The sequence below is a fragment of the Aricia agestis genome, chromosome 17, assembly GCF_905147365.1.
Source record: "Aricia agestis chromosome 17, ilAriAges1.1, whole genome shotgun sequence".
In the NCBI taxonomy this organism is placed as follows: Eukaryota; Metazoa; Arthropoda; class Insecta; order Lepidoptera; family Lycaenidae; genus Aricia; species Aricia agestis.
Window position 1 is genome coordinate 3,516,518 of NC_056422.1, and position 228,161 is coordinate 3,744,678.

Sequence of the window (228,161 nt, forward strand, 5' to 3'; positions counted from 1 at the left end):
ATTTGTCTGTGAAATGTCTTATTGACGCGGGCGAAGTCGCGCGGAACGCTAGTCTTAAAAATTTTTTTTAGAATTCAATTTAAAAAATATCGGTCTTAATAGAACATAATATTATTATTCCAGTGTGTCTGACTGTGACTAAAGCACTATAGGCGAGAATCTAAATTGTAGAAACAATATATTTACGTAAGTAATTATAATATAAGTACTTAATAAAAAATAAGGTAATTAACAAATAAAATACTGTATAGATCGTTAAAAATGTAGAGTTCGCTAGTTTGTTGCTGCGGTTTTCAGTCAAAACACTACAACCATAATATTATACCTAGTTATGTTCATAACTTTTAGCTGCTAATATAATATTATGTAAATGTTTATAATATAACTGTATTCATAGGCCAATAATAATAATAATCTATGTTTAGACACCTCAAGTTCATTGCAAATATACAGTCATAATATTTCATAGTCGTCAACAGGAAAAACGTTATTTCTCTAATTTTCTGAATAAAACAAAAGATACTAACCGATATCAGCGACACAGGCACCGACAACGAACAACAAAGCACTTATTCTTAAAATTGACGCCATTTTTTATTATTTTTAATTTTCAGATGAAATAACGTGTTGAAACTACGCGCACCAGCTTTATACTGGCACCAGTTTGGCCTTAGATCCTCTTATATGGTAGGTGAATCATTTATTCAGTGGAAACATTAAATTCTGCTTATTTTTACCGATAACCGTTCTTATGATCACGGCCATGTTAAAAACAACATCGCGACAACGGTTTTTAGAGATTTTGAAAATGGAATAATAATTATTTTTATACTCGGGTACTAGTCGACGCCCGCAACTCCGTTACGCCAAAACTCGTTTATTGCACGGGTACCATACAATTTTCCAGGGTAAAAAATATCCTATGTCCTTTATCAGGACTCAAAGTACCTCCATAACAAATTTCAGCAAAATCAATTCAGCGGTTTGAACGCGAAGAGGTAACGGACAGACAGACAGACATACAGACATTAGCATTTATAATATTAGTATAGATTTATTCACAAATAACGGTTAGAGTGTTATTTATTAGTCTAATTAAATCCTTTTAAATATTCTAAATATTAGAACACGTAAAAACAACTGTATTGCCCCGAGCATCATAGAACCTAATTATAGTGAGTTATATTATATACTTACTTATTTTGAGTACCGGGAAACAACATAGGATACTTTTTGTCCCGGAAAAATTTAAGGTCATCTATGATGGTGTTATAATTAAGAAGATACACCAGGGGCTTGAGAAATGAAAAAAAGTACGTGTAATATCTATAGCTCTCCCTTACCTCAAGCCTATACCGCAGAACGGGATAGAGACAACTGTAGAAAATCAACGATTCGTTGTCCCCTGATTCCTTCTCCAAAACTTAACCGATTTAAGTACTTTTTTCATTAAAGATTAAAGAAAGGCTTCAGCTGTCTGTGTTTTGTTTTTTTTTGTATAATCTAGCCAAATCTGTTTTATGGGTGTTTGAACACAGCGGAAAATCTGGCCTTTTTTTTTTGGGTTTTTAAACGTTCATATCTTATTAAATAATTAAATTATGAAAAAAAAGAAAACATAGGGACATTGTATTAGTGGCCGTAGATATTTAGGAAAAAAATTATAACTCTACTAGTATTATCCAGGGAGGAAACGTTTGTATGGAAAAAAGGGCGGTGTGGACTCTTCTTCACTTAAGACATGACTTAAGACACGTAGCATATTATCATCATAATAATATCAAGTAGTCTGAAAACAATACAGCAATAACAATATTACCTATCAATAATTTTAAACTATTGCCCGACTATAAGCTCATTATTCACGAAGTCAGTAAAAGCCGCTTAGTTGGAACCATAAAGGTAATATACCTAGCGGAATAGAGCAACAATCTCGATCTGTCAAACGTAACCAAAATTGGTTTCATCTGTGTGTAAAAATATGTGTACGTATACACTTACACAAGCATGATCTAACATGATTTCTATGAAATTAAATTGTCAACGTGCGGCACGTGCCGACTGGACGTCAAAAAAGAGTGCTGCTGTCCTGCATCACACGTCTCTTTTTACCACGCAGTGTTACTGATAGTGACATCTCTCTTGCTCAGGCCTTTGTTTCTCTATTCCGCTAGGTTAATTTACCTATATTAACCTATATTAACTTTATGGTTGGAACTTCGTAGAGTTCGTACAGTCCTATATCACAATAGACATAACTACATATAATATAACTCGCAGAAATTACTTGGCACAGGCTGCTTTCATAGAATTTCCTAAGAACGAGGCATCTCGTTAACTTCTGCGTGTATCTAACAAGCATATATACTGGCAAAACTTTGCCGGGTACAAACAGGCAAATAACCTTAGGTTAGCCCCGGTTTGTCTTACATGATTCACTTGTTTCGAAATTCAAAATGGTCCCGTGAAATTGACCTCAGAAGTCCGACGTTGTCGCTTGACCTTTGTGGTCCATTTTTGGATGACACCCAGCAAGGTAAGGATGCACTTGACAATAATGATTGATAGCTTTTGCAGCGGGTATAGGTACTTATTATAAGGTACCTACTCGTCCTCTTATTTGGGCAACGATGGATTGCGAATCTGTCAGCATGTATACTTAATTATTATTGTTATCAATTATAGGAAAACATGGAATAGTAACTAGATGACGAAAATTATTTTATCTTGCGGGAACCGTACATTTTTCCGAGATAAAAAGTATCCTATGTTCTTTCCTGGGACTCAAAGTGTCTCCATACCAAACAGCAAAATCGGTCCAGCGTTTTGGGCGAGAAGTCCGTCTGTCCATCTGTCTGTCTGTCTGTCTCCAGGCTGTAACTCAAGAACGGTAATAGCTAGAGAGTTGACATTTTTACAGATTGTGTATATTTATTATGTTGCCGCTATAACAACAAATACTAAAAAAAAATAAAACTAATATTTAAGGGGGGGGGGGGGCTCCCATACAACAAACGTGATTTTTTTTACCTTTTTTGCTCGTAATTAATAATGGCAACAGGTGGTGAAATTTTCACAAAGCCCGTAGTTATATTATGTGTACTTTAATAACTAATAATAATATTAAAATAAAATGAAGATTTAAGGGGGACTTCCATACAAAAACACAATTTTTGGCCTATTTTTGCTCTATAACGGAATCCTTCGTGCGCGAGTACGACTCGCACTTGGCCGATTTTTTATATTCAACGATTACTCCGCCGCGCCGTTTGTATACCGATTTTCAAATTTTTTCTTTTGGTGTACAGGTTATCATCTCAATTTCGTACGATATTCACAAAAGTGGTGACCTGATGAAGGGATCCATAAGTAATCGAGGGAACTCCTCAAAATTGTTATGGAAACATGTGGTGACTTCGGTTTGGTGAGCACTATTCTAGGCATATGCTAACTATAGATAGGACTCGGGCAACGGCTTGGGGAACCCGTTACCTATTGCACGAGTCCTTCCGGACGTAGAGCGCCCGGTGCCTTGGGCAGCTCTCCCGGAGTAGGCGACAGCAGACTGCCTGGAGTATCTGCGCTGAAAGCAGACGCTACTAACTGGGCCGCTGCAGTTTTCGCCTCAGGCGGGTCCAGCGGCTCAGCGCCAAGCGGAGGAGGCACGGACGGGTTTTAGTGGGTAGCGCTGCGGTCAATTTACCACCTTACCGACCGCAGTAAGCCCCACATATCCGCGGCTGGAATCCCTTGTCCAATGCGGAATGCGTAGGAGCATCTCCCGTCCCAAAAGAAGGCAGAATATGGCGGACTTAAGACGTAGGTTACAATATCAGTTTTTCATCAATCTGATCCAACAATCTGGTAAAGATTGACGAGAACTGATCGTCTACGTCTGAACGGATTGAACATGACGAACAAAATATTTCCTCGATGGTACTTAGTTAAAAACCTCGGTGCACTTGCTCTTGTAAAACCGATACTTAAGATATCTGATATAATACTATATGTGTATTCATACTTATTACCTACCTACTTACTTATTTGTTATTTGATTTTTTATTATTTTTTTATGAAATAAGGGGGCAAACGAGCAAACGGGTCACCTGATGGAAAGTAACTTCCATCGCCCATGGACACTCGCAGCATCAGAAGAGCTGCAAGTGCGTTGCCGACCTTTTAAGAGGGAATAGGGTAATAGGGGAGGGTAGGGAAGGGAAGGAAAGGGAATAGTTGAGGGTAGGGAAGAGAATAGGGTAGGGGTTAGGGGATTGGGCCTCCGGTAAAGTCACTCACTCGGCGAAACACAGCGCAAGCGCTGTTTCACGCTGATTTTCTGTGAGAACGTGGTATTTATCCGGTCGTACGTATAAAACACGAATTTGAAACTAAATATTTTTGGCAGTCGACAGTATAAGTAATTAATTTATTTTAAGTAAGTAATAATATTATATCCAGCCTGCCTAGCATACGCCAACGAGATATCTCACTTTACATGTTTTCTCGATGTTTGATGGTTTGTCTCTTCATCTCTATTGACCGTAGCATGACAAACATTTTTTCTCGCGTAGATCTATCATCGAAATAACACATTTTTATAGAGTTTTGTCGAGATAATGTCGAGATTTTGACATAATGTGACGAGTAGTTTTTAATTATCTCGAGAGTGAGATATCTCGTTGGCGTATGCTAGGTAGGCAGGGCCTGGGGCTTTCCCAGCTTAATTGGTCAGGTAATAAATAACATATTTTTAATTAATTAATCTTATTAATAAGTGAAATAACACGGATACAATACAGCCAGGATAATATTATTCCTTACAATAATTCTAGATCGTTTTGGAAATGTCACCTGCATAGTGCATGTTTATAAAATATTGAGATTATAATCGATCGAATTTGATAATAATATATATTTTTATATTGTTTTGGTTTATCTACAAAACATCAAGTAAGTAACAACCTGATGCCAACCAAAATACCAACTACCTGCACTGGTTCTTGGCCTGAATAAAACATGGTACAAACAAACAAAGGTATTTTATCAGATTTATATAGATACTTACTAATAAATTTATGTAAGTACTTAAAACATAATATCTAAGCTTATTTTGTTTTTGTTATGTAAGTGAATACTGAATATCACGGCTAGTGTTATGCATGCAACAAAAGGTTATCGCTATCATATTCGATCATGCAAGTGGGCAACAGGGAAGGGTTTTTAAGTAACAAATGAAGTACTAATAATATTATTATGGGCACTAGCCACTGGGATCACTAGTCCGGACTGCTGACCGGACTTGTTGGGTTTTATTTGTGTGTGTTTGGCCCTTGAATCCTGATTTCAGATTTCTCTAAACTACACACACCTGCAGGCCTAGCATGGTCATGCATGAGTCATGACCATGCTAGGCCTGCAGGTGTGTGCTGCTGTGTGATCATATGGTCAGTGGTCACCATAGAAGCAGTTTCTTTCTACGGAAGAATAGACAAAGGAAATTCGTCACTTTATCACTAGAATCTGTCAGTATGTCGATTTTTTTCATAAAGTTAATATACCTAGCAGAATAGAGAAACGTAGACCTGCCGAACAAGCGAGATGTCACTATCAGTAACACTGCGTGGTAAAAAGAGACGTGTGATAGGTACATGATAGCAGCACCCTTTTTTGACGTCCAGTCGGCACTTATCAGCACGTTGAAAATTTAATCTCATAGAATTCATGTTCAATCATGCTTGTGTATACGTAATACGTATGTCATATTTTTAACCCCCGACAAAAAAGAGGGGTGTTAGTGGTGTTATAAGTTTGACGTGTGTGTTTGTCTGTCTGTGTGTGTATCTGTCCGTTGCATCGTAGCATCCAAACGGATGGACCGATTTTGATCTACTTTTTTTTTTGTTTGAAAGCTGACATGATCGAGAGTGTTCTTAGCTATAATTCATCATCATCAGCCTGCTCAGTACTGGACAATCAGGGTTTATCTCGTTCATGAAAGGCCGTTAGCAACTTGTAGTCGTTTGATGGGTTTTATATTTCATTCTAGTTCGTGACATATTTTGTGAATCTACAATATACATATACACATATTAATGGTAAGTTGACCTTGTGCTGCAGCATCACCTGGTAATCAATAGGATATCCAGCTCCTCGCCAACATAGAGCAGAGGTTTCGTGTTTGGGCTCATTTTAATTGCGATAACCAGTGAGAAGTAGATAGACAGTAAATATTTACATGCTGCTGCTACAGCATCACCTGGATTCTATAGGAACCGACCTTCGTATGAACCCAAAGTGGAGGTTTCATGTTTGGTCTCATTTTAACGGCCTCATCGTAAAGGACATTGATAGATGGATGGATTGAGATGGTAATCATTAGAATATGATTATGTTGATAGGAATTATTTTGCACTATAACCAACACAAGTTTAAAAAGTATGAAATAAAATTAAATTAAGAAATTTAAAAAAACCCCGCCAAACAACTTTAAAAAGTAATGAAATAATATTTACTGCCTATAAGTTCAAATAATTCCTAACTTGTGTAAAGTAATAGGCTACTTGACCTATATTCAATTTCATTGAACAAATGCATATTTCTAGTAGAACTTGGCCTAGGGAACCGTATTTCACCCTTATCATCAAATAAAAGCTTATGATTGATAAATAAAGTCGATTTGAAAATATGATTTTATGAAAATAGGATTTGTACTGACGAAAACGCTTTTGCGGTACTTCCGATTTGGATGTGACGTCATCAGACTCGTAATTTAATATATTTTATTCATCGTGCTCGTTATAAGTATGTAAGTTTAAAATTAATAAATAATAAGAATAAGCCTAGCCTAGCCTAGCGACTTGGTGGTTGTAGGTTGTAGTTTACTTGGCGGTCCCCCGACAAACCGTGACAACAATTATGGAATAAATATTACTTTACACAAGTTAGGAATTATTTGAACTTAAAGGCAGTAAATATTATTTCATTACTTTTTAAAGTTGTTTGGCGGGGTTTTTTTTAACTTTATGATTTTTTCCTGTTTTTAATGTTGTTAAGTACTTGAACTATGCAATGGCCGACAAAATTGAAAATTGCAAAAAAACAAGCATGGTTGTACGGTGTTATATGGTGTTAAAATAAAAATTTCATAGTATTATGTCCTACGGCATTTTGCTGTGGGACAATGCTGCAGATATAAATACAATTTTTGTGCTGCAGAAGCGAGCTGTGCGGGCATCTACAAGTTGGCCCGTAATACTTCACTTAGAGAAAAATTTAAGGAAACTGGAATCTTAACTGTCTTAGCTTCTCAATTATATGTCCTATCAATTTTTTTTTTTTATGAAATAAGGGGGCAAAGGAGCAAACGGGTCACCTGATGGAAAGCAACTTCCGTCGCCCATGGACACTCGCAGCATCAGAAGAGCTGCAAGTGCGTTGCCGGCCTTTTAAGAGGGAATAGGTTAATATAGTAAGGAAGGGAAGGGAATAGGGGAGGGAAGAGAGGGGAATAGGGTAGGGGATTGGGCCTCCGGTAAACTCACTCACTCGACGAAACACAGCGCAAGTGCTGTTTCACGCCGGTTTTCTGTGAGAACGTTGTATTTCTCCGGTCGAGCCGGCCCATTCGTGCCGAAGCATGGCTCTCCCACGTATATAAAATGTATTATATGTATTATATGTTAAAAAGAATATATATCAATTCACGAAAAAATGTGATACCCATGGGAGAAATACTCGTAATAAACATAAGCTTCAAATTCCGGTGACTAGACTTACTAAAGTCAAAAATTCTTTTAAAGGTCAATGTATACGCCTTTATAATAAGATCCCAGAAATCGTTCAAAATCTCTCAATTAATAGATTTAAAAAAGTTGTTAAAGAACGTTTGTGTACCAAAGCGTACTATAAAGTTAAATAATTATACACTTTCCTTGCACTTATTCCACTTTATTTTAATATATTTATTACAAAATTGTTAAATACACGACCGGTTTCGAAAAAATCATCATCAGGTTAATTTTAAATTTTTAAAAAATTTGTAAACAAAAAATGGGTTGTCAGCATCACAAATTTTTTCTACCATTCAGTAAAATTTTTATACCATAAACAATATTTTCTACCAAAAATCACAAATTAAATTTTAAATGTATACCTATAACATTGATAAACTAAAAACAATAATGACATTAAAAATATCAGCAAATCAATTAAAGGTCATATAACCATAATTAATAATACAATAATAATAACAATTCAAAAAATACGTCAATCTTTAAATAAGTCAATAATGTCACAAAATAATAAATTGATAAAAAAACATGTCAAAGTAATGCCAATGTCAGTTTATAAAATCTCTAATAACTAAATTAAATGTAAAATAATGTCCTAAAATAAATTTTAAATGTCCTGTAATAGTACCGAATTTGAGAGGCATGTCTGATCATTTAAAAGGTTCCCATATTTCTTGTGTTTGTTTATTTGCATATTGATCAGACATGCCTCTTGGCTACGGAACCCTAAAAAGGGATGACACTACGATGTTGCCACTCTTGAATTTCTTCATTTTTTGACAGACTTTTATATTTCAATCATTGACTTTTTCCTTACCTATTCATTGATTCTGTGGGATATGCGTGGAGGCCAAAGGAAGATCTTCCGACCGAGCGAGGTGGTATGCTCGGTCAGGCTGAAGCCCACGTGATACATCTCAGCTGTCATATATAACCTGACGCGCTCAGAAAACTTCGATAGCGCGATGCAGGAATGTTAGGCGAATTGTGGGTACCGCCACATCACTCCCCCCCGAAGACCGGAGGTCGAATCTTGAAGTCTTGTCGCTTGAGTCGCCAGTGCCAGTGAGTTCCAGTGAGTCGGAACTGTTGCAGTGAGTCCCAGTGAGTCGCAACTGTAAGCTGCTGCGCGGGATCCAGTGAGTCGGATAAGCTGCTGCACGGGATCCAGTGAGTCGGATAGCTGCCGTGCGGGGCCGATGCTACGTGCTGATCAGGAGAGATGTGCTCTGCTTGCTGACCGGTCGGTGTAGTGAGAAAGCCCGATGATGCCGATGCGGAGTCGCCCAGGCCGCGGTACATTGCGGCTAGTGGACGAGGTACCCGATGAGGCGATGCTGGCTGGCGCGGTGCGGAGGGGCGGGGAGTGATAATGATGAAGGAGGCGTGTTCTGTCGAGGGTCACCAATGTGGGAATGCATGGTGGTCACAAAGGAAGATCTTCCGACCGAGCGAGGTGTTGTGCTCGGTCAGGCCGAAGCCCGGGTGATACATCTCAGCTGTCATATATAACCTGACGCGCTCAGAAAACTTCGATAGCGCGATGCAGGAATGTTAGGCGAATTGTGGGTACCGCCACAATTCCAATAAAAAAAAAAGAGATGTCATTTAATTGTCATGTGACGATGAAGGTTAACGTCAACGTCACTTTTGATAACGAAATTTAGGCTATCTTGAGATTTTAGAATTTGGCATGAATTTGGCTTCTATTTGCTTGTTAAAATTACAAGCAATTGTGATTGGTTCATTCGGTATGAGTATTTGGAACATTATCTAATTTGACCAATCACGGTACGAGGTTATAAGTGCCATTTTCTCAAAGCTCACAAAAAAGATAAAAGATTCTAATGAGTTTTTATGTGTAATTTATCACTCGAATATTTTCGGTGATATTGTAAAAATATTTTAGACAAATTAATTAAGTATTAGAGTGCATGGAAATTTACAGGTGGGTAATATTTCAGCATTTTGTTATTTTACAATTTTATCCTTGATAGGTCTACGCACTGCGTCAAACTATATTTATTTCGTGAAATTATCCTCAATTTTGAGACGAACATACATTTCCTACATCATATTACTGATTTAAAGCCATTACTGCGCTAAAATCATGTATCTTTTAGGAAAAACTTTGATAGATATTTTTGCTGTGTAACGATTTTACATTTGGGTCATTTTGTTAGGTTAAAAACGAGCTTAGAAACCTTACAACTGTGATTAATTCAAGGCGGTAAACAATTTTACATGGGCAAACCTTGTTTTGCTTCATTCTGTAAAATCTAGTGCTAATAGTGGGTATGATAACATTGTTTTAACTCTTATCAAGGTTAACATGTAATTTGAATTATATAAAAAAATATCTAAATAGACAATAGTCTTTACTACCATACCTATTTATTTACGTCTTACACTACATACAGTTGTAATGATGCTAAAACTGCAGAAATATTAGAAAAACAAACAAAATGTGATAGTTACAAGCTTACTCCAATGGGTTCCATATCCATTTTCCTCTTTCATAGATTAAATTAGGAACTTTAAATACTTTACATGAACCATGTTTTAAACTACTGTATTATTTTCTGTTCCAGAAAAAATGAGGGTACTATTCTTCTCACTGGCGCTGCTGCTGTGCAGTGCCTACGTGTGTAGAGCGTATGAAGATGGGAATCTAGAGGATGATGATTTTGCCGAGTTTGAACAGTTTGAAGCTGACGATAATGATAATGCAGGTAATTTTTTTTGTGATCTTTATTAAAGTATATACTATTATAAGTATTGAATCTTTTTAGAAAAATTTTGATATAATCTTTGAGGACTCTTTAAGTTTTATAATTTTTTATTTAAAATTTACATTTATCCCTCGATCGTGGATTCATGGAAACCTATTGTTATTGTGGTCGAATGTGAGTTGTAAGTGATGTATCATATAACACCTCCATCATGGGTATCACTGACACAATAGATCTTCATTTGTTATGCAGCAGCTGGCTGCCGCTTGAGAATTGATGGGTTAAGGGTGTTCGCTGCGTTGAGCGTGTGCCCGTCGCGCCGTGCGCTCGCCATAGTAATTGTGCTACGGCTGACTATATGAGCAACACAGTGCTGCTCTATGGGATGACATGAAACAAGGCGATTACGTTACGGTTCCGCTTAGTGGGCGTTGCAGTAGGGAGTTTCATACAAACAATATTGAACGGCTCGAGGCGATACAATGCCAATCTCTTTACGAGTTGATAAATGATATGTGTGAGTGTGTGTTGAGTTGACTACTACAAAGCAATAATATCTTCATTTTAATTTTGTTACTTAAAATAAATGTATAAATAGTAATTATACGTATTTAAAAAATAATTATTCAGAATATTATGTATTTGAGTACAAGTAAACAATTTTTATTTTTATTTTATTTTTATTTTATTTTATTCAGAAAACTTACAGCTTTTCAAAAATTTCACTATGAGTACAATTATTATAGAAACATAAAGCCATTTATAAAGTTTTCACATATAAGTAACAAAAAAAAAGAAAAAATAAGCATTAATATTATGTAACATGCAACAGTTGTAACTCGAAAATGAGAATAAGCAAAATAAGCAACAACACTCAATAGTCATTAACAACAAATAACATAGCTAAATTTACATACAAAGATCACTCACAAAACGCACTAATTACTCATTGTAAGATCACTCACTAAACGCACTAATTACTCATTGACAATGAAATATTAATTTTCAGATTTCTCAGAAGAAAGAGAAATACCTAAGAAAGTGGAACCGAAGAAGGAGCAGCCAGAGGCCAATGTTGAAATTGAAGATGAAATATTGATTGAGGTATTTTTCGTTACTATGAAAAATAATGGTAATGAAAATCTTTATAATTTGATTGAGCTTTTACAGGTCACTGTTATGTATAATGTATTTGCATACAACTTGCTTAACAAACTTAAGTTTCATACAAGATCTAGTCCAGCCTTTCCCAAAGTGGGCAATAACGCTGGGTGGGCGCTGAAGGTCTGAAGGGGGGTGGTGTGGGATCCAGAAAAAAAGGGGGCTTGGGGAGTGATTTATTTCATCTGGATGCATTTTAAATTGAAACCATGGGGGGCACTAAAACATAATTTGTTCTCAAAGTAGGCGGTAGACAAAATAAGTTTGGGAACCCCTGTTCTAGTCTAAAATAATCATTACATAATCTGTTTCAGGATGAGGACAGTGAGTTTGAACACTTCCAAGATCCGGAAGAGTTTGAGGGATTTCAAGACAATGTGCCTCGCAACACTGAACAACCAAAAATTACAATTTCTAAAGTAAGTTATTTATTATGTAAAAGGCTGGCACCTGCACCTCTTCTAATGAGTGTCCATGCTTTTCATCAGGTGACCCGGGTGCTCGTTTGTCTCTTTATTTTGTAAAAAGAAGAAGGTATTCTTAGAAATCCTAAAGTTTATTTCTAATCTTTGTAACATTGAGTTCAATGTTTGGTTAGGACAATGCGGGCTGATCACCTGATTCTCTGACAAGTAAGATGATCCATGTGTTGGATGGGCATGTAAAAAGTCGGTCCTGCGCTTGATCTCTCGCCAATTGTGTCGTTCTTCCGTCACACTGGGTTATGGGAGTAAAGCAATAGAGAGTGCTCTTGTGTACTGCGCACACACTTGGGCACTATAAAATAACTTCTGCGTACCTAGCCAGGAGCCGTACCACGAAACTGTTTTGAAACTCAAACAATCGTACGAGAATGCCGCGTTCTGCTCTAACGAACGAGAAATTACGTTGTTAGAGCAGGACGCGACATTCTCAGCCAATTGTTTGAGTCTCAAAACGGTTTCGTAGTAGGCCTACTGGTTTCAACGAAACCGGCCACCGTCACCGAAACTGGTGTGGGCAGTGGGGGGTATTATTGTTATTATGTAAATTGTAATGTAATCTGGTTTCTTTAAAAGCTCTATAGTATGTTATATTTCTGACTTCAATACAAAATCATATATATTATTATTAGTGACAGTTTATGTCTATTATGAAAGTTTATTTATTCGAGTTTGTTTTTAACAATTTCAGGTTCCTATTAACATAAATCGGAGATGGGAGGCGTACTGGTTAGAAGCTATACTGTGCTGCTTGCTCATGTCTTACGCTATTGCTTTTGCACTGGGCCGGGCGAAGAACACCTCGATAGCTACTAACTTCTTGAAGCTCCATAAACCACTGTTGGATGAGAATTTCACTCTAGTCGGTAAGTTTAATTAGAAAATTATAATTTGATCTTTATAAAAAGATAATAGAGATGTAGCCGAAAAATATTACTTTGTTTTTGTTTCGCACGTACCACATACCTACAGTACATTTTTCCTGGTAATAATTAATTAAATTTTTTGTTATTTTCCGAGATTTAAGCGTGAAGAGGTAATATACAGACAAACTTACAATATTTCTTTTATTAGGGAAGAATCAAGAATGTGCATGTGTAGTTATTATTCAAATAAATATGTTTAGTGTTTTGATGATGAATATTATGTTGATAAGATGTTGTAATATTGAGACATAAATACACTTTATTGTTAATGACCTCTGTTAAAATTTTTTATAATCTGTAACAGCATATAATTAATTTGACACTGGCTGGATATTAAAAAAAATATTTTTTTTTTATTTCAGGCGAGACGGGCACTGACATAGTAGGCGAGGAGCGCGGGTGGCGGCGCGAGGCGGAGCACTGCTTCACCATGTGGTGCAGCGGACGGACATGCTGCGAGGGCATGCTACTCACACTCAAGCTGATTAAAGTAAGTGTTTAACTAATAATATAAATTATTTTTGTATAATAATTGTAATTTATTGTGTAATGGGTTATGACTTATGGGGCCTCTGCCCTGTTTAGCTTCGTTACGAAATTTCTTGATTCAGTATATTAATAATAATAGCTTCGCGCCTTCGTGGTTCAATGGTTAAGAGCTTGGCTCTTGACTCGGAGGTTGTAGGTTCGATTCCCGCGTTAAGACATGTTATTTTCAAGTTTGATTAGGACAATGCAGGCTTATCACCTTATGATTGTCTGACAAGTAAGATGATTCATGTGTCGGATGGGCATGTAAAAAGTCGGTCCTGCGCCTGATCTCATGCCAGTCGTGTCGGTCTTCCGTCCCACTGGGTTATGAGAGTGAAGGAATAGAGAGTGCTCTTGTGTACTGCTCACACACTTGGACACTATACAATTACTCCTGCGTAGCTGGCCTGGTTTCAATGAAACCGGCCACCGTCACCGAAACCAGTGTGGGGGGTATTATTATAATAATAGCTTAAAAATAAAGAACTATCTGTTTTCAGCGCCAAGATCTAGTCCACGTGCTGTTAGGTACGGTGCGACCTAGTCCAGACACGTTGCTAATACGCGTGGAACTCGGCAAAGACGACTGCGACCCCTTCGTGTTTTGTGTGGCCCAGAAGAAGATCGCCACGCGCCTGTCCAAGGAGATGCAGGATTTGGTGAGTTGGGGAATATATTTTGAGCACTCGAAAGAATTCGAGTCCCGCCGACGGAATTTTGAAGGTTAATTTTGACCAAATAATCCTTGCTTGGTGTTTGGATGAAACAGTCGTAAAAGTCGCATCGCCGATGGACATTCTCAACGTCAGAAGAATTGCTGTGTGTTGCCTTTAAGAGCTAATACGTTCCGTATTAGATAAATGAGGTGTTGCTCGAGGCATCTTAATTGTTTGCTGGTTATTTGTAAACTATGATTTTACTTAAAAATGGACGCCCTCTAGGGGCCATAGAGTAGAAGTAAAACGAATCTTGACGGTGTCGTGGCTTGGACCATTTTCAATATATAAATCATGTTCTGTGTCTTTTAGAGCATCTTCTGCGGCGAGAAGCGCGGCGGCGAGAAGCACGGGCTGCCGGCGTCTCTAGCGGTGCTGTCGGAGTGCGCGGAGGCGGCGGGCGGCGTGCTGGACGCGCGCGCCACCGCCGCGCTCGCCCGCTACCACGCCCACATCCAGTACATACACATCTCCGACCGCTACTGCGGCCCCCGCCAGCCCGAGTGAGTACACGACATACTGCCGTCTCGCTCGGCGTGCTGTCGGAGTGCGCGGAGGCGGCGGGCGGTGTGCTGGACGCGCGCTAAGGGCGAAGTGACACAACCCTCAGTCAATCACTTATCTTATATCTATAACTATAACCTAACCTAATTCATCCAGGGAGGTGAACGTCAACCCAGCCATATCTATAACCTAACCTAATTCATCCAGGGAGGTGAACGTCACGAAGCCCCCGGAGACGGAGCGGCTGATGCTGGTGAGCCTCGCGCTCGGCCCCGACGGCGGCGGCGACGAGGTCCGCCCGCTGCTGCAGCTCGTCTTCTACCTGCTCGACAGGATAAAGAGGTTCCGGTTGAGCAAGGAGGTGAGGGTTCATATGTGATTTTATTTTTTATTTTATTTTATTTTTAAAGGAAAACTTACAGCTAGTACAAAGGTAGAATTCAAATGTAACAATACAAATGCCAATTAAAAGTTTTCGCGACTAGGTATTTCTGATCTGTTATAATATCGTTGAATAGTATCAGAGATGTTGATTCATAAGCGAATTGTAGTTCCGCGTTATTTGTTACATCAAGCCAATAATAGTCGTGAGCAATACAAAGTGATATACAAGGGACATACACACCCTAAACTCTTAAGTATTATCACTTTTCAATGCTACATCCTGTGATGGCGTACATATAATGTTGTTATTTAAATTACGCCAAGGTTAGACTAACCTTGACGTAGTTCAAATAACAACTGTGCTCGTTACCTAACTTGACCCTTGTGAGGTCCGCTTTCTGGTTTTGAATCAATTTCTCTAGTCCAACTTCGCTGACGTCACAGACGAAATTGGCTAGGACACTATTTCCTTGCTAATTATGTCCTCTTCAAGATATATCGTGGATAATAATTATATTTTTGTTCAGGCGCTGGCCAAGTGCGAGAAGCGTCGTCAGAAGGCGGCGGAGGCGTGGCTGCGGGGCGCGCACGCCGCGCGGCAGGAGCAGGCCGCGCAGCGCCGCGAGGAGCGCCGCAAGGCCGAGAAGGAGCGCATCCTGGCCGTAAGTACACCTAACTAAGTGTGTGTGTGTGTAATCCGAGTGAAAAAATCCATCTAGCATTAATCATCATGGATGCTGGAATATAAACTATAGCAAAACGTCAAATGCCTTATGCCCAATTTAACATTAACGATAACCGACCAAAACTGAGCGGTTATGGTTTTCGTTAAATATGGCGTCATTTTAACCGTTGTAAAAATTTGATTTGATATTTTGTTATAGTTAAAGTAAGTTGGTGCAACCCACTCTTAGTGACTTAAGGCGAGACCGTACTAAACGACACTACGCGGCATCGGAGCAAAGCCTCACTATCCACTGACGATTATATAAAGGCGAAACGAGAGCGTAGCGATGCGACACGTCACGGCCAAATATTTATTGTATGAAATCATGTGAAGGCCGCACTTAATGCGGTCTCATCTGAAACGTAAAGGCTTAAAGCTTTTATATCAAAGCTGGAAAAAAAAACATTTTATTTGCAAAATATTTAAGGCCATTCCTTTTTTGCCCCTGGGCACTACACTACAAAACAAGTTAAGATGTGTACAATCCGATGCTTTCTATAAAATAAAATAAAAAACATTTTTCCATATGAAATACCCAATTTCCATTTTTGTTCACAGGAGGATGATCCGGAGAAGCAACGTCGCTGGGAGCTAAAGGAGCAGAAGCGTCAACAGAAGCGCAAGGCTCCCAAGATGAAACAGCTCAAAGTGAAGGCGCTGTAAACCAAGCAATAATTTATTATTTACACACTTTTTTGTTGGTATATATAAGTGTTACAGTATTGAACCTGTCATAAATAAATGATTTTGATATATGAAAAATGCTCTTCTTTTATTTGAAATGTAAATGTTGTAAAGAAATGTTTTCTTTCTCTGGAATGGCACTGGAAACTTAAGTTTTTCAAGTCAAACAGCTAGTTTGGATTAAGTATCAAAAATTAGCATGTATATTTGCAAAGAATTCTTAAATAGAAGTCTTTGGTACATTGTAACTGTTAATCTTATATTGATGATCACGCATGACTTATTTTCCTTGGAAGGCAATGAAGCATACAATGCCATTCCAATAGACCTTGTATTGTTATTTGTTGGCAGAATGTTGGATTTTGTAGTTTTATGAGTGTAGGCCACTTTATTTCCGTTGCCCCATGTACGAAACCTGCGGCTCCCCTAGGCCGCGGCCTATACGGCCTATTTATAAACCCAGGGTTGAGGCAGAACCAAATTATTATTTCCAAATTGATAAGAATCTAAAACTTTCGAAATTGTCCTTCATTGTCATTTGTCACATCCAGTTTGGGCTTCAGGAAATATTATATTGAAAAGGTTACAATATTTTCTTTCTCATCAATTTATAGTCTCATAAACTGTTCAAAATTATACGAACATGAGTTTGTGGATAAATTTATTTTTAAAATTTGTTCCTTAAAATAATAAAATTAACAAGATGCTAACAAACAATGAATAGATAAAAAGCATGTGATGTTTTGATCATATTCAATACCTAATGGTGAGATCTTCAAACATTTACAGATAATCAAGTTTTTCCATGGTATGTTAAATAATATGTATTATATTATATTCAAAATATGTAAATAGTTTTCAAGAACCAAAGAATTATTGGCTGGCTAAAATATAATTTTTTATCTGTAGATCTATTCACTGTAACCTTCATTGTAAAGCCACCTGTACACAATAATTTGATAGCGACATACTCTACATGTTGGACCAATGTCTGACTCATTGTCTTGGTCCAATGTGTACAGCAAGCTCACAAAATACTGCATGTGAAATTATACATGGAAAAACTACAACTACCTACCCACATTTTTAATCTTACAATAACATACAAATTCATGCTTAAAGTGATTACAATTGTACATTTTTATGCTTTTTTTTTTATAAAGATTAACTTATAATACTGTTAAATTACTTCCTATTTGTTTTTGAAATCTTATTTTTTATGTGTATTTTAATTATTATACTAGCTAAAAGCCGAGCTTTGTGAGGGCTCGCATCATCACACCTTGACTGACTTATGATGACACATCTACATAAAAAAAAGTAAAAACCTCAACTGACTGATGATAACACATCTATCTACATATAAATAAAAATTACTATGTTAAAGCACAAATCAATAGGTGTGATAGTTTTTCAATAAAATGTACCACAAAATGCACAGGTTGTGGGATATAATACTAGGGCTCGCTTTGCTTGCCCTGATTATACTGTTTATGACATTATTTTTGTCACATTGAGTTATTTTAGATAACATACCCAAATTCATGTTTAGGTGTAAAATTTATCAATCATAACATTATAATCAATTCATTGACTTGCTTAAACCTCAAGACATTTTTAATATTGTTTTAAATACATTTATTGTTAAGCTTAAAATGTTTGTTCCATCCTATGCTATAAAAATATACAATTGCTAGTGTAATATATTATAAAAAAAAACAATAAAATATTATGCTTTTGCAACACAAAACAACCCTTCCTAATAATTATTAATAAATAATTTAATAGGTAACTGTTAATCATTGATCGCAATTCGATCACTAACAATAATACATCTAGGTATTCATGTAATTGACAATTACACAAACTAAATTAAAGAATTTGAGCAATAAATAATTTACATTCACATGGGACCCGAAGCATGCAAAACGAAGTGACCTAGGAACATCAATGGATTCTCTAGTCCCCTAACACATACAAATACACTGAAAAACAATATGGTCCGTTAATTATCTAGTTTTCACTCTAATCAGTCACAAATATCTATACACTGATGTATTTCGGTTTTGTTGTCATTCCTGGACCTGCAGCTTTTGGATCCTGGTGGACATGCACTCCATGTCGGGCGAGAACTCCGGCCCCCGCTGCGGCTCGGCCGATAAGTTCAGGTTTTCCAACGACTGACATCGCTTCGCGGTGCTCTTAGTTTCGACGTTTTCCCGAGTACTGCTGCTCGTAGTCGGCTCCATTAGGTTGTATTTCAGTTCGCATCCGCTATCGTTCAAATCGCAGCTGATGGCCTCGGAGTTTTCACTTTTAGTTCTGTGTCGCACCGGCAAAACATACGGGCACAATCTGTTTTTTGCGGTACTCCTTTTCATACAATAGCCGACCGTGACGTTGGAAACGTACCGTGTATTTAGTCTCATAACGTTAATATTGCTCTTCGACTCCCTTAAATAGTCCCTGCGCGCCTCCGTTATTGCACTCAACATGCCTAAATCGTGCAAGGCTATATCCAAATTATCCAGATTCATGTGTCGCGACTCGCTATGGCTTTTTGAATAATTTATCCCTAAAGTTATAAATGCGACTGTGCTTATAGCGATATGAAAAGTTTAATTCTTGAATTTTTCAATCCACATAAATTGAATGCGATGGCCTATTTCAATTGATATTTTTGAGAAATATGGAAAACAGATCAAAAATAAACATTACAAAAAGTCATAATAATAGATGACGTTTGTAATAAAGGATGCGTTCCTAAATTAAATAATATAACTCGTCAGTGCAATTTGACGAGATTCGATTGGCTACCGAGACGTCAAATCTTACAGCTGAGTATACTGAGATTAGTAGGGGAAACACCCCAAAATATTCACTTCACAGAATACTAAGACTCTATATTGTCAGATTAATAAATCATATTTTAATTTTTACCTCATAATATAATAAAATTTTTCGTTGTAAAGTCTGTGAATAGATAAACTTGTATTAAAAACCTTAAGCCGGCGCCAGAAATGGGCTTCAAAGTTTGAGCAAACTTTGTACAAATAGGAAAATTCCAGCAATAACTTTGCACAAATAGGCAAATGTCAGTGCCACACTTGGCGAATTTGCGTATTTGATCACATGTCCGGTGCCCGCATAAGTACGGGCTATACCTAATACCATCCTAATACCATCAATACAAAAAATATAATTTTATATTTTTTATATTAATCGCCGCGGCGGCGGCGAAAGACGCTGCCTAAGTGCTAAGTGCCTAAGTAAACAGCCTAAAGAGCCCCCGCACACTGCAAACTTCCTAATCAGCTGATAATTTGATTTGGCTCTTGATCTGTATGAAGCTGTATGGAAGTATACGCATATTACAATGATACCGAGTCGGCCGATAATTAAGTTTGATGGGCTATACGATTGCCTTCAAACTTAACCATCGGCAAACTGTCGGCCGATGCTTAGTGCCCCCGCAGACTGCAGACTTTCTATAGGTCGATAATTTGGTCGGGTTGGGATGTTGTGTTAGGATGTTAATGCGATCAAACGCGCATTACTATATAATACTACGCCATCTAAACAGTTGGGTTGGCACGCACGCCCACCCGACCGCCTGCTGCTCCCCCGTGACACCATCCCCACGGAGGAGGGAGAACTGCGCCGCCCACCGCAGCGCCCCCGAAGAGGAGGAGCCGTGCGGACGAGCGCCACAGCACCCCGCACCACTCCGGCAGCCGCACCTATGGATGCAGCCCCCCAACCAGCCCCCCCCGCGCTAGGCACTTAAACCCCAGCGCGGCCCCCTCTCTCTATTTCTGAGTGACACCAGGGGCCTGGTGAGTGGCAGCCCTATTGCCATTACCGCCGACCCCTCGGTGTCCTTTCCCCCCGGCACTTAAAGCCTGGGCTCTGGGAAGTTTATCTCCCCCTTCTATTTTCCCAACTCGGTCTGGCCCACAGTGTAGTGGAAAGACGGTGCGCGGGGGAGTGGTCCCATTCACGCTATCTCCGTCCCCAGGCGGGGACCCTCGTGCGCCGCCGGGACCCTACCTGTCCCGGCCGAGTTCGGCCCTTAGCCGTACTACCTGGTTTTTCTAGGCCCCTGGGTTTGCCCTGCAATACCGCGGGGCTTTATCCCCAAAAATAGACTTTTTCACGCACCAGGGTGTAACCTGGTGCGTCCCTAATCATGGAACTCCACATGTAGAGGGGCTTAGCCCCTGGGCATGTTCCCCCACCCAGGCCCACCACCTAGGGCCAGGTGTGAGAAGACATAGTGACCAGTTGGGTTGGTGGTGAGTGCGCAGACAAGACAACAGCGCCACATTGTTCTCGCACGATTCCATACAGTGATAGATTTTTTTAAGCGCACTAGCGGCCAGGTCGCGGCGGCCATCGAAAGTATGGTGTGGCCGCTTACCGCGTTGCGGCCAGGTGCGCGTAGTCTATGGCGGTTTCATACTAAGGTACCCATCTACCTCGATGGCCGCCGCGGCTTAGCCGCTGCAGCCTAGCCACTAGTGCGCGCCCGGGCTTAATCAGTACGACGCGACGTTGCGCCGACTCTTGTCTAGTCTGCGCACTCACCACCAACCCAACTGCTTAGTTGGCGTAGTGTGCGCGCTAACAGCCCAACCCGATCAAACTATCGGCCGATAGATAGTCTCTACGGGGTCTCTTAGTTATTCACGATGTTACGAATTTTATCCCCCAGTGAGTCTTGAACTTGACATCAGCACTAGCGTCCCGACTCCCGAGTGGTGACTGGTGTGATCACTGATCAGTGATGGGTGTGTTACATTATAAATATTTATAAATTATTGACACAATCTGTACTCTGCCGGACGCATCTGTTGAAATATTATTATAAGTTTGGATAATATATTATGCGGTATGGTATGGGCCAAGCCAAGCCACAACACTGCGTTGCTGTAGGCCTACTACGAAACCGTTTTAAGACTCAAACAATTGAACGAGAATGCCGCGTCCGCCTCTAACAACGTCATTTCACGTTTGTTAGGGTAGAATGCGGCATTTTCGTTCGATTGTTTGAGTCTCAAAACAGTTTCGTGGTACGGCCCCTGGCTCCAGCGTCACATTTTAAAAATCTACATCAGGATTGTTTTTTAGATACGGCGTCGCAAATCAGTGTTGTGTCCGTCGCCAGTCTTTACTTATATGTAGAAGTAGCACATGAGTTTCATGAGACATCTTTATAACTTTTTCCCTAATAATCGTGAACGGCTGTCCAAAGTCCAAACACTGGATAGATATTGATCACAGCGTATCTCAATTTCTAACCGGTCATGGAAATTTTAAAGCCAAACTTTACGGATTTAAATTGGTTGCATCACCTATGTGCGAGTGCTCGACCGAGGGCAGTATATTTGAGCAAAACGCCCATCATGTTCTTTGGGAGTGTAGTATTTGGCAAGAGGAGCAAACTACAATACTGAACAACCTATTTTATCAATCTGAAGTCGCATACTGATCTCGTGGACAGCGCTAGAATCTTCCGTGCCTTCAAGCGTTTTTGTCACAATTATTATTGGTGATAGTCAAACACAATAAACTCCAATATGAACTTAGCTTCAGCTTAGGACTCACAACTACTAGCCTTATTTCCCTGGTCCTCCCCCTTAAGTTCTTTGACTTTCGGTCATTGCAACTTTGTGCTGTCTCCCGCTTTGTATGGGGAGGGAAATTGGAATTCTTCCTACTCCTCCTATATTCTTCTGATTAATTTCGTTGCGGGTCCCAAAACAGTTTTAGCATGTCCCTCGGGCTCCCTGAGATCATATCAAAGGGTTTTCGTGGTTGGATACCGCTGTCGATCCTGGCGACATAGTGGTGGGAATGTGTGGTGGGCCAAAGTCCTATAAAAAAAAGAGTTGCATCCTATACACTGACCTCTATAATACACTGGACAGGCGATCGCTATCAATAAAATATTCCTATTTGAAAGTCGCCATATCGGCGCTGATTGCTATGTGAAAGCAGTATAGAGTGTACTTGGAACTACTATTTTGCAAATGGCGGTTGTCATTTTCTATATAAATTAGTTCACAGTACGCTCACCGCGGCGCTTCAAATCGGCATAAGAAATAGCTGTCATTTTGTACGGCATAGCATAGCCTGTCCAGTGTATTATAGAGGTCAGTGATCCTATAACATCATTGGTTGCATCTATGACCTAACTTGATGCCTACAATGAATACCATATTGACAGATTGATGTCATAAAAAATACATGAAATTGGTTTGATATATATTAAGTCTATGGTTTGATTAATGGCGTTTTTGCTGTGTATATTTATATATTTTTTTTTGATATAACATCGCTAATAATGGAAACAATGTTGAAAGAATGGTTAAGACGTCTAAATATTGAAACTCAGTGGGATACAGATGTGGAAAGTAAAATCAAAAATGGCTCTATCATTGCAAGTATTTTGCTCACCTACAATTTAATTAATGACGAAAAAAACAGACTGATTTCAAATAGCAGTGAAAAAAAATATATAAAAAGTAATTGGAGTTTACTTAGAGAGTGGTTACAAGATATTGAAATCACTATTTCTGATGAAGAATTAGAAAGTATTAAAAGCGGTTCAAAATCTGTAATACTTCGACTGTTTTATCAGTTATTCCTCTTTCTAGACAAAAAAGATCGGTCTGAGTTTATAAAACAAGAGAAAAAGATGGTTTCTACCTTAGTTGAAAAACCTGCGAACCGTTTTAAAGTTGCAGCAGCAAATATAAAAGAAAATATTATAGAAGAGGATCTGGCCAAGCCTATATTGGACGAAAAATTATTCATAGATTGGCAACGAAAGAAAGCAGAAGAAGTAAAAGAAATGTACGAACAGGCCAGACAAAAGTATTTGAAAATTATAGAAAAGTCCTTTGAACCAATGGTAGAGCACATTCATAAGGCCTCTGACCCCAACAAAAGAGAAATGGAAAATTTCAATTTAAAATACCCCACTGTCTTCCGTAATTACACATACGAGGAGTTGATGGCTTTAGAAAATAAAACAAAAGAGAATCCAAATATCGTTGATACAGAATGGACAAGGGAATACATGAATAATTTATTTAGTAGAATCAATAAAAAATCCGATTCAGAAGAATTCCAAAAACAAATGATTCAGTCAATAACTACTCTTTCATGGAACAATATAATAGAAGAAAGTGAAACGAATCATGATGCAGAACTAGCTAATGAAGTAATGAAATTATCCCAGTTTGAAAAACAAATATGTACACAAATAATGGAAACCAAACAACAAGTGTGCAATTTAGTGAAAAATAGAATTCTAGCTGAAAAAGAATTTGCAAATGAAAGAGAACACCAATTTAATATATTTATTAATTCAGTAAAAGAAGATATAAATTCTGGCATACTAGAACTAGATTTTGAAAATCGGCGAAACCAAACTTTGCATAAGAGATTATATGCTGAAAAAATGAAAAGAAAGAGAAAACTTTATTATGAAATGTGTTATGATACTGCACTATCACTCGTTGATTACGCTGCAAAGTATGGATATTACAAACGATTGATGGGAGACATACCAGATAAATTTATTCACGAATGGAAACTTTTGTTTTTCAAAAAACAACCTATTTTTGACGTATTAACGCCAATTGATAGTTTAGAGGACCGGTTAGTCTCTCTAAGAGTTCACTAGAGGTCGGAGGAGTAAAGAGTAAAACTCGATTTACTGTGGTGAACTGAAGTGATTTATTTACAAAAATGCGCTGCTTATATACAAAAAAATGAGTTAATTATTATTATTACAAAATGTACAAAGGTTAAAAGATTGATTGTGATTGGCTATTACAATTAGAAAGAGATGTACAGAAAGGGATAACAACATTTACAAAAATTAGAAAGGGAAAAAAATTGAATAAGAAATATTTACAAGGTAATTATGATTGCCGCGCGAGAAACTGGCCGCGCCGCGGCGCGCGGCGCTGGCATCGCCCGAGTATAAATATGGGCTCTCGCGGGCCGCGAATTCAGTTCGCCCGCGCGCGCCATTCCGATATCGTCTCGCTGCTGCTCGTCATTGCTACATTGCTCGTTGACTCGCCGAAGTAATCTTCACTCAGTATGTAGGCGGGCTTCAAACGATCGATGGATACTGTTGCTGTGCGATCGGGTAGTTGTATTACGTAGTATTTGTCTTCTCGTCGGAGAACTCTGTACGGCCCGTCGTACGGTGTTTGAAGTGGTTTTCTCACGGCGTCGTTACGTAAAAATACGTATTCGCACGTAAGTAGATCACGATGTATGAAGATGTTGCGTTGGTTACCGTGGCGCTGTACATTGTTTTTCGGCTTGAGAGAGTTGATGTTTTTTCGTAGTTGCTCAATGTAGGTATGATCTAAGCTCGATGATGATGTTGTTTCGAAGAAGTCGGCCGGTAAACGTAGGTTACGGCCGTAGGTTAATTCGGCGGCGCTGACTCCGGTGTCCTCTCGTATGGCGGCGCGTAGTCCGAGTAAAACTGTAGGTAGCTCGTCGATCCACGATGTATTACTGTTGATGAGTCTTGTTTTCAGTGAATTCTTGAGACTTCGATGCCAGCGTTCGATCATTCCGTTAGATTGCGGGTGGTACGGTGTTGTACGGGTTTTTTCTATTCCCATACATCGAGTTAAGTTGACGAACAGCTGACTCTCGAACTGGCGTCCTTGATCGGTTGTTATTGTAGTCGGACACCCGAATCTCGCTATCCATTGCTCGTAGAATACTCTTGCGACGGTTTCGGCGGTGATGTCGGTGAGTGGTACAGCTTCAGGCCATTTTGTCGAGCGATCGATCATAGTAAGTAGGTATCTATGACCAGTAGCTGTTGTAGTTAGCGGTCCGATTATGTCGATATGGGTATGTTGAAAGCGGTCGACTTCTGGGAATGTCGACACGGCGCTCGATGTATGTCGTTGTATTTTGCTTCGCTGACATTGTATGCAGGTTTTTGTCCACTCGCTAATGTCGGAGTTCATTGACGGCCAGAAGAATTTTTGCGCGATGAGTTTTCTTGTTGCTTTTGTTCCAGGATGACTTATGTTATGAATGGAGTCGAACACGGCGCGTCGAAAGTCTTGCGGAATGTACGGCCGAACGTATTTTGTTGAAGTTTCGCATACAATCTTGATATCGGAGTTAGGTAGCGTAGTTGTTTTGAAACTTAAGTTTTCTTGGCTGTAGAGTGTAGGTAGCGTGCTATCTCGCTCTTGCGCGCGAGATAACTCTTCATAATTTACAGCTGACGGCGTGTTGATTGTTTCGATACGGCTGAATGTATCGGCGACTATGTTGTCTTTTCCGCTGATATGACGAATGTCGTGCGTGAACTCGGAGATGAAAAGTAGTTGTCGAGTTCTTCTCGGAGTTTCCGATGTCGATGTTTTCTTCTGTAGGGCGAATGTCAATGGCTTGTGGTCGGTGAATATAATGAGTTCTCGGCCTTCGAATATTTTTCTGAAGTATTTTACTGACATGTAGATAGCTTGAAGTTCGCGATCGTAGGTGCTGTACTTCGTTTGCGCTGTTGTAAATTTCTTCGAGAAGTAGCCGAGTGGTTGCCATTTGTTATTGTTGAATTGTTGTATTACAGCTCCCGCTGCGGTGTCCGAGGCGTCGGAGAAAATAGCGATCGGTGCTTTATGATTCGGGTGGGCGAGCAAAACAGCGTTTTTGATGCTATTTTTGCATGCCGTGAATGCTTCTTTTGATGTCTCGTTCCACTCGATCGGTGTCTTGTCTCGCTTTTTCGCATTATGTAGGTATGCGTGTAGCGGGGCTTGAATAGTGGCGGCGTTCGGTATGCTGTCTCGGTAGAAATTTAGCATACCGAGGAAACGTCGCAATTCTTCTATGTTTTTTGGTAATGGGAATTCTTCTATTGCTTGTAGTTTGTCTTGTGGCGGCTTGATTCCGTCGCTATTTACGGTGAAGCCGAGGAATTTTACTTCGTTATTTCCGAGTACACATTTGGCTGGGTTGATCGTGATTCCGTTTTCTTCTAGACGTTGAAGAACACACCGCAGGTGTTGGCGATGTTCTTCTTCGCTGCTGGATGCGATCAACAAGTCGTCGATGAACGAGAAGACGAAGTCGTAGCCTTGCAGTATTTCGTGTATAAAACGTTGAAATGTCTGGCCTGCGTTCCTAAGGCCGGGACACATTCTCGGGAATTCGAATAAACCGAATGGTGTGATGATTGCTGTCTTCTCTATATCCTCTTCATGGACTGGTAATTGCTGGTAGGCTCGGTTTAAGTCGATCGTTGAGAAAATAGTTTTTCCGGCGAGTTGAAAGGTGAAGTCTCGTAGCCGGGGAATAGGGTAGCGGTCGGGCTTCGTTACTGCGTTTAGTCGTCGGTAGTCGCCGCACACCCTTATGTCGCCGTTCTTCTTTGGTACGACGTGAAGCGGAGAAGACCAGGCGCTCTTGCTGGGACGACAGAGACCTTGTTGCATCATATTTTCGAATTCTTTTTTCACTTGATTGTAGCGATGTGGCTGTAGCGGTCGGGCGCGACAATGTAGCGGTGGCCCAGACGTTTCGATGAAGTGTTCGACACTGTGTTTCGGCGTAATATTCATCGCTGTCAATCTCGTGATGCCGGGGAAGTCTTCTAGTATGTCGTGGTACGCCTGCGTGCTGTCGACACTACGGACAGTAGGTACGTCCGTGTAGCGTACGGGAGCGTTAATATGTAGACTGGTTCTCCCGTCGATGAGTCTTCTATTTTTCAAGTCGACTATGAGTTCGTGGTGTTGCAGGAAGTCGGCACCGAGGATTGGCTTCGAGACTGCTGCGACAATAAACTTCCATTTGTACGGTCGGCGAAGTCCGATGTTGAGTTCAAGTGTCTTCTCGCCGTATGTCGGTATGACGGTGTTGTTGGCGGCGTACAGTTGAAAAGGTAGCGGCTGGAGATGGAGGCCTTTCTTTTTCGGTATGACGGATATGTTTGCACCCGTGTCTACCAAAAAAGTGAGATTCGTAGTCTTGTCCGTGACGAATAGGCGGTATTGTTTGTTGTGAACGCCGGATTCCGCCGCTGCCAACGTTCTGTCTAGTTTTCCGTCGTGTTGAATGTACACGGTTGTGTACATTTTCTTGCTTCCTTGCCGAATCTGTTGTGGTAGTAACAGAAAGGTGATGGTGATGGAGATCGTGGATGCGAAAATGACCGCTGACGGAATCGGGATGTCGATCTGTATCTTGAGCGTTGATAGTGTCCTCTTCTATAATTATTGCTATCGAACTGTCGTTTTTTTAGTTCGGCGACCTCTAGGGAGAGTTTTCTTATTTCTTCTATGAGAAGGCACTCGATGTTCGGTGATGTTGATGCGGGGCTATTTACACGATGAGTTGATGAGATGCTATTTACAGTATTTACATGTGACTGCTCCATTATTTTGTCGGCCAGCGCAGCTTGCTCGTCGAGTGTGGTCTTCGCCTTGAATGTTTCGCTGACGGCCAGGACGGAGCGAATATTTGTCGGGAGGAGATTGGCCCACATCAGCTGTAGGGTGGAATCGGGGACCTTGTTGCGAGCCAGGTTTCGCATACGTCTGAGTAATTGTGATGGTTTCTGGTCTCCCAATTCCATGTCTGACAGCAGTGTTTGGAATTGCCGACTGTCGGATTCTTCGTATGCGGAGATGAGCCGGTCTTTGAGGGCTTGGTATTCGTTTGTCTCTGGCGGGTTGTACAGTAGGTCGGCGATTTGTTCGATGTCTTCTTTTTCCAGACGAGCGATGACCATCTGGGAGAGCTGGCTTTGGTTTTTCTGCAGGCTGCTGGTGGCTGCTTCGAAGGTGACGAACCAGAGCCTGGGTTTGTCCCTCCAGAATGGCGGGATTCGCATTGACAGGGCAATGCCGGCGATTTCCTGTGATGACGGTGACGTCGCCGTGTAGCTGGTGAGTGCCGAGGTTTCGGGCAGGGATTCGCCTCTGTTTTCCATTGTGATGCAGGGTGCAGGTGCAGCGATTCGAGGTGCAGTGTCGTCGTGCAGAGTTTTCCCGAGCAGAGTTTCCTCTTGAAGGTACTTGCTGCTCTTCGGGCAGAGTTTCTTCTTGCAGAGGTTGCTTGTTGTCCTTCGGGGTCACCAGTTTAGAGGACCGGTTAGTCTCTCTAAGAGTTCACTAGAGGTCGGAGGAGTAAAGAGTAAAACTCGATTTACTGTGGTGAACTGAAGTGATTTATTTACAAAAATGCGCTGCTTATATACAAAAAAATGAGTTAATTATTATTATTACAAAATGTACAAAGGTTAAAAGATTGATTGTGATTGGCTATTACAATTAGAAAGAGATGTACAGAAAGGGATAACAACATTTACAAAAATTAGAAAGGGAAAAAAATTGAATAAGAAATATTTACAAGGTAATTATGATTGCCGCGCGAGAAACTGGCCGCGCCGCGGCGCGCGGCGCTGGCATCGCCCGAGTATAAATATGGGCTCTCGCGGGCCGCGAATTCAGTTCGCCCGCGCGCGCCATTCCGATATCGTCTCGCTGCTGCTCGTCGCTACGCCGGTAATAACAGTAGTGCCGCCATTTTGTGAAGATGTTATGAAGAATTCTTATTAGAAAAACGCCCTTTTCAGGGCCGGTTCATGTCCGGTATTATTACACGGACAGCTGTTTCTCTTGTCATTGCGAACGTACGTTCTTTGCAGAGCGATTTTCTTCTGTGTTTCAACTTCTATAACGAACGTATACAAAGACGGCGTGCGTTCTTTTCAGAGCGCGTTGTTTTCTTTGTTTCATCGGCGAACGAACGTAGGTACTGCTACAATAGTATCGTTATAGAGAGTGCTGAAAATGGAATAGAAGAAATAAGGGATTTATCACTAGAAAACAAAAGACAGGAGTGTCTTAATGAATCAGAGTTTATAGAATACATTGATTATTTGGATCCTTGGACATTAGATGTTTTGCTTGCCAACTATAATCCTGAATCTGAAGATAAAAAATACGAACATATGGGAAACAACATATTGGCTCACGTAGTATACACTCTACTAGAACTGAAATATCCACTGCCCGCCAAAAAAGTGGCAGCTAATCTTCCAGATTATAGTGCTAAATCTCTAGTGATAGATATCCCTAACGCATCTATAGATTCAGCTATGCAAAAATTGCTTAACAAGAAAAACATTTTTGTTTTGCGAGTCGAATCTTGTGTTGACTTTTGCCTCAGGCAGTACAAAACAGAAATGATAGGAAGTATCGATATATCTTTGGCATTTGAAAAACTTGCAGAAAGTGCTAAAGAAGAAAATACGAAAGAATTTCATAAAAATTTGTTAAGCCAGAGAAAGTTAAGTAGCAACAAAAGTGAGGTATTGCTTATAACTCATGATCATAATTCTAAACAAACCCAGACTCCTAAAGCCATACCAGAAGAGGATATCGTTTTAAGTAAAGCGGCATATCTCGGTAAACAAGCTTTTGAAATTTTATCATCTGGAGATTCCTTGCCGAATGATTTAATAGCGTCTATGCTTGCTGAATATATAAAAGACCAGAAAGATATTAGAGGTTTTGTTATTTTGAATTATCCTAATACTTATAGTGAAGCGCAAATATTAGAAGAAATATTTTCTGGCAAAAAGCCACCTGATGATTTTGAATATGTATACAATGATGAATCAATTCTTGAAGAAAGTATAGAATGTCAAATCGATAATATAGAAGATCCATTAAAAGAATATAGGAAATCCAAAATTTTAAAGTTAGACAAAATTGGTTCTGAAAACACATTAACCAGTTACTTTAATTCCTACATAAAATTAAAAAAAAGTGAAAAAATTGATAAAGAAATTTTTATTTGGGATTTGGAAAAAGAAAACTCTGAATCCGTTGATAGATTTTATTCAGAGGTTGGTGTGAATTATAGCATGTACTATGAAGATATAGATAAAACGCAGTTAGCTTTAATATGCAGATATGTTATTGGAGATTACGAGTTCCCGATAAAATCTGACGATGAATTGTTTGGAACAAATGTTTTGGATGAATTAGAATTTCCAGCTGAAAACAAAAAGCCGAAATCAAAAGTTATTAAACCTGAAAGCTCGAACAATAAAAACGGTAAGCAGAATAAGGATGTAAATACAAAGAGCAATTTAATAACAAATAGTGATGCGATGCAGATGGATACCGAACACGTTTCTAAAGTTAATTTAATGGAAAATGTTGTCGGACGAAAATCTTCTCGTAAGTCTTCTACATCTATTGGTCATAACATAACTTGGAAAGATGCAAAAGAAACTTTAGCTGGTGACGAAAACTGGGAATACAGTAAAATAAAAATTGCAGAAAAACTGGGTCTCGAACTGGCCAGTTGTTGGGAAGAAATAGAAAAATGTTACGTTAATAATATACAACAATTACTTCTCAGTAAACGCCTACAAATGCATTGTTTAGTACCTTACACAACTTTTGTTTGCGATAAAATGAAACATCTAGTTATGCATCCATCTCCTAAGCAAGATTTAGTATGTAAATTTCTGCAAGAATATAATAATATAGAAGACGATTGGCGTGAAAATAATATTACCAGAAATGAGTGGCACTGTAGAGTCAAAGAACTTAAAAATAGGCTATATGATATCTGTGATGAAAGGAAACAATATTCAGAAGAAGAAAAACATTCCATTATTAGTGAAAATTGGATTTGCGATGAATTAATCGTTTTAGCGAACACATATGTTTCGTTAATGCAAACAGAATTAAATAGGTAATTTTTTTTTAATGAAATAAGGGGGCAAACGAGCAAACGGGTCACCTGATGGAAAGCAACTTCCGTCACCCATAGACACTCGCAGCTTTTAAGAGGGAATAGGGTAATAGGAGAGGGTAGGGGAGGGAAGGGAAGGGAATAGGGGAGGGTAGGGAAGGGAATAGGGTAGGGGATTGGGCCTCCGATAAACTCACTCACTCGGTGAAACACAGCGCAAGCGCTGTTTCACGCCGATTTTCTGTGAGAACGTGGTATTTCTCCGGTCGAGCCGGCCCATTCGTGCCGAAGCATGGCTCTCCCACGTATATATGTGTTATTGCTTAGTATTATTGACGTCTTCTTAACACTTTAAGGCTGTCCTCACACAGCCGGAATGTCTCTCTGAATTCATAATCTGAATTCATATTATTAATTCAGAAAGACCGGAATACCATACAATATCAGTACACTCCACACACATTCAGATTTTTTCAGAGTATGAATTTCATAGATCGATCTGTAAGAATATGAATTTCCGATTATGAAATTCCGGCTGTGTGAGGCCAGCCTTAGGGCGTTTGTGCACTACACGGAATTTTACCGTCCGGCGTTCATAGCTTTCACGTTTGCCATATAAATAAGGTAGGAAATCGAGATGCCGCGCCGCGCCGCTCCGGATGGTAAAATTCCGTGTAGTGCACAAACGCCCTTACAGTCGTACTCAGAGACATTTAATTATGATTAACCTTCATTTTAATGAAAAGTTTGACAGATTGTTTGGGGCTTATGTCAACATTTTGAATTAAGTAATTAATGTTCCATTCTGAGTGCGCCAATTACTTGTGAGTTATGAGTTATGACTTTATGAGTTATGTTAAAAGTAAAAAACAAAATACATCGTATTAAGAATAATATTATTGTATTTTTTATTACAGATTCATATTAACATATCAAATTTTGCATGACTATTACATCTCCATGGTTAGTAAACCTCTATCACAACGACTACCTCTTAAAGAGTTAAACAAACATGAAAGAAATTTTGCCGAAACCGCCAGTACTACAAAGACAAGGGCAAGTGAGGAAAAATATCGACTTCTAAAAGAAGCGTTCTTAGATCTGCAATTAAGAAATATTAATATCGATAATCATAATAATCCGCTGAATGTATTTATTGATGATAATGTGAAATTGGCTCATAAAATCATCCAAGAGATTAGTGAATCTTATAAAACTCTAATAGGGCATGAAACTAATGACTTGGTATCGAAATTTCAAAACGCTTCTTCCTCAAGTTTAAAAAAAAGAGTCGAGAAAGATTTCAAAATTCTTGGTGATTCTGTAGAGGTACAAAAGTTCGAATACCTTAAATGTATGCAAGAATGGAAAATGGGTTGTATGGGTGAAACATGTCGCGCAAATTTACGCATAACTATCCTACAGAAAAAATGCTACGAAGATATGCAGATATTTTGCGACCAAATTTTTAATGCCTTTAAAAATATTCAGGACTACATTGATGATATCTACTTAAATGAAATTAAATCAGTTGACAGCTTGTCGAAATATCTACAAATGGCAATAGAAACGAATAGAAAAATTCCTGAAAACCTACTCTTAACGGGAGACACATTAGTTATAGATTTTAACGTTCTTCAGATGCAATCTGTAATAAATAGTGAATCAGATATACCAGAAGAAGTCACAGGAGAAATGGAGTTTAAATTATGTCAGTTAGCATTGTTACAGGACTCATTTAAAATCGTAGCTCCGACTGGTATCACAATACAACAAGCGTTTATTTATGTACTACAAGATTTTGTTGTTTTCGGGAAAGAATCGTGCAAAGGTCCGACATTTCCCCTAACGTGGAGACGAATTGACCCGGAGAGAATTCCTGAATTTGTCTTTTCAATTTTTGGAGAAAATTTGTACGTTGATTGGAGAGATTTTCTGATTTATTGTCTCAATATACCGTTCCCTACAACTGACGAACTCCTAGATATACGAAAGAAGCTTCGCTGTCAAGAATCAGAATCTAAAGAACTTATAGATAGAGAGATATTTTTAAGTACTCCACTGTGGTTTGAAAATAGCTTGGATGACATCGACAAAACGTCTAAACTAAGAAATACTTTGCTAAAACACTTTTTGTTCGAATTATTTGAAGTTTCGAAAGATGTGATGAATTATACAGCTTTATTGCTTGCATTTTGTAAAGCAAAGAATCCAAAAGAAGGGTTTTCCAAAGCACTAGCTCTAGCTTTAGGGAAAAAAGTATGCTATTCGACGGAGGAATGCGAAGAAGCTGTAAATAACTTGATAAAAGCGAAAAAATCAAAAGATCAAGCTTACGAAGATACAAATAATCTTTTAGATTTAATCATACATAATGTATTAGACATCTGTACGGGTACAATTCTATTAGAGTTAAACGATAATGAGACAAAACCTGTAAGAAAAGGTAAAGGTAAAATGTCACGCCGATCAAAAACAAGTGCCAGGCTAAGTCATGCAGAAATTAATAAACCAGTCTTCAGCCAGTCTTCCCCAGAAAAGTCTGAAATAAAAATGATTTTTATGAATCCAGTAAAAGGCAAGTCTGTCACCGGATACAACAAAGAAAAAGAACAGAAAGAAGGAAAACCAGATGATTATTCTGATATCATTTATAGTGTTTCGAGAACCATTATCTGGAAGGTGCTTGAAATATGCGTTCCCTGGCATTTAAAACTATTCAACCAGGATAAGTGCACTTACAAAGTTGTTATTAATGATGTTATTGATCAGATGGAAAAGTATAATGAAGACAAAAGCATTTATGTTTGCAAATTTTTAGCAGAACCTAAAATATGTAAATTCCTTCACAAGATAAAAAAGTTTTCGAAACCTGATATAAATGAAGAGATTCTGAAGATATTGGAGGAGTAGATAATAATAAATTCATAAATTTAATACTTAATTATATTATTATTAAAAGATACTATTGCATAAAAATTAAAAACACAATATTATCATTTTATTAGTTACAAAGTTTCGGTTAAGATAGCCGTGTGGCTTAACAAAACCAAGTAATAATACTTTAGGGTATGTATATTGTGTCTTTTCACTCCCTTGTTTAAAGTTCACAGTGAAAGTAGCAGCGCTAAAAGAGTATTTATTTAAACCTAGTATCTTATTTTAAACCTAATTTTATGGTCAAATTCATGCATTGCGGCATTTCTCATAAAAGGCAGAAAGCATTTTCTTGCGCTGCTACTTTTACAGTGAACTCTATACAAGGGACACTTAGACACTAGACACCCTAGGCCTTAAGTACACAAGTCTACAAGTGCTATAACACATGTTATAGCACTTGTAGACAACAACCAATCAGATAAGAAAGATAATCACAGGTTTCAATAGACAAATGATAGCAATACATCTTATCAATACAAGTTATCGATAAATGTTTAAATTCCTATTGGCTTGTATGCAGTAGTATATTTTTATGCCGTCGCGTCCTCCTTTTTCACCTTATTGCTTTAACGAACACAACAACAGCTAAAGCTATTTCAGCAGGTGGCGTAGTTAAGTAACACGAAGTCAATGAGTGTTTGCTATACCGAGCAAAGCTCGGTCATCCAGGTACTTAATCTACACTAATATTATAAAGAGGAAAACTTTGTTTGTATAATTGTAATGAATAGGCTCAAAAACTATTGGACCGATTTTTTAAATTATTTATAGTCAGTCGCGTCGAGTAAAAAGTTAAGGTTCGCGCACACTTTGTCGGCGCGTGCCGGGGCGTGTCGGGGCGTGTCGGGGCGTGCCGGGGCGGGTCGGGGCGCAGCGCAGCTCAAAATGCGGTATAGCACACTGTTGCCGGGGCGCAGCGGGTCTTGTCGGGCCGTGTCGCATTGACGGAAATCCGCCTAGCAAAAATCCGCGCCGATGCACCCCGGCACAGAGTGCGATACGCGCATCCGCTTCCATACAAATTGTATGGAGGCGGATTTTTGCGATGTGCCCCGGCACGCTGAGCCCCGGCACGGCCCGTCCTTTAGCGAGCACAGTAACGCAGTTTGTGCTATTTTCATACATAATATAATATATACTTTTTGGTTAGCTTAGCCAACCATAATAATATTAAGAACTTGCTTACTACATTCGGCAACTGACAATACGTTCAGTGTAAACGCAGCCTCATGACTCATGACTCATGAGTCATGAGTCTCATATCACGTAACACAACACAATATTTAATATTTTTTACAGCCGCAGAATCTGGCAACACACACTAGCTGTCAAATTTGAGCTGTCAGCCTGTCAAAACTCAAAAATGACAAAACAAAAGTCAGTTGAACGTCGTGGTTTGTTGAAGAAGGTGACTTCTTGCGGGTTTTGCTTAAATATTTCACTATAATTTCGCACTTTCACTATTAAACTGTGGATACTGTAATATAAACACTAGTACGGCTTATGTGTAATCATTCAATAGATATTATTTCAGTACGTGTAAATCTAACTTAGGAACATAAGTTGTGATTTTTACTTGTAGACTGGTTTTTGTGTGCAAATTAGTGTTTCTACTTAAATCACGCTTCCTGAGAATAAACATCGAGTTGCTTCGAGGCTCAAAGGTTAGTAATATCGATAATATTATGTATTTCAGCGGCTTGTGACTGGTAAACATTACCTACCCTTGGTCCAGTATACACAGTTCTATATTTAGATCTGTCGATGATCATGTGTTTGTTTTTATTATATTAACATCGCTTTCTATCTTTTCATCATACAAAATCAGAAGGACTGAGAACTTAGAAGATTACCTATAGTAGTAAATTTCCCATGTAGTGTAGAAAATACTAATATTCAAGTGGGTATTTATTAGAAAGCTGTTCTTCATCCCCAATACTAGTAAACGGTACATAAGTAATAGTTTTTTCGTTTTACAGGATCCATTACATAATAGAAGTTGAATAGGTCTATTGAAGACTGAAAGGCCATAAGATTGTAGAAAAGAGAATCTAAGAAACAATGATAAAAAAATCACATAATAAATAATTTGTTTTAAAAGTAAACATTTCTTTAAATAACATGCAAAGTTTGAGAAATGAAAGGAATCAAGTCTAAATCTTTACATTGTAGACTCACCAATAAGTACAAGTAGGTTAGGTAGGTACAATTTTTACCATGTCTGCTTCAGTATATTTTTTTAACCGACTTCCAAAAACGAGGAGGTTATACGTTTGGCTGTGGTTTTTTTTTTATTACTTTTATAATTCCTTTACTCCAATATACTAAAAAAGTAGATTGAATGTATGAACCACCCAGATTCTGGACCACTCTTGTTTTTACACCACAAAACTATAATTAAAGATGTGAAGAACCAGATAACTAACATTTTTATAACATAAGGACAATTACTAATTTTTTCCCTTAAAATTTTAACAAACCTTGTAACTTACCTACTTCATCATCTCGCTAATATAAATAATATAATATATTTACATAAAATCCACATTTTTTTATTTCAAAACATTTTCCCGGCCCTGAAACCTCCATTTAAGCATAAAACAGAATTTTTTAAACTGTAACTTACCTGCTTCTTCCACTCATGTCTTCAATTATGTTCGCAATATTTTAACAAGGAAGTAGTAGTCTTAAAATTTTGAGATAAATATATCACCTAAAACAAATCTTTGTTATCTACTGGTAAATATAATAAACAGTTAACAATCTTTTTTTTTCTACAATTACAAGGTTGTCCTTAACTTCTTATATTAATACAGCCTTTGAACAATAAAATTTATGCACAAGATTTCCATTGTCTATAGAAGGAAAATACCAAAGAATATTAATAACACATTCAGAAATTGTTACATATCAGGCATTTATTAATTTAATTAGCTAATCACTGGCGTATATTATATAGCGTTGACATGAAAACAATAAGTTTATTCACAGGAAAATGCTGGGAGAAACCCACTGCGTTTACACTTAGAATAGTAGTACGGGAGTCGGGAGCCCTAGACCAATTTTTTTTTATTACTAGCTAATTTTTTGTGAGTAGCTTCATTTTGATAAGACGAACAACATTTTTATTTGCGAAAAATCTCGAAAGTGGTAGCAAACAGATATAGAAAGGATTTCATACTTTGAATTGATGGTCCTAAAATATGGACTGTTTTATTTGTAGGACAATGTTACTCTTAAATTATATGACTTTTAATCTATCAATATGCAAAAAATCAGCTCGTTAGGGTTCTGTTCAACAATCCATCCAAAGTATATAAACATTTCTATCTTTGTTAGCTACCACTTTCGAAAATTTTCGCAAATAAAAATGTTGTTCGTCGTATCAAAATGAAGGCTACTCACAAAAAATTAGCTTGATAGTAATAAAAAAAACCGGCCAAGTGCGAGATAGACTCGCCCATGAAGGGTTCCGCAGCAGCAATAAGGTTTATTTCTATGAAATTAAAAGGTTTTTGATTTATTTTTATATTTCAGTTGATTTAATGAAAGTTAAATTAAGGTTTACCATTAGTGACGTATAAAAAAACTACTTGCTAGATCTCGTTCAAACCAATTTTCGTTGGTAGTTTTTATAGTAAAGTACATCATATATTTTTTTTAGAATTATCATGCATTTTACCACTTTGGAAGAGTCTCTCTCGCAAACTATTCAGGTTAGAAAAAAATTATATTAGAAACCTCAATATGATTTTTGAAGACCTATCCATATATACCCCACACGCATAGGTTAGATGAAAAAAATTTTTTTTTGTTTCAGTTGTACCTATGGGGACCCCTAAATTTTTTAATATTTTTTCCATTTTTGTATCAAAATCTTAATGCGGTTCACAGATTACATCTACTCACCAAGTTTCAATAGTATAGCTCTTATAGTTTCGGAGAAAAGTAGCTGTGACATACGGACGGACAGACAGACAGACAGACAGACATGACGAATCTATAAGGGTTCCGTTTTTGCCATATTTTGGCTACAGAACCCTAAAAAATGTTCTAGGGCTCCCGTACTACTATTCAAAGTGTAAATGCAGTGGGTTTCGCCCAGCATTTTCCTGTGAATAAACTTAGCACTTGCATATTGCAAAAGTAATTTACTATGTATGGGTAATTGCTACTAAGTGGAAAAATATATGTTAACATTGTTTATTTAACATTTTACGTTTGCTGTAAAGGGTTTTCTTTATCGGAGTATGGAAAAAGAACACAATTGGCTTTTGATTTTGGCTGTCTATGCATCCATGTTTTTTCTGATAAAGTATTTATTAAATGTAGCAAATAATTTTCATAGCCTGGTGAATTTTGATTTTCATAACTAATTATTTGAAAGTTTAAGTTTTATGAATGTAATAAAGTATGTACCTACATAATATTAATTATAGCTAAGTATCATTTTTTATTGCAGTTGTGTCTATCATGTGAAATTAATGTATTTTCAATGTTTTTGCAATAAAACAATATATTATATCTGTATTCATCAAAATTGATCTAATAATTAATGCAAAAAACAAGTTATTATCTGTTATTTTTAAGACAATTTTTGCAACTTTTAGAACCACTGTCCTACGTAAATGTACATATTTAATATACTATAAGAAGCTGCCCACATAATTTTTGATAAGTGTAAAATCCTTATTAGTTGTCACTATTGGTCATTGCTATCTTATCACAGGTACTGACGGTCGTGGTAGGTAAATATTGATCGACCAACTGACTATATACAAATATGTAAAGTCTATTTACAAAGTAAAAACGTTTTCTACCCGCATCTATTTCTTTATTGGTTATATTTTGTCATCTTTTAGTAAGCAATAAAAAATAAAATATTGTAAATTGCATAATTTTTTCCTGCTTTATTCGCCTGTTACATTGGCAAACTCCTTTAAATAGGGGCATAAAATTTCTAAAACATCTTTACTTCCATCCATACTTACTTACCTACTAATATTATAAATGATGAGAAAGTGAGCCAGTCTGTCTGTTACTTCTTCACGACCAAACAGCTGAATCGATTTTGCTGGGCACAGAGATAATTTTAGTGCCGGGAATGCACTTTATTTATCTTTTATCTTTTTTTGATTTTGGCGCAACGGAGTTGCGGGCGTCATCTAGTACTCAATATTATACATATTCGAAAGTGTGTCTGTCTGCCTGTTGCCACTTTACGCTAAACCCACTGAACCGATTCTAATGAAATTTGGTATATGCATACCAAGTTTGGAGTCCCAGGAAAAGACAGGAAAAATGTACGCTTCCCGCGCGACAAACCAATTACTGCGCATCTGAGTTGCAGAATAGTTAAGTTGACGCCGCGTTACAGTAAAAAACCGTGTTGGGTACGTTTTAGATTGCTTGTTTTCTATGAGAGACCGGCCCGGCCTCATAGAAAACAAGAAATGGAAAGGACGTAAGCGACAATTGACAAAATGGTTTTTGTCGCGTAATTTAAAAACCATAAATAAAATATTTCATTAAAAGCTATGGGCAAACAGTGTATACTTGAACCATTCTCATCTGTTGGCAAAATTAGAATCCTTTTTTTTATGCAATGATGAAAAACTTGTTACTACCGCGCGCGTTGTGAAGATTCAAATACGACCCAATTGGGCCGTCTGTTGTTTAGTCTGCATCGAGCGCAGTCACGAACGTGCTGTGTCTTGTCTTACCTAAATAAATTGAAAATGACGGCGTGCGCGTATCGAAAATGCACCAATTATGACTCGAAAGTAAACAAAACACATGGAATCTCTTACCATATGTCTAAATTGCAATAAATACCTCGATTATTTATTTTCAATTATTTTTCGAACAATCTGGGAAAGATCGAATTTTCGTCATAGCTCAGGCGAAGAAAGAGACAGCGATACGATTCGACGTTTAAAAATAGAAACTGCTTCTTTTATGTAAATGGTTTTTCATATCTTTTGTTTCACTTATCTGTCAAATTTGTCAATGTTTGCAATTTTGAATTTGAAAATTGTTCGGAAGAGATTTAAGCCGGAAAATAGTATGGACGTAACATATCTGTATATGTAGAATATCATTGGTGTTATGTATAAAAGTTGACCAATCGTGTTAATTGTTATGCTATGGGTAATTCAAAGACAAAGACAGCATGAATACTGACAATGAACTTTAATTTCTTAGCTTTAGGGGGGTATTACATTATCATTTATATATGATCATTTCTATGATCATATATAGGATCCAAGATATATGATCATTTGATAATATCTGCATATTACATTGACATAATATTTCATTGATCCTATTTTACGTCATATGTGGTTTCAATAGCCAATGGAGAGCGCTAACGCTGACAGGCATTGACGTCAGGGTTACTAGATCTCAGACAATTTGATTTGTCAAAAGACATCGTCATTTTTAATATGGCTTGTTTTTTGTTATTTCAGCAAGATTATCCAAGTATATAATTAGAAAAATAATTACATTACATTATTTGAAACATATTAACGAACAAGAAATTAAAAACTCTTTTTTATATTAAATAACTGGCAACACCTATTTCTATGACCGTATTGGATCCAATCTCTCAGCAAATGTCAAAAATCTATGATCAAGGAAGAAATTAATCATATGTCTATATTACATTATCCAATATCATTGACTCAATGATCTCGGATCCAATATATATGATAATCTAATATCCCCCTTAGTCATTGCTGAGAAAAATCGATATCGCTACAACCATTATCAAGGCGTCATCTTAAAAATAAAAGTATCAAGTTTGAAATGCTTCTCATGGATCTTTTGAGAATATTGCAGACATTTACCTCGATAGTGGAAAAACCAGACACAATAGCTTTAAACCTATTGTTATTGCGGTCGCCGGTGACCGCTTGGAATGGGGCTTGAGGCAGAGCGAATTCCCCTCTAGTTCTGGCGAGCGATGTTAAACTTGTGCGTGGCCTAATATCATTTTTTTACGTAGGTCAGTTATCTACGTGACAACTGTGTCACTTATCTACGTGACAATAGTCTGTTCACCTACATCGAAATGAATATGAAACTGTGTTGAATAAGTCAATACTATTTAGTATTTACTATTTAGTATTCATATGATAGTGCTGCAGAGGTCGAGAGAGTTCGTTTTGTTTACTGCACTTAATGCATTATAAAAATTTATAGTTGTTAGGGCCAATGATCCCTTTGATTGGGTCAAAAAATTGGTTTTTGACCAATATGCCCGTCGTGATAAGAAAGACGAAAAGAAAAAAGGTCGTTAAACATTTTACATATACGTCGCAGTCGTGGCTAGAAATTGAACCTTTCAGACTTGAAGGCAGACTGTCCTGACTCCTGACTTCCTGAGTCCTCTGTCCTGGCACACCGACCAACAGAATGACAAGCTTCTTGTGTATTGGTTCTTTTTTTATGATAAGGTCTACTAGCATGGAATGCTACTGCTGACCTTCGTCGTTACTCGTTACTGCCGCAGAAGTATTCCGGGGAATGTTTCCGGCGGCGGCAGGAGCAGCGGCTGTGGTTGAATCAAAACTTCCCATAGAACGTAAGCTTAAGTACTAAGTATATATATTATATAATATATTCAATACTTTAATATTATAAAGCAGAAGAGTTTGTTTGTTTGTTTGAACGCGCTAATCTCAGGAAGTACTGGTCCGATTTGAAAAATTATTTCAGTGTTTGATGGCCCCTTTACGGAGGAAGGCTATAGGCTATATATTATCACCCTAAGACTAATAGGAGCGAAGGTAAAGAGGAAAACGTGAAAAAAGCGGGGAAAAATATTTGAAACTGCTTATTTCATGGAGCTATTTTTATGTTATTTGGTACAGATATAGAATAGACCACGTGAGACATAGGCTATTTATTTGCGGGAAATGTACGGTTTCCGTGAAATTCCTCATTTACGCGGGCTTCGCCGCACGGAACGTCTAGTATATTAGATATTTCGCAAAATTATTCGCAATACATTGTGTATATTGCTAATCATCACATTAATAAGTAACCTTCAGAGTTCAGGTATATTAACGTCGATCGATTTTCACCTTTGATTTGCTTAAAAAGCAATCAATTAAGTGCAGTTTGAATTCTTTGCCAATAAATTCATCAATAAAAAACAAACATTCGAAAAAACAATGGCTTGTTCTATTTTCGAATGTTTTTTTGTTATTCGAAAGGGGACAGTCGTTTAAATCACTCGAGGCGGGTGCTCAATGAAAAATCTCTTGAGATAGTTCCCAATGTTTGCGCATTGCGCTAATTCTGAACACTAAAAGTTATTGATTTTATAGAATACTAAAATATTTTAGTGTAGTCTGGCTATTTGACAATGTAGTACGCTGTATACCTACTAAGTATCCAATCTTATCTTATATCTTTAAACGAGCAATTCTTGTATTGTATATATATTTATAATTGGAATCTCGGAATCGGCTCCAACGATTTTCATGAAATTTAGTATATAGGGGGTTTCGGGGACCATAAATCGATCTAGCTAGGAATCGTTTTTAGAAAATGTCATTTAATTCGTGTTTTATCGAATACCGAGCAAAGCTCGGTCAAATAGCTAGTATCCATAATATTAGAAAAGCGAAAGTGTGACAGAGTGTCTATCCGTTAGGCTGGCTTCACATAGTCGCGCGGCTGCAGCGCTGCTGCCGCACTGCTTGCGACGTAATGTTAGAGTTACCATCACCTTTATTGCCGTCGCCGGTTTAGCATGACAAAAATCCCGGACATTTGGCCGAAATATGGCTATTTCCCCGGACACCCATTAAAAACTACTATTACTACCCAATTTTTTCAACAAAAATTTGTAAAAATTTGATTAACTTAAATCCTTGAAATCGTACTTGGTTTTGATCAAAGATGGAAGAAAGTGTGTATGCTTAGCGAGTTTTTATCTTTCGTTTATTGCTGCCTGGCCAAAAAGTTGGATTTCTCTCAACAAAAGTCTCCATCCGGATTTCACTCGGACACTTTTCAAAAACCCGGCCGGACGGTCCCCGGACGCCCTTCAAACTAGGACAAATCCGGGGAAATCCGAACGGATGGCAATCCTACGTAATGTGAAGGCGCTCTTACCTCTTCACGGCCTGCATGCCGCTGAAACGATTCTGCTGTTTGGTATGGGACACTTTGAGTCCCGGGAAAGGTAATAGGATACTTGTTATCCCGGAAAATTTTGGCGCAACGGAGTATCCTAATTCCTAGGGAGTATTTTAGGCAGAATGATGCGAAGCAGAATATTAAATTGAAATACCTACTACTTTGAAGACGTATGTGTAGCATTTCATAACAACTAATAACCGTGTATTAATCGATATTAATCAGGAAACAATAAAATAGAAAACAAAGAACGACCTCATTTAACTATACCAACAATGCTATAATAGTCTGTGATCTTATAGGTCTATAACTATAATAAAATCCATACTTTACTAATTCTATAAATGTGAAAGTGTGTCTGTCTGTCTGTTACCTCTTCACGTCCAAAAAGCTGAATTGAAATTGCTGATATGGAGATACTTTGAGTCCCAGGAAGGGACAAATGATACTTTTTATCCCGGAAAAATGTACGGTACGGAAAAATAAACGAGTTTTGGCGCAACGGAGTTGCGGCGTCATCTAGTAATCAACTTGCACAATCATATTATCTTTTTCCTGTAAATACTAATGCTATGACTAAACTGAAGCCACCGCATGTAAGCCTATCTAATCCAACAGATTATAATGCTATCTTCAAAAATGACGTACCCCACTGTTTACTTTCTCTACCATTTTAACTCACTTCATCGAGGCAAAGACGACTCTGTAGGCCTATTACGAAACCGTTTTGAGACTCAAACAATCGGACGAGAATGCCGCGTCCTGCTCTAACAACGTCATTTCACGTTTGTTAGAGTGGGACACAACATTCTCGTGCGATTGTTTGAGTCTCAATTTGAGACTGAAACAAAACAAAAACGCGTGGCCGAAAATCATTTCTAATATTATAAATGCGAAAGTATATCTGTCTATCTGTCAGTTACCTCTTCACGCCCGGCTGCATCGATTTTGCTGAAATTTGGTATGGAGATACTTTGAGTCCCGGATAATGTACAGCTAACGCGCGATGAACGAATTTAGGCGCAGCGGAGTTGTGGGTGTTAGTATCAGAAGATGGCACCACGTACGCACCGTGTATATTTGGCAGAAAAATTCTATTTGGCATAGAGCCTATTTACACCATTTCTCAAAAAGCAGAAAAAGTCAGGTGTTTTGAAATATTTTCGTGTTAACTACCGATACAATGTCACCCATACTAAAGTCTTTGTTGCAAACAAATTAGATTCGGTATAGTAATGATGTTAATAGTGGTACCGTGAACAGTGTGGAAAATGTACATTTAAAATACATGTCTTTGTTTATGTAACGTGAAGGACTCATGTTAGAACAGTTAACGCTGACGGTAAAAAAGGTTTGCGTCTGTTTTTTTTGAGTATAGAAACCCTAAGATTGTATTTATTACCCTGCGTCCGCACAAATGAGCGGTTTGGCCGCTACAGCGCGGCGCAAGATCACAATCAATTTGTATGTAATGATTTATTTAAATACGACGCGGTCGCGCCGCGGTGAACCTATAGCCTGTCATAATCATTTACACGTGGGAGAGCCATGCTTCCGCACGAATGGGCCGGCTCGACCGGAGAAATATCACAGGCTCACAGAAAACCGGCGTGAAGCAGCGCTTGCGCTGTATTTCGTCGAGTGAGTGAGTTTACCGGAGGCCCAATACCCTACCCTATTCCCTTCCCTACCCTCCCCTATTCCCTTCCCATCCCTATCCTCCCCTATTAAGTACCCTATTCCCTCTTAAAAGGCCGGCAACGCACCTGCAGCTCTTCTGATGCTGCGAGTGTCCATGGGCGACGGAAGTTGTTTTCCATCAGGTGACCCGTTTGCTCGTTTGCGCCCTTATTTCATTAAAAAAAACTGGCATTTCATTTGAAATTTAGTCGGTCGTGGTCGCTGGCGGCAAAGATCGAAACCATTCGAAACGTTACCTTAAGTCTGCAGGAAGATTCGGGCTTGAATGATCAAAACCTCTCCTTAATAACTTGTTACTTGATGTAGGTTCAGCGAACACGCAACAACGAACAAAATTATAGGTACTTGGTCTAGATCAGTGGTTCCCAATTAGTTTTTGCTGCGTACCACTTCAAAAAAGACCTCAAACCTGCGTACCCCTTATTGTAGCAATCACACTAATAATATTATAAATGCGAAAGTTTGTGAGTGTGTGTATGTTCGTTACTTTTTCATTCTCAAACGCCTGGACCAATTTTGATGAAATTACCAATACAGGTAGTAAGTTGACACCCTGGATTAACATCCGGAAATTATTCTTGTTTTTACTGATAGCCGCACGTACCCCTTGATGCAATTTCACGTACCCCTGGGGGTACGCGTACCACTAATTGGGAAACACTGGTCTAGATAATGCCCGCAAATCGGTTTCGCCAAAGTTCGTTTATCGCGCGGGACTGGAGCCGTACAATTTACCGGGATAGTACCTTCCTTCCGGGATAGTCCGTTGTCCTTTCCCGGGACTCTCAACCATAACCAGCAGAAATCGGTTCAGCGGTTTGGGCGTGAAGAGGTAACAGACAGACAGACAGGTATACTTACGCATTTATACTCGTAATTCGTAATATTAGTATGGATATCATTGATGGAAGGTAATGTGGAACAGCTGAATCCCAAGTCACATTTTACAACATGGTGATGGTTTTTATACAATGATCGTAATGATCTAGACTATCTTTTAAATTTATCAGTTATACTTTTTTTTATGAAATAAGGGGGCAAACGAGCAAACGGGTCAACTGATGGAAAGCAACTTCCGTCGCCCATGGACACTCGCAGCATCAGAAGAGCTGCAGGTGCGTTGCCGGTCTTTTAAGAGGGAACAGGGTAATAGGGGAGGGTAGGGATGGGAAGGGAAGGGAAGGGAATAGGGGAGGGTAGGGAAGGGAATAGGGTAGGGGATTGGGCCTCCGGTAAACTCACTCACTCGGCGAAACACAGCGTAAGCGCTGTTTCACGCCGGTTTTCTGTGAGAACGTGGTATTTCGCCGGTCGAGCCGGCCCATTCGTGCCGAAGCATGGCTCTCCCACGTATAGGTACTAGTTTTGTATGAAAAATGTAAGCTGTTAAGAGTTTGAGTTTTGAATTTAAATAGAACGAAACTATAGTGCGATAAAGATCTTTAATTAACACTTGTGATCTACACTGCCATGTCGTAGTTGCCTTGTGTTAATATGTTTATATTATGTTGTAATATTAACTGTAACTTCCTCCTGGCAAGGTCAGACAAGGATGTCGTGACGATATATTTTAAGATCGTCTGGTGACAGTTTTAATAAGATTTTTAAGGCCGGCAACGCACATGAAGCTATTCTGATGTTGCGAGCGTACGTAGGCGATGGTAGTTGCTTTCCACCAGGTGACCCGTTTGCTCGTTTGCCCCCTTATTTTATAAATAATAGTTAGAGTTAGCATGCTGTTAAGCTATTTAGTAAGGATGATTAAAGTTGCTACATGTTGCTTTAACACGAAAAAGTATAATGAAAATTGCATAGTTTAATATTAATGCAGGATATTTATTAAGTTTAGTAGCACATATAAAGAGAAAGCCTTGGAAAAAACAAAGGCTTCTTTTTATCGCAGAAAAAAATTACGGTTCCCATGGGATACTCCTATGGACTATGTAGCGAAGTGATGTCATTAAATAATTAAACATACACAGTTTTACATGCCATGATGTATATGTATGGTTCGTATGTATGATATAATAACATCAATTGTCAATACTTTAATAGGGAAACGTTTAATAGCTTCAAGGCTGCCGCTTTTAACTAATTGTAGAGATAACATTTTTTTTTGTGTCGCCTACAGCGGCAGTTCTAGTCTGGACTCTGGAGCCTTGACCCTTGGCCCTAAATTACCTCGTTAACTGGAGAAAGCTGTAGAATTTTAGGGTTTTATATAATACGACACACAAAATTTTGATAAATCGATCATCGCGCGCGAATCGTACATTTTTCCAGGATATAAACTCCTCTTTTCCCGGGACTTAAAGTATCTCCATAAAAAAAATATATTTTTTTCGTAATAAAAGCTTAAATTATCCTTTTCCAATTATTCCCTACAATATATTATCCTAATTGGTTCAGCGGTTTGAGCGTGAAGAGGTAACAGACGGACACACTTTCGCTTTTACAATAGTAGTATGGATGTTATCGTTAACAGGTAAATAGATCGAGAGACGCGAGGTTCATAACAACTTGGAAAAACCCATGTTTATCACAAATATCTTTACACTTATGTAGACCTAACTACAGGTACTTTTTTTCTGTAAAATCCTATTGAAATACTATACAGAATTATACTAGATGACCGGGTGAACTTCGTATCTTAATATAAACCTTCTCTCATCTCTGGACATTCACGAACATTTCAAGACTAAGATTAGCCAAATCGGTTCAGCCATACTCGAGTTTTAGCGAGACCAACAAAATTCAAAATATACGAGACAAGCAAATGTATATTATCATGACTAGCTGTCCCGGCAAACGTTGTTTTGCCGTATAAAGTTATTATTTTATTGAAGTGAGTAAATAAGTGCGGCACCGTGGCAACGTCCATCGCTATCCCGTCGCACAAACAATGGTCGCCGCCAGCCTCGAGTTGTAATAATTTACTATTATTTATTCAATTAATGCACATATCAATATAAAAATTAGCCAATAGCCGATTCACATACCTACTGAATATGCATATAAAATTTGGTAACAATCCAGTAAAGCTGTTTCGGAGGAGTGCAGCGAGGCGCACTGTCATTTACATACATTTGCTTGTAATCTCGTGTTGTAGCCGCCAAACCGCGCGTTTGGGCGGGCGCATAATATAAGTCCAGCTGCATCAAACTAGGAAATTAGCACAGTTCTAAAACTGTATTGTGGTTGCACTGTACATTTGTCTATTTCGGCTCGTGTTGGGTCTCTATTAGTGAAATTGGTATTGTAGGCCGCCGCCCAGACGCTAGGCCAGACCGGCCTCCGCGCGGATATCACACTACTGCACATATTGTTAGTGTATGTCTTACTTTAATAGGGTTGTCAAACAGAATGGTGATTAATAATAATACTTTAGACCCTATACAAGGAACATATTTTAAAGCAGCGGTTCCCAAACATTTTTGGTGGCGGAACCCTTTTAAGAAGTGTTTGACGTACCCCCAAAAAGGATGTTTTTTCTTTGAATATAATGTTTCTATGCTGGTGTCTGATGATATTTCTAGAAACCATATATATAGCGCTCGTGGAGCAATCTGCTTACTTAATAATCTAAATTTTGTAAATATTAAAGCAAATAAAATATATATAGAACAGTAATTAATGGTATTTGGGTTATATTTAGTTAAAAACTACTTGTGGAAAATGAATATAATCATAAAAACTGGTTATGAGAGTGTAAAACGCTCAATAAGTTTCAAGGCCCAATCTATGCTAAAAGGAAATAAATCGGTGTTAGCAGGACATGTAAGGGATGTAGAAAAGCTAAGAACTAATGGCTATGTTATTTAATACGAGCCAATATAATTCGCCGAACATCGGTGACTTTAGCACCCTATAAAACAAGTTCAAACGTATTGTACTCAACCAACCAAAAAACGTAACTAAACATTTGGATAAAGCAAGTCTAAACATTTTTATTCATTCTTACAGATAGATAATAATGATCGGGTCGTTGCTGGAGTAAAATGCAGCTGCGTTTATAACCAGAGCGGCAAGTGCAAACATATTGCTGCTTTAATCAGTAACAAAAATACGAGCAATTCTTTATACTTGAAAAAAATAAATGTAATGTTTTTAAAAATCTTGTTTTTCTTTTTTTATTACAACATTAAAGTCGGAGTCTATTAATTTACTAAAACACTGCAAACATTCTTCATGTTTCTGAGTTACACTTTCAATCAATGAGTTTATAAAATAGTAACATAGAATATCATTGCTTTCAATATGGATTCTTACTCGAGCAATATCATTTAAAGTCCTTTCGGTTTCTTCTTGAGAGTACTCGTTTTATTTTGCTCAAAATGGGGGCATAATAATTTTAACTTTTTTACCCTTTCATCTAAAACTTGCTTACTTGAAAAACCTTTTTCATTCAAAACTCTATCTCCAGCTTCTAAAAGATCAGTTTAAACCAGATGTAGTATCTGGTTTATCGTCATTTGTGAGTCACTGTTTCTTCCACCTGATAGGTACTTTGGATTTAAATGAAATATTCTATGAAACTATCACTGCAAGTTTTGTCCAGAGAGAGAGAGAGAGACCATGGTGATCCATCATTCATCAACACTAAAATAATAGTTATGTACTCAATTAATATCTTTATAAAATGCAACTCAAATAAAATTGACTTGACTGATATTGCAATTTTAGGTTATATCGAATACTTTTTCATTTTTACAGCAGCTATCCATTTATATCTGATCTAATTTCCTAGTGGATTTAGGAAAAACATTAAATTAGTATACTGACTACCTATATCTGCTGTTATTTTTGCAGTCTACGATACAAAAATAATTAACCCAATTTCTAAAAGTTTCAAAACAAGATTGACAAGTTTCATTAACTATTAGCTGAGCCTCTTTGGTTGCATATTTTTGCCGCGGCAAGCGTGGCAATCGCTTTCTTTACCCCCTCCACCCACTTCACGCACGCTCCGAATAGCTTATAAGTGTTGTCAAATTAAAAATGGATTGTTGTTTTTTTATGAAATCTGAAATAGTCAATCCCTTAAACGGGGAGTCAAAGAAGAAAAATTAAATTTAAGGTCGACCATTGGGCGATCTCTAGTTTAAATGACTGCGCGGCCGCACCGCTTTTTACTTGCAATTATTGCTTGTGATCTCGCGGCGTAGCGGCCAAACCCACAGACATAGATCAAGATAGATTCCGCATGTCGCTCCATTTGTATGAAAAGAAGCGTGCCACTTTTTGACTACCTACCTACTGTGATGTACCGATGATAAGAAACGTGTCCATTATCTAGGCCAACGTTTCTATTTGAATTTATACAGCTCAATATACCACTTTCAGGCATTTATAGACATTTTTAAAATTCCGATTGACGTCCGATTCCGATAGCAGTCTGCTTACAGACTAAAGAAAATACTTTCGAAAGACGAGCATTGCTCGTCGTTTGGGAACGCAATATGGCACGCGAAGTACATATACATGCGGTATCCATCTTGATCTATGTCTGTGGCCAAACCGCTTTATCGCGCGGACGCATATAAATCGAGCCTAATCAAATCAGCTTACACTCACACCGGAACCAAGATTTTCATAAGTGGCAGCCCTAGACAAGAAGTGGCGAGACCGGCTGTCTGTCTGCGCATCCGTCGATGAGGTCACGTGTCGGGACTCTGGACGAATATGTTTCCGATTGGTGTATGAATCATTATTATTACGTTGTCCTTCCTCCTTAGAGCGGAGGCTCTCTGCTGATCGAATTCGTTTTAGGGCCCTAGCAACGCGCGTTTGTATCGATACAACCGCCAGAGTAGACAGAACTAGAGTTCCTCGACTTTAAAGTTGGGCGCGACTGTCACTTTCAAATAGCCTATGTCAACAAGCCTATTTCCCGGGCGGGACTCAAATTAACCCATCAACCCCCAAGCGGCACCCGGCTGCCGCATAACAATTGAAAATCTGTGTCTGCGATTCCCACGATCGGGGTATGTATTACTAGGTTAAATAGCTACCTACATGATAGTTAGGTTGGATTTTACTTTGGACAACGAAGTTAAAAAACAAAAGTTATGTATGAAATTTGACTCACAAGTCACATAGCAAGCCCCAATTCACTTACTTCTGTCAGAACTCCAAAGATATGGATTATATCCAAGAACACCAGAATAAAAGAAATTGCTAAATATATAATTAAAAAGAAAACGAAATTGCGCCTTTTTTAAATGAAATAAGGGGGCAAACGAGCAAACGGGTCACCTGATGGAAAGTAACTACCGCCGCCCATGGACACCCGCAACATCAGAAGAGCTGCAGATGCGTTGCCGGCCTTTTAAGAGGAATAGGGTAATAGGACTAATAGGGGAGGGTAGGGATGGGAAGGGAAGGGAATAGGGGAGGGTAGGGAAGGGAATAGGGTAGGGGATTGGGCCTCCGGTAAACTGACTCACTCGGCGAAACACAGCGCAAGCGCTGTTTTACGCCGGTTTTCTGTGAGAACGTGGTATTTCTCCGGTCGAGCCGGCCCATTCGTGCCGAAGCATGGCTCTCCCACGTCTCCCACGCCTTTGATTGGCTGTCGTCAAAACATTAACCAATTAACGACGCTGATGAATACATAACGTTCAGTCAGAAAACCTTAGAAATCGAGAAATAAACTAGCATTTCAATATATCGAAAAAGGGGTGAAGTATCTCTAACGCAGGTCTTAGAGTGAATTAAATGAGAATTAAAATAGTGCAAAGTGACAGCCACTTGGATGATGATGAAGTTTGGCGTATATCTAAGCTTATATTAAATCTGCCTGTGCCTTTGTGCTCCGTAAGCCGTTCGACACAAACGTTCGCTCAGCTCAAATCACATTAGACGATGCAGCCAGCGGATTTGGACAGATTTTGTCTCTGTGGATGCGAATTTTGGACGAATTATCCTGAATTATAAACCGTTTTACATGTGGGTGTGATCAATTTATAAACCTCATTTCAATGAAACCGGCCACCGTCACCAAAACCAATCGAAGTTATATTATTACTAGCTGTCCCGGCAAATGTTTCTTTGCCATATAAAGTATTTCGCCCGTATTATTTTATTGAAGTGACTAAATAGTATGTCACCATGGCAACGTCCATCGCTATCCCGTCGCACAAACAATGGTCGCCGTCAGTTTCGAGTTGTAATAATTTACTATTATTAATTCAACAAATGCACTTATATAATAAGTACCCAGTAGCCGATTCTCAGACCCACTAAATATGCATTTAAAATTTGGTTATAATCAGTAAATCCGTTTCGGAGGAGTACGTGGCTAACATTGTGACACAAGAATTTTATATATTATGTAAGATAATAAAAAATTGTTATAAAATAAATTTGTATGATTTCCGATAAGATGTTTTTCCGCAGTAAAATCTAGCTTATGTGCTAACCCAGGATGTCAGCAGCTGATCCTGGAATAAGCACATAGGCTGGATTGATTTTGATGAACTACAGTTAGCAGTTTAAGTTTCATCAAATTCACTCCAGCCGTGAAGAAGTAATAAACATACACACTCACAAACTTTCACATTTATAATATTAGCATGAAAAAGCTTTTACGGCTATCTGAAAATACAAGCATTTTGTGGAACAAATCGTTCAACACTCGTTATTTATCCGACACGTTCGATTAACGCGCACGCGTTTGGGCTGCCAGTGCGAGCGCTATGACCATCATTTTCCTTTTTGCCTTTATGTAATTATACCCCTGTAAAACCGCCATACTGGTACAAATGACCAAGAATGTTGTGTCAGTATCTCCAGGCCCATTTGTTGAATACCAGCCAGTAATAAACTATCCTTTTTTCCCATTTTGTATGAAAGTTTAAAAAAATATTACTCATATGTAGTCTTTTACGTGGGAGAGCCATGCTTCGGCACGAATGGGCCGGCTCGACCGGAGAAATACCAGGTTCTCACAGAAAACCGGCGTGAAACAGCGCTTGCGCTGTGTTTCGCCGAGTGAGTGAGTTTACCGGAGGCCCAACTCCCTACCCTATTCCCTTCCCTACCCTCCCCTATTCCCATTCCCCTTCCCTATTACCCTATTTCCTCTTAAAAGGCCGGCAACGCACCTGCAGCTCTGCTGCGAGTGTCCATGGGCGACGGAAGTTGCTTTCCATCAGGTGACCCGTTTGCTCGTTTGCCCCCTTATTTCATTTAAAAAAAGTCTTTTCGTTCGTGGCGGCCGATCGATTGTATGGATTATAACAGGTCTATAGAGGAACATGACCTATATAAAACTGCAGTTAAGTTGTTAGTTTGATAAGCTATTGCATAGCTTTTATCGCGGGCCTTGGCGACCGAAAAAAACCTAACACTGCGACTCGACCGGTACAGCGGTGCGGCGTTGAAGTCGTCTAACGCCGTTTCAGTTTGGCAGACTTCGGCACGGTGTGTGTGCGTGCCGCTAGATGCTATGGACAGCTTTACCGCGGCAGTCGCCAAGTGCCACACGTATTTTTTGTTACTATTGTTGTCGATTACTTGCGAGCTAAGTACAAATCGCACAAGAACTGGAATTTTGCTACAAAAACTATCATTGCCCGGTACACTGTGTCTTCGCTTTAATCGAATCATCAAAGTTCGGCGTTTTAACGTAAAGAGGAACATATAGCCAGATATAGTTTTTTACAGATATTTACATTATTTTATAATACTAGTATGGATTAAACTGGGCTTCATAAGACGTGCTTTGGAGGAAAATGCACTGATTTAGTTTTACCGCTTACCTACTAAGGAAAAGACTGTGTATATAATATAGAAGATAAACTAAGGAAAGTGGTTTGAAAGACAAAGACAAACCATTGTATATAATAATAAATTTCGTGTACAACGAAGTTGCGGGCAATTAATCTGTGTCGTTAACAATAATAATAATAATTAGTAAGTAATATCATCAACAACAATCAGGGTTTTGATGTACATACTTGTTAAAGAAAATAAGTACCACATCGTTTAAGTAAATGAAAGAGCTGTACAAATAATGTAAATAATGTATAGTAATAAGAAACAGGCAAAGAAATCGTCCACATAACAAGAAAATAGCGTCATTAGCAACACGAGCTGAGAGTTAGGTTCAATAGTAATTGCCTAGGTTCAGACTATTAGGGCTGGCACAAGAAAATATTAATAAATAAAAAATTCCTACGACTACGTCCGTAAGAAATATAATTTGAGACGTGGGAGAGCCATGCTTCGGCACGAATGGGCCGGCTCGACCGGAGAAATACCACATCTTCACAGAAAACCGGCGTGAAACAGCGCTTGCGCTGTGTTTCGCCGAGTGAGTGAGTTTACCGGAGGCCCAATCCCCTACCCTATTCCCTTCCCTACCCTCCCTTATTCCGTTCCCTTTCTATCCCTACCTTCCCCTATTACCCTATTCCCTCTTAAAAGGCCGGCAACGCACCTGCAGCTCTTCTGCTGCTGCGAGTGTCCATGGGCGACGGAAGTTGCTTTCCATCAGGTGACCCGTTTGCTCGTTTGCCCCCCTTATTTCATTTAAAAAAAAAAAAAAAACCTTTGAGACAATAATTAACTTAGGGGTGGAATTTTCAAAAATTCTTATTTGAATTTTCTTAGTTAAGTATAATTTTTGCACACGTATCATATACGCATAAGTTTGTACCACAAGGGGTTAATTCCTCGTACGATATCCTATAAGATAGGTTTTTTAAAATCCAACACTAAAGGGGTGAAAGTGAAAAATAAAATACCTATTTTACATAAAGTTTTTGAAGTTTTATCGAGCAATAAATAAGTTTATGGTGTTATTTGACCTGTGGTTAAATGGACGTTCAGTGCATATCCTTATATCAATTCAAGCGTGTTAAAAATCCAAGCAAAGTTTTATAGATAAAGTATTATAGATAATAGGGGTTATTTTTCGTTCAGCAGATTCAGGGCTGACGGATTGCTGGCCTACTTTATTCGCTAATAACAAATAATTAACGCTAATGAAATACTGTGACGAATGCCTGCATGCAGTTAAAATTATTTAGATACGGTGATTGCCTGCCTTTGTCCGTTTTCTAGAAGTTTTCATGTTGCAAATGTAAAATGTACACTTCTATAACATTGAAAATGTAATCTTCGATGTTATGCAAGGAAAACATGTCAAGGTGTAAATGGAATATTCTGACCGAAAGGTTACGATTGCACTCTTGACTTGTTTAATGAAGACTTCAAATTTGTAAAGACTTTTTGTTAATAGACTGATGCCCGGTTTCTGATGTTAAAAACAACCTCCAAGAACGTTGTTTTTAACATCAGAAACCGGGCATCAGTCTATAGCTTTGTTTACACGGTGTCTTTTTTTGTTCATCAAGGGCATGCGTTGTAACTTATAGCGCAATCAACATCGCACGTGAGGCATGCCCGCGACGCTATGACACTTTTCTTTCCAAGGCGGGTGGATTTTGACGCATTCAATTATTGAATATGCCAAACGAAAGTTGAATAAAAAGATGATGACGAAAATTGAAGATGAAATTGCATAATGTGGACATAGATAATAAGCGTCAGGACTGAGAGTGTAAAATATTGAACTGAAGTCTCTAGATTCTAGAAGCGCAGCGAGCGAGCTCATGATTATGAACTGTAACTAAGAAAACTCTTGATCATATCAGTTTTCAAAGCCAAAAAACAGAAAACCGACACGTTAAACTTATAACACCCCTCGTTTTTCGGCGCGAGGTAAAAATTTCGACGTCGCATCGCCTAGTCACGTTGCAATATTAACCGACCCTAACACGTAGCTACGAGTACGAATCAGATTTAGCCGAAACTTTTTCGTTTTCGCTTCGTTATAGAATCGCCGATCAAAATGTATGGTATTGACATAAGACGAGTCGAACGTCAACGTCATATTAACGAACGCTTATGTCAATTCCATACACTTTCATCGGCGATTTCATAACGAAGCGATAACGAAAAGATTTTGGCTCACTCCCCAAGTTGTGGTATGGGTGTCACACGTAGCCAGCCCAACTATATTATCGTCCCGCTGCGGAATCACATTGTTCCAACCCTATGTGCTGCCTGATGCCTCAATGCGTTGGCCAAAGTGTACAGCGGGCTTTACACTTAGCTATTTAATCAGTTGTTGTGGTATGGGTGTCACACCCAGCCCAACTATGTTATCGTCCCGCGGGGAATCCCCGGCATGCAGCGGTGATTGGGGCGGTACTGTGTTTTGTTGGTGCATTCTACGCTCCAGAACACAGGGACCATAGAACGGAATGGAATTTGGATAGTCTTTTGCTTACTTTATCAAATATCCATAGTAATGTATGTGTAATCCATAGTAATGTCCACAAAAAAATGTATTCGCGCGATGGCAAAAGCGGAATACCTGGCTCCCTGTAGGCCGCTTTTTAAGGAATATAAGATACTGCCACTAGCTTGTCAATACATACTTGATACATGCATATTCGTTAAAAAACACAGCCATCTATTTGAGACAAACAAAAATCTAAAAGTAAATAAGTATGTAAGTAGGGATTGCAATAAATTCTATATACCTCGACACAAAAAACATTTGTATAATGAGAATAGTCACTGTATGTCAATAAAAATTTTTAACCGGTTGCCTAAAGACATAAAAAATATCTCCGTAACAAATAAATTCAAAAAAATATTATTTGATTGGTTGCTGGACAAATGCTTCTATATAGCAATAAGGAATATTTTGAACATTTTAATAATGTAAGAAAATTTGACTTAAAATAATTAGATAAATCTATTAGATAATTTAATATGTAATAATTTTGTAATAGCTAATAAATAGTCAATAATTATACCTGAATTATATTGAATCAAACTTACTGACATGAACTGACATTTGTGTATTAATTATTGTAAAATTGTAATTGTTATTTCAAATGTAATTGACTAATAATTGACAGAATTTATCTGTAGTAAGCCGAGTGATAATTTTATTAATCATAATAATGGAATGAATAATTAAGTGACATATATACAGGGTGTAACAAAAATAAGTGATAATACTTTAGGGTGGGTACGTGTTCCTTGTAGAGAGTTCATTGTGAAAGTAGCAGCGCTGAAAGACGAAAAATATTTTTCACTTTTGTATGGGCAAGGGCCCGAGCGTCACGAGTTTCCCCATACAAAAGTGAAAAAAAATTTTGGTCTTTCAGCGCTGCTACTTTCACAGTGAGCTCTCTACAAGGAACACGTACCTACCCTAAAGTATTATCACTTATTTTTGTTACACCCTGTATATTGTATTAAAATTGGACATTAGTAATTGATATTTAATTACGTAAATTGACTAAATGACTATAATAATTTTAAGGATGTTAAGTGTTTATTTTAAGTAATTGTATTATTGATTGGTTAAAATGATTAAATTTAAACTTTAAATTTTAGTAGTAAGTCCTAAATATGTAGTAAATAATTATTTTATTTTCTTAAGTTTATGTTACCAGCAGGGACATAAATCTAACATTTCCACACCTCATTGAGGTAGAAATTGTAAACGCGTTATAGACCTAAGAACATCATTGTAAATGACAATTTCTTGGAAATAAAGGATATGATTTTTTTTAAATGGAATAAGGGGGCAAACGAGCAAACGGGTCACCTGATGGAAAGCAACTTCCGTCGCCCATGGACACTCGCAGCATCAGAAGAGCTGCAGGTGCGTTGCCGGCCTTTTAAGAGGGAATAGGGTAGGGGATTGGGCCTCTGGTAAACTCACTCACTCGGCGAAACACAGCGTAAGCGCTGTTTCACGCCGGTTTTCCGTGAGAACGTGGTATTTCTCCGGTCGAGCCGGCCCATTCGTGCCGAAGCATGGCTCTCCCACGTATAATATGAATATAATATCGTAAATTATGCACAACCGCTGAACCAATTTTGCTGAGTATGTAGGTTGTTACTTTGAGTCCCAGGAAAGGACATAGGATACTCTTTACACCTGAAAAATATACGGTTCCCCCGCGATAATTTTTTGCGCAACGCAAAGCGAGTCTAGCTATCTAGTTTACAATATAATATTATGTAGGGTATATGTTGTCTTCTTTGCAATCGTTAAATATGAAATGTTATGCCATTTTTGTAATGAGTTATTTAGTTTTATGTTTCAAACCGTCATACCTAGTCTATGTAAGTTACTGCTAGTAAATAAATATGTTATTCGGTTTGTGGTGTTTTTAACGTAATAATATTATATATAGTGTTTCAAATAATAAGTAAAATTTGTGTTTCAAATAAATAATAATAACAAGGTCACTATAAAATATAAACACTATAATATGTGTTTCAAAGAGCTTGGACCCCTTGGAATTACGCCGAGATGTAGCTTCACTCTGCATCCTCTATCGGTTGTATCACGGGGAGTGCTCTGAGGAATTGTTCGGAATCATACCACCTGCAACTTTTCGCTATCGTCCCACGCGAAAAACATACCATCCTCATCACCTTGATGAGTGGCAGTCTTCCACAGTGCGTTTTTCGAGTAACTTTCTGCCGCGCACTCTAAAACTCTGGAACGAACATCGCCAGCAGTATTTCCGGACCTATACGACCTGCAAACCTTCAAGAAGACAGCGTTTTCCCTCTTAAAATGCCGGCAACGCACCTGCAGCTCTTTTGATGTTGCGGAAGTCCATGGGCGGCGGTATTTGCTTTCCATCAGGTGACCCGTTTGCTCGTTTGCCCCCTTATTTAGTAGTCCAGTACTCAGTAGATAGTGGCCCCGTGGTAAGTGCCTGATGGACTTATGTTACGGGTACCAGACAACGGAAATATATTTATTGTACGCGGGAGAGCCATGCTTCGACACGAATGGGCCGGCTCGACCGGAGAAATACCACGTCCTCACAGAAAACCGGCGTGAAACAGCGCTTGCGCTGTGTTTCGCCGAGTGAGTGAGTTTACCGGAGGCCCAATCCCCTACCCTATTCCCTTCCATACCCTCCCCTATTCCCTTTCCTACCCTCTCATATTTCCCTATTCCCTATTAAAAGGCCGGCAACGCACCTGCAGCTCTTCTGATGCTGCGAGTGTCTATGGGCGACGGAAGTTGCTTTCCATCAGGTGACCCGTTTGCTCGTTTGCCCCCTTATATCATAAAAAAAAAAATATATTTTCATGTATGAGATTTTATACTTACAATACACATCCCTGGGGCCATTGAAAAACTTTTTGTTCTGTCGGCGAAAATGTATGCCTGCTTCTATCTTTTTCACTTCTGCCGGCACTCCCAGAGTGTAATCCACTGTGGTTTTTTTTTCGCATGAAGAGACTACAGACCAAAAGTTTTACTTCCATATTCATAATAAAAAAGGAAAACTAAACTTCAGCTTTTATTTATAAAAAAGGGTAAATATTTCCACACTGCTTCGGACTTTATTTGACTGTTAACTAAAATGGCTGTCTGATAAAGTGGTTTTACGTTTGTTTGCCTTAAAATGTGGTGCGGCCTAGTTTTTGAATTTCGAACACCGCATTTTCCATATCAAGAAAAAGGTCAGTCACATCGAGACGTGATGTTAAGCTGCAGTGGTTTTTGGAGGCAGCAATTTAAAATATATTTTATATAAAAAAAACATGAAGAAACAATGAATATTGTATATTATTTCATTGCGAGAGGTCAAATTAGACTTGCATCGTGCTACGTAGTGTATTCGCGTAGCTCAGTCTTTCCCAAAGTGGGCTATAACGCCCCCTTGTGGGCGCTGGCGGTCTTAAGGTGTGGGACCCAAAAGAAAAATGGGGGCGTTGTATAGGCTTGGGGGTGATTTATTTCATTTGGATGCATTTTAAATTGAAACAATGGAGGCGCTAAAACAATATTTTATATGTAATCTAGTCGCCAGTAGTGCGACAGCCGCGCGACTTCTATACTAAAGATACTCTCTTTAGTATAAAAGTCGCGTATGTACCATAAAGTTAATATACCTAGCGGAATAGAGCAACAATCTCGAGCTGTCAAACGTAACCGAAATTGGTTTTCATCTGTGTGTAAAAATATGTGTACGTATACACTTACACAGGCATGATTGAACATGAATTCTATGAGATTAAATTGTCAACGTGCGGCACGTGCCGACTGGACGTCAAAAAAAGAGTGCTGCTGTCATGTATCACACGACTCTTTTTACCACGCAGCGTTACTGATAGTGACATCTCTCTTGCATAGGCCTTTGTTTCTCTATTCCGCTAGGTATATTAACTTTATGGTACCTACTTACCTTAAAGCGCTTACAATCTTTTCGCAAAAAATATGACGTAATTCAAAGCCAATCGCACTGCCCGAAGGCTATTGGCTCGCTCGGACAAAAAATGGCGACGAAGGACCAACGACGAAGCGATAATGCCGGTCACTGGCCTAAATACTTGCGTTCTTCTGCAATGTTCGATATTCAAATATTTCTTTTTTCAAATTTTTGTTTTCGGAATTTCTTATGTAATTGTAAAGAGACCCATTCACTGCAGGACTGCCGTGCAGTCCTGCAGTGAATGGGCCTCACTGATTGGTTCACACTCGGTGTTGCCGAAACATCGAGTGTGAACCAATCAGTGAGTCCCATTCACTGCAGGACTGCCGTGTAGTCCTGCCGTGAATGGGCCTTTTAAGGCCAACGACAAATTGTACGTGTGTAGTAATATCGCAAACGATTTTACGTTCAAAAGATCGATTGGACGATTTTCTTGACGATTGATCGAAACGACAAATTGTCCCGTGTATGGGCACTTTTAGGGATGTTTTCCCGATGTCCTACCTCCGGTTCTATAAAATCATAACCTTACCACTTGCAATCAGGTTTCAGTGATAAAATCATCTCTTGATTTTGTACATGCCACAATCCTGCACCTGCACGTTCTGGATTAAAAAGTACGCTCTAATCCAGGGTTTCCCGAACTTTGTTCCGTTGTAGTAAAATGGTTTTCGTGGCGCAATCCTATGAGTTTCGCTGACATACACGTATAAGGTAATTTATTTTGTTAGTCCGTCTGTCTGTCTGTCTGTTACCTCTTCACGCCCAAACCGCTGAAACGATTTTGCTGAAATTTGATAAAGAGATACTTTGAGCCTCGGGAAAGGATATGTATGATACTTTTTATGCCCGAAAAATGTAAGGTTGCCGCGCGATAAACGAATTTTGGCGCAACGGAGTCGCGGGCGTCGACTAACTTATAATTTAAACTAAAATAGTAATTTTGGGAAAGTTCTCCACCTTCTGACAAACGCAATTTATTCAAACATTCCCCATTGAGTAACATTTGTCCCAGTTAACGTTATTTGAATGGAGGCTGCATTTTTAATACAACCGCATCGCGACGTTGTAACAAAGGTGATTTCGTATTACTGCATATTTCCCACCAATTCCTCTGGTGTTCATTTACTGCATCTGCAGTTGCTCCGTCCCTCTCACTCCTTAGCGAAACGAGTGGGATGGGTGTAGATCGGAATGCTCTGTCTCTTTCACGCCTCGTACGGCAGACTGAGATGGATTTTTCGTTAATTTTCAGCGGTAAAGTTGGAGCGATTTCGCCTAAATTGACGGAAGTAAAGTTTTCACATTCGTGGGACGTTTTATACTCGAACTTTGTAAATGTTACCAATTAACAGTAACGTAATAGAGTTCCTTATCTTTTAAATGTTGAGATAAAAGATGGTGAAGTGTAATAAAAGTTATGAAAATGCCGTGAACATAATATGAAATAATATGTGTTAAATTCCTTAACTCTTTCAGCGCTGCTATTTTCACAGTGTATTCTATAATGTTAGGGATATGTACACATTACACAACCTAAAACACTATCACTTCGTTATGTTACACCCTCTGTACCTTCGTACCCCATCTTGGCGCACCATCATATTAACGACCTCTGGGACTCAGTGGTGAGCGCGTTGGCAGCAGGGGGGGTCGCGGGTTCGAATCCCGCCGACGGAACAAGAAGTTCTAAAAGTTCCTACGTCATGGATGTGTATTAAATATGTAGGTATAGTATAAAAGTATTAAATATATTTCCGTAGTCTGGTACCTGTGACACAAGTCCTTCAGGTACTTAGCACGGGGCCAGACTGACGTGGTGTGAGGCGTCCATAGATATTATTATTGTTATAATTGAGCCAATAGCAGACAGTTGGATGACTATAGAGTTTGTTCGCTAACAAACATAAATAATGCCCGTATTGTTTTGTACGTGTTGGTGTGTTAACTGTTAACTGACTTCAAATAAAAAGGTTGTGTTTGACAATAAGGTTTAAGTTTTTTTTTGTCGTTGAGGCTGAAATCCATTCATATTTAACAATGCGAAAGTTTGTCTGTCTGTTACCAGTTTAGGTGACGCCTTGATAATTTGGCTGTAGCCATATCGATTTTTCTCAGCAATGACTAAAGCTAAGAAATTAAGTTCATTGTCAGTATTCATCATGTCTTTATCTTTGAATTACCCATAGAATAACACGATTGGTCAACTTTTATAACACATCATAATTATTAAAAAAGACCTCTATAAAAACAGGGATTCTAATTTTGCCAACAGAAGAGAGTGATTTAAGCTTCCAAAATTTGTACATAGAATCGTTCAAGCATACACTATAATTTGCGAAACAAGCGATCTAAAACATATCCAAAAAGATTTTTTACTTTAATGCGGCGTCTCTTTAAATTGCTGAACCGATTTTGATGAAATGATATGCGGATACTTTTAGTCCAGGGAAAAAACATGGGAGTTTTTATTCCCTCGCATAAACTAATTTTGGCGAAACGGAGTTGAAGGCGTCATCTAGTTCTTGATAATTTTTATCAGAGTTATAGCCTGTTTCACCACTTACTCATAAGTGCTGGATAGGCTATTCACCACTTAACTTGACAGAGTATGGAGAATATGCCAAAAAAGTTGTGAATAGCCTATCCGGCACTTCATCAGGATGTGGTGAAAGCCCTTAAAATGTTTAATTAATCAGAAGGTATTTTTCAATAATTATTATGATTTACTTAGTTTAATGTCAATAAAAAAAGTCTCCAAATTCTTGTGATTAAGTTTTTACTTCGTATTTCTTTAGCTAGTTATTTATGCGGGATAAATATTTAAATATTCTTTATGTATATTGGTTCCACATGCGTTCGACACATTTCTATCCGAGTCACGTAAAATATTCGTATGTAAGCTCAGCCGCGGCAGAAGCTTGCGTGGAACAAATTTCGTAGCACCTGCTACGAATTGAGCTTACGTAGCGGATCTACGAAAGCATCGTAGTATGGCTACGAAAACGCCGTAGTATGGCTACGAAAGCTTCTGTTTGGCTACAAAAGCGCTGTAGTATGGCTACGAAAACGCCGTAGTATGGCTACGAAAGCTTCTGTATGGCTACGAAAGCGCTGTAGTATGGCTACGAAAGCGTCGTAGTGTGGCTACGAAAGCTTCTGTATGGCTACGAAAGCGCTGTAGTATGGCTACGAAAGCGCTGTGGTATGGCTACGAAAGCGTCGTAGTGTGGCTACGAAAGCTTCTGTATGGCTACGAAAGCGCTGTAGTATGGCTACGAAAGCGCTGTAGTATGGCTACGAAAGCGTCGTAGTGTGGCTACGAAAGCTTCTGTATGTATACGAAAGCGTAGCAAGAAAGCTGTGGTACGTTTAGCTACTTATAATATAAATATAATTATATCGTCAACAATTTTTAGATGTCACGGAAACCGTACACTTTATTCTCTTTATTAAAATGAGTGCCCTAAATCAATTTTTGAAATTAGAATATCTTTTAATCTGTTCAACTTTTGTTTCTGAAACGGGATACAAAGAAGACCGCATGCCAAGTTTTCAGTCCCTAGAGAAATAGCGACGTCTTAAGAGTTTGTCATGTCTGTGTATATGTCTGTAGCTTCATAGCTACCAAACCGATAACCGATTTTGTCATCTAGTTTGTATTTGTTATTGATCAGACGTTAATATGTTCCGGAGCTAATAATGACAGTAATTCATATGCGCCCGCATGATCTCGCGTTGTAAATTGTAGCGGCCAAAACGCGCATTCGCGCGTACGCGCTCATCAATCCAGGTTCCAGCCTTATTAATAATTAAGTCTTAAGCTGTCTACACACCATAGCCGCCGGACCCGGTGGCACAACCCGCCGGGTAATGCCGGCGGCCTCATTTTGAAACAAGCTTGCCGGTGGCTTGCGCTCATTCAGTTGCCCGCTGCCCGAAGTCGCCGGGCTTGTGCCGCCGGGCCGGCGTCCAAATTGCAACATTCAGAAGCCGCCGGGTTTGCCTGCCGGCATTTACGCTCCGGGTTCGTGCCGGCGGGCCGGCGGCTTCGGTGTGTAGACATCCTAAAGTAATAGATGAGTTTGTTCACTCCTTGACAATTTGGCTTCCTAAAACCTTGAATGTTTTCATTTTAGGCAAAAAATATACTAGAAATTTAGTTAAAAGTTTTAACAGTCCGACAGAGTCAAGGTTCGATAGTGGAGTGGTAAGTCAACACTAAACGCGGCTACTGGCGATACTCCAGTGGTAAAACGTCTCTGTTGAGGATGATGAGTGGACCCCAGCGAGGTTCAGAAGAGGTTCTCTGTTGGAAATTACTTTGTTTTCCAAATTCAAATTTTTGTTTTTTATTTAGGGATAGTTTGCGACATGCCTAGGCGAAATTTTGCAATTTTAAGCCCGGCCACACATTGTCCGAATTCTGATCAGAAACAGTTGAATTTCGCTGGACCGCCACCCCGCACACTATCCGAAATATCCTTCCGGCGAGTTCGGGCTCACTCGGCTCAGTACAAAATGTAAGAGACAGCGCGGACGTTCAACTGTTTCGTATCAGAAATTTCGGACAATGTGCGGCCGGGCTTAATGAGTTTTTTGAACGAGGCTGCCATATACCGCGGCCAGCAAATCTGTCAATTCAATGTACTTTGTGTAGTACTAAAAAGTTCAGTTGCTCATTTAAAAATGCTTCGTATCGTACGATGTGTCACGTAACACGTTGCAAAGTGACCCTTGAATTTTGATGGTACGAGTAGTGGTAGCAATTCTTTCGCAAAATCTGAATGTAAGACCACGCATAAAACTGCTTATCAATTAACACAATGTGTTGTCATATAGGTAGGTACTATTATTTCTCCTTATCTTATTCACAGTCATAAAGTCTTCTTACATACGTCCCTGCCTGCCTAGCATACGCCAACGACTTACTCTACACCGGTGGTAGGCCCCAGTAGCATTAACGTTCGGAAAGTGTTTGAAAAAAACTTATTATGAATAAAAAAAATTGACTTTGACATGTTTTCTCGATGTTTGATGGTTTGTCTCTTCATATCTATTGATCCTAGCATGACAATAATTTTTTCTCCCGTAGATCTATCATCGAAATAACACATTTTTATAGAGTTTTGTCGAGATAATTTCGAGATTTTGACATTATGAGACGAGTAGTTTTTAATTATGTCGAGAGTGAGATATCTCGTTGGCGTATTCTAGGTAGGCAGATCGCATGTTAAAAGCCTTAAAAGGTAGACTCTAGGCTTCGTATTCGAAGGCTTTCACGCGGTAATTAGCCTGAACGTTTACATTCAGCTCAAGTTGAAAACGTTTGCGTTTGGGTGCTCTTTGTGAACTGTTTTGCGGTTGGTAACGCTACTGACTGTTGATGTTACAATTTGGTTGATTAATAAAAGTAATGTAATTGTATAAAAACGGTCAAAAGAAATCCTTACTAATATTATAAATACAAAAGTGTCTGTCTGTTACCTCTTCAGTTCTTTGAGTCCCGGAATGTACATAGCATACTTTTTTAGGGTTCCGTACCCAAAGGGTAAAAACGGGACCCTATTACTAAGACTTCGATGTCTGTCTGTCCGTCTGTCTGTCTCCAGGCCGTATCTCAAGAACCGCTATAGCTAGACTTCTGAAAATTCACAGATTGTGTATATCTGTTGCCGCTATAACAACAAATACTAAAAACAAAATGAAATAAATAATTAAGTGGGGCTCCCATACAACAAACGTGATTTTTTTGGCCTTTTTTGCTCGTAATTAATAATGGTAGCAAGTAGGCACTTGAAATACGCACAATATTCTTAATTATATTAATTTGTACTTAAATAATAAATAATAAAATTTTAATAAAATAAATAATTAAGGGGGCTCCCACACACATTTTTTACCTGTATTGCTCTATAATGGTACGGAACCCTTCGTGCGCGAGTCCAACTCGCACTTGACCGATTATAATATTTCGGAATTTACGGTGCCCGCACGCGATAATCGAATTTCTACGCAACGGAGGCATCAACTATTCCAAAATATGTCAGAAAGCTACATTTTGGTTTTACAAATGCTAACTACAAATATTATTTACCTTAACACCCCAAAATATACCAATTAAACTTACTTCGGCTTAATTCGAACTCTGTTTAACCGGCAAATATTAATCCGGGCTTAACAATTCTCGGTTTAATGTAGCAACGAATTGGCTGGAACAAAACCATTATTTCAAAATGATAAAAATTTAATTTAGATTATTTTTTTTTATTTTGCTCATATTATAATATAATAGTTGAAGAATAATTATGAAAATTACAACATAAATTTATAGTAACTTTCTATGGACTGTTCTATATTATGCTTACATCTTTAAACTACGCAAAGGATTTTGATGCGGTTTTTTAGAAATCTGTCTTTATGTCGGTTACCTCATCAAGCCAACACCGCTGAACCGATTTTGCTTAAATTTGGTATGGAAATACTTTGAGTTCCGGGAAAGGACAAAAGATACTTTTTATCCTGGCAAAATGTACAGTTCCTGCGATAAACGAATTTTGGCGCAACGAAGTTGCGGGCGACAATGAACATGTTTTCACCCCGAGGGTTTTCCCCGAGTTAACTTAAGAGGGCGACTAACCCAAAAAATCAAACATCGTCCTTCTCTCTTCACACTCACGCCCGTCTTTCATATGCCAGGTGAAAAAGAACGACGCGGATTCATCACCAAATTAGTCTTTTCTCAATAACTCGATAAATATACCACAATTTAAAAATCCACTAGGTCGGTTTCTGAATGATAGAATTTTATACAATGTGTTAAAATATTAACTTAGTTCAATGCACGGTTATGGCAATATATGAAAAATTCGTGAAAATTTGATGTATCTTTGTGATTTTTTTCTATTGAGAAAATTTTAAGATATCGTGTTTTTGCTCAGATCGAATTCTCGGAAATATAATGTAGGTAGTATCTTATTTTAGAAAATGAAACAATTCGGGGCTTGTTTTCAAGCATAAAAATGAATAAACATAAAAATGCTCTCACATAATATCTAATAACAAATTACAATGTGATTTTGGTGTTTCACTTATTATAACGTGTTAAATTATATAATAACTATATAAGTAAAGTAAAAATTCATTTATCTCTTCGGAACCGTACGTTTTTCCGGGATAAAAAGTATCCTATGTCCTTTACTACTCAAAGTTCTACATACCAAAAAACAAGATTGGTTCTGTGGTTTGGGCTTGTAGAGGTATACAATAGTAATACAAACATCTACCTACATAAAAAGTGAATAAACATTTCGTCTCGCTAAAAATAGCGCGTATTTTCTAGAATTTATATGCTAATAAAAGCGAAAAACTTTGGATCCCTTTTGACGAAAAATATGGAAACGTAGGTGAATTAAATTTTGCACAGTTAAAGTTTATATGGTGAAAAAGTGCATCGAGCTAATATTATTTTGAAATAATGTTTTTATCATATATTTTTTTAACTAATAAAACATTATACACACTACAATATGCACACTACGATCTTTTGAATGACAAACCTATACATACGAATTGTATTATTTTATTTATGGTTGAAGTCAGTTCTCAAATAAAATATAGATTTTAGTTATATTGAATCTTAAATACTGCAGTTAGATAATTATTATGTACACGGCCAGTCTGTCATCATTTGACTTAATTAATCTGAGCCTGTCGCAGGAATTATGTCTAATGCTATGTACTCACATACGGTTTTGCTCGATAGTTTTACTCCAAATCGAGCAATAACCACCGTGTGGACCGCACAACTGACAGTTCGAAGGTTCGCTTCGAGCCCGCTCGATGGAATCAAATATGTCAAAATATATGTCATTTCCTTCGATTCGGACTTCGGAGTAAAACTATCGCGCAAAACCGTATGTACTTAGCTTAAAAATAATAAAGTCAATATTTTGACAATAGAATATCAATAAAAATTTGAAACAATCGAATTTCGACCATTGGACGATCTCTAGTAGACGTAAAACTATATTCTTATTGAATAACTAGTGAGTAGTGACAGAGCGAGATTGTATCAGCTGCGATTCGCAAACTTGAGCTGACTGTGGATTACGACAGCTGTCTGCTGAGATAAGATGACTTATGTAGCTTGTATATAGCTTGGTGTAGACTGTAGTGTGAATAGCTCTCAAAATATTATTTAACTTAAAATAGTTTGGCATGGTAGAGAGAAAATGTGATTAAATATTAGTTGTCGTTTGGTTACAAGTTTAGATACATTTGTGTGGTTATGACCAAGTTGTCTATGACTAAGGGCCTGTTTCACCACTTCCTAATAAGTGATGAATAGGCTATCCACAACTTATTTGATAGATTCTCCATACTTTATCTGTCAAGTGAAGCTGTGCAAAGACTATCCGGCACTTATCAGGAAGTGGTGAAACAGGCCCAAAGGCTAGATTTATTGAGTAAGTACTTAATTATAATTCAACCGAATTTTGCCATAAACCTCAACTAATGCATCTTTTGTAGCTATTCCAATTATTATTAAAAAACATATTAAATAGCAAGATAACTTTTACCAGGCTTGTTCCGCGAAAAAAAAATCAGTTATTACAGTGTCTTACATGAATATTACCGTCCTTTGCCAGTAATAAAGAAAAGTATATTTGTTATTGATGAGTTAGGGCCAAATTAGACGAGGATTGCAGAGATTCTGATATTTTTTTAGCACAACCGGCAATGTGAAATGGCGCAGACAAAGAGGGGAGAGTGAGATAGCTATACAATGACAACTTACGTCAAATGTCAGGTTGACATTGACAGGTGCGTTTCATTACTACTCCTAATAGTTTATGGTACCTACGTTTTCTTTTTTATATTCCTTCAGAGCATATGCAACTTAAACTACATTTATCAATTCATAATTTTTTATCAATCATACTTTTATCACTACTTTTACCAGCCTAAGGCTGGCCTTACACAGCCGGAATTCCATAATCGGAAATTCATATTATTAATTCAGAAAGACCGGAATACCATACAATATCAGTACGCTCCACACACATTCTGATTTTTTCAGATTATGAATTTCATAAATCGATCTGTAAAAATATGATTTTCCGATTATGAAATTCCGGCTGTGTGAGGCCAGTCTAATACTACTAGGTATAGATTTTATCAAAAGCGAAAAAACTAGCTCTCTTTAGTTTTGATTTTTATTATTTTCTCTCATGAACCATTTTGATATTTATTATTTTCTCTCACAATTGAGCTCTATTTATTAAACTTCTCATGAAAACGATTTAAAATTCAGTGCAGTCTTATGAAGTATACTCGAAGTTTCCCGCTTATTTCGTCAACTATTTCCTTTGAATGAAAATTCCGTATAAAATTGTCGTTTGTAGTCGGTTACCGTTTTGAAAGTATAATTTTCCATTTCCGAAAAACCTTCGACTCAATTGAACGGGGCTTTTTACCTCCTGCAGGGTCCTTGTGGTGACCACATAAGGTTCATTTTATATAAACTCCGAGGTAGGATAGCACTGAATGGGTTGTACATTCATATATGCAGGAGATAGGCTGCTATAGGCTCTCGAACCTGCAAGTATTTGTGAACATAGATAGCTCTATCTATATGTAAGTTGACGTATTAAACTTTTCTGTATAGAAAACCTGGTGGATAAAAAGTATTTTAAGGGGGTAAGGGACTGCTATAGTAAAAGTAAGTAAGTACATAACGGCTTACCTACTCTAAGTATAAAAATTGCATTGCAACTCCTTTGCGCCAAAATTCGTTTATCGCGTACCAACCGTACATTTTTTTTAGATATTTTTTTAATTTTTTTTTATTTAAGTAAGTATGCAAATAAATTTACATTTTTCTTAGACAATACAAACCGCCAAACTGCATAACAGTTCGTTGGCGAATTTCACCGGATACAACATATCTCAAAACTTTATAACATTTTTACATAATTATTAATTTTATATAACTTGTAACATAAATCCAGCATCAAACATAATTTAACATCTAAATAATTTTTCCACAATATAATAATATTCTAACAAACTGAAATTTCTTCTTTCACAATAAGATAACAAGTCTTACAGACTCATTATTATACCATTTAAAATAAAAATAATGATATTATTACAATACCTGTAGGTATATAATATTTTATTACATATTATTACATACTATATTTAATCATTATATTTAAATTATCATTCATCATACCATCCATATCAACTGCTAGTATATCTTTTAAAAAAAAAAAATCTTTCCTTAAAGTTAACATACTGGTTTTATTGCTATCATCTCTTATAAATTCTATTTTATTAAATAATGTAGGAGTCAGGTATTTCCTGGTTCTTTTACCATAGTAATTTCTTACATATGGTATTACATATTTGCCTTGTGTAACATTTCTAGTCTGATATTTATGATGATAATTTTTTTCTTTATTTATATCCTATGTCCTTTCCTGGGACTCAAAGTAGGTATCTCTATACCAAATTTCAGCCAAATCAGTTCAGTTTGGGCGTGACGAGGTAACAGACAGATAGACACATTTTCGCATTTATAATATAAGTATGGATTATATTTGAGACAAATTGACGCTGATTTACACTTTACTGAATTTCTATTTACACTGTAACAGACAAAAAGATTTGGAAATTCCATATCATACTTAGGTATTAGGCATATAAAACAGAGAGGTAATATTTGGGGACGCATAAAAGTGGCAAACCTTTCAATCTCGGTCATATTTTAGTGCGGACGAGGCCGTAATGTCACTTTGTCACCTTTCACAGATTGTTAGGGTCCCATTAACCGGCGAAATTGAGGTGTCTAGTATTCAGATAAAGTTGTAGCGCCATAAAACTAACTTTTTACCTTTAATTAAAAACTTTACTTATGGAGGCGACAGTCTGACTTTCGTTATTTTATCAAAGGTAAAGTATATATATATATGATCTGTGGTCGACGAATATTTGTCAGTCATTTGAAAATCGTGAATTTTTCGTGTGTGTTCTGCCATGTTGTGTTGTTTGTTTGATATTATTGATGGATTTAACGAATGTAAGTAGTAAAATAGTTTAATTTATTAATTATAATTTATAAATAGTTTTAGATAATCATTTGAAAGAAATACTTACATCGTAATAACTTCTAGTTTACACGAGAAAATTTGGTTTTTATTTATGTGATTTGAACGCGATTTGTTTAATATTTTTGTAAATAATTGACGTTAAAAGCGTATATTATCGTGTACAAAACGATTTAGATCCTAGTAATAGTATATAATAGTATCGTTATAGTAAAATAATCAAGATAAAAATTACCTATTTATAACGGCTTTTTGCCGGTCGCGGCCATTTTGAACTTTATTTGTATTGCACTAAGGACGAAGTTTGCTTGTGTATAATACCAAAACCGGTTTTTATTACTCTTATCTCTTATCTGTTTATTGATAACAAGTTAAGTTATTTCAAAGAATTGTTTACATAAACAGTTTGTATAGCTCTGTGTTATTGAGATTATAATAATGTATTAATATATTTGTTGCGAAATAGTTAGAAACATAGATTTCAAAGTTTACAGTGGTGAGACAAATATCACATCTGACTAAATACTATATTATGATGGCTTGATAGATAGAAAATTTAACATATATTATAATATTTTTCACACAAACATAAAATATGGATTAGATGTAAGGTTATTACATTATTTGTACAAAGAGGGTAGGCCGGGCGCCATTTTTTTTTTGCAAACCACGTACCCTACATTTTTGCAAAGATTTTGGCACTTACTGAAGGGTTAAGAGGTAAGAACGACCAGCAACTATGGAGTTTCGGTCGCGGTTATTTAAGGTGCAGTGGTTGTTGCAACTACGTAAAATGGGTTTTTTAAATAGTGTTTTTTGTAAAGGAAATGTCTTTATTTAAGTATAAAAAAGTAACGTTTACACACATTACACACAAGAACACAATTTAAAAAATTCTGCTCGATAGAAAAAAATCTCAAAGATGACTATTATAACGCTGTTTTTCATAAGTAAATCATTATATGGCTAAATTACACACTTTCTAGAAAAAACAAAAATGTAGTACATTTGTCATAACCTAACCTAAACGATTTGATTTGTGTAATACTAAAAACAAAAGATTTTTCTCCTACTTCCTATTATCGAGGCACGCGGCGAGAGCGTAGCCGCCACTGTACAAGGCGCGCTGATATGAATGTTATTTTAATGTCCTTTACGTCGATATTCGTACTGACAGACATCGACCTGCTAATTTTAGGGACTACTGGGCCTTAAGGAGACAGTCAGGAAGGGTATCTCCTACCTACCTACTGAACAACATCTTTATCGAGATAAAGCTCAATTTTTATCTTATTTCCTTTGGTATAACTATAGGAATCTGGTCTGCCACTGCCGGACACATGTGAGTGTTGCTTCTCACTGCCGGACCACCTCAAACCTACTTTACAGACCTTCAGGAAAGGTATATAAGGCATAGCCTGAAAAACTTTCAGCTTTTATAGAATGACTAAAAAATCAGCTTTTATAAAATTCGACATTTTACAGAATGACGAAAGTCTGGCAGTCGCTGGCGCTTGGGCCATATACTCGTATGTATAAAAGTGCATAATATTGTTACGTGCTAGGGTTCGAGGATTTGGAGAGAAAGACCTGGTGACTCTCTTGAAGACTTTATTCACTAAGTCTAGGTCACACAAGCACACGCTAGGTCACAACACTTAGCACTAAGTCCAAACACTAATCACTAGGTCCAATCACTAAGCACTATCACTGTCCTAGGTCGTAGCCAAGTCGCAGGTTTCACTGGTTCACTCACTATTGATCACTTGTTGTCACTCCGAAATCGCCTCGAAGATCGCTCAGATCGAACTGAACTGGGCCGTCTACCTGCGGCTTTTTATAATTAAGGCGAGACGAATTCCAGAAAGTTCCCGATTCACGTAAACAAGTATGGGAACTTTCTAGGAGGCTCGAGCATGTACCACCTAGCGCCATCTCGTTTCGAGTAGGGGATTTATGTGTAGTGTGTCTCCTGATCAGTTTCGCTAGTTTATATATACTAAATGACGCCCGCAACTCCGTTGCGCCAAAATTCTTTTATCGCGCGGGAACCGTACATTTTTCCGGGATAAAAGTATCTTTTGAACGTCAACTACGATACTAAGATATTTAAGGTTTTTAATTAAAGGTAAAAAGTTAGTTTTATGGCTAATGGCGCTATAACTTTATATGAGAACCGGCGTAAGAAATTTGCACGGATAATCCTATGTCTTTTCCTGGGACTGAGAGTATCTCTCTACCAATTTTTGTAAAATCTGTTCAGCGGTTTGGGCGTGAAGAGATAACAGACAGACAGACAAAATTTCGCATTTATATTATTAGTATGGATAATCTTCTGCTAAGGAAATCTCAGAAACGAGGCAATAGAAGAAATTCATTTGGGATCGTGTGTAGACTGTCGGCAGTGTAGGTATGTAACTTATAATATTATAGGCACCATTTTGTTGTTTATTGAAAATTATTTGTCAGAATTTTAACTACGACATTTGAGAATAGGTAGCCGATTATGGAGCTGCCAAATGCATTACGACAGTTAATGTCAAATTACGACTTGCACAAGGCACTTGCGTGGTCCACGCGGCATGTCTGTGGTACCCTCTTGTATAGTACAAGATCCTACAGCCGAGTGGCGGCCGTAAACGCTTCACTAATTGAAATGCGTGTACAAATTACCGCAGGCTCCTGGCCTAGCCTGTTACAAGTTTGGTAAGTACTTCACCGTTTGTGTACAAGTGGAATGTAGATGGAGTAGTAGTAAATAGTACATAGTGTTCGATAGAATGTGTGTATTTGGCCAAGATTAATTTATAACAAAAATTCGAATAAATATTCCAAAGGAGATAAGTACACATCATACAACGATCCGACTGGTTTGCCATATAGATTGAGGGTCTCTACTCTCTTGGCCTCTTTGCGCCTAAAGACCAGAATTTGGATGTTTTGACTTTTAGAAAAATAATACGTTGAAAAAAAAACCACAGCCGAACATATTATAACCTCCTCTATTTTGGAAGTCGGTTAAAAATGGAAATATACGCAGAGTCATACATAATTGAAAGTTCGCTGTTATTATCTGTCATGTCACGTTTCCAATTATGCCAGAAAAAAACAAGCATTCTCTGTATGAATATTTTTATTAGTTACGGGCACATAATAGCCATTTATCACGATGACGAAATTTCGTGGCAAAGTCGCTAGCAACATCTAGTTCTATTCACAAAATTCCTCCAGACCCCAGAGTATTCCATTTAATTATATTCATTAATATTTTGGTCTGTTCGTTTTAATTTCCCTGGCCACGTCGTAAACTCGCAAGTACTCATTTATTGGGCATTTTAAAACGTGGCTACGTTTTATTAGTACTGGTCAGATTAGTGTGAAAACCCGAGAAAAACTGAAACGGCTGCCATTTCACAACCGCGAGAGAGAAAAAAAATTTGAGAGCCAATTTGTCGATAAAATATACCATAGATCATGACATCAAAGGATCGGACGCCGGTGTCGGGACACATTGTATAACTCAAAGGTGACTGACTGACTGACATAGTGATCTATCAAAGTACAGCACAAACGACTGGACGGATCGGGCTGAAATTTGACATGCAGGTAGATGTTATGACGTAGGCATCCGCTAAGAAAGGATTTTGATCAATTTTACCCCTAAGGGGATAAAATGGGTGACGAAAGTTTGTATGAAACTTTGCCAATTTTAAACCGATTGGGCTGAGACTTTGATACCTAATTCATAATAATACTTCTTCCCGAGCGAAGCCGCGGGTAAAAGCTAGTTTCAAGAATATATAATTATGGTCTACTGCTTTTAGTAAGTTAAAGTAAAGTTTATATTATATGCCAAATATTTCACCGACTAAACGTCTTTTCATGACTTTCCTCAAGAGTCAAGCACTATCATAGCCATGCATAGCCTTTAGCCCGGCCGCACATTGTACGACATTTCTGATACGAAACAGTTGGACGTCCGCGCTGTCTCTTACATTTTGTACTGAGCCGAGTGAGCTCGAACTCGCCGGAAGGATATTTCGGATAGTGTGCGGGGTGCGACAGGGACAGCGCGGACGTTCAACTGTTTCGTATCAGAAATGTCGTACAATGTGCGGCCGGGCTAAAGGCTATGCATGGCTATGATAGTGCTTGACTCTTGAGGAAAGTCATGAAAAGACGTTTAGTCAGTGAAATTATTATATTACATACAATGTGCGGCCGGGCTAAAAGTATCCTTTAGGGTCAATTTATACTAGCGCAGAGTCGAAGCGCATCGAAGCGAATTATTAAAACTGAACTAACAAATTCAACCTATTATTACTTCTGAGAATTTAAAAAAGCGCGCGCAACCGCGCGAATTCGCGTAAATGCGCCCGACCAACGCTGATTGGCCTCACAGAAGTAATCTATGCTTTACGCTCTGGAGTTAAGGTTGAATTTTCTGTGTTCAGTTTTTGGAAATTCGCTTCGCTTCGCTTCGCTTCTATATTCGCTATTATAAATTGACCCTTAGGGATTTTTCCAAACCTTATATCTGTAATCTGAGGTAGTTTGATCGTTAGGTACTTAAGGGTTGTTACGCTGTAGACACTTAGTAAAGGACTGTGGGAGGAAGGGATAGTAAGATTTATGAGTGTTAGTTTGTTGCCTTAAACACTTTCCCCACGTCAGATAAAAAATGCTTATTTTCGTAGCTCTCCCCAATATTGCCCGACTAGAATGTCACACGTGTGACTTTAGGGGAGGGGGCCAGGCCCCCCTCATTGTTTATTTCCAAACCAACTAGCAACAGACTAGTTATAGCCACGATTAAACTACCATGGTCTTAACCAGACCAGTAGCTTAGACCCTTTCGAAAAAAAAAAAAACTTAAACAATTCACTAATAGCCTAAGGCCCTGCGTATGTTAGATTAAGTGGACGCTGTTAAGCATTCGTGTACTAACCCACAAAAAATTACGTATTGAGTTATGGAAGCATTTATGTTCTTTAGATGATTTAGAACAAGACTGCATTAAAAATTTAGCAACAAAAAAATTGTGGGTTAAGAGTTAGGACACTAATTAACAGTGACCAAGTATAGGGTGGTTTAACTCGCTCGGAAAACTGCTATGGTCTCACAAAAAGCCGGTGGATGTTGCTGGACGTCCATACTAATATTATAAAATATGCGAAAGTGTGTCTGTCTGTCTATCTGTTACCTCTTCACGCTTAAACCGCTGAACCGATTTTGATAAAATTTGGTATGGAGACACTTTGAGTCTCGGGAAAGGACACTTTCTTTTTATCCCGGAAAAATGTACGGTTCCCGCGCAATAAGCGAATTTTGGCGCAACGGAGTTGCGGGCATCATCTAGTAAGCAATAATCAATACTTAGGACTAGAAGGACTTTAGTCCTTTACAAAAACTAAATTAAAACATTTTTTTTTAAGTCAAACGTTGATTAAAATTCGTGTTATTTCTTTTGTTCTCTGTGGGAATGGAAAAGAAGGCGTGATTATTAACAAACGATTATTACAAGGCGTTTATAACGTGGAATATTGTGGAAAAGTCAGTAACATAAACTTAATTTTACTTTTGGGAAGTAATTTAACGCAAAAATGGCGTTATTACTAGAAGGCTTCTAAGGTTTTTTGATAGCAGCTTATCTTTCCAATAGCGTTGTTATTGGTTAATATATTTTGACGTAATCTTCTGTCAAAAAACTTTAGGAAACTGGCATAGGTTAATAAGAGTAAAATGTAAGTAAAATGTTGCTATTTTTTTAAGATTTCTTTGAATAAACAAAGTATTTTAAATGTCACTTAAAATTCACAACAAGATTTTTATTAAGATAAAGCTAGCTTCATTAGTATGTTAGAAGTTTCTCAGCAAACCGTCTACAACTAGATCTGGTTAACTTCACAAAAGTTAAATACTGGCCTAGTCTCGTACATTACGAGATTTTCATATTCATACGTACAGTCAGGATGATAATCTAAATAAAAAAATGAGTTTTGTTAGTCTCGCTTTTACCGGAAACGGCTGAACCGATTTGGCAAATTTTAGTCTTGAAATATTCGTGGAAACTGTACAGGGAAGGTTTATATGGAGGGAATTGATATGAAGTTCTATAGAACTAGTCTTAATAACAAAAATTTCCGTGTCGTGCTTTTCGTTGCTAAAACTGCTCCGAAACAGCTGGACCGATTGTGTTGTAATTTTGTTTGTTTTGTAGGTCTGAGGACCGGCCAAAAAAAGTTGTAGTTTCTAAAAACGGAACCCTTATGCTTTGTTCAAACCTACGCGACCAAGCGACTGCGAAGCGGGAGCGTCAAGTTGTCAAATGGTTTTAAAAAAGAAGTCTAGGTACACTTCAAAACACACATTTGACAACTTGACGCAACTTGACGCTCCCGCTTCGCAGTCGCTTGGTCGCGTAGGTTTGAACAAAGCACTAAGGGGTTCCGTACCTAAAAGGTAAAAACGGGACCCTATTACTAAGACTTCGTTGTCTGACTGTCTGTCTGTCCGTCTGTCTGTCTGTCCGTCTGTATGTCTGTCCGTCTGTCTATCTGTCCGTCTGTCCGTCTGTCTGTCTGTCTGTCCGTCTGTCCGTCTGTCTGTCTGTCTGTCCGTCTGTCCGTCTGCTATAGGTAAAGAGTAGAGAAATCAAAATAAAATAAAAATATTTTCATACAAAAAACACAATTTTTGGCCTATTTTCGCTCTAAAACGGCACGGAAAAATACTAATGCCTGTTTTCGCCAACGGTCTCCTAACGCTAAGTGTTCCCTAGCGATCTTTGCGGGTCAAATATCTCTTAAAACAAACATATTTAAAAAAAAAAGTAATGTTTTGCAAAAGTTCTTACGCCCTAAGGACGAACGTGACACACAAAAATTCGTGAAATCTTGAAGGATATGGTACCCTTAATGGCCGCTAGGGGACCACTTAGCGTTAGGAGGCGGTCGGTGAAACTAATAGACATAACATGTTGTTCATTCTAGCCCGAAATTTTCTTTTGCACTCACAATGTCCTTAGTTTTAACCCTTTATAAAATACTAGATGACGCCCGCAACTCCGTTGCGCCAAAATTCGTTTATCGCGCGGGAACCGTACATTTTTCCGGGACAAAAAATATCCTATGTCCTTTCCCGGGACTCAAAGTTCTAACTTCAGCAAAATTGGTTCAGCGGTTCGGGCGTGTAGAGGTAACAGACAGACAGATAGACACTTTACAATTTTAGTATGGGTACCTAGTTCCACTTATTATCCTGCTTTTATCCTGCTTTTATCTTAAGCCGAGTGTACACCGGCAAGCTCGGGACGGGATATATGACAGTTAATTAAGCGTCTTGTCCCGCGCTCGGACGTGTGGCGGGGGCATCATAATTTAGAACTCCCCAGACGAAAGGTTTAGGAGCTGTTTATTTGAGAATTTTGGTGCGAGAATTTAAATTCCCTGTTGCACGAAAACTTAATTAAAATTTTGTTTGGCGTTTTGGAGTCTTGCATCAGTATATTAATATATAATAGAAGTATGGATGTGTTGTGTACTAATGTTTAGTACACAACAAAGCCATACTTCCATATTTAATATTATAAATGCGAAAGTGTGTCTGTCTATCTGTTACCTCTTCACGCACAAACCGCTGAACCGATTTTGCTGAAATTTGGTATGGAGATACTTTGAGTCCCGGGAAAGGACGTAGGATAGGATATCTCGAAAAAATGTACGGTTTCCGCGCGATAAACGAATTTTGGCGCAACGGAGTTGCGGACGTTTTCTAGTATTTTATAAAGGGTAAAATTTACGCAAATTTACGTTCACGTAACGTAAAAATGCACATTGTACGTCTTTTTCTTCAATCTCTCTCTCTCTGTCTTTTTAACGATAGAAGAAGCAGAGTACGTCTTGCGCGGTCCATATATCTAAGTAGTGAAGAATGTAGCAGAGTTTTACAAGGCATGGCATACATACAGTATTGCAACATCGTAACGTAGAGATGTGGACAGGCCCTTACAAACTGACGAATTGTCCTGACGCGATTCAACATTTTTCCCCGTCCCAAAAAGTGCGCAACGCCGTTATTTCTCTTCAAAAATCGTGATGTTTTTCATAGCGAGGATTTTTGCATTCTAAATTGAAAACAAAAGCTTAAAATACAGCTCTGTATTTAGTTTTACAATGATAGTTGCACCACGATCCGATGCGATTAAGAGTGTGCCGGTTTTAACGTTGTCGGCTTTAGATCTCGCTAGAGACAATTAATTTTATATTTCCAGACTCGGAGAAATGTTTTACACAATTTATATTATGAAATACTTATTTTAAAAAGTGCACTACAGGTGTGCAAGCGACACTTACAAATTGTATTCTTCCTTCAAGATATGAAGCAAACCAGGTCAGATGTGTACCAAAATATACCCCACATACCACACATAACCACATAGGATTCGACAACACACTTAAATTCCATACATTTCTGACATCTGCTTTTTGGCTAGGGGATCTCGTCGTGACATGGTCAAAAAGTACTTATGTTCTGTGATTTTAAAAAGTCCATCAACGAGTTTGACATTTTTTACCCATCCACAAAAAATATTTTTGACTTCAAAAATAATTTCTGCCTTCATAATTCGCTTAAAATGATGATATTTACAGAACGAACATTACAAACGCATGATACATATTAATGATTTACATAATTGAACAAAATTAAACACAATTTAATATTAATTTATACGTAATTGTTAATTTGAAATGCAAATTATTGTTAATACGCCGGATTTTGTGCGCTGAATCACGTAAGAGTTAAACACGATGCTACAATGTTACATTGTTATACTCACGTTTTTTTTTTATGAAATAAGGGGGCAAACGAGCAAACGGGTCACCCGATGGAAAGCAACTTTCGTCGCCCATGGACACTCGCAGCATTAGAAGAGCTGCAGCAGGTGCGTTGCCGGCCTTTTAAGAGGGAATAGGGTAATAGGGGAGAGCCGAGGGTAGGGATGGGAATGGAAGGGAATAGGGGAGTGTAGGGATTAGGGTAGGGGATTGGGCCTCCGGTAAACTCACTCACTCGGCGAAACACAGCGCAAGCGCTGTTTCACGCCGGTTTTCTGTGAGAACGTGGTATTTCTCCGGTCGAGCCGGCCCATTCGTGCCGAAGCATGGCTCTCCCACGTATAAACGTTTGGCGGAGACGCGACGCGGCTGTTTATTAATATAACTATTCGAAATTGAACTTTATTCTCTACAAAAGAAGATACAATGTTTTTCATTCACCTCTGGGTGGGACTGCATAGTGCATATTGTACAGAAATAGAGACTTCTACTACACTATTTTTCTAGTTCAACTTACTAGTTGAAAATTGAAATAGAGTAATTTAGCATTTCCAAACTTTTTTTACACAACAAAATTTATGCTTGCTTTTCTGTTTCGTTTTCACTTGTACCGGCACTCCCGAAGTGTAACCCTTTACTTCCATTTCTTCGAGGTTTGTCGGTAAACATTTTTGTATTGAACAACTTTTTTCGTTTCGTAAAAAAGTATAGAATATAAGTACAAGAAAACAATTCGATTTTTGTTTTTCCGTTTTAAAATCCTGTCAACTTCAAGAAAATCGTAAATCGCAATAAACGGCAAAGCAGTTTCCGAACGATTGCGCTTGTTTTTTTTAAGCGATATCCAGACGACAAAGACATATTAGCTTTGTGCTTCACGTATTCCAAGTTTAAAAATTGCTTTTACTAGTGTTTTCGTATATTTTTTTGTGTTTTTTTTTCAAGTGTATTTTTTTGTTGCAGGTATGTTCGTGTGTGATGCCTCAAAAGCATAAAGGGACTCTGACTTCTGTAGCTAGTAAATTTCTTAGACGACGAAGACGACGAAAATCGTCATCAAACCTGCCAAACTAACTAATCGTCATCAAAACAAAAAACAAAGCCAATTTTTTTTATGAAATAAGGGGGCAAACGAGCGAACGGGTCACCTGATGGAAAGCAACTTCCGTCGCCCATGGACACTCGCAGCATCAGAAGAGCTGCAGGTGCGTTGCCGGCCTTTTAAGAGGGAATAGGGTAATAGGGGAGGGTAGGGATGGGAAGGGAAGGGAATAGGGGAGGATAGCGCTGTTTCACGCCGGTTTTCTGTGAGAACGTAGTATTTCTCCGGTCGAGCCGGCCCATTCGTGCCGACGCATGGCTCTCCCACGTATAAAATTATTATAATATACTTAACTAGAATATTATTATTATAGTTTGTCGCGCGGAAACCGACAATTTTCCGCAATAAAAAAGAAATATGCCAATTATAATACGACTAGAATATTATATTATAATATTATAGTTTGTCGCGCGGGAACCGATACGAAAATTTTCTCCATACCAAATTTCAGCAAAATCGGTACAGCTGTTTGGGCGTGAAGAGGTAACAGACACGCACACGCATTAAAATATTAGCATGTATGGATCTTTATTATAACTTCATTACGTAGTACACCCCAAGAGACCAAGAATATCGTTAAATAGACGTGTTCCCGGCGATAGTTATCACATAGTCCGCCATATTTCATTTAGCCTCGATCCAAAATTGGCCACTGTGCCTTTGTCTGCGACCTAAATTAGACAGGGTTTAAAATTGGATTTTAAACTTACCGACCTGCGGTTTTGGAAGTCTTTTAGCGCCTATTATGAAAGGATTAAAGTCCAAAAATAAGACATCATTAGTTAAGGTAAAAGTTTACGCAGGTGGGTTGGTAAGTTTTGTAGTGAAAGCTTTAGCAGGCAGATAATACAATCTTATCTTATATATATATATATATATATATATATATATATATATATATATATATATATATATATATATATATATATATATAATTCTCGTGTCACAATGTTAGTTACCGTACTCCTTCGAAACGGCTTCACTGATTTTAAACAAATTTTATATGCACATTCAATAGGTCTGAGAATCGGCTTACTGGGTACTTTTTTTATTGATAAGTGCATTTGTTTAATAAATAACAGTTTAAGAGCGCACCTGACCCTAACTTGACTACATACTTTAACTTGATCTCAAAAGTGTAAGGTCTAGAAAACTGATTTTTTGACACAAGTAACTTCAGTTCATGAAGATTGAATGCTCAAGACGAAAACACGATTACTGAAAAAAAGCTCGATAGTTTCTTTTTTACACAAAATTTGTTTTAGACACATTTTTGCTTGGATCTTCGAAGTTTGCTGTCTTTTCTTTAATATTTTTTAATATCTAAAAAGGTATTGATAAAACCTAAATTTTCTCAAAACACTTTTTTCATAATCATTATAGTTCGTCTTTTATTCAAGTAAAACTAACTTGGCGACGATTCCGCGCCGTTTATTTTCACCTGGCATATGAAAGACAGGCGTGAGTGTGAAGAGAGAAAGACGATGTTTGATTTTTAGAGTCAGGAGAGCTCTTAATAGTAAATCATCCACAACGGATGCAAAGGCCTAGTTTTTGGTTTGATCAATTAATCCATAGGATTTCAATTGATTACTTAGTCCTGTATTGTAAGTATCAACAATGAAGGCTTGAGCTTGACCAAGACAAGGATGCTCCTGATGATTGTTCTCCATCAGAAATGTCGGCCAAAAAATGTCTCATTAAAATGACATCTTCAAGTTTTTCAACGTGGCATCAAAGAACGACAAAGTGTTCTTGTATTGTTCAATAAATATGTGCTAATGGCAGGGCCAGATTTATATTTTTATGAGTATAGGCCATTTTAATTTCGCCACCCCTTTATACGAACTCTGCCGCCATCCTAGGTTCCTGCCGTCCCCCCTAAGATGCCATAGGCCATGGCCTATACCAGGGGTCACCAATAAGTTTCGCTCGGGGTCCGTTTTAAGAAAAAAATTGACCTTCACGGTCCACACATAAAAAAATGTAATTACGGAAATTATAAATTACATATCAATGAGAAAAGTGTAATTTTTTTCGTTGCTTGTTTGGAGTGAAATTGGTGCAAGCTATTGACCTGGAGATCAGTTAGTCGAGACCTAGATTTATTTTTATCGAAGTTCATCTTCGAACATGCTTGGTCCGCACACAATGGGTCGGTGGTCCGGATGCGGACCGCGGTCCGCCATTTGGTGACCCCTGGCCTATACTGTGAAAAGAAATTTGATAGCTAGCGGATTACCAACAATAGTTAAATGGTACGACTTTTTTAACCCATTATCAAACGATTACGCGACAACAGCGCAATCGGTTGCTGTCTACAAAATATCTGCTCAGGCTCAATTTATTTGCGTCCGCACGAACGAGCGTTTTGTCCGCTTCACCACAAAAGCACAAGCAGCACTTGCATGTGATATTACTTTTTGTATGTATCTTGTGATCTCGTGGTGTAGCGGCTAAGCCACTTGTTTGCGCGGTCGCATATAAATCGAGCGTATACGTAATACTGCGGTTTTGATCGGCCTCTCAGGATATGGAGGGGTGGGCTTCAAATGCTGTACAGTCCAGCAAACAGAGCTGAAGTGGCTTCGAGCTGAGTGGTCCATCCATCGTTGAGCAAGCCTTTTGTGATTTGTTATCGACTGTTCTCTATTGTACTCGAGCATACAGATTCTCGATGTTCATAGATTTAACTTGCATTTTTATTATAGGACTATAAGATATAAAATAAATAAAATATATTTTTATTCAAAATGGGTATCATGATACACTTTTTGAAAGTCGAACGAAGAAACTACGTTGCCTACGACCGGTTCGGGATCTACCCCGCCGAGAAGAACCGGCGTAAGAAACTCGCACGGGGCCATCTTTTGCAAAAAAAATGGAAAATTACAATGTTATGGCTTACAGCTATGTAACAAATATATGTAATATAGAACTATAACATCCCACCAAAACATTAAATGTAAAAAGGAGCCAAGCAAAATATTGCATAGCCATGCAATATATCTATCGTAAAAAGTTTTCAGATCACATTCAAGCCAAGCCTTCAACTTATTTTGTAATTTAAATCAACATTCAGTGAATTTATCAATAGTTTTCTTTATTTTATAATTATTATAGTGGCTCGGCAATGAGCACTAGAGAAATAATCAGCGACTGATTGGATTTATTTATTTATTTTATTTATTTATTTAACTCAGGCATCTTGGCCCATATTATAAATACCTTATAGACTAACATACATACAATTATACTAAAAACTAACACTAACACTAAAACACTAAACACGTATTGTCTGCGACGTGGGGCGCGACGTGTTCGGAAGTCGTCCTCGGAACCTCCTGTAGACGACTCCGATCGGCCAGTCAGTGAGTGAAAAAATGTAGTAACTTTAATCATCCGTAACTATTAAACTATTTATCGAAATATTATGTAATTTGGAGGTTAAGCTAGTTTTAATACTTGCTCCTAGCCACCGAAATTCTAAATCCCTAGCTTTGTTAACATCGAAGATAAAGGGGGTGTGAAAAAGCCGCGAACCGCTTCGAGAAAAGTATGCTACGGCCGTGCCTTTGCTAAAAAGCTTGGCTGGAGCACTGCCGTGCTCCCAGATTCAGTCTGAATATCCCGTCAAATTTTAAAATTTTTATGTTTTTAAGAATGAATAAAAATATGATCGGTTATCTAAAAATTAAAAATCAAGCTCTAGTAGATCTCGGCAATCATTTTCTCGATCGCTTTTCCTGATTCCCAAATGTTATAAATGTCGTGGTCATATGAAATGTCGTAGGCAAAAGAAAATAATTGCCACCATGGGAAGGTCCCATAGTCATTAAATGATATATCAAGAGAATCACGTATTATGACCTAAAACTAAAGAATTCAACGAATTTTTAACTTAAATACGACATTAACGCAAGCATACTCTGAAATGTAAACGCTGAATTTGAGTTTTCGTTTTACAAGCGGGCTCTGATCATCAATTACATGAGAGCGTTATTTTTTAGACTGTAATTTATGGTGTAAGTTCGCGGAAGAGGTGTAGACGAATAGAGGCGAAACTTCATTCGGAAGATATTTTGTACTTATTAGTATTTAGCACCGTTTTATATTAATTAGGGTAATTAAAGAAAATTGTCAATTTAATAAACAAATATTAAAGTGAAGTTGTGGAATAGGTATTAGTCTCTACCACCACAAAAAATCTCAAAATAATTTTCGTCTTAAATTTTCATGGAAAAGGTACTCTTTAGCCCTACTTTACTTAAGAGTAACACTTGTAGCCAATATAAAGTAACAATTGGCCTGAGTGGCATCAGTGTGTCTTTTCTAAAACACACTGTTCCGGAATGTGGGCCCAAAAATTTGGAATAAAAGACGTCCATTTGAGGGAGTTTATTCACTGCGAATCTTTGCACGAAACAAGTCTACTCTTCCAAGACGTCTCTACGCCTTTTACCTATCTCTACCGCTACATGCTCTTAGTTTGTTAATATTTAAGCGGACTCACGCCTGCAAGAGTTTTTCACGCAGAAGAGGTTTGCTCGAAACGCACGTCGTGCGCCGCATGCGTACGTGCTGTTTACAGCTTATAACAGGAAGTTAGCATTCTAGTCGATTACTTACTCTTTGTCTTAAACCCTATAGTGAAGGTTTTTAGGTTCATTTGCATTGAAGCTGTTGAACAGATTTTTATGAAAATTGGTGCGAATATTAGAGTATAGTTAGACAAGAAAAGACAGACATTTTTTCAATGGCGAGAAAATGTGAAATTTACCTAAAATACTGCGTACAGTAGGCCACGAGAAAGGACACAAGCTACGTTTCGTCCCTAGAAAATGTACGGTTTCTAAATAATATACTCTATTAGCGTAGGCTGAGCAAAAGTTATTGCGATATAAAAACTTATATGTTTTAGTCTGTAAGTATTATTATCTTAGTCTGTTCTTAATTTATGTAAACGATGTAAGTGTTCTTGATACTTAAGGCCACTATCAAATGCAGACGTAACCATCAAGGCGCGTAAACTAAGTTCACAGCTCCCAACAGACTCACAAAACTACCAGAACAATTAACATCAAGAACAAGAGGTGAATAAAATACAATATGAAAGCGGTGCAGACGGGCTGCCAACGCGATAAGACTTGCATCAGTCGCCTTTAATAACGGTATTGTTCAGACGGGCTAGAAAAGTAAGTATATGGGCAGTCCTTCTCGAAATAATATGTTATAATCTGTTCTAACATGTAGTACACAAAAATATTTGAGGATTGAACTTTAATGAAGAGATTTAACTCCTACAGAAAATGTATGAAGTGTATTATCATTATCAACAAATTCTAAAAGTTATAAAGGTGTATTTATGATACCTTTTTGAATAAAAAGATATTTTATTATTAACTAGCTGTCCCGGTGAACTTCGTGTCACTTTAAAACCTTCCCTGGACTTCTACGAATATTTTAAGACTAAAATCAGCCCAATCCGTTCAGCCGTTTTCGAGTTTTAGCGCGACTAACACATTTAAAAATTCATTTTTATATATAAGACTAGCTGTCCCGGTGAACTTCGTGTCACTTTAAAACCTTCCCTGGATTTCTACGAATATTTTAAGACTAAAATCAGCCCAATCCGTTCAGCCGTTTTCGAGTTTTAGCGCGACTAACACATTTGAAAATCCATTTTTATATATAAGAGACTAGCTGTCCCGGTGAACTTCGTGTCACTTTAAAACCTTCCCTGGACTTCTACGAATATTTTAAGACTAAAATCAGCCCAATCTGTTCGGCCGTTTTCGAGTTTTAGCGCGACTAACACATTTGAAAATCCATTATTATATATAAGATTTCTATTGAAAATTAATTAATCATTGATTCTTTCTTGGTACGGGCTTGTATAATTCGCTCTCAATCTCTAACTCAATAAAAGACTTGGCTGATACGCTCCTAGCGTTATAAGATGGTCTTAATTTTGGAATGAAGTTCCATAATTTAAGTTTGTTTTAAAAATCTTAAGGTGACGCCGCGTTAAAGTAAAAAACCGTGTTGGATATGTTTTAGATTGATTGTTTTCTTTGAGAGGCCGACCTGGCCTCTCAAAGAAAACAAGCAATGGAACAGCAAAAAATGGAAAGGGAGTAAGCGACAAAATTGATTTTTTAAATCACTCTCCTCTGTTGACAAAATAGGAATCCCATTTTTTTACAGAGGTAACATAATTCTGTGTTATAAAAGTTGACCAATCGTATTATGCTATGGCTTATTAGTAATTCAAAGACAAAGACGTGATGAATACTGACAATGAACCTTAATTTCTTAGCTTTAGTCATTGCTGAGAAAAATCGATATCGCTACAGCCAAATTATCAAGGCGTCGCCTTAAGAATCTGAGTAACAGCCTTAATTAGTATTAAGTAGAAATATGAAAGCGGTTTATTAACACGGGGCTAAGAGACAACCTGTATATTAATATTGATGGTGACGGTAACTCAATATTATTGTGTATTTATTCCTGAATATAATAGGATAAAGCCTCGCCGTCAACTGCGTGTCACTCAAAATAACCGCTACAATGAGATTACCGCTTATACATATTTATAGAACTGAATCCACTTACTGTACACAATAAATGAACAGAAATCTCTAACGTATGCCCAGAGTGAGTTTTTTGACAGCAGTTCATTCATTTTCCGAATAATCTATATTTCTGTGTCTCTTAAATATAGTATCCTAGACTAGAAAGGTCAATGACCGCCGGTGCCACCTACAATTATTTTGACTACTTATAGAATCATTTTGTCGACCTCTGTGGCTCAGTTGGTGGGCTGTTGGTAGCTCAAGCCGGGGGTCGCGGGTTCGAATCCCGCCGACGGAACAAAAACTTTTCAAAAGTTCCTGGGTCATGGATGTGTATTAAATATGTGTATCATATAATAAAAATCTATATATATAAAAATCAATTGCTGTTCGTTAGTCTCGCTAAAACTCGAGAACGGCTGAACGGATTTATCTTATCTTGGTCTTGAATTATTCGTGGAGGTCTAGGGAAGGTTTAAAAGGTGAGAAAAATTCGAATAATTGCCGGGAAAATCCTCAAAACAGCATTTTTCTATTTCCCATACAAACGTTTTCTAAATAAAATGGAGAGTCAATTTGTAATTTATTACCGCTGCATAAAGTTCAAATTCGCGTGCGCGTTGGAGGACCTAATATCGCGTTCTGAAACTCAACAAAAGTGAAAGTGAATCGCGAACGCGACAAAATTGCATAGTCTCAAAATACATAGTACATAAATAAACACAATTTTAGCTAACTTCAGTTGTTACTCTGTCCGATTATTTTTTTATTTTAGCTAACTTAAGTTGTTACTCTGTCCGATTATTTTTTTAATAAGACTATATAGAAATCGAAAGATAAATCTATATATATAAAAATCAATTGCTGTTCGTTAGTCTCGCTAAAACTCGAGAACGGCTGAACGGATTTATCTTATCTTGGCCAATTTTGATGAAATTTTTTGTGTGTGTTCGTGGAGATTCGAGAATGGTTTAGATTTACAGTTTGGTCTACTGGAAAATGTTTTTTCAATTAATTTCTTATTTATAAGGAGTTGTTGATTTTGGAATGTTTTACATTAGATCCGGCGGACGGCGCTATCATCGCATTCAATATTATTCTATTTCAATTTTAGTTTGTCCTGACAGATGGTGCTACGATTAATTTGAAAAAAATTTTGTTATTCAATTCATGTGCTGATTAAAATATTAAATAAATAACACATAGGCTACAATTTTAACCGACTTTCAAAATGGGGGAGGTGTTATGTTCGTTTTCTTATATTCAACGATTACTCCGCCGTTGGTTAACCGATTTTCAAAATTTTTCTTTTGGTATATAGGGTATCATCCCAATTTGGTATTATATTCAGAAAAGTGATGATCTGATGAAGGATCCATAAGTAATCGAGGGAACTCCTCAAAACTTATAGGGAAACATATGGTGACTTCGGTTTCGTGAGAAGTATTCTAAGCATATGCTACCAACAAGTAAGATTTTGCACCGAGATATACCTGGTATACTGTGGTTCGGAAGGTGCTGAGAGAATTCCTGATTCTTTATAGATACAAGTTTGGGAGTTTCGGCGTTGTTTTAAGAACAGAAAGCATATGCTACTATGCAAATTACATTCTTCATCATCATCATCATCATCATCACTACCATATCATAGTCTTTTAGATCGAGACTCGAGTTTGTCAAGCGATAATTAAAAAAAATCTATATCTACCTAATATTATAAACCTGAAGAGTATGTTTGCTTGAACGCGTCAATCTCAGAAACTACAGGTCCGATTTAAAAACTTATCTCAGTGTTAGATAGATCATTTATCGAGTAAGACTCATCATTTATCGAGAAGGTTATATTATATTATTACTCTAAGACTAATACGACAGAAGAAACTCAGGAAAATGTGGGAAAAACGGGGGAAATATTTTTTATGGGAAAATGTACCTACGGATTCTGTAAAATTTCTAATTTACGCGGGCGAAGCCGCGCGGGACATCTAGTCTTAAATATATGTATACTCGTAGTTAATAGTATAAGAGTATTAAATATATTTCCGTTGTCTGGTACCCGTAACACAACTCACAAGTCCTTCAGGTACTTAGCACGGGGCCAGACTGACGTGGTGTGAAGCGTCCATAGATATTTATTTATTATTTATTTATTTTGAGCGGCTTCGCATAGATCCTTGGCAGCCCGACACCGCCCAGAATTCTGAAAATGTAATCTATATCTTCTTGTAGGTAAATAAAGTTCAGTTACGAATTACTCAATTGAAAATGCATCGCATCGCATCGCATCGTCTCGTCATTTTGCAATGTTAATAATAATATAATTAGCCTTCAATACCACCTCCTTATAGTTTTGAATTATCTATTTTACCACAGTTGCTACTTACTCCATTCATAGAATTGTCATTGATATACCACTACAATGGAACAAATTGCATCCTTTCCATAAATTGTTTATCACAGCCCGAAAAATCTGGGACCTCGTTGGTTTAGGTCGGGTACATCATACAATACTCTATTTATCATACAACCCGTACAATTTCCAACAATGGAGCCTATGCAAGAATGATTTACTATCTACAAGAATAGTTGGGTCGTACTTATATTGTGTTGTATGAAAATAAGTAAAGAATAATAAGAATACTTTTAGGAGCACGGAAGTAAAATACTCTAAGAGCTTGTATTGTGTGGATCGTAGCAAATAAGATACTGGACAATGGGTAAACTATAAGAAGAGTATAAATGACTGGATAATTTTAATTTTCCATGAATGTGCGAACTGATGATGATCAATTATGGGTAAGAACATTCTTAATTATGTCGACAAAAAGAATAAAAGATAATGATCAAAATTGGTCAACACGTTTGGATGCCGCGGACCGACAAATAGACATGCGACAGGCAGACAAAATACAGCGGAATATTCAGCAAAATACATATGTTTGTGCATGCTATAGCTTATGGTGTCAATCATGATTATCCATATGGCACAACGTTAAAAAAACTATTGTTTTTTTATTTGTGTCTGATTTTAAGTAGTCCGAGAGCAAAATTTTAGTTAAACAAATTTTCGATCACATTTTGAGTGATTTTAGTCTAAGATCCGAAACAACTAACATCGAACAACGTATATTTGAACGGTTCTAGTCCGAGAGATAGGACACAGTTGCAACGACACTTTGAACATAGTCCGAGAGACGGCTGAAACTTGAAACTGAACTTAGTACGTCAGTAATGCAGGTGTGAAACCACATGTGGCAACTTACTGGTGAAATTCGGAACTCGAGTTAGATAAGGGGCCATCCATAAAGTACGTCACGCGAATTTCATGATTTTTAAGACCCTTGTTACTGTTTACAGATGTGCACATTAGTGCAACTCCCTAGTGTGAGGTCACTAATTTGCAATTTTATATCTAAAAATGAAAATTAACTTAATATTTAACATTTCTCGATTTAATTTAGTACTTAAGTAAATAAAAAAAATGACACATAACTTAAGACCCCTCCCCTTATCCTTGTTACACTTTGCCGACCCCTTGCCCCCTTTATGTGTCACATACTTAATGGATGACCCCTAAAGTATTGTCGATGTCTTAACTTTTCAAGTGCTAGCAAGTTTCGCTTGAGAATAGATTTCTTTAGTATTTACTGAGGAAGTTCACCTGAGCTTTCCGCGGTGAATATTCAAAGGATTCTTAGAAATATTTATGCTGTAAATATCTCGAAAATATACACGCTGGATCCAAGTGCTCCTAGTTTTATATATTTTAATAGAATGACGCCCGCAACTCCGTTGCGCCAAAATTAGTTTATCGCGCAGAAACCGTTCATTTTCTTCGGGATAAAAAGTATCCTATGTCCTTTCCCGCATCACCACCTCAGCATCACCATGCCAAATTTCAGCGAAATCGGTTCAGCGGTTTGGGCGTGAAGCGGTAACAGAGAGATAGACGGACAGGCAGACAAACAGAAACACTTTCGCATTTATAATTTTAAGGGCCTGTTTCACCACTTCCTGCCTGCCTAGCATACGCCAACGAGATATCTCACTCTACATGTTTTCTCGATGTTTGATGGTTTGTCTCTTCATCTCTATTGACCCTAGCATGACAAACAATTTTTCTCGCGTAGATCTATCATCGAACTAACACATTTTTATAGAGTTTTGTCGAGATAATGTCGAGATTTTGACATTATGAGAGGAGTCGTTTTTAATTATCTCGAGAGTGAGATATGTCGTTGGTGTATGCTAGGCAGGCAGATAAGGCTATCCACCAATTAACTTGACAGATCAAGTATGTAGAATCTGTCAAAAAAGTTTTAATTCCTAAGTTGACTTCACCCATTTGTAAAACTTGAATTTAAAAAATTCAAGACGATTTCCACGAAACTGGCGAGGGCTAATTTCAAAATTGGAATGACTTTCCAAATCTTTTGTGCAAATTAGTAAATCGCACAATAGATTTGGAAAGGCATTCCAAATTGAGGAAAAATAATGGACGTCGAGGTTCTTTTGTTATTTGAAGAAACAATAAAGCAATTAGGCGCGAGCAAAAAGCAAATACCGTGCGTGAACAGAGATTCGGGGGGTTGGATTAAGACTAAACCCCCTCAATGGGGCTTAGGGGAGGGGTTAGGGGTCTAAGGGTTAGCACGAAACACCGAAATAAACAGATTATTCCGTTTCGCCATAATTAATGACATAATTAGCGCGTGACGGGCGTAATTGAATATTTCAATGCTCTAATTACCGTACATTTTTGAGTACGGCTTAGGTTTTTAAATCCATAACTAATAAATGCGAAAGTTTATGTCTGTTACCGTTTGTGCATAAACCGTTAAACCGATTTAGACGAGTTCTAGTTAATTATTAAGTACAGTGCTCCCAAAGTTATAACGGGCATAGAAATTTTCGTAATTTTTCGTCAACGGTCGTATTTCCCGAGCGTCGGAAGACGTCGCTGCAACACCGCTTTGGGGCGACGCGACGTAGAGGCTTGGACGTTACCATGGTAACCTCACTGGCCACGTCGCGATGGCTTCCGCACTTATTGACGGACCGGCGACAGCGGACATCCACCGGCTATATGATATTTACTTCTATTTCCTTTGAACAAGGTGCAAAATGCAAGTGCATTGTTTGAGGCTCTTACGTTTCATAGATTCGGGTGTTTCCGTGATTACGACAATTAGCTAAGATTTGCATGCGCATTATTAATTTGGGAGTACTGTATGTTGTATAAGCCTAGACATTAGACACTCGCACACGTTATCACATCTGTTTAATTCCGCAGAAATAAGGTATCACGCGGTGATCATACATTTCCCTTCCCCACAGTCTACCCTAAACAAATAGCCCTCCTAGTTTCGGGGCCTATTTAATAATAAAAAATAATAAATAAAATAAAAATGTTTATTTCAGACCATGTTAGTACTCAGGAATTATATTATTAGTTAAAATATCTACGTGGCCTACCAGCAGCACTGTGCACGTAAACATGAATGTGCACCCAATGACGCATGATTGGACACTCAACTTTATCGCTTATCACCCTAAGAATGGTGTTGGTGCTTGCGCGAACTCTGCTCATCAAAGAAGCTACTCGCTTTCTTATGACGGCTTGAAAGCCATCAGTGTGGGTTTGAGCAAACATATTTGACGCGCTGAAGCCCCAACATAAGTCTTAGATTAATGCAAATTTTACCTCCATTTATTAGTTTCTCCATTTATTTATTACAATTACCTGTATAGTATATGCTCTACAAATAAAAATGTACCTCCCCCGCTCCCTCCCAATTTTACTGAAACTCTTCGATCGCTTAGTTAATCACCGATCGAGCCGTCACTTAGCGCACATCAATCATTTTGCCGATTATAAATGGGTGTATGATACCCGCTGTTCATTTATTACTGAAACTCACGACAGCCCAGTGGTGTAGACTATAGAGGAGTTGGAGGTCGTGGGTTCGATTTCCAAGTTGAAAAAATTGGAATGGTTATGACGATGCAGGATGATTACTTTGCATCTTTGCATACTTCGTGAAAGCTCTCTCGTCGTGTATATATATATATATATATATATATATATATATATATATATATATATATATATATATATATATATATATATATATATATATATATATATATATATATATATATATATATATATATATATATATATATATATATATAACAAAACTAAGTGTATATTTATTAATTTAGGGTGTTTAATACTTTAGGGTGTGTATGTGTTCCTTATGATATTATAGAGTTCACTGTGAAAGTAGCAGCGCTGCAAGATCAAAAATATGTATGGGCAAGCACCCGCATAAATTTTTCCATACAAAGATGAAAAAAATTACTCTTTCAGCGCTGCTACTTTCACAGCGAACTCTATTATATAGGGGACTCATACACACCCTAAAGTATTATCAGTTGGTTTTGTTACACCCTGTATACAACTATACGTGGTTACTAACCACAATACACGTGCCATCGATCCTCTACAAGTGACAACACTTGAACACGAATAGGAGACTAATGGGAATAATTCGTACGCTCCAACGCCTCGGGCCGCAGTACAAACTACAGAGACAATCGTGTTTGTAGAGCATGGAATTGTTATGTTTCGTATTAAATATGGGGGTCTGATTCTTGTGATTCGTAGACTGTAATCGTAAATAATATGTTGGTTTCTGGAATATTCTAAAAATCATTACAATGTAAAAAAATATCTGAGTCTTAACAATGTTAAGGTTTGTAAATGTCGATCATGCAGCTATACTGATTCGAAAAAAGTAACTATAATTTAATATAAATTTTCACATAAACTCCAAACATTTTCTGTCAAACTCACATGTACAATTTAAGTTAAATTTCTCTCTTAAGAGTCCGGGTGCCATCGAAATTCTCATACAAACGTAATACCAAGATCATTTTCACGAGAATATTTACCATATTCAGCTTAAGATAGTAATTACCTAGGTTCCTGTTAAAAGATTCACTGCAAAATATTTACATACCAAAAAATATGAACGATTACAATTTAGTGTGTAAATCGTATGGGAAATGATCTTGGTATTACGTTTGTATGAGAATCTCGATGGCACCCGGACTCTTAAGTGCGGTCGTATGAGTCTTTATATTACTTTAAAGCTGATATCCAGAAGGCTTGAAAGAAATACTCAAAGAAAGCTTGTACAAAGAAAGCTGGACTATACAGAGGTCCAGCATTCTTTGTATGTAACCTAATTGAAAAACGCTTAGTATTCTAGAATTACACCGCATAAACTTTGTAAAATGGCTTTTTGAAAGCACTGTGGAATATGAAAAACTAGGACTTGCCTTGGACAATAAGTAGCCTATGTTAAAAAGTGCCTATACTTATCCATACCAAATTATCTATTTTAAGTCGAAATATAATAATCCAACGCATCCGCATAAAAAAAAATTGAATGAAAAGTCATTCAATTTTTTTAGATACTTACCTAATAATTATAGTCTGTTGTAGATATTCCCGCTCATACCAGCCAAATTCGCCAACATAAAGTTTGTTGTAACAACTTTTTTGCGGTACATGACGTATACGCTTGCTAGCAACGAAATTTTTAATGTTTTTACCCACTTTATTAAATGTAATCCCTCAAGAGCTAGCCGTGCAGAGAGACAGAATTTTTTTATCGCATTTGGACCTTATTCTCATGATAAAAAGGTCGAATAGTAGACAGATTGTTGACCATACATTGAACACATTAGGGGCGTCCATTAATTACGTGAGATATTCAGGGGGGAGGGAGATGAGTCCAGCCAAACTCACTGAACTTATGTGAAGAGAGGCTGCTCTGAGAAAAACTTACCTTGTTTTTTTCAGTTTGTGTTCTTGTCTTGTTCAAGACCAGATTTTAGACAACATTTGGAGTATTTGAGAACTACATAGTTTTGTAATTTTTTATTTTATTGGGATTTGGGGAGAGTCGAAGCGAAAAACACGATATCTCACTATAATGGTAGGGAGGAGATAAAAAATCATCAAAAAGATCTCACGCAATTTATGGATGGCCCCTTAAAATTGACCAACTTTGTGGAGGTTCAAAACAACATAATATTGTACACATACAATACCTTTCTCATAAAATATACAAACGGACAAACATTGGGGGCGGATTATACGTAACTTAAATATTTGAATTCGCGGTTTTTAAAGGACTTGTTTGTTTTGATGAGGCTTTCAGTAACATGGTTTTAAAATTAGCATAAGGCATGATCTACTGATTGAACAGATGATTTGCGAGACGGACAGACAGACAGACGTGGGAGAGCCATGCTTCGGCATGAATGGGCCGGCTCGACCGGAGAAATACCACGTCCTCACAGAAAACCGGCGTTAAACAGCGCTTGCGCTGTGTTTCGCCGAGTGAGTGAGTTTACCGGAGGCCCAATCCCCTACCCTATTCCCTTCCCTACCCTCCCTTATTCCGTTCCCTTTCCATCCCTGCCTTCCCCTATTACCCTATTCCCTCTTAAAAGGCCGGCAATGCACCTGCAGCTCTTCTGATGCTGCGAGTGTCCATGGGCGACGGAAGTTGCTTTCCATCAGGTGACCCGTTTGCTCGTTTGCCCACTTATTAAAAAAAAAAGACAGATGTGATATGAATATATGATAATATGTCTAAACTCTCCTGCTTACCACGATATAATATATTAAGAGTATATAATTCTAATACTCCCACACCGGTTTCGGTGACGGTGGCCGGTTTCATTGAAACCAGGCCAGTTACGCAGAAGTAATTTTATAGTGCCCAAGTGTGTGCGCAGTACACAAGAGCACTCTTTATTCCTTTGCCTCTCATAACCCAGTGGGACGGAAGACTGACACGACTGGCGAGAGATCAGGCGCAGGACCCACTTTTTACATGCCCATCCGACGCATGGATCATCTTACTTATCAGACAATCAGGTGATCAGCCTGCATTGTCCTAACCAAACTTGGAAATAACATGTTTCCAACGCCGGAATCGAACCCACGACCTCCGAGTCAAGAGCCATGCTCTTAGCCACTGGACCACTGAGGCGACCACGGAGTATAAAATTACTTAAATATTAAGAATGTACTAGGTTTGTAAAGCCAAGCAAAATGGGGAATATTACGCGAAGGTCAGAGCAGAGGGCGCTACTTGGACATACAGTAAACAATCCGAACAAAATCCCGCATGTTGCACACGTCATGTTAATATATTGACAGAAACGTTGCCAAACGTCGAACAAAACTTTTGATTACGTCTATGCTGGTGCTGCCGTCTGGCGTGAAAACTGCAGTAATATATTATTGTATTAATTAATGACGCCCACGACTCCGTTGAGCCAAAATTAGATTATTGCCCGGGAATCGTACACTTTTCCGGGATAAAAAGTATCCCTATGTCCTTTCCCGGGACTCAAAGTATCTCCATACCAAACAGCAAAATCGGTTCGGTGGTTCAAGCGTGAAGAGGTATAAAACAGACAGACAGACACACTTTCGCATTTATTATATTATTAAGTATGGATTAGTACAATATACTAGGAGGTTTTCACTATACTTTAGTTTTTAATTTATTGAATTTTCAGGATTATGATGATTGATGATTATTAAGTTGAGATTAAACTTTATTAAACAGCATGACGCTGTTACCGCACTGGGGTAGATGAAGCCTACTTTTGCGGGCTTTTTTACCCCAGCTCAACTTTTAATTAACTCTCCTATATTGCATCTTGTAATAAAAACTACTTTTCTAGATCCTCAAAAGCTTTAATTTATGAGTGGGATTGTGTAGTGTCTCTCGGGAACTGTGTAATTTTACGAATAGACTAAGTAGCATATTTTTTTTTATTCAGCTATTATTTTAACGCTAAATAATACCCGCATCTCCGTTGCGTCCAAGTCGTTTATCACGCGAGAACCGTTTATTTATCCGGCGTAAAGAGTATCTTATGTTATTACCGGGACTCGAGTATCTCCTTACCAAATTTCAGCAAATTCGGTTCAGCGGTTTTGGGTGAGGAGGTAACAGACATACAGACTCTTTTGCTTATAATATGACAGTACCTGGATGACCGAGCTTTGCTCGGTATAGCAAACACTCATTGACTTCGTGTTACTTAATAACGCCATCTGCTGGTCGTTAAAACAATTAGTTGCTCACATAATAGTATTATTATTCGCCAATAGATGTCAGGAAGAGTCATATTTTTCAGTTTATCGATTATCGATAAAACACGAATAAAAAGACATTTTCTGAGAATGATTCCTAGCTAGATCGATTTATCGCCCCCGAAACCCCCTATATACTAAATTGCATGAAAATCGTTGGAGCCGATTCCGAGATTCCAATTATATATATAGACAAGAATAGCTCGTTTAAAGATATAAGATTAAGTATGGATTATAAATTACATCTTTGATCGGGTCCTGATTCTATCAAGAAACAAAATAGCAAGCTCAAATATAAAAATTCGAAACATACTCCTTGTTTAAAACAATCTCTCAAAATTTTTACCATCACCCTGCTGGAAATAACAAGCTGAAATATATTATATATTTAAAAAAAAACTCCTTGTTTAAAAAATCTCAATTTTTGCCCCATGCCGAGTTAACCCTAAAGTACTTATTCGTCCTTGGATTTTAAATACTTAACCCTCCAGTAAATCAATTACACGCACGATTCCTTTCTAATCTCTTACCTTTGACCCTAAGCGTTAAGGGCCGTATCAAAGGGGCTAGAGATGTGCCTTGGAAAAAACGCGACTCGATTAAGTCGAGTTGTTATTCAGGTTACTTGAATTGAGTTCGAGTTAAAACTCGAGTCAGCAGGATGACTAATATGATTTGTTGCAAATTACGTTCTAAGGCATTCGTTCTTGCATTCAACTTTCTTGATAAACTATCTACTCTTAACAATCTTTCGGTCGATTAAATGGAATAAAGCTCCCGAGTCCATGGCGAATTTGATGAAAAACATAATTTTTGGAACGAAGTTCCTTATGGCGCGTTCGGCATTGCTAAAGGAGGCTAGACAGAACGATATTTGACCTTGACACTTTTTTATTAGTACCTGCATAGGGGCAGAGGGCGTTGATAGTATTCCTGGGCGCCAACTAGATGGCGTTTTTTAGAATAAACAGCGACGCGGTGTTAGTATTTCTGGGCGTCAATAGATGGCGTTTTTTTATATTTTTTGAGTGTATACAGGTTTTTTGAACAAACATAAGAAATAACTTCGTTCCATTCGGGTGTCCCTCGACACTTCTCAAGTTTTTTTTAAATAAGGGGGCCAATGAGCAAAGGGATCACCTGATGGAAAGCACTTATACCGTCGCCCATGGACGATCACAACATTCGAAGAGCTGCGGCCGGCCTTTGGCGACGTTCTCGCTCTTTTGCTATTTTATTATATTTATCTGGGTCCTGATTCTTATCATCGAATGTCGTGTCGCTAGCGCGCACACAGTCATGTATTCTAACGCGCGCTCGAAACGATATCGGACAGAACGCGAGAATCGGGCCGCTGCAGGCTTAGCATGGTCACCATAGAAGCGGTTTATTTCTACGAAAGAATACACAACGTGGCAGATAGACAAAAAAATTATTTCTAGTTTCACATTGTTTTGCTAAGTCTGCAGGTGCTAAATAAAAGTTTGGGCTTAAATTAGCATCGAGTCAACTCGAACTCACCTCAACTCTAGTTAAATCGGGCTACACATCTCTAAAAGGGACCCCTCATCTTTACCGCGCCCTTGACATTTCGTTTAACGGACACGTCACACGACCCTAGTAATGGCTATTTGTATGGCCTAATGAACATGTTTGATGTATTATGTAAGTTAATTGGTCGATACTTGTCTGAGTATGTACTGTATTAAATTCGTCTAACTTTAAGAAAGTTTTTGTGGTAAAAACTTTTTTAGCACCGTTGTGCGCTATTTTAGGATAGGTGAAGAATGTGAAACTTGAGTTAGAACACTTGACATAAAAGTACCATTCGTAAGACTTGTACGTGATGTAGGAAAAGTAGTTATGTAATTCTCTGTCTACGGCGTAGCAAATATATTTATTCGTTTTCCATACAAAAAAACAATCGACATTAATTAGCTAGTTTTTTTTTTTTTAATGAAATAAGGGTGCAAACGAGCAAACGTTTCATACTATTACTACATAAATTTATATGCACATCTATTTATTTTGCAATACCATTCCCGCGAAATATATTTAAAATACATTATTTCTGTATGTTTTTTTTATAAAAAGTGACATTTGTGGCTTATACCACACCTTAAGCTTAATTTTTCAGTTCTGCTGGCACTTCGGAGTTCGGTATTCGGTATTCGGTATGAAACAATTTGATTCTTTTTACATATTACTTATATAATGATGATTGGCGCAAGGAGCTGTTTAAATGTTTCTACATCGCGTGGTTATGTTTAATGGCAAGGGTCAGTAACACCGAAGCGAAACGCGACGTGCATAATAGCGATAAAATAAGCGGCGTCGTAAGTGTCAAGTGCCGTCACTTTAATTTTTTCTGTTAGGGTCAATTCAGACCGCAACGCGACGAGGCTAGGCGAGGCGCGACGTGGCATAAATTTGTATGGATTTCACACAGATTTCAATTGCGCGAGGCGACATGCCAATAGACCAAGCGTCCATTCAGACTGCAACGCGACGCGTAAATGTATTTCTAAATTTATATGGATTTGACAGATTCGCAGACGTCTTACGCAATTGAAATCTTTAAAATCCATACAAATTTATGCCACGCCTCGCCTCGCCTCGTGGCGATGCGGTCTGAATTGACCCTTGGTTGACCGCTGAATGCTGATCAAATAATATATCATGTCTGCGAAAAAACAACGCAATCGAAAAGATAAAGATCCTGTCAAGAAATCTCAAAAACTGGCCATAAAATTCATCATACTCGTAGGAAAAGTTAAAGTTTGTATACAAACTTAAATTATGCCTGAGTTTCGGATTCCATTTTAGAATATTTCTTTTGGAAGAATGCCAAAATCATGGCCAAAATGTTACTTATTAAATAGCTGCTATGTTGGCAAAACAGCTGTCATAAATAGTCATACATTGGCAAAATTTTACTTATCCCTATTCGTACTTACTCTTGGAAATTAATCTTAAATCTTAAATCACAAGGAATTGTGTTTAGTATTAAAGCTAGGCCATATTACTTCAATGCGTTGCGGCGCGTTGCATCGTCGGTGTAGAAAAACCAAGGCGGTAACACGGGCGTAAAAAAAATACGGACGTAACCTAGTCTAATCACAAGTGAAGCATAGTTATGGCCGTCCGTGTAGGATGTGTGCGTGTCATTGGTGCCCCAGTCAATGTACAATGACAGCGTCGGTCGCGTGTACAATAAACGAAATTGTCATACCTTGCATGCTTCACCTCTTTATAGTGTAATGCTACATCCGTATTATTTTTTACGTCCATGGGCGGTAACTCGTATATAGTTCAATTTTGAGTAGGTCATATAAAATGCATCACAAGTCACAACGCAGATGCGCCACGTTGGAATGTTTTTTTAACACTGTAGTTTGGGTCGCCGCTGGGCTTTTCGCCCTGGATATCCTTTTTCTGTCGCTTTTGCAATAATTTATTCGCGTTTTTAGGGTTCCGTAGCCAAATGGCAAAAATACGGAAACCTTATAGATTCGTCATGTCTGTCTGTCTGTTTGTCTGTCTGTCTGTCTGTCCGTACGTCCGTATGTCACAGCCACTTTTCTCCGAAACTATAAGAGCTATACTATTGAAACTTGGTAAGTAGATGTAGTCTGTCGACCGCATTAGGATTTTGATACAAAAATGGAAAAATTATTAAAAATTTTAGGGTTCCCCATAAGTACAACTGAAACAAATTTTTTTTTTATCTAAGCTATGCGTGTGGGGTACCTATGAATAGGTCTTCAAAAATCATATTGAAGTTTCAATCATAATTTTTTTCTAACCTAGATAGTTTGCGAGAGAGACTCTTCCAAAGTGGTAAAATTTGTGTCCCCCCCCCAATTTCTAAAGTAGGGGCATTATAAGTCTAGAAGAAAATATATGATGTACATTACTATTAAAACTACCAACGAAAATTGGTTTGAACGAAATTCAGCAAGTAGTTTTTTTTATACGTCATAAATGGTAAACCTTAAATTAACTATCATTAAATCAACTGAAACATAAAAATAAATCAAAAACCTTTTAATTTTATAAAACATAAACCTTATTGTTACTGCGGAACCCTTCATGGGCGAGTCCAACTCGCACTTGGCCGGTTTTTTTTATTTTGCTATGTATTATTTAATTTTTTACCACTATTATAATATTTGGTGCCCTGTGTCCCAGTATGGTAGAGGCTTTGCAATGTCGCAAACATAATATCCTCCCCTTTTAAGTAACTTGTAAAACGCCACCCAATATATAAATAATAAATAAATAAATAAATAATATTGTACCTTATTTTAGCAAATAAATTATTTCTATTCAATTTTATTCATACGTTTATCGCCACATTACGTAGTAAACGCAGCGCCGCAGCGGCAATCCAACGATGCAACACATTTGTAATGGCCTTAGCATTACATTCCCGTCGGCCACGGAACCGTTATGTCTCGTTTTTCCGGGGTTTTCCTCGAGTTTTCCCTCTAATAGGCTCTGGGATGGCTGATTGAGTCTTTCGGGATCAAATCACATCTAATAGGAATACGATTATCTTAAATGCCTTAGTCGGATTTTGCGACGATTTTGTCTAGCATAAAAACTAGATACAATAGAGAGGAGACTGTTTTCTTGTTTCGTACTTTTTAGAGCGTGTTTTTAGCTGTCGAGTTTTAGTTTCATAAGATTTATTTTTATTTCAATTATTTTGGGGCTATGATTCGCTCGATAAACTTAACCTTTCCAAATCCTCAAATGATCGAGGATCATGTATAATTATATATTCGATAATAATTGAGATACAGCTGTTGAAATTGCACTTTGACTTGTTTTTTGCGGTTATTTCCGTAAATATCGATTTTATTTACGGAAATAACCGCATTTATAATATTATGTATCTAACGTGACGTAGCCTATAACCAGCGGACGATCAAGAGGCTTCTAACGATACTACATTTGTCTAAATAAGATAAGTAGTTTTGAAGTTACGAGGGAACAGATGAACATCCATACATACATACAACTCGACATCATATCCCTCCTTTTTGTAGTCGGGTAACAAGATACTTTTTCAGCGTCGCTATTTTCACAGTAAACTAATATAAACACCCTAAAGTGTTATTGCTCATTTATGTACCTCGTTATTCATATACTCATTTCTCTTATTTTACATCCAAAAATATGTATTGATTAAATAATTTGGCATCAATACACATAAAATAGCTGCGTAATTAGAAACCCTTGTGTGGGGGCGTTCATTATTTTTAATGACTTATTGTTTTGTTTACGTGTACGGAATTTAATCGGCATTTTGTTTTGGTATTATCATCATCATCACCATATCATTTACCAGTGATCGTAACTATTTATAGCTTTTTTTTATTTATTTATGAAATAAGGGGGCAAACGAGCAAACGGGTCACCTGATGGAAAGCAACTTCCGTCGCCCATGGACACTCGCAGCATCAGAAGAGCTGCAAGTGCGTTGCCGGCCTTTTAAGAGGGAATAGGGTAGGGAAGGGAAGGGAAGGGAATAGTTGAGGGTAGGGAAGGGAATAGGGTAGGGGTTAGGGGATTGGGCCTCCGGTAAACTCACTCACTCGGTGAAACACAGTGCAAGCGCTGTTTCACGCCGGTTTTCTGTGAGAACGTGGTATTTATCCGGTCGAGCCGGCCCATTCGTGCCGAAGCATGGCTCTCCCACGTATAAGAAAGCTGTTGTGTTAAATATTTTTATACGATTTCATAGTATTAAAATATTTTCCTTTTTAGGGTTCCGTAGTCAACAAGGAACCCTTATAGTTTCGGTCTGTCCGTCCGTCCGTCTGTCCGTCTGTCCGTATTTCTTAAAAATATTAAACACTATATACTAAAATACAACACTTTCCTCAAGTTTGCCATATACGATTACTTTCCAGAAATGCTACCTTACCAGCAACACTATAAATTGATGCAATAATACAGGGTAATTTTTTGTCATATTTTCTTACTTTCTACCCTCGTTAACCATTTTCTGCCATGCCATTTTTTTCTATTATGTAAATGTAACCGTAGCCGCGTGCTACGGCGCGCTTCGAGCGTGCTACGGTGGTGCTACGGAATGCTACGAAATTTTTGTGATTGTTTTAGTATGGGTGGGTGTGGTGTTTTTACTAAAGTATTATACACTAGCTGTCCCGGTGAACTTCGTGTCACTTTAAAACCTTCCCTGGACTTCTACGAATATTTTATGACTAAAATCAGCCCAATCCGTCCAGCCGTTTTCGAGTTTTAGCGTGACTAACACATTTGAAAATCCGTTTTTATATATAAGACTAGCTGTCCCGGTGAACTTCGTGACACTTTAAAACCTTCCCTGGACTTCTACGAATATTTTAAGTCTAAAATCAGCCCAATCCGTTCAGGCGTTTTCGAGTTTTAGCGCGACTAACACATTTGAAAATTCATTTTTATATATAAGATATAAGATTGTCACTCGTTGGTTGAAATTTGTTTTATCGCACGGGAACCTTACATTTTTCAGATTGAATACATAAATACACATAAAGTAGCATGAAAATAACAGATAGACATTTAGAATATTTGCATGGAGTGTAAGGTAAAAAATAGGCTATTATTTTCAACTAAATACTTATATGCCAAATAAATCTTTATATCGGGATAAACAGGCTTTGATATAAGGGTTATTTGCCAACCCTTCTCATGGGATATATCCGCTTATTAATATGGTAATATGTCCTGTAATATAATGCTGTGGTGGTATATCCTTTTGCATAAAATATACTGTTAGTAAAACCCCTTTGATTTTATATTCGGCCGATATCGTGATGGGACTAGGGATGTCACTCAATGGTATTTTACTCTTAAAATACCTTAAAATTTGATTTGCGAATAAATAATAATAATATATATCTATGGACGCTTCACATCACGTCAGTCTGGCCCCGTGCTAAGTACCTGAAGGACTTGCGTTACAGGTACCAGGCTACGGAAATATATTTAATACTTTTATACTATACAAAGTATAGTATACATATATTTAAGATTTTTATTATATCATACACATATTTAATACACATCCAGACCCGGGAACATTGAAAACTTTTTGTTCCGTCGGCGGAATTCGAACCCGCGACCCCCGGCTTGAACTACCAACGCGCTCACCACTGAGCCAGTACAGGTGCATCCAGATGTAAACTTAACCACCTTTTTGTAGGGCTTATGAATTGATATCGACAATGTTATTTCTAACCGATATTTTATATGATATATGTGATGCAGGTCCTCAATCCGCGGCCCGCCGGGACTTTATCAGTGGCCCACGTAAAGTTAAACCATTATGAAATTCACGCCCACTGGCAAAATAGTTCAAAGTAAAAGTCGTTAAAAATTTAAATCGCCAATTTTAAAGAACGGGATTTTTTAACCCTAAAGTATTTTGGTTCCGGCCTGCGCCACCAAGACAAAAAGGTGTTTGTGGCCCGTCTAAAAAAAAGGTACCACTCATACAATAAATCTGTCACCGATTATTTTTGGACGTGGACGAGCTGCATCAGCCCTATCGATGGATGGATGAAAGCAATAAGGTAATAGCTTTACCGGCGGTAATTATTTAGCCGGCTATCGGCTATTGACTAATTGGCCGATTATACGAACGGCCGGATCTCGCGGCTTGTCAACGTCATTATCATTATAGTCATTAGGCTCTTTATCATTAGAATTATCGTTATTACTGGTAATTAAATGTTCACACATAGTATTATGATAAGAAACAAATGTGTGGTTCTTATCAGAAACACTATAGAGTGGTGAAATAGCATGTGTTTTTGTTATCGAATAGGTCGGTTCGATTCCCGGCTAGAGACATTGTCTGAAAAGCTAGTAATTTACGCAGCACGAAAACAGTTACTTTGACTTCTATGTTTCATGAAAAATGAGCCACATCGTCGTGAATTTACCTACCTATACCAAAATAACTTTTAGACAGTTTTACAGTGACCTGTATACATATAAGAGTCACTAGTCATTTTACCCTAAAGTATTAAATGACTTATTTTTTTAAAATCGGGCTTTGGCCCACCACACATTCCCACCACTGTATCTTCTGTGTCGCCAGGATCGACAGCGGTATCCAACCACGAAAACCCTTTGATATGATCTCAGGGAGCCCGAGGGACATGCTAAAGCTGTCTTGGGACCCGCAAAAAATACTTATTTATGACTTATTTATGTTACGCCCTACAAATAACTGTTTGTTAACTTCAATAAATGAAAAAAAATATAGATTTAACTTCATCTTCCTCGAGAACAGATAAAAATAGATTCCGGTGATTATTCTGATGTAACTCCCGAAGGTTGTAATTGTATTATCGACTTAACTCGTCAACTAGACGGCGACTGTGACGGGAATGAATCCTTAATTATAAATATCCGGACCCTCGTCAACACCCGAAGGCGGGAAAGAGACAGTTTGAAACTTAGACTCACCGAAAGTAAACTGATGAAATGCCTCTTGGACTAATGAATATATTCACGTACTAGCTGTTGCCCGCGACTTCGTCCGCGTCAACATAGTATAATAACAAAGATGGATAGTCCCCTAACAAATATGAAAAAAGTAAAATATAACCTCCTCCTTTTTGGAAGTCGGTTAAAAGGTAGCCTAAGTTACAACTTACTACATCAGCTATCTACCAAAAAACGTCCCGGCAAAATAGCTCCAGCCGTTTCAGAGATTAGCCGGAACAAACAGACAGACAGACAGACATACAGACAAAAATGTTAAAAAAAAATATTTTGGTGTATGTATCATATATCTATATATTATATAAAACTCAAAGGTGACTGACTGACTGATTGACATAGTGATCTATCAACGCACAGGCCAAACCACTGGACGGATCGGGCTGAAATTTTGCATGCAGGTAGATGTTATGACATAGGCATCCGCTAAGAATATTATAATTTTGATAAATTCCAACACCAAGGGGTTCAAATAGGGGATGAAAGTTTGTATATAATAATACTTCTTAACGCGAGCGAAGCCGCGGGCAAAAGCTCGTAGATTCATATGCATGTAGTAAGAAACGGTTCTTTCAATATTACAAACAGACAATTTTTCCAATTTTATTTATATGTAGTATAGATATTCAAGGTTCAATGTCTTTTTAACACGCTTTAAATTTGGACTGTATGTATGTGACGGAATCTTTGAGCACGATTGTTACCTATCTCCAGTAGTCTAATTAATTCGAAAATTTGCATACGTATAAGAGCCCATGATAATGCAATAATGCAGTTAACTTTGATTACCTTATTACATTGATTCAGATTAGGGAAATTATATGGCATAAGTCTCACTCAGTCTGCATCAACAGAACGTAACTGCGTCGCAATTACGCTGCGTTAACGCAACGCTGACGCAACACACCGTTTTAACTCGGAAATGTCTCGGAATGTGTCTTATACAACACATTACTACCATAGTAAAAGGAGGGGAAGTAAGTTATCTTCATACAAAGGCACCGCGCGCGGCTTGTATGTGTGCGCCATAGTATCAATGCGTCGCCACACGGCACACAACAAAATCTCGGCGGTACCAGCCTAGTAAAACTGGCCGAGATTTTGTTGTGTGCCGTACGTGGCGACGCATTGATACCATGGCGCACACATACAAGCTGCGCGCGGTGCCTTTGTATGAAGATAACTTACTTCCCCTCCTTTTACTATGTTACTACTGCGTCTCAACAGCGCTGCGTCAACAGAACGCGCCATATGGACTCAAAAATGTCTCAGAATAAGTCCCTTAAAAATGCATCGTAAAGGCTCGTCACGTAATGAACTGACCCTCAGTTTGCAAATACCGGTAGCCACATTTAGCGAAATGCAGCAGCCGTGTTAATTTCGAGAGAGCAGTTGCAGTCCGCTAATGTTTTGTGTAATGTACCCCCCGGGGTTCTATGTAAATTGTGAATCAAAATTTTAGAGATAGCTTGGTTAGAGCTGTTTATAATGTCCGATACGATATGTTAAGGTCGATACGATATCGAATATTACTTTGGGGTTAGTAAAATTGGTATTTTCATGAATTAATGTCAAACCAACGTCAAAAGTCCGTCGTTCGATGTATATTTGATAATACTATTTTATTTCATACTAGCTGTCCCGGCAAACGTTGTTTTGCCATATAAAGTATTTCGCCCATATTATTTTATTTAAGTGACTAAATAAGTATGGCACCATGGCATCGTCCTTCGTCCATCATCGATATCCCGTCGCACAAACAGTGGTCGCCGTCAGTCTAGAGTTGTAATAGTTTACTATTATTTATTCAACAAATGCACTTATCAATATAAAAAGTAGCCAGTAGCCGATTCTCATACCTACTGAATATGCATATAAAATTTGGTAAAAATTAGTAAAGCCGTTTCGGAGCAGTACGGTAACTAACTTTGTGACACGAGAATTTTATATCTTATATATGAAAATGGATTTTCAAATGTGTTAGTCGCGCTAAAATTCGAAAATGGCTGAACGGATTGGGCTGATTTTAGTCTTAAAATATTCGTAGAAATCCAGGGAAGGTTTTAGATAACTTAATCGAACAAGAAACGAAGCTGTATTAAATTGAAATACAGCTACGATGAGATCAAGGAGTCTATTACGCTATATGTCTGAAATGGACATAATTAAAAAAAACGCATTATTTGTTGCTACTTGCCAAAAATCAATTTCATTGCTCTTGCTGATGTTGAGAAATCGCTTATAATGCTAATTTCACAATACAGTATTAAATGATTTTATACTGCAATCGGAGTAAGCACTAAGCAGTCTGGGTATGGTGACATTACAGTAAATTCTCTCCGCTTCCGACTCTAACTGAGTTTCTTTAAATTCATTTTATCGGGACGTCATTAAACAGGTAACCTAGATCCGCTTTCTAAAGAAATTCAAGTCCTGATGGAATATTGTACCTGACGTTAAAATGTAACATATTTTTAGCGTACTTTTAATTTATAATATTTTTGTTTTCAGGTAAGAAAATAACTAGAGGCTCATTGTAGAGGCAGAATACGCACAGAATACATAAACGGTATGTATTTAATTACAAATTGCAATTAGTGAGGAGCTGGGACTTTACGCCAGTTGGGCTCTATCTCTACGCCAAAATAAAGCCTAAGTACATTAAAATAACATCAAAAATTCGTCAAACGACTGTTTTTTAGAGTATTTTATAATTGAAATTCAAAAGGAGTCCGTAAAAAATACCTACACCAAATAAACTACAAAATTGGTCGTATATCCTCGTTTCGAGGGCACATCTTTAACCATCTCCCCTAGCATTGAGATACTTGGCGTCAACAAATCGAGCGAAGTCCAGTTCCCATATCATCTAGAGGGTAAGGCCAAATTAGCCTCGAAGAAGCTTGGTGTTCTTAACAGAGCGAGACAGTACTTCAGTCCGGACCAACGCCTACAACTCTACAAGGCGTAGGTTCGGCCTCATAATATGGAATATTGTTCTCACCTTTTTTTTTTTAAATTAAATGAGGGGGCAAACGAGCAAACGGGTCACCTGATGGTAAGCAACTACCGTCGCCCATGGACACTCGCAACATCAGAAGAGCTGCAGGTGCGTTGCCGGCCTTTTAAGAGGGATACGCTCTTTTCTTGAAGGTTTGCAGGTCGTATAGGTCCGGAAATACTGCTGGCGAAGTTCGTTCCAGAGTTTTACAGTGGGCGGCAGAAAGTTACGCGAAAAACGCACTGTGGAAGACTGCCACTCATCAAGGTGATGAGGATGGTATGTTTTTCGCGTGGGACGATGGCGAAAAGTTGCAGGTGGTATGATTCCGAACAATTCCTCAGAGCACTCCCCGTGATACAACCGATAGAGGATGCAGAGTGAAGCTACATCTCGGCGTAATTCCAAGGGGTCCAAGCTGTCTGAAACACTATGGCAGTCAACAATTCGAGCAGCCCTCTGGGCAGGGGCGCCAAAATACCAACTGCTCGCTCTGGATCGTATCCAACGAAGGGCCGCTCTCGAACAGAGAGAGGTTTAAGCGTGAAAAGGCAACATGAGGCAAATTTTGGGTGTTAAAGCTCTTCGGCATAAACAGACAGTCCAACCTAAACTTCAATATTGGCATTTCCGTTTCCGCGTTTTAAAATAATTACAGTTTTGACTGGCGCCGCGCAGGACTCGTGATTTCCAATTTAATTTCAAATCTGTTCGCTTTGAGCCCGCGGTGTGTGCTAGCGGAAACGTGGCCACGAAATGTCGCGACAGCGGTGAACGCAGCAATTTTTATTGAATACGCTACAAATCACTACGCTAAAAATCGTCGTTGCTTTATTTAACTACAGATGAATTACATTGTTTTGGAAAAAAAAAATATGATATTGTCGACCTTCATATAAACATTTACGTTAATAACTAGTAGCCTTACATTATGTAGATGCAGCGCTACTCAGTAAAATGTATTACGCGTTAGTGGCGTTCACGATAATCAATCAGGTATATTAACGACTGTAGTCAGGGAACATTCAATGATTTTTTTACTTATATATTTTAAGTAACTGTCCTGGCAAACGTTGTTTTGCCATATAAAGTATTTCTTATAACCATATAAAGTATTTCATATAGTATTTATAAAGTATTTTTTGAAGTGACTAAATAAGTATGGCACCGTGGCAACGTCCATCGCTATCCCGTCGCACAAACAATGGTCGCCGCGCCGTCAGTCTCGAGTTGTAATAATTTACTATTATTTATTCAACAAATGCACTTATCAAAATAAAAAGTAGATGTTGTCCGATTTAGGCGATATACTCGCTAAGATTCACGAAAATCGGTCGAGCCGTTTTAGAGAAGTTCAACCACGCACAGCGTGACACGAGAATTTTAATATATTAGATGAAGATTTTGAAAGAAAATGTGTGGAGTGTGTGTCAACTTTTTTATATTAAAGTAGGTAATCATTAAATCTTGGTGAGCGGCTATTTTAATATTTCGTGTTCACGAGATTTATTGGCATTTACTGTCTTTTGATACGGTCACTGGTCGCCGCAGTCGCCGCAAACGCCGCAGTCGCCGCAGCCAACGCAGTAGCCGCACTTAGTGGCCGCACGATAGTGAAACGGTTGTGGGGGCAGGTCCGAGCACCATGTAATTTTAATATGGCCGGAGTATTGCCTTTGACCAGTGACTCTGTCCCCAGTAGCTGTGTGATTAGTATTAAAATTATGTGTTTATATATTATATGATCTTAAATCCAATGTACAGATTCGTTCCAGCTCTCAATCAGCGAAATAATATTCTGATATGCGTCACAAAAATTTCAAACGACTGACTTTTAGAGGCTTGACTAACGGCCGTATTAAATGAGGATTAAACTTCAATTTAATGAAGAGTTGACAGATAATGTATGAGGCTTATGTCAAAATTTAAAATTAATTACATTAAAGTACTTAATTGATGTTCCACTCTCAGTGCGGTAGATAGACCTTTTGGAGGTTAGACTAATCATCAAACAGAAAGTATCTCTTTGGTGTGTTATTTTATGATCACGTCATTTTCTAGATACTGAATCAAAACTATAATATCGAAAACTAGCTGTCCCGGTGAACTTCGTGTCACTTTAAAACCTTCCCTGGACCTCGACGAATATTTTAAGACTAACATTAGCCCAATCCATTCTGCCGTTTTTTGAGTTTTAGCGTTACTAACACAATTGAAAATCCATTTTTATATACAGTGTGTTAGTGTAAACACCGTGTCCTTGAAACCATCAAATGAGTCCGTCAAAATGAACAAATTTTTCTATGAGAACAATGCTGGGAACTAAAAAAAAATGCAATTTTCATATTTTGTATGGGTATGAAGATGGATTTTTTTGAGTTCCCAGCATTGTTCTCATAGAAAAAGTTGTTCATTTGGACGGGCTCATTTGATCGTTTCAAGGATAACGGTGTTTACACTAACATCTTGTATATAGATGTAGTGTATATTTTTTCGGGACTATTTGACTTTTAACGTAAACGGTGAAAAATATCAGTAAAATACACGCACTTTTGCGTCACCTCAAAAACAAGCCAGGTACTCGTTCAACTTCTCGTAAAACTGTTAAAGTATTCCAATTTGATAAAACTTCCCGACAGCCCGACAGGTACAACATGGTGGTATTTTTAGTGACGAAGTTAGAGAATACGCGACAGAAATACTTTGAACAAAATATTATGTTACACTGTCCAATTTTCAACGAATCGTACTGCTAAAGGGATGTTTATTTTGATTTAAAAAGCAGTCTATATAAAGAAGTTAATGCTAACAATGTGAACGAATATTCACAAAAATAAAAAAAAAACAAAAGTCTTTTTCAGTTGGCTCAAAACCTCACAGGTTAAAAAAATAAAAAACTTTTTCACACTACTCGATACGATATCTGTTGTTCGTAAATCGTACGCCATTGTACTAAAAAATTAAACACAGTATAATGTGATTAAAAATAAGTTTAATTTACGTAAGTTCCTCACTCTAACAACTAAACTAATTAAAAAAAAATTGGCAAAGGAAACTTTAGGTTCTGATTAAGGAAATCATCATCATTATCACGGAAAATGTACGGTTTTGACGAACTTGCTGTCTAACATTTCACAAATTTTACAAGCTAATTACATCACTAACTTTCGATATCGTTATCAGGTGTCAATATCGTAGGGTCTGAAAACGACATCGTATCGGATAGTCTAAATGCTCACCTCAAGGGACGACTATGTAGGCGGTTCTTCAAATACCTACCTATTTACAATTTTTTCATATCCCGGTACTTCACTTGATCCGTTTAAGTACCAATTAATTTCCATAGAAACGAGAGGTTTTTAGCTTAGTCAATGAAATGAAAATTTAAATTAAATTTTCATTTCAATTTTTAAATTAAACTTACTGTGTTGTATGTTATAAAATAGATTTAGGTCCGCTTTATTTTGAGTTAAGGTTATTCGTAGATCAATAATTGTCATGTCATCTCTTTTGTATTTAAGATCCTTACTTAATATTATAAATACGAAAGTATGTCTCTATGCTGTTACAACCTTTTCACTCAGACGGCTGAACGAATTGAGATGTTTGAATTGGAGATACTTCGAAACTTAGGTTGGGTTGCACCAGAGGCGTGGTTTAAGTTAAAGTTATGGTCAAAGTTATGGTTATAGTTAAGGCTAATTTAACTGTAACCTTAACTTTCACCACAGAATTTGACAGATGACGGGAGCGCTGCTGGTAAAGGAGAACTGTCAAAAATGGCGTTTTTGTATGATGACAGCGTTAGTTCCTTTTTTCGCCACGTGCATTTAATTTAAAGCCTTCTCCAGCTCTATAGTTATGGTTGAATATGGCGTCTTGATGGTGTCCATTTTTAACTTTAACCAAAGATTTGACATTTTGCATTGTAGTTAAAGTTACAGTTATAGTTAAAGTAAGTTGGCGCAACCCAACCTAAAAGTTTAATTTTGAATAACTAGCTCATAAACCTAATTTTATTTAAAAAAAAAAACAATCTTATAAACGTAGCGTCGGTGTAAGCTGCCCCTAATGCTATAGCTTGTCATTAGAACAGCGATTAGTGATTAGTGATTACAGTTGCGCGAGCCCGAGACACCACGCTCCATTGCACATTGCGTTATTGCTGATTGTCTAAACGCAATATACACTGTAATAATGAGGCTATTATCATCATCATTATAATCATCATCATCAAAAGTTGTGACAGACTAACTAGCGCCACAATGCTGCATCGCACTATCGAAGTTTTCTAAGTGCGGAGATATACGACAGCTGAATTTAATCAAGTGGACTTCTTCGGCTTACGGCTACCTCGCTCGGTCGGAAGATCTTCCTTTGAGGCCACCATGCATATTCCTACAAAGTTGTTAATTGATGTACTTCCTAGTCTAGTCCAGGCTCAGACAGATAGTCCATAGTCCATAGACATAGGTAGTTAAAGTAAAATTTATGCAATTGTTTTATTAAAATCTGCATTTCATTTAAAATAAATATTAAAATTATTTTTACATAAAACGTATGACATTGTCTCAATCTTCTTTCTTCTCTTTTCATCCAATTTAAGTTAACTTATCATTAAATCTCTCTGAGTACAATAATCGATCTCACACATAGGCATTAGGCAGTAAATCGACCACCACAAAGGTCTAAATGGAGACGAATGGACGTTGAAAATCGCCCAGTCAGGAAGCAGGCTTCAGACTTTTCACAACAATCAAATATGACCCTTAGACTTAGTAAATACAGTTCAAATTTATTCGACGGATAACCTAAACTTTTACTTCAAAGTGTCATGGGAATTTAAGCCCTATCGTTGGGATTGAAGATTTAGAATCGTGTGTTAGTAAGTTATGGGGCTAATGTGATCAAGACTGGCTGACAAATAACCCCTTCGGGCTGAGGTATGGGCTGTGGCGGTGGTCATTTTGGATGCCATTCGTCCCCGTACCCTGTATCGAACGTGCCAATACGTACTTTGATGAGTATAGCTGAGGCGCTGTATGAAATAGCTAAATTTTTAAATAGGAAAGTTGTCATAGAAATATGTAGTTACTTATATGCGAGACATATAAACCTTTTACAAAAAATAATCTTTCAAGTTATTCTGATTCTGTATATTCTGTATGTAGTCACTTTGTACCTACCTAATGTGTAAAGGGATATTTTATTAGTTTTATCCAAACAAACGCGTATACAATATTTCAGCTCAATCGGTTAAACATATCTACTTCAAAATTGAGTTCCAAAATTTCACCGCAACATACATACATACAGATCAAGTTAAATAAAAGCTTTTAATAATAATTATACGGAAGAAACCGGACGCGTTTTCCGGCGTAAAATGAAAACATTAAAAAGTTTTGCAGAATAAAACTTGACTAAAGACTAAGCACTCTAATTCAGCTGCTAAGAAAGCGAAGTAGTCGAGCGCTAAATATAGCGCGGGTCAAGGAGTTTCTGATACGTACGGTCAGCGAAATAGAACAATCAAGCTGAACTCAGTAAAAACTAGGCCTTTACATCCGTTGTGGATGATTTATATAGTATTTTTCAGAGCGAAGTAACCACTCCTCAAATACTGTAGTGCCGGGACTAGATTTTTAAATGTATAGTTGCCCAAGCGCATACTGCATTCTCGCATCATAGTCGGTCTAGCCTAGAGGAAAGAACTAGTCAATACGTCTGGGACCAAGTACCAACTATGTGCGGGTTTCCTCACGATGTTTTCCTTCACCGTACGAGCGACCGTATTATGTACTTGAGATCAGAAAATGTCTCATAGGTACACGCCTCCACCCGGGTTCGAACCTGCACCCTCTAGGAGTGCGAACCGAAGGTCTACCCATAAGGCCACGCTCTCAGTAAATGTCTTGTTTAATACGAAATATCACTATTTAGCTGAATTCTTATGTAATGTCTAGTTTACGTAAGGGTTTAGTAAGACCGGCCAAGTACGTGTCAGATTTGAAGAGGGTTATTTCAAAAGAACTTCTGAATACAAGTTAATATATTTCTGTCCCTAATTAATTTAAGAAACAAGTAAGAGCTACATCTTTCTACTTACTTTTCTGGAGCTAAAATTAAAACAAAACTTTGCTAAAGTATGACTCTTTCTGGAGAGTATTGCACAACAGCATTGAAATTGCCAGAAAAACTGCAGCTTTTCATAATTGTAAATGAACTCAAAAGTCTTATTTTCCGGCTGTACCTACTGTCCCGAATAATCTAATATTTCAATAAGTGCTTGAAATTTTGTAATTTCCATTTGGCTGAGGGCTGGGACTCGGGAGTGGGCACAATGTGCCAAGTTCGGGTTAAGAGGAGATTAGCCCCAGACGCGTAGACGCTTAAAACTAAAATGTTCGATCAATAAACATAGCAGCATTTTAGTAGAACATTGTTGTCCAATGTTCTTTTTGCCCCTTTTTTGTAGAGTTTATAATACTACTGGTACTGTCCCGCTAAATTACTGACTTTCTTAAATAAATATAAAATAATAGTATCCAAATCTGTCGTTCAAACGTTTAAAGATTACCTGCTAAATACGATCTGAGCTTGCCTGCAACTCGTTGCGCTCGAATTTATTTAACGCGCGAAATTGGTGCTTTTAGGCTGCGATGCGTTTCCACCGGAACTGAGCTAAGCTGCGTTGCGAGGAATGTGTTTTTGAGAACCAATAGAAACGCTTAATTTGCCTGACAACATTCAGCGCAACGATTCTATTGGTTCTTGTAAAACATCCAAACGAATGTTTGGATGTATGTCTGTATGGATGTACGCATGTTTGTTACTCTTTCACGCAAAAACTACTGAACGGATCTTAATGAAGTTTTATAATTTTATAGCTTATACATCAGAATAACACATAGGCTACAATTGTAACCGACTTTCAAAATGGAGGAGGTGTTATATTCGTTTTTTTATGTTCAACAATTACTCCGCCGTTTGTGAACCGATTTCCAAATTTTTTCAATGTATAAAAACATGTGGTGGCTTCGGTTTCGTGAGCAGTATTTTAAGCATTTGCTACTAACAAGTAAGACTTTGCACCAATGTATACCATGGTTCGGAAGGTGCTGAGAGAACTCCTGACTCTTTATAGATACAAGTTTCGGACTGTCGACGTTGTTTTAAGAACAGAAAGCATAATATGCTACTATGCAAATTACATTCATCATCATCATCACTACCATAAACCATTTTGACCCTATTATTGGTACTTTTCATAGCCTTTTATTATAATATATTTGATGTCACTCAAACCGCGGGTGTCCCGCGGGGACACTGCTAGTTTAAACCATATTTTTCGGAATGATAACAATCCTATGTCCTTTGAGGCTCGACATCCTCATAGCCAACAAACTCTGTAAAGGGGTAATAGACTGACACATTTCGCATTATTTATCTCTACCTATAATTACTATTTACCAATTATCTATCAAATATCAATATTATTAACCCAACACGTACGAATATTCTTCGTTGTATAATATGGTGATCGCGTATTGACCGGGACGCGAGACGCGAGGCGCGGCCTGCACTGCAGCATTGCGGGCCCGCCCACACAGATTGGGAACCTTTGTTCTCCAGGGGACACTGTCATACAGTTCGGGAACTATGCTATGGCATAATTACAGTAGTTATAATTGATAGTGTATAAGTTTACTGCTCAATTCAGAAGGCAAAACAGTATAAGAGCCTTTATTCTCCAATTTAATGGATAATCTATACTTAATATTATAAAGCGGAAGTTTGTTTGTTTGAACGCGCTAATTTCAGGAACTAGTGGTCCGATTTGAAAAATTCTTTCAGTGTTAAATAGCCCATTTATTGAAGAAGGCTATCTATATATTTTTATCACGCTAAAACTAATAGGAGCAAAGAAATAGAGGAAAATGTGGAAAAAAACGGGGGAAATTATTTGAAAGGGCTTATCTCACAAACTACTGGAGCAATTTTTCTGTTATTTGGCACAGATTTTGTGGACTAATTTTTCTGTGAAATATCTAATTTACGCGGACGAAGCCGCGCGGAACGTCTAGTGTCCTATAATAGTTTGGGAACTATACTATGTCAAAACAGTAGTTATAAATGATAGTCATGCCATAAATGGACATTGTTAATCCCACAATAAATAACGTATGCAGTTATGTTCTTTAGATCATTTAGAACGAGATTGCATTAAAAAAAATGGGGGTAATACACAAAATATGTTTAACAGCGACCAAGTGTCTTTTGTGGTGAAATCTGTGGGTAAATGACTTCTGGTACCAAAAATATCAATTCTCAATTTTCATACTATGAAATATATAAATATAATATGAAACTTGTCGGCAGCTGCAACCATTATTTTTGAAAATTAACAAATATGAACAAAGCTTTCCTCGCTATTAAAACTTTTTGTATTATGAAATGTTTCGAAAACTGCTGCACATAATATAAACTGAATTCAGTTAAAATGGCTTTTAATTACTTCCAAAACCATATCTTATCACTATTGTCAGTAAAATTACCTACGTCATAAAATACCTTATTATTTATGCAACGTATACACAAATCACAAGGTATTTTTACAATGTGTTGTAAAATATTCATACAGTTGTAAATTTTTCGTTTATCTCGTAAATCTACGCTTAAAGTAGGCAATAAAAGTACGTACGCACTGAAGAAAAAATCCTCAGCTTTGAGTGTCTTTTCGATATTTCTTAAACTTTTGCAAACTACTTACAAACTAATGCCACAGAATATATATTAGTAGTACTAACTAATGCTAATTTTTTACTCTACACGTTTTCTTTATCGCTTCTTTATAGAATCGCCGACCAATTATGTATGGAATTGACACAATGATAACATTTTAATCGTCGATTCTATAAAAAACGATAAAGAAGACAAAAGGCTCTCCGAATCGCGTAGCATAGTGTCTACTCGCTTTAGGCTGGGATAAATGTGCATCCGCCGTAACGCGCGGCTATGCCGCGAGATACTATGTAAATGACAGCGCGACCGCGCCGCTATTTAAATAGATCGTTACATACAATAATAATTGATTGTGATTTCTCGGTGTAGCGATAGCGGCCAAGCCTTACGTTCGGCGGACGCATATAAATCTAGCCTTAGTAATCTTTAAATTATTATGAGTTAATTTTTTTAAAGACATTTTACGCGAAGCCCTCTAGCCGCGTCGCTGGCCTAAAGTGTCTACACACCTTATACAATAGAAACATCTCTTGCGTTATGGCGTCTCTATAGCTGTTCAGTGTTCGCCCGACGAAACAATCGCCCGGGTGGCGAAATGGACCCTCGATAAATATTTCAAAAACACCTTATTCTGAGACATCTTGGCGAGGTTAAAGCGATATCGTACGAAACGCCGCGTTCGGACGAAACTAAAGTAGATATTTGGAATTAAAAAGAATACTAGCTTTTCTCTCTAATGCGGTATTAATAATAATAATTATTATGACCTTTGATAAGCAACGTTATTGTAGATCTATAATAGAATTTATTTGCATTAATGACTTTCTGTGCGATAAACAACCTGAGTTAAGTCCTGTGAGAATGAATATTAATGTTTTAACAGGCACTAAAACGTTTAAATTTTCTTAAGGAGCCGTAAAATGTTTAACAGTTTCGCAACTTTTTTAGCGAAACGAAACTCCTCACATTAAACATTTTCTGAAGGTATATAAAGTCGTTAAGTTTAATAAATTACCTCGCTGCCTCATTCCTGCCGTGAAATATAATAAGTATTTATTTAATAACGAGCATGCCCCATTTCTTAGTCGGATTCTTATTTAAACGGTAAAGAAAAAGTGAGAAAAATCTGTGTGCTTGATTCTGAAAAAAGTTAAGTCTCCTTTGTGATATTAAAATAAAAATGTTTACGCTGCGTGAATTCAAGGTTCGTTGTCTTTGGATGACATGTGTAATGTAACATTTCTAATATGCCTGATAATAATTACATTGTTTAATTATCGCTATGTCAATATTTCAACTATATATGGCGCCCGTAACTCCGTTGCGCCCGTTTATTGGGATCCGTGCATTTTTCCGGGATTAAAACTATAAAGCCTTTCTCAAGTATACTGTGCGCTTTTCCGGGACTCAATGTATCTCTATACCAAATTTCAGCAAAATCGGTTTAGTGGTTCGGGCGTGAAGATGTAACAGACAGACAGGCACACTTTCGCATTTATAATATTAACTAATGGATAGTAACGAGTACATCTAAGATTCCAGAATAGGACTGTACGGGACAAATGGTTTCGTTCACTGACACGGTCCCACCTGGTCCGGACTCCAATGATTTGTGGTTGATGTCGTTTGTCACGCTAATTGATTGTATTGTTTATTGTACAGCTTACCTGGCAATTCGCTAAACTATTATACACATAATCTAGGTGAGAGCTACATTAATATAATAGGAGGAAAGGTTTGTTAATACTGAATAGACTTAAAAACTACTGGACTGATTTTGAAGGCTACCGACTGATTTTGCAAATGTTTTTCACAAAATTGATATAACGTTTGGCCGCTTGAAATTGCACTATATTATGCCGTTTATACGGGTTACGTATATATCGTAGTGACTATAAAAAACGTATTAGATATTAGAGTAATGATCAATTAATTCGATTCTTCAATTTAATGAAAAATTAAATTTATGTAAAATGTTACCTCGACGACACAAAAGTTTTGCCCTGTGAAAAAGACATCAGATTTAATGTAGAGCCTAGCTTCTGAATCTACGCGGCCTGACTCTATCGACCTTAAATTCAACAAATTCTATATATCAGAAAGTATGTATCGCTTCGCTGTTTCGCTACCGTCGTCGTGGAGGTGAGGCGAATATTTAGTTTTTTATCTAAAGTAAGTAACGAAACAGCTAAGCGATACATACTTACTGATATTATATAGAATTTGTTGAAGTTAGAGTCGATAGAGTTAGGCCGCGCGATTGATGACATCATATCCTGAAAATATGAACTATCTGCTACAACGGAAACTAATTCTATGAAGGTTCAAAAAACAGCGTAACACTTCGAGAAAAGGGTAGTGCCCTTGCGCTTCGCTTGGCTCGTCTTGGTGGGGACACGGTACAGATGGGGCTTATGTCAAAACCTTCATTTAATTACAATTGAGTAAAGAAATACTTAAGAGGTGTCCAAGGGACACCCGAATGGAACGAAGTTATTTCTTATGTTCAAGAAACCTGTATACATATACGCTCAAAAAAACGCCATCTATTGACGCCTAGGAATACTAACAACGCGTCGCTGTTTATTCTTAAAAAAACGCCATCTAGTTGACGCACAGGAATACTATCAACGCCCTCTGCCCCTACCATGCAGGTACTGATAAAAAGTGTCGAGGTCAAATATTATTCTGTATAGCCTCTTTTACGCCGAACGCGCGATAATTTCGTTCGTTCGTTCGTTCATACAATATTCGTCTCTGTGTGCGGCAGCTATAGCTTTGTAGTTTGGGTCATAAAATATGGTGGTAAACCCCTAACATTTTAAATATTTATAAACCACGAAAGAGGTGGAAGAAGGATCCATCTCTATCTGCAGCTCTATCTATCACTGTCGGCGTGGATCGCAAGATTTATCGTTTTATTTTTATGGATTAGACAGTGATGGCTTCTGGACGAGGGACACTGTTTACGGAATTGAGGTCTTAAGGTTTGGACAACTTTATGTAATTAACTAGCTTTGGCCCGCTAAAATAGCGTTATACAAATTTTGAAGGAACTTCCTTTTGAAAATACATACTACAAAAGATTTAAACACGTGTTGAACAGTTGATTAGAGAAAAATCAGTACAAAATGGTCTCAAATCCTTTGTGGTAAGAACGTTAATTTTTTAATTTGAAATTATTGAAGTCTTTAACACACAGGTTACGTTGCTTTCCAATACTACAATCATTTAAAAAATCGGTTTTATTTATTCAGATCCAGATATTAATCTACAAAATTATAATAAGGTATGATTTATCTTCGGGATTTTTTTAATATGTTTCCATCAAAATCAAAAACTATCGTTAAACGTTATAGTATTTTTGTATTCGTTCGACTATTTTCCACAAGTGCGACGAAATCAAAACGTCGCGATTGGAATCTGCGGTGAAATATACGTTTCAGCGAGTAAGATATATTACTCCTTTTATATTTAAATGGGACCGTATCTGTTCGACTCGTGTGTTACAGAGAGTAAGGGAAATATTGTAATTTCGTCTACCAAAAAACAGGGGTTTAAAAAGTATAATAATGGTATTATTTTTACTAAACTACATAACGCCCGCAACTCCGTTGCGCCAAAACTCGTTTATCGCGCGGGAACCGTACATTTTTTCGGCATAAAAAGTATCCTATGTCCTTTCTCGGGACTCAAAGTATCTTCATACCAAATTTCAGCTAAATCGGTTCCGCGGTTTGGCCATGAAAAGGTAAGAGGACAGACAGACACACTTTAGCATATATAATATTAAGTAAGTATGGATATTGGATATATTATGGATGCCAAATGGCAAATGGAGGTATAAAACTTAATTTAATACTGTCGTATTCTGTCGAAATTATAGCTGTCTCGGTAAACGTTGTTTTGCCATAAAATGATTTTCTCTATTTTCCTGCTTTTTTCTTGAAGTTTTTTTTGATTTTTTTTCTGTAGACCTCACGGAGCCCGAGACCATTCCAATGAATGCAAAATCGTGGAAATCGGTTCGTTTGTTCTGGAGTTATAGCGTCAGGAAGGAAAACCCGACTTATTTTTATATATTATTAGATTTTCGAGCCTCGTTATTTTGATTACAATTTACTTTTTAACATAATATATAATATTATAGACTTGTGAATAAATAATGCCGGAACCTGGCTTGACACGTTACCGCGTGTCTAAATTTTATTATAAGTTAAAGTGTAAATTATCTTCAGCTTGATGACCTAGATACCTCAGTTCAAAATCAGTCATTCTCACAATATGCTCCGCAGCGCCCTGAGGCTCCGCAAAGGTCTTGTAAGGGCTCTTCAAAGCGACATATATATATATTTTTTTCATCAGATACCAACATGGAGACAATTCATTCAAATCAAATGTTTTTATGGGGTCTGTCAAAAATATTCCGCCACCGAAATACGCCTGAGAACCGCAGCTATTCTAAATTATTCTTTTGTTTCTTTCTAATCTAGTATTATCCGGTTTTATCTGGCTGTTATCGGGAATTTATACGATCTGTATCGAACGTTCACGACTCGTGATAGATGTGCCCAGAGAACAATAGACACCTTTAACTAGCTAAGACGCAACGAGGGTTTTTTATTGAGTAAATATATAAATGTATCGAATAATAAAAACCAGTTTTTAATTATTCGTGGCGTATAGAGTTGCTATTGTTTTATCTGTCTATCCCGTCGGCCAAAATAATGATGTTCAGTAAACTTATTCTTCTGCCGAAGCCCAATGCTAGCCGAATGTTCTGTTTTGAAAGCAAACTTCGATATTCGAAAAAACTTATGATGATGTTTGGTTGGATTCGACCATCTCGGTCGGATCCTGAATTAAATCTAAATAAATAGTCGGGAGGCTTCAATTCTACGTCTAGCTTTCAATGTTGCCAGCTCTAAACTATACATTACACTTTTTTATTTATTTATTGTGCACTGGATCTGCTTATTTCTAAAAAAAAAACTCTTCCAGCAGCCCTACGGAGAGGGATAGGATTATAAATAGTTATAATAATATATTTATATAATAATAATAATAAGCCTGATACAAAACCTACCCTGAGAATATAAGCAAAGTGTACAGCTCCTTACCTTTTCTTAAAACTTTTACACATACAATACCTGACTGCTCCTAATTAAGTCGTCCAATTGTCTAAAAGTCAAAGAGCATAAAATATGAACAGTCACAGAGCGGTTTAATTAGAGACGTTTTACTGTGAAATATTAAAACGCGGTACAAAGCTGCGCCCTGTGCCAGTTGTGCCAGGGCTGGCCCGATGAGGTGTGTGCAAAAAGAGGCATAATATTTTATGCCACTAGTACACACATACACATAATGTGTAATAGTTATTTCGCAAGACAACGTCTCGTTAGTAAAACTGCGTGCATAGTTAAATTATATTGTTTTCTTATATTTGATTGATGAATTACATTGTTTTATTATATTTGATGTTAAAAATGTTGCATAACAAAGCATGTTAAAGCGACGCCTTGATAATTTGGCTGTAGCGATATCGATTTTTCTCAGCAATGACTAAAGCTAAGATATTAAAGTTCATTGTCAGTATACATCATGTCTTTGTCTTTGAATTACCCATAGCATAACACGATTGGTCAACTTTTATAAAACAGTATAATCGATCAAAAAGAAATCTGTAAAGAAAGGGATTCTAATTTTGCCAACCGAGGAGTGATTAAAGCTTCCAAAATTTGTACATAGATTGGTTCAAGCGTACACTTTAATTTGCCCATCGCTTATATGAAATGTATTTATAGTTTTTAAATTACGCGACAAAAATAATTATGTCGCTTACGCCCTTTCCATTTCTTGTTGTTCCATTTCTTGTTTTCTTTCTATGAGAGGCCGGGGCGGCCTCTCATAGAAAACAAGCAATCTAAAACATATCCAACACGGTATTTTACCTTAACGCGGCGTCACCTTAAATGGCGCATTATATCAAATTCCATACATTGAAATAGCGAATGCAATATCACTAAACACTCTCTTTGAATAGGTGACTGAATGACTTCTGCGGGATTATACTCCTCTGCAGCCTACAGTCTCTCCAGTCTCCACTGCAGCCCATGATCCAAATACAACGGCATATCCGTCATTGCTTATCCGTGATCGAAGTATTTTGTTTGTACTATAGATTGGTCAATGCAAGCTATCACGGTTTTTCCACTTGAGAATCCGCGATGAACACACAAAGCAGACTGTTTAAATAAAAATACAAACAACAAAAAAGCTGACAAAGCTACATTGAGAACTGTCAAACTGATAAAGATGGCGGCAAAATATGACAGATATTTTGGCGCGCAAGACACCCCTGTGAGTTATGGCGGGAAGAAAGTACTTGCATGCGCGGAAACTAATTTACCCAGACTATTCTACGAATGAAGTATTATTGTATGCTTCACTAGAATATTAAATACTGTCTGGATGGCTCTCTGGATTTATAATCAGAATTTTATATTCTTAACTACATGACGCCCGCTATTCCGTTGCGCCAAAATTCGTATATCGCGCGGGAACCGTACATTTTTCCGGGAAAAGTATCCTATGTCCTTTCCCGGGACTCAAAGTATCTCCATACCCATCATAATCGGTTCAGCAGTTTGGCCGTAAAGAGGTTACAGACAGACATACAGACAGACATACTTTCGCATTTATAATGTTAAGTATGGATATGGATGAAGTATGAAGTATGAATTTATGATGAACGGGACACCATAGAATATACCAACAAATTCTGTAAAATTTTGGAGTCGTCATTAAGATTTTATTCTTAAGTTATTATTAAAGCTAGTATAGCCCGCTTAATTTAGAATCACTCATAAAAAATGGGAAGAAGAATGTTTGATTTTTTAGAGATTCTATTGATCTATAGTACGATTAGATGGGTCGTTATTGGTAGATTGCGATCAAATGGCGACCAACGGTATTGGCAACTATTGCGACGGTTGCATCCGTCTTAAAGTTTTGCGCAGTCTTTAGTTGCCCAGGCGTAACATAATGAAGGCACTTTATTAAACGGCGGTCCCTGAACGACGTTTAATTGAAATATAATGTGACTTCGAGGCCTGGCATCCCGGGGGAAGAATTATCCATCTTTTGCCTCCGTTCCCGATGTTTTCCGTTCGATATACGAATTTTCCGTTCGACTGTACCCTGAATATTGTATGAATGTTGAAATAACGAGGGTCCAAATGTTGTTTGTTGTGAAACTTACTTCACAGCTGGTTGTGTCAACAAAACGGACGAATAATAGTTATCGAATGGACTTTCGAAGGTGTATTTTTGAATAAGTTGAACTATTTACTGTACCATTTTATTTTTAACTTAACAAAAGTTAGCATTATGCAACATACGCTGCAGCGAACAGTCAAGCGTAATAAGATTTTAAGCGATTAAGGGGTTAAGAGTTCTTTATTCTACTAAACCTGTCCTGCAAAAATCTGTTAGATTAGATCTAGATTTATATACGTGGGAGAGCCATGCTTCGGCACGAATGGGCCGGCTCGACCGGATAAATACCACGTTCTCACAGAAAACCGATTTTTCTTAAATTCAGTATGGAGATAGTTTTAGCACCGGAAAAGGATATAGGATAATTTTCATACCGAAAAAATGTACCGTTCACTCGTGATAAAATAATTATCGCGCAACGCGAGCGTCATCTATCGATTAAATATTTTAAACTGCATTGAAGTTCTAACATAAATAATTTCCAGCTAATACGCGTTCCTATACAAAGTTAACAAAAATATATATATATTACATTACATTAATGTTTTTAACCGACTTCAAAAAAACGAGGAGGTTATATTATTATGTTCGGTTAAAAACATTAAATAATGTCACAAACACGCAACTAGTGCTAAATGCTGATTGCGTGCTAACACAGATATTATATTCGGGCCACTTGCTATCCTGAATCGCGACTGCGCTGAAAGAAAAATGGAGCTGCGTGCAATAAACTTAGCCATAGAACTACGACGTGGTAGAGGCGCCGGGGTAAACGACCTTCAATATTTCGATCTTCGTAAGTGTGTCCGCCCATGTAGACTGTAGAGGACCGATGATAGAATAGAAATAGAAAAAGATTTACATTTAGTTAAAAAAATACTAACAACAGAACTTAAATAAATTACAAAATTAGGTTTACAAAATCGGGCATGATTGGAATTTAATATTATTTTTGAATTTATATATGTTTTTTTTTTGTTGCACTATTACAAAAATAAGTCACTGAGTATTATAATAGTCATCGGGCGTAAGCGAGCGAGTGCCCGCTTACGCCCGATGGACTCTTCAAAATCACTGGTAATAAGAGTTTATTACCAGTGATTTTGAAGAGTTCCTCAAACTTGGAGCTCTCAAATCCCTTAATTCTCCAGTGATTTTAAAACGTTGGCTCTTGGATCCGGTACAAACGTATAACAATAAAAGTGTATCTGTTTTATTTCCTGTGCCAGTTGTATTTTATTGTTAATGGAATTTTTACTGCTATCCTTGCGTAACGTAGCGTAAAGGGATAAAAAATAAGTATGATTACTAACATTGTATACCTTTATATCAAAATATAAGGCTGGTTTTACAGTCACGCGTTTCGGCAGCGCCGTCGGAGCGCGCGCGTTCTAAGATGTAAGGCTGGTTTTATAGTTAAGCGTTTCGGCAGCGCCGTTGGAGCGCGCGCGTTCAAAGCTGTAAGGCTGGTTTTATAGTAGAGCGTTTCGGCAGCGCCGTTGGAGCGCCGCGCGTTCGAATATGTATGGGGGTAGTAGTTGCGTTTTAAAGTCCGCGCGCTTGAGCAGCGCCGTTCGTCCATACGTTTGCGAACGCGCGCGCTCCAACGGCGCTGCGAAACGCTCTACTATAAAACCAGCCTAACAAACATACGGGCGAACGGCGCTGCTCAAGCGCGCGACTTAGAAACGCAACTACTACCCCCATACATCTTCGAACGCGCGGCGCTCCAACGGCGCTGCCGAAACGCTTAACTATAAAACCAGCCTAAAGGTATACAATGTTAGTATTATTACCTTTTAACTTTTCCAGCATTAAGTTATTATTAGTAACTCGGTTGTAATATAATTGAATTAGATTTTAAGAAAAAGGAAACTACGTTTATGTTTAATGTACTAAGCTTTGATAATAACAATTTGTGCAAGAAAAAAACTTTAAAGCTTAGATATACTTATTAATGTAGCATTAAATTAAATAAAGTTTTCGTTTTTTTACCATTTCGTTACGGAACCCTAAAAAGGCCATCATCCATTTAGTTCTTTCATCTGCTTGTAAATTATATCCTTTTTTATCATGTATTTAATACAGGTACTTTGTTTTGTACCTTTAGAGACATTGGCTAAATGAGATGGGAGATGTTAGGTACTTCCTCTTCTATGCCAAAAGATTCGTACGCCTGGTTCGAATCTCTTAAGAGTTCAGGAGTTTTCAATCAGGTCGCGTTGTGCTATCGCAAGCTTAAATTTTCTTAACCGTCTCAAAAAATTTAAGTACGCTTTTTTCATTTGAAAAACATACTGGCGTGGACACTGACTGGGTAGTAAGTCACGTCTACAGATTCCTCGGTCTGTGGCCGTCGCTATAAAACTACAATAAGGATCATACAACGACGTATTAATGTCGGCAGTGTTGTGCGATATCTCGCCCGAGAATTGGGTCGCCTTGGTCGAGTGGGACGAGTTGGCCGATTGCGACGAGTGGGCCGAGTGGGACGAGTGAGACTAGTGGGACGAGTGGCGTAAGTGGGCTGTGTGGGCCGAGTGAATCTAGAGGAACGAGTGGGACTAGTGGGACGAGTGGGCCGAGTGCGAAAAGTGGGACGAGTAGGCCGAGTGGTGGTTAGATTGGAGTAGCTGACGAGCGCTTTTCGAAGCATTTATACGCTTACAGCTTACGTGAATGTCTATAGTATTATCCGGCATTAATCGAAGCTGTGAGACTAAGCACGAAATATTATAGCATTAAAAATACGGGAAAAATAAAATTAAATAGGTGCGAAAATATAAATTTTCCTTCCATAGGTGAAATAACTTTGAAGTATGTTTATAGGAGTCCAAGGGGAAGTTCGTAGAGTTCCAAAAGAGTATGTTGTTTGAGCACCTTTATTATGTAAGTTTACAAATGGTAGCCTGTTAACAAGTACGCGTTGCTAAGTGCACTGCTATATAAAGGAATATAATAAAATAATTTGACACCACAATGACGACACGGCGCGTCTACGTATTAAGTTAAGCTTAGGCCAAACTTGCGCGACTAGGCGACTGCGAAGCAAGTTGTCAAATGTGTGTTTTGTATACAAAAAACACATTTGACAACTTGACGCTCCGTCACTGACGCGTAGGTTTGTTCTAAGCTTTAGGTATGTATAAACCGTACACTGTAAAACCAGGTATATCGTAACGTGAGTCACGGTAGCGATTTTCATGCTTTCACTGCAACAGAATCAGCAATTTGAGGGCCTTATTCTCGAAACTGATTCGATTTATATTTACGATCCGATTCTATAATATGATTTTCTCTCATAACTCGATCTATTCAGATCGAGTTTTAAGGTACAAGTTGGAAGCCGCGGAAGAAGCGGCAGCAGACGACGTCGTCGTGACACTACTATTTTCTATGTATTTCTATGAATTCAGTAGTGTCGCGACGACACGTCGTCTGCAGTTGTCGCGTGTTGCTCGGTTCCAAATTCAAATCAATTTTCGATTGTGTCGAGAGTGGGTTTGTGCACTGGGCTCTCATAATTCAGATGTCGCTTCGAAAGCAGCTTTAACTTAATAAGTGTTAATGCTGCTATTGTGTGTATGGGTAATGTAGTGTATTGATAAATAAATATATACCCCGCCTCATTGGGTAGGTAGTAGGAAGAGTAGCAGTGGTCGCTCGACTTCGGTCTGGCGATCACTTCTTCTATCCGTATAACAGTATTCTGTGTTTTACTCTCCCTACAAGAATGTACAAGTTGTACAGGCAAGTCAAAAATAATTGTGAAAGTTTGCAATCGAAGTGACATTCAAGAATAGGGACCCTGCCCAAAACGGTGCCGATGAAACGGCCGAAATTGAAGTCCATTTCGCCATCCTGAAAGGCATTAGACTAGAATACGTAATCTTACAAGGGGCTTATTCAGGAATGTGCAGTAGCCAAAATATAGCGTACTTTTGAACCGTATTTCTTTTACCAGATTTAAACTCTTTTACCTACATTGGAGCTGTCGGTGACCATTCCAATGGTCAAAGTTAAAAAAATATAATAAGATACGCCACGCAAACTGTACAAGTGTTACCATTTATTTGGCACCAGGGAAAACAGTAACGTAACAGGGGGCGACTAAACAAAAATTGCGAATTTTATAATTCATTTTTATACTTGAAAATAAGCTCCGAATTGTATCATTTTCTAAACTTAGATACTCGTTATATTTCCAAGAATTTGATATAAGCGAAAACACGATATCTTTTCTCGATAGAAAAAATCACAAAGATCATCTAATTTTCACGAATTTTTCATATACTTATTGCCGTAACCGTGCTTTAAACTAAGGTAATTTTTTAACACATTGTATAAAATTCAATCATTGAGACACTGACCTGGCAGATTTTAAAAATGTAGTATATTTGTCGTGTTATTAAGAAAAAAACTAGTGTGGGGGTTTGGCTAATGAAATCAAATGTGTTCCCGAACATATGATTTTATTTATTGTCCCACATAATATTATGGCGATGATTCCGCGTCGTCCTTTTTCACCTGGCATATGAAAGACGGGCGAGAGGGTGAAGAGAGAAGGACGATGTTTGATTTTTTGCGTTAGTACTTAGTCGCCCTCTTTAAAGTGAAAACTACCTTATCGGCGTTATGCACATTTTTGGTATGCCATACCCGGCCCGTTCGCCTTGCGAATTTTCATCCCTGGTCGATAATTTGTAAGGTTATCGACGTATCTATTTTATTGTGATGAAATACGCATTTACCTAAGATGAAATATCCTACCTAATTTTGCGTAGACTAGAAAAAATTGCATAAAATTGTTGGTAGACAAAATTGTCTTCAAAAAACGTCTTCAATGAATGTAGTAATAATAATAATAATAATAATAAATAAAATTTATTTTTCACACAACTTAACATAGTAGGTATTTAACATATTAAATTAGAGTGTGAACTGGAGCCTAAGCTAGGATACCCTGTGTTTCAGGTCTCCAGGTCTCACCCGCGGATATGAGGACTTAACATTAATATTTATCATGGTTTTCTAAAGTGTGTGTGTGTGTGTGTGTGTGTGTAGGTGTGTGTGGTGTGTGTGTGTGTGTTTGTGTGTGTGTGTGTGTGTGTGTGTGTGTGTGTGTGTATGTGTGTGTGTGTGTGTACTTTACGATACAGTTGATAGAAGTAATTCAGTTTCATTATAATTAAGGTTTAGTAGCCACTTTTGCACAATTGATTTACATTTATACTAGATGTCCCGCGCGGCTTCGCCCGCGTAAATTAGAAATTTTACAGAATCCGTAGGTACATTTTCCCATAAAAAATATTTCCCCCGTTTTTCCCACATTTTCCTGAGTTTCTTCTGTCGTATTAGTCTTAGAGTAATAATATAATATAACCTTCTCGATAAATGATGAGTCTTACTCGATAAATGATCTATCTAACACTGAGATAAGTTTTTAAATCGGACCTGTAGTTTCTGAGATTGACGCGTTCAAGCAAACATACTCTTCAGGTTTATAATATTAGGTAGATATAGATTTTTTTTAATTATCGCTTGACAAACTCGAGTCTCGATCTAAAAGACTATGAAATGGTATAATATGGTAGTGATGATGATGATGATGATGATGAAGATGAAGAATGTAATTTGCATAGTAGCATATGCTTTCTGTTCTTAAAACAACGCCGAAACTCCCAAACTTGTATCTATAAAGAATCAGGAATTCTCTCAGCACCTTCCGAACCACGGTATACCAGGTATATCTCGGTGCAAAATCTTACTTGTTGGTAGCATATGCTTAGAATACTTCTCACGAAACCGAAGTCACCAGATGTTTCCCTATAAGTTTTGAGGAGTTCCCTCGATTACTTATGGATCCTTCATCAGATCACCACTTTTCTGAATATAATACCAAATTGGGATGATACCCTATATACCAAAAGAAAAATTTTGAAAATCGGTTAACAAACGGCGGAGTAATCGTTGAATATAAGAAAACGAACATAACACCTCCCCCATTTTGAAAGTCGGTTAAAATTGTAGCCTATGTGTTATTTATTTAATATTTTAATCAGCACATGAATTGAATAACAAAATTTTTTTCAAATTAATCGTAGCACCATCTGTCAGGACAAACTAAAATTGAAATAGAATAATATTGAATGCGATGATAGCGCCGTCCGCCGGATCTAATGTAAAACATTCCAAAATCAACAACTCCTTATAAAATATAAGAAATTAATAGAAAAAACATTTTCCAGTAGACCAAACTGTAAATCTAAACCATTCTCGAATCTCCACGAACACACACAAAAAATTTCATCAAAATTGGTCCAGTCGTTTAGGAGGAGTTCAGTCACATACACACGCACACAAGAAATATATATATTAAGATATTGTTTTATCGTAAATATTTAATATCTTATTTATTTTATTATACATATGTGGTGCGAGGAAGGGCAGAAGTCGAGTGAAGAAAACAGAGTGATGTTTTACAACAATGCAGACCTTATCTGATCTACGTTTAAGCTGTGTATCAGGGTCAAAAATAAGCTCGGAGTGTTTGTGAAGTATAGCATGGAGAATATACAGACGTCTGACTGATAGTACTTGAGAGTCCTGGTAAAGATTATTAGTAGGGTATCTGAATGGCTTTTTAAACATAACTTTAAGTAAGGATCTTTGTGCTCGTTCAGCTTTAATCATTATGGATTTGCATGCGCCTCCCCATGCTGTGATACAGTAACCTAGAATAGATTGTGCTAGAGCGTAATACACAGTTTTTAATAGTTGAGGCTTTAGAATGTCACGTAGATTTTTGAATAACCATATTAATTTTCGTATACGTGTTGAAAGTAGGCTTATGTGAGATTTCCAGGACAGGGCATCGTCTAACTGGACTCCCAGATATTTGATATCACCAACTCTCTCCAATGTTAGGCAGTTGCAAGGTCTATTGCCTTGCAACTGACCAACACTGGCTCTTTGTTCAGGTCCACAGGTGTGTGCCCTAATGTTGAATGTGGGCTTAGGTTGTGTTTTTTTTGTTTTGGAGAAAGTTAAATATTTGGTTTTTTTTATGTTTATGGTCAATAAATTTTTGTGAAGCCATGAAATAGTTTGCCTAAGTCCAGATTCAGCACTTCGTTGTGCTTCTGCCCAAGTCTCTCCCGTAAAAACTAAAGCAGTGTCATCTGCATATGAATAAACTTTACCGCAAAAGGGTTTGTAATTGCAAAGATTATTTAAATACACCAGGAAGAGACTCGGGCCCAAGACACTACCCTGTGGAACTCCATACGTGATAGGTTGGTAAGTACTTAGGTGTTCGTCGATTTTTACTTGCTGAGACCGGTCTGTTAGGAAACTTTTAAATAGTTTGAGGGGGATACCTCTTATGCCCATGGACTCTAGATTTCTCATAAGGATGGGCGTATAGACCGTGTCGAATGCCTTTGCTAAATCTATAAAGATCCCGACACATTTTTTACCGCCATCCATATTCACGGCTATATTATTAACAAGGCTTGTAACAGCATCTGTAGTGGATTTACTAGGTTGAAAACCAAATTGGGATTGGGAGATCAACTTTTCTCTGATCAGATAATTCATTAGGCGTTTGTTAAGAAGTTTTTCCATAATTTTAGACAGGGCTGTCAATACTGAGATTGGACGGTAATTGTCTACGCAGTCTCGACTTCCACTTTTGTGGATAGGGTGAATAATGGCTCGCTTGAAACAATCAGGGAAAACGCCATTATTGAAGCAGAGATTTATAATATATGTAAGAACTGGGGAAATTTTATTTGCAATCATTTTTAGAAAAATTGTAGGTATACCGTCGCATCCAGTAGCTGAGTCATTTTTCAGTGAAAATATGAGATTTCTCACTTCAGTATCGTCGGTAGGAAATAACGCGAACGAGTTGGTACAAGAAATAGATCCAATTTCGCAATGCTCTGATAAACGGACATCTGTTGATTTCTTTAGGTCCTCGGCAAGTTTTTTACCTAAACCTGCAAAAAAATTGTTCACTTTATTAATGGATGCTTGCGGCCCATTTGGATCTAATGTTAACAATTCTTTAGCAGGGTTTTTACATTTTGTAGTATTAGTAATTTTCCTAATGGTCCTCCAGGTTTGCTTAGGGTTCCTACAGTCATCGATCTCTGATTTTTGATGCTCAGTTTTCAGGTGGTGTAGCAAATTATTACAGAAATTTCTATATCTGCGGTACGACGTTTGGATAGTTATATTGTTGGGTGAAAGTTTCGCTTTTTTATGAAGTGCGTCCCGGTGGGCAATGCAGCGTAATATACCAGTTGTAATCCATGGTTTTATAACTAGCTTTCTATTAGGAATTTTTTTAGTAGTTGTATGCAATTTTAACGATTCTTTAATATGGGAGACTAAACTTTCAGCGGCGGTGTTGCAATTATCAATTTTTAGAATATATGACAAATCGCTGTTTATAATATCATTTGCAGCATTATTATAGTTTGTGATTTCTACAGTTTTTTGCAATTTTTTAGGGTTAATTGTGTTATTTAAGGCTAATAGTACTGGGAGATGGTCAGTTATGTGTGTGTTGATCACAAGCGTTTGACTGTCTAATTTAGTTTTTATAATGATATGATCAAGGCAGTTGGAATCTCTTGTGGGAAACAAATGCGCAGGTAAGAGACCATTCTCCGCTAGTAGATTAAGATACTCCTCACTACGTCTATCGGTATTACTAGGTTTAATGTCGATATTGATATCACCCATTAAAATTAAAGTTTTGAAATTGGCCAAGTCTTTTTAGATGAGTATCAAGGCATTCTAGAAAGGAATCAATGTTGTGTTGTGAAGGAGATCTATATATGCAGAGAATACCAATATCACGGTTAATACGCACAAAAAGACCACTGGCATCTTCTATAATCAATTGTTCAACATCATAGTTTATAATGTCATTAGAGATATAAACAACAACGCCATCATTTTGATTATGGGTATTGGATGTATAGTGTAGTTTGTAATTTTCTAGGTGGGGTGGTATTTTAGACTTTGATAGTCGGCATTCAGTAAGAATCAATACATCGCATGTAAAGTTTAATCTTTTAAGAAATGCGACAAAATCATCGAGATTTCTATATATGCTTCTAATATTTTGAGTGATAATTTTTAGGGTCTTGGTGGGAGATTTTAAACAATTTGCGCAGTTCTCAGGTTCTACTTGGATTGAGTGCGAGACAGTTAAACGATCTAACTCGTTGTTTATGTTATCGTTGTGATCAATCACTGGATAAATGTGATTTTATTTGTTTCTTTAAAGGGTTAAACATCGACCATATCAGACGCTTCAGAATTACATCACATACATAAACAATCAGAATTTGTAAATCATGATTGCTAATAGTTAATTTTAAGTATAATAATAATATATGATAGTAAAAATTTGTAATGTGTGTGTAAAGTGTGATACAGAGGTAAAATAAAATGTTCGTAAAGTTATGTATGTTAGTTTGTATATAATGTGTATATAGTGTATAAATAAGTAATACGGACAAATCAATAATTAACTGAATAAGTTTCTTTAAAAGATGGTAAGAAACTAAAGTTATTAAATTAGTGGAAATTTTCCACCATTTAAAAATGTTGCCAACTTGAAAATTGTTTTAGTGGATTTCTGTGTAGGGAGTCGGGAATGCAAGTTTGAAACTCCGAGCTCGCAAATCTGACGGCGATGAAAAAATAAGTTGGGACTTGGTTGGGAATTTTTCGCGTTCATTTTAATTTTAAGCATATTTCACCCTAAACGATAATTTGGAATGTATGTAGAGTTTGTGGATTCGGTGTTTTAATATGCGTGAAAAGCTTGAAAACTGAAAAAAATTATGAAGAAAATGTAGGGAAAGTTAGAAGTTAGAACACGGTAAAGAAATATTTTAAAGTGGAAGTGTAGACATTTTTCTTAAAAGAGCGATAAAGATATAGTTATTACGAGCATAACTTTTGTAGTTGGGTTACTTTTTACGTACCTATAAGGGAAGAGTAAGTAAATAAATTAGAAAAACTCACCCAACTGCGCTTTAATTCGATAAAATAACGTATTTTTTTCTAAAACCCTTCTTTACCCTTCTCTCCCCTACGTGAGATTCGGTGAGACTTCCCTAGACCCCCCTCCCTTGCATACAAAATAGTCAAAAATATAGACATCACACACCACACCACACAGATTCTGACTGGACACGGCGGATTCGCATTCTACTTGCACAGATTCAAGTTGAAGGAGGATCCGTCGTGCCTGTGTCAGCCAGGAGTTGAGGAGACGGTTCCTCACCTGTTACTCGAGTGTCCAATTTTTGCTAGAAATAGATATGATATTGAGCAAGAATTGGGCACATCGATGACGGGTGAGAATCTGCCTGCCATCCTGGGGGGAAAAAAGAGAGATTTGTTTCTCTCTTTTTGTAAGAGGATAGTGTGTGTTGTGAACAAGAGAAATTCTAGTAAACTATTGTGATTGTAAGCTGTGATATTAGGGTAGTTGAACGTTGTGCCGTATTATTATTATTTTTTATTGTTTTAATTTTATAGTATTTTGTATTTAGCAATTTATTGAAAATTTTTATGTTTAAGAAATTTTAATACTAAAGAACAAATTAATGTAATAAGAAGATAGCAACAAGCCCTGACATAGTTAGGGGGATGAGAAATTATTAAAAAAAAAAGACCACCCTCCCTCCTAAAAACCTCGCATAATAGAAGATATCAGTAGATGAAGTGGGTAACTAACAATTTGAAAATTGTCATTTTTCGCATAAAGGAGGCTTTAGGACCAAGAAAATGATTTTAAATCTAAAAAATGTGGATCGTATGTATAGGTAGATATTAGCCAGATGATGAAGTAGGTAAGTTACAAGATTTGTTCAAAGAATAAGGAAAAAACTTGAGAGGTGTCAAAGGACACCCGGCTAGAACGAAGTTATAAACGTCCGACGTCCGACGTAGATGTCACTGTTTATTCTCAAAAACGCCATCTAGTTGACGCCCAGGAATACTATCAACGCCCTCAGCCCCTACCATGCAGGTACTAATAAAAAAGTGTCGTTACCACTTTTTCGGTTTAGCCCCCTTTCGCAACGCGTGATAAGGAACTCCGTTCCAAAATGGGTAACTGTATGTTTTAAAATGTAAGTTACCCACTTCATCCACTCACGTCTTCTTTTTTTGTATGACCCCTTATGGGAAACCCCGGCCCTGGTACGTATTGTGTTATTACCCATACAAATTGAAAACCCATTGTGACTGTGACCTAGTAATTATACGCTCAAAACGGAATCCCTCCAATCGATAAGCTATTAATCATACAAATGTATTAATTTATTAGACAGGCTTGGCTGTTTCGAGTTACTCGCCGTAAATAATAAGGTGGCTTTCCGATCCTTGCGAGCGATCGCGATCGACAAAGATTCAATAAAATGCCACTTTATGACATAAATGGTTTTATTTTCTACCGACATTGGTCTAGCGACCCATGCTGCCGCTGCTTTGTATTGGCGTATAGCAAAATGAAACCTATAGCGTAGGTCATAAGGTGGTATTTTAAATTTGAATTTTGTCGATCGCGGTCGCTTGCAAGGATCGGAAGTTCACCTAAGGGTGGAGCCAAACGAGCGTAATTTTGTGAGTCGTGAGTCACAGAATTTCGGTTGGCATATATTCTGCTGCATTCAGTTTCATAGAAAATTCATACTTCATTCACACGGGCGTAATTTTGTGAGTCATGATGTGTATGAAAAAATATTTACGCCACCGAAAGTCTGCGACTCAAGACTCACAAAATTACGCTCGTTTGGCTCCACCCTAAGGGTAATTCGATTCGGTCACGCAAAGGTTATCTAGATCGTGAAGATTTACTCGTTTTTGGGAACGAAACTATCAAATACGTTATACAGGGTGTAGCAAAACTAAGTGATAATACTTGATGGTGTGTATGTGTGAGTGTCCCCTGTATAATGTTCACTGTGAAAATTATAGCGATGAAAGAGTATTTTTTCAAAGCTTCTAGAATTTGCCCGTACGAAAAAAAGTTACTCTTTCAGCGCTGCTACTTTCAAAGCGAACCCTACAGGGGACTCATACACACCCTAAAGTATTATCTCTTGTTTTATTACACTTTGTGTACTTATCTAAAATAGTTTTGCTAGCACTTTTTTACTAGACCACTAAATGTATCATAAACTTTCCTAACCTCTGATTTTCAAATTCTACAGTCGTCAATTCATTACGGCTTTATGAATGGTACATCCATTCATAAAGCCGTGTAAATGGATGTATTAAGAGCTTTTAAACAATTAATATCGGAATTATTATAATAATTAATGATATTATAAGCTTACGTAGGGCGTAAAATATTTCAAAGGCGACAAGTATGAAGTATAAAAGAAAGAATAACACTGAATCGTCCGTTAAAAGGTAAAATTTTCGCTGCAAAGCAATTTAAACTTACCGTTTCCTTGAATAGAGTATATTTTACAACAGACGGGAATACAAAGAATAGCAAGTTTAAAATTATAGAAGCGCCTCGAACAACCTGAAAACTTTTCACTGATTACGTTGCAAATTAACCTCATATTTCGTTATTCATTCTGTTACCGGGGATTGTTAGAAGTTTAATGTGGCAGTAACAGTTGTAATTGCATGTACTTTGTCTTTAGGCGAGGCCAGTTCGCGGATTCTGGGAAATAAAATAAAATAAATAAAATAAAATATCTTTTTATTCAAAATGGGTATCATGATACACTTTTTGAAAGTCGAACGAAGAAACTACGTTGCCTACCACCGGTTCGGGAACTACCCCGCCGAGAAGAACCGGCGTAAGAAACTCGCACGGGGCCATCTTTTACTAAAAAAATGGAAAATTACAATGTTATGGCTTACAGCTTTGTAACAAAATTAAAAGAAAAGTAACCTGCATGGAGCCACCCTATTCCCAAGGTGTGCTGTCCTCGAAGAAATCATTGACTTTATAATACGCTTTAGCACACAAACGTTCTTTAACTGTTTTTTTAAATTTGTGAAAAGACTGATTTTTAAGCTTCCAGTCTGAAAAAATTATGTGGAATTCTATTACACCAAAATTGTTGTAGACTCAAAAAGGAACAAAGTAACAAAATAACCGAACAGAATATTGAAAAATGGCATGGTCACTCTGTAAAAAAATCTATATTGTGCAAAAAATTGATGGAAGGACTTACCGTCCATGTAAACAAAATGTAGAGATTATAACTTTCTTATCTTTTAAGTTAGAATTCCACATAGTGGAAATCACATATTCCTTTCAAGTCTCCCCACCGATACCTGACTACTAATGCTGTTTGCGCTCAGGAAAATTCCGGAAAACTCGGAAAAGTGTTTGCTCACAAGGGCCTGTACGGGCTCCCTATTGGGAAATAAGCCTGTTAGTTTACCAAAGTACCCGTAAATAATGAAAGCTATTTAAACGACAAATTGAGTTTTATCGGTAAGTGCTTAGTAGTTTTTATCCGCGGTTTCGTCTGCGTAATACTTAATTGAAATGCCAAATTGTGTCCGCATTTTTGTCTAATACTTAAGATACGAAAGTTTATCTGTATTTTTGTCTGTCTGCCTGGATGGATAGTTGTCCGAACTCCGAACATCCAAATCGGTAAATAGGTTCAATCAATTAGAAATACATAAGAGTCCATTTTGGTATCTTATATCTTTAAACGAGCAATTCTTGTATATAAATATATATATATATATATATATATATATATATATATATATATATATATATATATATATATATATATATACCCCCTATATAATAAATTTCATGAAAATCGTTGGAGCCAATTCCGAGATTCCAATTATATATATTATATACAAGAATTGCTCGTTTAAAGATATAAGATATTATGAGTATCTTATAAAGGAGTAGCTTAAGTAAGACACCGTAAAGGAGATAAAAGTTTAACACCCCTTGTAAATGTAACAAAATGTATTGTTTATGATTTCCATCAAGATACCAATTAATAGGCAACAGCTATAGTATTAAAAAAAAAAATGTTTTATTTCTGAATAAAGAATCGTAAATGTTTTCAGAACGTTGAACTACATGTTGCCTACCACCGGTTCGGGAACTAACCCGGCGAGAAGAACCGGCGTAAGAAACTCGCACGGGGCCACTTTTTAGTAAAAAAGTGGAAAAGACGAATGGGCGGTTTCGTCCCATGTGTTGTAACATTTTCCTACCTATATAATATGAAAGTTTTCAATTAGTGTTATGTTTTTTTCTATGGGCGTAACTCTGTATCTTGTGCAGGGAAGCTGTTATAGTCATTTCATTTTACTTATAAAATATTTAATAAAACAATCAAAAGTATTTAATCAAGTGAAAAATACCACACGGTCAACTGTGCGCCTATTCTAAAAACATAAAAAAATAACTACTACTGCCTGTGATTACTGTACTATTATTATAAATGTAAGAATTATATTTATATGTAACGCATAATGTAATAAAGTATGATTAAAACATTATTTAAACCAAAAACTTTTTTTTCACTTGAAGCCCAGTAACTTTTGATCTGCACGCTGTTACAACAAAAACTTGGCATATTGATACTAAAAATGCTTATTTGAACATGTTTATACTAGTCGCAACTTGTTACAAGGGTTGGGACACACCTCATACAATAGTGCCCATTCACCTTTGTCTTTTAAAAAAAAAATATAATTTAGTAAACTAGATATTTTTCATTGCCTTTAATTACCCTGTGGCTTAATATCTACATAAGACTACCTAAATACTTAGCCCTCTCATCGCATTTCATAAAGAAATAAGATTTCTCCTCTCCGCTAATAAAATAAGGCATCCTTTACTTTTATTTAAACCGACGAAGGATCTGAAACGAGAATCAACATTTTTATGGTAATTGAAGCAGAATAATCCCAGATATTACAGCCAGAGCGGGAATATAAATAATTTTACCTACGCACTACACAGCCTACGTAGTACGTAGAGCCTTTTGTGTGGACCGAAACGGGCTACTTTGCGATAAAAATGTATATGTGGGAGAGCCATGCTTCGGCACGAATGGGCCGGCTCGACCGGAGAAATACCACGTTCTCACAGAAAACTGGCGTGAAACAGCGCTTGCGCGTTTCGCCGAGTGAGTTTACCGGAGGCCCAATCCCCTACCCTATTCCCTTCCCTACCCTCCCCTATTCCCTTCCCTTACCATCCCTACCCTCCCCTATTACCCTATTCCCTCTTAAAAGGCCGGCAACGCACCTGCAGCTCTTCTGATGCTGCGAGTGTCCATGGGCGACGGAAGTTGCTTTCCACCAGGTGACCCGTTTGCTCGTTTGCCCCCTTATTTCATAAAAAATAAAAATAAAGTAAAAGTTTTGGAACTAAATAATGAATGCCCTGGAAACCGTAGATTTTGCCGCAATAATCAAAATATGTCCTTTTCCGTGGCTTACTCTATGTCTATGCCAAATTAAAATTGACTTTGCATTCATCAAACTTAGTTATATGTATACTTATGAATTCGTTTTTACAGTTCTAAAAAAGTTATAATTATAATATACGTTTATATGGCTATCATTTTCTGTCAAATGGCTTTTCCAACGCGTCAGAGCAAGACCGCAACATGAATTAGCGCAAGTTTGGAGTAAATATTTGTGAGGGGAAGAAGATTAAGAGCAGTTTTCATCATTTTTTCTTCCCATATTTTTCCCCCTGAATTTCATGGGGCTAGGAATGTTTGTTGGAAATAAAAGAATGAAAGTAGAAAATGGCGGTATTAATATTAATGAGGATCGAGCTGCGATATTCGGCAACTGATGAATTTCCGATTTGGCGATTTGTATTCCATTATGGGCGTTCGGAGCGGTTTGTTCTTTATTAGGTTTATAAAGTAGATTTCCCACCGCGGGGTTGATATATCCATATTAATATTATTAATGTGAAAGTGCCTCTGTCTGTCCGTCTGTCTGCCTGTTTGTCTGTTTGTTACCTCTTCACGCCCAAACCGCTAAACCGATTTTGCTGAAATTTGGCATGGACATGCTTTGAGTCCCGGGAAAGGACATAGGACCTCTTCAGGTTCTACCAGTCGTGTCGGTGTTCCGTCCCACTGGGTTATGAGAGTAAAAGGAATAGAGAGTGCTCTTGTGTACTGCGCACACCCTTGGGCACTATAAAATTACTCCTTTGTAACTGGTCTGGTTTCAATGACATCGGCCACCACCAGCCACCTCTTCACTCCCAAACCGCTGAACCGATTTGGCATGGAGATACTTTAAGTCCCGGGAATGGACATAGGATACTTTTTATCCCGGAAAAATGTACGGCGTCATCTAGTCAGGTTTATAAAGTAGATTTTCAACCTCAGGGTTGATATAGGTATCTATAATCGATATCTATGTCGCAGTCCACTGGTTAAAATAGCCGTTCAATCAAACAGCTAGCCCTTTGACTGAACAACGCCATTCAATCACACGGCTATACGTCGTTTAACCGACTTGTTGACTGCAACGTTCAACACTACAGTAAGTTTTTTTTTGGCAAACCTTTTTATTCGGTCTGCGATCTACTTTTATATTATACTACTACTACTCCACTTTCATTTGCTCTCTGCACTCAAGAGTCAAGATGACATACAGGGAATGAGAATCTGCCTTAAAAATATATGACAACAGAGCACTACAGATTAAAAAGTAATTAATCACAATGAATTGACGCGCGATGAACAGTTCGGAACACTTTAACGTGACAAGTGAAGCGAACACCGATTTATCACTAACGCGATTGGATCAGATTACTACGGTATTCAATGTTTAATAACATAATACCTAATGCTTTACACGTTTTTAATCCATTTAACATATATATTACACCGTATTAGTATCATGAATGTGAGTTTAAGTTTGTTCCGCTTTTAGACGAAAACTACTCAACCGACCATCATGAAACTTTGTACTATCAGAGAAGTTGATTCCTAGACAGATGGCGGACCTTTATTAGTAATTTGGTCGCGTTATGTCAAACCCATCCCACCGACACAGTATAGCAATATGACATAGGACTAATATTGCTATACTGTGCCACCGATCACAGCTAGCAATGAATTGACATACGCCGACCAAATGACGTAGGTCCGTCAACTGCTCGCTAGAGTATATTGTTCTGTGGTCAACTGCCTAGAAACCAATTTTCTCGATGGTAAATCGCATTATTGTCGCATAAAAGATAGCGAAATATTCGCAATAAAGAAAATAAGAGAAGAAGTAGCGATAGAACTTTGCAGCCGAATAGCTACATGTTAGTTGACCGAGCTTAAATACAAAGAGAACTGCAGAAATTACAAATGTCTTAACCGATTTTAATGAAAATATTAGCCACAGTTCACACAGCAGACACACAAGTTCTTAAAATATATTTTTTAAGCAGTTATAAAGAAGAACCCTGAAATCGACAACATTTCTTTTAACTTTCTTCTTGTAAAAGACTTTGTGGAAGCGGCCACTATAAATTGAATTTGGAACACAATTATGTCGTCTGCGAGTCGGCTGTAAATATTTCGTGCACGTAGGCTCTCTCCTTCTAACCAGGTTTCTTTAACTACCCGCCAGAAAAAAAATGCTCTGTAAAAATTAAACTGTAGTGTCTTTTTAAAATAATTAATTTGCCCGCTTTTCGAAAAATAGCAAAAGAATATAGAGCTATATTATTAATAAAAGAAAAATACAAGTGGAAAAGATATTTAAACCTTATTATAGCTTCCATTCATACGCAGACCGCATTTTCCATACACTTTCAATGACATAATATCACGTACTCGGTCCTTAAGGCCGACCGCAAATTGTCCGAAATTTCTGATCAGAAACATAATATGAACTGCCATCCGATCGAGTACTCTGGTGTTTCGTCCCAACCAAGGTTTTTGGGCCCAGTGGGCCCAATCACCAGATATGAATTTTTAACATTTTTTTCATCTGGCGATTGGTCCCAACAAGTAATTATTTTTTATGACTTTTAGGCTTATGTCCGTAGGGCTAGCAAAAAAGTTGTAGATTTGAATAAAAAACAAAATAATTGCTTTGTATGAAAGCATTCATTACACACTGAAGGAATATAATATGACATTTAAAGAAAAATAATACAATGGACATGTATATATTAAAATCTCTTATGACATAAATAATAACAAAAGTACTTATTTTCTAAACAATCTAATTATATTATTCTCTGCACTCTGCTCATAATATATTTTGTATCTGACGTCCGGTCCGGATGACTTGTCAGATGCCGTCTATCGGATGGCAGACATTTTTAATTGCGTTCCGGTGGGCGTCTGACATTATGTGTCAGATGACTCAGATGACGTCGATCGGATGTCAAGTTCAAATGTTTCTGACGGCTCGCGCTCTCTCTTACATTTTGTACTGAGCCGAGTGAGCTCGAATTCGCCGGAAGGAAATTTCGGATAGTGTGCGGTGTGGCGGTCCGGCCGACGTTCAAATGTTTCGGACAATGTGCGGCCGGGCTAAAAGTCAAAAATACGCCCGCTCCGCTGTGCCCTATCATAATTTGCGTCTTAGCATCTAATAGAGGTTGATACACGTGCGAGTAAGTACGCGGACTTATGGCTCGACGATCTTAATCGCCTGTGTGTCAGTAAAGAGCCGCGAGCCGCGAACATGGTAATCCAGTGTGAGCGATTCTCGTGTGTCACCGATGCGAGCCGAGTAAGTTCGCGAACTTAAAACCCGCGTACTTTAAGTTCGTACGTCTGTCTATCAGGCACTTATTATATAGTGTGAAAGGCTCTCACGCCTCGCGCCTCGTAATCTCGTTTCGTCGTACAATTACAATCGTATTATTCAAATATTCAATCTACTCGTTATGCTGTCTCGTGACTCATTGTTTAAACGTGTTTAGACGATAATTATTTAGCTTTAATAATGCTCAGTTTCTGAGGTTTTTTGACAGAAGTTTATTTATAAACTAGTGTTTTGATTGGCTAACGTTGAAAGGATAATCTCCTATCAAAAAACACATTTTCATTGATCAATTGCCAACAAATTGATTTAAATTTAGAATAGACCAAAAGATTTTTAGACTGTACTTACACTTTAATTTATCTTACTCACAACAATAACTCACACCAAACTTTCCTATTTCGGCAATAAAACCTCATTCTAGCTAACTCTCGGTTATATTAAACTCTGTTTTCGTGTTTACAGTATTGTTTCTCTTTTCTATTGTATCTCCATGTTATGAAGGCGGTTTTTTCGATGCTCTTTATCTATCAGGTTTTATGGCAACCCGCGAGCTATAAAATTTATCGAAATACTATACCCCTATAATCTATATTAATAAAATATTTACACAGCAAATAATATATAAAATCTGCTACTATTTGTGTGGTATATTAGTGCCTGCCTGGGACAATATCTATCAATAATCTTATCTATAATATTCTCGTGTCACAATGTTAGCCCGCGTACTCCTCCGAAACGGCTTTACTGATTTTTATATTATGCATATTCAGTGGGTTGGAGAATCGGCTACTGGGTACTTATTATATTGATAAAGGCATTTGTTGATTAAATAATAGTAAAATATTACAACTCGAGATTGACCATTGTTTGTGCGACGGGATAGCGATGGACGTTGCCATGGTGACATACTTATTTAATCACTTCAATAAAATATAACGGGTGAAATACTTTATACAAAGAAACGTTTGCCGGGACAGCTAGTATATTATTATAATATAGCAACCAGTAAGGTGTCACTGTCTAAGTGCGATCTACCAATGACTATCCGTCTGATAACTGATCTACCAATAGCGCGTCCTCTTTGCCCCTCCAAAAATACCGAAAAAACGAGCATTGCGCTTTGTCGCGCTTCGTGGCAATATACGTTTAACAAACAGCTATATGACAACGATTATGCTGGCTTCTCACGGCGCGTAATATCAAGAGCCACGCGCCATGAGAAGAGGGTGGCTCGAGGTGGCGCGGGCTGGCTCGAGCAGGCGCGTCCGATCCGATTGAAGTCGGTAACTTCAAAGGCGCGGCTCGGCGAGGCTCGAGCGGCTCGTGATATTAAGCGCCGGAAGCCAGCATTACACGCTCAGTCTGACTGATGACCGTTGTCAATCTGAGACTGACGCGAGAATGATGACAGAAAGTACTTGATAAAGAAATTATCAGTCCGACAATCAACCGATTTGACGATCATTCTCCCGTCATTCTGACCAAACTGATGGACTGAACTAATGCCAGACCGCCCAGACTGACTATCTGTGCCGTGTGGTTTAGGGGCGTGTTACATGCTCTGATAAGCGCGTTCTGTCAACACATCAGGGGGCGTCGACTTATCGACATTATTGATGACATATGTAACGATATCTGTCAAAACTACATATCACTTGATAAGATTTTTTATTTATTTATTCGTGCCTATGAATACAGGTCCTTCAGTCGTACACATTATAACTTGATAAGAAAAGTATAAAAATACTGTAATCCTACAAGGATTTTGAAACATAGTATTATTATTTAAACACTAGCTGTCTTACCACAAAAGATTTAAACACCTGTTGAACGGTTGATTAGAAAAAAAAACCAGTACATAATGGTCTCAAAACAACTGTTCCATAGACGTTTGAATCTTTTGTGGTAAGACCATAGATGACTCCGTTGCGCCAAAAATCGTTTATCGCGTTGGCACCGTACATTTTTCCGAGATAAAAAGTATCCTATGTCCTCAAAATATCTCTCAGAATAACGTTTAAAAAACAATAATTTATTGTATGTAAAAAGATATTAAAAAAATAACACGAAGCATAATCGTTTTTTTTGTTTCAGGTAAGTAACTATTTAATCTAAGTTAAGCAGACGATAAGATCGTCGCCGTAAACCAAGAACGGATCTACAGTTTTATAGCGCGCCTCGAAGCTATCGGAAAAGTCTTAAATTTCGTCCAAATGTAGAAACTGGATTGGTACTAAGGTAGGTTCTAATCAAATCGTATTTGATATTGACAACGGCAGCGATAGTCAATAATATCAAATGGAATTTGACGAAAAAAGTCACCATTTTAAGTGTCACTTATTTCCACGTTTTGTGTTTAAAATTAATCGCAACTTATTTCCACTTTTACCATAATAATATAGCCCTCAATTATTTCAACAATTCTTTAAATAAGAAAATGTCCATAGTGCAGCAAAAGTATAGGAGCAGGTATAGCCACGCGTCCAAAATTTGTCTCGAGGCTGTTTGTGAATATCATTAGATTGTGTGGGTTTCGGCGTCACGGGTTTCACGGCGTGACGTCACTATAATATTCACGTAACTCCCACGTGATATCCTATTTGATGGAATCACATTTGCACTACAGATATATTCCGCGTTCGCAGATACAAATTCGAGTTTAACTTGACGCTGGTTTGCTGTGTTTCGATTGAAGTTAGCTGCATACCGCATAGTCATACTCTGACTTAATAGTTTGTGTAAAATTATATTTGATGAGGTGGGTTGAGTATTAATTACTACAGGTTTTCGCTCATTCATATGGCTGTCGTTGTCTGTCAAGAGGCTTTTCCAACGTCTCAGATAAAGGCAGAATAACCTTTTGTGACGCAGAAGTAAAGATTTGACCCAATGAATTTTATCTCAACGTTCAATAGTTTTTAAGATGGTATGTTAAGGGTATGTTTAAACCATATTTGAAGTATTAACATTCTCATTAATTGACATCTCTAATCTGTTTTTATACGAGCATGCCTAAACCGAGTTCAACTTTAATCTCCATTTAATTCCCCGTGGAACCGGCCCAAGATGTGTGAAGTGATTCCGTCAGCTGGCGTCAGTTATATTAAAAGTTTCCTATAGCGAGTTGTGACTTGTGAGCCCCAGGCGACGTGTAGTTTAGCTTTAACGTGTCACCCGTGATATGTGTATCAGCTTGACGATTATGATAATATAACCCGTTTATTGAATTCGAGGTTTTTATAGACGTTAAAGGATATTTTGCTTGTGGATGGTGGTTTAGGGGCGTGGATACTTATCATAAGCCAACTATAATTATTCATAATATAGGATAACTTCGAAAGTGTGTCTGTATGTCTGCCTGTTCTCTTCTCTTTTCTCTTTCTTCTCTCTCTTCAAGCTTAAGCCGCTGAACCTATTTTTTGTTTTTTAGAATTAGCTTTACTTTAAGCCCCTAGTAAAGACAAATAAATTTTTTATCCCGAATAATATTTTCCATGCGATTGAGCAACATTTACTTTAAAATAAAAAACGTAAAAGTGTTAAGTAGTAAGTAAATTGTTTAACAATGTAAACACTGCTCTATACTTGTGTATTCAAGTAGCTACGCCAACTTTTCCCCCATTACAGTGTGAAGTACCCTTGCCACTAGTTAGTGTGAAGTTGCCTTTACTTTGTTTTTCTCGTGAAAGAAATGGGGTTGCTTGCGAAGAGGAAATATGTTGAAATTGGATTTGTGGTGAAAAACAAGATGCTTTTCACTGCCTGCGATGCATCTTAATGTTGCCTGGTGTGGAAATGAAAAAGTGAGTTTTCTTTTAAAAGTTACTTTTGTCCATTATCATTAATAAAAGCGATGATTTGAGAGTTTAAATTCTAATGTATAAAATTGTCGTATCGCGGTGTTTATAAATAAAATAAAATACAATATATTTTTATTCAAAATGGGTATCATGATACACTTTTTGAAAGTCGAACGAAGAAACTACGTTTCCTACCACCGGTTCGGGAACTACCCCGCCGAGAAGAACCGGCGTAAGAAACTCGCACGGGGCCATCTTTTACTCGCACTTTTTTTTTGGTTGCAAAGGGCCAGGCCATAGCCCACAACGCGTACACACGCGATAACAGGCGTCGTATCGCAAAAACAACATCGCACAGAAATGCGATGCGATGTCGCAACGCAAAAATTTCATATAGTATAGCACTCTTTACGTCGGATATTTTCACGATGCGTTCTGCGGCGTCGTAGATTAACGATGCGATGCCGCAACGCAGTGTTGTGGCCTGGCCCAAACTCCTCCGAAACGGCTCAATCTTGATGAAACTGTATGTGCTTATTCTGTTGGTATTTCATTTTCGAAATAACGTAAAATGAATAAACTATCCTTAATCGCGCTTATGGAAGTTTTCTGATACCTAATATACAAACAACTTAGTAATGGCAACTCGAAAATCGAAAGATCCTCCTTTGAGGTTCTCAAATCTCAAGCTATTATCTAAACCGTTTTGAGACTCAAACAATCGGGCGAGAATGCCGCGTCCTGCTCTAACAACGTCATTTCACGTTTGTTACAGTAGAACGCGGCATTCTCATACGATTGTTTGAGTCTCAAAACAGTTTAACAGTCCTCTACCTGCATAAATCAATTCTCTGATATTAGTAGAGTACCTGTCACATTAGAGAATAATATAGAAAACTAGCTATAATAAATGTTAAGTAATAATAAATAACATTATTTGTTAAACATTTCTAATATCGTAATAGGTTTTAGGTTTTAATGAGACTTATTTTCTTATTATACAAATATATTATATAGTTCCAATCAAAACACGGGTATATTATGTCCCCTTGGGGATACAAGTACCTACTTCATTATCCTCCTAATAAACTAAAGTCAACATGGCTAGTTAATTAGGATATTATTACGATGTTTTACTAAATAACATCCACGTTAAGTAAATATAAACAGAGTTATTTTCTATCTTATTTTCTTCTCGTGTTTGTAATTCGTAGCCTGACGCCTTCGTGTTCCAGTGGTTTAGAGCATGACTCTTAATGAGTTAAGAGCCAGGTCGTGAGGTCAATCCATCGTTAGAAACATGTTATATCCAAGTTTGGTTAGGACAATGCAGGCTGATCACCTGATTGTCTGATAAGTAAGATGATCCATGCGTCGGATGGGCATGTAAAAAGTCGGTCCTGCGCCTGATCTCTCGTACTGTTGATCGTCTCATTGGGATACGAGTGTGCTCTTGTGTACTGCGCACACACTTGGGCACTATAAAATTACTCCCTGCGTAACTAGCCTGGTTTCACTGAAATCACCATCGGAGTTACCGGTGTAACAGGTATATTATATGTACATATTGTGGCGGACCAAGCGGCGCACACTCCTGAATCGCACTACCGTTTCAAATAGTGGCTTCGTGTTATTAAAAAGGGCCTAGAATTTTATATGCCACGTACGGTTACGGTTACGGTATACTCGATTTTGCTCGATCGAGCAATCACGTAGAGTAAAACCCACGGCTTGAGCTTTCGTCCACACATTCAACATTGCTCGATAGTTTTACTCCAAATCGAAGGAAATTAGATATATTTAATTATATCGAGCCGGCTCGATGCGAGCCTTGGAGCTGTGAGTTTTGCGGTCCACACAGTGGTTTTTGCTCGTTGTAAAACCGTATGTGAGTACTTAGCATTAAGGCGCGATTCCACCGCGGCGTACGCTGTTCACGGTGGAATCGCGCCTTTACATTTCGGTGTCGGCGCCGACTCTATGGCGCCAACGGTCAGCAAGCGGTCAGGACTCAGGACACCGAAATCAGTCTTTCATAATTAAATAAGTCACCCAGAAGTTTAATTTCCCACAAAAACTTTGTCTTATAATCTTTCATCTTGCATTTTCTCGGTAATAATTTGAAAAATTATTTTCCAAATGCCAAGTCGGAAGAAATTTCAATTTTCGGTGATTGTGGAAAATGTTTTCGTCCGCATTTCACGTCGCTCGTGGTTAGCTTGTTTTCTTGGATTTTCTTGAAAATTTCTCGAATTTTCTCCCAAGAATTCCATCTTCATAATAACAGGCCGTCATTATAAGTGAGTGATCCAACGTTTGTGTCACTTAGGCTATATTAAAAGTGAGAATGACGGCCAAATTAATTAATACATTATTTTAATGCGAATTTTGTGGGGTAGGTTGTTTAACCGACTTCCCATATCTCCAAAAGAGTGATTATGTTATTGTGAATGGTCATCTTTATGGCTAGGGCATATTGTGAATTTGTGATACAATCCATATTAACATCAATAATATAAATTCGATATTGCTAAATTAAGAAATTAAATTAAAACCCGATTTTGTTAATCGTTTAAAAATTTTAAGTACATAATTATATAAACCCAATTTTTCGGCACGGAGCGGGCTGATGATGATGAACTTTAGCTAAGAACACTCTCGATAATGTCAGTTTTGAAGCAAAAAAAAACTAGATCAAAATTACCTTATACCATAGACATAATATATTATGTCTATGCCTTATACCACCCCTCTTTTTTTTGTCTATTTGCCTTCTCACGTCCAAATTGATATATTTTGATTGATGCACTGCATTCAGAATCATATTTTGATGATTAATTAACTTTAATCTAAGGTATCTATTTATATATTGTAACGTTTTGAACCCTACATCGTCACTAATAAAACACAATTTACGGTAACGCGATCAACGCGTAACTTATTAAGTAAAGTGTAAACACTAGAAGCCACATTTTCCAGCGACTGGGTCCAGTGGGCAGTAATTAATACGAGTCCGCTGGCGAGTCGCCAAACGTCCCCTTGTGTCCCAAACTTGAGTGTGCGCTCACCTTTATAACAATGCTGCAGAAATATTGCTGCAGTGTGATGCGGTATAGTAAGAAATGGTGACCAACTTTATTTTGTTTGATTTTAAGTGATGTAAATCGTACCGATCTCATTTAGTCAAGAATCAAGACTAATAGATTGCCACTAAATGAGATCGAACAAGTTCGATCTCATCGTGGCAATCTATACAGTGTGTAACAAAAATAAGTGATAATACTTTCTAGAGAGTTCACTGTAAAAGTGGCAGCTCTGAAAGACGAAAAAATGTTTTCACTTTTGTATGGGCAAGGGCCCGAGCGTCACGAGTTTCCCCATACAAAAGTGAAAAAATTTTTTGGTCTTTCAGCGCTGCTACTTTCACAGTGAACTCTCTACAAGGAACACGTACACACCCTAAAGTATTATTACTTATTTTTGTTACACCCTGTATATTAAAGTTTTTATATTCTATTTAAAACTAAAAACGTATGGGATTTTGGATGAGCATAACTGCAATCTTACATGTTTATATTAAAGACCACTAATAGATGTTCCCACACCTGCGTTGCACCCGCAGCTTGCACCTAAATGCGTTTATCGCATAGTAACCGTAATTATTTCTGGAAGATAAAGTATTCTATGACCTGTCCCGAAATTTTAAATATCTCCATACCAGATTTCAAGAAAATCGGTGAAGAGATAACAGACAGACACACGGATAGACTTTCGCATTTAACATTGGAATGAATTGTGTTCATTTACAATAAGTATTTTCTCGACATTTTCTTATCATACAAGAACTCTTAACCTCAATAACATTAGGTCGACGTCTCTCATTCTAGGCAAAAGTAATTTCCCGAACAAACGACCTTTAGGTTTTCTAATCCGTCCCTTTTCGTCCCTTCTTAGCTAAATTGTACATTTAATGTAGTTCAGAGTTCATACGGGCCTCATGAACACGAACCCTTAGAAGCTCGCTTAATTAACAGTGTGCAGCCGGCCTTACAATGGAAAAGTGTGCAGTGCACCTAACTTGGACTTAGGGCTGCAAACTGAGATTGATCACTGCTTTCTGCAGATATATATATATATATATATATATATATATATATATATATATATATATATATATATATATATATATATATATATATATATATATATATATATATATATGACTACGTGGTGTGATGCCCATATGTACTAAAACCTGGCTGAACTGGCTAGTATTTAAAAAATATATACTAGCTAGTTTAGCCATCTATCTACTTCTCAAGCTAGCAACCCTAGCTCATGCGCCATGCGGAAGTTATATCGACATTGTCGCATTTGTCGCAACTCCAAACTAACTTCAGCGTTGTCGCTACGTTCCTAAACTTGGCGCGATTTATATAACTTGGCTTATTTACAGATTGTATTGTAGATAACTATGATACAGTTATAAGTTTTAACGGTACACTGCGTTAAATTTTAATGGTTCCCGCAGTAAAATTAATCTATCTTACTAAGATACAATAGATTTGTGAAGTTTTTTTTTTAATTCAAAACATAAATAAAATTAGGCCGCGTCATAGAAGCTCGCGCCTATCGGCATAAAGTTGGTAAATAATTATTCTGCTGCGAGAAAACAACCACTAAAACATACTTTGACTAAAATGCCACGTTGTATATTATACAATTAGTAATTACTTCGTTATTATACATTATTACTGCTACTTAGCTGATCCGGCAAACGTTGTTATGCCAAAATAAATATATTACGTTAAAGTTTACTCTTTACGCTAAACTACATTGTGTACTAGATGATGCTCGCAACATTGTTGCGCCAAAATTTGCTTATCGCTTCGAAACTGTACATTTTTCTGGGACAAAATTATCCTATATCCTTTCCCGGGACGCAAGGTATCCCATATTTCAGTAAAATTGGTTCAGTGGTTTGGGCGCGAAGAGGTAACAGACAGACAGATGCACTTTCGCATTTATTTTATTTATTTATTTATAATATTACTATGGAAGTATTAAATCACAACTGTATACAATAGTAATTTAAAAATATAAAACCGACTTCAAAATTGTACGTAATTGAGAATTAAAATTCCGTATCTCAAAAACTACTGAACCGATTTTGATGTAACTTGCACTATTCCCTAAGTTGAACAATACCTAGTACAACAAAAAAAGAATTACTTAAATCGGACTTGTAGTTCGAAAGATATGCGAACACAAACATAAAAACATACATACATAATATTATGTACACTTTTGAAATTTGCCACATTTGCTCAGATGCTGATATAGACTAACATACACAAAAACTGGGCACTTCTGGGAATATTATATACATATGCGTTGAATTGATAACCTCCTTTTTTGAAGTCGGTTAAAAATATAGTCATACCACAACCCTAAAAATATTATAATCTTACATTTTTGCCTTAGCTACCTTCATAATCGCTTTAAATTACCTTTCTCATTCCCCATTCAATAAGGATTTATAATTGATTCGAAGGATGATTGATTCGCGAGCTCATAGTATGGTAATAGATGATAATAGAGAATAGCTGCTGTGAAGAGATTATCTGGACCGAGTGTCCGACGCGTTGAGAGGGCGTTAGCGTAGACGTGACTCAACAAAAAACTTTGGAATTATCTCGTAATCTAACGCAAGTAAGATGCAATGTGCTTGCAGGTAGTGAGATAAGCAGGATTCAGTAACATAATCTTTCTTTCGCAATTTTTATACAAGATCAAAACAAAGTAATAATATTTTAGGGTGTGTAATGTATATGTGTCCTTACCTTACATATAGAGTTCACTGTGAAAATAGCAGCGCTGAAAGAGATTTTTTAATGTTTATATGGGAAAAACCATGACGTCGCGTTGGGGCGTTTCCAATTTTTATTTTATTCGGAAAACTTACAGCTTGAAGAAATTACAGTAAGAGTACAATTATAATAGAAAACATAAAGCCAATTATAAAGTTTACGCAACTAGGTAAGACGAAGTAAAACATAAGCTATGAGTCTAGTGATTCGACACGAAAAGTATAAACAAATTAAGAAACCACATAAAAACATAAACGTGTAAGTTATAACAATAGACATCAAAAGTAACTATTTCTCTTCTCAGCGCTGTTAAGTGCGATTGCGATGTTAAAAAAAGTGAATAAAGAACTCTACACAACATTTTCGAAAGCTTAAAATAAATATGTGTCTTGTAATGAAAGTACAGTTAAAAACATAAACTTAAGTAGACCGAGAAAAGCCTTTAACTGCGGTTTTATTTTATAATGATTGATTTTTATTATTTCTATTGCTTATCTATGCATCTCGAAATTTTGACGTGGGAGAGCCATGCTTCGGCACGAATGGGCCGGCTCGACCCGAGAAATACCACGTCCTATTATAAACAGCGCTTGCGCTGTGTTTCGCCGAGTGAGTGAGTTTACCGGAGGCCCAATCCCCTACCCTATTCCCTTCCCTACCCTCCCCTATTCCCTTCCTTTCCCATCCCTACCCTTCCCTTACCTATTAACCTATTCCCTCTCAAAAGGCCGGCAACGCACCTGCAGCTCTTCTGATGCTGCGAGTGTCCATGGGCGACGGAAGTTGCTTTCCATCAGGTGACCCGTTTGCTCGTTTGCCCCCTTATTTCATAAAAAAAAAATCTTAAATACAGCTCCGCATCGCGTTTTATCACGTTGTGAACTGTCGTTTCAGCAATATCCATACTAATATTGTAAATGCGAAAATGTATCTGTCTGTCTGCCTGTCTGTTACCTCCTCACGCTAAAACCGCTGAACCAGTTTTGCTGAAATTTTGTATGGCGATACATTGAGTACCTACTGAGAGAGGACATAGGATAGTTTTTATCCCGGAAAAATGTACGGTTCCCGCGCGATAAATTAATTTTAGCGCAACGAAGTTGCGGGCGTCACCTAGTTAATCATTTTTTTTTATAATATTAAAAATATCTGTACTATTTTTAATATTATAAAGCGGAAGAGTTTGTTTGTTTGATGTTTGAAAAATTCTTTCAGTGTTAGATAGCCCATTTATCGAAGAAAGCTTTAGGCTATATTTTATTACGCTAAAACTAATAGGAGTGAAGAAATAGAGGAAAATGTGGAAAAAACGGGTAAAAATATTTAAAAGGGCTTATCTCACGAACTACTGGAGCAATTTTTCTGTTATTTGGCACAGTTAAGAAGTAGAGCACGTGAAGGATCATACTCGTAGGCTATTTTTGTGGACTAATTTCACGCTAAGACAGGAGCGAAGAAATAGAGGAAAATGTGGAAAAAACGGGGGAAATTATTTGAAAGGGCTTATCTCACGAACTACTGGGGCATTTTTCTCGTAAAGGATCAGAGGCTATTTTTGTGGACTAATTTTTCTGTGAAATATCTAATTTACGGGGGCGAAGCCGCGCGGAACGTCTAGTTATATTATATAGTTGCTTAACACATTCCTTGTTAAACAAGACAATATACAGATGAAAGATAGTTTAACTATACACCATTCCATAATAATATCATACATATATCAGAAGGTGGATTCTGCTGAATATTCTTACCATACAGTTTCGATATGGCTTTGATGCAGTCTCACCATAATACAAAGTCTACAAAGTAACGTCAAACGCAATGAAATGATCAAAAATTATTGTTTATCGTTTATTGGGCGCATATGAGAATAATATTGAGAACCTCCTCCTCCTCATAGAAATATTATAGAAGTTAAAAGTAATAACTTTTGAGTTCTATGACTACACCACAGACATAGTTCGGGATAGATACCGCATGCGTATGTACTTCGCGTGCCATATCGCGTTTCCAAACGACGAGCAATGCTCGTCTTTCGGAACTCTTTTCTTTAGTCTGCTATCGGAATCTGACAATCGGAATTTTAAAAATGCCTAAAAGTGCCGTATTGAGCTGTAGAAATTCAAACAGAAACGTTGGCCTTGATAATGGACACGTTTCTTATCATCGGTACGTCACGTTTTCATACAAATGGAGCGACATGCGGTATCTATCTTGATCTATGTCTGTGGACTACATCAACATCATAAATTTTCCTAAACAATAACAATATAGGTAAGTTATTCTTTCAGCGCTGCTGTTTTGACAGTGCTTTCTTTGATATACATATTAGAAAACTATTTTGTTTGGTTTGGTTATAAATGTTGGATTATCAGAATAGGGGTACAATTGCCGTTTGAACTCAACCCTCAAAGTAAGGGTTGCGGTCGCATATACCGAGGTCGTTGAAGTTTCAGAGCTGGGTGCTAGTTCGCGAGGGTTGGCAAAAAGTTTGTTGGATATGTATTGTATTACGTCACGATTATGACGTAAGTTGGTTTGATAAATTGGGCTTTTAAGAGGATACCACAGCAGCTAGAGAAATGAAAAAAAAGTACGTGTAATATCTATAGCTGTCTCCCTTACCTCAAGCCTATACCGCAGAACGCGATAGAGACAACTGCAGAAAATCCAGAAAATAAACGATTCGTTGTCCCCTGATTCCTTCTCCAAAACTTAACCGATTTAAGTACTTTTTTCATTAAAGATTAAAAAAAGGCTTGAACTGTGTTCCTATGTTTTGCTTTTTTTGTATAATCTATCCAAATCTGTTTTCTGGACGTTTGAACACAGTGGAAAATCTGGCCATTTTTTTGGGTTTTTGAACGTTCATATCTTATTTAATAATTAAATTATGAAAAAAAGGAAAACATAGGGACATTGTATTAGTGGCCGTAGATATTCAGGAAAAAAATTATAACTCTACTAGCAATATCCAGGGAGGAAACAGGGGACAGCGTTTGTATGGGAAAAATGGCGGTGTGGAATCCTCTTAATTCGTTTTGGTTAAGAGTTGAGATGAGCTTGCTCATGTTAACTACATCAAAATAGTTTTCTAATATGTATATCAAAGAAAACACTGTGAAAAGAGCAGCCCTGACAGAATAACTTATACATATTGTTATTGTTTAGGAAAATTAATGATGGTGGTGTATATTATTATAGAAGTCAAAAGTATTATTTTTAACTTGTTTAATATTTCTATGGGGCTATATTCTCAATATTATTCTCATATGCGTCCAATAAACGTTAAACAATTTTTGATATATGGGCGAAAATTGGCCCAGAGTTTTAGAAAAAGTGAACTTTATTCGCTAAACATGATATTTTATTAACATCTAATCTAGGCAATAAACATAATAATTTTATGTAAAATCCTACTTCTAAAAGTGTTATATATTTTAAAAATGCACAGCAAGAGATTATAGATTTGGCATCAACAACAGCTCGCTCAGCTCTCCTTACTACTCGTACAACACACGATGACCATGAAATGTTTCCAGTTTTTTTGTTTCATTGAGGGTTTATCTTGCAAAAATTTTGATTATTTATACTTTTCTCTGTAGTCTGTCTACCTTTTTATTTATCTGCCTTCTATCTCTTAACGATTAAAACGCTGCATCGATAATAACGAGTAATAGAGAATTGAGACTTTAAGTTCTTTTGGAAAGTTTTTGGTTTTTTTTTTCAGGAAATCTATGATACTGACACGAATTTCAGGCAAATGGATTAGGCACCATATAATTTAAAATACATTCGTTAAAAGTAAAGCAGGATTCACGTCGGGTCTCCTCCCTGGATCCGTAAAATTATTCCCCTCAAACGCACGGCCGCCGCTTTATTTCATTTCATGTCTAATTCCGATCCTAATTCAATCTCATTCGGGACGTAGACATGATAAAAATACGTAATTGTCAATTGGCATTGCCTTACCGACTTTCTAAAGGACGGATGCAGGATATATCTTTTAAAAGGGACTCACAACTAAATTTGGGAGGGCTCACAACAATACGTTGCTTGATAAAAATTAAATCTACAGCTCTAGTAATAATAATAATACTCCCCACACCGGTTTCGGTGACGGTGGCCGGTTTCATTGAAACCAGGCCAGCTACGCAGGAGTAATTTTATAGTGCCCAAGTGTGTGCGCAGTACACAAGAGCACTCTCTATTCCTTTACTCTCATAACCCAGTGGGACGGAAGACCGACACGACTGGCGAGAGATCAGGCGCAGGACCGACTTTTTTCATGCCCATCCGACGCATGGATCATCTTACTTGTGAGACAATCAGGTGATCAGCCTGCATTGTCCTAACCAAACTTGGAAATAACATGTTTCCAACGCGGGATTCGAACCCACGACCTCCGGAGTCGAGAGCGACGCTCTAACCACTAGACCACGGAGGCGTTACAGCTCTAGTATGCATCACATGAATGCATCGTTTTAGATGAAACTAATATAGCAATATGAGTTTCATCTAGAACGAGACAAAACTGCATTTTAAGCTACTAATATTATAACTCATAAGTTACTAGATGACGCACGTAACTCCGTTGCGCCAAATCTCGTTTATCGCGGGGGAAACATAAATTGTTTCGGGATTGAGTCCCGGGAAAAGACATAGGATATACACCATGTCCTTACCCAGGACTCAAAATAGGTAACAGATATACAGATAGATAGACAAACAAACACACTTTCGCACTTCTAATATTAGTATGGGTACAAACAAAATTGAAGGTGTGAACTGTTTCCCCTTCAGTAACTTAAACCGAATGTAAATTCTAATTGATAACACAGACCACAGAACACTCGCCAAAACAGAGAATAAATTGAATTAACGATATTGAACCTAATTCCTATTTATACAACGTTCGTTTTCAATTAACCAAACCGCGTTTTTCGGTTCACTTGCTTTCGTTTAATTCTCCCCTCTCGCTGCTATACGAAATTGTATTTTATAAGTCAGATGTAAGGTTGATTTTGCGTTGGGATAGTTGTTTGCGTGTGCTAGCCCGATATAACGTTAAAGATTAGAATTTGCCCTATCAGTTATTTAAATCACGTAAAGGTGTGCCTTTTTGATGTCTATTTTAAGGCTGTGCATTGATAAAAAAAAAGATTTAACCAGTTTTTTCCAGTTTGATAGTTAACGATCCATAAAAATGATTGGGCGCCATTGGATGATATTATATCATTGTTATCATGTGTTAAGAATTGTGCTAAACTATCCATCATATACAGACTAGCAATTTGTTTTTTTTATTTTATGAAAACCAATTTTTTGTCGAACGCTGCATCGCCAACTGCGCTCTGTTGGGGCCAGGCAGTCAAGCAGCGCGGTTGCAAACCAGCTAGAGTAAGTCGGAAACTAGCATACATAGTGCATGAATTCTTGACTTGTCATTGCCGCGTACCTCTATAAGAGAGAAACTCTAATGCAGGTACATGGGTAGCATGTACCTGCATTAGAGATAAAACTCGGGTTAGTGAGAAACCTCTATAAGCGAGAATAAGATTGTGCTCCCTTGAACTCTAGCTTATCCAGGTTAGACTGTACATAATCTTATATATAAAAATGGATTTTCAAATGTGTTAGTCGCGCTAAAACTCGAAATCGGCTGAACAGATTGGGCTGATTTTAGTCTTAAAATATTCGTAGAAGTCCAGGGAAGGTTTTAAAGTGACACGAAGTTCACCGGGGACAGTTATAGTCTTATATATAATAATGGATTTCCAAATGTGTTAGTCGCGCTAAAACTCGGAAACGGCTGAACGGATTGGGCTGATTTTAGTCTTAAAATATTCGTAGAAGTCCAGGGAAGGTTTTAAAGTGAAACAAAGTTCACCGGGACAGATAGTATAATAATATAATACTGAATATTATTTTGTAGAATTTGTAGATTTAAGCTCTACAACGGAGTTGATTATTAGGACCTCCCAAAAGTGCCACTTATGTCCATTGTGTACATGTAATTTATTAATTTTAATAAAATATTGACCTCACACAGTAAATTATCATCATAGACCTTCAAAGTATCCTCTTTCTAACAAAAAAAATTATCACAATCGGTTCACTAGCGACGAAGTTATCCACGAACAAACAAAAAATCATATTATTGTATACCGTCAAATAGTGAAGTACCTCATCGGTCGGAAGTCGGTTAAAAATAGTAAAAAATGTTGCGTAACTTTTCAAAGAACGGTATAGAAAGCTCTGAAATTATCAAATGCCTCAATAATAAGTACTGTAACTAATAATAATGTAATACCTACTTGAACGCTCTCTGGGTAAAAACGAGCGCAATTTGTGAGTTGTGAGTCACAGAATTTCGGTCGCGTAAATATCTTTTCATACAAATCATTACTCACAAAATTACGCTCGTGGGAATCAAACAGGACTTTTGTATGAAACTGAATGCAGCGGAGTTTCTACCAGCCGAAATTCTGCGACTCACAAATTACGCTCGTTTGGCTTCACCCATGGGCAGAAATTTACGTGGGAGAGCCATGCCTCGGCACGAATGGGCCGGCTCGACCGGATAAATACCACGTTCTCACAGAAAACCGGCGTGAAACAGCGCTTGCGCTGTGTTTCGCCGAGTGAGTGAGTTTACCGGAGGGCCAATCCCCTAACCCCTACCCTATTCCCTTCCCTACCCTCAACTATTCCCTTCCCTTCCCTACCCTCCCCTATTACCCTATTCCCTCTTAAAAGGCCGGCAACGCACTTGCAGCTCTTCTGATGCTGCGAGTGTCCATGGGCGACGGAAGTTGTTTTTCATCAGGTGACCCGTTTGCTCGTTTGCCCCCTTATTTCATAAAAAAAAAAATCTGTTGCATTCAGTTTCATACAAAAGTCCTGTTTGATTCACACGAGCGTAATTTTGCGAGTCATGCTTTGTATGAAAAGATATTTACGCGACAGAAATTCTGTGATTCACGAGTCACGACTCAAAATTACGCTCGCTTGGCTTCACCCTTAGGGTGTCGTGTTGTGGTGTACCTTCCCCGGGCCACAATATTATTACCACACTAACAGGGTGCTAATACGCGTGTTTGAACTATATAATGTCTATTATAATTTGCAATTGGGTGTAAATACAAGATTATACTACCTATATTCTGTAGATCTACGCTGTCGAATTTAACATGACTTTGAAAATGATCAGCGCTTAGATACAGCAATTAGTGATTACTGATTACTCATCTTTAAATTAATGAAGAGTTTGACAGAGAATGTAAAGTCAAAATCTTTATCAAAATAATATCCAGAAATCATTGAAACTGTCTGAGTTTAGCCGTAACTAACTTTTTTTTTGACGACTTGCCTTCTTAGCCGACTTTTAATAGTTTTAATTCGGAGGCGGCTATTTTTTAGTATTCGATGTTATGTAGTTGCAAAATAATACAATTTTGTTTTGGTTTCAGGTAATATTTTGAAGTTGCAACTGTCTTATTACATCTCTGATAGCTGACAAATCAAGTTTTTTCAATTCAGTAAGTTGGTATAATAGAATATTATCACGATCGATCACGCAAAAATTAGACGAATTTCGAAGACGAAGATCACACAAAAAATACGAATTGGTACAATATTTTGAGTTATAATACTTATTAGGCCCTAGTTGCTTGAAGGGCTTACTTGTCATGTTTTGTAGGAAATTCACCCTAAGACGAGGGCCAATTCGCTTTGCGACGTCTCTTTGCGGATTGATGCCTTTTTAACTGACCTCTAACAAGGAGGAGGTTATATGTTCATATTCTGTTTATTCTAAGAGCCATCCAAAACTGAACATATTCTACTACACAATCTAATTTTATACAAATTGAATTAACTTACTTTCTGACTGCGGTGTTCAGCTGCCTAATTTGAAAAGCTCATTTAAAAATGCACATCATTGCCTCATCAACATACATACATACATTTGTAATGTGAAGTGACCCTAAAAGATAAGTCTTAACTTTACCAAAAATTTCCAGTATTTTAATGTTTCCACTTGATTACACTCTAATTAACTGTGTAAATGTAAATGAATGCAAATGTTTCTATTAGCATCCCAGTGACCCGTTGGCGAGGCGCCAGCGTCTTGTTAAAACCCTCTCAAGTTTGGCACTAGTAGGAGGTTGTTCTAGGCCGTTTAACTCTTTATTAGCGCGCTAAGTGGGTTATAACTTATAAGTATAGTAAAAATTATATGACTAGACCAGGGGTCACCAATTAGTGTCGCTCGGGGTCCGTTTTAAGACATGAAATTACCTTCGCGGTCCACACATTTTATATAAAAAAAAATTAATTCAACAAATGTAATTACTGAAATTACAAAGGTATTTTTTAGATATCAATGAGAAACGTAACCATTTTTTTGTAGCTAATTATCTCTCTGAATATAGATATTGATTTAAAATCCATTAAGACACAAGGCATAGGACCTAACTAACCTAACCTAACAAAGGTTTATTACCAAAGTTAAACTTAACCTTTACTTAAACAGATAAATCAAAATGTAACCAAAACCTGACCTATTTAGTTTAGTCGGCATAAAAGAGATCACGCTTAGATAAAATTAGATGAAAACAGCGTAAGCAGTATACACACTTGATAGACACAAAAACGCCACAGGCCAGGCTGTAATTAATCCTGCAGGCTTTGTCCTCGGCCTCACAGTGTTTTAACGTTCATAACATTGTTGCGTATGCAGGCCCTAATTTCCCCGCCAGTGGGGATACCTGACGGAATTTGTGTTTATGTCAGACATTTTAAAATGTAATTTGACTGTGAAAGAGTCGGAGAAACTTGGCCGCCCATAAGATTTGGTAAGCAAAACGAGGGTATTTTGTGAATCGGGAGTCGCAGAATTCCTGTTGCGTAAATTATTATTCATAATTATTTTCACGAATAAAATTTTATTTGTCAAAATTAGTATTCTGAAATTCCGAAATTCTGGGACTTACGACTCACAAAATTACGCTCGTTTGGCCTCAACCTTATGGCGGCTCTCGACATAGGCGAACGCGTTGGCCAACGCGTCTGCAGACGCGTTGGCAGTGCGCTTGCAACGGCGTTTGTGAGTAATCCACACATAGGAAGGTCGTTCAGTATGCTTTGGATCGCGCCAATGTGCGGACGGATTCAAAATGGATGTTGAGTCGCTAACAGCTGCAGCTGTATATTTATTCACAGCTTATAATTACTTTGTAAATGTGGACAAGAAAAAGTTTTTAAAGGGTATTCTCGAAATAAATAAGAAAAAGGCGAGAAAACGTAACAAACAAAGAAATAAACTCACTTTTACATATTTTATAATATTAAAATATTTTTTTTTTTATTACTTATTATATATAAAAATTATTACTTATTACTTATTATAATGAATCTGTTAGGGGACTATCAATGCGGATTTAGGCGAAACCGTAGTACAGTAGATCAGATCTTTCTACTTAAGCAGTTGATGGAGAAAAAATGGGAATATGCACAGAACATCCATGTGCTATTTGTAGATTTTGCTAAGGCATATGATAGTATAGATCGTGCTTCCCTATACACGATATTAAGGAATTTCCAAATCCCTGAGAAACTTATTAACTTGATCAAGACAGCTACGAGTAAGAGTAGTGCGGTGGTACGGGTAGACAGGTCATATACGAGTTTATTTAACATAGAGACTGGACTAAAACAGGGGGATGCTCTCTCACCAATGTTATTTAACCTAGCGTTAGAATACATAATAAGGAAAGTAACAGACCTTGACAGGGGCGTCCAGCTTAATGGAAAACATCAAGTAATAGGCTATGCAGATGATCTGGCTCTCATGAGTGAGAAAAAGTCTGATGTCGTGGATATGGTAAGGACCCTTGAGAAGGAAGCCAATAAAGTCGGACTTAAAATCAATCATGGCAAAACTGAATACTTGCACATGCGGAGATACAAAGATAAACGACGACCACCTGAAGATCTTTTAGTAGATAACATCTCATACACAGGAACAGCTAAGTTTAAGTACCTAGGTTGCACTATAACCGACACAAATTCTAGAGTAGATGAGATCGACATCCGAATCCAAAGTGCTCTTCGGTGTAGTGCGGCACTCCATAGAATTTTAGTGTCCAAGATCCTAAGTAGAGGTACGAAGATACGAATATAAAACTGTAATTCGACCTATACTCTTATACGGCAGTGAAACTTGGACCCTAACTCAAAAGGAGGAAACAAAGCTGTTAGTAGCTGAGAGAAAAATACTGCGCAAGATTCTCGGACCGACGAGGGATGAAGATGGCAGTTGGAGGCCACGGAAAAACCTTGAGGTTGAAAAACTCGTGGCAACGCCCAATATTATCGGGGAATATAAATCTCACCGAATCCGCTGGCTCGGTCACGTAGAAAGAATGAATGATGACCGAGCGGCTAAAAAAGCGTATGTGGGGCAAATGACTGGCAAACGACCGGTAGGCCGTCCCAGATACCGCTGGAGGGATGAGGTAGAAAAGGACCTGAAGGCGTTACGAGCCGGATCATGGCAAGATGTCGCACAGGATCGAAATAAATGGCGTGTGCTTGTGTCAGAGGCCAAGACTCAATTTGGGTCGCTGCGCCGCAGTAAGTAAGTACTTTTTATAATTATCATGATTAATAATTAATAATATATATTTATTATTTATTAAATATTTAATTTATTTTGTTTTTAGTATATTTTGTTGTTATAGCGACAACAGATATAGGTACATAATCTGTGAAAATTTCAGAAATCTAGCTAAGTATAGCGGTTCTTGAGATACAGCCTGGAGACAGACAGACGGACAGACAGATGGACAGACAGACAGACGGACAGACAGATGGACAGACAGACAGACGGACAGACAGAAATGCAGACAGACGTTGAAGTCTTAGTAATAGGGTTCCGTTTTTACCCGTTGGGTACGGAACCCTAAAAACATCGTGAGGAAAATAGAATGTCCAATAACCTTATTTTTTTTTGCAACTTTTGACATGATTTTTGGTTCCACAGGCAGTTTTTACTCTGATAGGGTCTATACAGACGGACCGCATTTCAACTGCAATCCAACCGCAAATTGCAGTTCAAGTGCAGTTTGAATGCAGTTGACATGACTGCAATAGAACTGCAAACCAAATGCGCAGTCGGATTGCAGTTCAGTTGCAGTTGGCGTGCAGTCGTGTGAACCGCATACCGACTGCATCCAAACTGCACTGCTACTGATTCCATGCGCGGGAGAGCGGAGCGTGCGGGTGGGTGGGATAGTGCAGTTTGGATGCAGTCGGTATGAAGTTCACACGACTGCAGTCAACTGCAATCTATTGCAGTTCTATTGCAGTCGTGTCAACTGCATTCAAACTGCACTTCAACTGCAATTTGCGGTTGGATTGCAGTTGAAATGCGGTCCGTCTGTATAGACCCAAAGGGCCAAATAAATTTAAATGTTTTCTCGATACTCATATTGTTCGCCATTTCGTCAAGTTAGATGTTAATTCGCCACAAGAAGGAAACGTGCACTCTTCATCGCCGCTCCGGGCGAACTGATCGCGCGGCCTATGTGTGGATGGAGCGCGAAGCTTGCGACAAATGTCCTTTGATCTTTTGCCGACATTTCCGACCCGCGCGGCAAGCTCGCAGACGCGTCGGCCAACGTCTAAATACCTACGGCCAACGCGCGAACGCCCGTTCTACACATTGGGCCAACGCGTTCGCCTATGTCGAGAGCCGCCATTAGTCGAATGCTCGATTTCTGGCGTTTTTTTACTGATGTTTATCTATTCGCTAGCGTTTTTAATTGGCTAACGTCAAAACATTAACGACGCTGTTGAATATGCCTTTACTGTAAAAACATTGCACCTATACCTAATGGCGGCTCTCGACATAGGCGAACGCGTTGGCCAACGCGTCTGCAGACGCGTTGGCAGTGCGCTTGCAACGGCGTTTGTGAGTAATCCACACATAGGAAGGTCGTTCAGTATGCTTTGGATCGCGCCAATGTGCGGACGGATTCAAAATGGATGTTGAGTCGCTAACAGTGCAGCTGTATATTTATTCACAGCTTATAATTACTTTGTAAATGTGGACAAGAAAAAGTTTTTAAAGGGTATTCTCGAAATAAATAAGTAAAAGGCGAGAAAACGTAACAAACAAAGAAATAAACTCACTTTTACATAAGTATTTTATAATATTAAAATAATTTTTTTTTTATTACTTATTATTTATTAAGTTTAAATAAAAATTATTACTTATTACTTATTTATAATTATCATGATTAATAATTAATAATATATATTTATTATTTATTAAATATTTAATTTATTTTGTTTTTAGTATATTTTGTTGTTATAGCGACAACAGATATAGGTACATAATCTGTGAAAATTTCAGAAATCTAGCTAAGTATAGCGGTTCTTGAGGTACAGCCTGGAGACAGACAGACGGACAGACAGATGGACAGACAGACAGACGGACAGACAGAAATGCAGACAGACGTTGAAGTCTTAGTAATAGGGTCCCGTTTTTACCCGTTGGGTACGGAACCCTAAAAACAAAATAGAATGTCCAATAACCTTATTTTTTTTTGCAACTTTTGGTATGATTTTTGGTTCCACAGGCAGTTTTTACTCTGATAGGGTCTATACAGACGGACCGCATTTCAACTGCAATCCAACCGCAAATTGCAGTTCAAGTGCAGTTTGAATGCAGTTGACATGACTGCAATAGAACTGCAAACCAAATGCGCAGTTGGATTGCAGTTCAGTTGCAGTTGGCGTGCAGTCGTGTGAACCGCATACCGACTGCATCCAAACTGCACTGCTACTGATTCCATGCGCGGGAGAGCGGAGCGTGCGGATGGGTGGGATAGTGCAGTTTGGATGCAGTCGGTATGAAGTTCACAAGACTGCAGTCAACTGCAACGTCTAAATACCTACGGCCAACGCGCGAACGCCCGTTCTACACATTGGGCCAACGCGTCTGCAGACGCGTTGGCCAATGCGTTCGCCTATGTCGAGAGCCGCCATAAGTCTATACTTCCATATTTTTTTAACATTATAAATGGGTAAGTGTGTCTGTCCGTCTGTCTGTCTGTCTGGCGCCAGACTGTATCTCAAGAACCGCTATAACTAGACTGCTGAAATTTTTACAGATTGTGTCTGTTATCGCTAAAACAACAAATACTTACTAAAAACAAAATAATATTAATATTTAAGGGGGGCTGCCATACAACAAACGTAGTTTTTTGGCCTTTTTGCTCGATATCAAAAATAGCAACAGGTAGGCTTGAAATTTTTACAAAGGCTTTTAATATATGTTTACTTTGATAATTAATAATAATATTTAAATAAAATAAAAATTTAAGGGGGGCTCCCATACAAAAAACACAATTTTTAGCCTATTTTTGCTCTATAATGGTACGGAACCCTTCGTGCGCGAGTCCGACTCGCACTTGGCCGATTTTTACATCTTTCTGTCATCTCGCAGTGTCGCCGCTAAACAGCGCGTTTGCGCCGCCATATATAAATCCAGCTTTACATTCAACACACCGTGAATCAGCTTTTTAGCCGCACCTTTTCATCAAGCGCTCAAACGCGTTCAGATGGTTCGACGTTTCTTTCACGTTTGAATAATATTTTGCTGTTTGATAGGACTCCAGACTTGATCAAAGCTGTATTCATAGCAGAGTCGTACAAGTTCTCTACGACAGCGCGTTCTTTCATTGTCGACTTCTGCAGTTCAAATTCACGATTGATAAAGATCCATACTAATATTATAAATGCGACAGTGTGTCTGTCTGTCTGTCTATTCACGCCCAAACCGCTGAACCGATTTTGCTGTAATTTGGAATATGGAGATACTTCGAATCCCAGCCTGCCTAGCATACGCCAACGAGATATCTCACTCTCGAGATAATTAAAAACTACTCGTCTCATAATGTCAAAATCTCGACATTATCTCGACAAAACTCTATAAAAATATGTTATTTCGATGACAGATCTACGCGAGAAAAAATGTTTGTCATGCTAGGGTCAATAGAGACGAAGAGACAAACCATCATTGAAAACATAGAGAAAACATGTAGAGTGAGGTATCTCGTTGGCGTATGCTAGGCTGGCAGGAATAGACATGAGATACTTTTGTATCCCGGAATAACGTACGGTTCCTGCGCTTTAAACGATTTTTGGCACAACGGAGTTGCCGTCGTCAGCTAGTACATTTATAAGTCTTCATTAAAAATACATCTCATCGCCTCTTCACGTCGCTACGTGAACGGACCTTTATAAATCGTCTCGAATACGATATTCCACGTTTGTGACATTTGTGAGTGTTCATCATAAGCTCTGTTAAAAATTCAGTCCAGCGCCGCGCACCCTATGTATTGGACTTACATTTTTTATGTTCAACGTTTTAGTGGGGTTGTATAGCCGAAGGATTTAAATGTTTAGCAGACTTTTGTTTGTCATGTTGCTATTTACCTTTGGCTACCATGTCTCTAATAATTGATATTGTAAACCAAAAGTGTGTATGTATATCTGTCTTAAACAGAGGAGAGAGCGCTATAATTACGCCCGAACCGCTGAATCGATTGAGATGAAAGTCATGGAGATACATATTGAGTCCTTCTAAAACACTGTGGATAATTTTTATCATGGAAAGCTGCGTAACGAAGCTGTGGGTAAAATCTCTTATTGAAACGAAGTTCCTTATGGAGCGTTCGGCATTGCTAAAGGAGGCTAGACAGAACGATATTTGGCCTCGACACTTTTTATTAGTACCCGCAAAGTGGGGGCAGAGGGCGTTGATAGTATTCCTGGGCGTCAATAGATGGCGTTTTTAATGTTTTTTGAGTGTATAATGTATATGGTTTTTTGAACATAATAAATAACTTCGTTCCATTCGGATGTCCCTTGACACTTCTCAAGTTTTTATAATAAAAAAATACATTAATTATTTACTTGAACCTCATTGGCCAAACAAAACAAATATTTCTTTCTCTCTCTCTCTCTGTCTCTCTTTCTCACGCACACAAAGTCTACAATAATTCATATACAATTACCAATGTTCAACATAATATGAATAAATACATGTTTTCATGTCCTCTACGTCCGTGACCGAACATACATTTTAAATTTCATGACGTGCGCGCTGTAAATATGGAATCGTTTTATGTATGAGTTCTGTATCGATAACGGCTATAGCGGTCATGTTGAGGTCAAATCTTTTTTAAATTCAGAGGAGGCTATAAAAAGAACTCGTATTTTTTAACATGCGAGAGGAAAGCGTGTAAAATCATTTTGTATACAGATATTAAGTATACAAATTCTAAACATTGAAAAGTAAAAAAAGGTATTTTTAAACTAGAAAACTGGGTGAATTTTCTATCACTTTCCTCAATTGGCTTATTTTATTATTTCAAGAATAAAATAAGCCAAATCGGTTTAGCCGTTTTGAAATTTTAGCGAGAGTAACAAAATTTAAATTTAATTTTAAAATTGTTCTTAAACTACGTTTTGCAGCCATTTGCATTCGTTTATCATAAACTATATACTATGTCATATAACTTTCTCTACCAAATTTAATATTATGCACCATTCGTCGGTACCTGCTAACTATAACAACCTACTACAAGTTTCTAGCATCTCGTCCTAATCCATACCACCTGAGTCTGGAGTGCAGCCAGCACTAATCGTTGGTAATTACTACGTCCACTAATACTACTAGTACTATAATCCACTAAAACCAGTAACTTGATATATTAACTAGTGAGTTGTGAACATGTGAATCGGTTTAACTGCCGCAACCAGATACTATAATTGTAATTTGTAATTATATTAAGAATTTGACAGGTAATGTATAGGGCTTATGTCAAAGTCTTCATTTAATTACAGTACTCCCTTTTGCACCTTGTTCAAAGGAAATAGAAGTAAATATCATATATCTGCTGGCTGTCCGCCGCGCTGTCGCTAACTCACCGGGAGGCCATCGCGGCGTTACCATGGTAACGGCCAAGCAACGTCAGGCCTCTACGTCGCTGCAAAGCGCTGTTTTTCTTAAAGTTTAAAACAGCGCTTGCAGCAATGATGAAATACTCAAACCAGATATGTTACTACCGCGCGCGTTGTGAAGCTTCAAATACGGCCCAATTGGGCCGTCTGTTGTTTAGTCTGCATCGAGCGCAGTCACGAACGTGCCGCGTCTTGTCTTACCTAAATAAATGAAAATGACGTCGTGCGTGTTTCGAAAATGTACCAATTATGACTCGAAAGTAAACAAAACACATGGAATCTCTTACCACATGTCTTGATTGATTTGATTGCAATAATTACCTCGATTATTTACATTTTCAATTATTTTTTCGAACAATCTGGAAAAATCGAATTTTGGTCATAGCTTAGGCGAAGAAAGAGACAGCAATACGATTCGACGTTAAAAAATAGAACTGTCTCTTTTATGTAAATGGTTTTTCGTATCTTTTGTTTCACTTATCTGTCAAATTTGTCAATGTCTGCAATTTTGAATTTGAAAATTGTTCGGAAGAGATTTAAGCCGGAAAATAGTATGGACGTAACATATCTGTATAAGTGTACGATCGTTGCCGAAAAATTGCAAAAATTTCTATGCGCATCATCACTTTTGAAGCACGTGTACAGTGAAGTAATTAATGTTCGTCGCTGAGTGCGGAAGTTAGAGGTATTGTCTAAGCATAATATCTTTATGTATAGACCGCCATGCCGACTGTATGGGCGCCGCAGACTCGATCGCACAAAAAGTCTGTCGTCTGCGATCTCCCTTAGCCATGCCGACTGTATGGGCGCCGCAGACTCGATCGCACAAAAAGTCTGTCGTCTGCGATCTCCCTTAGCCATGCCGACTGTATGGGCGCCGCAGACTCGATCGCACAAGAAGTCTGTCGTCTGCGATCTCCCTTCGCCATGCCGACTGTATGGGCGCCGCAGACTCGATCGCACAAAAAGTCTGTCGTCTGCGATCTCCCTTAGCCATGCCGACTGTATGGGCGCCGCAGACTCGATCGCACAAAAAGTCTGTCGTCTGCGATCTCCCTTAGCCATGCCGACTGTATGGGCGCCGCAGACTCGATCGCACAAAAAGTCTGTCGTCTGCGATCTCCCTTCGCCATGCCGACTGTATGGGCGCCGCAGACTCGTTTCAGCCCATCTTTGTGTAAACGTTAGCAATTCTATAAAATGAATGTTTTCTGTGTTTTGTGGGGTTAATAAAATGCTATAATATAGCAATTAGACTGAGCCAACAAAAGGAGAATTTAATGAGTTCGTTTCCGGAAATTTATCCTAATTTTTATACCGTAAATACTCGGGCCGCTTTTATACTTTTATTTTTGTCTCAGTTGTTAAATAAATAAAGCCAGTAATTTAAATTTCGAATAAATAAGGATAAAGTTTTATATTTTATTCATAATCTCAGTAGTGTTAGCACGGCGACCAGCGGAAATGCGAAAGTATGGACAAACTGTGGAAATAAACCTAAGGTGCCGTTCCGATCTTTTTTCGTTCCGAAAAATTCAATTAAAATGCCACTTTATGACAGACTATAGTCACAAACTGTGGAGATAAACTTAAGGTGCCGTTCCGATCTTTTTTAGTTCCGAATAATTCAATTAAAAAGCCACTTTATGACAGACTATAGTTCTAAAAATTCAAATAATATCCTACATTATGACATATACTATAGTGTGTCATAAAGTGGCATTTTAATTGAATTTTTCGGAACGAAAAAAGATCGGAACGGCACCTTAGGTTTATTTCCACAGTTTGTCCATACTTTCGCATTTCCGCTGGTCGCCGTGCTAACACTACTGATGTAGCGTTGTATCGATCACCTTGTCCAGCCGGCCAGGGTTGTGCCAAAAATGGTATATATTTGATTTAAAAAACCAGATCATAAGGCTGCCTTTCCACCAGAGCTGAGCGGAGCTGTGTTACGAGGAATGTGTTTTTCAAAACCAATAGAATCGCTTCAATGATTGACTTTGCCATGACATTTATACGTGGGAGAGCCATGCTTCGGCACGAATGGGCCGGCTCGACCGGATAAATACCACGTTCTCACAGAAAACCGGCGTGAAACAGCGCTTGCGCTGTGTTTCGCCGAGTGAGTGAGTTTACCGGAGGCCCAATCCCCTAACCCCTACCCTATTCCCTTCCCTACTCTCAACTATTCCCTTCCCTTCCCTTCCCTTCCCTACCCTCCCCTATTACCCTATTCCCTCTTAAAAGGCCGGCAACGCACTTGCAGCTCTTCTGATGCTGCGAGTGTCCATGGGCGACGGAAGTTGCTTTCCATCAGGTGACCCGTTTGCTCGTTTGCCCCCTTATTTCATAAAAAAAAAAAAAAAAAAAAACATCGCTCAGCGCGGCGATGCTATTGGTTCTCAAAAACACATTTCTCGCAACACAGCTTCGCCCAGCTCTGGTGGAAACGCAGCCTAATCGCTCTACCCATTTAGATGCACCGATGCCTCGGACAAACACAGTCAGACACAACAACTCAGACAGACACGTCAAACTTATAACACCCCTCTGTTTTTTTTGTTGAAATCCTATTTTGTACTTGTGTGGTTGTTGCTCCTGTTGGACGTTGGTGCCTATGGAGTATAAACTATGGAGTTCCTATAGACTATAGAGTATAGACCATAGAGCTACAATCTTAATTATTCATATAATAAGGAAAATCGTCAGTCTTATTTGCGAGATGCATCCATTCTAATATTATAAATGCGAAAGTGTGTCCGTCTGTTACCTAGCAACGCGTTAGCCGCTGAACCGATACTAATGTTGGTATGGAGATATTTTGAATCCCGGGAAAGGACATCGGATAGTTTTCAACACGAGAAAAAATCGGCAAACGAATTTAGGCGCATCTCATCATGATAACACGTCATAAATATAAACTAGGACATGGTTTCATCATGGACTTCTGCGTTGGCTCCAAAATGACGTTTTTTCAGTGTCTGATTTTTATCAAAGTTGCCAACCCTAAGTATGGCTTAAAGGAATAAAAATATAACAAATTGGCCTTTTGCCCCATAGGCTTACCGGCTTAAGGCTCTGGAAGTTGGACTTGATTTATATACCACAAACAATATTAGTAATTAGCTCACCCCGGAATGGTTTGCCAGTGATTTTGATGAAGTATCAAGAACGTCTAACAGTTCTAAGGAACGTGAAGTGTCGTGTCGCGTAGTGTGGTCCCACCTTTACCTATAAAAATGCGATTACCTGCAAAGTGCATTTTGACTTTACAAGAGTTTCTAGTATCTGTTGACTGTCATAAAAAGAAACACAATCTAACATTGGCGAATCACTAATGATACACTTTTATGAACACATAATATAAAAGACGTTTTCTTTAGGAGCGGTTTAAAAAAGTAAAAGAAATAGTTTATTGTCTAATGTCAAATCTTAACCAATCAATGACTCTATTGAGATGATAAACTTCTCAGAAACTTCAAACTGGCCTTTATGTCAAAGTATCTTCCATTTTAATAAGAGAATAGACATAGTAGAATAGCTGAAAAACCATTGCATACAATAGCTGTTATTGTAAATCTGCAGACATTCAAATACATAATATCTAACCATAAAACGATTCAAACTCATTACCGATTTTAAACTCTAATAACACCATTTAAAGTTCACTTTCGCTTGCATAAGTTTTCATCTCCGACTACCCTCATAAGTCGTTAGGAGTACGGTCCGGTCGTCTATTATTGGATAATATCTTGTTCGGAAATTGTTTTATCAGCGATCTGTAGTTAATGGTCTTTAGGGGCACAATGAATAACTTAAAACTTGAAGCAACTTGGACTCCAAAGTCCGTACAATGGACTTAAGTGCTTTGATGAGTTTTTCAGTTACCTCATAATTATCACTAGGGATTCACTAAGATACTTAGGATGGGTTGCACAAACTTACGTTAACTATTATAATAATTATAATAGTTAACGTAAGTTAAAGTTAACCATAACGAAATGTCAAATGAACTGTCAAATCCCTAGTAAAAGTCCATAATGGACGCTACTTAAATACTATTAAAATATGCAAGCATAAGAAAACACTTAAAAACTTGTATATGAAATGTAATGAGAAGCTTGAAATCTTAATATTTAAAAATAAGTCGGGTTTTCCTTCCTGACGCTATAACTCCAGAACGCACTAACCGATTTCCACGGTTTTGCATTCGTTGGAAAGGTCTCGGGCTCCGTGAGGTCTATAGAAAAAAAAATCAGAAAAGACTTCAAGAGAAAAGCAAGAAAACGGAAAATCATATTATGGCAAAACAACGTTTTCCGGGACAGCTAGTAATTTATAAAATAGATGTGGCATTATATGGAGAACAGTAAATTGTAAATAAGACAACAAATAGCATCAAAATTGCAAATCGCTAATATGTATGTATATGATATTATAACTGTTTGTAATAATTATATAACCATTGCAAATATATGATATAATATAACTGTTTGTAATAATAATTATATACTTAACCAATTTGAAATGATTAAAATATGAAATATGCAAATAATTAGCTCTTCCTCTTGGAAGGGGGAACAAGAGGTCCCGCAATAGGGGCCGAAAAAAAATATGGACGCTACTTGACGATAACCTTAACCTTAACTATAACAACGCCTCTGGTGTAAACCACCCTTACAAAATAAAATTTCCTAGAGTATTAGTATTAAATTTTGTGAGTACTTATATCATTTAGTGAGCATTTAGTTACTGACACAGGAAAAGCTTTAAGACTGAAATAGAAATATCGAGGGCACTAGCGTATAAAATTATGATTCCAACAAAAAATTGAGATCCAAGAATTTCGAGCTCTTTTTTTTTTTTTTCAGTTCTTCCTGTGAGATTCTTGCTAATAAAACCATTTTTACTCGAAGTTGATATTGTACAATACTCATTTTGAACGTCGAATGTGTCCTCCCACCTAATAAAGTACAATTTTCATTACGAGCAACATATTTTTGGCAAAGCCCTTTGGAACTAGATCAAAGGTCGTCCCAATAAATCGTCCGTATTTCGATTTATTCGCTGAATAACCCGAACATTTTTAATACCGAGCCGAGTTTACACAACCCTTTTGTTTGGTACAATGTCAAACGTCCGACTGGCCCATTACACAAGTACGCTGGACTTATGATACCCACCTGCTTTTTGTGACTATTTGAAGCGGAATCAGCGCCCCCAATGCGAGGGAAAGTTCTCTTCCCTCGCATTGGGGGCGCTGATTCCGCTCCTTCTTCCGCTTCCGCGAGAACAGTAAATTGTAAATAAGACAACAAATAGCATCAAAATTGCAAATCGCAAATATGTATGTATATGATATTATAACTGTTTGTAATAATTATATAACCATTGCAAATATATGATATAATATAACTGTTTGTAATAATAATTATATACTTAACCAATTTGAAATGATTAAAATATGAAATATGCAAATAATTAGCTCTTCCTCTTGGAAGGGGGAACAAGAGGTCCCGCAATAGGGGCCGAAAAAAAATATGGACGCTACTTGACGATAACCTTAACCTTAACTATAACAACGCCTCTGGTGTAAACCACCCTTACAAAATAAAATTTCCTAGAGTATTAGTATTAAATTTTGTGAGTACTTATATCATTTAGTGAGCATTTAGTTACTGACACAGGAAAAGCTTTAAGACTGAAATAGAAATATCGAGGGCACTAGCGTATAAAATTATGATTCCAACAAAAAATTGAGATCCAAGAATTTCGAGCTCTTTTTTTTTTTTTTTCAGTTCTTCCTGTGAGATTCTTGCTAATAAAACCATTTTTACTCGAAGTTGATATTGTACAATACTCATTTTGAACGTCGAATGTGTCCTCCCACCTAATAAAGTACAATTTTCATTACGAGCAACATATTTTTGGCAAAGCCCTTTGGAACTAGATCAAAGGTCGTCCCAATAAATCGTCCGTATTTCGATTTATTCGCTGAATAACCCGAATATTTTTAATACCGAGCCGAGTTTACACAACCCTTTTGTTTGGTACAATGTCAAACGTCCGACTGGCCCATTACACAAGTACGCTGGACTTATGATACCCACCTGCTTTTTGTGACTATTTGAAGCGGAATCAGCGCCCCCAATGCGAGGGAAGAGAACTAAATCTGACGTAAATTGCAAATGGCCGCATATTCGTTATTGGTTGTCATCACTAGTATTAGCTCCAAGTACTCTCACTACGGCTATCAGCGCTAAGGCGACTTTCAAACGTCATTTTTACGTCAGATTTAGTTCTCTTCCCCCGCATTGGGGGCGCTGATTCCGCTTCAAATAGGCACAAAAATACGAGTAGCTGTCATTTTAAAGGGTATCGTAAGTCCAGCGTACTTGTATAATGGAGGTCAGTGGACTGGCCTCAGAGCTACGAATAATAACAACTATTAATTATTATTCGTAGCCTCAGAGTTACGATTTAAACTTATGGCCTGTATTCACTTTGATTAGTGTGAATCAACAAAACTTGGTTGACTACGGAACCCTAAAACGGAACCCTACCCAGCTGATTTTTTATATATTGGTAGGTTAATAGTTATATAATTGAACAGTAACATTGTCCTACAAATAGAACAATCCATATTTTAGGACCATCAACTCAAAATATTAAATCCTTTCTATCCCTGTTAGCTACCACTTTCGAGATTTTTCGCAAAGGAAATAATTGTTGTTCGTCTTATCAAATCGAAGCTACTCACAAAAAATTTGCTTGATAGTCAGTAATAAAAAATAATTGTTATAGGGAACCTGTACTAAATATAATATTATTATGACAGTAATTGTAGTGAGAACCAAATATATTTCTCTTTCATTCTCATTTGGTTTTACCTTTTTATTTGTATGAAATAAATGGCTAGTCACTTTCTAGCTTTTTAGGGTTCCGTACCTGAAGGGTAAATATGAGACCCTATTACTGAGACTTGGATGTCTGTCCGTCTGTCTGTCTCCAAGCTATATCTCAAGAACCGTTGTAGCTAGACTTCTGAAATTTTCACAGATTGTGTATTTCTGTTGCAGCTATAACAACAAATAGCAACAAATACTATAGGCCTCTTGGATATCGTTGCTAAGCTACGGCAACGCCGCGGGTCGGTTGACGGCGGAAACTCGTGACCGCTTTTCTCATATGATTCTCATACAAGTCACTGCACTTTTTTGCTAATTGTTTATATTTTTAGCACAATAAAAAGTAATGAGCCAAAGTACTATTAAGTTTAGATTTCGGAATATTTCCACAGAGTTTTTCCGCGGAAAATCAGTATCGAAAGCTATATTTACTTAAATATACACGATCATGAAATATTCTTTCAAATTCATTGAATATGATTTTTTACTGTGTATTTATTTATTTGTAAGATCATCTTATTAGTTACTTATTACTTATTACTAATAACAGGTTGTTTACCTAATTAAAAATTATAGGGCGCAAACTATTCCAAAGCAATCATGTTCATGAGGTCTTCGAAACCCATGATGATGGAGAACGAATCAGCCGTTAAAAGTAATACCACAGACGAGTAGGTAATCGACTGTACGACGTGAAAGTGGAGCTATGTATTAATTGGAAAATTAATTAATAGTTGAATAATGTAAACAAATATATTTTCAGCAACTATTCAACCGTACATGCAAAATATAAATAGAAAATGAAGATATTGTATTTCATTATCAAAGAAAATGTTAATATGTAATAATATATTATACATATTTACTACATGACGCCCGCAACTCCGTTGTGCCATAACTCTTTATTCGCGCGGGTTCGGGAACCGTACATTTTCCGGAGACAAAAAGTATCCTATGTCCAGTGGCGTAACTATAGGGCTGGCAAAATGCCAGCCCTATAGTTACTTAAAAAATGTTGCACTTTTGGGCCTCCGGCCCAAAAGTGCAACATTTTTTAAGTACATATTGTTTTATTATTAACGTGACGATTTTTACTGATAGAGCCCCATCGATTTGCCACGGGCCCCGGATCTTATAGTTACGCCACTGCCTCTGTTCTTTTTAGGGACTCTTAAGGATATATGGAGTTATCCATGCCAAATTTCAGCAAAATCTGTTCAGCAGTTTAAGCGTTAAGAGGTAACAGACAGACACACTTTCGCACTTATAATATTATTAGTAAATTAGTAATATCAGTAATTAGTATATTAGTATGATAATAGTATAAATGCAAAAGTGAATATTGAAGGAATAAGTATTGTTCTGAAATATTGAACCGACAATAATTTTATTTGTTATTTTTTATTATATCGTTTTTTAAATTACAATATATTATTATACATAATGAAACAATGATATTAAAAATAACTTGCACGTGATATTTTAGAAATATTCATGCGAGATTTAGATTTAAGCATGATTAATAATCGGCATGTTGATTTCTATACATTTTACAATTCCGTCTCAGAAACGGATAAAACGTTAATTCACGATTCGAAGATTGGGAATTTTTGCACCATACAACACAACAGTACCTCGTATATTTTCCTATTTCAGAGCATTTTTAACGTTTTCAACGTGTTTTCATTAAAACTAGTAAACCGTATTTTACAGCTGATCGCACTCTGACGGACACGTGTTGCCTGAATCTGCCACTCGCTGCGCCACTAGAGATATCCAAGAGCCCTATAAACAAAAATAATATTTAAGGCGGGCTCATACAACAAAGTACAAACGTGATGTTTTTTGCTCGTTATCAATAATGACAACAGGTAGGCACTTGAAATATTAACAAAATCCTTAATTATATTTATAATTTTGTAATTAATAATAAAATAAATAATTAAGGGGTGTACAAAACACGATTTTTTGTCTACTTCCGCTCTATAAATGTACGGAACCCTTCGTGGGCGAGTTCGACTCGCACATGACCGATTTTTGTACTTCCATGTCCATACTTCTGTGATGCCGGCCGGGCTCGGCCGCGCGACGTCATGTGACGTTTATTTTTTTTACGTCAAAGGAAAATGGCGATGCAAACACTTTAAATTAATTACGACGGTTGGCAATTCGCAATGTAGCATTGAACGATGAGCACACAGCTTGAATATTGGTGCATTTTGTAGTGGACTTTTTGGCAAATGGCTTTCAACGTTCGCTTTTCGCTGCTAGGCTTAATTAGGGCTTTGGTCCTATGAGCGATTTTAAAAAAACGACATAGGTTTTGAATTGTTTGATCCACTGTAGCATAAAATAATAATAATAAAATAATATGTTGAGATTGGAAAATAAAATAGTTTTTCGTATCAAACTATTGTCTAGCTAGTAGCTACATATAATATTATCAAAATATAACTCGACCAAATTACGTAGATCCGCTATCTGCCTCTAAAGCATATTTTCTGATAGTACTAACAAATTACCATAGCATACTAAACTGAACCAAACAGTACTAAATCATAAATGTATATCAAACACTTTAAATTACGTCATTGTCAAAGTTGGAACATTTCCGTCTGGCGCCCACGCCTGACGCCTCAGAGCATAATCGTCAACTTTCAAGATGAAGACATTAGTGGATGAAGTGGTTAACTAAATTTTACAACATACAAGGGTTTTTTTTACAAAAAAAAAACAATAGCGATTACTAATTGGAACGTGTTTTCTTCTTGAGCATTTAATCTTCATGAACTGAAGTTACTTGTGTAAAAAAAACAGTTTTCTAGAACTTACAGATTTTGAGATCTAGGTTTAAGTATGTAGTCAAATTAGGGTCAGGTGCATTCTTAATTTTTCCGTTCTAGCCCTCTTTCCCAACGCGCGAAATATAGTCCGTGCAATCCACGAAGACGCGCCCCACTACTCCTCCTAATCGTTTATAGCATGCATGCACACATATAGTGTGCAACCTTTCGCCAATGTTTGAGTGTTATCGGTACACATTAATTACCTATGAGTGCACGCGCACACTACAATAAATAGACCAATTAAGAAAAAGCGTCGCGGTCAAAGGGAAAAATGCTCACCCAAAAAGTGGAGGGGCGCGTCTTCGTGGATTGCGCGGACTATAACTTCGTTCCAACTAACATTTTCAAACTAGTTATTCACTTCATTGACTCATGACTTCAAATATTCCCTGAGATGTTCCGAAATGAGAGATGAAAGTTTTTGTCTCTCTCGTGTGTGTCTTGTGGGAAAGTTTAATGTGTTTTCTTTGACAAACGAATGTCAATATCTGGATAGACTAACGCGCCAACTTGTACATTGGCTAAGTTTTGATAAACCTCTTGAAGAGGACTTTCATATTTATTTAACTACGAAGTTAAAAGTGTGATGGTTTTTATTAGGTATCTATTGAAACTACTGATATTTAACCGACTTCAAAAAAAGGAGGTTATCATTTAAAAAAATCACGTTAATATTTAAGGGTACTTGTTGTATGGGAGCCCCTAAAATAATAATAATAATAATCTTTATTGATGATAACAATATTATAGGTACATTGTTTACATTGTTGACAGTAATTATTGTTAACTTAACTTTAATATAAACAATTTTATGGTACTAAGTACCTAAACTAGGTCACATGACCTGTTCTTATAGGTACTTAACTTTAGTCATGTTAGTGCTCGGATATTGTGTTGTCTGTCTGTGTGTCGTGTATGGAAAATATGATCCTAGCCCTACGAGTAATCTTGGGATGGTAACTGCTTCCTATAGAATCCAGTTCCGCTAGGGGGTATGAATTATTGTGTATGGGTGTAACCCTGTGTAGCCCTAGCCCTACGATATCTCATATCTTGGGATGGAAGCTTCTCTTCTCGAAGAAGCTCCACTAGGGGTTGAGTTGTGTAATGGGTTGTGTGTCTGTTAATTTTTGTGTGTTACTTTATATTTTAAGGTTTTGTTCGAGTGGCTGGTAAAATTAACAGGCAAGTGTCAGTAGATTTTCTGTTGTAGTGTAGTCCATGGATAATAACCAATCATGTACCTATAGTTGTTTTACATTGATGTTTGTTTTTATGTAGTATGTTTAGTTTTTTATTTATTCTGTTATACAAAAAGGGACCAGCAAAAGGTTGGAATCTAGTTGAAAATTTTGTTTTAAATTTGGGAACATCGAAAGGTTTGGGGGTGCGTCTGTTGGTAAGAGTGACTACTTCTTGATCTATTAGGGGGTGTTGTTTCAGTGCAATATGTAGATAGTATAATTGACGTACGGTAAGAAGTTTTGAATCATTGTATAGTTTAAAGGTAGGATGTCTGTAATATTGATTTTATTTTGTTTTTAGTATTTGTTATTATAGCGGCATCAGAAATACATAATCTGTCGAAATTTCAGAAGTCTAGCTATAGCGGTTCTTGAGATACAGCCTGGAGACAGACAGACAGACGGACAGACATCGATGTCTCAGTAATAGGGTCTCGTTTTTACCCTTCGGGTACGGAACCCTACAAAGAAGTAATGTGCAGCTTTATATTTGTTTATTACACCCCTGCAACGCCACAAGCGAAATATTGCAATACATTTCAGTACGTAAATAACAGTATCCTAAGGTATTCGAAGAGTATTATTTATCGTCCGTTAGTTCCACACCCCGCTAATAATGCTAAAAGCATTCCTATGTAAATCGACAAATGTACGGTACGAGAGATTACTTTTCGTGAACATTTAACATGGGTTTGGTTGGTTGTGGAATTATTAGTGCTAGCTAAAAATCGAGCTTTGTGAGGGCTCGCGTTTGCTCGCGTTTCGATTTATTCATCAGGGCTTCGCTGGCCCTGATAAATAAATCGAAGTATTTTTAAATTAGATTTTTACGACAAGAAAAAGATACTTCTATACCTACATAGATTATTTTACTCCGATTTAGCTATAGACTGCTGTACAAATTTTGTAATGTTACCGATACAGGGCCCGTACCACGAAACGGTTTTTTTTTGGTTGCGTCCTACTCTAACAAACGTGAAATGACGTTGTTAGAGCAGGACGCGGCATTCTCGTCCGATTGTTTGAGTCTCAAAACGGTTTCGTACTAGGCCTACTGTCTCGGTATAATACAAGTACAAACATACATTAAAATACAAGCAACCTTATATTGAATCATTGTTTATTAAAAATACGCATTGAAGTTCCTTGCATATTTTAAATACTATATAAAAATCGTTAGTACATTATATTTGCTTGTGATCTCGCGGTGTAGTGGCCAACCGCGCGTTTGGGCGGGCGCGGCGCATTAAATCCAACCTAAAGCGATTCAGACCATTGACATAAAAAAACTATTTCAGGCGCAGGCACTTAACTGTTGAATGTTATTACTTATTACAAAGAAATAATAATAATAACTCCCACACCGGTTATATTGAAACCAGGCCAGTTACGCAGGAGTAATTTTATAGTGCCCAAGTGTGTGCGCAGTACACAAGAGCACTCTCTATTCCTTTTACTCTCAAGACCGACACGACTGGCGAGAGATCTGGCGCAGGACCGACTTTTACATGCCCATCCGACGCATGGATCATCTTACTTATCAGACAATCAGGTGATCAGCCTGCATTGTCCTAACGAAACTTGGAAATAACATGTTTCCAACGCGGGAATCGAACCCACGACCTCCGAGTCAAGAGCCACGCTCTTAGTCACTGGACCACGGAGGCGTTTAAACTACAAAGGATATAACACACAAATAAGCATATGATGATGATGATGAGGGTTAACTCTGAAAGTCGAGATCGTATTACAGTTATAGTGTCATTACACGCGTCGGCAAGTGGCGAGTTAACTTGATTTCATTACCGCAGGCCTGCGAGACCTTTTATACGGAGAATATTATATAGTGAGAAATCGGTTATACTTTATTTTATTTTGTTGGCTTACAGACTACAGCTAACAAAAATACATTATGCTTAAAAGATAGATTACAAAAAGCCAATTACAAGCCTTCATGGATAGCAATTAAATGAAGAGTATAAATTTGAGTGTGTGGCAGCTCAACCGGGGGTGACGGGTTTGAATCCCGCCGACAGAACAAAAAGTTTGTATTGAATATGTGTATCATATAATAAAAATCTGAAATATATGTATAGTATAAAAGTATTTAATATTAGCTGTCCCGGCGAACTTCGTGTCACTTTAAAACCTTCCCTGGACTTCAAGGATTATTTTAAGACTAAAATTAGCAGAATCGGCCCAGCCGTTATCGAGTTATAGCGTTACTAACACAATTGGAAATCCATTTATATATTTATAGATATTTCTGTTGTCTGGTACCTGTAACACAAGTCCTTCAGGTACTTAAGCACGGCGCTAGGCTGACGTGGTGTGAAGCGCCCATAGATATTATTATTAATTTAATATAAGTATGAATCCTGTACTGCACCAAGGTTGAACACAACTGTCCGCACGGGCAGGGTTTCCGGACATTGGACACGCCTATTAACCCGGGACTGGATTACCGTGGTGCAGTCGACCCCGCTTCACCTGCCTAGTACTTTGTATACTGCTGATTTGCGCACACACAATAAACATGCCCCAAACGCATCATGATATACTACGTTAAGGGTCTCTTCATTTCCTGATAAGTGCTGAATAGGCTAACCACCAATTAACTTGACAGATGAAGTATGGAGAATCTGTCAAAAAAGTTGTGAATAGCCTATTCGGTACTTTTACAAAAAGTGGTGAAACGGGCCCTTTATGTAAAATTTATTTAACATAACTTTTTGTCGCATTATAAATAGAGTTTTATACAGAAACCGTACATTTTCTATACCTAATATGCGTTTACTATCTTCTTCTCCGTGACCTGACGTGAAATAGATGTACTATCTCAGTGTCAAATTTCAAGACCATGGGTCTAGTATTCTTTAAGCATTTTCGACGCAAACAAACATATGAAGGTTTGTATATTATAAATATACAAACCTTAATCTGTTTTTTTTTTTCGTTTAATTATTTCCGCCACATAAAACCTCAAAAAGAGATTGGAGTTTGGAGTCTGTAAATTGAGCACAAAAGTTGCAAAGTATTAAACGTAATTACGGTATGATTATACTATCGAAACAATGTAAGACCCGGGTTTCAAAATTACACGGCCAAGTTATTCTGTAAATTAATATTAACTAGCTATTTGACCGAGCTTTGCTCGGTATTCGATGAAAATGACAATTTCTAAAAATCATTCCTAGCTAGATCGATTTATCGCCCCCGAAACCCCCTATATACTAAATTTTATGAAAATCGTTGGAGCCGATTCCGAGATTCCAATTACATATACAGGGTGTAACAAAAATAAGTGATAATACTTTAGGGTGTGTACGTGTTCCTTGTAGAGAGTTCACTGTGAAAGTAGCAGCGCTGAAAGACCAAAATTTTTTTTCACTTTTGTATGGGGAAACTCGTGACGCTCGGGCCCTTGCCCATACAAAAGTGAAAAAAAATATTCGTCGTTCAGCGCTGCTACTTTCACAGTGAACTCTCTACGAGGAACACGTACACACCCGAAAGTATTATCACTTATTTTTGTTACACACTGTATATACAGGATGTAACAAAAATAAGTGATAATATTTTAGGGTGTGTACATGTTCCTTGTAGAGAGTTCACTGTGAAAGTAGCAGCGCTGAAAGACCAAAAATTTTTTTCACTTTTGTATGGGGAAACTCGTGACGCTCGGGCCCTTGCCCATACAAAAGTGAAAAAAAATTTTCGTCTTTCAGCGCTGTTACTTTCACAGTGAACTCTCTACAAGGAACACGTACACACCCTGAAGTATTATCACCTATTTTTGTTACACACTGTATATACATATACACTATATACAAGAATTGCTCGTTTAAAGATAAAAGAGGAATTTATACCTACATTTAGATGAGCAAATAATAACCACAAAAGTACCTAGTGGTTCTCTCAGTTTGTTCTCTGTACGCTTATGGTACTTTGAGCAGGACTCAAAAGATAGAAAGGATATAGAATTGTTTATGTTTGAAAAAAATATACAGTTTACGCACGAACCAATTTCGTCGCAATGAAATTTAATGCAACGTCTGGTAACAAATTTAACGTAATCTGTTTTTACTTCGCGACGCAGCGTCGTTAAATGTTTTTCTTTCTATAGCATGTAACAAAATTAACTGATAATACCTTAGAGTTTAGGGTGTGTATGTGTTCTCTATATAGATTATAGGCATCCATTACACGATCATACAAGCGACAGTCAATTCTGTCAATCATGAATTATGTTTGACTGATGGTGACTGTTGGACTGACGAATGGTATTAGACGGTCACTCAATTCTCTTCAGTTTTATGTCAGTCAAACCAAAAATTTTCAAAGGTATACGTTTCAAATTTTTGTCCTATTTTGTCAGATGTGACAACACTTACTCAAAATTCGTGACTGATGGTTGCTTCATGCAACCATCAATCACGAATTTTGAGTAAGCAAAAATCAAGATATCCAGATTTTCGTCAATCAACTTCATGCAACCGTCTGTCACGCTCTTACACGGTAAGTTATCCATCAGATACAGCCATGACTGTGGTAAAACTGACAGCAAAACCTACAGTGTAATGGATGCCATAGAGTTTACTGTGAAAGCACCAGCGCTGAAGGAGTAACTTTTTTTTACTTTTGTATGTGAAAATTAAAGACGCCACCCGGGGCGCTTGCCCATACTACTTGTACTATTATCTATTCTGTGCCCATACTAATTACAAAAAAATGTTTGCTCTTTCAGCGCTGCTACTTTCACAGTGAAAACTAAGTGATAATACATTAGGATGTGTATGTGTCCCTTACACATACACACCCTAAAGTATTATCACTTAGTTTTGTTACACCCTCTGTAATTGATAATGATCACAACATACAATAACTATTAACGCGATTATGACAATATACAGTGTAAGACACAATATACTTATACTAATTACAGAGTGAATAACATGGTCATTCCGGTAATGCCTTGTAAGTTTATGTTTTGGTAAAGACAGCAAAACATATTGGGTAGCGAAACATAATAATATACAGGGTGTAACAAAAATAAGTGTAATTCAGCGCTGCTACTTTCACAGTGAACTCTCTACAAGGTACACGTACACATCCTAAAGTATTATCACTTATTTTTGTTACACACTGTAGAGTAACTTATTTTATTTATTACCTGATTGGATGAAAGGGGGAAAATAAATTATAAATTCGCATCAAGACACGTCCTGTCTTGATGCCGGAGGAAGAGTAGACCGCGGGCGCGGTGCAGATAAGGAAGTAAGAGTGACATCCGTTATTTACCTGGCTAGTGGCTACTACGGCGAAACCAGAATTTAAAATAGGATTTGACAGTCTTCGTATGACGTATATTTATGTGTCCATAATTGCAGCGTCTAAACTGCTGCCTGCCTAGCATACGCCAACGAGATATCTCAGTCTCGAGGTAATTAAAAACTACTCGTTTCATAATGTCAAAATTTAGACATTATCTCGACAAAACTCTATAAAAATGTGTTATTTCGATGATAGATCTACGCGAGAAAAAATGATTGTCATGCTAGTTTCAATAGAGATGAAGAGACAAACCATCAAACATCGAGAAAACATGTAGAGTGAGATATCTCGTTGGCGTATGCTAGGCAGGCTGGTCACTAAATAAGATGTCAATTAGTAAGTAATGGTGCCACAGATAACGATCCTTTATTTCAAGTTACGTGACCAAATGGCAAAACACGTTCGTATGGATTTGTCGTGTCTGTCTGTCTGCACGTTCGCATATCACAGCTACTTATTTCCCAAACTTTTCCCCGTTTTCACTGTTGATTTCCAAATATTTTCCCGTACGTTTGCCGACCCTACAGTATTAATAGAGTTAATAGAGCTACAATGACATTGACCCTTCAAGGGTGAGGGTCGCGACAGCTGGCCGCGACACCATGTCACACATGGAGACTCTCACGGTAGCTTTCGTGTACGACAGTATTTATAATATTTTACAAGGTGTAACCATCAAATGAGCCCGTCAAAATGAACAACTCTATATATATATATATATATATATATATATATATATATATATATATATATATATATATATATATATATATATATATATTGCTCGGCGACATGAATGCACCGATCTGGAGCAATTAGTGGAGCAATTTCAATAAATTGCGGCTATTATTTCGGCGATATTGCTTCTAATTGCTCCAGATATTTCATATCGCTCAATATCGCAGATACGAATTGGCGTATGTCCGATGAGCTTGATCCAGGCAATTGTATTGCGCAATATTGCTGCTTGTTGCTGGAAATTTCTTGATGTAGACGTGACGTCGTAGTTTACGAGAATTGACTGGAATTGAGCAATTTTAGTTGCCCATAGTACCTTTAGAAATTGTCTGTCCTAGTAAATAACAACCAATTATTATTACTTGGCTTCAAAAATGTCCCAGCACTGTGCCGTCGGTATGCACTAATCTTTTCAAGTCGCAGTCGCTTCCTAAACCGAAAGTCATTTTATGTCGGGCTAAACTTTTAAAACGTCTTTTGCCCGCGGAATAAAAGTTTTTGTATTTGGGACTCCGAGGCCGAGGGCGTCAGATTTCGAGATGGCGTGAGTTTCGCAGCCCTAATTCACGGGCCAACGCTTGTTATATTTGAAGACAGTAATGGAAGAAGTGGGTAACTAATATTTTACAACTTAAGTGCAATTACTAATTTTTTTTCTTCTACTTCATCATCTACCTAAATATACATAGAAATTAGAATCCACATTTTCTATTTAAAAAAAAAAAACAACAGTTTTCAAATTGTTACCCGCTTCATCCACTCACGTCTTCATAATAAATCTAGATATACATAGAACCCACATTTTTTGGATTTCTAAATAATTGTTTTTTTGTCCTTGTTCTTTCGTCCTTTGTAAATATTGTGTTGTGTGATGTGCAAAATGAACTTTTCTTATTCTTATTCTTAATAATTTTATCTGACCTAAAGCTTCCATTTATGCAAAAGACGGCAATTTTCAAATTGTTAGTTACCCACTTCTTCCACTCATGTCGTCATGTTCCTCGGACCCCGTAATCTTTGCAGTCCGTAATTTTTTGGGGCGTAATCTTTATTAGCGAGATTATGGATTACCGACTTTAATATTTTGTGGTGAGAAATATTCTTTCTTCGTTATTTAATTTGAGATTGCTGGTATTTGTCTGATATTTTTGTTGTTTGTCTGTCTGTTACCTCTTCACGCCCAAGCCGGTGAACCAATTTTGCTGAAATTTGGTATGGAGATACTTTGAGGCCCGGGAAAAGACATAGAATAGTTTTTATCCCGGAAAAATGTACGGTTCCTACGCGATAAACGAATTTTGGCGCAACAGAGTTGCGGGCGTCAACTAGTTCGTTTATACATGGTGTAACAAAACTAAGTGATAATACCTTAGGGTGTGTACGTGTTCCTGGCATAGAGTTTACTGTGGAAGTAGCAGCGCTGAAAGACCAAATTTTTTTTCACTTTTGTATGGGAAAACTCGTCACCCTGGGGCACTTGCCCCATGTATTTTAGCGCTGCTACTTTCACGGTGCACTCTCTACAAGGACACGTACACACCCTAAAGTATTATCACTTAATTTAGTTACATTCTGTATAATTACTCGATTGACGTCGATTTTATAATATATTCAGATAGCTTTACAATCATGTTTATCTTGGCTAACGTGGAGAGGAGCCTTAATAAGTGCGACATAGCGGGGTGGTCGCCTGTCACAACTGCGACAGCCGATTTCGTCCTGTCACAGGATTGACAGTTTTATTTCCGCACCGGAATCGGAAATGTTTGTTGAAATGCAAAAATCAACAGCCGAACATTGTGAATTGAGAGGTTATTTGTGATATTAAAGTATTATTTTGTTTTTATTACATAATTGTATGTTGTCCGCGACTTTGCTTGCACAGAATGTTTACTGCGGTAAACCGTAAATTTTACTTTGATAAAAGCATCCCACCTACGAATAATAAAAACTAAGGAAAAGTAACTCCGTCAAAAAACATACTCCACAATACTTGTCAAAAAAGTGTACCTTAGGTACACATTTTAATACATTTGCAATATTTAGGTGACCTTGAGCGGTACTAGGCTGACGTTACCTGACAGATCAAAAGGCACCAAATTTAAAACGGTAATAGTATGGGAGTTACGATTCCTTAGTTTTCATTCATTACTAGCTTTTGCCCGCGGCTTCGCTGTCGTTAAGAAGTATTATATTATACAATCTTTCATCCCCTATTTTACCATCTTAGGGGTGGAATTTATCAAAATCCTTTCCTAGCGGATGTCTACGTCATAACATCTACCTGCATGCCAAATTGCAGCCCGATCCGTCCAGTGGTTTGGGCTGTGTGTTAATAGATCACTATGTCAGTCAGTCACCTTTGAGTTTTATATATTTAGATACAGGGTGTAACTAAGTGATAATATTAAAGTATTATCACTTATATACGGGTATGTATGTGTCCGCTGTATAAAGTTCATTGTAAAAGTAGCAGCGCTGAAAGAGCAATTCTGTATAAGTGTATAATACTATGAAGAAGAATATACTCGTAAGATCTCATTACGAGTACATAAACACATTTTTCTAAAACTTTCACAAAGTTACAAAATCTTTTTGTCGCCAAATAGAAAAGATCAGGAACTATCATCCTGGCTTTTAAAAAGAGGCTTTATCTAAAAAGGCTTTAAAGTAAAGACCTCCATTGACGGTCGGCGGCGGCCGCTAAAAGATTCAACACCGAGTCCTACGCCTCAGGATCACAACACAGACAAGTGAATATCTAGATCTTTTGTTTGAGCTGTTGTTGTGCTTGGTACAATTTTGTTACAGAAAAGTGTTTTTAATGAGAGGTCAGCTGTTTGTCGTTGGGGTTTCTTTAACAACTGTTATTTTTCTATACTAAATTAAATAATTGTGCTTTAAGTTTAAGTTTTATCTAATAAGGCAAGGTAAAAGAGTAAATACGAGACAAAGGTTTTATTTTAAAAGGACAAAATGAACGGTTTTAAGGCAGTCACATCTTGGATTTTCATTGGATGGACTTGCATTGGGTAATAAAAAAAAATGGTAGAAGTAAATCTTTAGGTCCCTCGATCGCAGATTCTTGGAAATATATTTTTATTCTATTGTTAGCGCGGTTGACTTCGGCCGCTTGGGGCTTGAGAGGAAGGTACAAGTTGGAAGCCGGCTACATGAAGCGGCAGCAGACGACGTGTCGTCGCGACACTACTGGTTTCTATGTATTTCTATGAAAGTGTGCTAGCTTCGTGTCGCTAGCTGTGGAGGGTATTTCATAGAAATACACACAAACCAGTACAGAACCAGACACGTCGTCTGCAGTTGTCGCGTGACGCTCGGTTCCAACTTGTACCTTAACAGTCACTAAACAAACATTACTTCATTTGTCAGTCTGTTTGTCACACAACGTCGGTCAAAGCTAATGAAGAGTTTACTTAAAACGACCTTTCGATTCGTTTTGTGATTGTCTTATGTACATAAAGGTGATTGCAGTTGAGAGTTGAGTCATATTATTGTATAGCTTTGTCCACACTGTGCCTTTTTCTGTTCGTCAAAGGCATGCGTTATAGCGCAGTCAACAGCGAACGTGAGGCATGCCCGCGACGCATGCCCTCTGACCGTATCCAAAACTTCGAAAATGACAATATTGGCATTGCGTTCCTTGACGCATTCAATTATTGAATGCGCCAATATGAAAGTTGATGACGAAAATTGAAGATGAAAGTGCATACTGTGGACATAGCTTATTCTCTAGTTTAACTGCGACTTTAGATGTCTAAAATGTATGATTTTCATTTGACGTAACATAATATTTATAATGTCCGGTTCCTTTTATGTTTTTATAGGATTTTATCTTTTTAATTACATGAGTGATTAATTAACGTTTAGTCATTATTCAATTAAAAAAATGCTATTGAATACAGTATCATCAAAAATAAACCGACACAATATGTAACTTATTAAGGTACGTATCACGTATCACCGGGAGCATTCGCTTGTAATGTAACGTTACATAGTCGAGCATTACATCAGTGAGGGAGGAGAACCGAGCATAACTATGCGCACCTTGTAATGATACAATGTGCAATATCTTGATACAACTTGTAACATCAATGCTACGCGACAGTGAAGTCAACTTGCTATGGAATGCTCAAAGTCGCATCTATAATGTTATATTACACGCGAATGCTCCCAAAGTCGAATTTATAATGTTACATTGCACGCGAATGCTCCCAAAGTCGAATCCATAATGTTACATTGCACGCGAATGCTCCCTGTGAGGGAGCACCTTAACTTTGCTATTAAAATTAATGAATACAAGTTGACTCAATTCCCTGGCTTACGCCGAAATACTGTCAGTACATGATGCACTATCCACCATTCGTAGCATGCTACGAGCCTCGTAGCTGTTCTACGAAACTCGTAGACCGTGCTACGAGCCGCAGCACCACGTAGATGTACTACGAGGTACGAGGTACGTCACTACTCACTCGTAACAAAATAAGAAGTAATTTGTTTGTGTGGAGGTTATACCTAAATTATATTTTGTATATTTTTTTTTATGAAATAAGGGGGCAAACGAGCAAACGGGTCACCTGATGGAAAGCAACTTCCGTCGCCCATGGACACTCGCAGCATCAGAAGAGCTGCAAGTGCGTTGCCGGCCTTTTAAGAGGGAATAGGGTAATACGGGAGAGTAGGGAAGGGAAGGGAAGGGAATAGTTGAGGGTAGGGAAGGGAATAGGGTAGGGGTTAGGGGATTGGGCCTCCGGTAAACTCACTCACTCGGCGAAACACAGCGCAAGCGCTGTTTCACGCCGGTTTTCTGTGAGAACGTGGTATTTATCCGGTCGAGCCGGCCCTTTCGTGCCGAAGCATGGCTCTCCCACGTATAAAGTTTTATATTGTTTATCTACTTTTTCCATACTTTTCTTATTAGAATAATCGTAATAATTTAATTTTCTTTTATACATGTACATTTACACATAGACTTATTAAGAAACAAAACCCTACAGTTTTAGTGTGACTATTAATCTATTACATATTATAAAACAAAGTCGCTTTTTTCCCTCATGTCCCTTTGTTCCCTTCAATCTTTGAAACTACGCAACGGATTTTAATGATTCTTTCAGTGTTAGATAGCCCATTTATCGAGGAAGGCTATAGGCTATATTTTATCACGCTAAGACTAATAGGAGCGAAGAAATAGAGGAAAATGTGGAAAAAAACGGGGAAATTTATTTGAAAGGGCTAACTTGAACGCGCTAATCTCAGGAACTACTGGTCCGATTTGAAAAATTCTTTCAGTGTTAGATAGCCCATTTATTGAGTAAGGCTATAGGCTATAAATTAACACGCTAAGTCTAATTAGGAGAATGTGGACAAAACAGGGGAAATTATTTGAAAGGGCTTATCTCGCGAACTACTGGAGCAATTTTCATGTACGAGTATTTGGCACAGATAAGAAGTAGACCACGTGAAGGGTCATAGGCTATCGATTTCAATCATTTTTTGCAGTGGCTATATATTTATACGTGGGAAAGCCATGCTTCGGCACGAATGGGCCAGCGCCACCGGAGAAATACCACGTTCTCACAGAAAACCGGCGTGAAACAGCGCTTGCGCTGTGTTTCGCCGAGTGAGTAAGTTTACCGGAGGCTCAATTCAGTTGGACACTAGCTATAATATATTATATTATAGCTAGTGTCCGACCGAAGGTCTATTTTTGGCCGAAGCCGAAGCCGATTAATCGGCAATCGCTACAACCTTCGGCGGAAGCCGAAGCCGAAGGTTTATAATCTTAATCGCTCGACTCTCAGTAGTTAATTTTTACTTACTTTTTAGTAGGTATATTTGAAACTTATATATTATATAAGTTCCAAATATGGTACTTATTAGGAAGTTATGAAACAGGCCCTAAGTATGAAGAATCTGTCAAAAAAGTTGTGAATAGCCTATTTGGCAGTTTATCAAAAAGTGGTGAAACAGGCCCTTAACCTAACATTATTGTAATACTATCACTTGTACCACACTCGAGACGGTAAACAGAGTGAAGCCTTATCGCCCCGGCGCCAGTCGCAGCCTCATCGGCAGTCTGACGCGTCATGACGCTGTGTCACTGTGGGTCACTATGACGTCATATTATGTGTGTTGTGTAACTTTGTGTTAGCAAATGCATAGTTATCGGAAACTATTAAAATGATTCTGGGTCACAATATATAATATTAATTTATAGATAAATATAGGATGTCACACGTGTATTGAGTTAGTGCGTAATAATTTAATAATTAAAAGAAAATTAAAAAGGAACACTAATTAATAAACTGTTAAGAGCTATAAGTGTCTAAACACACTATGCCGAACTTCCGCCGCGGAAATTCGGCATAGTGTGTTTAGCCACTAAGTACTAAAATTATTATTTATCGTTAAGAAAGCCCTAGAAAAGTAAGCAATACTGTCGATCATCATAACCCGACATTTCTTATCTACGGTATAGCTACAAGAGTCGCAACTAGTGACCAGAACTTGTAATTCAAAATGGACACATCGCAATTTGCAGCATACTTCCAGTAAGGGTCTGTTCACACAATACGATGCGACATGAAAATTTGCGTTTTAGTCGACGCCAAATCGTTTTGGATATGTTTTAGATCGCTTGTTTTCTAAAACAAGAAATGGAACAGCAAGAAATGGAAAGGGCGTAAGCGACAAAATGGTTTTTGTCGCGTAATTTAAAAACCATAAATATATTTCATATAAGCTATCGGCAAATTATAGTGTATGCTTGAACTAATCTATGTACCAATTGTGGAAGCTAAAATCACTCTCCTCTGTTGGCAAAATTAGAATCCCTGTTTTTATAGAGGTCTTTTTGATTGATTATTCTGTGTTGTATAAAAGTTGATCAATCGTGTTATGCTATGGGCAGGCATGTCCCACTCGCGAGAATAGGTATCGAACTGTAAGTACCACCCGCGGGTGGCCAATCAGTAGGGACTCACAAGCGAGCGGTGACGCACGCGCAAGATTTTTCGTCGCGTATCTACTGTTTATTGATCATAGAGGAATTTTATTCATGATACTGGTTTAACCGCTGTGACAAAATCGTTATAAATCTTATAAAAATGAACAATTAAGAAAGGCCAATGAAATATGTATTTAAATATAAAAAGTAGATAAAAACTATACAAACATAGCAAATAAACCAATTTCATACAAAGAAACGCACAAACTACACAGAAATAAACACAAGTTACTATGTTTAAATTGTAAAAGTTTCCTGCACTATAATTGAATATATAAAACTACTATAAAATATAGGTTGGGTTACTAAAATTTTATATTACTATAAAAAGGTTTGCTATTCATACCAATAGTAATTAAAAAAAAAATTTTGTTTTCTAAAAGGCGATAACCTTGATTTCGTCAGAAAAGGTACGAGTTATGCGATAGACAGAGAGCGGACATGTAGGTGAATATAATTGTAGGCACCTAGCACTGCGCGGTCGGAATTTGAACTTAATAGTATCGTAACATGAGTCGTTATTTCTTTAAAAGGGTTTCGCTAGTGAGACTTCTGTTGGTACTACTAATATATATTCTGTGCTATGGGTAATTCAAAGATAAAGACATGATGAATCGTGACAATGAACTTTAATTTCTTAGCTTTAGTCATTGTTGAGAAAAATCGATATCACTGCAGCCAAATTATCAAGGCGTCACCTTTATTAACGCTGGCAAACTTATTCATAATAATAATTTAATATTCCTCAACTAATCCTGTGATACAGTTTGTAGTTCAAATATCGAAGATCACGACTATCGATTTCAGGAATATCGAATATCTCAATATTAATATCGGCGTGAAAAATCCCACGTTGCGGCCATTACCCCACACTTATTGTGAGCTATGTAACGGCCGCCTCGGGGCTCCTACCTCATAGCGCGAACCAAGACGTATTGATGATATTCAATATTTGTAAAGGATTTTGAATTGTATGTCATTGGGACTGGGTATAAATTGATTTGAAATAGGAAAGTGAGCTAATATTTACTGTAGAGGTATACTCGCAGACTGTTGAATATAATGAAATAATACCATAATGATAAGGTTTAAACTCATTCGTAATATTATGGGTAATTCTTATTTTAAAAATGCGAAAGTGTGTCTGTCTGTACCTGTTCACGCCCAAACCGCTGAACCGATTTTGCTGAAATTTGGTACGGAGATACATTGAGTTCCGAGACAGGACATAGCATTCCGGAAAAATGTATAGCTCACACTCGATAAACGACTTTTGGCGCCGCCAATCAAATTTATTTATTTATTGTTGTAAGGACACAAAACATTAAAAAACTTATAGAAATGATCATAAATAGTCAAGAAAAGCGGATGCATGTACCTTAGTAGGTGACACAGCATTTACAATAGCAAGTTCAGGCAGAATATTATAACATCACAATAATTAATTTAACTAAAACTAACAGTAAAATTAATTTTATACTTAAATACAAGAAACAAAAATAATAATAGCAATTCAATAGTAAAAAAAAACACAAAATAAAATAAACAGCAGTCAAATAGGATAATATAGTCAAACATATAAATAGTTAAAAGTATACTAAGTAATTAATGATTAAAATTAGTAAAATCTAAAATGACAATATATAAAATTCATAAATTATTTCATTGATATTTAAATTAAATTAATAAAACATGTGAAAAATTAAAAAATATAGTGACAATTACTTTACCATATTATACAATTAATAAAAAAAAAAAATTGCATTTCATTTAACATAAAAGTGACTAAAAATTTTCTTTTTAAATTGGTTGAATGAGTCGTGAAAAATGTCTATGTCAGCTAAATCATTATTAACAATATTATATTCGTTACTCATTCTAAGGATTGGTGCGTTAAGACCTAGATTAGTTTTGCAAGGAGGACCGCGTAGGATCTTACTTATCGGTCGTCGAGGCAGGTGGTACGGTACAAACACTGAAAAAAATTTCGTTGGTCCGCACACTGAATCAACTTCTCTGATAGGACAAAGTACTGGGAATATCGTACCATGGGGTGTGAAATACCCATGTTACCGTGACAGGTCAACTTAGCGCTGAAACGGGTTAGGGTCGCTTGTTTAATCCTCTTTGCCTTTTTTGTTCATAAATCTTTAGAAGTGAAATGTTTTTTGGCTAATTGAATTTAATGGAACAAGAATGCGACATTTTTTGCTCCCCTTTTGTCCTTCCCCGGAACTCAAAGTATCTCTATACCAAATTTCAACAAAAATCGGTCCAGCGGTTTGGGCGTGAAGAGGTAACAGAATTATAAAACAGACAGACACTTTAGCATTTATAATATTAGTATGGATTCATAATATGACAGACTCTCTTAGTTCCTTTTAAGAGAGCGACTAACGCAAAAAATCAAACATTGTCCTTCTCTCTTCACACTCACGCCCCTCTTTCATATGGCAGGTGAAAAAGGGCGACGCGGAATCATCGTCCTTTTTCACCTGGATATGAAAGACGTGTGTGAGTTAGTTTTTTCTTCATTATTCGATAAATATACAACATTTTAAAAATCCGCCAGGTCAGTGTATCAATGATAGAAATGATCATTCTATACAATGTGTTAAAATATAACCTTATTTTAATAAAATAAATAAAATAAAAAACATTTATTTTCAGACAAAGAAGTCCATATTATAAATAATTTTGTGCCAATAAAATTATAAAATAACAAATAATCAAAATGCAGCTCATCTTGCTACCCTGACATGTAGCTCAGTGAGCCTGCGAAGGAGTGCAGAGTCAATTCGCTCAGCTCCGCTGCTAATTTTGCACGGTTTTTTATGTAGTTATGTTATTATGTTTAATGTAATTATGTTTTATTAATGCACGGTTGCGGCAATATATAAAAATTCGTGAATATTAGATGCATCTTTGTGATTTTTTTCTATCGAGAAAATTTTAGGATATCGTGTTTTAGCTCAGATTAAATTCTTAGAAAATGAAACAATTCGGGGCTTATTTCCAAGTATAAAAATGAATTATAAAATTGACAATTTTTGGATAGCCGCCCCCTTAATATACGAACTAGATCATGTCCACAACTTTGGTGCGCCGAAATTCTTTTATTATTCAGCTTCGCCTCGGCCAACAATTACATGTGATCTGAGACATTTCTTATTTTCCTGGGTGCGTAATGTACTACTACGCTAAAAAGATTTTTCCCACGAACTAAAAATATTTGTCCTAAAAATGGAGATTCGAAGTGTATTACAAAATCTAAAAGGTTTTTCTTCTTTTGTGTTAACTGCGCAGAAGCTATTACCTAGTTTTTATTATTCGTAGCTATTACCTAATAAATCATTATCTATCTAGTGTTGCAATAGATAAAAATAATTGTGTTTCCCCTTTGTTTCTCTCTTTTTGTCCTTTCTAAAAGGGGATGGTTGTGGAGAAATTATAATTACACTTTTGTTTAGTTTCGCGAACTTTGTTTGTTAAATTGTTTTCGTCATGACGCAGGTGCTGGGAAAGGTTTTGTTTTCTTTTTGTTATTTATTTTCTCCAATTTGTACCTAAATAATATACGGGGTGTAACAAAACTAAGTGATAATACTTTAGGTTGTGTATGAGTACCCTGTATGTTCACTGCGAAAGTAGCAACACTGAAAGAGTTTTTGGAACGAAGTTCTTTATGGCACGTTCGGCGTTGCGATAGGAGGCTAGACAGAACGGTATTTGACCTCGACACTTTTTTATTAGTAAGTACCTGCATAGTAGGGGCAGAGGGCGTTGTTAGTATTCCTGGGTGTCTATAGATGGCGTTTTTTTATAAATTTTTTGAGTATATAATATGTATGTAACAGGTTTTTTGATATAGGAAATAAACAAATAAACAAATCTTTATTTCGCTTAAAGAAACTTACACGCTAATCTTACACAAACTCTGATTTCCACACTAGGATTCCCTGTGTCGTGGAGACCAGTCTCTTCCATCATGCACATAAATACTAGGAAACAATATTCAATTAAGTACTTTTTTTTTATGAAATAAGGGGGCAAACGAGCATACGGGTCACCTGATGGAAAGCAACTTCCGTCGCCCATGGACACTCGCAGCATCAGAAGAGCTGCATGTGCGTTGCCGGCCTTTTAAGAGGGAATAGGGTAATAGGGGAGGGTAGGGAAGGGAAGGGAATAGGGGAGGGTAGGAAAGGTTATAGGGTAGGGGATTGGGCCTCCGGTAAACTCACTCACTCAGCGAAACACAGCGCAAGCGCTGTTTCACGCCGGTTTTCTGTAAGAACGTGGTATTTATCCGGTCGAGCCGGCCCATTCGTGCCGAAGCATGGCTCTCCCACGTATAAATATTATTTTAACCAGCTAATGACATATTTGATATTACTACAGACAGACTACTACAAATATGTTCCAAGTCTTTTTAACAAAACAATGTACTTAAGTATTTATAGGTAAAAAAAAAACATTTTTTTTTTAAGTAGACGACTGTATACTGTATACAATATACATATTATAATAGCATCACCAGACCAACTAAAACCAGCTACAGTATGTGTAAGTTAGTGATGAGGTGAGTTACTTACACATGAGACCTGACTTTTATTGCAATATTATTTATTATATTATTGTGTGTGTGTATGATGATAGTAGTGATCTTGCAGTGTTGTGGTATGTCGGAGCATCCTAGCCCTACGACGGCGGTACGTCTTGGGTTCAGTGGCAGTGTCTGCTAGGATGCTTGTGTGTGTGTATGTGTGTGTCTGTGTAGTAATTTGTAGTGTTAGTGTGGCAACGCTTCCTAGCCCTACGACGACGATAGCGTCTTGGATTCAGTGACAGTGACTGCTAGGATGCTTGTGTGTGTGTGTGTGTGTCTGTGTAGTAATTTGTAGTGTTAGTGTGGCAACGCATCCTAGCCCTACGACGACGATAGCGTCTTGGATTCAGTGACAGTGACTGCTAGGATGCTTGTGTGTGTATGTGTGTGTCTGTGTAGTAATTTGTAGTGTTAGTGTGGCAACGCTTCCTAGCCCTACGACGACGATAGCGTCTTGGATTCAGTGACAGTGACTGCTAGGATGCTTGTGTGTGTGTGTGTGTGTCTGTGTAGTAATTTGTAGTGTTAGTGTGGCAACGCATCCTAGCCCTACGACGACGATAGCGTCTTGGATTCAGTGACAGTGACTGCTAGGATGCTTGTGTGTGTATGTGTGTGTCTGTGTAGTAATTTGTAGTGTTAGTGTGGCAACGCATCCTAGCCCTACGACGACGATAGCGTCTTGGATTCAGTGACAGTGACTGCTAGGATGCTTGTGTGTGTATGTGTGTGTCTGTGTAGTAATTTGTAGTGTTAGTGTGGCAACGCTTCCTAGCCCTACGACGACGATAGCGTCTTGGATTCAGTGACAGTGACTGCTAGGATGCTTGTGTGTGTGTGTGTGTGTCTGTGTAGTAATTTGTAGTGTTAGTGTGGCAACGCATCCTAGCCCTACGACGACGATAGCGTCTTGGATTCAGTGACAGTGACTGCTAGGATGCTTGTGTGTGTATGTGTGTGTGTCTGTGTAGTAATTTGTAGTTTAAAGTAGACGACTGTATACTGTATACAATATACATATTATAATAGCATCACCAGAGCAACTAAAACCAGCTACAGTATGTGTAAGTTAGTGATGAGGTGAGTTACTTACACATGAGACCTGACTTTTATTGCAATATTATTTATTATATTATTGTGTGTGTGTATGATGATAGTAGTGATCTTGCAGTGTTGTGGTATGTCGGAGCATCCTAGCCCTACGACGGCGGTACGTCTTGGGTTCAGTGGCAGTGACTGCTAGGATGCTTGTGTGTGTGTATGTGTGTGTCTGTGTAGTAATTTGTAGTGTTAGTGTGGCAACGCTTCCTAGCCCTACGACGACGATAGCGTCTTGGATTCAGTGACAGTGACTGCTAGGATGCTTGTGTGTGTGTGTGTGTGTCTGTGTAGTAATTTGTAGTGTTAGTGTGGCAACGCATCCTAGCCCTACGACGACGATAGCGTCTTGGATTCAGTGACAGTGACTGCTAGGATGCTTGTGTGTGTGTGTGTGTGTCTGTGTAGTAATTTGTAGTGTTAGTGTGGCAACGCATCCTAGCCCTACGACGACGATAGCGTCTTGGATTCAGTGACAGTGACTGCTAGGATGCTTGTGTGTGTGTGTGTGTGTCTGTGTAGTAATTTGTAGTGTTAGTGTGGCAACGCATCCTAGCCCTACCCTACGACGACGATAGCGTCTTGGATTCAGTGGCAGTGACTGCTAGGATGCTTGTGTGTGTGTGTCTGTGTGTCTGTGTAGTAATTTGTAGTGTTAGTGTGGCAACGCATCCTAGCCCTACGACGACGATAGCGTCTTGGATTCAGTGGCAGTGACTGCTAGGATGCTTGTGTGTGTGTGTGTGTGTCTGTGTAGTAATTTGTAGTGTTAGTGTGGCAACGCATCCTAGCCCTACGACGACGATAGCGTCTTGGATTCAGTGACAGTGACTGCTAGGATGCTTGTGTGTGTGTGTGTGTGTGTCTGTGTAGTAATTTGTAGTTTAAAGTAGACGACTGTATACTGTATACAATATACATATTATAATAGCATCACCAGAGCAACTAAAACCAGCTACAGTATGTGTAAGTTAGTGATGAGGTGAGTTACTTACACATGAGACCTGACTTTTATTGCAATATTATTTATTATATTATTGTGTGTGTGTATGATGATAGTAGTGATCTTGCAGTGTTGTGGTATGTCGGAGCATCCTAGCCCTACGACGGCGGTACGTCTTGGGTTCAGTGGCAGTGACTGCTAGGATGCTTGTGTGTGTGTGTGTGTGTGTCTGTGTAGTAATTTGTAGTGTTAGTGTGGCAACGCATCCTAGCCCTACGACGACGATAGCGTCTTGGATTCAGTGACAGTGACTGCTAGGATGCTTGTGTGTGTGTGTGTGTGTCTGTGTAGTAATTTGTAGTGTTAGTGTGGCAACGCATCCTAGCCCTACGACGACGATAGCGTCTTGGATTCAGTGACAGTGACTGCTAGGATGCTTGTGTGTGTGTGTGTGTGTCTGTGTAGTAATTTGTAGTGTTAGTGTGGCAACGCATCCTAGCCCTACGACGACGATAGCGTCTTGGATTCAGTGACAGTGACTGCTAGGATGCTTGTGTGTGTGTGTGTGTGTCTGTGTAGTAATTTGTAGTGTTAGTGTGGCAACGCATCCTAGCCCTACCCTACGACGACGATAGCGTCTTGGATTCAGTGGCAGTGACTGCTAGGATGCTTGTGTGTGTGTGTGTGTGTCTGTGTAGTAATTTGTAGTGTTAGTGTGGCAACGCATCCTAGCCCTACGACGACGATAGCGTCTTGGATTCAGTGACAGTGACTGCTAGGATGCTTGTGTGTGTGTGTGTGTGTCTGTGTAGTAATTTGTAGTGTTAGTGTGGCAACGCTTCCTAACCCTACGACGACGATAGCGTCTTGGATTCAGTAGCAGTGACTGCTAGGATGCTTGTGTGTGTGTTTTTCGCACTTTTGCACCTTTGCACCTTAGCCCTACGACGTAGGTGTCTTGGGTTCAGTAGCAAGGTGCAATTGGTGTACGAGTTAATAATGTTTTCAGTGTCATAATAGTCTTTACTCAATAACCAGTCGTGAACAGCTTGTTTACAAGAGTACTTTGTCTTATAGACTATATTTAAGGATTTGTTTATTTTACAGTATAACGATGGTCCCATAATATATGCAAAGGATTTATTACCAAACTTTACTTTATGTTTCATTTGAGTGTCCTTCGAACTCGGTCATGATCTACTATCTGATCAATTGCCGTTTTGTGGAACCTTAAGATAACCGACAGAATATAAAGTTGGCGTACAGATAGTTAAATAAATTCGTTGCATTCGGGTGTCCCTTGACACCTCTTAAGTTTTTTTTTTTACTTTTGCATTGAAAAATTCATGACGGTCGGAAGCTTGCCCTTTCAGCGCTGCTACTTTCACAGTGAACTCTTTATAAGTAACACATACACACCCTAAAGTATTATCACTTAGTTATGTTACACCTTGTAATTACACTAATTTGTAATTTTACTATACCAAGACTGCATCTAAACCATATCGAAAGTTAACTATTGAAAACTATTTTGCAGAATCGACTATTCTACAGTTATAGTGAAACTCCATGATTATTGATAAATGTATTCCATAAGCCGACACTATCGAAGAGGAGGTAATGGTGCGATCGCATGGGACGCCATGGGGCATAGTTTGATATAATATGGAGGGTCAAGATATACCCTATGTTGTTTATATACCAGTGATGTGGGGTAAATGTAGGTTATGTTTTACGTTAAAAAACTGTATTTGTTAAGACTGCAAATTCGTTGCGTGAAAATTCGGATATCGCGTGGGAACCGTAAATTTTTTCTGGTTAAAAAGTATCCTATATATTTCTCGGGACTCAAAGCATCACCATACCAAATTTCAGCAAAATCGGTTCAGCAGTTTGGGCCTGAAGAGGTTACATGCAGAAAACCGGCGTGAAACAGCGCTTGCGCTGTGTTTCGCCGTGTGAGTGAGTTTACCGGCCATCCCAATCCCCTATTCTATTCCCTTCCCTTCCCATCCCTAACCCTATTACCCTATGCCCTCTTAAAATTCCGGCAACGCACGCTTCTGATGCTGAGAGTGTCCATGGGCGACGGAAGTTGCTTTCCATCAGGTGACCCGTTTGCTCGTTTGCCCCCTTATTTCTTAAAAAACAAGAAAATTAGTATGGATGTAATTAGATCCATCGCAAATAGTCTGAACTCTAGATAACAAACTGTCTATAATTGGAATAGCTATTTCTATTAAAAAATTCAAATTCAAAACTATCAAAACTAGCCAAGTTTCGGTTATTAAGATAACATTTTAAACTTTCGCGTTGCATTATAATTAAACTTTTTAATCGGGACTTAACGAGAAAAAGTATGTACTCGTAGTAGCATTACTACTTAAATAAGTCGCGTTAAGTCCCGATTAAAAAGTTTAATTATCACAACTAGCCGTTCTCAAAATTTCATAACTGAAGTATCAAAACTAGCCGGCCCGGTGTAATATCGCTCACACAATGTCCACCAGACCGTGAACTTTCGGGAACATTCTATACTCATAGCCTTCCATAACGGCGGATTGAAATATTATACTTATCCCTTAAGACGCTCCCCCTACGGAGATGCCGTAATTTTCCGTTTTTAGAGCCTTATTAACTCATTTGAACGCTACAAAATTATAATAAAATACACCAATGATCTTCAGTATACGAACATTCATTTCATAGTTATTAATTTCCTATTTTTGTTTTCTATACTCATTATATCAGCTTTCAAAGTAATACCAATTTATTTAAATTCAAGCATACATTCAGTATCTCCCTAGAGTCCCTAGTATTATTTGAAACACATGCCAATAGATTGACAATTTCAGTAACTACATTTGCCGTTTGAATGTTTTTAGGTCAATTTTGAACTATTATACGTAAAAAAATAGAATTTTGGTGCGATCTCGGCAATGCGGCAAATGTATGGTCAAGGTCGTTTGCTCAGGGGATGGCCTTAAGGTGTTCCATCACCGGGAGCATTCGCGTGAAATATTAATTATAGATTCGACTTTGAGCATTACATAGCAAGTTGACTTCACTGTCGCGTAGCATTGATGTTACAAGTTGTATCAAGATATTGCACATTGTATCATTACGTCATATCATCTACCTGCATGCCAAATTTCAGCCCGATCGGTCCAGTGGTTTGGGCTGTGCGTTGATAGATCACCATGTCAGTCAGTCACCTTTGAGGTTTATATATATATAGATAGATTTTTAGTAAATTACAAAATTGTTTAGATAAAAACTAAAAGTTTCAAAAAGGATTTATTTTTAAAGTCAAAAGTTACTAAGGTTCCGAAGTATACAGGTTGTAACAAAACTAAGTGATAATACTTTAGTGTGTGTGCTCCTTGTAGAGAGTTCACTATGAAAGTGGCAGCGCTGAAATATTTTTTTTTCGTGATTTGTATGAGCAGCCCCAGCATCACGAGTTTTCCCATAAAAAAGTGAAAAAAAATTTTACTCTTTCAGCGCTCCTATTTTTACAGTGAACTCTATACACGGGACTCATACACACCCTAAAGTATTATCACTTAGTTTTGTTACACCCTGTATACCTGTATAAAAAATAAAAACATTCGTTATGCCTAAAAACACTTATTAATTTCCCCGTACGTTTCAGCAAAGGGTTGGACGGACAATCAGTGTTTTAATCAGCGACCCTCTGTATGTTTGTCTCACGTGGCGGGTCATATTAAATTTTTCCACAAACAACGGCCGTACGTGCGCCGCTTACCAACATGTAAATACGAACGGTCTCCTGGACTATAACGTGTACATTCGAATATCAACCCTATGCCAAAGACATAGAGTTTATTTTACGATGCCGTAATTTGAGTATTTTGTTGTAGTGGTATTGAATTAACAACCTTAATGGCATAGTTATACATTTTATATTCAAATGGCTTTCCGGAATAACAAATACGAAGTCCGATTTTCGGACAAGGGATGCTCTCGAGCGAAACACGTGAGTGTTTCTATACCGATGTTATTTTTTTTTTGTTCGAATCCTCGTTTTTTTCCGATTGGTGAACGGTTGATTGTAAAGGTGAAACTGAAATTCTATATCCGTACTAATATTATAAATGCGTAAATGGGCCTTTAAGTGTGAAGAGGTAACAGACAGACAGACAGACGGACACACTTTCGCATTTATTATTAGTATATGAATTGGATAGTTTATACGTGGGAGAGCCATGCTTCGGCACGAATGGGCCGGCTCGACCGGAGAAATACCACGTTCTCACAGAAAACCAGCGTGAAACAGCGCTTGCGCTGTGTTTCGCTGAGTGAGTGAGTTTACCGGAGGCCCAATCCCCTACCCTATTCCCTTCCCTACCCTCCCCTATTCCCTTCCTATCCCTACCCTCCCCTATTACCCTATTGCCTCTTAAAAGGCCGGCAACGCACCTGCAGCTCTTCTGATGCTGCGAGTGTCCATGGGCGACGGAAGTTGCTTTCCATCAGGTGACCCGTTTGCTCGTTTCCCCCTTATTTCATAAAAAAAAAAAAGTTTGACTATCTAAAGCAGCCTTTCCCAAAAGTGGGCGATAACGCCCTCTTGTGGGCGCTGAAGGTGTGGGACCCAGAAACAATGGGGGCGTTGTTGTGTAGAGAGTCATTTCATCTGGATGCATTTTAAACTGAAACAATGGGGGCGCTAAAACATAATTTGTTCTCCAAGTGGGCAGTAGACAAAATAAGTTTGGGAACCTCTGATCCAAAGAGACTGCTATTAAAGTTATAATTTTTGTTCGTCGTAGTCTAAAAATTAAATATTTAAAGTTTTACCCTGTTTTCCGAAGTCTTTTATGTTTTTTGCCATTTTATTCCCAGTCGAAGTTCGATTGCTAGTTTTAATAATCCGGAGTTGCGAAACTTATAAAAGGTTTTCGTGCGAAAAAGTCGGGAGTGTGGCAACATCTGTTCGGGAAAGTCGCCGACTTTTTGTTTTAATAAGACGCATAGTTCTGTGATACATAAATCTTGGATATAACTTTTTGTGTCTTACTTTGATTGCTATAAGAGTAAAGAAAAATATATTTAATATAATGTAGGGTGTAACAAAAAAGTGTTAATACTTTAGAGCGTGTATGTTCTCCTTATTTACAGTTTACTGTGTATGTAGCAGCGCTAAAAACAATATATTTTTCAGTAATTTGTATTGGTAAATGCCCCAGCGTCATGCTCTATTTGCCCATATATTTTTTTATTAAAAAGTAACTCTTTTAGCGCCCGGCTTTCACAGCAAAGTATGTAAGGGACACATACACGCCCTTAAGTATTATTACTGTTAAGATAAGTCTGCTACCTCTTAACCCAAACCGCTGAATCGATTTTGCTGAAATTTAGTATAGAGATACTTTGAGTCCCGGGAAAGGATATACGACACTTTTTACCCAAGGAAAATGTACGGTTCCCGCGCGATAAAAGAATTTTGTGGAAACAGAGTTAGGCCATATTGCTTGTCAGTGTTTAATATTACATTACAAAATGCGCGTTGTACTTTAAGATTAGTGTAATTTGGCCGTCATCACGTACTGCCGACTCGACATCCTCAAAATTAAACTCTGAACACATGACAGGAAGAAATGGGATATAATATTTAAAGAGAGAATATAAAATGGCTCCCTCCATCTTGTGAGAGAATATGATATGACTCCCTCCGGCATAGTGGCTTAGATTAGGCAGTTATTTTAAACTAGATGTTACAAGTATATCCCATGAGAACCATACGTAAAGATACGATACATTTTTAGCCACTTTGTAATATATTTTGTGTGTGTTAGAACTTAGAGCGCGGTTAGCGAATTTGTTCGAAGGTTGTTTTAAAACAAATAATACAGTAAGATCGTAATTTATAAGTTAATGACCCCGTGCACTTCGTATCACTTCCATATAAAACGAGGGCTAACCCAAAATTAAAAAAAAAAGATTTTATAATTCATTTTTATACTTGAAAATAATCCCTGAATTGTTTTATTTTCTAAACATGGATACAACATTATTTTTCCAAGAATTAGATCTGTACGAACACACGATATCACAAAGATACACAAAGATAGATCTAATTTTCGCGAATTTTTCATATATGCATTGCCATAACCGTGCATTAAACTAAGTTAATATTTTAACACATTGTATAAAATTCTATCATTGAGACACTGAACTAGCGGATTTTAAAATGTTGTATATTTATCGAGTTATTAATAGGTTATTAAGAAAAAACTAACTTGGTGATAATTCCGCGTCGTCCTTGTTCACCTGGCATATGAAAGACGGGCGTGAACGTGAAGAGAGAAGGACGATGTTTGATTTTTTGCGTTAGTCGCCCTCCGTCCACGAATATTTCAGTACTTACTTAAATTAGGCAAATCGGTTCCTAGACGTTCTCGAGATTTAAACGAGACTAAGAAATTTTAAAAATTATTTTCATTTATACAGGGTGTACGTGTACCTTGTAGAGAAACTCTCTGTGAAAGTAGCAGCGCTGAAAGACCAAAACATTTTTTCACTTTTGGATGGGGAAACTCGTGACGCTAGGGCGCTTGCCCATACAAAAGTGAAAAAAAAATTTTTGGTCTTTCAGCGCTGCTACTTTCACAGTGAGCTCTCTACAAGAAACACGTACACACCCTTAAGTATTATCACTTAGTTTTGTTACACCCTGTATAAAGAGATTTATGAGTTTGCAACATACCGCGCTGCATTGTGCAGTTGTGCGTTACAAGACTCCTCGATTGAACATAATCGAATGCCGAAGACTGGTAATTTTTTCTTGAAAACTACTCGATCCACTTTGATAAAATTTAACACAGACCAAGTTGACCACGGGAAAGGATATAGGCTACTTTTTATGACAAAAATTGTACGATTCTCGTACCCACAAAACATCTAGCCCAATATAGGTCGACTATTTTCTTTCCTCTCTCCTACTACTGTAGTGTTGTTTTGTTGTTGTTGTGTTGTAAGGTGTAACGACACCTTCTGTTTCAGGTCAAGTCGTCGGGATGAGGCGGTGAGGACAATGGGCCACTTCCATAGGCCACCTTCGCTGCAAACAACAAAGGTAAAGTGATCCTTAACACGTAGCCATAAGGGTTGTGTGAGAGGTAAAATGAGGTGGTATTTTGAGTGCTAGTTGAGTGTGAGTTTTGTGATATTTCTATGCAAACAGTACGTGTAGGTCAGTTCACATTTATCCGTTTTATCCTGGATTGGGAATTTGGGATAATGTAAGCCGAATAAGGATAGCCGAAGCCGCAAAAGATCATGATATGCCCAAAATATCCGTAGTTTGTTTTACTACACTTCATAAATAATTTTATAAGAAAGTACAAAATAACGTTTAAGATTTCTAAGAATATTTAGGCATGTGTATCAAAGCGTTTGAATGTAATTTCTGCGTTTTCTCATTAAACTTGTTGATTAGATTTAGGTTAATGTAAACATTGATTAAAACGAATCCCATAATCGTTAAGCGTTTATTAGTCGTTTATCTTAATAGGTAAGGCCTTTATTAGTTATTACATAATACCTAGAGTTGTCTAGAAATCAGCCTAGAATTTAGCACAGACATAGTAACCACGGCGCAGAAGATGGGCTACTTTTTATCATGAAGTCGGTTAAAAAGAAAATGTACGATTACCGCGAATTTTTCCTTCGCGCCCACAAAATATCTACTCCTTGACAATTCAAATGACAAGTTAATGTTTAGACTTTATAATTGTGATCGTCTAGGCTTCACTTTAGCCTTTCTTCACAAAAATTAGAGAAAGTAGGTACTTTCTATAGTCTTACAAGGATCAATTTGCACTTGGATCTTTGTAGCGCTGTACTCTAATATGTAATCTTCCCTAGGTATCCGCCATCCGGCGGTGGTATAATTATGAGTAGGATGGTTTTCTCATAGTAGGTTCTACAGTCCCGCAAGAATCCTTTTGCACTTTGATCTTATACTACCGCAATATAGAGTCCTGCAAGGATCCTTGCAGGACTGTAAAGTAAATGATGACTTACCACGAGCCGCGCTGCGCCAGCTCGAGCCACGCGCCGTGAGAACGTAGTGGCTCGAGTGAACGTAGTGGCTCGAGGTGGCGCGGGCTGGCTCGAGTAGGCGCGTCCGATCCGATTGAAGTTGGTGTCTTCAAAAGCGCGGCTTGCGCGGCTCGAGCGGCTCGAGCGGCTCGTGATATTATATGCCGTGAGAACGGGGAGCGCGGACTCGCCTGTTGGCTCATGTTTGCTCGTACAAATCGGCTCGCCGCGGCACAGCTCGTGATATTAATACGCGCCAGACAGCATAACATATCTGATCGTCCCCAGGTATCCGGCGGTGGTATGCGCCTGCGTTGATGGGCGGCGCGGGGGGCGCGGGGCGCGCGGGGCGGGCGCTGCGCCTGCTGCTGCTGCTGGTACTCGCGCTGGCGGCGGTGGAGTACCTGTTCGGGTCCATCCTCGAGGCGGGGCCCCTCCGGACGTACCTGTATACGCCCCTGGTGAACGTCACCCAGCCTACTCTCAAGTATGTATAATACTATGGATGTTCACTTTAGTCTTCTCAAATATAAAGGAAAGGATTCGTGATATTACTTATGTTTGTCAAATTTTAGGGTCAACTTAATTGGTTACAAAAAGTAAAGTAACTACTTATTAGTTCAAGCGCCATTTATTCGTCTATTCGTCTGGGCGAATTTTGACATTTCCATTGATGGTCAGTGGCTTTTTTAAACATTTAAACACATTGTACCTAATAAAGAATGAAGTTGTGAATGAGTTAGACTTATGTGTTCAACGAATTAAACGTTTTATTCAATAATTATTTTTATGTATTTCAGAACCACAGACAAAACACCCACGAACTGGCCTAAGAAGATGGCGATTCACGCCTACCAGAACACCACCCTCAACAGGACTGTGACGCAGAACGTCACAGCAAACATCACAGCGTCACAGAACGTGACGAGAAACGTCACAACGTCACAGAACGTGACGAGGAACGTCACAGAGGACACCAGTACCCCCCTCATCACGAAGCTGATGGAAGGACTCAAGAATTTGGTCACTCCCGAAGACTTTGATTTCAAAAGTCTGGAACCTTCTATGCCGCTTTGCGACGCGATGCCTCCGGATTTAGGTAAATACCAACAGACGTTGTTTTATTACTTAAGAAGTAGACAAATTTTTATCACGCAGATGCTCTATTCGTGCCCTGGGGGCTGGGAGGTGTCTCAGTTAAGCTGAAGCACCCAGGGGTATGTGGGACTGCCCGCTGCATCGGCGGGCGGGGGTCGCCCACAGCCTCGGTGGTTTACGCCCGCGCGCTCTGCGATAGTTTATCGGGCGATAGCAGTAGCCGTTGTAGGCGATCGTAGTAGAAACCGCCCGTCTTGCGATCATCGCCCGCAGAGTTTGCGGGCCACGACCGCTGCGGGTCCGCACAAATCAGCGGTCTCGTGAGTTCAGAAATAAAACCGCATCTCCGCAACCGCGGCGGGCGCGGGATAAACCCGCTCCGTGACTTCTTAGCCTCAGGAACTCGCACATGGAGTATTACTTCTGCGCCTACAAGCTACAGATCATAATAAGACTGACGACAACTCTGGGCTGAAAACAGACATACACACAGAATATAGACCAAACTTTTAACACACATTGTTTTTGTTGGGGATTAAAAAACAAGCAAACTAAACTTAACGCCCTAACTACTTCTAATACAAAATGGGTTTCTACAATATGGGTATTGTAATACAATTTGGGCTTCCACATTTCAGGTCCAGTATCGGTGAACAAGACCGAGGTGGAACTGGACTGGGTGGAGAAGAAATACCCTGAGGTGCACCGCGGCGGGCGCTACTCCCCGCCCAACTGCACCGCGCGGCACAAGGTCGCCATCATTGTGCCGTACAGGTATACTATTTTTTTTTTCTTTTTTTTTTTCTATTTTATCTTCCTTATACAGGTAAAGTGTGTGCTACTAGATTAAGGCGAAGATCCGGATTAAGTAGAGGTGCGGTATCAGCCTGAAATTTGGGGGAGAAGGCACGAATAATGACAGACACAACTGTATTTCATACGGCCATTACCTAGTCCCCACGTCCTAGTTACGAAGGGCAGAAAAAGTGTAAATTTTTTAGCCGTCAAAACAGCGGTTGAAAGAAAAATCAAATCATTTAATAATATTTTAATTTGTAGTAAATTATACAAGATGTTAGTGTAAACACGGTTTCAAGGATAACGGTGTTTACACTAACACACTGTATAAATAATGCCATCTTGTTTTATCTTTATATCTTTATATATTATTTTTCTTTGTTATTTCAGAGATCGTCAGCAGCACCTTGCGATCTTCCTCAACCACATCCACCCGTTCCTCATGAAGCAGCAGATCGAGTACGGCATCTTCATCGTCGAGCAGGAGGGTAATACTTTGTCTTTTATGTTCTTTGGTACTATCAGATTCATAGACAGGTTTGGTTCATAGGCAGATGGCGGACCTTCGCCTTCTGGTCGGATTATGTCAATTCAATATTCAAGATGATCTGTTGGCTGAGTTTGATATAACGCGACCAAATTACACGGGTCTCCCATCTGCCTATCATTCCGTTTCTTCGATGATACATTAGTTATACTCTGTACTAGACCCTAAATAATACATTATACAATACAATAGCACTTTATTGCACACCAAAAAATACAAAAAATATAGAGAGTGTAACAAAACAAAGTGATGATACTTATAAGGGCGTGTTTCTCCGCTTCCTGATAAGTGCCGGATTGGCTATCCACAACTTATCTGACAGATATTCCATACTTCATCTGTCAAGTTAAGTGGTGGATAGCCTATTCGGTACTTATCAGGAGGTGGTGAAACAGGCCCTAAGGCTATCCACGACTTATCTGACAGATACTCCATACTCTATCTGTCATATAAGTTGTATATAGCCTAACCGGCACTTATCAGAAAGCGGTGAAGCAGTCCCTTTCTCTGGATCAGACTGATCCAGAGATTAGTGGCTATGGCTCCTTCCAGTTTCGGCAAGCAATCTTAAAGTTTTGTTTTGGAGTATGCAGTCATTTAAGTTGTGGCCTATCGACACTTACTTATCAGAACGCGGTGAAACAGGCCCTTACTCTGGATCATACTGATTGTTATTCCTTGAAAGCGATCCGGCGGTGACATAATATTAGTGGCTATATCTCCCTCCAGTTTCGCCAAGCAATCTTAAAGTTTTGTTTTGGAGCAGCCCAAATCAACAACTGCTTTCTTCGCCAAAACAAAAACTTGACCAACCAAACCAACTTATTTCAGGTACGAGCAGCTTCAACAGAGCTAAGCTAATGAACGTTGGCTTTGTGGAGAGTCAGAAGCAGAAGGCCGGGGGTTGGGGGTGCTTCGTCTTCCACGACATAGATCTCCTGCCGCTGGACTCCCGCAACCTGTACTCGTGTCCCCGGCAGCCGAGACACATGAGCGCTTCTATAGATAAGCTTAATTTCAAGTGAGTATAGGATATTATGGCATTTTTTTTATTATTTTTTTTATTGTAAAATTGGGGCCGTCTATGGACTGTTCGTCCATATCCTTTTTTTGTTATTTTATTATTTAGATTTTTCGCACCAAGGATAATTGAAATAACATTATAAATTTTAATTAATTGTGGTCCATCACGGACACTTTTTTTTTATTAATATAATTTTTTTTTTATTATTATTATTATTATTATTATTATGGCATTTGAATCACACTTATTAAGTTATTAATAGTGTCTAACGCCCTATGCACATAAAATTTGTTTGCAACTGCTGTCTAAAACGTAGTGATTATATTCTCTTTGCTGCTGTCTAGAAACTGACCAAAAAGCGGAGGCCGTAGATCTAAAAGTCACCTTGCGGCCGAAAGTGATATACGAAGCGTATTTTATACGTGGGAGAGCCATGCTTCGGCACGAATGGGCCGGCTCGACCGGCGAAATACCACGTTCTCACAGAAAACCGGCGTGAAACAGCGCTTGCGCTGTGTTTCGCCGAGTGAGTGAGTTTACCGGAGACAAAATCCCCTACCCTATTCCCTTCTCTACCCTCCCCTATTCCCTTCCCTTCCCTACCCTCCCCTATTACCCTATTCTTCCTTAAAAGGCCGGCAACGCACTTGCAGCTCTTCTGATGCTTCGAGTGTCCATGGGCGACGGAAGTTGCTTTCCATCAGATGACCCGTTTGCTCGTTTGCCCCCTTATTTCATGAAGAAAAAAGTCTCTTGTTTGTGACGTTTATAGACACAGTCATGTAGACAGCAAACTTGAGACTTGAGAGGCATGCTCACCATCACATCCTTTAACCAATTTCATCCAAGTTCTGGCATGCCATAATATGCAAAATGATACTATTGTGGATCCACATTGACAGGCCGGCAGGCATTAGAGTGGAACATGCTTTTTTTATGAAATAAGGGGTCAAACGAGCAAACGGGTCACCTGATGGAAAGCAACTTCCGTCGCCCATGGACTTTCACAGCAGCAGAAGAGCTGCAAGTGCGTTGCCGGCCTTTTAAGAGGGAATAGGGTAATAGGAGAGGGTAGGGAAGGGAATGGAAGGGAATAGGGGAGGACAGGGAAGGGAATAGGGTAGGGGATTGGGCCTCCGGTAAACTCACTCACTCGGCGAAACACAGCGCAAGCGCTGTTTCACGCTGGTTTTCTGTGAGAACGTGGTATTTCTCCGGTCGAGCCGGCCCATTCGTGCCGAAGCATGGCTCTCTCACGTATGATCTCTGTTCGCTCTGTTTCTCGAGCAACATTTTACACAGGCTACGTCAGTTCTGGAAGTTTGTATCAACGATGACAATCGTCACGTTTCTCGATTTCTAATCATCGAGTTTTATTTTAATAAAACATTATTTTTTCAGGTTGCCGTACGAGGACATATTCGGCGGGGTGTCGGCCATGACGCTGGAGCAGTTCACGCGCGTCAACGGCTTCTCCAACAAGTACTGGGGCTGGGGCGGCGAGGACGATGACATGTTCTACAGGTATACAGTAGCGGCGTTTGGGAGGGCGACGCTGGACGACAGCCCAGGGCGCCGAATAAAAACGGGGGCTCAAGGCAAACTAAAGGGGTGCCAATATTTTCAGCACTACCAGCACTCTAGGTGCCGAAAAAATTTCGCCACGGGCGATGGTAGTGCTAAAACCGGCACTGCAGGTATCGCCGCGTTAGTTTCCGAACCGGTGGTAGGCAGTAGGCACCATGTACACTTTCAGAAAATATAAAATTGTTTCAGAAAATAAAAATAGTAGAACTGTATTACCACAATGTCTACTCTGGTATTACTTACTTAAGTACACAAAAATCCAAGTTCGGTCTTACAATAAAACGTCACGTATATATATTTCAAAATAAATTTAATTTTGGAATTATTATAAACCAACGTTTATGTTTTATATTTTATCTTACCTAGGTACCTGTACAAATTATTGTAATTTTTTTAAATTTAATTTAATAATCATATTTTTATGAATCGCGTTTATATTGCGTCTATAACAACCTTCGCGCTCATGTTGCTAAGCAATAAAATATAATCGCACGTGATTATACTAAACTACCTACAATAAACATTAATTAAAACGCGATAGCTTAATATCATAAAGTAATATATAAGTACTAAAATAAATTTTTACATTTTAATACCGGAGTTGCTAAAATTGCATAATATATAACTTAGTTAAACGTATATTTTTTATATTTTACCTTACGTAGTACTGGGCCCCTAGACGATCAATTTTATTGTCTATAGTTGAACAATATTATTGAACAATTTATTTGACAATAACATTGAAATCAATAATATTGCACAATACGTGAAATTGAACAGTAAAATTGATTGTCAGGGGCCCGCGTATTATAAAAACTGCAAACTCAAACTCAATAATTTTTTTATTCAGAATAAATTTTTGCAAATATTCTCTGAAAGTCTACATGATGCCTACCACAGATTAAGTGCAATATATTCGTGCAATATTATGATAGTGATTCTAAAATAGCACCGTCCATCATATTTCAGACTGAAGAAGATGGACTACCACATAGCGCGGTACAAGATGTCCATCGCCCGCTACGCCATGCTTGACCACAAGAAATCCTCGCCTAACCCTAAAAGGTAAGTTATTATTACGAAGGCTAAGGAGCCCTGATATTACTGCTTCTATTGGCATTCACAAGTCAATATATTATTATGCGTCAAAAAGTCTCCAACATAAAGTGAGACTGCTCGCGACACTAAGCGGCCACGACGCGACACGACATTTTACGTTCCATAGAACTGATGTTTTACAAAATTCACGTTCCATAGAACTAATGTTTTACAAACGTGAATCTGATGTAACAGTTCTATCATATTCTATGAAACAGTCGCATCGTGTCGTGTCGCTTTTAGGGAATGCAATCTTGATCTTGCAAGATCAAGATTCCACCAAGATCTTGAGTGATTTTCCAAGATTCAATCTTGAAAGCCATCAATCCTGAATTTCGAAATCCTGTTCGCGATCTTGACAAAATAGTCCAAGATTGTAACAAGATTTAGAGATTTTCAGATTGTTCATAAAGATTAGGGTATATCTAATATATAAAATTCTCGTGTCACAGTTTTCGTTGCCATACTCCTCCGAAACGGCTTGACCGATTCTCATGAATTTTTGTGAGCATATTGAATAGGTCTGAGAATCGGCCAACATCTATTTTTCATACCAAAAATTATTTATATGGCAAAACAACGTTTGCCGGGACAGCTAGTTATATGTATAATAGTAGACAGATAAGCGTCAAGAGTTTGACGGTTCACGAATCGAACATTTGATCTAAATCCTCTGCTTTGATCTAGCGCCATTTGTAGTAAAAACAAGTAAACTTCACAGGTGCGTATGTGTGTGTTAGCGTTTGTATGTGTGTATATTGCGTGTATAGGATAGAAACGCACACGTCTGCGCTGCGCGTCGTGTGCGTTAGTACTGCATAATATAATTGCATATGTTCGATTTCCACGGACTAAAAAATGCGTCACGAATAGTCTGTCGTCTGCGCTGCGCCTTAACTTGTCAGATTTTTATGTTTAAAAAAACTTGAATTTGTAAAAACTGAGTTTGTTATGTTTAGTTTATTATATAACAATACCCAATTTTCTCAAAAACAAATTCTTTGAAACATTACATATAATATATTACTTAATATTAAAATACTGGTTACTATCAATTTGCAGCAAAAAAACGCTTTTTTTTTCAATTATTCTGCTCAATCTCGAAAATCCCGAAAATCTTGATTCGTGACCAAGATCTCGACACGAATCTCAACAAGATCTCGAACTGACCAATCTTGATTCAGAAAAAAGACGCCAAGATCTTGAGTAGTCAATGTTGGTCCAAGATTGCATTCGCTAGTCGCTTTAGTACGGTCTCGCCTTTAGGCCTGGTACACTTTGTACTTTTGGTTTGGTTGCGCGTTTTGAAGCGCGCTCTGTTTTGTATTTCTACTGCGGTGCTCGCATCTAGATTATAGTATAATAGTACAGTATAATAGTTCTTACACTCTACCAGATAAGTACCAAAACTATGTTTCCAGGTACCAACTCCTGTCTCAGACGTCCAAGACGTTCCAGAAGGATGGACTTTCGACCCTAGAGTATGAGCTGGTCAGCGTGACTCAGTACCATCTGTACACGCACATACTGGCCAACATCGACGAGCGAAGCTGACGAACGTACTTCGCCAAACTGCTGTTTGGTGATAGGTAACACAGATGCTACGCCATAGACTAAAAACAGCCATAGATATAGCACAGACTAAAAAAAAGGTGTATAGATAAAGCTGTCACAGATAAATGGCTAAGGTTGTGTCCACTGGAAGTCGCGTGTCGCAAATGTTGTGTCGCTCTAGCCTTGAGCGTTTTCATATGCGATGATAATATCCGGTATCGCATAGACATATCGGTGCGATTTTGGATGTTTGTTACCTAGCGTACTCTAGCAGTGGTTGTAAGTGGATTTAAAACGTTTACAGTACTTTCATATTCGAAGTACGGATTTTTTAACTAAGGAAAGATTTTTCAAAGATCTAAGATTTTGATGTAGAGCATTTAGACAGGTTTGTGCTATGTAAAGAGAGCGTTAGGTGAAGGTTTACTATAATTATCTGGCCAATCATATTCGACCAACTACAACTACAATAATAATGCTTACTTCTGTTTCCGTGCCTACAACTGCTTTTTATTGTGAATTTGCATAAACTTAATTAGTCGTACGATGGTTACCTACGTATAGTGATCTCTACGAGTATAAAAGTGATCTCTTTAATATTAGTCTACGGTGAAAATGGCTTTTAAGTTTAATTCTTGTGTAACAAATGTTAAAAAATACCGTCCTAATATTTTTACAACGAAGGCGGATAAAATTGGTTAGTAAAGATTTTAAAAACACAATATTGGGAGTCGCTAATATTAAAGTCATCAACTTATCACACTATAGATCTTTTGAATGTAGAAATGGCTATAATGTTAAAGTGTTTGTAAATTTGATGTACCTATATAAATAAATAAGCTTTTATATATATTTCCTCTCGAACTAAGTAGAATTATGGAATGTTAAGACGCAAGTATCTTCGAATCGCTTTATATTTTTAATGCTGCTGTAATTATTTTATTAGATAGAAACAAATATCTTAAGGTATGAGTCGTACATCTCAATATTATCAAGTTAGGTTATGCATCTAAACTGTCGCCGCGACATATTTCCCCATAAATGCGTTACATCACTCAAAGAATAGCGTGGTCGCTGAATTTAGCTACATTTTTTGTCTTTTATGTTTTTTCGAACATTCTTTGTCTGTTCGTAGTAGTTTTCTTATGCCACGTTTATTTTGAAGAATATATACTTACTTACTTGTAAAGAATAATTAATTGTATCTTTCTTTATTTTTCATTTTACTGATTTTTGTTCTTTAATTAATACGTATATAAGTAAGCTAAATATTTGATAGCTCATATATTTTTCATAAGTATGATTTTTTTTTATATAAGTAAACCAAAATATTTGTGTCTAATCTTTTGTTCATAATATTTTATGTTTTCTAACGGCCGTTCCCAATATTTGATCTATCTCTGGTTTTGCCCTACTAGAGATTATATATATATATATATATATATATACAGGGTGTAACAAAAATAAGTGATAATACTTTAGGGTGTGTATGTGTTCCTTGTAGAGAGTTCACTGTGAAAGTGGCAGCGCTGAAAGACCAAAAATTTTTTTCACTTTTGTATGGGGAAATTCGTGACGCTCGGGCCTTTGCCCATACAAAAGTGAAAAATTTTTTTCGTCTTTCAGAGCTGCTACTTTCACAGTGAACTCTCTACAAGGAACACGTACACACCCTAAAGTATTATCACTTATTTTTGTTACACACTGTATATAGATAGCTCAGATTAGACATTAGAGACATATATTTTATGTCAATTGTGAGCTATTCCTATCTCTAGTAGGGCAAAACCAGAGATAGATCAAATAATGGGAACGGCCGTAAGAATATTTTCTTTTTTTTCTTAGAACATATTGTTTCTAGGACATTTTATGTTTTTAGGCAAGACAATAAAACTTAGGTTAAATGAAACAAATTCATAATTTGATTTTTGTCGTTTCTGAATGTTTCAAACGGCCTACATTAGAAGATCTGTAAAATATGTTTTATTTTGTGTAAGTATATTTTTTTTCAAACCCGTAAAGTTGTGAATACTGATATAAATAAAGATCTGTACTATAAAGTAATCTTAAAAAATGTTTATAGGATTAAAGTGATTTGAATCTGCAGATGAAACTTAGATCTACATAATGTTATCTAATATAATGTATCTCATTTTATTTATTAACTTTACTAACCTTAAACCTATAATAATATCATCAAAGCACTAATTCATAAAAAATATACATACCTTTCATTAAAAAAAGAAAGTAAAAAATTAACAAGTATAATGTATTGAGACAAAGTGTCAATTTATTAAGGCCAATATAACTAAAAATAACATTCTTTTGAGGGTTTTGTTTCAATATTTGTTAATAAGTTTATATTAAAGTATGACTCAGAGAGTAGTGTTAACTGTTATCATTCTCGTCTTAGCCTAAAGGCCCGTATTCACTTTCATTAGTAGTAAGTGCAAGTTATTAGGGCAGGTAATTAGTTATTAGGAAAAAGTAAGTGTGGACAGCGACTGACTAGTGCAAGTGATTAGCCGGCTACGTAGTAACGTGATTAGAACTGTATTCACTTTGATTAGTGATTAAGTGCAGGTAACTAGTGCGGGTCATTAGTGATTAGGAGAAAGTAAGTGTGGACAGCAACTGATCAGTGCAAGTGATTAGTCAGCTGCGTAGTAACATGATAAAAAGCGTGTTCTATTTTTTGCGAGTGCAAGTGCGAGTACCCACGTCCCGCGCGCCCCTCCCTTCACTCTCAGCGTGCCTGCCAGGCTCTATGAAATTGAGCTTTATTTTTTCTCAAAGATCAGGTAGACCTTCAGATAAACAAAAAAAAACATTGTTTTATTTCTGAATACATTTGAAGCAAATGTTTTCAGAATGTTGAAATACAGCTTTCCGAAACTGAGGAAGGCCTGGCCGTCACAGGCTCTTGGTCCAGTAAATAAGATGGATCATTTTTGAATTTTTTGATCAATTTTGAAATGAATAAAGTGACGACCTCTGTGGCTCAATTAGTTGAGTGCATGAAGCTAATACAAAGGTGTGGCAGCTCAAGCCGCGGGTTCGAATCCCGCCGACGGAAGAAAAAGTTTTCAATGTTCCCGGGTCTGGAGTCTGGATGTGTATGAAAATATATTAAGTGTATAATATAAATCTTAAACAATATAATATGTTTATTGTATACCTATCCATACTAATATTATAAATGCGAAAGTGTGTCTGTCTGTCTATGTATATTCTGTCTATCTGTATGTCTGTCTGTTACCACTTCACGCCCAAACCGTTAAACCAATTTTGCTCAAATTTAGTATGGATATACTTTGAGCCCCGGGAAAGGACATTGGATACTTTTATCCCGGGAAAATGTACGGTACACGCGCGATAAACGATTTTTGGCGCAACGGAGTCGCGGCCGTCATCTAGTCTAGTATAAAAGTATTAAATATTATATTTCCGTTGTCTGGTACCCGTAACAAAAGTCCTTTAGGTACTTAGCACGGGGCCAGACTGACGTGGTGTGAAGCGTCCATAGATATAATATAATTATTATATTATATTAAAAGTACAAAAGCTTCCAAAAGAGATCCCGTTTCAGACAGCATCGCATTTAATACGTCTTTGAGTACTTCTTGCAATTGCAAGCTCGCTTCTCGATGTTCGGCCGTACTCGCATGGTTGACAAAAAAACAATCGCTGGTTGACAGCTACTACTGAATTTACTAAATAGAGCCACTAAATTATCACTAAATAAGAATTGGACACTACTTGCACTACATACCTACACTCCACTGCCTCAATTACTAGTCACTTGCCCTTGTACTAATGAAAGTGAATACAGGCCATAACTCTAATGTAAGGGACAAAGCTACATGTGATGTTGCACTATTATAGAACGTCAGTGTTTCGAAGTACTTAATGTAAGATCTGTATAGCTCATAGAATAGGTCCTTAACATTTTAGCACTTGTCTATGTTGAAGGCGCCCTTATATGCGTACAGAGACTTTTCTCTCTGTACGCATATAAGGGATCTCATAAGATTTGTCGCCTAAGCGGATAACATACGACAGTTTTGTGTCCTTATGCGCTCTTACATCCCGAATAGTTTACATAATATAGCCCTAAGATTTATGTGATATGATCGAGATTGTAAATGATTTAGCGTTGAACATAGATATAAGGAATTATTGTGATACAAATATAATATTCAAGAGCTCTACGTCGCAAACCTACCAACTTGCCTGGGATTTTAAGTAAATTAAAAAGATAACGCGTTGGTATGGATATGTTTTGTCGACAGCATGGTGATGCTGTCGACAAAACATATCCATGATGAGATGATAAGATCTTAGTATAATGTTGCCATAAAATTGGTAATCAAAGTTACCATTTCTTTTTTCTACCAACTATTATTAAATATTAACTTAAAATCCCAGGTCTGCTTGTATCAGTCAATTCAGGTTACAATCGATAAAAAACAATGTAGATTTTGTATAGCCAACTTTTACATACCATAATAATTAGGTAAATACTTAAAGTCATTCCTGGTTTGGCAATTATTATATAAAAAATACTAGATAAATTAAGAACGAATAATATACTTACCTAAACTAATGGATGAAATTTATGTGACAAGCAAAAAAAAAAGTGTAAGAGAATATTTATTTTGTGTTTTTTACTTATTAAATCTTATTTGTGTATTTGATTTTCTCCTAAGTGTTAAGTACAAGAAATATAATCTTTTGTAAATGAAAGTAAATTTATAATCTGTAAAAAGTGAAGAAATTAAAAAGTGGCAACATCGTAGTGTCATCCCCTTTTTTCAGATTGATTTGAAAGGGATGACACTACGATGTTGCCACTTCGTAGTGGCAATTTCTTCACTTTCTTAACAGGCTCTATTTAGCTAATCGCTGTTTTTTTTTTAACAGAATAAGCTATTACTTATACCCCTTACTAATAAAAATGGTTGACAGTGGCAATTATTCAACATACATAAGCTTAGCCTTGTGGCTAAGCTTATGTATGTTGAAGCTTTGTATGTTGATTGCTTAGCTTATATTTTATTTTGTAATTCATATTTTTTTAGTAAGAGGTATGAAGTTTTTGTCAATAATCTTTTTTTTTTTAGTTGTAATAATTTTAGGTGTTTTTTTTTTTTGGTATGCCTCAGGACCGAGTCCTATATTGTTGTGAGAAGTTTTTTTTAATGATAACTACTATATTGTGTTACCAGCTCGTCATAGTATTACTGCCTGTTATAGTAGTGTCTTGCTTTTAATTAAAAAGAACTATAAAGTACATAGGTATTATAATTGTTCAATAAAAACAAAATTGAAAGTGTTTTGATAATTTTAAAAATGTTATGATAATAATTTTATGTCCGTAAATATGTGTGAAGTCAATAATTATACGACTAATGCCTAATTCCTGAAATTTTCTGACTGTAGTTTATCGATAGCGCTTTTGATTGGCTAACGTCAAAATATTAACCAATCAACAACGCTGTCGTCCTTTAAAAAAAATTAAACCGGGCATATATAGTAGGACAACATGATAGTCATAACTCATAATAAATACTCTGTACGAACAATGATAATAATATAAGGTAATTTATACCATGCAGCCATTAAAAGTAGAGACCAGAACTCAAATAATAAAAGGAATCTACAAAATTACGATTGCCTATTGTATTTCAAAAAAATCCCCGTGGTTGTAAATGGAAACACGATTTAAAAACGAAACATACTATGATTGTTCCTTTGATAGGTAATGTTAAAATTAAAGTAGCAGATAGAATTTTATACATGCAATAGTGTTTACTAAATTGTACAGATTTCGCTTAGCCATCCTAATAGTAGCGATATAGGTTAAATAATGGTTAGCCCGGTATTTTCTTATTAAACGAGGACAACAATTGAAATATTTTTAAGTGACTACGGCATGGCCAAAAAGTGTCTAAAAATGTGGCAAAGAAACTAGCGTCCTCGTTTTCGTCTACTCTTTGTGGCTAAGCTGTATTTTAATTATTATGGTCCAAAGCTGGCAACATCGCCGCAACGTGCTCTTTTTTTGAAAATACCGATTTTAAACCATAAAAGGAGTCATGCATGTCTTTATTTGTTTTTATAAATATATTGTTTGTTTCAAATATAATCTGTTGTTTTATTATTAGGCTGCAACTAGCAGTAGACCTACATTTTTATCCCTTTACAATAGATACGAATTATGTACATTTTTTCCTTGTCTATCAAGCGTCTTTTCTAATGTAACAGACAAGTTACGGTACATTCAATATCATATATATAACTGTAGGGGTTGTCTCCTACAGTTGATGGATGCTGGATGCTGGATGATGCTGATACTGATAGAGATGCTGATGATAGGTGTTAAATGATACGCTCTTGATGCTTGATAATGCTCTGTTATTACTCTGTTCTTGCTCTGTTATAACTCTGCTGCTGTTCTGCGTAAATGCATAAATTTATACAAGTTCAGACGTGCCGGTCAATGTCATACCGATCCGTACAAGTTTAAATGATGAGTAAGCAAACGTGCCGGTTCAATGTACGTGCTGGCTCAATGTCATGCCGAGCCGTACAAGTTCACTGTACGTGTTAGTGAACCGTACATCTTGCCACTCTAAAAGAAAAGAAAGAATCTAAAAAATATAAACGCAAATTAATCTAAGAGATGACGAAAACTAAACATTTAACAAATTAAGTAGTAAAAAGGAAAGATTTAGTCTATCCGGGGAAGTCTGGGGAATGTGACCGTCGATGTCGCTGCGGAGGCGCATTCCTCGCTCCGACACAGGCGTGCGGGCAGCGCGTAGACGGGGAGTGCGGGCGCGGGACTGGTCCGCTCCGTCGGCTCCTCTGGCGGCGTCTCCCGACTGCTCGATGGTCATTGATGTTCGGTTTCTTTGGACCAGGAATCTGTTGCTGTATGGTCCCGTACACTCCATCGTCTCTTTTTGTGCTAGGTATGGAGACCGATGTATTAATAAAGTTATTCAATGTTGATGTTGTAGGTAGCATAATTCCTTGCTGATGTTGCATTTTGATATTGATGTTGTTCGAGTTGTGACGTCCCAGCAACGTAAAGGTGTCTCCTTTCACAGTCGAGTCCTGACCTGGGACAATAATGCTGTTTGTGGTGTCGTTTTCTTTACGTATGTGACCCAGTGACTCATTTTGATGAATAAACTGTTTGAGGCTATCTGATGATTCTTTGCTGTTGTACTTGATTTCCCAGTTCTTGGATACATTTTCTTCTTGTTTTAATATTGCATATGGATAGTGACGTTTCGGTGTTTTGCTGGAATTTGGAGCGTCTGTTGTTGAGAGCGATGTACTCGATGTTGACCGCCACACGTCCACGTTCTGCGATTTTTGCAGTTTGCTGTTTGAGTACACGACTGACTCATGAATTTTCGTGTTATGCGGTCCATTGCACTGCTTGCAACGCCGCGTTGATATACATGGTCTATTATGATGCGTGTAGAGACAATTTATGCAGATATTATGTTTTTGCAAAATCTCTATTTGCTCTCTGCCTGATAGGTTAAAAAATGTTGTACACATGTAGAGATCGTGGAATGCCTTACATACAACACATGATTTTTGTCTGTATGTTACAAAGGCTTGATATTGTCCTTTCTGGGAATGTTCGTTTTGATATTGCGACCATGTCGAGTTTTTGTTATAATTTGACGATCTCGGTGCTTGATAAACTTGTTTGCTTGTGATGTTATTTTCCTTTTCCCTGTGCTGAATAGGCTCTAAGGCTGTAAACTTGCTCTCGATAAATGTCATGAACTCTTCAAGTGTAGGAATAGACCGTGGCTCCTTGCGGGACTCTTGGTAGTTGGTGTAGCTCACATCCAGTTTTTTGCAAAGAATGTGGACCAATAGCGGATCCCAGCTGTTAGTATCCACTTCCAAATTATGGATGGCGTGAATACATTCGGTAGTAGTGTCGTAGAGCTTCTTCAGTTCATTAGATGACTGTTTGTGAATGGTTGGTTGACTGAGAAGGATTTCGACTTGTTTGGTGAAAAGCAGCTGAGGATTGTTGTAGCGATGATTTAAAATTTCCCAGGCGATCTCGTAGTTTTCTGCTGATATGTGAAGATGTTGAATTATGCGCTCCGCCTCCCCTTTAACTTTACATTTTAAATGCTGCATTTTTTGCGCGTCAGTGATATATTTGTTATTATGTATTGCTTCGGTATATAAATCGTGGAATGTTGGCCATTGTTCATAATTACCAGTAAATATTGGTATATCTATCTGGGGCAAAGATTGTTGTACATGTGCGTTAGAGCATAATTTTTGATTTAAACTTCTTTTCGCTGTGATATATTTTGACTCTATTTCGGTGAATGCTTCCTCGTAATCGGTGTCGGTTCCCGATGATAAAATGTCTATGCGCAGGTGAAGTTCGTCGATGTTACGCCATCGCTGTTGAAGGTTATGCAGCTCGTCCTCGATCTCCCATTTCTCTTCGATGTTTTGTTCGCTGATACGTTTTAATTGCCGCTCTAGTGCCCGAAAAGTGGCGTACTGCTGTACCAAAATTTCTTGATAGTCCAGTCGAGGTTTGACTTGTTCAAAATTAATTTTTGGAATTTGAAATTGAGTTCCTGCATTTTCCTTGGAAGTCGAGGGAGTTGAAAGCTGCAAGATTGTTGGTGTCGCAGGCCTTTCTGAATCCACTGTCACGGTGGCTCTGAATGTTGTGTAAAAATGCTTTACCTCGGAGTAGATGTTTTTCTTGAAATATTCTGATGATTTGTCTTCGACTCCTTGCAGTGTTTTGTTGTTTTGTTCAAATTCACCCCACAAGTTATCTATTGCCGCGATGCGTTTTTGAAAATATTCCGGCGTTTTTCTAATTGCGGAGTCCTTTTTATAATTGATGTGGACCTTCTCGATCTCCTTAATTATAGCGCTTTGACGTGCAAGTAGCTCCTGCATGATGATGAAGGATGTATTTAGTGTGTTAAGAGTCTTTACAGTATGTGCGTTCTGTCTCAACTCTTCCGGGGCGACCCGCTTGTGGGAGACCGGTTGAGCCGATTCGCTACCGTATCATGACAATAAAAAACACACCAAATGATAAGTGATGTTCCTCGCAGTAACAATGTTTCTCCTTATAGTTTCTTCTCAATGCTGGTAAGTTGTGCTCCTAATAATCCAGATGCGTTGATTCCTTGCTCGAAGGACCATATGTAGGGGTTGTCTCCTACAGTTGATGGATGCTGGATGCTGGATGATGCTGATACTGATAGAGATGCTGATGATAGGTGTTAAATGATACGCTCTTGATGCTTGATAATGCTCTGTTATTACTCTGTTCTTGCTCTGTTAGAACTCTGCTGCTGTTCTGCGTAAATGCATAAATTTATACAAGTTCAGACGTGCCGGTCAATGTCATACCGATCCGTACAAGTTTAAATGATGAGTAAGCAAACGTGCCGGTTCAATGTACGTGCTGGCTCAATGTCATGCCGAGCCGTACAAGTTCACTGTACGTGTTAGTGAACCGTACAATAACAGACAAGGACATAACATTGTTTAACTCTTAGAGCCAGTCCACACGGCGCGTTGCGTCGACGCAGCGTTGCCGTTTGACCTGCCGTGAGTCACTTGTATTCTGTGCGTTTGACGCATAGCCGGCCACACGGGCGTTGTGTCATCGCAGCGTTATTACCACAATAGACATAACTACCAGTAGTTCGACTACAAAGAAACGGACAGGTTTCAAGTTCTGTCAAATTCGTCGGGTTTCACTAGGATTATGAACGGATTGTGTCTCGCGCTGGCTGATATAATTTATTTTTAAATATTTAAAATAAAGATTTCAAAATTGGATTCTGACAATTTTAATCGCATGTGCCAAAGCCCAAAACACAAACAACAATACGACCAAAGAGGAACACGTCCATCGAATATGTCATATTTTTAAATTCGTAGGTAACAAGTTAACAACCCTAGCGACGATTTTCGTCATAATACGTCAAATTTAAAAATGTCAACATCAGTTCTAAGTCGGCATACTCTATCATTCTGTCTACTCTGTTATTACGAAGCGGTCTTAACTCTTATGTCGGCACTACATATAGGCGAACGCGTTGGCCAACGCGTTGGCCGGCGCGATGGCCCAATGTGTAGAACGGGCGTTCGCGCGTTGGCGGTATGTATTTCGCCTGTTCTACACATTGGGCCAGCGCGCCGGCCAACGCGTTCGCCTATATGTAGTGCCGACTTTAACGTCAACATCCACTTCGTCTCGGGGGCTGCTGTCCGTCATGTGTGTGTTGCGACGACGGTTATATTTGTATGTAAAACAACGTAACGACAGCGCTGCGTCGACGCAACGCGCCGTGTGTACACACGGCGCGTTGCGAGGTTCTCATTGCTTCAGTATTTTATTAGTAAATTGACTATCTTTTTCCCTACTTTCCTCAAAATAACAGTAATGATTTATATTCACGTTTATTAAAAAATACAAAGGTTAACAAATTACAATTTGGACAACATTGTCATCATAAATGGAGACGAATACCATGTTTCTCCAATGCGTCGATTGTTGTACTAACGAGGTGGCTCATGGCCCATTCAGATTGTAAGTTTCGCCACGAAGTCCGCCGCAGATACCAGAAACGCAGCGAGGAACAGCTGTGTAGATCATTAATCTTTTTCACATCAGTGGTAGAAAACTGCACATGATCTGAACTGTTGGTTTTTAAAATATTTTAGATTAGGTATGAGTGATTTATATGTACCAATTTGTCGATTTAGTCGATGGATGTCTGAAACTGATTACCTATGTAAGCTTTGAACTTATCCAAGCTACATATCTATCGGTCAGGCGCGGTCGCAGCCTGAAATTTTGAGGGGGGGGTCACTCAGTAGTCACTACTTCTGGGTTCACAGCAGCTGTCTAAGGTCGGACAAAGTGGTGGTTAGCTAGCCTAGCCTTTTATTATTTAGCAATATTTTGAGATTTTTCAATTTTACCTTAGATTTTGGGGGGGGGGGGGGGTATGTCCCTTGTGACCCCCGCCCTTCGGACCGCGCCTGCTATCGGTACTATAATAATATTATTATAAATGCGAAAGGGTATACGTCCGTCTGTATATCTACTCTGTTACCTCTTCATGCCAAAACTATAAAGAACCGATTTTGCTGAAAATTGGTATCGAGATTCCCTAAGTACCAAGAATGGACTCAAGGATTAGGGTCTAGGATACTTATTATCCCGGAAAAATGTACTTCAGAAAAG

The 228,161-nt window shown here is 37.8% G+C and overlaps 5 protein-coding genes and 1 long non-coding RNA gene across 7 annotated transcripts in view; 3 read left to right on the forward strand and 3 right to left on the reverse strand.

The window, feature by feature from the left end:
• The window catches only part of LOC121735289 (lysozyme-like), an 18,545-nt gene extending 17,889 nt beyond the window's left edge, over nucleotides 1-656 (reverse strand). Inside the window, exon 1 of the mRNA XM_042126066.1 lies at nucleotides 528-656. Within this exon, the coding sequence (XP_041982000.1) occupies nucleotides 528-591 (64 nt within the window). The 5' untranslated portion in view covers nucleotides 592-656. The remainder of the gene's footprint in view (nucleotides 1-527) is intronic.
• An 8,830-nt stretch (nucleotides 657-9,486) lies between these two features.
• LOC121735475 (PAT complex subunit CCDC47) lies at nucleotides 9,487-16,715 on the forward strand. The gene is made up of 11 exons (XM_042126307.1): nucleotides 9,487-9,738; nucleotides 10,382-10,522; nucleotides 11,532-11,626; nucleotides 11,998-12,102; nucleotides 12,857-13,031; nucleotides 13,454-13,581; nucleotides 14,123-14,281; nucleotides 14,651-14,841; nucleotides 15,050-15,203; nucleotides 15,754-15,888; nucleotides 16,512-16,715. The coding sequence occupies exons 2-11, from the start codon at nucleotides 10,387-10,389 to the stop codon at nucleotides 16,614-16,616; spliced, it is 1,383 nt and encodes a 460-aa protein (XP_041982241.1). The 5' UTR covers nucleotides 9,487-9,738; nucleotides 10,382-10,386; the 3' UTR covers nucleotides 16,617-16,715.
• Nucleotides 16,716-17,290: 575 nt separating this feature from the next.
• Nucleotides 17,291-17,885, reverse strand: LOC121735429. The gene is made up of 2 exons (XR_006036849.1): nucleotides 17,614-17,885; nucleotides 17,291-17,579 (listed from the first exon to the last, which is right to left on the reverse strand). It is a non-coding gene; the product is annotated as an uncharacterized LOC121735429 (long non-coding RNA).
• Nucleotides 17,886-18,367: 482 nt separating this feature from the next.
• Nucleotides 18,368-19,344, reverse strand: LOC121735473. Its single transcript, XM_042126305.1, has one exon. It carries the CDS (start codon nucleotides 19,172-19,174, stop codon nucleotides 18,710-18,712), a length of 465 nt encoding a protein of 154 aa, XP_041982239.1. The 5' UTR covers nucleotides 19,175-19,344; the 3' UTR covers nucleotides 18,368-18,709.
• Nucleotides 19,345-29,122: 9,778 nt separating this feature from the next.
• LOC121735644 (sperm flagellar protein 2-like) lies at nucleotides 29,123-34,325 on the forward strand. Its single transcript, XM_042126542.1, has 4 exons — nucleotides 29,123-29,203; nucleotides 29,275-29,290; nucleotides 29,480-31,412; nucleotides 32,330-34,325. Exons 1-4 carry the CDS (start codon nucleotides 29,123-29,125, stop codon nucleotides 34,323-34,325), a joined length of 4,026 nt encoding a protein of 1,341 aa, XP_041982476.1.
• Nucleotides 34,326-35,748: 1,423 nt separating this feature from the next.
• Nucleotides 35,749-218,159, forward strand: LOC121735304 (beta-1,4-N-acetylgalactosaminyltransferase bre-4). 2 transcript variants are annotated; one of them, XM_042126085.1, is made up of 10 exons: nucleotides 35,749-36,016; nucleotides 208,131-208,203; nucleotides 209,460-209,658; nucleotides 209,972-210,270; nucleotides 210,908-211,043; nucleotides 211,458-211,555; nucleotides 212,446-212,635; nucleotides 214,040-214,162; nucleotides 215,195-215,290; nucleotides 216,745-218,158. In XM_042126085.1, exons 3-10 carry the CDS (start codon nucleotides 209,489-209,491, stop codon nucleotides 216,875-216,877), a joined length of 1,245 nt encoding a protein of 414 aa, XP_041982019.1. In that variant the 5' UTR covers nucleotides 35,749-36,016; nucleotides 208,131-208,203; nucleotides 209,460-209,488; the 3' UTR covers nucleotides 216,878-218,158. The 2 variants fall into 2 exon arrangements, with proteins under 2 accessions (XP_041982019.1, XP_041982020.1); XM_042126086.1 differs by lacking the exons at nucleotides 35,749-36,016; nucleotides 208,131-208,203 and having other exon boundaries at nucleotides 209,463-209,658; nucleotides 216,745-218,159.
• The last annotated feature ends 10,002 nt before the right edge of the window (nucleotides 218,160-228,161 follow it).

What these genes read in the sequence shown, in the direction of transcription:
- LOC121735475 (XM_042126307.1), top strand. Translation starts at nt 10,387, where the DNA reads ATGAGGGTACTATTCTTCTCACTGGCGCTGCTGCTGTGCAGTGCCTAC. An exon ending in TGACGATAATGATAATGCAG is followed by an intron (nt 10,523 to 11,531) that starts GTAATTTTTTTT and finishes ATTAATTTTCAG; the next exon opens with ATTTCTCAGAAGAAAGAGAA. An exon ending in TGAGAATTTCACTCTAGTCG is followed by an intron (nt 13,032 to 13,453) that starts GTAAGTTTAATT and finishes TTTTTATTTCAG; the next exon opens with GCGAGACGGGCACTGACATA.
- LOC121735473 (XM_042126305.1), bottom strand. Translation starts at nt 19,174, where the DNA reads ATGAATCTGGATAATTTGGATATAGCCTTGCACGATTTAGGCATGTTG.
- LOC121735644 (XM_042126542.1), top strand. Translation starts at nt 29,123, where the DNA reads ATGGGCTCTCGCGGGCCGCGAATTCAGTTCGCCCGCGCGCGCCATTCC. An exon ending in ATGCAAACAGAATTAAATAG is followed by an intron (nt 31,413 to 32,329) that starts GTAATTTTTTTT and finishes TTTTTATTACAG; the next exon opens with ATTCATATTAACATATCAAA.
- LOC121735304 (XM_042126085.1), top strand. Translation starts at nt 209,489, where the DNA reads ATGGGCGGCGCGGGGGGCGCGGGGCGCGCGGGGCGGGCGCTGCGCCTG. An exon ending in CGCGATGCCTCCGGATTTAG is followed by an intron (nt 210,271 to 210,907) that starts GTAAATACCAAC and finishes TCCACATTTCAG; the next exon opens with GTCCAGTATCGGTGAACAAG. An exon ending in ATAGATAAGCTTAATTTCAA is followed by an intron (nt 212,636 to 214,039) that starts GTGAGTATAGGA and finishes TTATTTTTTCAG; the next exon opens with GTTGCCGTACGAGGACATAT.